At 45.4% G+C, this 243,793-nt stretch overlaps 1 protein-coding gene across 1 annotated transcript; it reads left to right on the top strand.

Annotated features, from left to right (window-relative positions):
• The first annotated feature begins 68,100 nt into the window (after positions 1–68,100).
• Positions 68,101–243,574, top strand: PAPPA (pappalysin 1). Its single transcript, XM_058038277.1, has 22 exons — positions 68,101–68,497; positions 94,642–95,710; positions 119,835–119,980; positions 124,590–124,883; positions 129,186–129,378; positions 135,356–135,477; positions 140,918–141,425; positions 159,532–159,660; positions 161,215–161,306; positions 173,822–174,018; positions 191,419–191,532; positions 191,935–192,070; positions 195,622–195,835; positions 205,194–205,365; positions 211,833–212,016; positions 214,686–214,896; positions 215,495–215,666; positions 219,038–219,185; positions 221,744–221,853; positions 228,338–228,409; positions 232,535–232,633; positions 243,467–243,574. The coding sequence occupies exons 1-22, from the start codon at positions 68,101–68,103 to the stop codon at positions 243,572–243,574; spliced, it is 4,887 nt and encodes a 1,628-aa protein (XP_057894260.1).
• Positions 243,575–243,793: the final 219 nt, after the last annotated feature.

The following is a 243,793-nucleotide window of genomic DNA, read 5'->3' on the forward strand; positions in this document are numbered from 1 at the left end:
AACCACATTTCACTGCTTTGCTGTTCTGGGTCTCTTTCTAGGCCTGACAAGCGTTGTCCAAGGCAGACAGGAAGAACTTTGAGCTAAAAGCAGTAGCAGTAATTTCCTTTCCTTTAGTGGCAGCCTTTGGGGGATCTAACATGGGTTGTTTCATCTGCAGTTAAACTTTGGATCTGATGGCCCTGGATTTAGGAATCTAGACTCAGCTTTGAGCCACCTAAGGCAATAAAAGGCCTGGAAGACTAATTGTTGAGATTAAAAGGAGACAATGTGGCTTGCTGCCTTTTCCAGGGGATGCAAGCCATGCAACCTCAAACCAAAACATGATTTATTGTCAGAGTCTCTCTCTAGTGAATTTGGAAAGCTTGAAGGCAGGACAGAAAGAGAGCAAAGTGCAAGAACAGGGTATCTCTTTTCCTTGCCCCTTGTTTGATACTATAGAAAGAGTTGTTAATTTTTATACTCTGCATTTCCTCACACCTTTGGGCATATTATGCTGCTTTCTGTAGCTCCCCTTGGACCAAATCTGAATTACCTGCCAGACCTCCTCAGTTTAGCTTTAACTCTGTGTTGTGTTTATAGCCTTAAGCTGAACTCTAACTTTTGTTTTGCTTCAGCCCTATTTTTGCCTATTTTTTTCCACTGTTAAGCATTGAGACAGTGTGCCCAGGGAGGTTTGGAGTCCCCATCCCTGGAGGTGTCCCAAGAAGGGCTGGATGTGGCACTCAGTGCTTGGGGATGGGGACAGGGTAGGGATCAGTCACAGGTTGGGTTTGATGCTCTGGGAGGGCTTTTCCAGCCTCAGTGACTCTGGGATTCTGTGAGTCCACCCATGCAACCTTGAGGTGAGCAGTGCTGGCTCCTCCTGGCCCGTGGTGCTGGATGTGCCCTGCAGGTGAGGGGAGGCAGCACAATGGGGAAAAACAAACGGGGAGATGATGCCAACATCTTCTACTCTTTTACTATGAGCAATCCAGCCATTCTCCCACCACCTGGCTGTGGCAGAGACCTGTTGGGCAGAAATGTGGCTCCTCCTTGAGCACCATCAGCCTTGAGCCCCCATCTCCTTTGGCAGGAGAAGAGCAGAGCCCACGGTGCTGCCGGCCCAGCACTGCGGTCACGCTGCTCTCTGTGACAAGAGCATCTCCATTTTCTTGGCCAAATATACATATGGGTAACTCCATACTTCCTTGCTAAATTCCTCTTGGAGTTTTGTTTTGATTTGTGTCTGCTCCTCTGTGATATGAAGTTTTAGTTAGTCTTAAATAGCACCTGCTGAAAATCCATGTTTTTTTCCTCACTGTTGTAAAAGCCTGAGTTTGGAAAGTTGGAGGTTTTGGGGAAAGTGCTGCAGAACATTTCCTTGTTCCCAATGTGTTTAATTTTCATCCACGGTCAGGGAAGGGGTTGGGGAGCAGACTAAAGGGGCCCAGTGGAGTTTAGAAAATGCAAAAGGAGTTAAAAAGCCACTCCTTTTCCAAGTTAAAGGGTGAATTTGGGTAGCCATGTATCTGGCTATGCTGGTGAAATCAAAGAGCTGTAAGTTCAAGTGAGTGTTTACAGCTCCCAAATTCAGTTAATTTATGACATGTTTAATGTGTTTTCACAAATGTTTGTTGTACTCATGTAGTGACGATGCTGTATTTGGTCAGTAAAATTCCATCCTGCCTGCAGTACGCAAAGACCTGAATGTCACAAGGATGTTCTGTGTCTGAGGAAAAATATTCACTTTCATTTTAAACACTCCAAATTCCTCTGCTTTTCTTTTTTTTTTTTTTTTTTTTTTTTTAGTAGAAACCTAAACCTGTCACTGAAACCACCAACAGGGCTTTCCAATTCTCACTAACATTATGGGATATTTCTGGTTTTTCTGGTTTGCATTCTTACTCTTTACCTTTTTTCCTTTTTTTTCCCCCCCTTCACCCTCTTTCTTCAGCATAACAAGATTGGAAATTAGTGCTGGCTTGAGGCCATGGCTGCATCTATGAGGCCATTTAAAGTTATTGCTCTCCAGTCCCCCTGGGGCAGTAGGAAGTTCAGCTGCAATCACAGAGAAAGAAACCACCCCAAAATTCTGCAAATAATAATTTAAAAAGCAAGAAAACACAGAAGAATATGGAATTGCTTTTATGCATTTCAAGTATGGGATGAAAAGACTTGTGAAAACAGGTAGAAATACTGAAAGGCAGCTTTTTGTGCTGAGGTGATGGGGTTGCTCTGGAGAGATTTGTGGTCAGAGCCAGAGGAGAAAGTCTGTTTTAATTTACCTGGGTAGAATCAGGATCTGTCCCCGCTGAAGCTGGTGGGGTTCAGCTGCTGTGCATTGGAGTGAGGGAATGCTCTGAGCATCCCAGCAGGTGGGGAAGGATTTGCAGCTTCATTCCCATTCTAGCTCTGAATTTTGCAAATCATCTTAAGCAGGAATGTGGTCTGAAACAAGATTTTTAATGCAGCAGCATGGCCTGGGCTGGGAGTTGGGAAGGTGGATGAAGGATAGGTTCACATGGATTAGAATTTTATTGAAAGCTCCTGCCTTCTTAGAAAATATTCTCTTGTACATTGAAGGCTTTTTCCCTGCTAACACAGGTTGAAAGTGAAGAAATAACAGCATAAATAACATTTTTCATGCACAAGTATGTGGCTTTTCAAACACTTTGTGCACACCTCTCAAAGCATCTGGCATGATGTAGTTGGTAGAAAAAAGCAGACTCTGACTTATTTGAGTGACAAACTCTCACCCTTTTTCTTGGTTTTTTTCCTGAAGTTGAGGGAGCTGGTCCTGTGAAATCTGTCCACACAAACTTTCTTTGCATTTCTGTACAGCAGAAGCTGCTGAGCAATATTTGGACTAGTTCTTTTTGGGATAAAAAGGAGAATACTTTGTCTTTACAGACATTTTCTAGGTGGGAATGAAAGGAAACCTCAAGCACATTGACTTTCAGTGAAATGGGGAAGATATTTTCAGATACTGTGGGTGAAGAGGGAGAGGTGTTTTTTAATGGATTTAAACCTTCTCCAAGTACCAAATGTACAAATTATGGCCCAGATCCATGAAACAAGTTGTGTGCCATAGAAATGGTGAAAGTTTTAAAGAAATGAGCCACTAGAATACTTTGGGTCCTCTTGATTCTTTCCTTGTAGTAGCTCTGGATTTCTATTCCTTTAAAATTTTCAACTTTCTATTCAATTCTGAAATGATTAAACATTTATGGGACTACTGGAGGATCTATGTGACGTTGCCCATCCCAAAGGCTCCACAGCTGGAAAGCAGATCAGGACAGTATGTGGTGATTTAATATTATTTTGCTGTTTTTTACTTCACAGAACCCCCACAGACTTTACCTTGATGGCAGTCTCATTCTTGATGCTCTGCACATGAAGCTGATGTTCCTCCTTGCTCCACAAACTTACAGTCAATACAGGTAAGGCAAATTTATTACATGTCCTTGGTTAATAGAAAATTCCAGCTGTTCTGCTCTGAGGCGATTTATCCTACAGCTCAAACCATTGCCACATCCTGCAGCTCAGCTTGATGCCATATCCATTTCTCAGAGTATTTTAAATGAATGCAGGTCTTTCCCTTCGCTGAACACAGATATTAACACAGTAATTGTTGCCATTTAGATGGATTCCATGAATTTACACCCTAGGGTTTCCCATTTCTCCTGTGGTCATTCCCTTGGGAGATCCTGCCCAAGAAACTCCCTGCTCCCCTGTTTTTCATGAAGGGTTAAAGCACAAACAGCAGCATTATGTCCTGGGGTGCCAAACTTTTTCTTCTGCTCCGTCTCCTTTTGATTTAAAAGCTTTGTTTATCTCTCTGTAAAGTCACTGGCAGGCCATAAAGAGATATATTGCCTTGGTGCAGACAGCACAGACTCCGCTCCTGGGAAAGCAATGGGCTGTGAAGTTGAGTGTGTGTGTGCGTGTGTGTGGGCCCTCATAATTCAGGAAGGGTTCTCTTTTGGGAAGATCCCAGTGGACACTGCCTGCAGCCTCCCGTGGCTCCTTGTAGGAGAAGGCTGTGTGTATCCAGGAGGCTTGGTCAGGCTCAGTGCTTTTGATGTCCTCATAAAGCCATCACTCCAGAGCTTGGAATCACAGAGCTATTGAACTCGGTCATAATAGAGTGGGTAAAGTGCTCCCTGTGGTTTTGATTTTATTATATTTTTATTTTTTGATAGACAATATAATGTCTTGTCAGATCCCAGCTTGCTCGGGCATTCCCTGTCACTGTACAGTGAGATACAACATCAGAATTATTGCTTGGCTTCTAAGTTGCTGCCAGGGGTTGAACCACCAAGTGAACATTCCTTGATAGAAGCTGTATTTTGTTGAGTGTTTGCAAACTCTCAATCCCCCTGCACACCCCATGGCAGCTCCCAGGAGTGCAGGGAGCAGCACTCCTGGCTGGGATGAAAGGTAGGGTGTTCTAGGGGAGGAGATGGAATAGAGAAATTACTTCTGGCTGGCATTTAGACTGAAGAAACTGCTGATTTAGCTGAGCTGAGGGTGATTGGGTTTAATCTGCAATGGAATTGACTTGTAATGTCCTTTTTACTTATCACCAGAGGAGGAATCTACTAAAAAAGAGGGCAGAGCACCAAACTGAGCTGAGGCACTGCCAGCAGAAAGGTTATTGATTCCCTGCAGGAGCAGAGAGGAAGCTGCTTTCATAGAATCACAGCATGGTTTGGGTTGGAAGGGGGTCTTAAAACTCATCCCATCCCGCCCCTGCCATGGCAAGGACTGCTCCCAGCCCTGCCCAGCCTGGCCTTGGGCACTGCCAGGGATCCAGGGGCAGCCACAGCTGCTCTGGGCACCCCTTTGAACAGCAGGTCATGCTTTATGGGAATCCCTGACTTGGAATCACGGATTTCCAGAGATCTCAGTCCAAACCTTGAGAAATGGAGCTGGGAAGCAGCAGAACCCTCTTTTGGAGAGTTTTCTCATGTGGAGGATTGGCATGAGAACAGCAGATTGTTGCAATCTGCTCCTCTCAATGCATCAAGTGGCACACAGCCTAGAGCAGGCCCCTGGAAATGAATGCTTTGCACAGATTCAGTTTGTTTTGGGAAACTCTAGCAAGATGAGCATGGCCCCTCAGCGTGCCACCCCCTCACCCCTGGCAGGCTGTACCCACCCTGTTTTTCCTCGTGGCTGGCCCAGAGGGGATCCAGAGCCCAGTGTTGTTAACTACAAGGGTTGTCAACCACAGCCTCTGTGGGAGCTCCCTTGCCTGGGGAGAAATCATTGATACCTTTTTACAGCGAGGATAAATCTGAGAATGGCCTGAAAATCTACAGGAAATTGCTTTTCAAGTGACCGATGATATGACCTCTAATTTCCTAATGATCTAGGAAGAGTTCAAGCCCAAGTGCTTGTATATGCAGAATGCCAAATTTATATATACAAAACATCATAATTACTGTCATGGAGATTTACAGTGCTTTACAACTCATTAATAACCATAATAATAATATTTACCATAACTCTTTCTGGCAGATTAATTGTAATTCTCTTTGACCATTCTCAAACTACTCTTCTCACAACATCTTTCCCATCGGCATGAGAATGAAGTACACAAAATGTAATTTATTGACATTAAGGGTGGCTTTATTTCCATGTGTTTATTTGAGACAAAAGGAGATATTTGCTATTGAAGGGAAAGCTTAAGCATTAATGAATCAGAAAATCTTTTAAGACAGTGCTGTGTATTGCTCCACTTCAATCTGGCATTAGCAGGTGATGCGTTGGTGACAGACAGGTGGGATTTTTGCTGCTCAGTCAAGGTACCGTTTTCAAAATTAAGTGTATAAAAGAAAGACTGGGTTAAGTCCCAGTCATTTGCATGAGAATCTTTTAGGTCCTTCACATCTGTTTTAGGAGGGGGAAACATCCACAGATGAAAAATGTCAAGTTTAGGCTACACTGACTGTTGTTTAGCTGATGAGCTGAGGTGATAGAAATTTCTCATTCTTCTAAATACCATCAAAATGATGAGATCTGGAGAAAAGAAAAAAAGTAAGGAGATATTTTTCCATTTTCTCCGCTTTCCTACTCCTCAGTGTACAAAATTTGTGAGCAGTGTCAGATGGGATAGAAAATGCTGGCGTGCAATGGAATTTTTTAGCTTTAACTTTTGTATGCTGTTGTAATTTCTTATATTTCCTTGTATTTTTATAAGATAACAGTCTTTAAAACTGCTGCAATAACATAGCTTGTATGCATTTTCCTGCCCTTTTTCAACAGCCTGTACTATTCCTGCCAATGTCATGGGTTCCTCTTTAATGAATTGTTCTGTCCAGGTCTGATTTTATCCGGTGCTAGAAATTTGGGGTCAATAGACCTTTGTTCCATGGCAGATTCGTAGAAATATAGAATCCTAGAGGGGTTTGGGTTGGAAGGGACATTAAAACTCCCCTTATCCCGCCCCTGCTGTGGCAGGGACACCTTCCACTGTCCCAGGCTGTTCCAAGCACCATCCAACCTGGCCTTGGGCACTGCCAGGGATCCAGGGGCAGCCACAGCTGCTCTGGGCCTGCCCACCCTCGTAGGGAATATTCTTTTCCTATTACCTAATCTAAACCTACTATTTTTTATTGGTTCATTAATTTGAAATGGCAGTTAAACTAGTGTTTATACTTTTTGACATTGTTCTGTTGTCTGTTAAAAAAAAAGTAAAAAAAAAAGTCAGGCAATATTAACATTTTGTATCTTAGTTTCATGCTTGTCTTTGTTTACTCTTCCAAAGCACATTTTGGGTATAAAATGACCGTTCCATTTATTGTGTTGGCATGTCTGGGGGGTAGAAGAAATGATCTGCTGTTGTTCATAAGAATAGCACCCACTGAGTGACGGCTTAAAAAAAGTCTGGCTCCGAGACACACCAACCACTCACATCTCTGGTTGAACTCATCGTGAGCTGGGAGCACCATGTGTGAGTCAAACTCACAAAAAACGCATAACCTCATGTTGAAATCCTGCTTCAAATGTATTATACAATAATTGAATAATTTGTCAGACCAACACAACCTTTAACTGCATCCAGTGTTGCGGAATCAGACTCCCCACTGAGATACAACAACCTGGATATTAAGAAAACTTCCACAGGATGACAGGCAGAAACCTCAAACACCCCCAGCCTCGGCTCTGTCTCATCAGACTTTCATCTCTGGGAGACAATTACGAAAGCTCATGTGTTATAATATAAAACACTGAACTATTAGTGCCTGCTGACATGGAGAAAAATGGTAATAGTATTTCTCTCCCACCTGCCTGTCCTTCAATTTAATTTTATAGCGGTTGTCTCATAATTTTTCGAAGTTTCCAAAAAAAAAGACTTAATGAACCTTTTCTAAAAGAAAGTGCCAAGCAAGCTAAATGGAGAAGTTGCTGCCAATTCTGCCTTTTTAATACTTTTAAAACAAATACAGATTTAGAGGCACACTCATAGCAAAGCTGTGTGCCAAAGGCCATCGGAACTGAAGACATGTTTTAGAATATATACATATAAAGTGGGTCTGATGAGTCACATAATTTGTTGCCTGGAGACAGAATACATTTACACGATGTTCTTTAATCTATTTCTAATTTATATGATGTTCCTTGGTCTAATGGGTTGGTTCCCTGTGCCGAATGTCCAGCAATACACTCCTAACAAGGACCAGTCTATGTTTATTCATATATTCTCCGTTACGTTCTCCGTAATTCCAGAGAGATAATTACCCATGACTGTATTCTCCTTTCCCAAGTAAATTAAAGGGTTTCCCATGCAGGGTGTCCTCCTGGGACCACAAGGAGTTTTCTGAGGGTTCGTGATGGTTCAGGTACAAGGAGACTCCCAGCTTAGCTGTAACGTTTGAGGTCCTTCCTATTTTCAAACCGACACCTATGTCATCACTCCCATTACAGAAAAATTCCTCTAATCTGAAAAACCCCGCTGGTGGAAAACCTGCCCTCATCCCATGAAAAGCAAGAGGTACCATGGGGATGTTTTTGTTGTCAGTGAATCATATCTGGTAGGAGTTGTTTCTTTTCCTTGTGCCACAGCTCCAGCCCCCTCCGAGCCTCCCAGCCAATTGCTTTGGCTGCAGAAGCCCTTGGAAGCCCAGAGTACAGTAATTGCTTCATTGTGTTGCTTTAAGAGGAAAGGAAAATAGTTATTACTGTGAGCAAGTGCTTCTGGTTTTTTTCCCCTATTGCAGTTGTGTGTTTTGGTTACGAAACGTACCCTACCCTGAAACGGGTGTTTTGAGACTTTCTCTTGTTGAGGTGGAAGGTTTTGAGAATGGGCATCTGATTATAATGCAGGCACTGGTTATGACAGAAAGCATTGGCTTGGGGAAATGCTCTCCATTTATAAAATGGGAGAGAAACTATTGCCGATTAATCTTTGTCCTGATTTGTTTATGGAAGGTAACAAAAAGCAGCACAGTTGTGTTCCTGGAAAGTGTGCTGAGACTTGATGCTGATGTACTTCCATCTCATCTTCACTTACAGAAAACTTAATGAAGATTTGACTTTTCAAATGACTGCACTTACTTGTTTACCCATCTGGATATAGTTGTAAATATGGAATTTATGGTTGGTCAGTGACTGAGATAAAGTTCCCCTAAACTCTTGGTCTGCTTGTGAAGAAGTTGTTTTTCCATAACACTGTTCTGAAAAAAACCTAACAGACAAAAGCCCAGCTCCGGTAAACTGAGATATCCCATTATTAGACATATCTAGAAATTTATGACTGGAAAAGGTATTAGGTTGTGACCTGATGGTCTCCTGCTGCTGAGGCTCCAATGGTGATTAGGAAGAAGTGATTTCATCTCCATGGCAAGGCTACTGCCCTCATCCCTGTTTTATTTCTCATTGAGAAGCCGAACATGGCATTAAGGACTAAGAGGAAAAAATGCCTCCCCACACATCCACCCTGAGTGTTATCACTGCCAGCTCTTCTCTTCAAAGACCCCTGACTGAAGCTCTGTGTGACTAAGTCCACTTAATTCCCCCACTAAGAGAAAAAAAAAAAAAAAAAAAAAAAAAAAAAAAGAAAAGAAGTAGAGTTCAGAAGTTCAAGGAGCTCTCCTGAAAACCACACGCTTGTGGTTGTCTGGGCTGCAGGCGGCAGAGCTGGGCTGAATCGCTCGGTGCTGTGCTGGGGACGTGGTCACACTCATGTGATGTCCTCATTCCAGGCAAGCAATGGCCAAAAAGGTGGAAAGTGACACACACACGCTGCTGGTGGGACATGACTACTCTTGGAAACATTGCTTTAGATGTCACCTTGGGAGCTGTTTGAGATGAAGTATCTGGAAGGCTCATCCCAAGTTCTGGGAATGTTTAGCATAAGATTGTACATTCATGGCCTTGACAGGCTCGTATATAACCCTGAATAGCATCTCCCTTTCCTCCCAACTTGTGGAACTGTTAATAGTAGTAGTCTCCTGTAAAGCTTAAAGTACATAGAGCATTTAAAGCTTGTAACATTTATAGATTGCTACAGCAGCAGGAGAATCAAGCTAATGAAAGGATTGGGTGGGTGCCCTGAATTAATATGACCATAATCTAATTCATTTTAACTTCTTTCTGCTGCATATAAAACCTTCCTCTCTCGTCCAGCAGCACAATTAGGACCCAATTCACAGGCTTGTGGCAGATAATGGGAGGGTTCCTGCACAGTGGGGCTGAGAGGGTTTGAACAGCAGGCCCTGGGCGAGGGCAGAGGGGTGTTGGTAGAGGTGGCAAAGGTCCTCTGTGGAAGGTAGCAGGACATCTAGGAAAAAGGGACTCAAAGTTTGAGGAGTCATAGGAGAATCAAGAACCAGGAGGTAAAGATAAAATGCTGGGCTTTCAAAGGGGTGCAGTGCTATAATTTGAAATAGAAATTTTGTTTTCTTTTCCTTTAAATGCCCATACTATAGAGCCTGCCTGCACCCTGATAGAGGCTGCTCCTTTCCATATGGCATTTTACCCTCCTTTCACTGCCCTTTCTATTCCCTGGAGGAATTGTGTTTGGAGAATACTTCTTGTAGTTTTTAAGTGCAGTGAAACACATTTGACTGCGCTATCTCCTTTTGCTCTTTGTTTCATCTCCATCTCCCATCCGTTTTGCTTTGTTTCAGCCCAAAAGGAAGGGCTGTTGCATGCTCTGTAGCTCATCCCTGGGAAGCTCAGAGGGTGGGGAGGACCTGCAAGCAGTCAGGTGGAGATGCTAGAGGGGAAAGCAGGATTTGGAGAGCAAGCAACGCATTGTGGATTGTTCTGACAGAGTTTGTTGAACTGTGTTACTGGATCACTGAGGCCAAGAAAATATTACAACACATGTCAGTGTAACAGCCAGTTCATGCTTCTGACCTTTTCATTTGCTTCTCAGAAGAGGAGTGTGACACTGGTTTCTATGTATGCGCTCTGACAGCCTCCCTTGTCTACTGGAGAGTTATGGAAAATAATACAATAACGTAATAAAGGACTATCAAACCCTTTTCCTTAAACCAAAACCCATGCATTCCATGCTTGGGTTTCAAAGCTTCTGAGGGCTCATAAGTTAAGGGATGGGCCTGTCCTAAGATGTGGAAAATTCAGTGAAAAACAAGGCATTAAAGAAGGTAATAGCTGGACAGGATTGAATGGGGAGCACTGTTCTTCACGGACCTGTCCTGAACCCGTGCACCAGCACAGCTTGAGGGCTGCTGTTGTGCTTGGAGTAAACCTAAAACCAAAGCTGAAGCCACTTGCACTCATTAAAGAGCTCGTGGCTGCTTTCACTGTGCTGGATGAGCAAACCTTGCCCTGGTCAGACACATATTCAAGTGAGTCTCTCCTATGTGTTGATGGCAGCTATTTATAACACCTTATTCAGGAGGCTCTCTCCATCACTTTCTTTCTCCATTGAGTCTATGAAGGCAGAGTACATCTAAATTAAGCTTCTTTTCTCACTTCTCTCCTGGAAGTTGGTTTGTTTCTTTGTTTTTGTTTTCTTTTCTCTGATCACTTAGCGTACAAGAGTCTCACAATGGAGGCTAAGGTAGGTGTCTAAATGTAAGTGGTGTTTACACCCCGGTATCTAATTGTGTCCTGCATCCTCATTCAGATAAGATACATCTTGTCCCTTCCTCCTCAATTGCTGTGCCTTGTTAAAGTGTTTCCAAGGTGGCTGCACATCCATCCTGATTCCGTGTGCTTCTGTGAATACCTGGTTGTGCATGGGGGTGATAAAATCTGTTTTATCTGAAGGAGCAGGAAAATACTGCCTGAAATAGAGAAATGCTTGCAGGGATTTGTGTCTATAAGAGGTGAAGAAATAGCTGCAGTTGAGAAAAATTGTGGATTCCCCCCAGGTAATACAAGGAACAACCAGCACCTGTAGATTTAGGGCTGAATTAAAGTTTAGGTGGATGAATGCTGCCCAGAGCTCCTGCTTCCATCAAGCCAAGATCTGGATGATGGGCTCTGCAGGGACAGAGGTGTTTCCCTGCAAACAAGGGCACTACAGACATACAGCTCACAGAATCACAGAACCATTTAGGCTGAAATAAATGTTCATCATCGAGTCCCATCTCTCTCTGCAGCTTCTCCACTTCCAGGCTCCACCTGCCCCATCCTTGGTCCCACTGTGAGGTGCCCATGTCAGATTATCCATCATCTCCTGGAGGGCTCTGTGTGATGCTGCTGCTGCTGCTCCCAGCCAGCCTGCAGAGCAGAGGGGCTCCCCTGCCTGTCTGCCTGCTCCAGCTGGTTGGAAGGATGAGGTTTAGGATGCCAGCACTGCATCCCACAATTAACATCTGCTTTTTAAGCCCCGGGTGTAATCCTCCAGATAGTGCAGAGACCTTGCTTGGTGCCTGCAGGGGTAAGGAAACCACAGTGCTGAAAAGGGCAGTGTGAGCATTCATGGACGATTCTCCAAGAAAGATCAGTGTGCTGTGCTGAAATACACCCATAGTGGGCTGAAACCTGCTCACATTCCTTGTGGAAGAGCTGTATTTCAGAGCCTTCCGTAGACAAAATATCTGCAGGCAAAGCTGGTGAGATCCCATCCCCGAGGAGAACCTGCAGGGCCAGGCTTGTGCTCTCCAAACCACTTTGGGATGAACGGCAGAGCAAAGCTGGGCAGCCTGTAAATACAATTATTTGTTTATTTACACAGAAACTCCCTCCTGTTCATTGCAGGGCCCTGAAGGCAGAGCTTCACTGGGGTCTGTGTGTGCTGGTTTGGGCACTAAGCATGGCACAGGGGGCACCTGACCTGGTTGAAAGACAGCTCCTCTGACTCATCATGCTGAAAGCAAAATGAGCTGTATATATTTAAAGCAAAGCCCTATTTTAAAAATTAATGATCTGCAAGGGAGAGAGGAGAAACTGCTTCTCTGTAATGCAGAAAAAGGCCCTGATGACCACAGCCTGAGTCCCTTTCCAGATGATGTAATCATCAGTCTAAATAATAAATTTTTAACGATGTGGAAAAAAAAAAAAAGGAGGAAGAAATAAAAGAAAAAAAGAGGGGGACTGTTTCAATGAGGAGTAAAAGTAGCTGGTGGCAACAGGGTCTAAGGAAAATACATGGTTGTGTGAGGTTTCTGCCCTGTGTAATTAGATTATCCCAAGTGTAGGAGTGTGCTGCAAAAGGCACATTGAAATGCCACTAATTGAGTGCTCTGTGTCTTCCCTTGCCACGTGCCCATGGAAAACTGGGGTACTTGGGATATATGAGGCAAAGGGGTATTCTATAAATGGGGCTGCTAATAATAGGCAGTGGAGATTAGAAAGGAAAGCAGAGGCTCTCAGCAGCCCAGAGAATGGGGAAGACTTTCCCTTCATAAATAAAAGGCCACAGGAGCTCCACTCGAATGGGTTTGTGTTGGGTTGACAAAGGTGAGCAGTGTGTGACCAGTGGAGTGCTCACTGGGCTCTTTAATGCAGTTTACATTGCTAGGAACACATTAATCTGAAATGTACTGGGTTTTTTTTCCTTGGACCCCCCTGGAAAGATGCTGCCCATGGCTCTGGGTGTGCTGTGCAGGTGAGAGGGCTCAGGGAGGCACCAGCATGGTGCCTTTGGAGGGGCTGAGGCCCCAGTGTGGGCTCAGGGATGATGTTTTTTCACTTCACACTGACTCCTCATCGTGGGGAGCCCTCAGGCATTTTCCGTGAGGCTCCAGCCAGAATTTTCACCAAAAAAAAAAACCCTGATCCAAACCTTAGCTAACACTGGAATTCTGTGGGATATCAGAATGTGTCTGAGGTCATTTCAAGCTGTATTTTAAGTGACCTGCCTCCCAGATCCTCCCGTTCAGGGCTCGAGCTCCGGTGCCTGTGTATTCCTGTAGGGATGAACCTCTCCATGAAGAACTTAGGAGCTAAGGAGACAAGACAGCAGCTATTCCAGCCTGGCAGGAGAGGGGGCTCACTTGGCCAAAAGCAACACAAGATTCATGCCAAAAACCGTGGACCCAAGCCGCGTTTCTTGAATCTCAGTCTTGTATTTTCCAAATGTATTAACTCAAATTAAGTTTTGTGTGGACCTCAGCGATCTGAAAGTCAGGCCCTGAGAGGAACAGATGGGTTTCATGAGGCTTGGGGGTCTCTAATGGGAGATTTCAATGGTTTTAATACCCAAATGCACACCTTCTCCTCAGACTGTACGGGACAGATTTATGCCATGTTTTGTAGTGGGCTGATCCTAATACCCTTGTCGTGAGACAGATTTACTGGAGTTGTCAGGGCTGATTTGCTGTAGAAGTCAATACCTCAGCACGCCAGTGCCTGAAGGAATAAAGGCCTGGGCGTTTAACACCGTAAATATTTTATTCTTGCTCTGCCATACAAACCTTGCATGGCCTTTCAAAAACAACTCACTTCTATTACGCCCCAGTTTCTCACGAGTTAAGTGGGGATAACAACATTTCTGAGAGTGGAGTGAGTAAGGCCGATGAAATAAGGAGCCTTCTGCCCAGGAAGATGGAAAAAATTGTATTTTCTCTCCTAGGCCCTGTTATTTTGTTTAAATGAATTTGTTCCTTTTTGCTGTTTTCATTGCTCCTGAAATAGTGACTGAATTTCCTTTCAGTTGTGTTCTGGTATGCACACACCTAGTAGACAACCTCCAGCTTTGTGGGTTGTTTAGTGGCTCTCTGTGTTGATGCTACTTTCCCATACTGAGGGAAAATGTCACCTGGGACAGGGTTTGTTGGGGGTTGAGGGTGACACTTCTGGGGCCAAGAGGAGATGCTGAATTTAAGTATGCTGAATTTAAGTATGACGTGAGTCTTTCTGCAGTTACCTGGTGGTGATGCAGAGGAAGACAACAAATATTCAGTCTTTGCTGTCAAGGCTTTTTGTCTGCTCTGGGCCCTGTGAGAGGAGCAGACACTGCTGGGTTTTTGTTTTCTGCTGGCCAGGCAGGACAGGATCAAGCAGAATCTGAATCCTCATGTCACTGATACATCCTGTGTATTCCCACATTCCTTCCACCACTAGGAAACAGGCATTGAGTGTACTATAATCTAAACAAAACTCACGTTTTACTGCTCCAATACAGGTATTTTAGGGTTCTTTTTTGTTTCTAGCTTGCACAGAGTCTGCCATGGATGGACAGCTTGTTAAACTTTGGCTCAGCTCGTGTATGCTGAGCCTTTTGTCTGGTTTTGTCCCCATCACAGTGTACACGTGTCTCCCTCTGTAAGTGAGCTGTTGATAAAGATGAGCAATTTGGATAGAAAAAGGACCCCAAGCTGTCCCTGAAAGCTGGCACTCCAAGCTACGCCTGTTTAGTGGAAACAAATAATGCTGCTGGGAGGACTGGAGTCACCTCACCCTTCCTTGTGTGCATGGCACTGGCTGCAGTGGGGATTTTTTGGCAGCACACTGGATGCAGAGCTGGGAGAAAAAATGGAAAGAGCTTCCAGGGGTTGTGTGGAGGGGTTGAGTCCTCAGAGGAAGTGTGAGCCATCACACTCGTCTGCAGGAACCAGGCCTGCTCCAAAATGTGAGTTGCACCATTTCTCAAATGCTGGATAGAGCTAGAAATGACTGGGAGGCCAGTGATTCATTCTGGGTTAATGTAAAGGTACCAGAGGGGCTAATAGAGGGGAAGAAAATTGATACTGGCTTTGCAGTGTTTGTGGTGCAGAAACGTGTACAAATGCTTCCCAGGGAAAGAGTGAAACAATCAGATGCAATATTAAAGCCAAAAAATACCCACCCAACAACAAACAAACAGCCATGGGGACACAGGGGCTGGTAACAGTTGTTTGCAGGGCTGTAAATCAGAGCAGGCTGCACAGGTATTTGTGCTTAGTGCTACATTTCACTGCAGCTGAGAGAAAGGACCCTTGTGAGATGGCAGGAATTGTATGGGAAAATTTTGGTTGAATTGTAGCAACATGATTATTGTGTCAAATACACTTTGGTGCTCATCCCTTGAGTCACAGGAGGGACAGATTTGACCCTTAGGGATGAATACTCTGGGCAATTAAAACTAGCTATTAAACCTATATATAGTTGAAAAGGCAATCGTAACATTTTATACAATATGAGCATGTTCTGTTTGTTACAGAAACCCATATCTGTAAAAACGCAATTAGAAGTGCTTCCCTTAAAATAAAAGGCAATTGAACACAGTGAATGAACTGCAGGAATTGTACAGTTTCCAGAAAATGGTGGTAGTGAAGCATTTGTGGGATCCATAAAGTCACCATAAATTCCTAACTGAATATGGATTCACTCTCCAACTCTAAAACCACAAGATTTATTTCCTGCTGGCAGGGGAGGTGAAGTTCTCGGAGCTGGATCTGCCTGGAGCATGCCAGCAGGTGGGGGAAGAACCAGTCTGCTCCCAAACCTCCAGTGTTCCCAACATCACCTTGGCTGGCCATGTCCTTTCAAGATGAGAAGACAGGGCTGGGTTTGGTTCTGTTTGAAGATCTGTTCTGTGCTCTCATGGGAATTTGTTAATGCTCAGCATGTGCTGCTGGGAAAGAGGATGAGGTAGTGGGACACCACTGGTTTCACTCAGGAAGATCAAGTTTTGGCAGCAGAGCTGACACTGAAGTGACAAAAGATCTGTCTGGATGTGGGGATGCTCAAAGGTGCTTTCCTTGCTGTGAAGTACAAACCTGAGCAGTGTACAAGGACACAAAAGGACCAGGATGAGGGGGAAGGGCCTCCAGCTGATGGAGGGCAGGGTTAGATGGGATATTAGGAAGAAATAGGAGTGGTGAGGCCCTGGCAGAGGTTGCCCAGAGCAGCCTGATCTGGTGGAAGGTGTCCCTGCCCATGGCAGGCATTGGAACCAGATGATCTTTAAGGTTCCTTCCAACCCAAACCATTCTGTGATTCCAGGAACATGGTAATGCTTTGTTTCCTTTCCATGTAATCCCTTTGTCCCCAAGACTGGAAGTTTCATACTCTCAGGATGGGGATATTGCTGTGGAAGGTGGAGGTTTTCCTTGGGGGTTTTTTCCCCTCTCTGCACATTCCCACTGGACCTTGGTTCTGGTTCATTTCCAGCTCCTCTTCCAACTGTGCTGTGCTTCCACTACAGAAGGTAAGGAGGACACCAGCTGTGACAGACAGAGCTTTGAGTCTCTGATTGCATGCAATGTGATGAAAATATGCATATTCCTGTGGACTGGGGGTGGGGAAACTGGAGAATAAGTCACCACTTCACATTGGATGGAGTAAAACAGGGAGATACGGACTAAGAGTTTCTGGATTGCGGTGGAGAATTCTGGGGCTGTAGAAATGTGTAATTATTTGCTCCCTGTCAGAGATGAATGGCTGTGCCTCTCTCTGAAGTCATTTGCATAGTTGGGTGAATGAGATTGCACTGATTTAATGTGTCTTCATGAGTCTTTTTACAACCACGGGAGCCAGAAATGGCTTTTGTTGTTGTTGCTTTTTTTAATGAAAGCTGACGTTCTGGAGCACAAGTCAGCAGGAAGTGAGGGTAAGTTTATTGGCTGTTTTGGTGGGGCCTGGAGGATAATTTTGCTTTTCTCCTGCCTTTTGTCTATTCAGACTGTAAATTCATTGAAGCAAGGACTGCTTTCTACTGTGTCTTTATAGCACTTGCTGCAATGGATTTGTGCTCTCAGCTAAATCCCCTAAGGCTTAACAAAATATAAATTAGGATAATGGTATAATAAGTTAAATGTTAAATGGTCATGAGGGGTGGTTTATTTACATGAATTATCACATTAAAAAAAAACAAACAAAGTCCTTCTGAAATCCTGGTGGGAGTTGTAGCTTTGTGGCAAAACCTGTTCATTATTCTACAATATTGAGAAGACAGCACAGTCTTACAGAGGTTGTGCCCTGTTTTAAGGAAGAAGTTATGGGCTGGTTTCTTATACCTTGAAGCACTTTTCAGTACTTAAAAGGGCAACAGGAGAGCCTGAAAGAGGTGTTTAACAAGGACATGGAGTGATGGGACAAGGAGGAATGCCTTCAAATTGACAGAGGTCAGGTTTAGATTGGATATCAAGAATAGATCCTTCCCTGTGAGAGTGGGCAGGCCCTGGCACAGGGTGCCCAGAGCAGCTGTGGCTGCCCCTGGATCCCTGGCAGTGCCCAAGGCCAGGCTGGGCAGGGCTGGGAGCACCCTGGGACAGTGGGAGGTGTCCCTGCCATGGCAGGGGTGGGATGGGATGAGTTTTAAGACCCCCTTCCAACCCAAACCATTCTGTGATTCTGTGATGGTTTCAGACTTCCTGTACTCCAAACTTCTCTAAGCTGAGTTTGCTGTTAGCAGTGGGAAATCACTTCTTGCAATTCTTTTTCACAGACTTGAGTCATTGCTTTGTCTTCAGCAGTGCCTTGGGCAGAGCTTTGGCACCCAGGAATATATCCTGGAAACATAAAATAAATTCTCCCTCCTTCAGGCTCCTATGCAGAGTAATCTTCCATCTGTTTTATTAAGAGAGAATGCAATGCTCAGCTGGGCAGAGGTGTGCAAGAGAGCTGCAGCAAGTCCCCAAAGATCTAGAGCAGATTTGCTCATTTATGTTGTGTGAAAAATGATAATCCTAATCCTGTTCCACAGTCTGCCAAATCTGAGCCCCCACCAGCAGTTTGGTGTCCTGCAGGCAAGCCCAGAGTCTGTCAGGTGCTTTGCTTGGGGCAGTGCTGACACCCGTGGGCCCACCCATAGTTCAAGAAAAACTGGTCTCCAGCTCTTGTTTTTAGTGTAGTTAAGGTCCTAAAGGAGGTGATCAAGAAGGGATGACTGAGAGGGGACCTCATCAATGTCTGTCAGTGTCTGCAGGGAGGGCTCAGAGCAGGGACTCAGCTCTGGTCTGTGGAACCCTGCAGGAGGACAAGAGGAATCAGCAGGAAACTATGTTTAGGAAGTTCCACCTGAGCAAGCGGCAGAACCTCCCTCTGCAGAGCCCTGGACAGGCTGCCCAGACAGGGTGTGGATTCTCCCTCACTGGAGATATTCCAGAACCATGTGGACTCAACCCTGTGCCCTGTGCTCTGGGATGACCCTGCCTGCGATGGGTTTTTGGGCCAGATGACCCATTAGGGTCCCTTCCAGCCTGTCCCATCCTGGGATTCTGTGATCAGCAGCAAACCTTTCTCTTATTCCCAGATATTCTAAAACTTCATATGAGTCAGTGGCCTGTCTGTCTGTCAGTGCTGCTGTCCCTGGCAGCACAGGCTGCCTTGAGGTGACCTGCCAGCTGTGTTGTCAGGGCAGCTGGAGGCCAGCTAGAGGCTTTGCAGAGTGAAGCAGCCCAAAACTGGTGAATTTTCCACCACAAACCAGCCCTATTTGCAGGTTTCTCAGTGATGGGGTGCACATCCTGCATCCCTCCCCATTCCTTGATGGTTCCTGGAGGCCAGAATACCCCAGCTGCTTTCCAGCACTCTTTGATTCCAACTTCTGTGTACCTGCCCCTCTGAAGCACCCGTTTCTGTGATGGATCACCCTTGTTTTTCCATTTCCAGAGCAGACGGCACAGTTCAGACATGCCAGAGAGCCTCACTCCAAATATAGACCAGTGTAGGAGAGCCAGACTGAGGCCAGGGGTCTGTCAACAGATAGTCCAGCTTGGGAGGAGGCAGGAACAGGATTTGCTGTCAGCTCCATGCCAGTGACAGCACCACGATGTTACTTGTTGTAGATTAATGTGGGAGAAGGTCTTTGCCGACAACCCCTGCAAAACAGCTCAGCTTCAAGTGGAATTACAGTGGTCCTTTTAGATCAGTGTACTTTTGCCAGCTGATCCCCAACAGCACTCCCAGCGGTGGGGAAAGCTGAGACTATTACTGTAAATACAAAAGGAAGACATACTTGGCATCCCTTTACATTAGAGCTGGCTCAGAAGAACGTCTGCGTAGCTGCTCCACTGCCAAGATGGATTGTAGTCAGATAGTACACATTGCAAAGGAACCAGAGCACACACTGAGATCTGTTGGGGTTTTTTAACAATAGTTTATTTGTGTTTCAAAGGGATAGTTACAGGAATCCAGATCAATATGCTTGTCCAGAACTGTGCCTTCCTATTTTAGGGCCTGGATGAATAGGAGGTTACTTGAGTTCACATGCATATTGAGGGACCCGTGCCTGCGGTAATGCAGCTTCCCAGGCTTGTTACTTTTCCTTTTTGAAAGTGAACGTGAAAGAGCTGCAAGGCTGAAGTTGGCATTGTTCTGGTTCCCGAAGTTTTATTTTTTTCCCCCAGCAAAGTTGGTGTGGCATTGCATGTTTGAGGCTCTTTGTGAACGTGAGGTCGTGTCTCAACAGGAGGTGGTAGGAGCCGAGCCAGCCGATTTGGACCGGATCAAACACTTCTGAAAGGGAAGGAAGATGGGGGGCTTCCGTTTAAATTCTGATTATTTCTTTATTTTTTAAAGGGAAAATTATAAAAGTTCAACTGCTTTGATGAAAATAAGTTTGGCGTTTCCCAACCCTACGTTCTGAAACCATCTGTGTGTTTTCATGGTTTCAGCACTCTACACTGTTTGCTGGGACAAGAAAAATGGTTGACTGATGGAGTTGGTGCATGGGACCAAAAAAAAATTTGTCTGGTTGTTTCCGTTTCTGAGATCTTTTGAAAAAGCAAACAATGAGTTATAACTTCTTGAATTATATCTGGAAGAGTTTTAAAAATCTTGGTTTGTGCCCTGTTTTTTCTCTTCTGATCTTGGTATATTTTTAAGGGACACAGGCGAAACAGGAGTTTTAATAGACAGAGGTTCTTAGATGCTCAGTGCAAGAGTGGGATATTTTCCTATCTAGCACTTCAAGCCCTGATTTATAGCTGGGAGTACATTTCTGACTGTTTTGGGCAAGCGTGTGCCTCTGCTGCACCTGGGTTTGTGGGGGCAAAATCGTCTCCTTTACTCGAGCATATGCTGATGATGGACTATTCTGCTCGTGCTTTGAATGGTGCCACTGCATAGTTTGTGAAGTGCAGACTCAACAAAGGATATCAGCAGACAGAACCAGTTTCTTCTGAATTTCAACCTATGACAACTTTCTCAGCACACGCTGAGCCACGTTGATCCAAGGGACTGTCTTGACGGGTGCCTGCCAGTGCCTCAGAGGTCAGATCCTGGTGTCATCTGGCACGTTTGTGATGTCTCTGGCCTTACTGATGACATCCCGTTACATGAGGAATTTTGGCCGGTGCACGGTGTTCTCCTTTCAGCTGTTTTGCATAGCTGAGGAAGACACCATCCTGACTAAGTGCAGTTGGCAGCAGCGTGTCTGGTCTTTGTGTGAGAAGGGTTTCTTGGCTCCTTGGCTTATTTTTCTGCATTTTTTCCCTCCTTCCCCCGTGTGTTTGTGCATTGCTGATAGATGATGGGGCACTCACTGGTGGGGACGCTCTTGGAGGAGCAAGAGGCACCGTGGCAGTCCCAGGGGAAAGCAAGAGAAAGGAGTTGTGGTTCAACAGCCCTCACTGTTAATAGCATTAAAAGGTGAATGGTTGGGAAAGTTATGAAAAAGGATGTGGGTTACTTTTTTCAGTTTGGCATTGATTTTATTGATCTGTTTTTACCTGAGCTGATGGGATGGGGGGAGTGTGGAAGCCTTCTTAGTCACTCCAGCACTGTGAGGGAAAGCAATGGCATTACAGGCTTTAAAGAAGCAAGGGAAGATTTCCAGATATGCAGGAATTAAGAATCAGGCATAACTGTGGGGGATATTATGAGAGCAGAGCTCTTCCCAGATCCAGGTCGCTTTAAAAAGAAACTTATAGCGTATTTCTGACCCCAGAGAAATAAGGGGCTGGTCCACCAGTGCTGTGATGAGGGGACAAAGTGAGCACGGTCCAGAGGACTCTTGCACAATCCTTCCTGGCCCTGGCTTAGGGCTTGAAGTCCCTTGCTGTCCTGAGCACAGTAGAAAACTTTGTGCACTGACATTGCCTCTCAGATAACTGGCTGGGAAAGGATTTCTTTAGGGCTTATTCTCCACCTCCACCCACACTTGCAGTCCCAGAGACACCAAAGAAAGTTTTAAAATATTCTGCCAAGTGTTTTCTCAGTTAATATCTTTAGGCCTTTTGGTATTTAACCCCTGTTTTGATTATTGATTTGCTTTGTCCCTTAAGAAAATTTCCCTTCTGGGGGGATGATCCTTAGGCATTGGATGTGTGGGAGACTTGTACAGAGACTGCCTTAGCAGTTGTCACCTTGCAAGTACTCACAGGCAGTGCTTTTCTCTGTGCACATTTGTGATCTGGGAGTTCTATTTAGCACTTCTTGATGGGAATCAAATCAGGTTGGATTTCAACACCTCTCAAAGAGAGGGGAGGCACGGCGCTGACTGCATTGCAGGGAAAAATCCCAGCAGGTCATGTGCCTCCTCACTGCTTGCTCCTCACTTTGTTTTTACTGCTTCTTGAGTCAAAGGACTCTGCTCCTTTTCAGGAGTAACATCACTGAACCAGAGCAGTGACTAAAAGTCAGAGTTCTTGCTTTGGTGTAACAAGAAGCCTTTTGCTTCTGTTTTCTTATGCCTTGCACAACTTTTGGAATAAACTGTAGCTCAAGATTTGTGCGTCAAGTCCACCTTTGTGGAGCAAAGTACCTCCTGTGCTTTTGGCTGAAGAATGGAAGAGAGGACATTGTGCCACTTCAGGCTCAGCCCAAGTCACTTCATCAGCCCCTCACCCTCAGAAAAACCTGCTTTGCACTTAGTTCCATCCCCTCCTGGCTTTTGGATGTAGAGGATCATCAGCAGTGGCTCCCCCACCCTGGGGTGATGGAAGTCCAGTAACTTTGATGTATAGGCAGCAGTTCTTGCAGGAAGTTTACAACATGTTCATTTATCGAGATTTCCTATCTGTATGTGGCTGAGAGGGATAAATCCAACACATTGATTCCTTTAGGATGTGGGTTAATGTTGCCTCAGCAGTTCCTGGGCTGGGGGAAAGCAGGAGAGCTGTTCCTGCACACCCAGGGCCGCTCCCTGTGAGGTGCATTCTGATGAGCTTCACCTCAGCACTGCAAAGCCTTGGCTTCCTTAGCAGCTCTGCTCTTCAGCATCCCAGCAGAACCCTCAAATAAATTACCAATTACATTTTGTGCCTTAATTAAGCAGAAAGGTGGGCATATGCTCCAGCTTCACTGGGAACCACAGCATTAACTAATCTGAATGATGTCAGAGTCAGCAAACTGGGCCACTGCTCTCTGCCTCTCCTCACACAGCAGCAATTTGCCTCACAAAGCCCCCTGTGGGTGGGGAGTTCTGAGTCCTCCTAACCTGCCCAGGAGGAGTTTTGAGATTTGGGGATGGTAAGAAGAGCCTTGAGCACCTGGTGAAGTCACAGGGTGCCCCATGCCATTAAGGGCTGGCGGGAAGATGCTCAGAATGCTACGGCATCCGAGCCCTGTGTGTAATTCCTGATATTAAAGCAAGGAGTGTATCCAAAATTTGCGCCACAGAGGGAAGCATTGGCAACATGACAGGAGCCCAAAGGTTGTGTTTCATTTGCATGTGTATTTGCATAATTGCAAATGCATGAGATGCACGTTAATAATCACTCCTGCATCTTTATCATTCTCAATAAGTACAGAGAAAATTTCTTGCTCTTGGAGTGCATCAGCAATAAAAACCTGCAGTGTCCTCATTCTGTAATCGCAGGGAATTAGGGACACCTTGGGAGGGACGTGTGTTATCATTCTGTTGATGTGTTTGCCCTTAAATCTAAGTCCATAAAATTTAACTCTGGACTAATTTTGGATAAGAGAAATTAACAGTGCAGGAAAAAGTAAATTGAATTTTTTATACTTAGAGGGGGCATTTTGAGGAGCTTAAAGAAGTTGGAACTTAGATCCTATTGAATTTTAGAGGAAGTTCCACTGTCTCTGTTCAAAGCCTCAGCAAAACCTCGTGGGGCATTACCAAGGATGTGTGTATATTTTTTGAGCATATAAACACTTCTTGGGACAGACTTGGAGTGCTGAGTTGGATGGAGCTCTTTGCTCCAGATATATGGTCTGATACTGCCCCTGCCACAAAGACTTTATTTCTCAAGAACCCAAAAAAGATTGGAAGAGGGAATGCAAACTCAGTGTGTGTTGCATATTGGAAAAAGCTCTTCTTTACCAGCTTGCCTTTTTTTTTTTTCCTTATCAACTAAATTTCTCTAATTCTTGAGCTTTGCAGTCATTCCTTCTGACACCTCTGCTCTGCATTTCACTGTGATGGCATCACTCGGCTGCTGACAATCACAGTGGCTCTTGTTTGGAGAAGGACAGATTTCTGCAGGTGGATAAATGATGCAGGTGTTTCAGGAGAGACCAGACTCAGATGTCCTAGATTCGATCAGGACCAGTGCTGTGTTCCAGCCTGAAAAGCCTGGGCTTTGCTCATGTTTTTGTTACAATTGGCCCAAAAATGAGAACTCAGTTCAACAAAAAACATTTTTTGACTTTCTAATGTTTGTTTTCATTTTTTCTCAGATTTAAATCTTTCAACATTTTTCAGGTTGGGGGAGATGGAAGGATCCAATTACATCCATCCAAAACCATCACTGTCCAGTGGCTTGGATTGAGATGACTCAAATTCAGAGTCTTCCTTTTCTTTATCTGGGCCTTGAGTCAAATCTAGGTGGGTACCTTAATCCCATTAGAGGGCATTCTGGAATAGATTTATGAATTCCATCTTGATCTTCTTTTAGAACAATAGTGTAGCTGAAACTTATCACTACAGTGTTTGTTTCAAGAAATAAAAAATTCCTCTAAAAAACAAATACATGTCAACAAGAATCATTAATATTCTTCCTTTATCTTCTCTGCTGTAGATGTTGTAATTATGGAATATCAGCTTAATTAGTAGAGACAGGATAGGTTATGAATTCACTGCTGCAGCATCTCAGTCTAATTTCTCTCTTGGGATATTGGCTCCAGAGTTTTCTCAGTGAAAAAGGAAATCTTCATTAATTTGTCCAAGGAAGCAACAGGCTGCACAGAAGGGGACAAGCCACTCTCAAGCCTTGTTGTGCATGAGAGGAGTCCCATGATTTCTCAACAAGCAAAGCCATGTTTCAGGCACCTGCTTTTCCTCAGGAAGATGAATTTGTTGCTGTTGATCGACTGTTCCACTGCACAGTCTCTCAGGGATCTGGGAAATTGCTGAGCTTTGGCAAAATTGTCTTTGCACTTCCATTTCAGATGTCTTCAAATGTTTCTAAACTTAACACATAGGAGACTGAGAAGGCATTGATTGGTTTCTGTGAGGCAGAGATCTCTCATTTTCCTTCAACGGGATTGCGCTTTACCCTTCAAATAATGTTTGTGCCCTCAGAGTCATTGTGGCTTCTGTGCTTACTTTGAAACTCTATTGATCATGTAATTAAAGTGTCTTCTGCCCAACTCAGGAATCCAGCAAGATTGAGACCCAGGCTTCCTTGTCTGGTTTCAGAAACCTCAATCTGTCCTTCATTTTAATCTTAACTCCCAACGTGATTCTTGCAGTTACTTGCAGGTCTTGCACCTCCTCAGAGTCTACAACCACGCAGAATTTAGCCAGATTTAGATGGAGCTCAGTCTGCTCTGTGTTAATTCCAGTCTTGCTTTGCAACTGCCTCATTTTAGTGGTAGTAGACTGCTGTCCAAGGGAGATTTGAAGAATCACTGTGCCAAATGCATGGAGATACATTCCCTTGGCTTTCACTCACTTCCAGCAATGCGATGGGAATGATTCTAGTACTTTTTTATTTAAAATTATTCATCTGATGGAAAGATGAATGCAATAATCATCATTCACTCTTCAAACCAATCATTGGGTCACTTTATATCATCTGTGGATGATGCCAAAGGTGTTTGGACAAAAAGCCCTGTGGAAAGATGTCTGGTTGATTGACTAAATTAAGTACAAAGTGGGCCTATAAAAAAAAAAAAGGCAAGACAGTCAATCATACAATCTCTTTTCATCTCTGCAATATCTTTCACAGCTGCTACTTCAAAGCCCTTCACCGAGTTATCAATATTTCTAAGAGCTGTTAGGGATAGATAGCACAATTCCAGATGCAACTAAATTATTTTGGGAAAGAAAGGGTTTAAAAAAGATGTTTTAAGGAATAAAATACACACTAGTAACTAGAGGAGGCAAGTCCAGAGTGAATGTGAGTACACTCTGGCAGAGAGCTGAGGAATATAATGCAAAAAGCCTATTGGCCAAAAGTTTTTTGTCCAAGACTTCCAAAGTCCAGCATTACCTATAATCATGTCCAATCTCTTGCTGATCCAAAAGTCAATTTTTCAACTCAATTCTGAGTGAAATTAGAAACCCATGTAGAGATTTCAGATTGGTGAAAAAAGCCTGTTACCATGCATGCCAGAGATCATTCCTGCTGCCACATTCTGGACCAAGTGCAATTTCTTCTAATAAAAACATTTCTGGCAAAGCTGTGCATTAAAAGTTAGTGTAATCGAATCTGGATGTGAGGAAAGCATGCAAACTTGCTTCCAAGTCAGCAAGAGTTAGGCAGGATTTAATACTCCATGTATTTTTATTATGATATAAAAAGCTGTTATATTGGTATTTTTAATACATTTATCAAAAGGAAACTGCAAATCCAAAGTCACTTCCAAATTTCCCACTGATACAGGAATGAGTAGCTGAGACAATACTGAAGTGAACTGAGGCAATGGGATTTTGTAATCCGCGTTCAGCTGCCAGGAGAGCAGTACTTGGGTTTGACTTTTAACCAGTTCTCATTAGACCTGTGCAAACATTTTCACTGAGCATTTGCTGTAGCGTGAAGCTGATTTTTTCCCCCTGTCTGCTCCATCCGTGCACATTTTCACATTTTTGTTGTTTTTTTTTTTTTTTTTTCTTTTCATGAACGTTTCAGCAACCCAGGAGAGCTCCTGGGATGACAAAGCCAGTCACCAGTCATGCACCAGCAGCTCCCACCACAGCCAGCACCACTTACTTAGGGGCCTAAGAATAGGAGGCGGCAGACATTTCTATTAAACCCTCTTTTTTAAAAAGAGCTTGGCTCTCATTTACTCGTCTAAATAAGGTCCAGATTTTCAGAAGAGCTCCACAGATTGCGTGCTGAACACTTGTGAAAATAGAGTCTACATTTCATGTCTACTCTGGGGCTCAAGGCTCGCAGAAAACTGGCCTCAAATTTCTTGTTCTTGGACAAACAGGAATGTTTGGGGATACCTCAGGGTTGGTTCTGCCTGTTGGTTGTGGGGTTTCCACCGTTGTGACGCCATCCAGGGCGAGTGGTGGGGCTGGTGTGGCATCCTGTGGGATGCTGTGGGAGGAAGTGGTGAGGGGCCTCCAATATGGGAGATGGGCATTTCCTTCCCTGCTCTGCTTTCAGGGTCTTTGGCTGGGAGTTTCAGGCTGCTCAAGGGATGTTTGAGGGTCAAATGCAGCTTTTGAGTCCTAAAAGTAAGATGCTCTGCAAGGATATGTCTTTGACACCTATTTCTGCTCTTGGATGTATCTCTCAAATGAGGTGGGGGAGTGAAGGCACGCGGGCATTTCTCAGTCACTTCTCCGTTGGTTTGTTCTGATTTCTTGGGGTGTTCATTTGCCTTCTAAAATTCTTGCCTCCGATGGATTTGTGAGGGCAAATGCATGAATGCTATAAATGGTGTTTGGGAACTAAGCTAATAGAGAGTGTAAATCCCATGCATCCACTTTAGAGCAGCCATGGGGCATCTCCAGCTTTTTATTCCTCCTCAGTGCCAACTACTTTTGGGTGCTAAATGACCTATCCAAAAAAGGCTGACTGTACTCCAGTAACTTTCATCCTGAAAACCCTAAAACTACACAGCAAATATATTACATAAACCATAGAGGGATCGTTTTACCCATCTTTAGAAAGCAGCTTTTGTGGGTTTGGAAACTGTGAGCTGAGAACAGCAGTGTTATGCAGGAAGCATCATTTTTAATCAGGATGTTTCATCTACAAAGTGAAAGTCCCTTGCCAAAAGCACTCTCATCTCTGACCCTTATGCAGTGATATAATATAGTTCCTCCAGGGCTATGAGAGATGCTGAGGTCAGTCTTGCCATGTAGTCTGAATTACTGATATTAAAGAGGATTAAATGGTGTTTCTACCACCTGGTACAGTTAATAAGACAGCATCCAGATCAACTGTCTTGAGCCCTGTAAAATAATCATAAGGAGTATACAGTTCTTTAATGGCAATAAAAGTATAATAAGGTCTTCTAAATAGAGCAACAAAAGTTGAACAAACACAGTATTAAAACCCTATATATTATTAGATTTTTTTTAGAAGTCCATAACAAGGAGATCCTTTGGCACACAAGTACAAAATCAAATTTAACAAGCAAGTTAAATAAGCAATTAGGAGTGGGGATTTTAAACTCCTTTCCAGTCTCAGTTGCTCTAATTCAGCACAAGTGGAAATCTGCCTTGTGTTTTGCAAACTTTTACTGGTGATGACTGTACCTGAAGGGTTACCAGAGATTGTATTTTTACAAAAAAAGAGAAGACCTGATTCTCGTGGTGTGTCAGATTCCCCAAAGTGACCCTTCCTTCCATACCACCCTTGTGTCTCAGAGCTTACCCAGGATGTTGGAGACCCCCATTCAGCTTTCTCTTCTGCCTGGGAGAATTCAGACCTAAATCTCCTTTTTTCTAGAAAGATCTTAGACCAGAGAGCTGGTTCCTCTGCACTGGGTGAGTTTTCCAGTATGGCAGTGGGTTTTACTGGTCCCTGAATCAGAATGCAGGGGTCATTGGATAAGGAGGAGGGGAAAAACCCAAAACCTGATGCCTTGTAAAATTGTCTTTGCTAATGACAGGAGACCTGAGTTCCAGCTGTAATTCCAAGGTTGCTAAAGCATTTCCCATGGCACAGCTGAGCAAGTAAAGAAGCAAAACCAAGAGGAACTTGGGGAGTTCAAAAGAAAGTGAGTAAGGTGCCCTTAGGGCTGGCAGAAATGTTTTGCACATAGAGATCCAAATTCAGAATCTAAATCTGAAGATCCAAGTCCTATTTTGGCCTCATCCTGACGCACTCAAAAAAATTGCCATGGTCTTAAAAAATGCATATACAGCAAGACATATTTTCTGTTGGATGAACTCTCCCAGGAAACCATAGTATCTTCCTAGCTCAGCCACTGGGGTTTTACTGGCAAAATGTGACTCAATGTGTGAGGTCCTCAGATGCTGCACGTTGGAGGAGCTCCATGGCTGATACTGCTGCTATTTGTATTTGCACCGCTGCCATCTGAGGAATTTGGTCTCTTATAGCCATAAAGAAAGCGAGCCATCTTCTCAGCTCTTCTAGCTGTTGAATCTGTTGTGGACGTCCTTAAAATAAGGTGGGAATTTTAAACCATTCTATTCAAATGTTGTTACAAGAGGGATTTTAGAGGGATTTTGCAAAGCTGGACTGGTGTGCAGCCATCCCTGGCAATTCTTTGTTGATAATGGACTCCGCCACCTCTAAAGTCTCTGTTTCTGCAATTATTGGAAATGTCATGGATGGCAACTGACAGACAAAGTAAAGACAACCAACTGTTTTGGAGGAGTGTGGTGCTTCAGCCACATTTTTGCTTTGCCATTTTCATACAGAATCTGTCTTGCTCAGGAGCAAGTCCTCATTTAACTCTCTGCTCAACAGCAGCATAGCAGCAGTGCTGGCCCTGCACTCAGCACTAGATGTGTCCCTTTTCATTCTCCTTTCTATGACCGAATACTTGCCTTCAGTTATTTTATTTTTCCTAAAGAAACTTTTATCTGTAGCCACATGTGCAAAACTCTGAAATGGACTGTTTCAAATCTACTCAAGGTCACCGAAAAAAGATATTTTTAAAGTGGCTAGGGCTCTTAAAAGTCCTTTTGGATTCCCCAGAAGCAAAAAAGCAGCATTTACCCTGTAAGCCTTATAGATCAAGGACTTGAGTATCTTTCAACATCCTAAGGCCCGTGCAGACTTTAAACTGGTATTCCCAGCTCATTTGCCAAAAGAAGAAGAGGAAAATGAAATGAACAGAAAGCTTTTGCCTTGAGGTCTGCTGCAATGGGCCTTCTGAAGTCTGGAGTCGGAATTGTTTCAATCTATGTAAATATCGGGAAATTAAATTCCATATGTCCCATGCCAGATGCTCCCAGCTGCTGCTGCTGTGTGGGGAACGGTAAGTAGACAGTTTAGCCTCGTCAAGGAAGGGGGGAATTAAAAATAAAAGGGGGGGAATTGTTATTTTGGGGTCGGGAGGGTAATGTGCACAAGTGGCTATGCCAGTGAGCTGACAAGCCAAATCACTGCACAGTTGTAAGTGCTGTGTGAGCCTCAAAACTGGAAGATCCCAGTGAGAACTCTGCAATTCTTGGCGTGAGAGCTTGGGCCTGATGTACATTGTTTATTTCAAAGTGTACAGAAATCGTGTGCATATGGGAAACAGTCAGGTTTGGACCGTGAGTGGCTTGAGTGGGTAAATCTGACTTTGTTGTGGCCTGGAATAAACAGGCCAGAGCAGGGGAAGGTCCATCACTGAACCAACTGGCCATGGCCAGGGACTGCACATGCCACTCATCATCAGGCACTGCCACCATGTCCCTGTGCCAGGCCATACCCCACTGTTATCCTCATTCTTCACCCTGGTTTTGCCTTTAGGCCGGGCCTTATCCCTGCTCTATGCTGTGCTCACACATTGATTTCATCAGTTTGTTATTTCTATTCCGAGCCTTGCGCTGTGGAAGGGAAAGAAGTAGAACGGTGCAACCACAACTTTAAACGACCTGTTCTTAAAAAAGCCCCACACAGCCTAATGAAACTAGAGATTTAGGAATCCTCGTGGAAACTCCAGCTGCCTAAAAATAGGCAGTGCCCCTCTTGTGTCCACAGGGATCCGCGCTCCTGGCTGGCAGTGCCGCCGTGCCCCATCGCGGCTGGAGGCGTGTGGAAGGGCTGAGCTCTGGCTGGCTGCTCCTGCCTCCCTCCCCCTTTTTGTGTTTTTTCTAAGGTGGTGACAAGGTGGAACGGGCTCCAAGAGAGAGAGGCCTTGTGGCTTTGCCCCGCCATGGCTGCAGACGTTCAGTAAACACAAGGGAAGTCAGAGCCTCACGGCCGGGGCGCGGGAGGGAGCAGGCGAGGAGGGCTGAGCGGTTACTCAGCATTTGCTGTCTGAGGTGAGAGTTACTGTGGAAAAACCCGGCCGTTTTATTGTTCTAACCTTTATTTAAACATAGAATCTCTAACCTGTTTTTCCACAGAATTTAAAATAACGAGTTTTCTCTGCCTTGCGATCTCCCCATCCAAATTCTGGGGTATCGCATAGTCATGTATTACTTCATGGAGGTGACAGAGGGGGAGTCTAGGGGAAAAAAATAGCCAAAATAGCCAATGGCAGCATGTGGAATAAACCCATGTGTGAGTAGGTCTCATGAGGAAGGTCAATTGCTATGAGCCTGCCAAAGCCTGCACTGGCTTTTGACTTCTCCCTCCATCCTCCTCCCAGCATAAGGGGCTCAGACCTCAGGGCTGCCAACAAAAACCACTGTTTGCCCATGCAGTGCCTGTGAGAAGAGTTTGGGGTGGCCACTGTCCCACCTGAAAGAATGATTTGTAACCTTCTGTAGCAGGGGAATATCGTTTGAAGTGATGTTTTGTAATGGTGTGCCTGGAAATGTGTGCATGGCAGGGCAGAGAATGTTGAGTGAGGGGGTTTCCTCAGTGCTGCTGGAGCTGCTGGGCTTGGGGCAGCTGAGCTGCTCTGTGTGGGGCAGTTTGCTGTGTTCAGGATGCAGAACCTCCCCACCACTGCACTACCCGAGACAGAGAGCACAGCTTTGGCTTCTGGCACATCAACAGGGACTCATGTCTTGGTGTAAAATAGCAAGGGAAGGAAAAATCAAGGTAAAATTACCGAACCTTTGGCAGTCGGTTTGATGGATGAAGTTGAGGAAGAGGGTTGTTCGTGTTTGTTTATTATTCACTGACCTCTTATATTGCGTAGTAAGAAAATAAAATTTCTTCGATCCTCCCAGAGCAAACTTTCAAACTGTTTCAAATAGAACCAAGGCAGCAGGTTAATCAATATGTTCTGGTACAGGTTCTTAGATCAATCATGATTTATGATGGGAATATACAGAAGGATTAAGAGAGTATTGTGTGCTTTCTGAGGGACAACAACCAGGCAATGAATCAAAGGAGATTGCTAAGGATCTAAACTGAACAGAAATAGAGAGATGGGAATGATATTTGAAGATCTCTCCCTCTGTGTTTCCTCTGCTGCTGTCCAATATGACATCTAAAGTATTCACAGGAAAAAGTGACTGTTTTTTAGGTGTCCTTGTGTGAACATCAGTTGCTCTAAATGTGAATGTCTTTCTGACCAAGGTCTCTAAACTTGTGGAATGTTAACTGAGCTTTTTTTCAACCTCTGTAATCACATGGTATTTAGGTTTCCTTTGAAGTCCTCAGTGAAAGTTCAGGTTGGTTTTTATTTACCATAATTTATTTACCTACTTTTAACTGTGAAAAAGGGCACTTCTACCATGATGTCAGGGGCCCAGCCTTCCTCTCTGCTCCCCTCCCACAATGTGACCATTATATCAACATATGGCAAACATTTCTCCTATTCTGTGTTTACTCCCAGCAGTAAAAATTCAGTAAAAAGCCAAGGGCCTTCCATAGAGAGAGGAAAACTCAGCTACAACCTTCAGGACAGGAAAGACAAATACACTTTTAACAAGAAAGTTATTGGGACGTTGCTAAATATTTCCAAGAAATAAAATAACAAAGGAGCTTGTATCCAAGAGGAGTCACATATCTTCAGAAAGTATAAGCATCATGGAAAAAAAATCCTGAAGGATTATTATTGAAAGGTTAGCTGAAATTAAAAGCACGTTTATGCAGCCAAAGGAGTTTTTGGGCTTTAATTCATTAGCTCAGGTTTCATCTACCAGGATTCCGCCCCCGGCACGTGTAATAAGATTAGTTCATTAATCGTTGAGTCCTTGGGAATTAACATACTAGAGGTGCTTTTCTCCCCCCTCTGAAAAGTCCCCCTGGATATATAAACACAGCAGAGATTTTGTTGAACGTGGGATCAGAGTTAGTCGTGCCAGGTTTGGCTCGATGAGAATGACTGAAACCTATAAACAAGTGAACAGTGGGAGAAATGTATTAAGAAAAAAACCTCCTTGTTTTGTCTTTAGAGTTGTACTGCAATGTTTGACTGAGGGCAGATGGAAATCCAATGACTTAACTCTTTAAAAAGGGAGGAGGTGGGGAGGAAAGAAGGATAGATGGTTTGTTTTACTGAATAATTACCTTGGGAACTCAGCTCCCTACCTGCCACCCCAGGAGAGAAGTGAGGATGAAAAGTGGGAAGGGACCCAAGCAGCAGTGGGACACAAGTGTGGTGTGGGGTGTGTGGATCCCCGGGTTTGGGATCAGGCAGAGCAATACAGAAGCATTTCTGCCTCCCAGAAGTGTTGCGGACACTGCTGGAAGGGACAGAGTCCTGGGGCAGCACTGGCCTTGCTCCAGGGGCAGGACAGAGCCAGACCCTGCAGCAAATCCCAGGGTAGGTGGAGGCAGCACATGGTCAGCAACGTGAACAAAGGATTTGGGGACTTTGCTTTCCTTCCCTCACTCAGACCCTAAACAAGGCTGAGGCAAGATGTGGCCCAATCCATCTCACTGACCCAGAGGGAAAGAGCCACCTTTGTAATAAGGCCTTTAAAAAACCCCCTGGGCCGGGCGCCCATTCACACTGTGCCATGTTTTCATGCAATTTAAGCAGATTAAAAACACATTTAACAAAGTGCAAGGAAGGAAGTGCCCTGATCTCAAGTGGCAAGGGTCAGAAGTGACATGAATGATTAGGTGCCTTATTGGGTATTTTGAGATGCCGGTGCTTAGTTCTGAGGTTCTTTAAGGATTTTGAAGCAGGGAACATAAGGCATGAAGCTCTGGGCTCCTGGGAATTTTACCTGCCAGAGGATATTCGGCTTTCCTTTTCTTGTAATTTCTGAATTGATTTTTTTTCTTGCTGCAATCAGATATAAGCTGTTTTGTAACAGGGACATATTTCTCTCCTGGAACTGTAGGAAAACATTCCTGACATTGGTAAAGGAGACCAGGGAGAGATGATTTATGAGTAGGAGATTAAAAAGAGTTAAATATTGTTAAATTTGGTTTAAAATGACTAAGTAGGTATATGATAACTATCTTCAAACACATAAATACTAGAGAGAAACAGAAATGTCTCATTTGAGCCAACAGAAGCAAATCTGTAGGCAGCGGAAGGAAAATAAGTGAAACTCAGGCCAAATATCAAGAGAAAATTCCTTGTAGTGAAACCTCTCTAAAAAAATATCTCAAGGTACAACAATGCTCCAGTTGTAATAATGTCGTAAAAGCGTCCCAGTGCTACAAATATTGTAAAGAGAGCTGGGGATTTCCCATTTATTATGCCCAGGTGGGATTAAATAACCCAGGCAAAGGAAGGCTTGATTCAGTCATTAGCCCCCACAAGGATCTGGAAGTGGTGCAGGAGAAAACCGGGCAAAACCTCTCAGTGCCAATAAGTGGAGGGAGACGATGACCAAAGGAAAGGTGAATGTGAAATTATCCTATTTGGACTCCAAGTGCGACGTGAATGGTGAATGCTCTTAATGAAAGCGTGGCTGCTTTAGTAACCCGATCCCTCCATTACTATTTTAGGCTGTAATTGTAGCTAATAGGAGGAAATGGATTTATATTTTGCTGGAATGCATTATTTATCAGTCAGAGTTTGAGGATTCATAGAGCCTTGTGGTGGGAACTGCTTGATAAAGTGCCTGAGGAAGCTGCACTGTGTGCACTGGTCTTTTGGGTGTGAACTCAAAATCCAGAGCAAAATACTACTACTACTACTACTACTACTACTACTACTACTACTACTACTACTAATAATAATAATAATAATAATAATAATAAAAATAAAAATATTAATAATAATAGTTTGGGAATTACATGGCCAAAGGAGGCTTTGTAAAGTAGACAGCAAGAAATCCAAGGTGAGAGAGTAATGTCCCTGAGGGATATGGATATATAGGGAAGAGAGGGGAAAGCTCCCAACCATTCTTAAGATCAAGAGGGCAAGGTGTTGGGTAGACCTGAAAAAAGCAATTGCAGCAACCTTTTCCAGACCCCTGTTCAGCTGATGACCAAGCTCCCCTAAGATCATAAAGGTTCAGGGGATATCTGCTTTTCTGCAGAAAAATCCCGTATTTATTTCCTTAAGAGAAATTTTGTCTTTGGATAGAAGTGGAAATAGGATGGGGGTGGAGAGGGTTACTATGGTTAGAATGTATTTAGGACTAGTGAGAGTTCCATTACTTTCACTTGGACTTGCACCAAGATGAGTGGCTCCTAAGACCATTGGATTACTGTTATCCTTTGAAAGTAAGGAGACGGGATAAAACACTGCTATCCCAACCAGGTGACTCCTGAAGGATTTTCATTCTGTGCCATGCCCTTGCCAGAAAGGGAAATCAAGAAAGGAGCAAAACAGGGGAGAAACCCAATTTTGTTTATTGGGAAATGTTTAGAAGCAAAGGGTGCTGGGCTATGAAGCCATCACTGCAGCGCACTGGCGGAATCCAATTGTTTGGGCCTTTGGAGCAGCTGGACAAAATCCTAGAAAACGTCCTTAAAGACAAACCTGCGCTGGCAGGGAAGCGAGCTGGATTCTTGTCCAGCTCCAGGAGGGGCCGGAGCTGGGGCAGACCCAGAGCTCCCCACGCTCTTGGCGGGGTCCCCAGCCCTGCCGAGGGGACACGGCTGTGCTGGGAATTCTCCCCTGGGTGAGGAATCATTGCAAAACCCAGCCCTCCCCTTCGGAAGTGAGCCACCCTCATGAACAATCAGCCCTGCAAACACACTGGATGTGGTTTCTACACCATCACTGCGGGTTTATCATCCCTACCTACGTGTTTGTGGCTGCCGCTTCTTTCGGAAGGCAAAGGAAACAAAGCGAGCTATTCTATATTTTGTTTTTCTTAGTAATTTATGATTAATGGGGTAAATCTTGGAATCCCTGCTCAGGGGTTTTCACATTGCATTACCCAGCACTTCTGTTTATACATGTTTTGTAACAGAAATAAAAAGTATTTCCTTTTAGCCCAAGGCACCTAATCAGGATTGGGCCTGGAGCAGAATATTTGGCATTCTTGCGTTCCAGAAGTACCTTGATGTGGAGTTATCTTTTGTTAACTGTAGATTGAATATTCAATTACACTACTCCTGTTTTTAAAAGGTATTTTAGGGCCTATCTGATCAACTGGTACTGAATACAGTTATTCTCTGCTATGCATTTTGTGGATTTGGGTCATCCTATGAGTTCTGTAGCTGAAAGTTGATCATTGTTGAATTTGGTTTGTGAAGCTGCCTTGCTAAGGGGCTGAGGGATTTGGTGTGTATACAGTACAAGCTGTGCAGCATTCTGCTCATGTCTGGCACTTAAGTTCTGAGTCTCAGTCCTGCACTGAGCTCAGACTAACAAGTCAAGCTTTTAGTCCCTGGTTTACCCATTATCTGCAGCACAACAGTGTCCTTATCCCCTCCTACCTGTTGGCACTGACTCCCTCTCTGCAGACCAAGGGGCACTATAATATTCACAATGAGGTGTGATTTTTGTCCAAAACCGAAGCTCTTTTGCAACAGCATCTAATTTGCAGTTGCTTGAAATTATCAGTCTTGAAACAAGCAGTCTAGAAACAAGCAGTCTTGTTCTTCTTGTGAAGGGGCGACAAGGAAGCTGGAGAGGGATTCTGCATCAGGAATTGCGTTGACAGGACAAGGAGTAATGAGCTCAAATGGGAAGAGGGGAAATTGATGGTAGATATTAGGAAGGAATTCTCCCCTGGCAGGGTGGGCAGGCCCTGGCACAGGGTGCCCAGAGCAGCTGTGGCTGCCCCTGGATCCCTGGCAGTGCCCAAGGCCAGGCTGGGCAGGGCTGGGAGCACCCTGGGACAGTGGGAGGTGTCCCTGCCATGGCAGGGGTGGCACTGGATAATCTTTAAGGTCTTTTCCAACCCAAACCATTTTATGATTCTGTTCTCCAGTGAGTGAAGATGAGTGACTGGGAGCAAGACAGATGTCAAATCATGGCAGTGCGCCCTGAATGCTTCTCAGGCAGAGCCTCTTCATCAAAGCCAAGCTGCATTGTAGAGCTTTTCTGCAATTACAATAATAAGCAGCTTTATTTAAGTGTAATTGCCTTAACTGAAAATATCTTAATGTGAGGTTCTTTGTTCCATCTGGTGTTTGGAAAATTCTCTATAGCTTTGAGTCACCTATTTTGAATTTTTAAAAGGTTTATGTCTACTTACAGTACAGACATATTATTACACATCAGAGTCTTAGTCATTTTGTTCTGCTCTTGCATCCTGGTGTGCTTATTCACTTTGGTTTATCTGAATAGGGAGGGAGGGAACCTGGAGGGAGTGGGAAGGGTACACAGATTGAAGGGAAAGACCTGCTTATGTTTAGAAACAGTTGGACTTTACCTTTTTAGATTCTTACTTCATGGACTTATTTTAAATAGTGATATTATTGTGAATTGATGAAAAGTCCAGAAAAACCATGGTTGTCCTTAGAAGTTTTGTGAGCTCTGCACTGGGCTGGAGGATCCCACTGAGTTATAACATCAGATCTCACCTCACCAAACAGCTTCTACAGTGCATTATTTGCTGTTATTTTTATATGAAGGGATTCCTTGTTTCTGTTTTATTAATCTTGGTTTCCCTTTTGCGTTACCGTGCCTGCAACATCCTCAGAAAGCAGCGTTGTTACAGCAGTGCTTGGCAGACCTCAGCAGGAGCCGAGCAAAACTTCCAATCCCCTGACCTTTGGGTTTCCAAAATTAAAGTTTGCAGCAGAAGTGTGTACCTTGGGCTTATCGCCTGAAAACCCAGGCTGGTGCTGCTGGGTCTGGGCTGCAGTGAAACTCCTTCTTTTCTGCTCCCCACCCTTCCTGTTTGAGCTGTGGTCTGGTCAGCCACACAAGAGATCTTGAATCAGGGCTTCTGGACCTCCCTTTGACCCTGTGCAGGACTCTCTGTACAACATGAGTCACTTCACCATCAGCAAGGTTTGGCCTCATTTTGTCTGGATTTTGGGCAAATTGCATCAGATGACATCACCAGGCTCTTGATGGGATTGCTGCAGTCTCTGGGTGTTGCTGGCCTGGTGAGAGGACGTGGAGGTGACACTGCTCAGCACAGCAGTGGCCCTGAGGCAGTCTGTGTACTGTGTGCTCCTCGTCGTGTTGTCTGCAGGCAGGGGGAAAATTACAAAGTGCAGAAAAAAGGATTATTAAACAAATCTCGTGTGAGAAAAACAACTTAAGTGCACTGTATGGAGGAAAAGCATTGGCCAGGTACAAGGATAGGGCACAGGAAAATGGGGAGGGACAGGCTGTAAATTAATATGAAGAAAGGAAGCTGGAATTCCTTTCAGCCTGTCCTGAACACAGCTCTGTGTTTACTTGTTGTTGCTTTTACCAACAGAGAAGTCAGCCTTTTAAATCTCTTTGCTGTGCAGGTGGCAGTGTGAGTAGAATAAAACAGAACTTGTCAAATCCAGGAATCTGGCTTGTGGAGAGCAGATCCCAGAAAGAGTGAAAAAAACCCAAACCCCTCAACCCCAAAACAAAACAAAAACACGATACCTAAACCAGACTTCCACTTCTGGGATCAGATCAAAACAACAAAAAGCCCAGAAAGATTACGCTAAGCTCAACTCAAATTAGTTTATTGTGTCGCATGTTTCTCGAGGCAAAAGAGTTTACTTTGGAATTAAAGCACACCCAGAGAACACAGCCCTCGACTGGACATTCAGAGCTAATAGCTTGCAGAGGAGTTCAGGCCAGTTGACTCTAAAAAACAGATGGGTGTCGAGAGGCACCGTCGAGGTCTCCGCATTCCTCCCCGCTCATTGACTTGGGGTTGTTATGCTGAGATGGTCGGAAACTCTGCAGCTGTTTGGTTGCTCTGCCTGAGCTGCTCTGACACCCCAAGGGCCCTACAGACCGTGCAATGCAGCCTCTGCAGGGCCCATCCTGCTGCAAGCAGGGGCACAGGAGAGGGAGGGCACTCCAGAAACTGGGGAACTGCTTTGGAGAGGTGTCCGAGGAGTGGGTGGCTCCTTCAAAGTGTGTCTGTGTGCATTGTTCCTTGTGGCTGTGGGGCTGTTGTGTGAGAATTCCCCCTGAAGATTCCTCTCCTAGCATCGGTTGGTAGCGTTTTGTAAGGTCTTGGCAGGCAGGATCCTGGCCACAAGCAATTAGTGGAGAGGTGGCATGAAATTGAAAAATGAATTCTGAAAATATTTGCTTTTAAACTTTCAGTGGGAGCTTCGGTGTCGTGTTTGGGAATAGTTCCTGGTTTATCCCAGCTGGGCTGAAGTTTTTGTGCTTTTCTGAGTCATTTCTCTTTCCAGGTGAGAGAAGGGCATTCCTTTATGCTCTGGGTGTCCCCAGAAGTCCAGCCCCCTATGTCCTTTGTGAGCAGGGAATGGGATGCCATGATAAGAAAGGATCACTGAACTCACTGTGCACTGGTGCCAGGGGAGGCTGATATGTTCTCAGCAGATCTGGCACAATGGGTGCTCATAAATCTGGGACAAGTTCACATGAAATGATGCTTCCAGGTGGAAGTGAAGCCAATGGCAAAACATCTGGAAATTGCTGCCCCAGGGACCCTCTTCTACAGTGTGGAACCTTCTCTGTTACTCTGAGGGCTGGCCAAGGAATGGAGATATGGCCATTCTCAGGTTTCTATTTTATTTACTGATTTGTCAGGCTGCAGCCCTGGTGATAGGAAAATGCCAGTGGCTGTTTGTGCAGGAGCTGCTGAGCTCCCTTCCAGATGATCTCTAGGCTGTCTGCCCTGGGAAGAGCATTTCGTCCAAGGCCATCTCCTGAGGACCAAGGATTCCTGTGTTCACACAAGGACAATTTCTTCTCTTCCCTCCTCCAAGGCTGCTTGGCTGGAGGCAGAGCACTGAGAGCTTCCCAGTCTGGCTTACTGGTAGAGCTGGGACATGATGGATATGAACTAAAGAACCCTTCGAGGAGCTGGAAGCATGGCTGAGATGGAGAACCAGCTGCTCTTTCCTACTACTTCAACTCCAAGCTCCTCCTCTGCTCCATATCATCACCCAGGACACATCTACAATCCCCTTGGAGAAGGCACAGGAAGGATTGCAGGGCTCTCTGGGAGCAATTAGAGGTCTCTGACACCCTTCCCAATTGCCTGCAGCCGCAAATCTCCTTGCTGCTCCAGCTGCTCCAGGTCTCAGAGTGCCTGGGCAGCTGTCTGTGCTGGCTGGCAGCTGGAAGGAAGGTAAGAACCAGGGGCTGAGCCGAGGGTTGGTGGGAGAAGAGTAGCTGAGAAACAGAGCAGTTTGGAGTCCAAGAAGAAGGTGTCAGAGGACTGGGATGCTTGAGGAAAGGACAGCCTGGTTTTCCTTAGTTTATTTTCACATTTGACCTTTTGGTTAAGGAACCCAGTCAGTCCAATCCGTTCCAGCATAAAGAAAAGACGCTGAATTTAATTGATGACTGGCAGTGGAAAGTCACATTTTTGGGCTGGGGTTGTACACTGAGGGAACCTATTCATCAGCTCCCCTAATATTCTGCCCACTAGCTGCTGCTGCTGCTGCTCTCTGATTCTGGTTTCGTGTGAGCAGTGTTTATGTCAGCTCTCTGCTTTGATGGCACTGGATGTATTCCCCAGGAGCAGCCCCCGAGGTGCAGTGAAACAAGGTGGAACAAGCACATGATAAACACAACACCTGACTCTGCTCTGGCCTCGCATGCCCTCGCCTCTCTGTGCAGTCAGATGAGGTGTGAGGTGGGGTTTCCCTTGCACTAAATCTTTGTGTCCTTATGCAGAGTTTGAGGTAAGAAGGGGGAAACTGCTTGGTTGGGTTTGTTTGTGGTTTTTTGGTTTTTCTTTCTAAAGGTCTCTCTTGAAATAGCACGTAAGAGTCAATAGAGTTGTTAGTGGCTGTAGTGGGGATTATTAATCCCACTTTTGCAAAGTAGTGGCAACTGTTAAGAATGGGTGCGTGGCTGAATCTTCTCTAAACTGCAGCTGAGATAATAAAAAACTTAAATTCTTAATAGTGATTTGCAGTGGTTTTGGTGTTTTCTCCATGGTTTTGTTTCTTGCTAGGACTTGGCCACACAAAGGATGATGCTTACCAACTGTTGTGTCCAGTCCCAATGGAAACAGAAAATATTGAGGAATCACAAGAAATCCATCCAAATCTCCTTTAAATGGGAATCAAGATAGTGAGGAACAAACCTACCTGATTCTTTTAGGTATTCTTCCTAATATCACATGGCTGCCGGAGAGGTGGTCCCTGAAATCAGCCAGAAGTTGATAGAAACTGATGGACTTGAATCTGGACTTTAGTAGGGCTCCAGGGAGTAAGGATGAAATGTTCCTTTCTCCTTTACACATCTCTTTGCTGTATATTCAAAATATCTCCATATGCCATAGCGTGGCATCAGGGTTTCTCTAATTCCTCATTGATTTGAGGGAGGATTTCTGCTTGAAAACCTTTGGTGCAGGGTGGCTTGTGAGTAAGAGAGAAGGAAAACCCATTTTGTGTTTGTGTAACATTTGCTAGAATTGGTTAAACAGACACACATCAAAATAAATGCTGTAACCTTTCAATAATGTTTAGTCTCCCAGAGAATGAACATACTGTAAGTATGTGTGTTAAGTACACACCATTAATAGTCTCACTGACATTTGGGCTGACTCCGCAGGGGAGATGAAGGGCATGCACTGAAAATGGTATCAAAAGGGAAAAATAATCACCTCAAGACACAGAAATAAAATTTACCAGAGGTTGCAGGAATAAAAATAGGAGTTTTTTTTTAGGTTTCCTTAATTGGGTTTGATCTCTGTGATGTCGCCATCAGAGGACACAGCTTTGGTCCTTTCATAGCCTGGGTTTCTTCTCTGAAGTTGTTAGAGGAATGAGTCCAGAAATTCCTGGAGGAGCATCATAGGTGATGGCTAATTTTGGTTTAAGTTACTGCCATTACTTAAAGGCACTTATTTATTTATTATTTGACATTCTGGCTCTCTCTGTTGGTCTTTTCTGTCTCAGTTTGGAATGATATAACTGCAGGCAGAAATACCTAAGGGCAAATTCCCACCCACCTGGTGGTCTTCATCCCCAGGTCATTCCCCATGTCAGAGCAACCCAATGGTCTGCCAGTGGAAAGAATCTTCTACCCTAACATTGAACAACAGCAGGATGGGTGCCACTTAGGTAATTCCACGAAGGAAAAGCAATTTTGAAGGAAAGGATGATAAAGTCAGTGAAGGTTCTGTTAACATCGATGGACTTGAATGCAGTATTTAAGGAGCATAAACAGGAATTTTTTTTGTTTGTTTTTTGTTTGTTTTTGTTTTGGTTGTTTTTTCTTTAAAAATCAGGCTTTACTGTTCTCTGCAAAACATATTCTGCTCCGATGGTTTTGGTTTTTATTAACTCAGTGGCACTCAGGTTTATTTTCTCTTAGACTAAAGCAGAAAAAAACATTACTTAACTGAAACTCTGAGTGGTATCAAGCTTTGCTTAGGCTCCAGAAACCCTGGTTATCCTCTTATTATCTTTTCTTGTCTCCCTTTATCTCTCAGTGATAAGAATGGTTATTATTCCTGGACTGTTGAGCTAAGAATATTTCAATTGTTTATTGGTCTTTGAGGGCTGCTGTGATTTTCGTGGTGGATCACATCATTGTACAATAAACAGATAAAGAGAGATGGGAGCCCCAACGTGGTGGGTTACTGGTGAGTTTTAACAGAACAAGAGATCCACGTGATGTTTTTGGACAGTCTCTAGAGATAAGGCCATGAAGGTTTCTCCTCAGAGTGGATACACATTTAGTTTGGAGAAAAACTGTTCTTCTCATGGTGCACTGCCCAGCCCTGGGGTGTAGTTGGGGTGAATGTCATTGTTCATCACTTTATATAACTCTCTCACATCCACATCTTGCATCAGCCACAAGGTTTGATTTGATATTTTTTTTCTGTGGCTTTTAACATAAACTGAACTGACAGAGAGGTGCTGCGGGTGAAATCTTAGGGCCTTTCTGCAATACCCCTGGTGACAGCAGGACTGGGGAGTCCAATGCAGATCTATTAATTTTGTATCACCTCTGCATCAGCCACAGCCTTGGGGAATGTTCCAGGGTGGACTGGAACAGGCTGAGATGGGAGCAAACCGGGGCATGGCTCAGACAGACCTCATTTGGCTGTGGCTCTGCCACAGACAGACAAAAGTGGTTTTCTAGAAGATTTTATCATTGGTGTGACTCAGCATCATTAAACTTGAAAGCAATGGCCAAACAGGTGATCAGAAAGAACTTGAGGACCATCTCTCAAAGTTTGATGGTCTATAATAAGTCAGAGTGACATCCAGATGACTCATGTTCTTGCAAGTTTTCAAGCCAATGTTTTTCAAACACAGAAGTCGTTTGGATAAGCTTCTGAATTGGGCCCAACCTTCCAATGGTTTGAGGTTCACCTCTTACTATTTTCTGTCTAACTTAGGCAAAAGCCTAAATTTAGAAAAAAAAAGAACTTAGTGTGTAAACATTGAGCACTTTGTTTAAATATTAAGCATTAAATTTACATGTTGGTTTTTTCACTTGAGCATGGAAATACGTAACTTAATTTGCAAAAGTGTGGAGGCCAAATCAATTTTGGGACTGGATTGAGCTCAGCTCTTATGCTGTGTGTGTTCTTTAGAGCGATAACTCCAATGTTTGCGATTTCACTCTGTGGCTTGAAATAGTCAATATTTGGGATGAAAGAGAAATTATTTGCAATTGTAATGCTCCAGTGGTAGGAAATGAAACTGATAATGTCTGATTGCATTTGAATAAGCACAGAAGAACACAAACCCCCAATTCTGGAAAGGCTTTTGTGTGTAAACAAAGCTCTGCACCCTGGGAGTAGCTGCAAGAAGCAGCAATCATAAGATACATATTTAAGAATGTACATACACCTTTGCAAGACTGGGGATGTAGATATTCCCCCTCTGAGAGCCAAAAGAGTATGAAATGAAAGTCCAGACTTTGCCATTGCGATGTTTGTTTGGGGGAATGCTGGAAAACAAGGAACTATTGCATAAACCCTTTCTCCTTGTTGAGGCTTGTGGTTTTTCCTCCTCCCTCCTCCAACAATTACAGTTTCTCAAGAGCAACCTAAGAATTGTTGAGTAAAGGTCATTTATCTAGCATGGCTTTCCCTAGGATTGCTTTTCACCCTGGCTGTCACAAGGGTTTGATGCCAGAAAATGCCCTAATTCATTACAGGAATGACTTGCTAGCACTGAGCTTGGATGTGGATGTTTGGAGGCAGCTGGCTGGAGAGAGAAAAGGCCTTCTCCTCTGTGAAGAAGCCATAGCCTGGTTCAGTTCATCACCTCTTTGCTTGTCATGTCAGTATCCAAAGAGAGAAAACATTTCTCCAAATGAGAACAGAAACGACAGCAAAATGAAAAATCCTCCTCATTTAGGTGGAATATCATCCAGATCTACCCAATTTGCTTAGATGTGCTGCTTTCTTAGCCTGTTTGCTGCATGCTGTGCATGGATTCAACCTAACTGATTGAATTTTGGAGTAGGATTTGCCGAAGCAGACCTTCCAGTGCTGTCAGCAGGAGAGAACGTGTTGGGGCAATTCGTAAAGGGGACTTTTCTGGCTCAATGCATTTTCCAGAAATGCCTTTTCCACCTTTCACCCTTAACCAAGTGCTTTCTCACAAGCTGTCATGTCTCCTGCAAGGTGATATTGTTCTCATGAATGCATCCATCTTTCAGTATGTGGGAATGCCCAGGAATGAGAGCTGAATGGGGAGTGAGGCTGTGAGTCAGGGACTTGGAGAGCTTTAGCAATACATGCCATTAGGTTTCCTGTAACCAGTTTGTCATTCAAAGGCATCTTGGGTTGTTGCTGTCTGGACGTTGCTGCCAGCAGATGATTGTCCAGGCACCCAGGTGGTTTCAGTTCTGGATGTGTCAGAAGCAAACAAACCCCCTGTCATTTGTCTGGCTGCGGTTGTTGCACTTTTAGGCAGCTTTGACCAAAGTCTCTTTCCCAACTTTTAGGCAGTTGTGACCAAAGACTGTTTTCCATGCCTCTGCCCATTCTCAGCTGCAGGTGTTTCTCAAGGCCTGGGCTTCAAGACTGGTTTGAGGCTGTGGCTGTTTGCTTGCCAGTGGTGAAAGGCACAAAAGCTGTCAGTCCCCAGATGGTCAGTGAGCCACAGTGACTCTCTGTAGGTCTGAGTGAGCCACGTAGATGGCTTCAGCTTTGTGAGCTTGAAGCCCCAAGGCTCCCTCAGTGGTCAAAAGGAGATGGATAAGACAAAGGTGGGCTCCTGCTGGCTTTTCTGGAGGGTGAATCATTATATAAATATATACATATATATAAATATACATACATATATAAATAACTGGCTGTAAAGGAAACCCAAGAGGATTAACCTGACAACACCATGGATGCCCTGTGTGAGCTCCCTTCACCATCACCATCCATGTACCTTGAAGCCACTCTCCAGTGCTCAAGATGACTCTGCAAGGTGCAGGAACCAGAGCCTGTGGCTGGGAGGGAGCCATGTGTGCACTGCAGCTGTCTGGACCATACCTATTATGTGGATAAGCAATCAGCTCCTGTCTCCAGGGCTGTCAATCTGGAACCTTTCACCAGCACTAAATTCACTTTAGAAAAATAAAATAGAGAGACAGCGAGATTAGTCAGACTTCTAAAATGCTTCGAGAAACTTTAATGTTATTATCTAAGCAGAAAGTTATCCAGCAATTCCTCAGCTATTTAACATAATAGGCAGTTGCTGACAAACGACGTTATCGAGAATACGCTCCTGAGTGAGGAAGAATGATACGATCTTGCCTAAATTGTATTTTAACAAACATGCCTATCTAACAATTAAGCTGGAGCAATTTTACTCTAATAGATGCTTTTGCTGCTTAATATAGAAATTTACATGTTCATTTGTAGCCCCCAGAGATCACACAGCTGCCAGACTCCCAGCTGCCACCACCCCATTCCTCCCCCTCCGACTTCTCTCGGCTTTGGCTACGAGCACTTGATCTAGTGAAGCACTTTAAAATACAAATCCCACTGTTTTCTTGGCCGTGGAGCTGAGCTCACTGGGCTGTATTTGAAATAGGCTTCCTGCCAGCCAGACACCCTTACTCACCTAAGCTAATTTTATTCCAGCTGATGGCAAAATAGCCATTGCCCCTCCCTCCTTATCAGAATTCTGGTGTGTTACACGTAAAGCTACGAAAGCCCAGAAAGGGCAATCCTCTTCCACAGAGCTGTCCCTTCACCCTAACCTTCCTCCTGTGGGGTTTTGGGGTCAGGACTGTCCTGCTTGGGGTCAGCTCTGATGCCACGGGGGCAGTTTTGGGCAGGATGGGCACGAGAAGGGGCAGTGGCTCGTCAGTTGAAAATCTGCCATGCTGTTCACGAGGCATTTTCCCAGATAAGGAGCTTACAGTGGGAGGTGGCAACAGGCAACTTGGGCGCTGGCAGCATTTTTCCATTCTCCAGTTACTCTGTAGTTCAGCCTGGGACAGGCGCGAGCCTGATGTAATACGCCGTGTGCTATTTCAAGGAGACGGAGCCCGTGTCCTTCAGGCCAGGCCTCGGAATGTTTGGGAGATAAGAAATCCCTCTCTGAGTGTTCCTTGCAGTCTCGGATGAGAGGAGTGGGTAATGCTTTCTTTTAACTCTGCCAGTGAAATACGGTTGCTCCATCTAAGCTCCCAGAAGTGAGGGCCCGTGGCATTCCATGGGTACACACACTGATTTTTTGGGCATGGATCTAGCAGAAAGTGATAGTTAGGAATGGATGTGTAACAGCTGAAGGAAAGTTGGTGGGGAAACATGGAATCCAGTCCCTTGGGGCTGCAACCCCGAAAACCACATTGTGTTGCAGGTCATTTTTGGCTCATTTTTCCTTTGGGATAAAAAGCTTTGTTTTAACTTTGGTCTCACCTGTTGTTCTGTCATGTGGATGAAGATTCTGGTCCTTGTGCTGGGCACAGCTGGATATGGGTGGAGACTGGCTCTGATCATGAGGTTCCTCTTATGCAGGAACCAGCAAAACTATCCCAAAGCAGATTGTCCAACAATGTGGAAAAAAAACCCCAAACTTCTCCATTAACTGATTTGGCATGAATAAATATGTGAGCTACAGACAAAGGGGCATTTTCTCCTGTATAAATCAATTTATGTTTTCTAGAGATTTGGCCTAGAGCTCTTTTTTGACTTGCACACCATTGTGTCACTTTTGTAAAACATTGTCAGAAATAATTCATTGTGGATTACCTTGTAGCATGATCAGCTGTCCATAGCATAAGAAGGGGCATCCAAAAAAGTTATTTCCTCCCCCTCACCCTTGCTGAGTGATTAACTTCCTACCAAAGGTGCCTGTGAGGGTTGGAAGGCCGGGGAATCTATTCCATTTGTTTTTCATTTGAAACAAAAACACTTTTATATCACCATAATCAAGGAGGGAGGCATCACCACTCCACTTGGCAAACAAACTTATAATAAGTGCACTTGCTGGAAAAATTTATAGTTTGTCCTGAAAAAGAGACTGAGTGCATTGATAGTGGAGCACAATCTGGCCAGTGCTTCCTGCATGGCAAAGAGAAGAAGCATCCTCCCTCAGTCTGGAGCTGAGCTCTCTCCTCCAAGGTGACAGATTCCTTTGTTAATAAATAGCTCAAATTAGAATCGGAATGATTCAATGAATTAGGGAAATTTGTCCCCTCCCAGAGACAAAAAAATGAAATAACTTCTGATGTAGCTTTTGGAAGACAAGAGACTACCCCTGAAAGAAGAGACTTCTGGGCTGCTCCAAGGACAGGCCAAACACCACATTGACATGTTTTTAATGAATATCTTTTCCACAGTCTCCTGGAAGCTTCCCAGAGATGAACCAAAATGCCCTTGCAGAGAACAGTCAGTGCTGCAAGTCGTGGAATGGTTTGGGTTGGAAGGGGCCCTAAAGATCATCTCATTCCAGCCCCTGCCATGGGCAGAGACACCTTCCAGTGTGGAAGTCAGGAGTGGAAAACTAACTTCCAGAAAGTACCTTGGGCCAGCAATTCAGCCAAATATGGAGGTGTTAATGCAGACAGCAGTGCCTGCAGGATTGAGGAGGATGCCTCTGGAAAGCATCTCCCAAACCACACCCAAAGAGGGAAAGCAGAGCCTCAGATAACCAGAGTCTTGGAAATATTTCTGTCTCCCTAAGATGTATGCAAAAAGTCCTGGAAAGAGGCTCCTGCAGATCTTGAAAAGATTTCAGCCTGCAGAAGAGTTCTGCTGATATTTGATGCAATGGCCTCTTGTCTTTGCCACCTTGTGAAGTGCCTCTCCCTCAAGACATGGAGGGCATCTGGTTGGGCAACAATTTTTGTGTAGTTCCAAATAAAGCATTGAATGTTCAGTGCTATAAACATAAATGGAGGTAAATTTGGTCTCCAAACTTCATATGGAGTAAAAAACTGATTCCCATCACTGTAAAAAGTTGGAACTGAAATATTTGGACTCTTTCAAAAGCTTTTGTTTTCTCTTAATTTTCATCTCTTTTGGCCAGAACTATTAGTTTAATATTATATAGTTTCAAGAGGAGTTGTGAATGATCCAGAATTCCACTTGCAGCTTAAAACTCCCAACAAAACCAAAGCAAAACCCCAAACCTACATTAAAACAAATGCCTTCAGGTGTAGCTGCTTCTGAGCATGAGCCAGGTGCAGGACAATGGCCAAGGTTATGATTTTCTAGTGCTGTCAATATAAAACTATGATTTTTTTTTTTCAGTTACTCATGCAGACTGAAATTTTTCCTTCTGGTTCATCTCTTAAAACGTTTGAGCCAAAGTCATCTTCTCTTTCCAGGAACAAATTGGGAGGAAATTATTTTGTATTACCCATTAAAAAAAAAAAAAAAAAAAAACCCAAACATGCTCACAGCTGTTTGAATGTGGAACTCTCAAACATCCACACAAAAATACTTGACATTTGTTAATAGCTTGTGGGGGCCTCTCACTCTTGTGACGTGCATTTCTCTCATCCTGTATCTTCAGCTAATCCTCCAACTGTGCATTGCTGCCTGGTTTTGGAGCCCCTGCTCCTGAATTATCAGTGCATGGCAGAGGAAGAGCCTCCTGTCCATGTTCATGTGCCAAAATCAGCTTTATTTGCTGTGCAGTGCTCTCCTGGATGAGGGATCTGTGCAGGGAGAGGGGCAGCCCTGAGGCTGATGTGATATCAGAGCTCGTGGTTGTAGCGTTGGTGATGTTGCTGTAGTGTGGGGATCAATTTCTGCTCGAGCATAATTCAGAGATTTCCCAATCACTGAAATCTTGACTCTGCAGCCTTATGAATTTTCTCCCATCTGTGGTGGTGTAATTCAGTGCTGTAATTGCAACAGATGGCTGGGCTTTTAAAACATGATGAGGCAAAAAAACTGAAAGAGGGAAAAATGGAGAGTCTTGGGGACTGTCACGTTATGCACTGTGGGAAGTGTCAGGCTCTGGTGCAAACAATACATTTGGCATTACCTGGCTGTAAAATGAAATCTTCTTAATCATTATTGTCAAAAACTCTGCTGATATTTGTGGACAGCTTACAGTTCACTTATTTCTCTTAAGTAGTGTTGCTCATTGCTGCATTAACTCTTGCAGCTCTGCCATGGCAGCTTCACGTGGATCATCATCATCCTCAACCTACACTGAGCTGACACAGAGCATAGGAGGAAGGTCTAAACTTGTCTTTCTTGCAGGCTGCCAGCTAAGGATAGCTGGTGCAAGTTTGGAGGAAGGAAATGTGTCTTTTCCCCCTAATCTTTGCTTTAATTTACTTTGTGTTTTAGAAGAGATTCACGTTATCTTTGCAGAAAGCTTCAGCTTCCATAAAAAAGTGCAATTCCTGGATTCTCAGCACCAGGAATGTCAAAACATCAGGGAGTTTTGGATGATGTCAGAATTAACCAGAGGCAATGCATGAATCCTAGGGAAAGTTTCCTGCCCTCCTTTGAATTTTGAAGGAATGTGGAGAGCTTATAGCAGAGGCAGCAAAATATCTGAATTTTGGGGATGGTCCTTCAAACAAAATTCTGAACTTCTGGGGAGTTGTAAATGATCTATGGAAAATGTCCTTATTCTCATATAGAGACAAGCAAACTGGAGAAAACTAGGGAACAAAGGTTGGAAGCAACACCTCACTCCCAAGTGTTGGGAAGAAATGTTCCTACCCCAAATGACATCTCCTTGTCATAATTATCATTAAAATACACTTTGCATTTTAACTTTGTAGAGCAATTGCTGAGCAATGACAAATTAATTAAAGATTACACTTTTTCTTAGCATTAATCAATCTTCTCTCAGGCAACTACTAATAGGACAAGGGTCTCAAGTTGCACCAGGGAGGTTCAGGTTGGATGTTAGGAAAATTTTCTTCATTGAAAGAATGGTGAAACATTGGAAAAGGCTGCCCAGGAAGTGGTGGAGTCTCCATCTTTGGAAGTGTTCAAACTATGAGTGGATGTGGCACTTTGGGATGTGGTTTAGTGGGCAAGGGATTGTTTGGTCAAAGGTTGGACTTGAGATCTTCTCCAACTTTAATGATTCTGTGATTCCAAGAGAAACTTTAGGCTGACGTTACCCATCTTCTGATATGGATCTATCACTCTCCTGCTCTCTGCCACAGCTGCAGAGAATAATGTTATAAAGCCAACATCATTATTTTAAAGAGGTTTTTTTTTTTCAGTTAATACGATCACTTGAATTTATCATCAAAGCTGCCTGTGACATCCTTTTAATCTAGTAATGGTATAACTGTCTAACAGTCTGTTTGGAACGTCAGCATGAGGGAAGGAGAGAAAGCTTGGACAGCCAGAAAATGTGCTCATCCCTAATTCAATTATTAGTACTTCTAAATAACTCATTCAAAAAGAGGGAGAGTCAGTGGCTGACTGCATGTTCAAAGTTTTTTCCCACCTTGGGATCCATTTTCATCCCTGGTGGAGGTGTGGAAGAAAGGAAGTCAAAGCAATGACATAACTTCTGCCTTAGCCCTTTCTGGGAAAACATCCTGTTACACCTAATACCCTTCACAGCAATCCCTTCCTTGGCCACAACCCAGAAAACTCTTGCTGAGGCAGAGCCTGTGCACAGCAGCCGGAGGGGCTGGGGACAGCCCCTGGTGAGGTGTGGCTCTGACTCACCCTTGGTGTTTGTGTCACTTCCTCCTGCTCCCCTATCCCAAAACACGTCCATGGAGTGGTGCCTTTGCCACCTGCTGCTGAAGGCAAGCCTGGGGCCTCTTCCAGAATTGTCCTCTGTGCCTGAAGCTGCTCCTGGGCTTCTTCCCTTCCCTTCCCTTCCCTTCCCTTCCCTTCCCTTCCCTTCCCTTCCCTTCCCTTCCCTTCCCTTCCCTTCCCTTCCCTTCCCTTCCCTTCCCTTCCCTTCCCTTCCCTTCCCTTCCCTTCCCTTCCCTTCCCTTCCCTTCCCTTCCCTTCCCTTCCCTTCCCTTCCCTTCCCTTCCCTTCCCTTCCCTTCCCTTCCCTTCCCTTCCCTTCCCTTCCCTTCCCTTCCCTTCCCTTCCCTTCCCTTCCCTTCCCTTCCCTTCCCTTCCCTTCCCTTCCCTTCCCTTCCCTTCCCTTCCCTTCCCTTCCCTTCCCTTCCCTTCCCTTCCCTTCCCTTCCCTTCCCTTCCCTTCCCTTCCCTTCCCTTCCCTTCCCTTCCCTTCCCTTCCCTTTTTCCCCACTTCATACCTTCCTTTTCTCAGTTTCTTGAGTTCCTTCCCCTCCATGATTTCTGTCCAAAAAACTGAATGACTGCCCCTCCAAGGTGTTCTGGTGGGAGGCAGGGGTTTGACTGGTCACCTCTGTGGTGCAGGACAAGGGGAGAGGTTGGGAGGGTTTTATCTGCTCCCTATGTTGGGCAAGGACTGGTAACCATCAAGATGGATTCAGGAGTTGTCCTGGAAGCTCTTTTCTCCCTTTGGACACTGCTCTGAAATTTGGGGACAGAGTGCTTCTTATATGTTGATTTTTTTATTTTTTTTTAACTGGTTAAGAGGCACAGGAGGAAATCAGTAATGGGAGACAGTTGGGATTATTTTTGAACCATGTTTTATTCCCTCAGTCAACTATAATGGGACTGCAGGAGGCTTTATGAGGAGCCGTAAAAACTCACTGCTGAGTGTGGTGGTTTAATGGTCACAGGGACTTTCAAAAAAGGAGATAGTTTATTTTTATGGAGCATCCTTAAAAAAAAAAAAAAAAAAAAAAAAGAAAAAGAAAAAAAAAAAAAAGGAAGGAAGAAAATAAGAAAAGTTAGGAAAAATTTTACAGGGAGAAGGTAAAATAGGCAAGGAGTGCTTCCAAGGGCTGGATGGTGATTTGGAGCGAGAAAGGGCAAAGTGGTATCTGAAGGACAGATACCATTTACAGGTAGGGAGGACGAGGGGAGTAGAATGGAAAGTGAGAGTAATGGAAGGAGGAAGATGGATGTAGAGGAGCTGGACAATACAAAACTTGAAGGATGCAATTAGAGAACGGGAAACAAGAGGAGAGGTGAATGTTAGATTTGGGGTTAGATGGAAGAACAGTTTTTGGCAGGAGTGGAGAAGGATGGGGTAGTGGGAGGGGAGGGAGAGGGGCAGGGCTGGGAGAGAAGGGAGGGTGGCTGGGAGAGAGATTTTGCTGACAAAACTGGTGGGTTTCTCTTCTTCTTCTGAGGTGATGTCTGGTATGTGATTCATGGGAATTTAAGAATACACAATTCCAATATTAAGTTTATTGGTCATACTACTAGTTCTGTACCAGGAATGCAGTTTCCAAGGATGATCTCAGTATGAGATTTACATGGAAAGAAAGATTGATAAGCAGAAGAACCTTCAGGTAGACCAACTTCTCTTCTCTCAGAGATAATACCAAAAGTTAGCCCTCTCAAAGATAGTCCTTTGTAGGTTTAATCACAAGTGATGAAATGGCTTCTGCAATGTGTCTTGTGATGACAAACCTCAAAGAAAGGCAAGACTGCTTTTGAGCAAACAAATTTTCTTGTATCCAGAATAAATGAGAAAGTGGCTCTTGTAATCCCACTGAGCACTCAAGCCAGGGATATCCAGACACAAAGTCTTGGCATGGAGCAGGACTAGAAGGACACAGAGATGTGCTATCTCCATCTTGGCATCTCCTGCTCTTTTTATTGGATAAGAAATATTTTCTCTCCTGTGAGGGTGGGCAGGCCCTGGCACAGGGTGCCCAGAGCAGCTGTGGCTGCCCCTGGATCCCTGGCAGTGCCCAAGGCCAGGCTGGGCAGGGCTGGGAGCAGCCTGGGACAGTGGGAGGTGTCCCTGCCATGGCAGAGGGGTTGGAATGAGATGGTTTTTAAGATCCCTTCCAACCTAAACCATTTTAGGATTCTGTGAATCTCCCATCATTTTAAAATCAGCAACCAACAGCTAATCTGGAATCCAGCACTGGAATATGTCAGCTGCAACCTGTGTCCATTCCTGTTAGAAGTTGATGTTGATAGTGCTGCTCCTGTCTTGGAGACCCCACAGGCCTTGAGAAAATGCATGGATGGAAAGGTCTGGAGCCATTGGCCAATTGAGACAGGAAATAATTTCCCTTCCCCTGAAGAATGCAAGTGAATTAATTTTATGCAAATTTTATATACTCAGTTTAAAAGAGCAACACAACCCCCTCAACCAACCAGCCCAAATCCCCAAACAAACCCCAGGATGTCTCATGAGTGGGGAAGGAAAGAGCAAGAGAAAACACCAAGGAGACTAAAGGCTGAAGAGCTTTTCTTCCTTGCTCTGAAGAGGAGCAGCGTAGGTTTAATGGTCTCAGGAGGAGGGATAAGGAAGCTCCAGGCAGCAGAAGTAATTATAGTAAACTGTTGTGGTTTAACCCCAGCCAGCAACTCGGCCCCACACAGGCACTCCCTGCCAGCCCCATGTGGGGATGAGGGGGAGAATGGGAAGAGGAAAAGTGAGAGCACTGCCTTTTTCAGGCTACCTAAAAACAGAGGCCAGACAAAATTAGGAGAATAAAAAGCAGGAATATTTATTGAAGGGCCTTCATGAGCATTTCGGCAGATTAGGCCCCCCAGGGGCTACACCCAGAAATAGATCACAGGTTTCACACTTATAAAAGTTTGGTCCATTTGCATATTGGGGGTTAATCTGCCAATTACAGCTTCAGGTAATGACGTCATTCACCCCAAGTTTGCTCCCCCAACCCCAAACTCACTTTTGTTTACATTTCTCAGGGCCTGAGGCAGTGAGGTGTCCTTGATTGCCAGGCCTGGAGAGGAACCCATGGGCTGAGATACAGACAGTTAATGGGTAGAGCAAAAGCCATGCAGACAAGCACAGCAAACTGAGGAATTCATTCCCATCCCAGCAGAGGTTCAGGCATTCCCCAGTGTGTATAAGGTGAAGACAAACTCCATCCTCTGAGTATTCCCCTGTTCCTCTTTCTGCCCAGCTTTGTGTGCTGAGCATGATGCCCTGTGCTGGGGGATGTCCCCCCAATTCCCTGGGCATCCCCAGCCTTTCCGCTGTTAGGGTGAAAGGCAGAAAAGGCTCTGTGGAAAAGAGAGTGTAAAAAGGCCTTGCTGGGTAATTGCTGCTCAGCCATACCAAATAAAAATTTTCTTTAGTTCTTGACACTGTTTTCAGCACAAATCCAAAACACAGCCCCCTACCAGGCACTATGATGAAAATTAACTCCCCCCTTCAGTCCAAACCAGCACAACTGTGCAGAAAATCAGCAGTTCTGAGAGGGGTTTTGTTTTGAGAAATTGTTGGTGAATATTCTTAACTTTTCCTTTGGATCCTCCCAAGCAGAATTATTATTATTGGGTGAAACCTTTGACAGCCCCAAGCTTTCCTTGGGGTGCCACAGGCTCCCTCTAGGTTGGTGCCTGTGGGGAGCCTCAGTAGGGGCCAAATGGACGGGGGGCTGAGCCATGGTACAGCCATGGAAGAGCCTCTCTGGAATTCCATTCAGTGTCATTTTGCCTGAGATGAACCACTGGGAAAGAAAATTAAAGGAAAAAAAACAAACGAAAATAAAAAACAACCAACCAACAACAACACCACCAAAAAACAAAACAACAAAGAAAACCCTGCAAAACCAAACAAAACAACAACACAAAAAAACCCCAAAACAAAATCAAAAAACAACCCCCAAAAAAGCCGCCCAAAATAGAAGCAAAAACAAAAACATAAACAAAAAAATTAAAAAAACCATAAACAACATTAAAAAAAGGGAAGAAACTAAAACTATCCAGGAGGGCAGCACTGTATTCCTCTGCCCTGCTTCCCACCTGGGTATGTGCCTCCTGCTACCATAGGCATTAAGGCTGTAAAAGCTCATTGTCAAATCAATTCTGCTCCTACCGAGCACTGGGAGACCAGGAGTGTGCCTTGAAATGCCTCAAATCTTGCCCCTCCCTGATGATTTGCAAAGTTTAATTTCTGTAATGGGCTCTGGTGACAGAGGCATTCACTGTTTTTCTAACAGGAATTGCTGAATGTATGAATGACTCATTCTGGAGGCGGGAGATATAATGGCAGCCTTCGATATCCTGATCTAAGGGTGGGGAGCTTGTGTGGGAGGGGAGGAATGGGATACTTGAAGTTAAATTATCCACCTTGCTTCCCCTTCATCAGGCAGCCCCTCCTTCTCTCCAAGTCCCTTCCTGGCCCAGGATCAGGATAATGCTGAAAAAGAAGGAAAGGGAAGGCTGAGGGACCTCCTGTGGGAGATGAAGTTTATAATATATGCATTTGCCTGGAAATGCCATAAGAAATTAATATTACAGAAACAGTGGGTCTGCATTAATATTTTAATATTAAATGAATATTTAATTTGAAAGCTTTGATTTGAAAGTGAATGAGACAGCCATGACATGAACAGTCGTGCTGTTCCTGTTAAGAAATGTTAATGATTTATTGACAATGTCGGTAGCAATAACTTTACACTGTTTCAGTTACATAATGCCTTTGAAATATTGGTAAAGTGATTACTGAGAACAAAAAGCAGCCTGGCTTCTGCAGCCCTTTTGGGAAGGGCTCCTGTTGGAGAAAAGTTGTGTTTCCTGTGGAAAGAGGATCCCACCCTGTCCCTCAGGGTGGGGCTTTGCACCTCCCTCTTTCCAGCATCAGCATCCCACACCATTTTGGGGCATCCCTCTTGTTTGGGGTGCCCCAAACCAGCACAGTGCTCTGGCAGTGCTTCCTGAAGGGTAGGGCTGATCGTGGAGGAGCTGAGAGCTTCCCTTTTCTCAGCCAGCTTCCCACAGTCCCTGCTGCCATGGACCTTGGCGCCTCTGAAAGCCAAAAATGCCTTGCTCCAGGGGTTCTTGTGGCTGTTCTGGCTGAAGACAACTCAGGGCTATCTGTTAACTTTCATGTTCTCAGTGATCTTCAACATCAAAAACATCTTAATAGCTCGAGCAGGCTTATTCTGTGCATTTTAAAGGGCTGTTGGGGCTGTACCTGTAGTTTCTGTGAGCTCTCTTATGGTTTTACTCAGGGGACAGGAACACAAACAGGTCTGTTGCCTCATGAGCATCCTGAGTTTAATCTTAAATTGCAGCTGAAATGAAAAGTCCTGGGCTAAATGGGGCTCCAGTGAACCTGAAGTAGGTGCCTACAGCCTGTAGGCAATTGTTCCAAGGAGTCTCTGCCTATATTTTTTAGACTCCTTGAAAACTCCAAGGAAAAGCTCTCCTCTGCTGAACAAATAGGGATGTGGAATATTTTTGTGACATGGTCTGTTACCCATTAGCTCAGAACAAGGAAAATTCATCTAAAAAATAATTAAAGAGACACTTTGGCATGGTGTCTTGAAAGCTGTACCATGCTGTAGGTTCCCAATTCCAGAAATGTGTTTCTTCTTAAGGCCAATCTTTGCAAAAAATTAAGAGAAAAATGAAACCTAAATTCACAATGTGACCCAATCTAAATAGACAGAGTGCTTTTTCTTCCTTTCCCCCCCTTTTTCCCCCCTCTCCCTCTCTTAATTTCATGCTGTTGTTACAGTCAGCCTCAGTAGAAGTGAGCTGGTGGAATGAGGAAACAAAACCCCAATATAGGATGCAGTTTAAAGAAATGGTTCTTGGGCCTGCTAATCTTTCTCAGTTTTCCATGGCGTTTCTCTGATGGCAGCCTTGGTCAATTTTGTGTTGGCAGAAGATGCTACACGTGGGATGGAGGCTTGAAATTGTGTCATAAATGTCAGCACAGGTTTTTGTCTGCTGCATCTCTGCCCTGGTCCCTCTGAACTGCAGAATGGTTTGGGTTGGGAGAGACCTTAGAGACTGTCTACTCCAACTCTTCTGCCATGGGCATGGGCACCTTCCACTGTCCCAGATTTCTCCAAACCCTGTCCAGCCTGGCCTTGGGCACTTCCAGGGATCCAGGGGCAGCCACAGCTGCTCTGGGCACCCTGTGCCAAGGCTTCATTACTCTCTAAATAAATAATTTCTTCCTAATATCTGGTCTAACCCTATTCTCTCTCAGTGTGAAGCCATTCCCCCTTGTTCTGTCACTCCAAGCCCACGTCAAAAGTCTCTCTGTCCCTTTTTGGCTCCTTCAGGCCCTGGAAAGCCACAATTTGGTCATTTGGTCACCTCAAAGCTTCTCCTCTCCAGGTGCACAATCCCAGCTGTCCCAGCCTCTCCTCCCAGCAGAGCTGCTCCATCCCCTGATCCCCCTGGAGCCTCCTCTGGGTCTCTGCAGCAGCTCCAGCTCCTTCCCATGTTCAGGTGGATTCCAGGTGGTGTTTGGAGGAGTGAAGGCTCTTGGTGCTTTCCAACACATGGGGTCACAGGAGGCAATCAAAAAGGATCAGATCAGCTCCATCCCCTTGTCAAGAACAGCCATGGTTAGCAAAGACCAGCTCTCACTGTGACCTACTAGAAAATGATACAGAATATGTAAATATTCACCTCCCATTTAAATTCTTCACTTCCACTGAAATAACTGGAAAAGTAGGCACCAGCATACCTTGATTTTGCTTGATTTGTCCCAACCTGTGCAGCAGGGCTCATCACCCCACTCACCTTGAGTGAGAAAGTTCCCCACATTCCCCATGAAGTCATTGCTGTAAATTCCACAGGCAGCTTTTCCTATTAAAAGCTGGCAATGCACTCCTTGCCACAAAGCTGTGCTGAATTGGAGCACATGACATTTTAAGGGCTGAAATATTGTGAATACTCCTAACAAAATTGATTTCATTTGTCAATAAAAAGCCTCACTGTTTTTCATAGGAGCTGCTCAGTAAACTATTCTGACAACAACTCAAGGCTGATCAAATTAAAATCAGCCCTGGCTTTTTTTAGAGATGAACTGATCTGAAAAGGTTTTGGTATCCTAGAAAGAGTTGCTAACCTTTCTGGGCAGGTCCTATAGCATTTAATAACAAAGGGTACCTTCTTGTATAAATATTATGAACTATGGAATTTAATGAGATTTGGATTGCACTATAGAAATGTACTTTGGAGAATTAATTTTGAAGTCTGTAGGTTTAAATGTTTTCTAAAAATATGACTGAATATATACAGGGCTTTGTGCCTCTATGTCTATTTAGTTGGGGAGAATGTTTTCATGTATTATTTGGTGCACTTTTCATTTTCCTCATCCTTTTTTAAAGAACTGGTGGCAAAAGAATGAAAGGAGGCTATTTTTCGCTCCAGGATAAATTTTGATATTTCAATTCCAGTTTTTGCCTCCTGAGGAATTTTCTATTTTCTTGAGATTCTTAACCAGGTCATTCACTCACTGATGGGTTTAATTACCTGCCTGAGCAGAGGAGCTGAGCTGCCTTTTCAGCAGCTCAGCCCATGCAGCGTGTCCAATTCTGCGCACAGATGTGCTCGAGCCATAACCATCAGCTTTAAAAGAAGGATAGAGGAGATCTCCTCCAACACAAACAAGGTTGTAGCTCTCTCAGATCCCGTTCTCTGCAGCTTTTATAGCTGTCCATATGATGCTTTCTGGTTTTCTATGCTCGTGGGCAAACGGGAGCTGACACCCACTGGTGAGCTGTGCTGCATCAGAGGGATCTGCTGGAGACCCAGGTGTCACCTCTGAGAGCAAAGGGAATTTCTGAAGCTGCTGTTAAATGCATTAACAATGAGCTGGGGACAAAGTCAGAACCCTGCTTAAACATCTCGACTGAGAGCTGCCATACAAGTGCAGCCAGTGGTGGGTCTTGGCTGAAAATGTATTTATGCATTCAGACAGATAGACACGGGCTTCACTTGTTTAAACTCAGCTTTAGTGCAGACGAAAGCAATAGGGGGTGGTGGGGAGAGCACAGGCTGCCACCACCCTCACATATGGCAATTGTTTCCTATAAAGCTTGCTATACCGTATTTATGTCATCCCCTGACATATCACAGGAGGCCACAGATGCCAAACTTTTAGCCAAAAAAAAACCCCAACCTGCAGCTTTTAGTGAGGGCTGTCCTCCAATTTATTTGTGTTTTGTTGTTGGTTTTCTTTTCCCTTCTGCTTTTCATCTGTCTGGTTTCTATTTCCACTCTTTCTGTTCTTCCCTCCTCCGTTTTGTTTTGTCTTGTTTTGTTTTTTTTACCATGTTTGAGGAATCTCAGTTGCACTGGGAAGCCTGGGAGGTATGAGTGGAATGCTCAGATTTAATACATCCTTGCCTGAACTCTCTTTTGACAAATCAATTAATATCTGTGGGCTCTGGGGGCAGAGCATTGGGGGGCACAGGAAGATGAAGCACCTGGGATGCAGGGCTGGAATGAGGCTGGGGAAGCTTGGCTGGGATCAGGAAGGGAGGGCTGGGGAGGGGTTCCTTCAGGTGCAAGGGGATGACACAGAAAATTATGAGATTTTTCAAATTCTGGAGCTGAGCACATGACTGCAGAGACTGGCTATACCTTCCAGGCAGGCAACCTCCTCTCTCTGCAGTGCCAGGTGCTGCCTTGCTCTGCGCTCCAGGCCTCAAGGATGATCCACAGCTGGCAGAGGTCGGTTCTGATGCCAGGAGAGCTGTTTGGTGTCACTTTGGTTTTTTAAGATTTTCTAAGCCTTCTGATGTTGACAATTTTGTAGTGAACTTTCTCGCACACTTTCTGTAAATAACTCTTTGTTTTGCATGCCTTTATGGAAGAGGAGAAAGTTGATAGACTGTTGGTTTGTCCAGTGTCATTGGAGAGGTGGCACTGTCGCCCTCCAATCCACTGCCACTCTTGGAAAACTATAAATGTTGGAGTCAGAAAATAAACTTCCCTTTTTCCTTCACCTTGAGAACAGCGGTGTGAGCTTGTGTTTTCTCGTGTCCTACAGTGACACTTTGGTCTGAGGGAGCCTCCTGTGCCAGCTTGGGGCAGAAGCCCCAAATCAGCCCTTTGCTGATCTATGGGGCCTCTTGGGGTGCCAGGTGTTGGTGGGGATCAGGTGCCTGTGGAGGTCTGGGAAGATTTGAGGGAAAGGCTTCACTCGTGCTCTGGATGCTGTGAATTCAGGACAAACTGCGCTGGGTGCTGTGAATTCAGGACAAAGTGCTCCCTTCAGATCTGCTGCTGAGGACTGGGAGGGTTCCCCTCTTGGCTCCATCCCTGGTGTGCATGGGACTCTGCAGCTGTGTTTTTCAAATGCCATTCAAATGAAAGCAGAGAGGGGAAATCCCGGTTCACTGGGAATAGCTCTCAAATACCGAGCAGCTTTTCCTCTGAATTCTGTCTTTTGGCTTCTTTGCTGCAGACTGACACGTGGTGTCTTTCTCTTGATCAATTTGTTTATCGTTTGCTTGATTTTCATCTCCAATAGCAAGACATGGCAGGTCTCTTGTGTTAATCCTGTTAGTACTGGCTTTGAAGCAGAAATCTGGTTTAGGAAAAACATTTGGGTATGTTAAACTTTCTTGAAGATGTTGCCTGTGAATACCAAATCATGCATGACCTGATATATTTGAATTGTCTAGATTGTTCCTGAGCCTTGCATTTCCATCTGTTTGGGTCCTGCTCCTCATCTCTCCCTGTGTGTACACACATGCCAGCACCAAACTTCCCTTCTGGCTTTCAGAGCAGCTTGTGTGGCTCTGTGACAGTGTTCACAGGGGTTTTCAGGTGAAGGAAGAGACGAGAATGTTGACTCTGTGTTCAGAAGGCTTGGTTTATTATTTTATGACATACATTACATTAAACCTATACTAAAAAGAATAAAAGAAAATGTTTCATCTCAGAAGGCTAGCTAAGCTAAGAATAGAAAGGATGAGAATGATAACAAAGGCAGCTGCCTCAGACTCTGTCCGAGCCAGCTCTGCTCTAATTGGCCATTAATTAAAAACAACCACATGAGACCAATCACAGATGCGCCTGTTGCATTCCACAGCAGCAGATAACCATTGTTTACATTTTGTTCCTGAAGCCTCTCAGCTTCTCAGGAAGAAAAAATCCCAAGAAAAGGATTTTCATAAAAAGATGTCTGCGACATGGCTCTTCCGAGAGAACTGCACAAGCAGAACCTTCTTCTCCATCCCCATCTCCTGGTCCCCACTCTGCCCGAGGGAGCCCACCCTATGTGAGGGCCTGGAGAGCCACCCCCTTGCTTCTCCTGGGCTCCTCCTCCAGGAGAGCTGCTGCTGACCTCGCTCTCATTAATGTTGTTCAAGTGATGTATGGCTCAAGGAAGGTGTGACAGCAGAGCCCTGGAAGAGTGATGACCTCCCATGTGTCTTCTGCACAGGTAGCCAGACAGCAGAGCCCCCCTGTGCCTTCCCAAGGCAGCCCCCTCCTCTCTCTGCACCCCTGCAAGCTGTTTATCTTGTGGGGAAGACATTGGCAGCTCCAGGAGAAGAGTTTAGGCTCCAGAGCCCGGCCAGTCCTTGACCTCTGGGCTGTGGGGAGGTGACTGATGCCCAGTGACTGCAGTGGTGTGGGCTGTGTGTGGATGCAGAGGTGGAACATCTGCTGATGCACTCTGTGCTTACAGAGCCAGGGAAGCCCTGGGTAAAAAGCAAAACCAGTTTTTTCAGTTGCAGGGTTACTTGGCTGTCTGGTGCTGTCAGATACACCTTTGGTTCAGTGAAACGATCTTTTCTCTGGCCAGTCCTCACAATTTGGTCTTGGCTGCTGTGGGAGCCTGGCTACTGCTGTGCATTCCAGAGGTGGATTTGGGGTGGCCCCAGCAGAGTCAGGGTGGGGTTGTGGGTCCTGTCATGGGCACAGCTCTCTCAAGGAAGCCCAAACTCAGTGACAGTGCTCATAAAGAAATGGCTCTGTCCCTTTCCTGCCAGCCTTGAACCAGCTACCAGCAAATCACCAGGAGACAGAGATTACCAGGAGTTGTTTCCTTCCTGGGCAGTTGACTGCTTGTCTTGTTCCCTATTCAATCCCAGCCAGGTCCTGTTCTCTTCCAGCTTTCCAGTACTTTCTCTCCAGAAGTACTGGAGAATGTGTTGCTTTTAAGTGAGATGGTTTGGGAACCACATAGCACATCTTGCATGATGGAAAACCAAGGCATCTCCTCATGCACTCCACAGGGTTTTCCCTGTTTTTTATCATGGCATGTCCAGAATTCCTCATGGGGCAAACAGTGCAGAAGAGATAAACACAACATTCTGCACTTCGGGCTCTCACCATCATGATTTCATCAGGGAAACTTAAATCTCTGGGTGAGCAGACTTTTAAAAGAGGCATCATTTTAGGCTTCTTAACTGAGGAGGGGGAGCAAAAATGTTTTGTGTTCTTGTTGGGATTTTAAACTTTTGTGAGAGGGGCAGGTGGCTCCAGGCAGTGCTTTTGATGGAGGGACAATGCCAGGAAGGCCTGGGGAGGGTGCTGAGAGCTGGTGCCTGCCAAGGGCACACAGGGATGCCCTGGGCTGGGGGCTGTGGGGCTGGCTGGGCTGGGTGCTGTGGGCACTTGCTGAGACCCACGAGGTCCTCCCTCCTCCCAGCACCTTTTGCTTTAGGCTGTGATTTTGCTGCCCCCAACAGTCTGCTGGTTTTGAACCTGCCTGGTGCTCTCCCGCATCCAGATGTGGCCCTGGAGAAGTGGGATGTGAAGGGTCTGGTCCTAAACTCACCCTGTGGGACTCACTGGGGCTGATCCCATAAATCTGGAGCATCCCCATGAGCATGTTTTGGGTCACAGGGACATGTCCTTGGAGTGACACCATGCAGCTGAGGTCACGGTTGTTCTCTCTTCATCCCTGAGCAAGGATTTCAGTCAGGGCAGGATTTCAGTGCTAGGATTTCACCTGGACAGCCCATCCTGAGCACCCAGAATTAGAGTATCAGTCCAACTCAAAATAGGTCCACTAATTTAAACAGCATTTACATGGTTTAATTGAAGATTGTGCCCCTTTGCTTCCATCATCTACCATGGTTTATCACTCTCACCACAATGTAGAACAGAGATTTCTGCCCCACCCCCCAGAATGTATTTCAAGAATGTGGTGAAAAAAATACAAGGAGTATGTAACTTCTTCTGGAAATACAATATTTCATGAGGGAAATTTGAAGGATAAAGTAACTGAATTCCAGGCAAACAGGCATCAGTATTGTTAGGAAATACAGCTCTCTGCAGGGCAAAAAAGAGTGGTATGCTAGGTTTAAATAGGAATTTATAGCCGCTGACTGCAAATTACCTTATAAAATTACTGAAACCTTCATAAAGTCATCAATTATGCCTTTAGTCTTGATTGTCATTTATTGCACTTCTTAATTGTTCAGTAAACTTTTCTGGATTAAAGGGTGTGATTCAAATTGACATGGGGGCTGTTTTATTGATGTAAATTAACAGAGTATTTTACATAAGGGGCAGCTGAGGGACCAGCAGCAGAAGAGTCTCTTATCCACTAATAAAGGCAACCCAGAGCTGGTGTTGTGATTTCAAGTGAGTGGAGTTGTGTGGGATGATGAGTGTGCAGGCAATAGTTATAAATCCTTGGAATCAGGATTGTTATCAGTATGGAGTGCGACAGCGGAGGCAGAACACAGACTTTTAATCACTCTGTTTAAAATAAGAGGAGGAATGACAGATAGAGAAAACAATGAAAAATCTGCTGGATTTACACTGAGTCCACATTATGTCTTCTGTTCAGTCTTTTCCAAGACAGAACATGCTTCACATGTTTTCACTGTTGTTTTTTTTTTTTTAATTATTAGCATTTCATTCATTAATGTTTCCTCAGGCTCACGAGGAGCTGTGGCCTCACTCCACCCAATGCAACCGCATTCCACAACCATGTCACCAACCAAGTCGCTCTGTTTCTCCTAAAAGGTGCTGCACTTCATGGGATTCACAAACCAGGGTGCCCAAATCCCCTTTTCTTTGAAGCTATTCTCAGCTCTTTGGGTTTCATTCCGCGCTGCTCTGTGGAGGCAGCGTGATTCCGATCATACCATTGCTGATTGCATAAAATATGCCCTGAATCCAACACGTTGTGTTAAAATCTGGTGTCTGGGCCCTGTCTGATTCTGAGCAGAGTAGCTGTTGGATTGTGTTCCAGCCATCCTTAACCCAAGCCAAGTTGGGAGAGACTTGATTGGGATATCGGTGAGGGGTAAAGACTGTGAAACCTCTGCTGTGATTGATGGAGTTGTGCATGGAGAGGACAAATATGCACAAATACTTACCCAGAATAGTAGGGCCTCAATTCAGTTGTATCTGGCAGACTTTTCAGCTCAACTTTCAAGAAATATTGTTTTTAATTGACCTTCGTGTGAGTAATTTGAAGAGCCAGCGCCGCTTTTCGCAAGGAGAGTTTCAAGCATGGAAACTCCCATCGTATGTAAAATTAGTAATTTTACTGTATCATGAGTGATTAAACCTGACCCCCCGGGGAGCCAAAAATAATGCTGTGTGACTTCCTTGCCCAATTAACACAGAACAAATGTGAAAATGTGTACATTACAGCAAATTGTGTGCTAATTGGCCTTGGAGAAATACTAACGACAAGGAAGAAATGGCCATGTAATTTCAAACATATTTGAGAGGTTTCGCAGTCTACTTGCAAATAGGAGGGAAAAAAAGTCGAAATTTGACAAAACCATTATTTGTTATGATTTATTCACTCAGCTCCAGTCTTGAACCTGGGAGTTATTGGCAGCTTCAGCTAAGATTCCTGCTGAGTATTTCTCCTTATAATGACTGCATACAGCATTTAGCTCAATGCTATTTTTTGGCATAGTGTCATAAATATCTATTCTAATACTTCTCTCTATGTGTGTAACTAGGGTTAGATGCTTTTTTTTTTTTTTTTGCCTTTTTCTCATGAAAATACCTCTAGATGCAAGACAATCTCCCTCTCCCTTTCCTGAGGAGGATATTGCACTCAAGTGCAGCAGTAAGATTATTCTCCTTGGGCAGGAACCTCTCTGCCAGGTCTGTACATCATTTAAGCTCTGGCTTAAGCAGAGAATAAATGTCCATCTGTGCAGGGGAGAATTTCATCTGGTCAGGGAAGTTAGATCTGACCCACACACTTAAGGAATCCAAGATTTACTCACTATTCCTAAAATCAAATCTCTTCCACTTCATTTTCTATCACATTTAGAGTTTATATATTACATTTTCTCTATGCTTTCACTATGTCTTTGGAATAAAACTGATTGAAGATGTAATCTGTGGGCTAGAGGTAAATCCCATCTTTCCATACTTTTTTTCTCTCTTCCATAAGTACAGGAAGCAGAGCTCTGGGCTTTTCCTCTGCAGCAAGAATATCCCAGAATTTGTCACTGGAGCTGCAGGCTGATGCATTGAAGTGTGATTTGGTCACAGTGAAACCCTTTTGTAAGAGACAGAAGGTCAAGTATGTCCAAAATTAAATGATGCAGTGCTATCAAATTGAAGTGTTTCAGTAAATTTCCTTGATGATTTCAGCCAAATCGTGATGTCCCTAATGAACACCACGATTTCACAGAATTAGCTTTTTCTCCTGGAAAAAGTGGAACCAGCATTATTTTAAGAGCCTGCCCTCCCAGCCTGGACACGTGCAGAGTTCCCAGGGCCCTCAGAGGAGTTGTCATGTGGAGGAAGCAGTGTCCTGGCAGCAGGATTCCTCCTGCTTTAGCTCTTGCTGAAGTTGAACAGGTTCACTTTAAACTTTTTTGGATTTTTTTTGGTTGATTTGCAGTGTCCTCTATGAGCTAAGTTAGAGCAGTGCAGTGCAGCACTTAGCTCAGATCTTAAATTGTTTCTGCCAAACAGGCACAGAGAGAGAAGTGCCTTTTTCATATCCCTGAGAGTTCTTCAGGACATTTATAGGAGTTTGTACCGTTTATTTCCCAGTTAAACATTTCCTCTCAGCTGTTGAGAGGCTTAATGGCTTGGAGGTCTTGTATTATAAACTTTGTAGATGCTCTCAGTATTTTGTCTTTTTTTGTAGGAAGAGCTGTGGTGGAGGGATGGGCAGGAGAATAGAGAGGGGCTCTAAGGTTGTGCTTGTGTTTGACTTCTGGTGGGACTTTGTGGATAAACCCAGCACCACTGAAAATGCCAATTGTGTATCATGGAGTGCTCAAATTAGCAAGAAACTTAAAAAGAACTTTTTTTTGGAAGGCTTGTGATCATGCAACAACCCTTTCCATTGGAAAAATTGATTTTCACTACCGTTATAATGTATATTTTAACTGGAAGTTGTCAGAACTAAGCAATGCTAACAGGGTTGCCTGCAGAAGCAGAGAGATGCCAGTTCCAGGAAAACTGTTTAATGATTCCTGTTGAAAATATATAGGGAAAGTAAGATGTGACAATCATCAATTTAAAGAGGGGAGAAGAGGATGATGTGAGTGGTTTGTGGCCGGGTTTGGTGTGATTTTTTAACTTGGTTTTACTGGATTTCTTCAGAGGAGAGCACTGGCCCCGACGCTCTGTGAGCGCCACTGCCAAGTCATTTCCACTGACTAAGGACTTAGAAAAATCCTTTTTGTTGCCATCAGGGGGAGCTTTTGAGATCTTTCAAGAGTGAAAAAAATTATTAAAAAAAAAAAAAAAAAAGAAAAGAGGAAAAAAAAAAAGAAACGTCCCAGCTCAGAAACAGAGATCTACAAACCAGCAAGCAGCCAGGAGCTTACCTGTGGCTACAACCAAGCCAAGGAAACCAGGGAAGCTGAATTCCTTAGGCTGAAAATTAGCAATATTCAAAGAGGATTTTTTGATTCAATCCACCAATAAAATGAATAATTGATTTTTTTTTAAATTATTATTTCCAAAAAAATAACCCAGGAGTCTTTGGAGCACTCAAAAGCCAAGTCCTGCTCTGTTGCTACAGCTTCTGGAAGGCAAATGCTCTTCAAAAAGCTTCTCTCCTTTTAGCTCCTGATGATTCGATGGGGACCTTTGATGCAACATTTGGATTAGCTGCACACAACTGCACTGAGGGGGACCACAAAAGGGGGAGCCTGGCTGATTGCATAACTTTGAGAAAATAATAAGAGGAAAAGAAGGAATTAGAAAAAAAAAGAGAGAGAGAGAGAGAGAGAGTGGAAAAGAGAGAAAGAAAGAAAGCAATTAAAAAAAAAATATCTGAGACTCAAGTTTCAAGACTCTTTATGTGCTGCAGAGGAGCATAAGGTTTACCAGCAAAGTGCAACGGGGAGTCTGAGAGGAGAAATAGCTTTCTCCTTTGCCAAGAAAAAAAAAATAGGAATGTGTGTTTTGGACTGGACTGAGAAAGAAAGCTGGGGAGATTGCAAAAAGGGGGGTGCAGGATTTTTGTCACATTGATCCATTCATCTTGATTGTCTTCTTTAAAAAATAAATAAGGGGGGGGAAGTGATAGGGGGAAAGAGAGGAAGAGAGGAAAAGAAGGGGGAAAAAGGAAAACAGCAAAAGTGTTTGAACCTCTGGAGCTATCTGCTCCTTCAAGCTGATTGATTAGTCATGATCCCTGCAGTTTTAATGGGAATCATTCAATTGGGAAGGTGGAGCACCCTAGAGTAGATTAGCATATTCTTGTTTACTCATCTTCTGAGGGGCTTTTTCTCTTTTCTTTCATTTTGTGGAGAAGAAGGGAGGGGGGGAGGTTGGGGGAAAGGAGGGGGTTGTGGCTTATGTTATAAAGGAGGCCAAAAAAATAAATAGATTAGAGCATCTTTTGGGGGGAGGGAAATCAGTGGGTCTGAGTCTTGGAGAAAGCTGGGGGGTTGTTTTGGTTTTTTGTTTTGTTTTGAGTGTGTGTGAGTGTGTGTGTATGTGTTTTTTTTTAAGAAGAAAAAAAAATAAAGGGAAGAAAATTCAGCAGAGAAAAGAAGAGAGAGAGGAGTTCCAGCTGTGGAGGAATAGAGGAGAAGAAGACAGATAGAGAAGGAAGAACAGAGAAATACATTTCAACCAAGAAGGAGTTTTGATTTATTTGATTTTTATTTGTTTTAAGGAGAAAAAAAAATCTATAAGCAGGAAAAAGAAAGAAAGAAAAAAAGAAAAAAAGAAAAGAAAAAGCAACTGAGAAGGGTTATAAAAAGAGCAAATACCAAGAAGGGTGAACAAGAGAAGAAAGTCAAGGCAAGGAGGAGCCCAAAGCTGGCAGATCGGGAGGATTTGCAGGGGAGAAGGGGGGGGAAGATTGGAAATGCAGCTCTGGAGTTTGCTGCTGCCTCTTGCGCTTCTCTGTACAGCCCTAGCCAGTGGACCCGAATGTGGGATGGACGAGCGCTCCCGCAGGGCACGAAGGGACACCAGGCACAGCCGCCAGCTCCTCCACACTGCCCCGGGCACCTGTGCCACCAGGTTAGCCCGAGGAAGGCGCTCCACTGCTGGGCTGGAGCCCGGGCATGTCCCCCGCAGGAGGCAACAGCGGGAGGTAAAGGACGACGAGGAGTCCCTTACCCCGAGCAGGGCGCTCTATTTCAGTGGCCAAGGTGATCAGCTGCGGCTCAAGGCAGACGTGGAGCTGCCCCGAGATGCCTTCACTTTGCAAGTGTGGCTGAAAGCCGAGGGCGGACAGAGATCTCCGGCTGTCATTGCAGGTAGGTCTGGCCGTGCCTGTGGCTGCAGCATCCCCGCTCGGTGCCGGGAGCCGGCTGGAGGCGTGCGTGTGTCCGGGAGCGGGCTGTGCACACCCAGCCCCGCGGGAGTGCCCCGCGGCACACGGGGGATGGATGGATGCGTGCATGGATGGATGCATGGATGGATGGATGGATGGATGGATGGCAGCGCCTCTGCCAGCGCGCCGGGCTCGCCTTCGCCCCGCCACATATTCCGGGAGATCCCGGAGCTCTGCGGACCGGCTGGAAGTATAGGCTCGCAGGAAAAGTTATGTAAACTTTTGCATAGGGGAAATGGCAGTGCCCCGGGGTGGTTTCTGTCTCGCTGGGTGCGCGGAGTGAGGTGCAGGTAGAAGAGGCAGCTCTCACGGTGGGGTTTTGTCTGATTTTTCAGGTTGGAAAACTGGAAGTAGAGCGTTTGAAAGTGGCTTGTTTGTAGGTATGGGAAGAAATGTATGTGACTGGTGTGTGGCTGCAAAGAAACGCATATCTAAGGTCCCCCTACGATTTCCTTGGTTTTATTGGCTTTTTAGTGTACTCCGCTGTTCGCTCTTTAGATGCAGTGTTAGCGTGTGGTTTCCAAAAAGCTATAAAGGAACTTTTTGGCTATTGTGAAACCTCAAATGAATCAAATGAGTTTATAAAGTTCCCAACCCCTCGACACTCAGCTACGGCTGGGACTCGCACTGCAGCTAGAGGATGTGTGGAGTATTTTTGTCTCCCCTTAGAAATGGCAAGTGTAACATCAATGATTCTAAGGTCAAACAGCCCTATAAAATCATTTAGTACTCAAAGCAGCTACCAGTCTAAGCCGTCTGAGCTGGACAATAACAAGGAGCATTGCACTTTTCTTATTTAAATTTTATGAGCCCATCCTGAATTTGGGTCCCTCTCCCCGCGTTCGCTCCCTCTCCCCCTCCCTCCCTCTACCTCCCGCCCTTTCCTCGCTTTAGTGATAAAGTGCAGCGAAGTTGTCGTGAAATCGGATACTTTTCGGAGGGTTACAAACCCTTATAAATGTCGCCACATCCATCTTTGCTCTGAAGGAAGTAATAGAAAATGGAAATGCCCTTAAAAAAAAAAAAAAAAAAAAAAAAAGGAAACAAGTCAGAAAGAGAAACGGGTACTGGGGGGGCGGGGGGGGGGGAAGACATGTTTTACAGTTCTTCTGGCAAGGAGATTCCCTGAAAGCACAAGGTTTCCATGTCCTAGGATGCCTTAAAGAGACAGCGAGGATTTCCCCTTTCCCTTTAAGCGGAGCCGGCTGCTCGCAGGAGGCAGCGCTGCCTGTGCCGCTGCCCCGCCAGCCCCGCTCGCTGTCCCCGCTGCTGTCCCCTGCCACCATCCCCGACCGCCGCCGCTGCCGCCTCGCAGGAAAGTTGCTTTGTCCTAAAGAAAACAAAAACAAAACAAAAAACAAACAAAAAAAAAAAAAAAAAAACCAAGATGAAGTCAGCCGTGCTTTTCCTTAACTTTCTCCGCTCGCTCGCGAGGAGGGAGACGCCGCTTGTGCGGGGCTGCCGGGGTGGGCAGGAGGTGCCGGGCATGGGCTGGTCCCGTGTGCCTCCAGAGCAGTGATTTCATAGGTGAACCACGTTATTCCTTGATTTATTCCCCCCTGGCTTTCTCACACTCTGCTCTTCTGGTTCCCAACCCTAACTTAAACCCCAGGGCTCAAAGTGCTTCCCTTTCAAGTTAGGAAAAGCAGAACTGGGGTTTACACAGATCTCAAACAGGGTCAGGGTATTTTTTAACGTGCTTAATCCAACACCTAGGACCCCGTGTCTGTCTTTGGTGCAAGTATCTCTAATTCTCACGACAGGGAACCTAGACAAACACACACAAAGATCGTTTGTAGTAAAATACTTTAATTGGATGGGGGAGGTTAGGTTGTTGCCTGTATAAAACACTTGACCCATTTTATGCATGGAAATAACATTCCACTGTGAAAAATGAAGAGAAATGCCCCAGTTTTGCACCGTGGAGCTTCAGCTCAGCTCGGGAGGACTTTGTGATTTTTTATTTTATTTTTAAGCTCCCCCTGCCCCCCTCGCACGCACTCTTGAAGAGGAGCCAGGTTTGGCTCTGTGTGTAAACACCTGGAAGAGGTCCAAGAGGAACTCACTTGGAGTATCCTCTGCACACCACAGCCTCCCAGACCTGCAGCAAGCTTAGGGAGAGATTACGCTTCCCTCAATGAGGAAATCAAGGGTTCTGGCTGCCAAAACTCTTGGCTTTCACATTCTCACTGTTTTGGGATGTGACAGACTGAGGAGCTCAGTTCTGCTGTTGCATTTGCATCTGTAGGACCCCACTGAAATCAAGAGCCCATCTGGGTGTTTGGAGGGGAAGGGACTGGGGCACATTTGCTGGCAGTGCCAGAAGTGAATTTCTCCCCAACTTTTGTCCCAGTGGCAAAGTGGGGAGCTGTGTGGCTGTACAGATCTGAGGGGAGGGGTGGGATTGACTGGAATACACCTCTTTTTTGGAGTTGCTCTTGTGTTTTCCCCTAGTTTCTGCCCCCTACTTTCTGCTCTGCTCCCCTTGCACCACTCTCTGCTGGCATGTAAGAAATTACTACAAATGGTACAGGAGCCTATAGGGGAAACCTGTGGTGCCTGTTAAAAATCCCATGCAGGACCCGAGTTGTTATCAGCTCCTGTGCCTGAGCCCTGACATAACGGAGTTCTTCTGCTAATCCAGGCTACAGGAGTTTCTGTCTGGAGCCAACTCTCCTTACGTCACCCTCTGCTGCAGCATTCAATTTGTTTTCATAAATGGCTAATTTTACAGCGCTGTTAAGTGGGTTCGTCATTGTGCCGGGCCATGCCCTGTGTCTGATGAGAGGCAGCCCTGGTGCCAGGCTCTGCCAATTTTCACGCTGCTTGGCAGCGATGTTATTGCCGCCCTGCTTGACTCCGCTGCTATCTGCTCTGGCATTTGTCAGAGGCAAAGCTGTTGGGAAACTGCAAGTGTGACCCATTGATCTGCGTTACGCAAAAGCTCAGGAGCCCTGTCGGGGCTGGGCTGTGCTCCTCGAAGCGGCTCCCGGAGCGGCTCCCGGCTCCTGCGTACTCACCCTCCATCCCTCCATCCTTCCTTCCATCCCTCCATCCCTCCCGGGTCACAGAGTTCTCGCACAAACCCCGCCGGGTTGTGCGCACCCAGCGCATCCCTCTGTAAACACTCCCATGTGCGCACGGAGCCACTCCGCGGCTCCCGGCACCTTCCCCCGCTGGGGCACGAAAGGGTTAAGGAGGGGCTGTGCTGGCTTGGGTAATGCACACACACACCATAAGGAATGAGGGGGCTTCAAAGCGCTGCTGACCTTGCTGCTGTTGGAATCAGAGGTGTTTGGGTTGCACTGTGGAAACTCAAGCCCAGCCTAAGGAAGGGGATGCTCCCGAGTCCCTGTCAGGGTGTTTTAGGGTGTTTTCTGGGCTCTGGGGTGGTTCGTGTTTTCACAGGAGAGAGATGTTGACTCTTTCTTTACTGGCTGGGAGCTGAGAGGAGCGGGATGAATGGTCAGAGTAAGAAGGCGTGCCTACTCTGAAGAGTGAAAGTTTTTTTTTTTTTTTTTTTTTTTTTTGTTTGTTTGTTTTTTGTTTTGTTTTGTTGTTTATTTCCCCCACTTCTTGGTTCCATTCCCCTCTGTCTCCCTATTCCTCAGCCTGCCAACAGGGAGCATGATCCCAACTTAATAAGGCTTCATATGTAAGGGAGTGCCTGTGTTTTCCCAACTTCAGTCCTTGACGAACATAAAACTGCAGCAGAATCCAAAGGGAAAGAAGAGCCAAAATCAGCATGGTGGAGCTCACTAAATGCCACAGCTTTTGCATGTAAAGGACTGAGAAACATCCATGTCAGGTCCGATAATTAAGCAATTATAAAGATATGTAATTGATATTGCATAGGTCTAGTCTCTCTACAGAGTTAAAGAATACATGTTTGTTTTGGAGAGTTGTTTCTTTCTGAAGTTTTGGAGTATGATACTGGTTTGATGCACTTCAGGTAGAATTGGTGAGCTGGGTCCTATCTCCAGAGCTGATCCTCGTGCTGGGTGTGCTGGGAACTTGAGGATGTTTTCAAAGAGATTTTATTCAGAGTTTCACAATTAAAACATTAGGCAGGTAGATCATGTGGCATTTTCAACAGCCTGTCTCTCAATTGTAGGAACTTTCTAGTTGTGTTCTGTAATGAAGAACTGCAATGAAGGAGCAGTCAAATATAAAACTTGTTGTTCTGTTGTTTAATGAGTGCTGGCATGTGCAAGGTCCCAGGGTGCTGGCCATGGTGGGGAGAGTGGAGTGACAGGAGCTGGAACACCTGCACAGATGTTCCTGCAAGGTGACAAATCTCTAAAACACCATCCTGAAGGGTGGGGGAAGCTGTGTGGGTCTGGCTTCCCCATGGATGGGTTCAAATGATTATCCACTTCATGACTATGGATCTGGACATGGCTTGACTCATAGGTCGCTGAACAAAATACTCTCACAGCTTGTCATTTGCTAAATATTTGCATTTGAACAGCATATTTCCTTCAGCCTGTGGAAGCTGAGACAAAAATCAGAAACTGGTTTTTCTTTCTATAACATTTCCAATTTAATCTGGTCTCATTCTTTTGACCAGCTACACTCTAGACTCAGAACAGCTCAGTTAGAAGAAAGCTGGGGTTTTTTTTTTCCCTTAAAGCACTTACACATAGGCTGCTCTAATTAATTAAATGGTAATAAAACAGTGAAGACAATTTGACTCTGTGTGTGAAGGGTGGCAAATTTAGATTCCTAAATGACGTATGGCCGTCTCCTGTAGGCGCAGGGTTGTGTCCCGGGCTGAGTTTGCCTCTCCGAGCTTCATTTCAGCCTGATTTATTTCAAGCCAGGCTGTTTCAGTCGGAACAACTCGCGTGAGGCAGCAAGCAAGAGGCGAGGGTGGTGTTTGGAGAGAGAGCAGGAGCAGGGCTGTCCTCAGGGACTGCTGGGGATGTCTGGAGGAGCACAGAGCAGAGCTGTGCAGGGCGGGCTCGCTGCTCAGGGCGAGGGGAAGCCCTTGGAGAGCCTTGGCACGCGAAGCCATGGCCACAGCCAGCCCTGGGCGGGGTTGGGGCAGCCTGGGAATCGGGCTGGAGCTGCTCTGCAGGCCCCACTCCCACCCCACCGTGCCAGGAGGGGTTGGAGGTGGCCAAGGGGTGCTGGGGCTGGGGCTGCTCGGGGCACAGGTGGCCCCTGTCAGCCCCAGGCACTCGTGGCACGGGGAGGGATGAGCTGAAACCCCAAATGCCAGAGGGGTTCACTGATGCTGGCTCTGTGACGGTGCTCACAGGGGTCTGAGGATGAGGGAAGAGATGAGGATCTGACTCCATGTTTCAGAAGGCTGATTTATTATTTTATGATATATATTATATTAAAACTGTACTAAAAGAATAGAAGAAAGGATTTCATCAGAAGGCTGGCTAAGAATAGAAAAAGAAAGAATGATAACAAAGGCTTGTGGCCCAGACAGAGAGTCTGAACTAGCTGACTGTGATTGGCCATTAATTAGAAACAACCAACATGAGACCAATCCCAGATTCACCTGTTGCATTCCACAGCAGCAGATAACCATTGTTTACATTTTGTTCCTGAGGCCTCCCAGCTTCTCAGGAGGAAAAATCCTAAGGAAAGGATTTTTCGTAGAAGATGTCTGTGACACTGGCTCCCCGGGAACGCTAACCCAGACCCTCCACACAGGTAGGAGCCACTTTCCAGGACCGAACAGGACAGGTCTCAGCTTGCACAGCTGACCCAGGTGTTTGCTGAGGCAGCTCCATGGTCTTTGAGTGCACTCACCTTTGCCAAAGGTGGGAGAGGCCCTTGGCTGAGCACATTGCCCAGCACGGGTCCAAGTGCCAGTGGACACCTCACTGGTCACTGGGGCCTGACTCAGCTTGTGGGCAGCCAGCTGAGGGGAGCAGCGAGGTTTGGTGCAGAAATGCCTTCCTTGGAGCCTGGATCTGACTCTGCCAGGACAGGGGTCAGTCATAAAAAAGGTGAAGCCACAATGCATCCAGGAGCACCTTTAGCTCAAAAGGGTCTTGTGTCCTGGCAGCCCAGAAAGCCAATTTTGTCCTGGAGTGTGTCAGGGGGAGTCTGGACAGCAGGGCAGGGGGGATTGTGCCCCTGTGCCTGTGCCCAGGTGAGACCCCACCTGCAGAGCTGCCCCAGCCCTGGCCCAGCACAGGGAGGAGCTGGAGCTGCTGCAGAGACCCAGAGGAGGCTCCAGGGGGATCAGAGGATGGAGCAGCTCTGCTGGGAGGAGAGGCTGGGACAGCTGGGATTGTGCACCTGGAGAGGAGAAGCTTTGGGGGGGCCTCAGGGTGGCCTGGCAGGGCCCGGGGGAGCCAAGAGAGCTGGACAGGGACTTCTGACAAAAAGCTGGAGTGCCAGGACAGGAGGGAATGTCTTCACTCTGAAAGAGAATATGTTTGGATCAGATCTTAGGAAGGAATTCTCCCCTGTGAGGGTGGGCAGGCCCTGGCACAGGGTGCCCAGAGCAGCTGTGGCTGCCCCTGGATCCCTGGCAGTGCCCAAGGCCAGGCTGGACAGGGCTGGGAGCAGCCTGGGACAGTGGGAGGTGTCCCTGCCATGGCTGGGGTGGGATGGGACGACTTTTAAAAGTCCCTTCCAACCCAAAACATTTTATGGAAAAATGTTGCAGAACCAACAGGGTTTAGGTGCTCTCAAGGCAACAGGATTAACCAAATGCTTTCACATTGAGTTTTCATGCTGGCCTGAGCCAGAAGAAAAAAAAAGAGCCAAAGTATAGTGTCTTTTTTCAAAAAGACATATTGAAAAAACAAAAATAAACCCTTCCATGACTGGGGTCAACTGAAATGCTCCCATATAATAGTTTTGCTTCTAATTTTATCTGTTGCTTTTTCAGCTCCTCTTTTCTTTTCCCCAGTAGAAATTACAGGAGCAGAAGCAGAGGAGGGACCACCTGGGTTGCCAAATTCAGTCCCCTGCAGTGTCAGGGATATAACAGCAGATAATTAGTCCAAACATTCACAGAAAATCCACTTTGTAGGTTCTGATATAGCCCAGGCCACAGAAGATTTCCCAGTGCTCTACTATAAACCAAAGCTCTTTAGCTAAGACTGGGAGTCACCATTTTAATGCAAGACAGGAAAAGAGAAGGACAGATCGACAACATCTTAAGTACCTAAAATCCAAAACATTGGTTGAGAAAACTGTTAAGTATGAGAAAGAAAAACATTGGCTGGTAAAAGGTATCAGCTTTGTTATTTTCAGAGAGTTAAAATGAATCAGGTGTTTTGACAGTTACGAAACTTCTATTGAAATTTTAAGTTGGAATATTTGCCAAAACTGATCCTTTCCCACAGATAGTCTGTTTTGATTAATTTCCCCTTTTCCTGAGAAAAATATTTTATCAAACATTTCCCACCCTTCTCTGCTCTTAGCCTGTGTGGCAGTTCCTACATCCCTACAGTTGTAGTAGGAATGAATGCTTGATTGTGTTTTTACTTCTTCACATCTTATATTCCACATGATTGAGAAAATGCATCAGAAAATACTTGTTTGATCAAAATCATCTATGTTTTTTTCTCTCAAGTGCAACAGCAAGTCTAATACAATCTTTTTCTTCATTTACCCTCCTCTCTCGATGCTACCAATTTTTCCATCTAGTACTGTTTACATGGGCAGTATAGATTAATCTTCATATTTCATAAATGCAAAATATACTGGACTCTTCTATTGCCTGGGTTCTGGGTATTTGCTTCATGCATTGTTCTGGGCACAGTTGCTGTGCTGTGCATTTTGGTTCTTTGTTTTCCCAATAAAGAGGTTTCTGAAGATGAAGGTGTACCTTTTCCCTGACCTCACCCTTCAATTGCTCTGTGCCCATTTCCCAACATGGGGGTTGTTGATATCTGTATATGATTCTTGACTTTATTTCACCTTTCTGTGGAGAAGGAATACTTGATTGTTGTGCTGTTTTCTCTGTCTCTCCACATTTCTCTTCATTTTCTCTGCTGTGAGCATGCATGCACACACGCACACCATTTCCAAAGCCCCTTTGATTTTCTTCCCAGATCAATAGAGCATTTAAACTCCAATGATCAAGGAGGAGCAGCTTGTTTATTTCCCCACATATCCTGACACAAGTGGCACATCTTGTAAACTGCTTTGATTTGATGTTAGTGCCTATTATAAAGTTTACTCTCCCCAAAGCCATCCATGAAGTTAAAGTACTCTTACTCTGAGCAGGAGCAGAGCAGAACTCAAAAAGGCAAGGTAAAAAGAGGACAGGAATGAAATCTCTTACAACAGAAATTTGCTTTCTGCTATCCTCATTGACAGTGATCAGAACCATTTGAGGACTGTTGAGCATCCATAAGCTTGGCAGCACCAAGTGAGGGTACATTGTGTATCAGAGTTAAAAGTGTGTATCAGAGTTAAAAGTGAACAAATATGAATAGAGGTCAATTATCCCTTGGCAGAATGGGGCTGGATTACACAGGAAGCATGGACTTGATCCTAAACCTGGTCAAGATCATGATAAATACCACTGAGCTTGTCTGAATCTGGCAAAGACTGTGATTTCAGAGAGTTTTCCACAGCACTTCTCTACAGCCTGGACGTGTCTGTGGTCCTTGCTTCAGTATCCTTTATTTTGCAGACTTTTTTTTGCTTTGGACACGAGAGAAGCAAAACTGTGAAGCCCTAACATCAGAGGAAGGAGACATGTTTATTTTGTTTTGCTATACTCCAAATCTCAAACTGGCCTCTCTTTCAACCTTTCTTCTTTTTCTTCCCCTCTATTTTTTCCCTTTTTTTTTTCTTTTAACATTAAAATCTCCCCTATTCCAAACCCACTCTCCCATCTTCTGATCTGCAGGGTGATGTAATTGTGTGACTTCCCTGTCCAATCCCTCCACCCTCTCTTATCACCATCCAAGCCTCAGTTTTTCCCCTACTATCTGGTGTCCTTGATTCCCCTGTTTTCCTTCCTTCCTTCCCTCTCTGCGCTGTCTCTGCTTTCCTGCTCCTCTCCCATCGCCTGTGCTGCGGCAGGGTGTGGTGTCCCCTCCGAGGTGGCCACAGCTTGGTGGCTTTGTCCAGCTGCTGTTGGAAGCGCTGTGGGAACGCAGGGTAAGCAGGCAGTGTGCTGTGTGCTCAGCCAGGCTCACGGGCTCGCCTCTTTTCTGGGAATTATTGATATTGTTCTGTTTAATATCCATCCTCGCCGTGCGCAAACAAGGAGCGAGCGCTCGCGAGCGCAGAGAGGGAGCGAGGGGGAAGCGAAACTGAGAAGCATCTGGAGTTGGCCTGGTGAAGCAGCAGCTGAGAGATATGATACCAGCTCATGAAAGCAAAAGGATTGCTGTGTTAGAGAAACAAACCACTCTGTTCTGTGCTGGGCACCTCCTGGGGCCTGGTGGGCTCTCGACTCTTCCTTTTGGGTGATATTTAAGGGGTTTTTTTATCTCTTCTCCTTCCTCCTCTCTGTCGTGTTTTTCCTCCTTTTCCTTATCTAATTTATTGTCTCTCTGTTTGCTTTAAATCACTTTCCCATATGGATTTCTCTCTTCTGACCCATCTTCCCCCTCCCTCATCTGATTCCCAGGAGTCTTCTGTCGTCATGGAATTGGGAGAAGAGCAGCCCTGCTCCCGACACTGAGCATCAGCTGCAGGCTCCTTCCCTCCTTCGTTCTCTTCCTTGTCTGTTCTCTGCTGTTAGTGTTGGAAACATATTCACAAAGATCATCCACTGGATTGAGGAAACAGATTTTATCACCATTATTTTGTTTGTTTTATTTAAGGCAGGGAATGAAATAGAGAGGAAAGGCCTTTGCTGTTACCACTGTTACTTAGTTTTGAATGGAGTTTTTTTCTCCTGTACTAATGTATCCTAGTGCTGTTGTTTTGCTTTATCTTTTCAGCAAGGTTATGGTTTTATAGTCTTGAACTTGCCACTAAAAGTTCTGATGCTGATGATGATAAATCTCAGGTGTGGGAGAACATATCCCTTAAAATCAGGGAAACTGAGGAATGGAGAGATGCTCTGATTTGTCCTGGATGTGGCAGTGTGCTGGTGGCAAAGTCAGTGATCAAACGCACCAGCAGCCCTTTTGTTACTTTTTATTATTGCTTTTTAGGGATGATGGTGGTTATTGCTCAGCTGAGATTGTTCTCCATGTGGAGTCACATGCCCTAACTCCTGTAGGATGTTTCCTTGGAGCTGTTGATGGTTCTTCAGTGGATGATGGCAGTACTGAGCCCGTGGTGATGATGGAGTCTGTCACCTGCCAGGTGACATCCTGCTGGTGACAACACAGGGGCTGGGGGAAGAAGGCGCTTGGAATTTGTGACACGAGCTCTTTGGAGATGGCAGAACATCAGATGGTCTGGAGTTCATATCTCTGAGCCAGACACACTGGTGATGGTTGAATCCACACAAATTATTGTATTTCTCAGATGGAACAGTGAGTGCAGCCCCCAATGGGAGAGAAAAACAAATATCAGCAAAGCCCCTTAGTTCAGAGTACTCCAATTTAAATTGGAATACTTTGATATTTTTTATCCGTCTGCACATTGATTATTGTATTGACTTGCTGAAATGGCTTGTAAAACATTGAAGTTGTAACTGCTTATCGTAGGAAATGCTGAAAATCTGCCTCTGTATATTAAATTAGAGACAAAAGCAACTTCATAAATCTTACCCCATAGTTAAATCCAGGCCAGGTGAGAGGCTGCAGAAGGGGCCCCAAAGGATTTTTGGGGAGAGATCCCCACCCAGTGCACACCCTCATGGCTGAACAGCCAGTGTTTCTGTCAGGAGCATCACCAGGGAGGCTGCACATCCAGTCCATGGGAGTTTGTTCTGAATGCAGCAGCATCTGTGCTTGTAAAGTCTGAGGTGCTAAAGTTGAAATCTGGAGCTCGCATTACTACTGTCTTACATGTCATCTGTCTTGTGGATAAACAGAGCAGCCTCTCGGAGGTCAAAACAGCACCTTTCACCAGTGATAATTTAATGAGAATTATTTTCAGCGTAAACTAGACAAGAATTGGAAGCCTCCTGTGCTGTAGCTCGTGAATGGAGATGTTCAGGGAGAAAAGGAGTACTGGGAGAAAAAGCAAATGTTAACTAAATGGATTACACACACAGTTTTGAAACATACTTGGCAGAGGGAAGGCCGAGCAATACAAGCCAGATTCTGCTGTTGAACACACCAATGTAAACCTAGAGTAACTCCTTTGGAAAGGAAACCAGGGAGGGGGGCTGCTCCAGACCTGTGAGTGTGTAGAACTTGGGGCACAGACAGAGGGCATGCAATGGGGAAACTGACCCAGCTGAGAGAAGAATGTTGTGGAGAGCAACCTCCAGCCACCGTCACCACTGTCGGTGGTTTTATTTGGGTGTGTAATGGTTATGGTGATGCAGTGGGAAACATTTGTACAATGTGGCGTTGTTTTTTGCTTTTTGAAGTATTTTCTGCATATACCTATATCGTAATCCCTGCAGGCTGTGGCACTGGGCCATATACCAGTGTTACAGTGAGCCCTTTGTGTTTCCGGCAACAAACACTCCTGAACTCTGCTCTCCAGGCTTGTGGCCTCAGCTCCTTCACCCCCGCCCGTACTGTCCCATCTCCAGCAATAATATTCCCTCCTCTGTTTATAAACAAACACCCTCAGAGGAAGTTCACGGGAAGAAAAGTTAGTTAGTGAAAATCAACCACGCACCCAAGCCCGGCTGTGGGTTGGAGCCAGCAGGGTTGCTGGATGTTTCCTACCCTCCATCTGCTTGTAGGAGTTTCTTTGATGAGATGTTTGCCTGTCTAACTCTGTGTCTTCCTCATCTTTTCCCATCGTTATGGAAAATGTAAAAGAAGTGGGGAAAAACTGTGGTCTAAATTTGCTTTGAAATCAGCACGGACAGCATTTGGGAACCCCAAGCAGGAAGGTTGACTTCAGTAACCCTGTAGATTTTCTTCTTGGTAAATCCACTGATTCTGTCTGTTTTTTTGTTGTTGTTGTTGTTGTTTTAACATCAAAATCTAGATTCTGGCTCCTGGCAAAACTGTTGCTCTTGAGTTGCGCAAAGGCTGTAAAAGGACTAAAATAGCCCAAAGGATAATTGTCCACTATAGTCTGAGCACAGGGCTGATGGTACATCTGGTGTTGCACACCATTCTCACAGAACCACCCCTTCAGGAGGCAGGAGTGAGCAGGACCCAGGGGAGTGGGTAACACGGGACTGGGGTCATCCTGGGCATGAGCAAAGCACGGTAATGGTGCCAGCAGCTGGAAAACACAGGATGTTTTTTGACTTGTTCCAGAGGTCCCACAAATCTCTGAATAAATAGTCAGTTTTCTTGTAGCTGCTCCTGGTTTGTCTTTAGCACTGCACCTTGGTCTCAGGTACCAGGTGAGTGGATTAGATGTTTGTTTCCTTCCAGGAGATAATTGGATGGATCCTCTAATAAATCTTTCTGGCCACTCAAAATGCACAGAAGATCATCAGATATAGAAAGACTGTCAGTAAGGGAAGCAGCCTGGTCAGGGCCATGGTTCTTCACTTGGGCAGAGGTAGGGTGTTAATGCAGGGCTCGTGTCACCATTCCAGGCTCCCTCTCTTCCATAAGGAGTGTGTTTGGAATTTGGGGCTAAGGGAGCTTTTACAGATATAATAGATGTAGAAGCTGTGGTCCCACTTCTATTTCTAAGAGCCTCGAAGTTTTAGAAGTGTACTATAAAAGATGTCCAGTGCTGGCAGAATCTCCAAACCTTAAAATGGGATGGTTTAAAATAGTCTTATCTATTGCCTTTTTTTTGAAAGAGTAGTTTCTCTTTCTGAACAATTTTCTGTCAAGTCTTATCTGTAAGGCTACCCCAGTGTGGCCCCTCCACCTCCCATCTCAATGAGGGGAAGAAAATCAGAAGTGAGCATTTTGCATTGCAGCATGGACAGAGTTTATCCATTGTTGCACAATCCCTTTGCCTGCCAGCAGGTTAAATAAAGGAGCAGGGTGGAGCAGTGGTGGAAATGGACCTGGTTTATACTGGTGAGCTTCCTCCAAGAATTCCAGCATAACTATCAACAGTTTCTCCTCGCAGGAAAGTTGAGCAATTCATTCTTGTCCTTTGAGGAGTTCTGAATTATTGAAGAGCAGAGGATCTTCTGCTGGGAAGGGCTGGAATTCCCCGCAGTCCTCTTGCTGGGGATGGTTTAATCAAACAGACTGTTTACATTCTGTATCTCAGCAGAGGCAATGCTCAAACAGCAGTGGTCTTCAACTGGACACTGTAGCATGGTGGGTTTATTTTATTTTGTTTTAAACATCAGCATACCACCAGTTTTACAGGGAAATGGCCATCTGCAAACACCTGCAGGCTCCATGGAACAGGCCAGAGAGGGAAGCAACAGCAGCTGTGTCTCACAGAGGCAAAATGAGACAGAAAGGGGGCCGTGTTTCTTCTCCAGAGGTTTCTGCAGGGCTGGGATTTGGCAGCAAAGGTGGGCTGGGAGCACTTGCACTCCTGGAGGAAGAGACCTTGCAGCAGGAGGAGGCTGAATGTTGGTCCAAACTCTTCTCTGAGCCTCAAACACTGATGGTAGAGGCAGAGAAGCAAAATTCTTTTTGCCAAAACCTTGTGTTTTGCCTCATGCTGTGAAGGCCAAACTGTTCTGTGAACAGTTTCTGTGCTCTCAGACTTGAGAGTGCTCAGCCTGAATGAAATGGGAGTTATGTATTCCATGGGAGAGGGAAGAAGGAAATGAGATTAGGACAGCTCTTCCTACCACCGCCCAACTCTCCACTCCCTCAGGAGGAACATCTTTTGCACCTACATCAACAAACCAACAACCTATTGCACTTCTGTATGTCCAAAATTGGCCACAAAACTTGAGTAGACATTTTAACTTCTGTTCAGATACTTTCTTTTTTTATTCCTCTTTGGTATAATCTGGGAGTGATGTATTTCCTCTCCCCACACCAGGATTTTCTGTGCCTCACTGAGGAGGACGCACGCAAGTAGGCAATGTGGCCAACATTCTTCCAAACCCCAGCAATCCAACCAGCTGTTCAGCAGGGCTGTTACTTATTGAGAGCTGTCAATGTGTTCAACACATGGTGTCCTTTGCCCTGTTGAGCCAACAGCCTGGCTTTTATGGGTTTCTCTGACACTTGTCACACACTGGTGACAGGACAAGCCGGAACAGGCACAGAGGTTTATGTGAACATTATTCTAGCAGGGCATTACAACAAGATGCTCTATAAGGGAAGGAGGGACAGAGACCAGTTGGCAGAGGAGAAAACAGAGGCTGTTGAAAAGGGTAGAGGTTCCTTCTTGGCTGGTGCTTTCGGAAAGAGAACAGAGATTTCCTTCAGCGATAAATTAGATGCTTGGGGAGAAAGAAAGGGTGTTTGTTTCAGCAGTGATGCAAGTCCTCTGTGAGAGAAGCAGACTCCCTCTCCTGATAATTCCAGCTGCTGGTTCTGTGGCAGAGTGGAAGTGCACAGGAGTTGCTTTGGGGTTTTAGTTGCAGCTCTGCGATTGCTGCAAGGTACCCTAAGCTCTGTCCTTTCCATCTCCAAAGGTGGGATAATGGCTCTCAGCAGCCTGCAGAGAGATGCTGTTGTAAGGGAGAGAAAATGTCATTAATGCTTCATGAATGAAGCAGTGAATGACAAATGCCACTCGTTTGCACCAACAGGTTGGAATGCCCAGCCAAGAAGCCTTGCTGGCCAGGGTCGTGCTGGGCTCCTGTGCTGCTGTAGAGGGAAGACTGAGGTTGTGGAACGCCAAAGAGACAGAAAGACAGAAAGACATCTTGCCAATCTCCTACTTATCTATTTGTCCCATCTTTTTTTCTCTTGACTTGTGTAAGCTCGTATTCCTGAGTATCGCAGGTATTTATTTTCCCCTGCTGAAAAACAGAGCCATTGCCTGAACAGTGTGACTCTGGCCACATTCCCTCCTATTCAGCACAATGCAATCTTGGCTCTTTACTAGTTAATATTTTCTGTCAACAACCTGCAAGGAAACAAAATCAGTGCTGATAAAATTTGCAGATGTTGCAGAGTGCAGGGAGTGGTAAACAATGACCAAAACAGGACTCTCAGTTGGGTGTTTTCAAAAGCTGAGAACATGAAAACTATGCATTAGAGTAAAGCCAAATGTGAAGTCATTCATATAGAGAGAGGGGCAGCAGGTCACACACAAAGGATGGATGGGAGGAAAGGATCTTTCACCTGGAAGCTGAATGTGGAGCAGCAACTGCCTGTTGGAATAGATAAAGCATGCAAATGTGAGCTGCCAATGCGGGGCTGTGGCCAAAGGTTTGGAGTCATTGTTGGCTGGGTAAACAAGGAGATATTGAGCAGGACTGGGGAGGTTGTGTTACCCCTGTAATGACACTGGAGTGGCTGTTGCCAAAGCACTTTGTCCCATTTTGGTGTCTACTGTTTTAGAAGGATGTTGTATGGGAGAGGATTTAGAGAGAAAACAATTAGCAATGACAATAATTATATGATTTCTAACAAGTCTTGAAGTGTTGGACTCAAGAAGATTAGGAGGTGACTTGATCACCATGATCTTTAAATGAGTGTTTTGGGAATATTAAACTCATAATTGTGGGTTGGAAATGAATACTAGAGGACATAAGTAAATCCAGTGGATCCAGTGGAGACTAAGCAACTTCAGAACAGAATATTTTAGCAGTGTTTTAGCCTTGAAAGTAGTCAGTAATTGAAAAACCTTTCTGAGCAGAGTGGTGGAATATCTGTCACCATAGCTTTCAATAGAGAACTAATTGTTTTTCCAAACTGCAAGGTCTTTAAAGAGGAATTAATTCAGTGATCACTTATATTGTGTCTAAGAACTTCTAATGTCAGAGTATTCTGAGGGTTTTTTTGCTGTTACTGGAAAAATGGTTGAAGCCAACAGTAAAGTACAAGCAGCACTAAGATACTAATTTCAAATATTTTACTTTATATCTTTAATTTCTATGGACTCTCCTTGACACTGGTAGAATATTTCTGATCACCACGATAATTCCAGCTGATTGTGGTGTTTCCTCACCATCACTGCAGTTGAATTGTAAGGCTCTGTTTCATATGGTATTTTAAATCCTGTTTAGATATTGTCACCTTTTTCCAGAATGATGTGCTGAGCAATGACTTGACTTCTCCCCTATAAACAGTCCAGTGCACTGTCTGAAAACCACCTGAAAAACAAGACTGAAATCTTCTCATTGAAGGTTGTAAGAGCTTTATTGTTGACCTCAATGATGCCAAGAGTTTACCTCCAGAACAGACTTGGGGGAGCAAAAATTAAAGTTTCCCTCTGGAAGTGGGACCATTGACAATGCCAAGAATGTGAAGCCAACACAGCAAACCCTTAAAAACAAAGTGGATGAGAAAGCAGAGAATAACTTGGGGGTGACTTTAAGTTTTCATCCCCTTGCTGGGTGGTCTGCCTCACTCTCAGGGCAGAACCCCTGTCCAGGGGATGCAGGATACTGGAATGACCTATTCCTGTGGCTTTAGCTGAGTTGCAAACATTAACCAAAACCCTGTTGAAGCTAATTAGTGTTCAGAGACAGGATTTAATTTCATCTGAGCCATCCCCAGCTGGAGACTGTTCCTCAAAACTCAAATTTAAGCCAAGTGCTCCAAATGCCCCAGTCTGCTCCCTCCAAGCCATGTGCACATGTATATATAGGCCCCTGCACAGAGAAAATCGTGCCTGTACATGGTATTTTGTTAGTCTTCATTGCTCTGCTTCCAAATTTAACCAGAAGTAGAAGGGCTGAAATAACATAAGAAAGGTTGGACATATGATATTTCCTGCTGCTCAGCTAAATACAAGAATTGCCAAAAATCTTCCAAGGTAGCTTGTTTCTTTTACATTTTTCTCCCAGTTCTGCAGACTTGAGAAGGTCAATTACTTTCGAGAAGGATTTAGCTTTGGCAACACTTATGGAAAGCGAAGCAGAATTGTGACCTTTTGGAGGTTTGCCCATCGCTGTCCCATCTTGTCCTTTAAGAACTAAAGTTTGAATTTTCACAGCTACAGTCTTCGGTTTAATAGGTGTGAATTTGTTTCCGTGCACTTCTAAGACATCATGAGTATCTGTGTGAGAATTTGCTTTTAGATGTCTATTTATTTGTGCTCACAGATCAAGTGATCACTGGTATTTGTAGAGCAGAAATACAGGCTCAGGTATTTCCAGGAGGAAAATCATACCAAAACAAATGAAATTGGATTCAAACCGAGCAGAATAATAAAGCTCTAAAATTCTATACTTAGGTTAGTATGTGGTGACTCCAGCCTATCTGGAATGCATACTATAATAGTTATATCATGTTAGAGAGGCAGGGTTTTTTTTCAGTAGGACGTTTCCTAGAAAGCAGAAATATCTCTGTGGTTTGTGTATGGGTTTGGAACTTGTGTGCAAGTATGGAGCAGGGAATTTGAGGCATGAAATAGTCAGGATTAGTGAAGGCCCAGATCCCTTTCATGAGCAACAGCAGAGAACAGGCAGGATCAGCTCCCTTCTCCCCACTGCTGTTGCAGCCTCCTCCTCTGTGGATTGTTTTGGAGTCAGTTCTTTGAAGGTTGATAAATGCCTCAGTTGTTTCTATTAGTACAGGAAAGATGCAGTCATATGGGAAAGCCAGATGCAATAAGATATTTGGGTCTGGATAAGATCTGAGATATTTTTTACAATAAGATATTTAATTTTCACAAGGCAAAGTCCTTGCAGGGTATAAATCAGCTCAAATGCACTGGAACTACTCAGTTTTGCACTCACAAAGTGTCTGCCCAAGAATGTTCTCAAAATCCAATTAAATAACTAGAACTGTTTCATGTGGAAATGCCCCTCAATTACAAAGACAAGTCTAAGCTATCATGATGTGATTTTTACAGTCTCCTCGCAGGGTGCCCTAGTTTTGCATTCATGGAATTTTTTGTTTTTGTTTTGTTTCTGTAATAATGTGGATGTTGGCCATCTGTCTGATCCTGGAAAGGTTGTAAGGTTGTCCCTGCTCCCCAGGTTCTCTTCCCACTGCCTCATTGATCATAATGTTTGATTTAGGTGCCACTAGATTTCCTCCTTTGTTCTCCAGCCCTAACCTCCCCCCTGCAAACACACACACACACACACACACACACACACACACAAGCATTGTGCAATGGTGTAAAAGCTCTCCTGGCTGCAGCTGGGAGTAGTAACTGCTCAGCTGGTTCCAGCGCTGCCCTAAAGCTGCCGTAAAGGTCAGAGACAAGGGAATTCTAAAAGGCAAAACAAGCCATGTTGTTGTCCCCCGCTTTAATCCTGGCTGTGTGTTTTGATCAGCGCCACAAGGCACCCGTGTGCAGGGCTCCAGCTCTCCCAGCCCCGTGTTTGTGGCCGTCCAGGGCAGCGTGTCGGGCGCGTTTCCAGCCCCGCTCCGGGCTCGGGCGCTGCCGCAGCTGATTGACTTGCACTGCTTGTCAGACACAAAGCACATTTTGAAAGGAAATGCCATATTGAACTCCCCGTGAGCTGATGGGTATTGTGCACGGTCATCTGATGGCACAGATGTGCCCCTAATAATCCTTCCAGGAGGATATTTCCTCCTGGGATGCTCTGGCCATCTGATCTGCTCTGAGGTATGCTGACCTATCTTGACCCAGTTTATGATCAATTCTCTCTGCTGTTTTCTAAAAGGAGCCCAGGAACATCTCTTTATCATTTAGATTGCCTGGAAGTTATGATATTACGTGTCTGTTCTTTCCACAGAAGATACTCTGTGGTTGCTCTCAAGCATTAACTCTTACAAAGGGGAGGAAAGCCACTCAGTGTGAGCAAGAGTAAATTTCTGTGTAGAGCTTTGATAGCTAATCATTGTTTGGCAAACAGCACAGGGAGGAAGAGGAGATGTGGAAGCAGAGGTGACTTGTGTTCCACCAAACATTCCTGGGTTCCTTAATCTGTGTGAGTCCAGTGACCCTTGTGCTGCTGTGCCTTTATCTTCGTGTCCTTTTTCTCAGGTTTGTGTGTGGTGTGCATGTGTCTGTGAAAGATGAATGGTTTCCATGCATTCCTCCTGATGTGTATCCCTGTGTTTTGCAACACCTGCTTTTCAAGTGGGAATGGTGCTAATGCTGGGTTTCTCTGGAGGTGAATCAGATGCCTGAGTACAATGGGAGGGTTAATTTGTAATCTGGTTCTGCTGAGAAGTGAGCAGAGATAAACTTGGGAGTTCAGAGGTGTGTGATGATCCCTTTCAGCCAAACTAACAAACATACTGAGTGCTTTCCATTCTGATATTTGAAGGTTATCTGGGTTTTCATAAACACTAAACTCAACTTTTTAATAAGGCAACACTAGAGTGTCTAAATTGGCAGCCAAAACCCTGAATTCTTGTCTGAATCAAGCTGGATGCAAAGTCTCCCATATTTGTGACATACACCAGTGATTTCCTGATGGAATATCAGAGTTTGACTTCAAGCAGGATCCAAGGGAAGCCTGTCTCTACCATCTTCGCTGTTCCTATGCCTGTGTGTGTTAAAATCATCTCTAATAACATGGACACATACTGATTTTCCAAGCTTCATCCAAAAATATCCAGTTGTTTCTCAGAACAAGGCAGGGGAAATAAATAGTTTTGCTCATATTACAATATCTTTACCCTTGTCTGGAATGTTCCTGTGATCCCAGACTTTGTAGGGAGGACTGAAGTTTGACCCTTGTGAAGGATGTGCATTTTTCTGTCCATCTAAAAGTCTGCCTAAAGCTGGTTATTAGATCATAAACAGTTTATTCACCAAGCACCAGTCTCCACTGGTCCTGCAGCTTTATTGTGAAATGCTTAAGGAGATCTAGATAAGGAGCAAACCTTCCCACTAACCCTTGTTTACGCTGAGGCTGTAGATGAAGGAGAAAAAGGAAAAGCCATACCCAGCCCTGGACTGGCCCTGTTATAACACTGCAAGAACTCAGCTCCTCCTCTGCCCTGTGCTGTGTGTTTCCTTACACCTCAAAACCCTCACAATCTGTAATTTCTCACTAAGCCCAGCCTACCAGATGTATTTGCAGTAAGCTCTTCTATACTGTTAGCGGGTGTATTCCCACAATAGGCTCACTGGAGTGTCACTAATATGATTGTCCATGCCAGTGGCTGCTCTCTTGCAGCCCACATGATTTCGTTATCAACAGGGAAGGATTTATGTAATGTTCATAACTAACCAGCCACTATAAATTCATGTCTTTCTGCTGTAGTTGCTCTCACCTCCCTGTTTTCAGACTTCAAGGTATCTCATTGAGCAAATGAGTGACTGGGAATTTGAGAAACAGTACACAATGTACGCCTAATTTGATGCTAAATTACACTGATATAAAGATTTTGATTTTAAAGAGCCTGGGGCTAAATTCTCAATGTTAATTAGGCATGGCTGTATTAGACTCTGTGTTTCTACACGATGAAGTTCTTGTCTTTCACAGCAGAACAAAAAGAACTCCGTCCTCTCTCAGGTCTGAATCCTCTGGCGTAGCTTGTAAAGGATAAAGCCTGGTGTGAATTCAGCTAGATTGATAGCAGCAGCAAACATCCCCTTTTTGCTCTTTAAGTAGTACATTGCCACCTGAGCAAGCCTTAGGTGGTTTTCTTGAACCGCTCCTTGTCTCAGGGGGTGACCTCAGGAGGCCTCTTAGCTGTGTTGGAAATGGTATAGACAGAGATGTTGCCTTAAGTACTCTGGACTTTGAATTATTTAACTGTTGTGGAAGGAAGTGGGGCTGGGGGAAGCACAGCAAAGGGAAGGAGTGATTATTTCTCCCCTTTGTAAAACTATATTGGGTTCAACGTCACACCATGAAATATCCAGTGCAGAACTCAAGAACTGCTCCAGTGGATCTTCACTGACTTATCCAATTGCATGGAACATGGGGATACTTAACCCAAATCTGTCGGTTTTAATTATTTTCCTCTGGACAGATAAAAGCTTTCTATAGGTTCCTGTAGAATATTTGCTCTTTCAAGCGTTCTTCTGCGCTTTGATACTGAACGATTAAAGCATGCTAAAGAAAAAAACAGCCCCAACCTTTAGCTCCCTGTTCTTGGGCCCCCTGACTGCAGCTTTGATTGTTGACCTAAATTCCCCTTTCATAACTGAGTCCTGTCACCTCTGGTTGGAGTCTCCCAGCAAAACAGGCACGGCCAACTTTCAGAAGTGCAGGGCACTGTTTTCTGTTCTGCCTTGCGCGGCTCTGACGGCTCCGCAGCACCTGATGTGTTCAAAGTCAAATCTGCTCCCTCTTCTCCTTCCCCCACCTCACCCTCCTGGAAATGAAACCATAACAAGTTTTTTGGTTTTTTTTTTTTTACTTTTACTTTTGCCTTTCCCCCTCTCCCTCTCCCCCCACTTCCCATTGCTCAGCAAAGAGAGGAAACTTTTCCTGCGTGGAGAATGAAATTCTTCGTTCGTTCTATGGCTGGGTTGGTTGCTGCTAAGATTGCTGTTATCCAGACATAAGAAATGGCACTGAAGTGAGAGAAGGAGGCCCTGGAGGATGTTATTTATAGCATGACAGTGGGCTACAGCAGCTTGGATGGGCTACTCCAGCCTCTCTTGTGTCAAACTCTGCCCACAGAGGGCTGCTCTGGCTCCAGCAGCCTCCAGCTGTGAGTTCCTGTTCCTCTGCTCCCATCCCAGTTATAGCAATGCCTCCTGTCCTCACCCAGGGCTGTCTCCCACAAGTTCAGCAGCTGGTGTTCCGTGCTGTGCTCATGCTGCCAAACCCTGCCCAGTGCACAGAGACCACATAAAGATGTGGCTTTATTTAAATCTCCAGAAAAGTCCTGAAAACAAAGTGGGTCATAAATGATGGTGTTGGTTAGGGGGTGCTGGAAGAGGTCAGATGGACAGTGATGGTGGAGCTATTGTGGGTCAGTAGCCAAAGAACTGAGATATTGCTTGTAAAAGAAAAGGAGACTGTCTTTCTCATTTTCCATGTTTGGCTTTTGGCTTTGAGCTGCTGGAGTTGAATTATCCAGCTTTCCCCACTCTTTTGATGCCTAGGAATTTACTTTTCCTATAAGGGACAAACATCATAGGACTGGAAGAAGCCTTGTGGGCCATTGAAGTCTGACTCTGGCCAAGCATAAAGGAATGTGGCATCTTCCTCTGTTTGTGAACTTCTCCAAAGTCCTCCAAGAAGTGACTCACTCCTTTGTGGGGAAGGGAGGCTTCCAGAGCCTCTTGCTGAAAAGCTGAACTACCACCTCTTCTTTGGTTTTTTTTTTTTTTTTTTTTTTTCTTTTTTAATTAAACACAAAATTCCATTTCAATCCCTTGGGCTTCAGGAACAAGAGCTTTAGAAGGAAAAAATCATTCAGACTAAGGAGTAGGAAGGGCTGTCAGTGTTCTCCTCAGCTGGAGCTCCATCCCTTTCTAGCAACTCAGGGCAAGCAGAAGTGAAGAAAACTGTTTGCTGCCGTATGAAACTTGTACATATTTTTTTAATCTAATTTCTGTGGGGAAAACAAACATCAGTTTTATTTCACACCATTTCTTGGCTCAGAAAGTTCAGGCACATTCGCCAAATTGTGGTTTTTCAGTCATTGGCTGTGTCTCATTTACCATGAGGCCTCTTTGGTTGGTAAAGAGATATTAAGTAGCTAAAAATGTCCTTCACTGCATTATTGTAAAGATTTCTCAGTGTAAATGAGAATTTAAACTCTGTACATTTCTATGTAAATGTTGATTGTGGTCACAGCTGACTTAAAATTTGGAGTGTCAACCATTATGTGGGGTGATTTTGCTCAAAACCAGCCTTGTTTGGGGTAAAAGAGGCCTCTTCTTGTTTAAAATGTTCTTAATTATGTCTGAGAAATAACTCACGGCTATGGAACCTTTTACTAAATTGAAATAAATTGTGAAAACATAAAATTATTCAGTTTTCAGAAGTTCTGGCAATTATTTCACATGTCCCTCTTCCAATGGCTTTGCCCTTATTAGTTGTCATAGAAGAAGTAATAAATTCTTTTATTATGACATCCAGTGTCCCAGCTGAAATTAGTTTCATTGTGCTGGGGACAAAACGGAAAAGTGACACTCCCTTAGCCGGAGGATCCTCAGTCCAAAGCCAAAAGTAAAGGGAAGGATTGGGAAAATAGGTGAAGCATTCAAGCAAAAGAGGGTCATGAGGAACTGGTACAACTTGCAAGGGAGTTGGGTTTCTTATCCCAGCACAAGGGGATGTGGGTTTCTCGTCCCTTTTTCTAAATTTTTTTTCATTTCTCTTAAGAATAAAACAAACTCTTGCTGCTGAAAGGCTTGTGCTCAATCCATCTTTTCATCAAGAGTTGGAGTCTGCAATAGTAAAAGTTTGAGAAAATAATACTGTACGTGGCATAAGGATTCAGCAATGACCTTTGCCTTAAAGTAGAAAATGCAAGGAACTGGAATAGTAGAGTGTTTTAGTTCATCAGCTTTCATACTGGTGTGTTCAGTGGTGTCCCTTTTGTCACTGGATTTTTTCTTTTCCTGTCCTTCTTTGGCTCCCTGTAAATCTTGAATTGATGGCAGCTGTTTGAGCCCAACTCAAGACACGTTGCATCACATCAGGGTTTAAAGGCTCAAAGGCAAGGGAGGATTGCTACTATTCTGTAGTATTCCTCCAGCAGCTCCTCATGCTCAGCTGAGGTCAATCACCAGCATCAGGCAGCGCTTCAGAGAGAGGAAGATATTCTTTAAATGCTGCCTGGGAAACTGGATTTCCATTCTGCAATAATTTCAGTTCTTTGGGGGAATATTTCTAGCCCTGGTCAGTGTAAAGAGCAAGAACTCTTGACCCTTAAAAACTGTATGGTGGGCTTTCCTGGAACTGGAGACCTGTTCCAGGACTTCCAGCTGTCCATCCAACCGTGGGGATCTTGGATGCCTGAAGAAACGGGTGGAGCAGCTTACGTGTGTGTGCAGCTGCTTTGTGATCCACACACCTGGAGGATTTGGTCACTGGAGGTGGCAAATGAGGCTGGAGATGGTGGGGATTGAGGCAGGGTTGAGTTGTCCTCCTGTGCCTCAGTCAAAACAGCCCAGGGAGTCCCTGGGGTTCCCCTGGCTGTGCTGAAGACATGCAGATTCTCAGAGGGATTTGTTGGGACAAGCCCATTTCTGCATCACTTTTTCTTCTCTCACCATGCTGGCATTTCCTGGCAGGCAAAAACTCTCTTACAAAATGCCTGATCAGCTCTAATAGTCTTATTACAATAAGCTGAGATTTTTATGACTTATTTGGGAGAGGGACTTGTCTTGCCAGCTGTATTCTTATTCATTGCAGTATTATCTACCCACCATCACTGGACAATACCTTCATTTGAGATGCATAAAAATACAGACTTTTATGGGCTCTCATCCAACTGAAAATGAATGCTATGTAAAAGCATTTATTTCCTAAAGAAAAACTTAAAAATGCTTCAAAAACAGATTCCAGAAGGTTATTGGTAGCTTTGGCTCTCGTATCACAAGTTCCTCGGGTAAATACCCATCCCAGCAAATTTAATTTTTTTTTTAGCACATTTGTTTTTTCCTTGCCTGGTTCTCCTCCTCTCCTTTCTCATGATCAGAAGTAGCAGTATAAACCAGAAGCTGGTCTTGAAAAGGTTTTGAACTGAGTGCACCCTACAGATGAATAAACACATTACCTTCCGAACTCTGGGATCTCTCTTCCAAAGGAAACAGGAAAAGGGGGAGCTCAGAATCCCTAGCAAAATACCAGCGTGCAGAAAAAAGGGCCGTTTAAATGTTTTTAACTTTCCCATCAGAAGAGTTTTTTTACAGGGGGAGGAGGTGGAGAGGGGCAGGGTGTGAGGAGAAGGGGGGAAGGTGGGTGCTGGGAGAGGGGAGGAAAAATACAGTGAATGCTCCTGTAACCTTTGCTCTGTTGATACTAGACAAGACTGCACTGTTAATGAGTGATTGTTAACAGATGGCTCTTGAGCAACTTAGTCAGAAGCAGAAGATGTTATTTGGTTGTAGTGAGGGGAGGGTGAGGGTGCAGGGGTGAGGTAAGGGGATATTTAGTCTTTTCGCGAGGACTGAACTGTCAGAGATTTATGGTTTTCCTTTAGGCTTTTGGAAGTGGAGGCTCTGGGGAAGGATTGTTTTCTATGTGCTGATAGTAGAAAGGCCATTTGGTGCTGAAAGCTCCAATGATTTTGTTTTTGGTGAGGGGTGTCCCTGCAGCCCTTGGCCTTTGAGGACTGAAGGATGGAAATGTCTGTCTTTAACTGGCTGAGCCTTGTGTCCCAAACTGGGGAGGAATGGGCTCTGTCCACTGCTTGGAGCTGTCTGAGGGCTGGGTGAGAGAGCTCCAAATATGGATCTACTCTTTGGGAGAGAAGTCTTTTCACGGTGCATTGAGGTGTTAGGAAGTGTTCCTGTGAGGGGGCAGGAACCTTTCTGAATGTCCATCTTTCTGGGGATGTCCATCTGTGTGGATTTCTTGTCCTTTTCCCAGCGTGGTATATACCAGTGTATGCCATGTGCCCACTGGCTTTTGTTGGGTATGACTTTGAAGGCAGCCTGAACACATCCCATTCACTCTCTGCAGGATTTGCATGGTTGAACTTAACAAGGTGACTGCAGCTGCTCAGTGCTTCTCAAAGTGTACAGAATTTAGATTTTGTATTTATTTTCCTTCTGGACCTTATTAGACACACGGTTCAGGGGTATGAGGGATGAGTGACATCAGCAGGGATTGGTTCTCAAGACTGTTTTTGTTTTCAACCACTGATGAATGGCTTGAGGGAAGGGAAGAACCAAATGCACAGTCCAACATTTTGCTGATAGGTATTTGCAGGAAAGTTTTGGACTTTGGTCAGGAAAAGGGAATCCCATTTGTACACGCCACTGGCAAATCTTTACCTTTAATAGGAATTCTTGACATGACCTCCCACAGTGGTGCACTAGATGATTTAAAGTCTTCCTTGTGCACTAACTATCTAACAGATGTAGGTGAGTGTGTGTATATACATTTAGAGAGATATATTTACACAATTTAAAGACTAACGCCTTCATTCTGTCATCCTTATTTATTCCTATTTCTCTTTTGGGGGCACATAGGACTGTATGACAAATGTTCTTACACCTCCCGTGACCGAGGCTGGGTCCTGGGGATTAACACCGTCAGTGACCAGGGGAACAGAGACCCCCGCTATTTCTTCTCGCTGAAGACGGACCGTGCTCGCAAAGTCACCACCATTGCAGCACACCGCAGCTACCTCCCCAACCAGTGGGTGCACCTGGCTGCCACCTACGACGGGCGCCTGATGAGACTCTACGTCAATGGCGCCCAGGTGGCCACGAGCGGAGAGCAAGTGGGCAGCATCTTCAGCCTGCTGACCTTGAAATGCAAGGTGCTCATGCTGGGAGGAAACGCCCTGAACCAGAACTATCGGGGTTACGTGGAGCACTTCAGCCTCTGGAGGACAGCCCGGTCTCAAAAGGAGATCTTGTTGGACATGGAGCAGGCGGTCCACAGGCAAGACATGCCCCTACCTCAGCTCGTTCTTCAAGACAGTTTACTGAATGTGAAAAGCTCCTGGTCTCCCATGAAGGACGGCAGCAGCCCTCAGACCAAGTTCAGCTACCACCATGGCTATTTGCTGGACACCAGCCTGGAGCCTCCTCTCTGCGGGCAGACGGTGTGCGACAACACGGACGTCATCGCCAGCTACAACAAACTGCCCAGGTTCCGCCGCAACAAAACCGTGCGCTACCGCGTGGTGAACCTGTACGACGACCAACACCAGAACCCCACCGTCAGCCAGCAGCAGATCGAGTTCCAGCACCAGCACCTGAACGAGGCTTTCAGCCGTTACAACATCACCTGGGAGCTGGAGGTGCTGGAGGTGAAGAACTCTTCCCTTCGCCACCGGCTCATCCTGGCCAACTGCGACATCAGCAAGATTGGGGACGAGAACTGTGACCCCGAGTGCAACCACACCCTGACGGGCTACGACGGCGGTGACTGCCGGCACGTGCGCCACGCGCTCTTCAACAAGAAGAAGCAGAACGGGGTGTGTGACATGGATTGTAATTACGAGAGGTACAACTTCGATGGGGGGGAGTGCTGCAACCCAGAGATAACAGAAGTCACCAAGACCTGCTTTGACCCATATTCTCCTTACAGGTAGGCAATTTCTTTTTATGGTCATATTGATGAATATCTGTCTGGGTATTGATCCTCCTGCTGGCTGTTGAAGGCTTTCATCGTTGCTATTATGGGTTTTGGAGTTTAATGAATTTATTTTTTTTTCCTCAGTATTTGGCTCACATTGCAGTTCTCCAAATGCAATCTCAGTAATGGTCTCAGCAGTGTCTTACCCCTGAATTGGTATTCTCCAGCCTGGCTAAGAAAAATCTGTGCTAAAGACTGAAGCAGCCAATTTTGAGAGACCCATTAGTTGTTGGCTATGAGCAGCATATTGTAACAGTGCACAGTTTATTTTAACTCCAGACTCTGAGGAGTGGGGATTAGATGTCACAGAAAGCTCATGTGTATTTGGAGAGGGAAAAGGCCCTCAGGCATCAAACAGAACATGAATACTCTTAGGTAGACTTTAATTCTGTAGCACTTCTGTGAAGGTAGGTAGGCAACTCCATACTCTTAGTGCTGTGTACAGCTCTCTGTGGGCACAGCTGTGGAGGCACAGCTGAGTCTGGGGGCTGTGAGGAGGGAGGTGGGTACCAGGTTCCTGTTGCACACTCTGTGTGGGTAATGAAACTCTTCTCTGCCCCTTTCTAAATATAAATAAGAACAGGGGTAATGCCACTTCATTGCAGAGCAGCTTTCTGTGGGTGGATGTGAGCTCATAAAATCCTCAGCTTCTCAGCTCAGGCTTCCTTGGGCTGCAGTCTGAGGAGTGGCACAGTCAAATAACTTGCATCAGGTGTGTACCACATACCTACAATTACTCCAAATTCAGACAAGTTAGTATGTTTAAGTAATATTGTGTTTCTTCTGAATGAGTTAGAAGTCTAAGCACAGAAAAGATGAAGATTAAAGCTGACATTCTGTTGTCTGCATTCCATGTTACAGCTTTTTTAGGGCAATTCATGGAGCCATAGAGGGTAAACTTCTAAATGGTCAAAATACCCAACACTAAAGTTCAGGTAAAGAAGGAAAGTACAAACTCTTCAGGAGTGTTTTCCATTGCAGCAATTCAGGCTATATTTATAGCTTGCTTAATAGAGAGAAATTTTTAAACAACATTATCAGCTCTACTGGAGCTTTAAATACACATAATTAAGTTGGAAAGAAAAGCCAATTTTTTTTTTTTTACTCCAGCAAGGTTGTTTTTTAAAAACTCCTTCTAGCTCAGTTTGACTTCAGTCACTTACCAGTGAACAAAGCTCAAATGAGGAAATTCTTTAAATATTAATGCTTGAAAACATTGAAAGGAAAAATACCAATTTTTAATACTGTTCAAATGGAGAGGAACTCAACTAAGCAAATATCATCAAAGGCATAATGCAAATTGGATTGCTTTAACACTGTAGTTCTGAGAATTCAAGGTGTTAGCTGTAGCAACTAATACAATTTTTAGGAAAAAAAATACATTATTTTTAATCTGACAGTACCCTTTTATCACTTATTCTGTGACCAGCATATTACAATTTGGAGACAACCACCTGGCTGAGCTTGTCTGGAGGACTTAGATCTCATGGCCTTGATCTCACAGATCGTCTATAAGTTCATTTTGACTTGAGAACAACCTCCTCTTGACCTCAAAGAGTAGGGGAGGCCTGAAGATCCTCTTCCACAGCCTAGAGCCTCAGAAAATCCAGAGATGCTCCAAAGATTTTTTTTTTTTTTTTTTTTTTTTTGTGACAGATTTAATTTGTCTATCTTTGCACAGGCATTGTATTGCAGCATTGATCGTTGGCAATGAAACCACAGAGGGCAGTAGGAGAAATTCCATGTCTCTGGAGCCTTTATTTGGTGGCTGATGTGCTTTGGCAGAGCCCAAATTCACTGCTGTGGCAAGAATTTGTACTCAGTAAGGCAAAATAGAGCAGTTAGGCCTGTGGATTTATCACTGAAGTTTGTAAGCCTGACTCACACTGTTTTGGGAATTTAGGTTAACAAATACAGGTTTAGGGCAGTGATTTTGGCAGCAAAGCCTTTACTGAGTACAAGGGTGAAGATTCAAACCCTGTGTTTGGCTTTGGTATTGCTGTCAGCCTCATCCCCTGAGAGAGAGATTTCCATGTCAATTAGTGACAAAGTAAAAATCTGGTTGGCACCATCTGGGCCCGTTTTGCATCCCCAACCCCTCTTGTCATCGCTTTCATTGGCCAAGAGTCCTCAGTCCCCTCTGGTGCAGACCTTGCACCGCAGCAGTGAAGATGTTGCAGCCATGGAGAGCTCACATCTCAGTTCAGGTATTTCTTCCACCAAAGTTCAGTCCAATAATAGAAGAAGAAAGGACAAAGATCCTTCAATCTGGTGAGGAAACAGAGGGAAGAAAGATGAAATGGTAACAATAAAAGTTTCCTGAACTTTATTTCTAAAGACTTTTCAGAGTCTTCCTTGGTACTGGGCTTTGTTCCTTCATACCCTCAGTGTCAGCAGTTGCAGCCAGCTGTTCGCCAAGCAGAGCTTATTCATGAAATACTTCTGTCCTCTGGAACCAACCAAAAAGTGCTAATGCTTGATTAATGCTGTAATAAACAGGAACCCTCCTCAGTGCCTCTTTATCCCCAATCCCCAAAAGATGATTTATCCGTTCCCAGCCACTTTCCTTCTTCTGATTATGAGTCCCAGTCCATGAAGCTCCATCCTGGGACAGAGTTGCTCTGAGCCTTGATACAAAAACCACTGTGGGTGCTTTGTGACTAAGTGATACCACTGGAACAATTCCAAGACACCTCTGATCTGTGTTACGATTTTCTTGTGATCCTTTTGGGCACCTGGGACAAAGGGCTCAGGTACTTTGATGGTGTCACTCAGTCACTGTGGTGGTGAAACTGTGGTGACTTCAGAGCTGATCCCAGCAGCACAGCTGGTTGGTTTCTTTTCTGCTTCCTGCCTGTCGTTGTGGCACCTCTCCAAAAATATTTAACTCCAAAAAGCTGATGTTCCATGCCACAGTGAGGTGGCAGAGATTTAAGTTTGTCAGTGGGACAGCAGTAAGAATGGGAATTCTGCTCTCAGAGCTGCTCAGCAGAAAAGCTGTAAACATTGTGGTACCAACTAGATCATCTCTCCTCTTTTTTAATAGCCTGCAGGGAAAAAACAAAGGACTGGTTATCATTAGCCACACAGCAGGCTTTATCCAAGAATATCTGCCTCACTTCTTTTCATTAATTTCATGAGAGTGGGACAAAATGTATTTTGTCCCAGCAGAAGGTTTACAAATATTGTTCTGCTTTTCTGCAATTCCGGGAAATTAGAACATGCTAAGATCATACAGTTTGGCCCAATACAAAAGGGAAGGAGCAAGAACAAGCACCCTTGCCAGAAAGACTCATTCTTTGTGTTATTTGGTATATTGCTGGTTACAAAACAGGGAAGACTTTGAGCCTATGACACCTACCATGGCTGCTTTTCAAAGAACTTGAAAGAAGCAGCAAGGGATCATAGGAAACCATGCTCGGTAAATGCCATTTGATGTGGTGAGTTCTTGCACCATCCTATGGTTAACTGAGACGTTCCTTTTATGTAATATTGGACTTGCACATCAGGCTTCACCACAGGATTCCATGGACAGATAAGGAAGCATTCCCCTCGGTGCCTTCTTAGGAAAACGTTGATGAAATTCCTGAAGCAGTAAAAGTACTGGAGTCTCTTCAAGCTCCCTCGATCCATATGGCCTACCAAATACTTGCTGGAAATCACCCCAGAATAAATGTCCTGGGAACAGGCTTTCTCAACATCCACATGTGTGCCCCAAAGGCTCAGAGCCTTTCAATTCTGCCTAAAAGAGGGGCAGGACGAGCTGTACAAGCTCTGGTCCTTTTGCAGCAAACTCAGGTTGGCACCAAACCAAGGAATCACAGAACCACAGAATGATTTGGGTTGGAAGGAACCTTAAAGATCATCCAGTTCCAGCCCTCCCGGAGAGCTGGAGCCTCTGTGTCCTTTTCTAGCACTTGTATTGGACAGTTCAGCTCTGTTCACATCGTGTCACACCACGTCCCAGGCATACATAAATTAGATTTGAAAGACATGCCTGACCCATTTGTAGGAATTTCCAGAGTGGTTTTGAGCAGCAGTGGGTGTGACAGAGCTGTGTGTGGGCACACTGGGCTAGGGCATCAGGAGGAGGAGGTGGTGGCTAATCCATAGCCCAGGGCAGTCTCAGACAGGTGACTGAGCTGCACTTGAGGGCTCTTCCATGGAGTACCAGCTCAACCTCTTTTCCTTCTCTTCTGCTGGAAATCTCTTCATGAGATGTACTTGAAAATTATGGTCAGCTTACTCTGGAGGAGGGAGGCACGCTGAATGCCCTTTTCCAGGAGCTGAAGTTGTAAGAAACACTCCTTGATTCCCAATAAAGCACTAATTTCCACTTAATCCTAAACACTAAAAAGAACAGAAGAAATTCTTCAAAGCTCTTCAGTTCTGGGAGCTTGAGAACTTAATCCCCTGCCTCGAAGAGACCATTGTGCAGCTCTCGACATCAAGGATGCCTGCATTCACATAGGTATCAGACAGACATATAGCAAATACCTGAGTTTTTGTCTAGGGATTCAGTGTTAAATGCTCAGTTCTTTAATTAGCAGCTCCAGGGCTGTTTAGGAGGCGAAGAGTAATTCTGTCAAGGAGAGAACTGCTGCATCTTGGTAGTTGTCACCCAAAAGCCAAGTCCCAACAGGAAATCCTCTGTTCCCTCTGTTTATTCTGTCCTCTGTTCCAGATGTCAGGGATGTTAATCAGCTGGGAGGAGTTGCATCTGTTCCCATGCTAGCAACTGACATTTATAAGTCTAGTATTGAATTCTGATACAGGCAGGACTGCAGTGCTAAAGAAACTATTTCTATACGATTCCACACCCTAGGAACAGTAGGAGTTTGCTCAGTTTAGCTTGACCCACAGTCAACTTTTCCAACAGCTTTTTTTTCAAGAAACATTTTTTCGCCAAGACTCATAGAACTCATGGTTTCTTTCATGGATGTTATCCATTAAGGAAAAAGATCACTGTCTGGTCAAACTGCAGGATGCTTGGGATGAAGGGGGCCTATAAAATCTATGGAGTAAACTACCAGAGATCATTAAGACTCCTTGTGGGAGACAACAGATTAAAGTATTATTATACCCCCAGTGCTGATGCAGACCCGTTTGTCTCTGAACCCTCACGTGGAAGATTTGCAAGTGCAGAGTCTGCAGATTTGACAGGGTTTGAATTTGCCCCTTGCTGCTGGGCGGCACCACATCCTCTAGGATCAGCTGCCCCATGGATGCTTTCCAGCAACACCTTACCAGCCTCTGGTTGAGCAAATGAGGTGGAGCTCATCCACAATGTGCAATGTGGCCATGGGTATGAGCTGGTTTATTCTGTTTGCTGGTCAATTCAAATTGTAGCATCTCACACAAACCCACAGTCTGATCATGTCCAACAGGCCTCTTTCAGTGCTGTGGGGCCTTGTATTCCTCCTCCTGGTTTTCTCCCATAGCCATTGGTGTACAACTTCTATTCAGCTCTGGTTGTGGGGTGACCTTTGGGTTTTTAATTAACATAGCTGAACCTCCTGTGTAAATTCAGGAGGACGCAGCCTTCACACTGAAAAAGATGCACGGTATAGTTCTGTGGCAAGCTTAACCAGGTGCAATGCTTACATTTGCAATTCCTATTCTATCCCTCAGACTTCTTTTCTGATAAGGATTTAAGCACAATTGTTGCAAGCAATAGCTGTCCCTTGGGGAAATGCAGAGCAGCCACCTCCACTGTGCTCCATTTACAGCACCCACAAACTGGGTGCATTTGACTTTGCTTCTCTCATGGATTGCTAGACCTAGGCAAAGAGTATTTCAGTTGGGCTTTTTTTGAACAGGGCTGGGGAAACTGAGTGGATGTTTTGGTTTATCTTCTCTCAATTGAAGTGAATTAATTGTCCCTCAAACACCCCAAGATCAGGACAGTGTGGAGCTGTCCCATCACTTTTGTACCTGCCCACCATGAGGCATGCTTGTGCAGAGTGATGGGGCAAATTTCACACTATATGTGATGCCTTCTCCATTAGATGTAGGTCAAGACACCCACTGGAATCATCTTATACTCCTAAAACTTTGTTTGTGGGTGATTTGAGAAGGATGGAGGGGCTTCAGAGAGATGCTGACCATAATTTCTCTAAGGGCATGCGGTGACACAGAGCCTCAAACAGACCTGTCAGGGCTACAGAGATATACAGGAACCCCTTCAATATTTTCAAGGTGTTCGTGAAACCTGTACTGTAAAAAAATGTGATGCTGATAGCCACTGTCACATTTCCTCCCTTAGAGGCAGATTCATTAAATAGGATGGACACATCCCCACCCCATAGCACAGCAGAGGGTTTAGACCAGGCGTACAAGCCACTGCTGCCAGAAGCAATTTTGAGATTGCTCCATTGTAGTTGGAGCAGAGCTCCAGCACCCACATACTGTGGAGGAAGATTAGGAGCATGTGCTCTGCTGGGGTCAATGAAATCCTGTCCTTCTGTTTGGTTCAGAGTAGATTTGCAATTTTGAAGTTTCTCAGGGTAACTCAAGTGAGACTACCTAGTTTGCATGTAATTTCAGCACTCCAAATTACCATAAATTTGCAAGAAGTTGTTTTTGGGTTCATTAATAATGGATGGGTGGCTACACCATCAGAGTGCTTGCTCTCAGCTTCCAAAAGGATCAGGGTGAGCTGCACTGAGGAAACTTCTTGGAGTACTTAAATGCTTGGGGTATGAAACTCTAATAAACCTCCAAAAAGCCAGGAAATTTGGAGTGAAGGCTGAAACTCCATACCTAGTGCACCCTACTGGGTCTTTGTATTTCAGAACATGTTACGTTTGTTCACTGAAATATCTCCAATATGGAACTCTTTAGGGTGGAGTTTCACCTTTAACTCTAAATTTCCTGGCATGTGTGAGTTTGAAGCACATGCTTAACTTCTCCCCAGTGCTGTTTTTCATTTTTAATTTCCTTTCTCTTTTAAAGGAGGGACCCTGCTAAAAGGACCCCTACTAAAAAGGGACCCCACTGAAACTGAAATTAGAGGGTTTGGCCTAATTTGATCTTTCTGAAATTCTTCAGAAGCACCAGCTTTTTTTTCTACCATTGTTTTAAAGACTCTTGTGGCCAATCAACCCCAGTGAAAAAGATCAATAAAATCCACACCTTGCAGACCAATTATTTTAGAAGGTACCCAGATGTTTGAGTAGTATATAAGAAACTTTGGAAATATAGAACATATCCTGTAAATTGCAGTTAAAGATCTGGCCATGGCCATTGACAGTGGTGAGCTGCTTGCTGTGAAATGCACTATTTCCATTAATTCAGTCATTGCAGAAGCAGCCCATGTTTGCTGTTGACACTTGTTGGTTACATCAGTGATGGTAAAAGAGTGGAAACAGCAGTGGTTTGGAATGAGAGCAGTGGGCAATTACCTGCAATGCTTTTAAAAATAATTTTGGCCCTAGATGTTGAAAAGATGTGTCATCACTGATTTGTGTGAGGGCAGCTTCAGCAGGCTTGAGTTACAAGGCTTTGGAGAGTAAAATTCCTTCTGCTGCCTCAAAATGCATCTTTGGAGCTACATTGCCAGTAGATAATACAGAATAAATTTGCTTCTCATTCTATAACCTTGTTGTGTCAATAAATTGTGGGCTTCACTGAGAAGCTGTGGCAGTCAACTTTCCCAGCTCAAGATTCTCTTGGTTTTTCAAATCACTCCCATCAGTTTTGCAAGGAGAATTTATCTTAGTGAGATGTCTACAGAGAAATTGGCAAAATACTGAATTTATGTGGCATTGGGCTTGTGAGTTCCTTCAGCCTCAGGCCGGGTGTGCTGGGAGTGTGGAGAGCCCCAGCCTGGTTTCCCTTCCCTTCCCTTCCCTTCCCTTCCCTTCCCTTCCCTTCCCTTCCCTTCCCTTCCCTTCCCTTCCCTTCCCTTCCCTTCCCTTCCCTTCCCTTCCCTTCCCTTCCCTTCCCTTCCCTTCCCTTCCCTTCCCTTCCCTTCCCTTCCCTTCCCTTCCCTTCCCTTCCCTTCCCTTCCCTTCCCTTCCCTTCCCTTCCCTTCCCTTCCCTTCCCTTCCCTTCCCTTCCCTTCCCTTCCCTTCCCTTCCCTTCCCTTCCCTTCCCTTCCCTTCCCTTCCCTTCCCTTCCCTTCCCTTCCCTTCCCTTCCCTTCCCTTCCCTTCCCTTCCCTTCCCTTCCCTTCCCTTCCCTTCCCTTCCCTTCCCTTCCCTTCCCTTCCCTTCCCTTCCCTTCCCTTCCCTTCCCTTCCCTTCCCTTCCCTTCCCTTCCCTTCCCTTCCCTTCCCTTCCATCACTGTCATATTGTACATTTTTCATGGATAACCCTGAAATTCAGAACTTATTGAGGATTTTCAACAACTTTAGTTCATGCAAATGAAAATTCAAGTTGAAATCTGGGGACAAGTCCTGCCACAGGCTCCTTTATCACCCACCAGCAGCTCCATGCTGGGACTGGTACCCTGCAGCACCAGCGAGGAGGAGCAATTCCCTGTATCTTTTGCTAAGCTGAGTATTTCTTATTCCAGCACATAAAAGCACTTTGTCACTTCAGCAGGAGACGATATTCCTCTCCTTTCACCCTCTCCAGTATGGCCCCATCAACATCCTTGTGTTGTATTTCCAGCCTCGACTTTGTAATACAGATCACAGCTGGTTGGTTTGAATTTCCCCTGAGTTACCCAGGATGCTGCTGAAAGCACAGGAAGAGCAGAAATGCTTTAATCAGTTAAATCAATCAAAAAAAAAAAAAAAAAAAAAAAAAAAGATAGAGTAGACCTTAAAATTTACCCTGCAACCTTTGCTACTCGCTGCGATGACGTCTTTGTCCTGTTTCTTTAAGTGCAGGATTTTATTGGGACTTGGCAGAAGGGCGAAGTGAGGAAGACACGGGAGGGGGTTTGCTGAGTTAAAAAAGGAAAAAAGAAAATGTCAGTGAGAAAATGGAAATACCCTGATGCTCTCCAGCCTAGTGCTGGAGCCAGTCTCTCTCTCCCTCTTGCAGGGAAGGGGCTCCTTTTCCATTAGCTTTCCATGGCCATATTTAATGGGTTTGCTCTGACACGCAGCCAAGAAAGGGCTTTGCTGTGTGATGCTGGGTCCTGTGTGTGTTCAGGCATCCACAGCTGCTCCCTACCAAGGGCTGCCTTTTGACTACTGAGGTATTTTTTTATAGCCACAGAGGGCAACTATTAATAGATGAGATTTACCAAAACACAGAGCTACGCAGTGTGGTGTGGAGGGGAAGAGGGAAACCTGTGGGATTTATGTCAGGAAAATTCCATGTTGAAATTATGCTGGAAGACACAGTAAAAATGAATATGCCAAGAAGGGGATTTAATCTGTAACTTTGGGCCATGCCAGCATTTCTCCTCCATTAAGGATCTGCCCCATCACATGAAACATGTTGCTGAATTATTTCTTCAGCATTAAACAGCACAAAGTGTACTGAGGATGAAGATAAGACACATAGACATGAAATATCAGCTTTTCTGAGATGTGATTAAATACCAAAAGGAAGCGGAGGCATTCCTGACCCTGGAGACATTTCATTTTGATCAGGCATGGGATTAGGGGTAAAATGTGAAGAATTCCACATGTGTGGATGGAGGGAGCTGATCAGGACTTTGCCTCTCTGTTTATTGATTCATTTCTAATTTCCATGATACAATGTAATGAGACTGGTGGCCCTGTCAGACTCACAAATTATATTTGTGTATCAAAGACGACAGGTTTGGGAGCATGGAGCAGAGAGGAGTGAGACAATTAAAGCTGCTTTTGAAGTCAGAACTCAGACATTGATTTAATATCATAAAATCCAGATGATTTCAATTAATAGACCCATCACTGTAATCATCTGCACATTTTTTGTGCACCTTCCAAAGGCACAATGGGGAGTTACATCCCAAGCCAAGAAAAGATCCACTGAATATTGGGAGAGTCTGGGTATCAAAATCCCCTTTACACTGTGAAAAGCTTTGCTTTAAATTGCTTTGTGTTCCCTAATTACTTAATTTGATTTTTTAAATTGAAAAAGAGACAGGGAGAGATTAACTGGTGACTAATTTCAAGTAAATAAAGAGTGCTACACTCATTTAGGGAATGTGGGTAGACACCAGAAAAGCCAGAGCTTAGTTTGATTCACGTGAGTGTGAGAGAGAATGGAAATATTTCCAAACTATCTGAACTGCTTAGGTTTGCACAACTGGCTGAGAACAATTACAAAACAACATTTTTCTGTGATCTCCTGTTTCCCATGAGCTTGATGATGCTCTATTCCTGTCCTCAATCCCTGAAAATGGATCTGGAGGCAAACACAGGCATGCCTGAGGAATAGTCATAATTGCATAAACTTATATTATTCAAAACACCTGAATAAGTTTGGGCTTGGCATTTCTGGTTAAGGGGTTTTATTTTGCCTTCATGCTGATTCCTCCCAAATTGTGAGGTGTCACTCTTACTGCACTGAGAGCTGAGGATGAGCATTGGCTATTTGTAGTTGTTTCTCAGTTCCTTAGGGAACTGTTCCTGCCATCTGTTCACTGCAGGTATAGACATGATTGAGAGAATTAAATCTTAAAAGTCTTTATAATTGCTGGGAAAAGGTAGATCCTTCCACTAGGATTTAGAGCACCAAGTTTAGAGCCCAAAAACAGGAATCCAAATTCATTCACAGTTCACATCAGGCTCCCCCATCACGCTGTGTTCCTTAACAACCATTCCACATTTCCTATTTTTAAGTACATAATGTTGTTCCAAATGGATGTTGTGCTTTCTGCCTGGACTAAGCTGCATATCCCGAGCTCTTTGAAGTCCACAGAAAGACTGAACTCCCAAAGACCTTGGTCTTTGGCTTGGATCTCCCCATCCAGAGAACATGAGAGGCTGGGAGCCTCCCTGAGACGAAGGGTGATAGCTCAGAGCAAAGCTCCTACAGAACAGAACTGCACTGGAGTGAGCAGGAGAAATGTTCTGGGTAAAGGATTGATGGCAACAGTTCACAGCATTATAAAAATCACTTCCCTTTTGCCTCCAGCATTTTTTACCACGACTGTGTCAGTGCCAAAACCCAGAACACACTCACTAATTCCTCCAGAATTGATCGGTCATGATAAACTTCCAAACACAGAGTAAAATACTTCCTTCAGACACATCAGAGTGTTTCTCCCAGTTTGCCTGGAGAAATCTGTGCCGTTTGATTTCCCTCCCTGCATCCAATTTGATTCAGAAAAGGGCTGCAAGTTCCTGGCTCCCTCTTCATACGCTCAGAATTCGTCTGACAGATTTACTTTTGGGGATAGATTTATTCTCGTCTTTGTGCTATAAAATGTCCTATTTATTAAGGGTGATTAGACACTAGAATGGGCTGCCCAGGGAGGTGGTGGAGTCACTGTGCCTGGTGGTGTTTAAGGAAAGACTGAAGGTGGAATTTAGGGCCATGGTGTTTTTGACAAGGTGGTGTTCGGTCGTAGGTTGGACTTAAAGACGTCAGAGGTCTTTTTCAACTTAATTGACTCTGTGATTATGTCTTAATTCAGGCTCAAACCTTCAACTATTCTCATCTTGATCAGACACAAAGTTCTTTTTATATCCTGCTGGGAACAATAACTGAAGAATTTCTAGTTTTTGATTTATAAAACCATCATGAGGAGATAGTCCAGTAGTGCTTGCAGGATGCCTTCTCTTCCCCCATAACTGAATAAGGCAGGATGTCAGGTTTTGCAAAGTGCTTGGGCTGGCACAGAGTTGTGGAAGTGAGGGAATTCATAACAGTTCCCTCTGACCATCACAGGGAGGTGTAAGACATCTCATGCTAACAAAGGTTTTGTAAGTATGGGTTTGTGTAATTTGGGGTCTGTGTGCAGGGGCAAAAATGACAATCTGCAATTTTTGCTGGTCCCTTTGCAGAGTTGGTTTTGTAGCCATTGAGATCTTAAGTGCTGTAGAAGTGATTAGTGACACATCACCAATAAATTACAGGAGCAAACCAGAGCAAAAGCTGATGTGTGGCTGAATGAGCAAATACAGTGAAAATTTAGGGGAAATTAAACTGCATGGCCTGTCTACAGCAGTCAGGATCAGGACAAAAGTTGCTCAAGAAGTTTGCCATTAAGGAGAATTAGAGTTTTCCCCCTCTTGTGATATCATTTGGCAGTGGAGAACAGATCTTTGCATTCTTACAGCCCTCTGCAAGAGGTCTGGGTTTGATTCACGTGGATCCACAGGCTTGTGGTGCCAAAACAGGCAATTTCTGCACTTGTGTCTGAAGGCCAAATATATGGGTATGATTTCCTATAGTTTACAGTTACATGCTGGATCAGAGCTGTGTGTTTCATAAGCTGCCAGTCCAATTTAGCAGGGTCTGGGGAAATGTGTCCCCCAGGGAACGCTTACAATCAGCCCTGTGTTTTGGGCTGATAGTGCCTGTTTTCTGGTACACACGTTAGCAGATCCATATGTGAGGAAATCCAAACGTCCTTCCATCCAACTCCTGACCTGTGCACTGGCTCAGGCTGCTGCCCACTGCTGATTTTCTGCTGGCTACTTCCTTCAGTTCAGGAACTGTCCACTCTGGGAAGCACAAATGAACACCAGGGATCTGTGCAGGAGCTGTGGGCCCTGCACAGGTTTAAAACCCAGAAATTCTGAAAGTTCTGGAGTGTTTGGAAAATGCTCATTTACATCTTTCCTCCTGCTCAGCAGAGAGAAATGAGGGGCAGGAATTCAATGTCAAGGAGTTCATTATGTTTGTGGTGTCTGTTACAGACGCTGTTGGCATGTTTTGCTTCCCAGCAGTCTCCTTGACAAAGGTATGATCTACTACATCTCTCTCCTGCTCTTTTATTCATTTCTTTCTGTTTTCCTAGAGAGCAAGAGTAGAAATTAAAAAAAAAAAAAAAAAAAAAAAAAAAGTTGGCTTTAGGAAATACACTGTCCGCAATATTTTCTTTTTGCAACTCTGAACTATTTTCACTGCAGGTGTGTTGTTGTTTCTGCCAGATCACCTGGCAATTGACTGTGGATTCTGGGAACTTCAAAGGTAAATGTTCTCATGTAAAATTTCTGTTTCAACGACTGACATTTTCTATTTCCTTGTAATCTCATCATGGCTGGGAAAGAACAAGAGTAACCAGCTTTTGTAAATCTCATAATATTTAGTAGTCCTTTGCATCTCACTATTCAATTTTTTCTTTTCCTTAGAAAGTGTGTTCAAGGCTTCACAGCTGAAGATAAAGATTTATTGTTATGATCCATCAATATCCCCTGAAAAAAACTCCCTAGAAACCAAATAGAGAGAAATATAATTCCTTTGTTGTGACAGAGATAAAAAATCTCCTGAACCTTGAAAATGTGAGGCTTCTCTTGCAGGACACTTGGTTTCCTTGAACTGAAGTTTCCATCAGCAGACCATGTTTTTTGTGATCTCACTTGCGTGTCTCCTACACTTTTCTGCATAAGATGAAATAAGAGGAAATTTCAGCCAGCCTCATTTGAATCAGATTTTCATTTCTTTCTCACGAAAGAGGAAGATTTGGCTTAGACCATTGATGGTCTTCCCACTGCAGCAGGACCCGCTTCATGCACAATCCTGCCAGGAGGTTAAGAAAGGAGGTTTGGAGTTGTAAAAATGAAAACAGAAAAGAAGCGGCATCTCCAAAGCAAAAGGAATGTTTTGCAAGCTGCATATTTGGAGTGGTTATTTTGGCCCATCAACTCCAGAAGGATCTGCAATAAACATGCTAGGTCCTTTGTGATTTTATGTGATTTTATTTTATTTTTTTATGTTGATGTCGGCCTGATTCCAAGTCGCTCTTCATTCCAATCTCAATGTATATCTGCCTTTGTGGCACAGGGTTTATGTGCAGGGAGGATTAGTGTCAAAAACTGGTATGAAGGGAGCGAAGAATTTGGTCTTGTTCTTTTTTCACCCTGCATTTTTTGCTGTGTGGTAATTAGGGAAGATGCTGAAGGAGCAGCCCCTTAAAGTGCCAGCAGCACTGGCAGGGACAGTGCCACTGTCCCCTCCTGCAGGAGCAGTAATTGCACCGTGAGCACCCCATGGCCACAGTGCTCCCAACCCAGACCTTTGTGCTGCTTTCTAAAAATCCCAAATATTCAAATATGTGAAAAAAATCCCAAAAATCCCAAATATTCCCACATATGTCACCCACGGAGCCTACCCAGGATCCTGACCCGTCCCACCCACAAAAGGCTGCTACTGCAAGGGCAGAGGGCACAGCGAGCCCAGGACAGGGCTGTGTCTGTGGGGTAATTCCATTCTTTCCTGCACTCTACAGAGGGGACACAAAGCATTCCCAGTGTTCCAGAAGTGCCAAACCAAAGTCACTCCAGCTGTGGCTCCCACATCAGCAAGGCAGATGTTTGGGCAGGCTGCAAAAGTGATCTCAAGCCTGACCTAGGATGGAGATGAGGAAGACGGGCTGGAGTTGAGTGTTAGCATTATAAATTTTTAGGAAAACATTAATATAGAAGTTGCTCTGAGTTAGTCTCATAGTTAAAGAAAATTCTGTCTTAAATCACAAGTTTCTTCTATATCTCTAATTTACAGAGGCTCTACCTAACTCTTGCCCTGTTCAATGGTGTTATGACAGGCTGCATTCCTGATCTCTGGTGTTTTCATAAAAAAATCAGGTTGACTGAAACCAAAATGTCCCTTACTTGAGCTGTTTTGCAGTGTTGTGCCCATATCTGTTGGTTGTTCTTGAAAGCTTTGGGTTGAGAGGTGGTAGATGCCAAATATTAGAACAGTGGCAGCTCCCTCATTGAAAGCAGAGCCTTCATTCCACAAGAATGAAGTTAATGTGCTGCTTTGTCCTCAGGAATGGTGAAATTGAGGGATTTGGGAAGGACCAGCTCGTTGTAGGGAGCGCTGCTGTTCCATCTGTGGAGCACCAGACCTTCAGAACTTTTTTGGAGATTGTAAAGTACAAGCCAAAGATTGTAAAATATGAGTGAAGGCTCGTAAAGTATGATTAGTGGCCACCAGAAGAAAACTTCAAGTATCTGCAACACAGAACACCACTTATTTAAAAGAAAGATGATCCATATTATCAGAGAACGCAGGCTCAAGGGATAGAGGAGCTAATCCTTGCTGTCAGTTTTCCCATTCAGAAGACAAGGAAAAATATTCTGTTTGCCTATTTCATGACTTCTTCACTCATGGTAAAATGTCCTGAGGGGAGGCCCAGCAGAAGGGGTTTTGTCCTGCTTCAGCATCACTTCAGTGGGTGGATGGGGCTTGGAGCAGCGCAGGGCTGGTGTCAGGGCTTTGACCAGAATGGAATTTCTCTCTTCATGTTTAGGAAGCTTTCTGAGGCCCAGAGGGGAGAAGCAGGGTGCAAGTGCCAAGCAGCACAAGTGAGAGTTAAACTAGCCTGAAATCTATACACCTTCCTCTATGGGTTTAAATTCTCCTGTGTATGTGAATGAGGCTGGCTGCAGCCAAAAGAGGTTTTCATGAAGTGGCAAAGGAAATCTGTTTTAACAGAGCAGGTTCTTGAAAATATCCTTATGCTACTTCCCTCTTTATGGTTTGACTTTTCTCCTTGTTACAATGGTTCAGGCTGGAGAGTCTGGAAAAACATCAGGGTAACCAGGGCAGAGGGAATATCAGATGGAGATGAGGGATAGATAAGAGGCAAATTACAGTACATTTCTCATGGGTCATTTGGCTCTAGTCTTGAAAAGAAGAGAAAAAAATCCCAAAGTTGTAAAAGAAAGAAAAAGAGACAATCAAAACAAATAAACCTGCCAGTTTTGCTGATTTCAAAGGCCTGTGAAATGTGCATATATGCTTCAGAATGCTCTGCTGTTTTAAATGAAATGTTCCATCCTTTAATCCTACTCACTGTCTCAGAAGTTAATTGTACAGTAAGATCACAATTCTCTCTGCCAAGGCTTTCCCTTTGTTTTCTATTTTTTTTTCTCCCTGCAAGTTGGCCAGCCAGAGTATCTTTTCCTAGTTCTGTGCAGTTGGTTATTCTCTGTAGTATATTCTGGAGTTGTGTTTAGCTTGGTAATTTGTTATGGTCATGCAAGGGAACGGGGCTTTTCAATTCTTGCTGCTTGAGGGAACTCAAAAGTTGCTCCACTCTTGGATGTAGACCCTGCAAAATCTGAAGGCTCAGTGATCAGATATTTATGGTCTGTAGCACTGCAACTCTTTCTAAACTTATGTAAAAGTTATCTAAAGGTGGGGTGTAAGAACTGGGCAGTAAAGCCTGGAAGGATGAAGGATAAAGAGAGAGAAGGAGCATATAATGTTATATACATGAAGAGCCATCCCAAGTTTTTGCCCAGAGCTCAGACAGAACATGTTAGACATTTGAAAATTTTTGTATCATCTTTTTCCCTGAGCCTCTGCTCTTTCTTATCCTGGCCAGAACCAGCAGCAGAAGTGCCGGTGGGGGGGGGAAAAAAAGAAAAAAAAAAAATCTGTTTTCACTGTACTTCTGAATCTGAGCCCAGGTTTGTGAAGGAATTGGCAAGGATTTACAAACCTTTGAGAGAATCCGTGTGGAGATCTAAGGAAACCCGCCTCCCTCCTCTGAAAAAGCAAGTTGCCTTGGCCAGAAATTGGGCAAAAATTGGTCGTTTCAACTGATGTTTCCTTTGAGATTTTGGATTTGAACCTGAAGCTGCAGTTTGAGAATCAAATTTTGCTCTAATTCTAGATTTACACTGGACCAAATACATCACAGTCAGTGCTGGTATTTATGTGCAGCCCAGAGGCTGGCTCAGTGCAGGCTCACATGAACAAACCAAGAGAGGACCCAGCACAAAGTCTGGAGTAGTCAAGGCACCAAATTTATTCCAGCCTGTTGCTGTGGTTCAGCCTGTTAAGTATATCCTGCATGAACAACCTCCAGGAGTTAAGTGATTACATGAAATAAAGCTGTACCATTTATTTAAAGTCTTTTCTGAGGTCAGGGAGGGCTGGGCAGGGATGCACCCTTAGTGTTCTAGGATGATAATCCTGATTTTAGATTAGAACTTAACAGCAAATGATTTCCTTTATGTATCAGGTGTTTTCCTTTTCCTCTCAGTCCTATGGATTTGTTGTCAGAGTAGAAATTTGTGTATTTCTAGGACTGTCCTGCTGGAAAGCTTAGGTTTCAAAGCAAATGGAATGAAATTGATAACCTTACAGTTGTAAAAATTCTCTACTTTCAAACAAGGAAGTGGTCTCAGACTCTGTTGCAGGATAAAGAAAAACCAGACCCAAAGGATTCCCATATTTTGTACAGCAAGGTTCCTATTTTCTTTCTATAATTTTTTTTACATATTTGTTTAATTGGGTGAGTAAAGCCTGAGTCATATCCTAGTGGTAGAATTATTTCAGTTTGGGAAAGGGAAACCTGGGATCGATGAACACCCAGAGTTTTATATCCACTTTGGCTTTTATTTTGCATTATTTTTTGCTTAGGGGTCAGTGTTAACTGTAAAACCTACCAGTGATGTAAAAACCCCTGGTCCAGGTTTAGCAGGCTCACCTGAATGCATGAACAGTGTCACAGGGTGACACAGAGCCCAGCAGGGGCTACAAACCTTCCCAAGGAGCTGGATTTACATTTGAACAATTATCCTAAGTGGTTTTTCTTGGATCCTTATCGTTATTATGTTTTTTTGCCAAAACATTTCTCCTCTCTTGTAACGGAAGATCAGATTTGGGTCCTGCAGAGGACATTTTGCTACAGCAGATAAACCAGAATTCTTTCAGAGCTGCCAAGCCTGCATGTGCTGACAGTGCTTTGCAATTTATGCTTGTGGACATGACCTAGCAACTGCCTGGGTTGGATGTGGCTGGAATTACAGTTGCACACTTGGATTTCAGTGTGAACACGGGCAGTGATCTGGATCTAAACCGGCACCTGAAGCCTCTCACTTGGAGGATTCTGGTTCTGCTCTGTTTCAGGCTCTGTCCCAATCACTGAAAGATTTATACCTTTATCAATAAATTATCATGACTTTTACTACACTTACACCAGTGTCTTAAATTAACACTAAACTCAGTGTAGATGAGGCACGCTTCCTGCTGCGCATGATTTATGGAAATCCGTCTGAAATGAGGAGCAAAATTGAATTTGCCAGCAAAGGCGAATCTTTAACAGCAGGTCAGACACAAATTTTATTGCACGTCCACTGCTAAAGAGAGTTTGTAGATTGTCTTTTTTTATACAGGTTTTTATAGACTGTAACACTTCAGGCTTTTTAAAAAAAAATAAAAAAGAAGTTAGAAATATTTGGAGGTCTGAAATCTCTCCTGTGTCTTTGTGTCAGGTTGGAGGTGACAGACAGGACAAACGTAGCAGTTACATGGCACTGATAAACTCTCAGCTTGAGGGCTGTGTTCCCTTTTGATGACCTGCCTTTGGGAAAGATGTGGAGAGTGAAGATAAGAGCATCAGAAACAAGCAGAGGTCTTAAAAGCAGTGAGAAAGGCTGAGGAAATAAGATGGTTTTAGCCTAAAAATGAAATGATGTACAGGAGATATAGGCTTTCAAATAAGTAATAGGTTTGATAAAGCAGAAGGGAATCCAACCTCCCTGTCAGTGGTTGAATGGCACAAATACTCCTCTAATAGAGCAAAAAATATTTAGCCTGACCTTTAGATAAAACACCAACTTTCTGACCATAAAGGAATTGAAACAAGGGCTGCAGGTTACTGGGACAGTGACATAGTCCCTGTCATGTGTGGCTTTAAGTGAGCTAAATAAAAATTTGCTTGGTGACACAGGAAGATGCCTTAGCTTGGGGGTGAAGGGCTGGCAGCCGTGGTCTCTGGACATCCTTTCCAGACTCACTTGTCTGTGACCCTACGACAGAGGGCAAAGGCAGCTCTCACGCTGGCATCAGCACTGCCTCTCCAAAAGGGCAGTCAGCTGTCTAACCACCCAGCACTGAGAAATCACAAGAGGAAAAGATAAATTACAGCTGTGCACATCTGCCAAATGGCCCCATTTCAAGGTCAGCTCTCAGTGCTGCTGCAGTCGTGGCTCTTGCCACTACCTTCAGGAAGAATATCCTTTATCTCAAAATTGTTCTTGCTCTTCATTGCAGATACTGAGAACCTGTAGGTGTGCACTGCACCTTGAAACCTTGGGCACAGCAGTCAGTGTGTGCACGTGCTGGGTGCCTGTGCACACACTGACTGCTGTGGTCACTGCTGCTCCCCTGAACCCTGGGGCCAGGATGGGACCTGGAAGGACACAGGGAACACCACTGGGGCCTGTCAGCCACACCATGCTGGGAATCACACCAGGGTCTGTCACAGGCTGATGGAGAGACTGTTCCAGGGCTGTCCAAAACAAAGCTTTCTCTTTGTCTGAACCATCCACCCTGGTTTGGCCTGGGCTGACAGTTCTTAGGAGTCTTGGGAAGAAGAGTGATTCCCTGGGTCCCTGTGATTCCAGCAGATTTACCCTGTCCTGCCATGTGCTGAACCCAGTAGGTAAAGGATAGGACACTGCGTGTCAATATTGAAAACTGAGATATTTGAGGCTGACTTCCCAATTCCGGAAGTGTTGTTGGTTTTTGACTGTTGTTGGTTGGATTTTTTTAAGGATGAAATGTAGTGCCTTCTGTTCCTAACAAGCTCACCAGGCAGTTGCAAACCATACTCCACAGTGAGCAGATAGCAAAGTTTCTACTCTGTGTTTGGATGGGATCTTACAAATAATCTCCTAAGTACCCTGTTTGTTTTCTTGCTGTAAAGTGACACTTGTCTTTGAAGGAAACAAAACAAAACAAAACAAAGGCAAATAGAGAATAACTGGGAGCAAACAGTAGGAAATTTCCTAACAATAAGGTCTGGAAGACTCTGTGTTCCTTGCAAAAACAACCAGGAGTGCAAGAGACTGCAGCTCAGCTACATCTGGGAAACTTGGGGAAACCACTCTCTGACCTAGAAGAAAAGGAGGAAGAGCTGCCAACCCTCAACAAAACTGAGCTCAATTCTAGTCACCAAAACTAGATTTAATATGATCAAACCTGGTATCAGCTGAGTTTAAGAGCCACTGCCAAATGTGTTTGTGGCTCAGCAGAGGGGTTTGTGGCTGGGTTTGGATGTGGAGCTCGGGTCCAGCAAAGGGAGCTCCTCACAGTGGCTCCCAAGGCAGGTGGGGCTGGTGGCCAAGGGCCTCACCTCATTGCCTGGGGACAGTCACAGCCCAAATGGACAGGAAATGGGTCTGACAGATGAGACAGGCATGGGGATAATGGCTGGGTGACTGATGGGCAGGGCTGGGTGAGCTAAAACCTCCATTAGGCTGAAACTGGAGCACTGCATGGGATCCATATCCCTGACTGAGGGCTGGGGTTCACTGATAACAGTGAGCTGCTGCAAAGAACAGTTTCAGAGGGCTCTTTGCACTGCAGTAGAGGGAAAAGGAAAACAAAAACTGTGCATTGAACAAATAAGTCGATGAAAAGATCTGGGTGGGAATGTGAGCATTGCCTGATATGATTTGGTGTCCCAAATGGCTTTAAACAGCCCATAGAATTTCTATGTCCAAAACAGATTCCAGCAAAGGAGACCTTTTATGATGCACTAATAGGCTCATTAGGCTTTCTCCAGCAAGGCATGCTCACAGCATCGTATGTTTTTTCCATTACAGGAATTACACGTGTTTTGTTGTGCTTTGGGTTTTGTTTTGTTTTCCACATAGACTTGTCCTGACAGTTCCCCCATTCAGGTTTATATTGGAGGTACCATCTCGAGCCAATGAATTTTATTAAATATGTTGCTGGCACTGACAGAGAGATGCATAAAGGAAATATTCTAATGACAGTTGGGAAGGCTTTGATCCCTTTCCAAGACTGCACTCATGTCTTTGAAATGCGAGTTTGGCAGTGCAGGAAAGGCTGGGCTCTTTGGCTCTCTCTGGCACGAGCCCATGTGACAGACATAATGTCCTCTGTCAGGGGACCCACATAACCTTGAGAAGTGTAAGCAGCGCTCACAGATTGCACTGGGTCAGATAGTCTGGGCTGATAAGGGAGCAGGGGGGAGTCAGCCTAGTCCAAAGCAATAACTGAAAGCTGTTTTGACCTGGTAACTGTTGGGTCTGCTGCCTGCGGCTGCGGAGTTGGACATGAACTGCAAAAGTAGTTAATTTATGCCTCCTTGAGTGTAGGAATGTGGCGATGATGGATAGGGATGGGAGGTTATTAGAAACATGGGGAGGAAGGAGAGGAAGGAATTCCAGCTCGTGTTTTTATCTCTTACACACGCACACACTGGTTCCTCACATTCTCCTGTCTGCCTCACGTGTGTGCAGGGTCCAAGCCCTCACTGCCACGCTCACATCTCTGCTCCTGCACACTCACACAGGGACACACACAGTTCCCAGGGCTCGGGCATGTTTACGTGCTGGGGGTTGCTGGCTGCTTCCATGAAGGAGTTTGCATTTATTGCCTTCCAAGCATGATCTACTGACACCTACACCCGGGCAGATCCTTTGCTAAAAATCCTCTTGGCATGCTGACCTTCCACCACTGAATGCATTCTGCTCACTCACAGCCTTCCCCTGGCCAGCAGAGAAAAGTGGTCAGAGAAATATCAGAAACTCCAGTCCAAAGGACTTAGTAGGATGGATTTACATGAGGCATGAGTCCAGTCTCAGTGAAGCATTGCCATCACTGGCCAATTAGTTAAATGCTGTCTGTTCTGGATGTTTTTTGCAGCAATAATCCATGTAGCCCTGGATGCTGGAGCACATGGGCTGTATGGAAGAGAAAGAGCAACTGTGGCCATGCACTGAGGAGATAAATGGGGATTGGATTGTGTAAACGATAAGCAAAGAGACAGCTGAGAATAAAGAAATATTAGTTTAGATTATTTGAAGCCATGGGGAAAGAGGCAGGATAAAAATGGTAATCTCAGGAGGGGAGTTGGATTATGGTTACTCCTACGGGGATTTGCATGTGCATAAAGCATCTGCATCCAGAGCCAACAGCACTGTCAGTCCAGGCAACAGGACCTTCCTTCCCATTGGGATACAAACACATAAACATTGTTCTTATCAGACTAGGGCCTTGTGTTTCTGCCCCTCTCTCTTGAATGAAGCATCACATCACTCCCACATTGTGTCTTACACTTTTGCTCCCTGCCAGTGATGCTGCCATGGATGCAGGCACACACTGTCCCCTCCCTATGGTCACACCCCCTGTCACACATTCCCCCAGTGCTCTCACAATGAGAATATTTGGAAGTGCACATCAGTTCTCACATGTAATTTCAAGCTACTGCTCATGGATGTGTCTGTGTAGGAGCCCATGGCTGGAAAAGATGTCTTCTAGGGCACAAAGAAGATCCTGGGACTAGATTGAGCAGAGCCTCAGAGCACTGTCCAGATCCAGCAGGACAAGCTTGAGGAGCTAAGGGGAAGCTCTGTGTACTTTCCATAGATGTGTCTGTGTAGGAGCCCATGCTTGGAAAAGATGCTTTCTAGGGCACAAAGAAGATCCTGGGAGTAGATTGAGCAGAGCCTCAGAGTTGTGCAGATCCAGGCAGGACAAGCTTGAGGAGCCAAGGAGAAGCTCTGTGTACTTTCCATGGATGTGTTGAGAACTCTGGAGAGATGAGAAACGTGTAAAGGGTCACAGTGCTGACCTGTCCTTCAGGACGTCACCCCCATTTGATTGGAAGATAAACGCCGTATGGAACGGAAACATCCCCTTCCACTGGTGTCCCCAAAGAGCACATCTTCCTCCATGAGTCAGCCAGGGCCTGGGGACACCCAGCCATGATCTATTTTGGAGGCAGTGACTTCAACAAGTGGCAGGGGAAGCTATTGTGGAAATATGAATGTGTTTTCCATTTGGGAGTCCTCCGGGGAAGGACAAAAAGATCTTGGTGCTGAGCCAGCTCCCCCCTTTTTTTTCTTCACCCTTCTGGGAGCAAAAGCCTTGCAAAGTATGCAGGGAACCCTTCTCAGAGCTTGTGGGGGTGTGTGGCCTGGGAGAGCTGTGTGAGCCTTGCACACATCCATGCACACTCACAAAGGGGGACTGTAGGCAGCAGGAATCAGCCTGCTCATGGCCACGGTGGTGTCTGTTCCTTACACCCTTTGAACCATGCTTGGCTCAGTGTGATCCCTCTCTCTTGTCAAGGGAAGACACCACAACATGATCCCCTTCTGGCTTTTCTCTTATCACAACACTTCATATCAAAAGCCAGTGTGAGCTGGAAACAGAGAACCAATGGGTTTAATCTTACATTTTGTTTTCTCCAGCTTTACTGTGAGTTGGAGCAGTGCAAGCAGTGTGGCACCATGGCATGTGCACTGGCAAGTAGCTCCTCTATTCCAGTATTACAAAATCTACTCCTTTAAAGGAGCAAAAAGTACCTCCAACAGCCGTCAAGCTTAAGGGATTGGCTTAGCTTGCCTGCAAACAGATTGCTCTGTGATTTCCAGGCATCCCAAAAGCTGAGGAGAAATGCTGCTCACCCTGGGAGGACCTGAGGAGACTCAGGAATTTATGTCATGTTATGGTACCACTCCTGGGGAGAGCTCATGCAAGGAAACCTCTTGGCACCATTTTTCCTTTTGGGAACAGCAATTCCCAACCAGCTATGGGATGTCAGGGTTAGGCCTCATGGATTTCAGCACCAGTGACTGCCACTGGTGCTAAAGGAGTGGCTCTGTGAGCCGGAGTCAGTTGTGGTGCCAACCTCTTATTGTGAAGGAAAATTAGAGGTAACAACAACAAACAGCTTAGAGGAAATGTGCAAGCTAACTGCTGGTGTAAAAAGATTTACTGACCATAATGCTTGGTTAATTACATTCATAATAAATAGATTCCTATACTTATCTTGAGAATGTGGACAGCTTTATGTATTTACCTTGGATTTTGTGGCCTTAGTTAATCAATGGTCTGAAGTTTTAGATGAGATTCACTACATGAATGCAAAGTAATCAAAGTTTGGGAGTGGGTTATTAAAACATTTCAGGTGATTGATATGCAGGGTATTATAAGACCTTTGCCTGGATTGCAGCACTTCTTCAGTGTTCTGTTGCTTTTGTGTCACCTTTAGGAAAAAAAATGCTTTTCTTTTTCTACAGGGCATACTTGGATGTCAATGAACTTAAGAACATTCTCAAACTGGATGGATCCACACACCTCAACATCTTTTTTGCCAATTCCTCTGAGGAAGAGCTGGCTGGAGTGGCAACTTGGCCCTGGGACAAAGAAGCCTTGATGCATCTAGGTGAGTGATAAAGATGTTTCTCCTTTGCAAAGCATTCTTTTGAGGCACTAAGAAGGAAAGACAAATATGCGTTAAGCTCTGTTCTGATTTCTTATCATTCCTCTAATATATAGTCAGGGGAAAAAAAAGTATTTCACGATTCCCAGATACTGGCTCACAACCAGGAAAATATTAGGTTATAAACCCAAAGCATATTATGGTATTTGTAGATGATGTCAAGCTGAAAGTATTTCACCTTTTCAGTGAAGCTACTTCACAGGGCATTCATTCCATGGGAGCAGTTTGCAGAAGATTGGGGGATAGGTGTGGGGATGAGACAGAGGTGAATCTTTAACCTTAGCCTCTTACATTCTGACCCTTAGTTCATTAGCAAGCATTCAATTAGCTCACAGACTGTAGCTAAAATCTGCTGCTATTTTTCTCTCGCAATGTGCAAAAGAGCAAACAGCTGAGGGATTGTATTTCTAATCTTCACTTGAGTGGAACTGGAAGGAGTTCACTGCCCTGCAGCTTGCCTGGTGTGTTTCATAACCCGGCTGCTGCTGGAACCTGGGGATCCAGACAAAGCTCTGCAGCTCCCAAATGACTCGCTGCCACCTGCAGTGCCACTGGACCTGTGCTCCCTGCAAAACGTCAGAGGAGCCTCAGAAGGTTCAGAAGGCACTGACTGAGCTTCTCCTAACTTCACAAACCTCCCTCGAGCTGCAAACCTGGTCTGGTCATCTCTTCTTGAGCAGGAGGTCACATAGGTTTTCCAGATATTTCACCAGCTAGGCTGGGAGTGAAGTCCAGTTTCAGCCAAGTTAAATCTTTGTGACGGACTGTTTCAGCCAGTTTTTATATTACCCAACTCCATGTTGAGCTAAATAAAAAGATATGGTGACCATAAACCTACATGAGGAGAACAAGCAGAGTTTATTACCCTAAAACAAGCTGAGCTGTATGGAATAGCCATCAGTCAGGGGGGTTTTTCCAAGGTCGAAAATACCGCAAAGAAAAGAAGTTACCATGCCTTTATGGTCACCTGTCTCTGCAGCAGAGAGAGGCTCCGTGGTCAGGCCAAGCAGTTGGCACTGGCTGCCCTCCTTCATTTTATGAGATGTTTTATTATAACATCCAGCTCTGCAGCTGCTCTGGAAGGAGTGTGAGCAAACTTCCCTTCCCGAGGAGCAGCACTTACACACTGACACTCCTGCTGAGCTCAGCTGGAGCTGAAACCACTCTGGTTTGCCTGCAGCCTCATCTCTGCAGGCTCCTGCTGGGAGCACCCAAACCAGGAGGTTCTGTAAATGCCCAGTGGCCATTCCCCAAGACACCATCTGTCAAAAACAAAGATTTTAACCCCAGCACCGACAGTGATGGGATTTCATCACTTTGGGATGACAACCAGCGTGGATTGCTGGTGGTGGGTTTGATCCCTGTGTGAGCCATTTGCTGAAGAGTTGGGCTGGATGATTCCTGTGCGTCCCTTCCCAGCCCAGAAGGTTCAGGGAGTCTGTGAAACATTAGCCCCCGTGTCGCTGTGCAAGTGGGATATGGCTGCAGCAGAGCTGCTCCTTCCCGAAATGAGGATTTTCACAGCTTCCCTTGGCGTTGCCATGGGAGGGAGCAGAGAACAAGGGGAGAGCTCCAGAGTGCCAAGAGGAACCTTCTGCAACAGGGCTGGGGCTCGCCCAAAGCCCTGATGAGTTCTTCTGTCACTTCGTTAAGCTAATTGTCAGCATCATGCCTGAGAAAAACAATTTAAATTCAGCTCCTACAGAGCATTGACAGAGTTCATTGACCAAAAAAAGATCTCGCAAGGAAAAAAAAATAGACATTGGACAGCAGATTAAATTTGACTTGCTAGGGGGAAAAAAAAGTAAAAAATAAATAAATAATGCTCATAATTTCCTGTCAAAATAGCCCTCCCAGACCTGTGCTTGATTTGTAAGAATTCATCTTTAATCTTTTTTACTCTCTTCTATAAATCCAATATGTACTTAATAAAAAATATGAAATATGTCCTGTGGTGCAGATCTAAAGGCTGGGATAGAGATTGTCTGGGTGAGGGAGTTTATCTTTTCTGTAAAACTGCAATTGATTTAGATTCTTGACAGCTATAAAAAATATAAATTTTCAACAAAGGCAAAAATAAAATCTCCCTCTCCAGCTGCCTCAGGGTTTTCCAATGCCAGAACAATTTAACCAGCCTTTACTGGAGGCACATCCTGCTGAGGAATTTCACCAATATCTCTGTCAATGGGAAAAAAAAAATAAATCTGGAATTATTTTTGGGATAGAGAACCCCAAAAAATATGTCAGGGGTACTCTCTGTGTATAAATGGCTCCACCTGGGTAGAAACCAAGCACCAGAGGAATCAGAGCTTGTATTGTATAGAGAGGGAGAGAAAGGAATCATGGGTTTATTGTTGAGCTGCATGCTGGTAGGTCTGTATATAATTAATTGGGAATGTGGAGAACTGGTGTGAGGAACAGTTCAGTGCTGTGAAAAGGAGGTGCAGATGCCATGTGTGGCACAGGAGAGAAGATGCTGCACTGAGGCAGATTTTATTTACTCTTGTAAATACTCATTATTTACTCTTTGTGTACATATTTAATTTTTCTCTTCTATTTTGTAGAATAGTTTTTATGTATTTGTACCTGCCCATGGGACTCCTCTCCACCCTGTGCACATTTTCACATGTGCCCCTGCTCAGAGGGAAGATCTTTTTTCTCCTGATGTTTTGTGCATGTGTCCCTTTGGGACATTCAAAGTGCTCCTTCAGCACTGACACAGCTTCAACTGAAGTGCTGCATGTTGTGTTTTGGACATTGTTCTTAGAGGAAAACCTGAGGTAATGGGGGAAAATCAAAGCAGAACCACAGACAGGGAGGTCTAGGAAAAGGGTTGAGCTCCAAGGAAAGGCTGAAGGAATTACAGTGATTCAGGCTGAAGGAAAAGAGCCTGAAGTGGGGATGATGACAGTCTCATAAAAGCTGATGAAAGGGGAGGAGAATCTTCTGCTCTTCATATCTGTGTGAGGAAGGACTTGAAGTCATGAACTTAAATTGCCAAAAAATCAATTCAGATTAGATGTGAGTTAAATCCTTGCAGCTGTAGGGATGCTGAGTGCTGACATTGATTGCTGGGGCAGTCATGTCATCAGGGGTTGAGAAGAGGCAACAGGCCAGAGCGTGTGAGGGATGGTATAGACATAATTGCTTTGAGAGTGGAATTTAGAGGACTTCTTAAGAACTTCATGGTCTCGTTTTCCTCTAATTTCATGCTTTTTACAACCAAGTCTCCAGGCAGATGAGGATGAAGGGTCTATGGTGCATCAGAACCTGGTGATCTCATCTTCCCTGTGCTACAGGCTCTGATAAAGCTCCTGCTGCCAAAACCTTTTCTCTCCTCATTGTCACTAAATTATTAGAGTACCATGTCCAAGATTTATATTCCCACTATAACTTTTACAAAGCAGTCTCCTCAAATAGGCAGGACACAAAATGGATTTTAAATAAAGGGCTTGGAAAAGTTGATATCAACAAGCTAAATAATGAAAATATCAAGCATATTTTAAATACAAAGGTACATCTAGCTGAGATAAAAATATAGTTCATATGATTATCAATGTACTGTAAATCCTCACTAATTTGCCATTTGCTTCTTTGCACATCCCTTAATTCATGCAACAGAAAACACCATTAGTTTTCTTTGCAAAAACATTTAATAAACACATAGTTCTTTCAGGGTTATCACATTGCAGGATTTCATATTTTTTTGACACTTTAGACTTAATGCATATTCATTAGTGGACTGTGCAGTTCAGATCAAGCCAGGCTTGTCTGAGTACATGAACAGTGTGTTTCTGACAGTTGCTTCAAAGCTGTCTCAGGACACCCTGAAATAACTGCTCCAGCCTTGGGTGTGCACAATTTACTTTGCCCAGCTCTTAATTTGCAAGTATTGGTGGAGTCTTCTGCAATTCTCAGGGTATTTCAGAAGTTAATAGGCTTTTCTCACACCTTTACCCTGGGGAATATTATACACAGAGTGTTCCAGGTGTGTTTTGTTTGACTCTTGGTGTCAAATACGTTGCTTACACCTTTCTGGGCAGAGTCACACTCTTCAAGCACATGAAATTATCTAAAACAGCATGGTAAGAAGTAATTTCATGCAGGATTTTCCTCTAAGCTAAAAAAAACCCTACATTGAGTTTATTCAGTTGAAAGACTGATTGTTGCAGTGTTTTTGGTTTGGGATGTTGAGCTCTGTCGCACAGTTCCTTCTCCTTGGAGCCCCAGATTAAGTGCGAGATGAAACTTTGCTGGGCAGGATTTTCCTTTAAGCTAACAAAAACCTACACTGAGTTTATTCAGTTGAAAGACTGATTGTTGCAGTGTTTTTGGTTTGGGATGTTGAGCTCTGTTGCACAGTTCCTTCTCCTTGGAGCCCCAGATTAAGGGTGAGATGAAACTTCATGGGCAGGAAATGTGTCTGGTTCTGCTACAGATGATCCAACAAAGGGCCAGAGGAGTTCCCCTTAGGAAGGTGTTCTTTCTCCTTTCTCCTGCTGTCCTGAGGAGCACAAGGCCAACCCAGAAGCTGTTCTCTTTGCCCTTGCAGGTGGCATCGTGCTGAATCCCTCCTTCTACGGAATCCCCGGCCACACACACACCATGATCCACGAGATTGGGCATAGCCTGGGGCTCTATCACGTCTTCAGGGGCATCTCTGAGATCCTGTCCTGCAGTGACCCGTGCATGGAGACAGAGCCCTCCTTCGAGACCGGGGACCTGTGCAGTGACACCAACCCTGCTCCCAAGCACAAGCTTTGTGGGGACCCTGGGCCTGGCAATGACACCTGTGGCTTCCACAGTTTCCTGAACACGCCCTTCAGTAACTTCATGAGCTATGCAGGTACTGAGATTTGCTTGGGCTTTTTGGGGACAGGTCTGTGGGTGAGCAGGAACAAAGAATTGTGGTATTACCCCTTATCATAGAGACAGGTGATCCCCCAGCCAGGGAATAATGTGCTCTGACTCCATCATTCAGAAGGCTGAACAATTGCTTTATTAAGCTATACTATATTATACTAATATATATATTAGTATAATATACTAATATAGTATATTATACTAATAAATATATTAGTATACTAATATACTAAAGAGATACTCAAGAAAACCCCGTGACTGTCTCAAGACAGCCATGCACAGCTTTGACCCAATTGGCCAATCAATCCAAACAACCATCACCTTTGGTAAACAATCTCCATAGCACATTTCACGGGCCAAACAGCAGCAGCAGTAAATAGAGGTAAGAATTGTTTTCTCACTGCCTTCCCCAGAAAAAATCCTGGGAGAGAGAATTATGTCTCTCTCTGTTCAGAGGATGTGGATACCACAACCCCTGATTTCTCAGTCCATTTCTTTGTGCTGATAAAGGTCTAGATCCTGGCTTGATGAGGGATCAGACCCAATAGATCAGAAGTCCCTTCTAGTTCTCCTTTTCTTTTATCCCAGTTTTCCCCAAATTCACAGGGCTTCATGTGAAGACCAGGCAGAAGGTTTGGGGGATGGAAGAAATGAGATAAGCATTAAAAAAACAGCTTCTAAAGGCTCTAAGCAAACCTGACACCCTATTTCTCTGAGATCTGGATGCCTGATCTATGAGGTCTTTGAAAAACTCAAATCCAGAGATTGTTTATACTCTCCCAAGGAGATATAGAATGTCATATGAGTATTGATACCATCAAGGCTGTCAGATAACCCTGTGACAAGTGGACAACTAATGAGGCACTGCCCGTGCCTCCAGGTGTCCGTTGAAATGCCACATTTAAGTTTGATTTGGAATCACATCCCAAAATGTGAATAGTGGGATTCTGCCTGGCCAAGGGCTACCAGTGTGCTGTGCTGGTTTGTGCTGGGAGTGCAGCAACAGAGGCTCCATATCAGTGTGGTAAAACCACCCCTCAAAGCAAAAGCTGATGTGTGTCCAGCTCTGCAGGCACAGCTTTGCTGCCCAGATGTGCATTCTCCTAACAGAGCATATCCCAAAGAGGGAAATTGCTCCAGACCCTGCCCATTGGGTGAGGCTGGAGTGGGGTCCTTGGTGCACCTCTGGAAGCTCAAGGGGAGCTGAGAGCTCCTCTGTTATTTCTCAGAAGGAGCAAGGGATACCTTGACTTGTATTTTCCCTTATTTTGAGCCGCAGGGTCTCTCTGTGGTGACAAGCTATGACAGTGAGCTGACAGAATCAACAACATTTTAAAGGCAACCAATATACTAACAGACACTGAAGGGCACCTTTATACTCCAGGCAAAAACACAGATTTCCCACTCAAAAGGTCACAGGAGTGCTTATTCTGTAATAAAACTGTAGAGAAGCAAAGTGTTTAATGTCATCTGGGGCATGGATTGAAATGATTTATAACCAAAATGCTTTTATGCCCTTTGTGGCACTAGCTAAAAGCAATGCTGAGTTTTCTCTCTATTTTTCTATTTGTTTAGAGGGTGCTTTCAGGGACAAACACACCGAGTGAGCTCCTCAGTGCTCAGTGCTGTGGTGCCTGTGGTCGGGCAGGGAGCCTGAGCACCAAGTCCAGCCCCATGGTAACATCCCTCAGATAAGACAGTGCCACTCCAGATGACTAAATCCTCCCACCAAGGCTGCTCGTGTGCATGTGGTGAGGGGTGGAACGTGCCTGTTTCAAAACTCTGAGCTCTTATCTTCCAAAGAGAACTTGCCTTGCCAGCTGACTCGGGAGCTGAGGCAGAGGCAGACCACAGAGATACCCATCTGCTCCTGGGAGCTACATGTGTGCTGGTGTTCTGAGCTGAAACCTCTTCTTTTTCCTTGAAAAATTAAGTGAAGTGACGTGATAGATATCTCTAGAGCTCAAGCATGAATCTGTTTGCTTTTCTGTTGTTGCCAGTGGAGTAAAATATAGCAGGATATCAAATTGCTGTCAAAATACCTTTGAAACATGTAGGTTGAGGTCATGGAGTTCTAGGAATTGCCTTTCTTTCATTTCTGTTTTGCTGCTCGTGTACAGCTTGATCCTATTTTATTTGTCTGTCCGTTCCTGTCCCATCCATCTGTCCAGCTACCCCCAGCCCTGAGCAAAGCACAGAGTTTAAATGATAATTTTTATTTTTCCTGGAATAACAAGTTACAATGGCCAAAAGATTAAGTGGTGTGAGAAATAGGACTTGTAAATTATTTTTACAAGTCCAAATAGCTGTGGTGTTCCCAAATAAAAGATAAGTTAGCCTTTTAGATGACATTTCATGAAATCATTGCAAATTTTTCCTCTGAATTCTGTTGGATCATCCCAGTGAAATATAGAATTTCTCTAATTATTGCTTTATCTGAGGATCTTGAACTTTTCTTGATATTGAGTGAAACACCTTTCTCCCTCACCTCTCCTCCCTTCCCCGCCCCCTGGAGACAGGCGGTGTTGGTGTTTGAGATTGAGAATGCAGGTCGTCTTTCTCCTGTGCCATTGTCCCACTGCTTTGTCCTATATATATTTTATTGTTCTTTTATGATGGCTATTAAGGGCCTTTGTCTCCTTCTGTGCTTCCGTGAAGAATATTTATGGCTTTTACAGCGTGCTCAGGGGTAGACCATCAATAATTATTGAGGAAATCCAGAGATGTCACATTAAAGCAGCTTTTTGCATACCCACAGGGATTTGTAGATATTATCAAGGGGGTGGTGTGTGTATTTCTGCTATGCATGTTTGATCAGAGGAGTGTCACTGCTCAGTGGGATTGGGAGAGACACAGGACAACACGTGAGCTGGCGTGTCCCTACTGTGGGAGGGCTGGAGTCTGAGCAGGATCCTCACCAGAGCCATCTCCTTTTGCCTGCATCTCTGGGAAGATGTGGCCAGGTTTTAAATTAGCCAGCAAATACCCGTTTGTCTTTAGAAGAAATTCATATTTTCTTGTTCCTCTGGAGTACCAGAGGGCACAGACTTGCAAACATCAGAGCACCTCCTAACGCTGTCACACAATATTGAACTTACACGAGCAGCCTGGGGTGACCTGCATCTTCCCAGAGAAGTGCAGCACTTGACCTGTGCAGAACTGTCATTGTTGTTTGGATCCCAGCTGGGACCGAGCTCTGCTGGGCTGGGAACTCTGCAGGCACATGTGAAGAAACACTCTGTGTTTTCAAGAGCTTTTCATCTGATGGGAAGAGCACCAGAAAAAATGGTTGAAGTGCTTAGCGTCGAGTTCCTCAGCATGGCTTTGCTGGGTGACTTTGCACAATATATTTATCCCCTCTGGGATCTGCACAATAGAGAAACAGCAATTTTCTGCTTCTCTGGGGCATTGTAGTTGTAAAGCTGTATGGTGTTCAGAGGGCACTGGATGTGTTCCTGTTGCCAAATCATGTTTGAGGAAAACAAGATGAAATGAGAAATGGGTATTTATGGGAAGTCATCCAGCATATTATTCCTCTATTTTGAATGAAAAAAGAAATAAGAAGTATCAAGAAATGATTGTGAAAAGTTCAGAAAGGGGTTAGAATCATAGTGGTAATGGGGGAGAATTTTATAGAACTAAAGTTATTTTCTGCACGAAAAACGTATGTTTTTGTCAATGTTTGAAATGATATTTTGAATTGATCTTTCAGAACATTTTTATTTCCTCATTAGAAAATTTAAGAACTTTAAAAAGTTATGTATTTTTAAATTCTGTTGTGTTTTAATCTGAGAGATCTGACAGTCTGTTGCCCGTAGTTTGCATGACTCCCAGTCAGTCCTTTTTCCTTACACTACCATCCTTTACCCTTCCAGAGATATTATCTTAAATGTGAAATTCTTTACCCTTCCAGAGACATTATTTTAGATGTGAAATTATTTTAAACCCAGAGCTCCACTGGTGGCCCAGAAGGCGCTGCACTGAAGCTTTCTGTTTCTTCCCCCTCCGTGTCTCTGCCTCATTTAGAGATGATCTCTGGGTGCTTCAGGTGTATCCCAGGTCAGGGGGAGGGAACGTTTATTGATTTATTTCCTTCCTTTTTAACCATTGTTTCCTTTCACCTGCCTCCACAAGTGATGGCTGCGCTAATTCCTTCACAGACCATTAACTCTGGAGTGCTGTGGGATCCCAGCCCGGCCCTTCCAAGGAGCTGCCATTCACCAGGTTGTAATTCTTCCCCTTGCTCCCACGTGGCTGGCTGACGAGGTTTCTGTTTGAATTGCAGACGATGACTGCACCGACTCCTTCACGCCCAACCAGGTGGCCAGGATGCACTGCTACCTGGACCTGGTCTACCAGAGCTGGCAGCCCACCAAGAAACCGGCCCCCGTGGCAATTGCCCCCCAGATTGTGGCTCGGGCCTCCACCTCTGTCACCCTCGAGTGGTTTCCACCCATCGATGGACACTTCTTTGAAAGGTGATCATGCTCTGCTCTGTACTTTGGCGCTGGAAAAATGGGAAGGGGATGAACCAGGAGTGTAGCTTGGTCGTGTGCTGTGCTCAGCCTGGCTTAAGGCTCCTTCCTAAATTGGTTCATACTGAGGAGGTTATTGATCTGTTGTCTGCTCTTCCTTTCTCAGCCTGTAGCACTCAGTTGAAGGCCATTGATTTGCCATGTAAAGGGCAAATCTTTCTCCCTATGTTATGGGAGGAATTTTCAATCAAAGATTCTGGCCCTGTGGTTCCTGCTGTTGTTGCTGCTCACGAATACCTGTGGGCTTCAGCTGTGCCTGCACGTTCCCCCTCCTCCCTTTGCAAGGACAAAGTGGATCTTGCTTTTACAACACAGAGCTCATGGGCAAGGAGGTGGCTGGACTGGGGACAGGGACAAATGCTGCCTCCTCCCCTGAGCTGTAGATGTGAGATGGGAATTGAGCAAGGCAGAGTCAAAGTCCCAGCCCCCTGGATATGATGTGAATATTGTCCTGCAGGTCAGCGTAGGGGTGTGTATTCCTGTCTGGCAGGCATGCAGCTATGTGATATCAATAATGGAAAATGGAGGGCTCTGGGCAGGAGTTGCACCTCACTGCACACCACATTCAGAGCAATTCTGCCCCAGTATGACCTGAGTAAGTGGGTAGTACATCTAAATGCTCTTATGCAGCTCTTGGATGAGCTGCAGGAGCTATGGGAGTCCTGGCAGAGAACTTCCCAAATCAGTGACCTTCTCGCATTACCATTAACTCACATCCCCGTTTGCACTTCTTCTCCACCTCTTGCTTTGTTGTTTTATAGAGAGCAAACTTGGAGTGTCCTTCAGGACCGCAGCAGTTCAGAGCACAGGAGGCCAAATTTACAAGCGTATTAGCACCCAAAAAGCTGCCTCAGCACTGCTGCTTTGTGCTGGGAGAGCACCTTGAAACCACTGCCTCCATCAGGGATGAAACTCCTTCCAGCACTGCTAGGACACCGTGGCCATTTCAGTGGCCAGCCTCTGCTTTATCCCACTAGGCAGAGAGCTGTTATTTTCTGCTCAGATGAGATTTTCCACCCTTATTGTAGATTAATATGGGGAGGGAAATCAAATCCTGTTAGGAATTGATAAAGAGAGGTCTTGTGCTCTGAACAGTGTTTTCTTTAATTATGGTTTTGTAACCAAATCCTTTTATTCCCTACCTGCAAAAAGGTCTCATATAGTTCTGAAAATTAATTCAGAATTTTTCAGCCCATAATCATTTTTAGGTAAATTAAGTTTCTCCAATTTAATTTAGATTTCAGAAGATGCTTATTGTGCGTTAAATAAATGCCATCTGCCTCTAAAAAACACATTGATGCGGAGTTAATTGTTATGTAACCAAATATGACTTTATTACATATTTCTTATAACTCAATCAATATGTTCTTAATAACCTCTAGTTACTTGCTTCTTAAATAACACACAGTGGATAGCCTGTTAAATCTAAAATTTCATAACAGAGTTATCATATGTTAAATAAAGAGTGATTTTCCAGGAAAAAAATACTCCTTTGGGTTTTCAAATCTGTGTGCTCAGTATTACTGAAGAGATTTAAAGAGACAGCCTCAAATACTTTGAGTCCAATTCCTTGTTAAAATGAGATTCCCACTGCTAACAGATACAGCAATGTTGCCGTGACCATTTAAAAATGTCACTGAAACATATAAGTGATCCTGTCTAAAACATGCCCAAATTTTTGATCTGCTAATCAAAACAAGGATGATAGTGTTATTCTAGTGACTAATCCTGGAAAAGCCCACGTGCTGAGCTTCCAGAACCGCCGCGTCCAGCACTGCTCGGTCAGAGACTCATGCCTGTATCAATTTGTGAAATTGGGTCACTGTGCAAGACAAGTAGGAGGTAAAATTGGCCAAGTATAATCTTATCTGTGTGTGGGAATACTGTAAATCTTTGCAGATATTTTTACACAAAGTGCACACCATTGGCCCAAATTTTACTTGCCTCACTTGAATGAATAAACTCATTCACTTCAATGGGACTATTCATGTAAAAAACAGAAGACTGATACTCAGCTGCTGAGTGCCTTGGGCCTGGTTTCTAATGCACAGAGGCCCCTTCCTTGCTGTTTTGACAGTGTAAAAGGGCCTTCAAAGGATGAATGGCTCTGGCTACATTAGCAAGTGTTGTGGCCCAATAGAAGGAGATCTCCAGCGCAAAACAGTTGTTAATGAAGACCTGACGTCAGGGGGCTCCCACAGGAGCACATCAGGTGTGGTCCTGCAGCACACCTCCACTCTGGGTGAGAAAAAACTGGGCCCAGCCTCCCTGCTCCAGGACTGTTTCGAGTGCTGGAAGCAGGGAACAGGAGGAATTCCACTCCCAGAGCTCACTCCTGATCCCAATTACAATGCTGCTGTGGGCGTGCTCGGCGTAACTCAAGTTCCTTTTATGTCTCTTTTATTCTCCAGAGCTGTGCACAGGCAGTGACCTCTGCTTAATGAAAGTCAGGGAGGGAAAATTTAGCCTTCTGTTTAAAACCGTAGCGCTGGGCTGGCTGCATCTGTGGGAGGTCCTGACAGGTTGAAGGGAGATGGGGCATGGAATTAAAGACTGTGTGTCTGTTCCCTGCTTAGATGCAACTCTGTCACAGGTAAATTAGATGATTTCCTCATAAGGTCTTCAAATCACATGATTACTTACATGGATTTAGGGGCAGAGAGCAATATTAACTCCTAGTTCCTGTAAATTTGGGGGTAGCTCTCCTGTGTTCTCACAATTTAACAAAACTAGACACAAGAGTTGTGCACAGAAGTAAAATCTTCTTCCTGAGGGACCCTCTTCAGAGTGTTCCACTGATATTTGCTCTCTCACTCTAGAGAGTCACTTACCTGCATGTAAATTTGTCAAGATGTTTTGACCCTAAGCTCCAGCAGCTGGTTGGGCTCCCAGACATCCCTAATAATCAAATATATCAAGAACCAGCATTTCTTCTTGTAGCTCCTATCCGCAGGATTGGAATCTTTCCTGTTCTCCATCCTCCCTTTCAAAAAAGCATGAAAAAATGCCCACACAATAACATGTAATAATAAAATAACGATAAAGCAAAAGAAACAAGTGAAAACAAGGCAGAAAAAGAGAAGTCTCTTCATTTCCTGACTGCATCCATTGGATGTGTTCATCTGCTGTCTCTGAACATCCATTCATGCACCTCCTGTCTGAGATGCGTGGGCAGATGTGAACAGTTATTGTCATGGGGCTCTGCAGCAAATTTGGGCAGAAATCTTTGAATGCATCTTTCTCCAAGTTTTCATTGAGGTGACAGCATTAATTTCCATGAATCTGATTCTATCTCATTCTTAGCAAGCAAATATTTTGGTCACTGTGGTGTCCCAGAGATGGCTGGGCTTGATAATGACTCTGTTAAACCTTGCTGGAAAGTTTCAGTGCCTCAGAGGGGAGAGGACCAATCCTGAATTTCAAGTACAGCAGCTCCAATTTAGTCTGTAAGCAGGCACACTTTACCCAAAGGAATGACAGATTTTTAGTGGTTTTGAGTTGCCTACTGAACTGGTGCTGGCCCTGAAGGAAATGGTCTGCTTTTCACTAGTAATCTTTAAATTTTGAACCCACTTCACTGAAATATCATGCTGTAGGAATGAATTCCTCCTGTGCTCTGAACTTCACAAGCTGGATTTTCCCCAGTACTTGGCTTATTAGAAAACAGAGAAATCTAGATTTTCCATTAGCCTGCACTTTGGGCAGTCATGTGCCACCATCTATAAGGTGGCAGGTATGGCCATCATTCCTAATAAATAGTGTTTTTTGAACGAATTTATGCTCATTTATTTTCTTGTTGTCTATGGCTTCATAAGGTATAAGGACCTGGCTTAGGTTTTCATAAGCCTGTAAATGCAGTTCCATAATTAAGTTTGACATTCATGGCTCTTTATAGGATTTGTGTGCAAGAGTCTGCAGACCAAAACTTTAACCCAAGAGTCATCCCCTGTGTAAGTCCTTTCAGCCAGTGGAGTTACATCAGGGTTGAGCTTGGCTCCCAAACTGGAAAAGTAAAAAGAGAAAGTTTGCTCATAGCCTTCCCCACATGATGCTCCTTGTGATTTCTCTCTTACCTCCAAGTCCTCACTGGTAAAAGGAAATGTTTGTCCATAAGCCTACAGTTTTTTTCCACCATGGCAGCCTGTGATGAAATAGTATAGCTGCTAATTTGAGTAAAAAGCAGTCCTAATTGTGGAAACTTGGCTTCCAGAGCCCTCTCCTCATCCAGGACCAAGTGCTAATGCAGGAGTCTCTTTGTAGAGAAACTGAAGGATTATTATTGCAGGGACTTCTATCCCGACTGGTCGTGGAAGAACAACTGCACAACAATAATTTTACATTTTGATTTATCAGAACCATTTATTCAGGTTTCTTGATTTTTTAAAAATTTTGGTTTTGCATGTATTATTCAGGCAAGCTGAGTCAGACACCTAAACCTCTGCTAAACAGGCAGCTGAGAAATGAAATAGGGAGGCAGTATCATGCCAGTGGTGCAGGTGGGTGAAGTGAGACACGAAGTGAAGTTACTCACAACTTGCCCACATTTTTTTATTACCAGTGTTACAGACCATGAAAGGAAGAGAGGGCCACCTTTGTCTCCCTCTTCTTTATTTTCCCCATTGCCACGTTGTATTTTTCAGGCGTTTTTAGCAGGTGCATCCTTTCCTGCACTGCACAATTCAGCCAGTGACTGTCTCTCTCAGGGTGGCTCAGCCACTGAGGATCCCAAATAACCTCTCTCTAAGGATCACAGTCCTCTCTTCACATCAGTGCTGAAATAAATCATGCAGTGGTGGTTATGATGGTTAAAATTTGCATAGCTGATTGTAGTAGTTGATATAAATTATTTAATAATTGACTGGAGCCGTTCTTACTAGAGTAGCATAGCGAGTACACTGTGTTACACACAAAGTGTTTGCCTAAAACTTCTGTCCTTTCCGGTGCATTTGATCATTAGGATAATTAATTTTTAACTTTCCATTTCAGCAGAAAGTGTTCCTTAACACAGAACAATTAATTCTGAATAGTAAGCAGCTTACTGGGGTAAATAACCATGTACTTTGGGTCATACAGAGTTCCAGATTTGTGACCTCAAGGAACATAGGGCTGAACTGTGTGAATTGCATCCTCAGCTGATAGAAATCACCTTAACCTTATGGAGGATATTTGGGTTACTCCAGTCTACATCTTAAACACTGATCTCGTGAATGTATTCGAAAAACTATTTAAACTGATGGAGAGTAGTTTTGGATTGGATGTTAGGAAGAAATTACTCCCTGTGGGAGCAGTGAGGCCCTGGCACAGGGTGCCCAGAGCAGCTGTGGCTGCCCCTGGATCCCTGGCAGTGCCCAAGGCCAGGCTGGACAGGGCTGGGAGCAGCCTGGGACAGAGGGAGGTGTCCCTGCCATGGCAGAGGGTGCAATGAGGTGAGCTTTAAGTGCTTTCCAACCCAAACCAGTTTGGGATTTGTGAACTGGTGTTTAACTGGATATCCCTGCTCAGCCAATCTTGCTGGTAGAACAATCCTAAAGATACTGCAAGTTCAAGCAATAAATAAATCCATGGTGAGAGCAGAAATAGATCTGAAAACTCCTGAGGCAATTTTCTCTGCTCTAACCCCTAAGCAACACGTGTTTTCCTTTGTCATGGTTTGGTCCAGGGGAAAAGAATATAGGTGAATGTGATTTCCCAGGTTGCTGTCATTTTGTGTTGGATAGAGGGCTCAAAAATGCTTTTCTACACTGGCTCTTGACTTAAATCTAGAGAAGGTCAGCATCGGAAAACACTTTTGTCAGTGCCTTGAGAAAAGGGGGTTAAGTGGACCTGAATTCTAAGTCTTATTGCTTTTAATATAGTTGAATAAGCAGCTCATTCAGCTGTTACTAAGTTGGTGTGTTTTCCTGTTTTCCTGGCCTCCTAGAGAAGTGGGATCAGCGTGTGATCTGTGCGCAGAGGGAAGAGTCCTGGTGCAGTACGCCTTCAGCGCCTCTTCTCCCATGCCCTGCGATCCCTCGGGGCACTGGAGCCCACGGGAGGCTGAAGGTGAGTCACAGGGGTGGGAGCAGACACAAGGTGGGACAGAGGGTGGGACAGAGCAAAGGGGGAGCCACAAAGAGAGGGGGAAAATCTGGGAGTGATTGGTTACACCTGCATGTAACGTGGACAGAGCTATGAGGCATAGGAACACTGTGCCCTAAAGGAATGCCACTGGCTCCAATACCTGTGTTTTGGCCCCTGAGCCCTGCCCCTGCCCATGAATTAAGTGAATTCCAGCAGCTGAACATGAATTTCACAAAGCAGCAGAGTGCCAAGAAATGCTGACCATTCACATCTGCCAGACGAATTCCTCAGGGGAGCTGTTTTCTCCCTCTACTCCAGCTCCAAAAGTGAGGAGTCATTTTTTATTTGGGCCTGATTTGTGCTGCCTTCACTTGTGGTGAGTAGCAGCGGGCTGGAAGGAGGCTGCCCTTTGGGCCAGTGCCCTGCAGCAGGAATGCAGGTGACCACGTCAAGCCCTCTTGTTCAGGGTGTTTTGCAAGTCATTCTCTTGGAGCCTGTCGGAGGGGCAATGGTCTGCAGGGCTGCTTGAGCACTGCCATTAGATCTCCATCATTAACTCCTCCACACGTCCCTTCCGCTATGTCCCTGGGTGTGTGTGGTGGAGCATATTTAAGATTGTACCAGGCAAAGGTCAGCCATCCCAAATCACAGTTTGGAAAGAGCAGAGCATTATTTCAGCCTGTCCCTCACCAGCTTTTCCTTCCGGAGCAGCCACACTTCACCGTGAGCACACAGGTTAGTCACTGAGCCCCAAGGACAATCCTGGATTTTGCAAACTCATTATACAAATACCTCCTTATGTCAAGGGTTTATTTGTCCTGCAGCTAAAGCACATGGGCGTTATTCTGCAAGGAATATTATTTGGGCTGGTGCACAGGAGCCCTCCCTTGTCCTAAGGTCAGGACACGTGCAACGAGCTGTGCCCCTGCTGCTTGATGGGACAGTGGTCAGTGTCCTCTGCCCCACACACCTGTGTCCCAGGTGTGTTTCACTCCAACTCACCCCCTAAATTTAGAACAGGTTGCCCAGAGCAGCTGTGGCTTCCCCATTCCTGAAAGTGCCCAAGGTCAGGTTGGATGGAGCACCCTGGGATAGTGGAAGGTGTCCCTGCCCATGGCAGGGGTGGAGCTTTAAGGTCCCTTCCAAAGCAAACTATCCCATGATTTTAGGACATGCAAGGCTGCTGGGTACAGCTCAAAGCACACCTGGCCTGTGGGGGGAAGCTCCATCCTGGGAAGCAGCACTCTGAGTATGAGGGTGATTGGATCACCCAATAAACAGCATTAGCAAAGTTTGGATCACTTGCAGTAGTAGCTCAGGGTAGAAGGTGGAATTTCCTCTTAGCCAAGGATTACAAGACTTTGAAACCTGTTTTCATTTGGAACAAAACTTGAAACATTTGAAACTCTACATGAAGGAAAATAATAAAAAAAAAAGTGTTTGAGGCCGGCCAAAATGTTTTGTTTAGCTCGGATGAACTTTGGTTAAATTATCGCATTTGAAAATATACACTTTTAGTATAGAATCTAGGGCAAAAGCAACTTTGAATATCAAAATGGAAAGTGTTTCAAGGTGCAAAAGTGAAAAGGTTTCTCACAAAAATGTCAAAACACAATGTTCCCATAGTGTTAAAAATTTCTTGCCATTTTCTCTTCCAGGATAAAATTTTGGCCAAATAAACCCAATTTTGCAAAGTGTTTTTATTTTGAAAGAACTGTGTATTCCATTGAAATATGCAGTTCCATCAAAATTTCTCCACCAAGCTTTGGCTTTATTCTAGATCTCACACGTCTTGCCAGAGGCATCATTCCTAGAGAAACTAAGCTACTCTAAGATTTATTACTCAGCAGCATTTTGCATTTAATTTCCTCTTCTTGCTGTGTGTGCCTGCATGTTCTTAACTGTGAAGGGTGCAGTCTGATCCTTATCTGTCTCATTTAGTCGCTCCTGTGCTACTTCTATGGAACAGAAGTTTGGTAATCATGTCCTCAGGATTAATGAGTTGTTGCCACTTTAGGATAGAAAATATACCCAGTGTATGGTGTTTGTTGCTCCATGATTTTCTGTCTCCATGATTTTCTGTCTCCACCACCCCACTCCTCTGCCTATTTGTACTTGGTCTGAGTTACAAATAGCAGTTAGATCATTGTTTGGCTTCTTTAATTGTCTATCTGTGAGTACTCAAGCTTTAAATTCACTTTCTGCAGGGGTTCTTGGGTGTAAATCTCCACTGCTTGAATGTCCTTGGAAAACAAAGACAAAGGAGGCAAAAGCACAGCCAAAATGAACTTGTTTTAAAATCTGAGATGACACACATGGAAAATGTTCTGTAGGACTCATCCAGCTTCTGAGCAGAAAACCACACACTCCCCACGTGTCTCTGGAGCAGCTCTGCTTGGGTTTGATCTCATTTTCCTGAGGTCTCCTACCCCAGGCAGCTGCACCAGCAGTGGTCTGGGCTATGTGGGAGCTGTGCCCATTGCAAAACCTTGCTGTGGGCAGTGCCCTTCCTAATTCCCTTCTCATTCCTGAGCATGGTGGGATCCAACACTGAGGGCTGAAGCATCTCATGGTTCTTTCTCATCCCAGTTGTGGCCCCTGCACGGGGGGCTGCTTATTCCTTGGCAGGGGTTGTTGGAAGTCTCATGAGATCAGGCAGCTCTGATTTACTCTTTATCTTCACCGTAGAGCCAGAAGGCTCTAACCTACCTGGATTCTCACCAGCAGCACCAGCTAGGTCAACAAACCTTACAGCACCTCCATAACTCTGTCAAATGGGGGTTTTATGTAAGAAAGGTGATTTTGGCTCAAGCCCAGTGGGTACCTTTGCTTGCTGTGCAATATATGCATATATCAGTCTGTTCCTCCTGCCTGGCTCACTGCTGACTGAGAGAAGTGTGAGATTATTATAAAAATGTTGCTGCCTTGCACTGCTCTAGAGCTCAGCCTTTTCCTGGGTCTAATATTTCCCTCAAGAGCAATTCTTTCTGTATCGTAATTGTCCCAGCTGGACATTGGAGTCCCATTGGGTGGTTCCTCTATCTTGACCACCTAGGAAATTTGGCAGGTGAATTGCACTTGTAGGAGGGGTGGAATTCTGAGAGACTCCTGATGCCAGATGGGCTCTGAGGCTCTGTCCTTGTGCTGGGGAGTTCATCCCAGGGACTGCACCTAACTGTACAATGAGGGATTGACAGACCAGGCTGTAGGACAGAATTTCAGGGAAAGGCACCCTCCAAACCTGCCATCCCTGCTCTCCAACCAGGACATGGGTTTTGGCTCTGCCTCACAAACCTCACATTCCTGTTTTGTGTTAGGCAAGACGTGATGTTGCATGAGATGCTGTTCTGTGTCTGATCTGTCTCATAAGGCAAAGGATTTTCAAAATCCGAGTGCAGAGGGAAGAATAGCTTCTACACCCTTTCTTTCTACATACAAATATTTGTAATTTTCAGAGTATTTACCACTCTCTAGAAATCCAGTTATATGAAATAAGGTTTTTGTCCTCTTCCATAATTAAATCAATCTTTCTTACCCAGGTCTAGGTGTTGGATAATATTTAAAAGAGTCTCTTTATCTCAACTCCATTGAGGTTTTTATGAATGACTACAATCTGCCACCTGTTTTGGGGTAATGTTCTGTGTGCTAAGCTCCCTGGAGGCTGAGTCAAATTCATGCATCTCCAGGGATCACACACTGACCTACCAAAACGTGCAGGTTTGTTTGGAATTTAAGTCTTTCTGAGCCTTGAACTGACAGAGGTGAATTTGCAGGATCCCAGGTGGGGACGCACTGGGCTCTGAGCCATTAGCTCCATTTTCCATTCTGCAAGAGGGCAGTGGTAAAATTCACACATCTTTCCAAAGCCCTCTGAGATGCTGGAGTTAAAAAAGACCTTTGGGCTGCAGTCAGGAGTTTGCTGTGGGTCTGAGAAAGCCGTCAGAGGGCTCAGCCAAGCACACCCAGCTGGCAATGAGGGTGAGATAACGTGAGCTGAATGGGGTATTGCTGCTCACAGTGATTATCCACTCACACACTTGCCAGGGGGGAAACTCGAGCGTGTTAAATGGACCTCTGGCTCTCTTCAAAATGTATCGCTGCTGTGGTCCCTCCAGATGCTGGCCTTGGTGGCATTCCTGCTGCTCTGTGCCATGTGAGGAGGAGAGAGGGGCTCTGGGATATGGGAGGTGAGGGGGAGGCATGAAAAGTTGGGCATCTGCAGGACAATAACATTGAATCGCAGGAAGGTTGCCAGGAAATCTAGTCTGCATCTGGGTTCATTTGGTATGAACAGGAGAATTCCCTGAGCTGTTTATCCTTGACAAAAGAGACACATTTCTAACACTTCATTGAATCACAGACAATCAGAATAACCTTCACACGTTGCCCTTTTCTCTTTAAATTAGTAGTGATGTCCTGTTTGTCCATGTATGCCCAGTAGTTTATCTTGCTTTTTTCCTCAGTTGCAAACAACTGTGCTGTCCTTTTTTTCCCCTCTGCCTTCTGCATTTCTCTCCTCTCATTACCTTTCTTTATCTTCTTTTCTGTACTTTGCCTTCTCCCTGTCATGCTCGCCTCCCTTTTTGTGTGATTATTTGGGAAGGAAAAGGGAATTTATAGCTCTCACTGGATTCTGTTACCAACTGTTCCACCCGTCTGACCCCTCTGGATCTTGCAGTCCATGACTCCACGCCAAGTTGTAATGTTACCATAGTATTTGGGAACCCAGCAAGCATTGTGGCTTTCATTATTTTTTAGTACTACCTCCCATGTAGTTGAACACAGCCAATGGTGAGAAGAGTAAAAGCACAAGTGCCTGTTGTTCCATCACAATGAGAGCAAAGAGACAGCTCAGACCTGTGCTCCATGTGCCTCCAAAAAAGGGGCCTTGCACAACATGCTAGATCAACCTGTAAATGCCACAGGAGTTGCCCCTGAGCAGCACAACTGCTTCTTGGAACAAACAAAGGCTCTTTTCTTGTCTTTGTTAAAGGCAAAAATATTGTATTTTCGAATGAGAGGCAAGGGAATAAGTAGGAGGTGAACTGGAGGCAAAGTGACTCTGTTTATCAGGTAAATTACTGAGTGGAAGAGGTAGAAAATAGCATTGTTTGGCACAGAGTAAAACACTAGAAATAGGAAATGCAGGCCCAGCTGCGCTGGCACAGAGTGTGTTGTGTGGTGTCCAGTCCAGCTGGGCACTTAAACTGGGTTTGTGTCTCCCACCTGGCCAGCAGACACTGGTGTTCTGTTCCTCCTGCCCGTGCTGGCCCTGCCTGTTCTGGTGAAGTAAATAATTGGTTTCCTGGACAGATATGCTCTCCTGCCACCAGCCTGCCTTTAAACTGATGCCAATGAAAACTCATGTTCTCTAACTTCTTCTTCTTCTGTGCCCTCTCTTTGATCCCTTCTTCCCTTCCAGGGCACCCTGACGTTGAGCAGCCCTGTAAATCCAGCGTCAGGACGTGGAGTCCCAATTCTGCCGTCAACCAACACACGGTGCCCCCAGCCTGCCCCGAGCCCCAGGGCTGCTACCTGCAGCTGGAATTCCGCTACCCCCTGACTCCAGAGTCCCTCACCATCTGGGTGACCTTCGTCTCCCCAGACTGGGACTCCAGTGGAGCAGTGAATGACATCAAGCTGCTCACCGTCAGCGGCAAGAACATTTCGCTGGGGCCGCAGAACGTCTTCTGTGACATCCCCCTGACCATAAAGCTGGATGTGGGGCAGGTGGGAGAGGAGGTGTATGGGATCCAGATCTACACCTTGGATGAGCACCTGGAGATCGACGCTGCCATGCTGAGCTCTGTCCCCCACAGCACCCTGTGCTCAGGCTGCAAACCCATCCAGTACAAAGTGGTCCGGGACCCCCCTTTCCAGTCTGGATCTCCAGTGGTCATCTCAAACCTCAGCAGGAGATTTGTTGACACGTAAGTAGCTGCTTTCCAGAGAGCTGGGTAGGTCAAAGCGATGCCCTGTTCTTCTCATCTTTAGGAAGGATGTTGAGATGCTTGAGTGTGTCCAGAGGAGGCAACAAGGCTGGTGAGGGGCTTGGAACACAAACCCTGTGAGGAATGTTTGAGGGAGCTGGGGATGTTTAGCCTGGAGAAGAGGAGGCTTAGAGGTGACCTTATTGCTCTCTACACCTTCCTGAAGGGAGGTTGCAGACAGGTGGGGTTGGGCTCTCCCACCAGGCAGCGCTGGCAGAACGAGAGCACACAGTCTCCAGCTATGTCAGGGAAGGGATAGGTTGGACATTAGGAAAAAGTTTTTCACCAAAAGAATAATAAAGTACTGGAATGCTCTTCCCAGGGAGGTAGAATCATCATCACTGGATGTATTTAATAAAAGACTGTACATGGCACTTGGTGCTATAGTCTGGCTGAGGTGTTAGGGCATAGGTTGGACTTGATGGTCTTAGAGTTCTCTTCCAACATCATGATTCTGTGTGATTCTGTGATCCTTCTAATGTCCAGCACTACAAGTGATGGTTAAGGTGTTGAACTAGACAGATGTGCCAAGAATTACCAAGATAGGATGTCCTCATAGTTTGTATCTGAAACCAGGATCATTAAACCCAAATGAGATAGCCTGAGATTTCATGGGTGGTCTTTGAGAAATTTCTGAGCTGGCTGTACAGAGATGTGTCATTCAGGTTTTCTTTAACTAGGTATCACTAATTAAATGTTTAAGCTAACCTAGAGGAGGACCTCTGGAATAACATGGTCATAATTTCCTTGGCAATCTTTTGAAAGTAATATTTTGGTGGAGAAGGAGAGAGCAAGGCTTTCAGTGCAGGAGCATCAATTAACTGCTCAAGAAAGTGTGCAAAGAAATACATGCGCATGTTCATGTGTATAAACGTGTTTCACCCACTCCATTTTCTGCTTTCATGGGTCACTAAACATAGTTGTGTTGGTGTGAGATTGTTCTGAAATGGGAAACATGGCAAATGCACCAGTTTGTTGTAGAAGCTGTGTGTCATCCCAGATACAGTTACAGTCATCTAGTAAAAGGATGCATTACTGTTAAGGAAAGTTCAAAATATTTACTAATTTCAAGGAGATCCATGATCTACCCATAAGCATTTGCCAGAAAGAAAAACATCTTTTGCATAACATGATTCCCTGGAAATGATTCACTCATCTGTGGGAGCAACATGAAGCTCTTTTGAAAAATGAACACCAGATAAAAGGAAACCTGCTAAGAAAACTGCACTCTAATTTAGAAAAGATGATCTAATTAGTACAGCTAATATCAAGGAAGCATACATCATTATGGTCTTCTAAAGCATATTTAAATAGAATAAAAATGATTAATTAACAATTCAGTAATCACAAGCTACCATCCCTTTTCATAGCCCAATTATGCATCTCAGAAGACGCAAATTGTCCCTACAGGTTTAAAAATTTAAGGTAACTAACAATAGCGACTCTAAAAACAAAACCCAGGACATCACTAAGATTACTCATGTGCTGAAAGTTAAGCATGTGCTTAAGTGCTTTCTTGGGTTGTAGCCTTGTTAAAACAATTGCTGGCACTTAGCATGAGATGGATATTGGCATATTGGAAATGTGGAAAGTGGTGAATTTTCCCAAGATTTTGCTGTGAAAGCATCTTTGCCTGAAACCTAGCCCACTCTCATTGGAAAATGGGACTGGTTTGGTTTGAAATATTTGCATACCTTAGCACAAGTTCCCACAGAAACAGGTCCAGTTTTGACTTCTTAACACAATGTGAAAGAAAAAAGAGAAACCCAAAACATAACTTGCATTCTGAATTCTGTTTCTTTGTCTTTTATTATGATTTTGTGGGTAGCTTACAGCTAGCTCAAGTGGAGGAATGCTCTAAGAATTAAATCAGTAGCCAGGAATTAATGACAGTTTTCCTGAGAGTCATTGATTAAATCACATTGGCTAACAGCACTGTCCCTGTCTGTATGTCTCAGGTAGTGACACAGCCGGCTAAAAATCAGACAGAACATTTAATTTAGTCTTTCTGGGCTCCACCTGTGATCAGTGGACAGAAATGGGTGCCCCTGGAAGCTGGCACAGCCAACCTGAGAACCAAATCCCCTCCAAACCCTCCAGGCTGTCTGGGCTCACTTCCTCTGTGTCTTACTGGGACTAGAGGGAAAATCCCACCAGTGAGCTCTGGGAAGTGAAGTTTCAGTCACTGGGTGAGGAGATATGCAGATTCTTAAGCACTCATAGATGGCTTTGAGACTGTTTTGGCTGAATGAGGGTGCCCAGAGCAGCTGTGGCTGCCCCTGGATCCCTGGCAGTGCCCAAGGCCAGGCTGGGCAGGGCTGGGAGCAGCCTGGGACAGTGGGAGGTGTCCCTGCCCATGGCAGAGGGTTTGCAGCAAGATGATCTTTAAACCATTCTGTGATTCATGACTTATGCATGTGTTTGAACTTTTGAGAAGTGAGATGAAATTTTTATCATATCATCCGGGCACAGCACTGACCTGTATCCCCTGGTGATGGGGAGATCGAGGGGCTGCTGCTGGACCATACCTTGGGACACGACAAACTCCCTGAAACTCTGCATGGGGTTGTGGTTTTCTGGTAGAGGCAAAAGCAATGTGAATTTCCCATTGGAACCCTGTGCAAAGACTAGCCAGAGTCTCTGCATTCCCTTAGCAGGAAGACAAGGACAAGGGAATTCAGGGACAGTGGCACTGGGCCATGCTCCTGCTTATGAATATATGTAGAGGTAAATGCTGTCTCCCTCCCCTGCTACATCTGCCTGTTTACCTCATTCTGCACCACTGGAATTCAGCATATTTGTGCAGCCAGCCTTTGCAGCCCCTTTATCTCCCTGTGAGCCCCAGGCCAGTTGCCCCTCCTTGGTGCCCTTGCATGTTTTCCATATTAAATAAAACAACACCCCCACATGTTCTGTGGAAGGCTATTTTGAAGGCAGTCACATATCTTTACACTTGCCTCCTCTGACCTTGATCTTTACTTTCTCTTTTTCTCCCAAGGAAAATATTTCCTTGCACTGTTATCTGTAAGCAAGATCCTTTCCCCAGGTGTGGCGATGCTGAAAGAAAAATTAATTTCTTTTACCTTCTTCCTGTCAAAGAGAGGAAACTTCCTTTAAAGCTGAGAGGAGAGACAGCCTTTAATGGATAGCCCTTGCCTAGTCAGCAGTGGGTGCTCCAGAGAGGAGAGTAAATAACTACAACAGTGGAAACATTTTATTAAGAAATGCAAAATAATGCCAGACCTTCTGTTCTCAAGCGGAATTTTAATCTCAATTCTTGGCTCAAATTGAGGCTTAAACATTAATTTCTGAGGGACAGGGCCTTATCCAGGACCTTATCCTTGGACCTTACAGAAACCAGGCAAGACACGCTCAATTCCACAGCGTGTGATCAGCCAGGATTGCTGGTATCTGGGATAAAAAATGAGACTCAGAGCCTAGGAGAAGAGAAGAAACCTAAATAAATCAGTGGGGGGAAAAAAAGAGGTCAGGCCAGGTGCAGCAGAGAAGTGCTGAGTCTTCACACCACAGCAACTGATAAGGAAGGAGCCTCATCTGCAAGTCTCAAAGTCTCAGCTCACAATTTAATGCAATGTGTGGGTTGTGCACATGCTCAGAGGCTGTTCTCTGGAAATACTGAGTGACATGGTCACAATGGCAATTGAGGTAGTGGCTTTTCACCATTACACTCACATTGTTGTGTTGGAGAGTTTTTGAAGAGCTCAGTGATTTATTTTTTTTTACCTTTTTTTGATTTTTAATTTTTTTAAGAGCTCAGTGAGCAGGCAGTGCCCAGAGCTCTCTGGATGGTGTCATTCCCATCCCGTGTTCCCCATGGCACTCCCAGTATCCCAGTTTGTGAGCAGTGAGGAGCAGGGTGCTCTTACCAGACCTACGTGCTCTCCTCTGGCAGACCAAGCCAAGACACACTGAGGTTGGTTTTGGAAAGTTGTCAGATTAACTGAAAAACTTTCAAAGAGTTGGAAATTTTCCCAAGTTTTCTTCCAAAAACTTTGTAAGAAGCCTCAAAGTGTGGTGGACAGCACTGGATCAGGTTGTCTTTGTGGTGTTAACCAGTAGGGTTTTTTCAAGACAAAGGCATTGACTGAAATAACCTGAGAAAGGATCTCAGCACGAAGCCCTGGTACAAGGTTTGGGTTTGCAGAATTGAGTTTCTCTGAGAGGCAAGTTTGCAGTCCTGTGATATGTTATTCTGAGCCATTCCTTCCAGAGCTTTGGTACTGAGCTGACACATTGAGATCCTGCATTCAGACTTCAAAAAAGAAACACTGAGAAAGAAGCTTGCATTTTCTTGTACAGGGAATAGGTTTTTCTTCTCCACTTTCTTCTCAATTTTGGCTATTTTGCACTGACATTCTATGGCTAAACCTTTTCTGTTGCTTGATAATAGTTGGAGGGGACTGATCATCATCTGTGTAAACAGCAGCTCTTGTTCATGTAAGTACAATATTTTAAAATATGCTGTTAGAATCAGGGCTTCCATTCAGTGCTGAACTTGTAAAATCCATGTCATTTCTTGGGTTTCAACTCTGTTTTAACACCTCAAGGTGGTGGACTAAGATCTCACTCTGGCTTCCTGGAGTGTTTGCAGAATGACAGAGAAATTGCCACCCTCAGGATGGCAGGGGGCTGGAGGGCTCCTGTGGCTCTTTGTGGGTCCTTAGTGTTCCATTGCTCATGAGTCCTCAGCAGTTCATGTGCTTTAGCCCTCTACTTCATCCAACACAATAAATTGTTTCCAAATTTGCCTTATTGATGCATATACCATTTGTTACTGGTCCCCAGTTGGAAGGGGAATATAGTCAGTGAAATGGGAAAATTGAGACAAATGGAAAGTGACTTTTTAGTCTGAAGGCTCCTGCAAATATGAACAAGCAGAGAGGCTGAAGAATCATAATGAGCAAGACAAAGGATTTTCTTTTTCCATGGACAAAGCTATTTTGAGCTTTCCTAAGAAGCAAACACCTTTCTGTCCCAGGTTTCTCTTACCCCTGTAATTTCCTTACAGACACTTACTGGCTGTGCCTTTTATCCCCTGAACTCAAGAAGAAGAGTGCATTTACCTGACCCTGGCCCTGCTGAATGGACTGGGAAATCATGAATATCACACTGATGATATCTAAACCCAAGTCCCTGCAGAATGCAACACTAAAACGTCACAGCGACATCTGTCCTTATTATGGCATTCCTTCCTTCACCTCAAAGATCTATTTCTCTTTTTTTTTCTGAAGGTCTACCAGCCAGAGGAATGCATGATCTAAAGCAGCTAAAATGAATTGCCAAATCTGTCTGTCATGAAGATAATTAACACCATATTTCCACCCAAACAAGATACAGATCAATGGGTGCTTTTTCTCCCAACACCAAAAGCTGAAGCCCATATTATCACCCATCTTCTGCTCATCCTTCCTCCACAGTTACTCTGCCAAACCTCTCTCAATATGCCAGGAAATACTGGGGAGTATCTAAGATGGGACTGAAATATTAAGAAAGTAGAAACTTTGAATGCCTAGATTTATCTGCAAGGTTGTCCATGTGATGCTGGTGTGCCACACATCTGGATTCTCAGCTGGCTTTAGAATTGTAGATGGCATTCCAGCTGACCTTGTGCAGGAACACTTACCCAGCTACCCTGGAAAAACCTTGCCTTGATGTGTGCAAGGACCTCCCATGCTTCTTCACCCCCCTGATGGTTCATAGTTGCCTTGCAATTGAATAAATCATAGAATGATAGAAACATGGAATGGTTTGTATTGAAAGGGACCTCGAAGATCATCTCATTCCAACCCCTGCCATGGGCAGGGACACCTTTCACTAGACCAGGTTGCTCAGAGCTCCATCCAGCCTGGATTTCCAATTAACTGCTCTCTTCACCTCTCACTTGCAATAAAGAGTTTCCAGTTTATTCTGACTTTCCTGGTCCTAACAAGTGTAATATTGTCTTATACCAACATATGGACCATTTCAAGACATCCAAACCTGTAAATTATTCATTTCTGCATTATAACTCCATCTTTCTCTGCATTGACTGAGCCTATTTACCAATTCTGTATGTCTCTAGATATTTGAACTTTTGGGTTTCTGATTTTTTTTTTCTTCAGGAAATGTTTGTTAGTCAGCCTCAAAGTGATAAACTGAATGTAAAATTTCCATTTTCATTCAAATTAATTTTTCTATCCAACCTATTGCTGCTACTAGATGCAAATGCAAAACACTGTGTCTGTTGTTGAGTCACCGACTATTTAATGCCCACTCTCACATTGCACACTACCAGGGAAATGCTGTTACTGAAAGCATTTTTCACTAGTCTCCAACTAGGAGGTTTCTTTGCCATAATTGCACACTTCTCCATATCTCCATATTATTTTTTCTTTAGTAATAGGTTAGAGGTCCCTGGCTATATCCATATGACATTTTACAGCTCCTCTCCAGTAGAAACACTTTTACCAAGCTTCAGCAGGAACAGATTTACTCTTATTCACACTTTCTTGCTCATTTCTAAAAGCTTCCCTATCATTAGATTTCCACACTAGCTTTCCATGGAAAAAGGTATTTTGAGCTTTCCCAAGAAGCAAACACCTTTCTGTCCCACCAGGTTTCTCTTATCCCTGCAATTTCCAGTTTCAGGTTCAAGAACTTGCCTAGTTTTTCATGCAGAGACCTTTTGTTAAGGAGTAAATATTTCATTTTCCCCTTGCAGATCCTACTTTCCTAGCAGGAATAGTCACCATGCTGTAACTGCACAAAAGCCTTGTCAGTGAAGAGTTTTGAGTGTGTTGGATCTGACATTGGTCGGTTTTGGCCAAGTTGTGATGTTTGATATGCAGCTGGTGTAGGACAGTGTAGCATTTTTTCTGATGACCAAGGGGCTGGCATTGTCCCTGTCCTGCTCTGAGGCCATTCCTGGCCCTGGCTGTGTCATCAGCAGCCAGTACAGATTGCTGTTCTTGCTTAATGAACCTGGAAATCCCCCATGATGCAAGAACAGAACAATACGGGACAATTGCCTGTCCCACACCCTTCCCTCCCAGCACCAGGAAACTGCTCATGGGTTCACCTGCCCCTAACAGAGGTGATGTGCTGTGGGAAGGAGACTCCTCCACGCACTGCCAACACCCCCTGGGGAAATTCTTTCTTTTCCCAGCAGTTTCCTCACCTGTGGCTTGCACGGGTCTGGACAGGGAGGCACAGGGGTGAGTGATGCTGCTCTCTGTGCCAGGCAGGAGCACACAGCCCTGCTCTGCACTGAGCCAGGAAGAGGAAAAAGATGAAAACTGCCTCTATTCCCTCTCCCGTTCCTGCTTCTCTCCTTCGGGTGTCGTGCTGTTAAATCCTGAGGTGGTGGTTGTTATTATTTATAGCTGGGTGTTTCGCAGAGGAAATTCACAGAGTGTCTCCATCCAAAGAGCTCCCAATGAAGTGTTGGGGGCCAGTGGTGCTGCTGCTCTCAGGGGTGATGCGTCTCCACTTGGCTGATGTGATTTGACAGCTGGAAGCCACATTCTGATGGCTTTCCTTCTTCCCTTTCTTTCTTCATTAAAGGTGCCAGGTTATCTTTGCAACAGAAGCAAACCTACTTCCTGACCTCACACACAGAGCAGATAGAGCAATTTTTTCCCTTACCACCCTCTGCCAAATTGCCTTAACCATGCCCTGGAGAGGAGAAAGAACAATTTGACACTCTTTGCCCATTCAGGAGGCAGCTTTTCCGCTGAGCCTGTGCAGGGAGGCTGTTTGGTGCCAGCTGTAGTGATAGATTTGTGGTTCCTCGCTGTTGCGGTTTCTTATGTAACGCTGGAACTGAAGCTGGCACTTGACAGAACCCGGAGCTCCTGTTCTGGCTCGGCTGCACATGATGCAAGAATAAAGGTAGTAAGGGTGGGTTGATATCTTTATGGGTTTGTGATCCCAAGACAGGGCACCCCAGAGGAATTTTTCAGGCTGGGTCTATTTTTGAAGGACGGGATTGCCCTAAATGCCCCACAGCCGCCACTCCTAAATAAATTACTTCAGGAAAGAGGGACTGCCCCATGTGGGGAGTGACACTTGGCTTTGGCACCAGCTCTGCTCCAGCCAGGGACTCCCCAAGGACCGCTGCTACACTGAATTCCAAAGTACCAAAGATTCAAGTACCATTGCATTCCAAATCTCCAAAGTACCTCTTGGGCAATACACAGAGGCTGTAGAGAGATCAACCTGTAGACTACAACTTAGCCATGTGCAAGTGTCCCTAAAAAAATGAACATTAACAGCTGTCCTATTATTATCCAAATAGATACTATTAGAAATTGATATATTTAATCACTCCCAGCCAGGGTGGAATTTGAACTCATGACCTAGAAGTAGTAGCAGAGTTTTCAGCTGCAGGAGAAAAAAAAAATAAAAATAGAAGGTCAAACAGGACTTTTCCTGCTGGGTAAAATAATTTATTGCAGGTGCAACAGTCTCAGATATGTGGTAAATTAGGCTGTGCATTATCTCATGGATAATAACTTCTCTCTGATGTTTGGCTTCTTGTGTGCATCTTTATTTTGGGCTCTAAATAAGATAAGAAGCACTAGAAATCTCCCAGGAATAACAAATGCATTTTCTTTGCTTGATTGAGGAAATAAATATTGGACAGACATGTGTTATGCAACAATTTAAAAATAACTCTCTTGTAAAACTTGGAGTGAGCCTCGAATACCGCAGAAGTAGCAGAAATGTGTTACCTACCTTTTTATCAGCCAGCCAATATAGCTTTTCTCAGCTACTTTTGTTGAACTATTGGCCTGATCATTTCCTGGGCATTTTATTTTAATATATTTTCGTAGGAAAGGCATTCCAAGTCTCGGTTAAATTTGAATCTACATTCAAGCAGGCAAGGGTTTGGAAAGAAAGCTTCAGTGAGATTGAAATACCTCTGCTGTCCTTTATATCTTGTGGAACCTGGTGACACACAAGACAAAAGTGTGTCCAGGCTATGTTGGACAGGACCCTGGGTAACCTGGTCTAGTGGAAGGGTTGAAATAAGATGAGTTTTAAGGTCCCTTCCAACCCAAATTCTGGAATTCCATGACTTTAGATCTATCTCTGCATGGTGGGCACCCATCTTGTGATTGTTTCACCCAAACTTCTCTCAGTCTTTCTGGTCAGGATCTCCTTAAATGAATGGTGACATTGGCCATATCTGTGCTGATATCCCAATTCCAGCAATTTCCTGGTGCTTTTGTGATAGGAAGAGCAAGAGAAGAAATCTCCTTCTTCTTTTCAAATTGTCCTTCAGAGACGATGCCTGGAATTTGATACCCCAAATTATCAGTCCCTGAAAGCCCAGTGCAGTAAACCAGATCATTTATTCACAGTGGTACAGCATTTTTTTAAACTGTAAGACCAGTTGCAGATGTAATGACAGTAGAGGAAATTAGCTCATGATGGGATTTTAGGAAGAGGCTAGTGGAAGTATGTTCAGTAATGTTCAGTTATTAAACCATTAGAGATCCCACTGGAGACCAGCCAGTAGGATTTCTCATAATCTGCAGTGGTTTACAGCAAAACACAGAACCCCTGAGGAGGGAAATGACAAAATGTTCCTCTGGAAGAGTTGCCTCATCTCCTCACCCATTTCTGTGCTCTGCTCTGCTCTTGGTGTGAAAGCACATCCCTGTCTGTAATCCCTCCCTCCTCCACAGCCCTCCTGCCTGGAACCCCCAAAATAGGTCCTGGTGAGGTGGGATGGTGGATGTGAAACCAGAGAACACTGCAAACATCTGTGTTCACTTGGGGCCCAATCTCAGCTCCACTGAAAATGCACAAAATAACCTCCACTGGCTCCAGGAGCCTTCGGATCAGACACTGTGAGTGTTTGCTCCCATGGCTCTGTTCACCATTTTGGTGGGATTACAGGGAAACAGGAGGGTATTGAGTACTGAAAATCAGCTCTTGGCTCAGGCCTGTTGCAAATAAATCCAAGAACTCAGGTCTGGATTCAGAGAAGGTGAAGAAGATTATTCCGCCAAGCTGACCACCCTAAACTTTGGAAGAGATTTCTGCCCAAACTCAATGGAATGGCAGAGGGATGAGGGCAGCAGCAGAAGTTCTCCCAGTCCAGGTGGTTATCCAAAACTTGAGGGGTCATCCAAAATTTGGCTTCTTTTTGGCGATCTAAAGGTTGGCTCCCAGGGTGTGGTGGGCAGGGCAGGGTGTGCATCAGGCATTCTCCTGCAGTGTGTGCAACCAGGCTGGTGCTGTTACAGACACCACGTCACAACTGAGATATGGGTAAGGGTGTCAGGAGCCAGGCAGTGCTCAGAGAGGCATGATGCAACAGGCAGAGCTTCATCAGTGACAGTGATGGCCTTGACAGCAGTTATCCTGTCCCAGCCTGCTTGCTGGCTGCGTTTCTGTTTTCTCTCTGCTGCACTGGGACACCAAACAGTGTCCTCAGGTGGAGGATACTGGCACCATTCCCTCAAAATCAATGGAGAGCTGCTGGCTTCTGCCTGGAAATAGGGTTTTCTGCATTTCATGTCCAGCCTTCTGCCTGGAAATAGGGTTTTCTGCAAGGTGGTGATGGACTGAGAGTTGGTGATCTGAAAGACGGCAACTGAATTGAGAGTCCAAGGTTTTGTCTTACTGTAATGTATTGGGAACTTGGTTGGGGGGAGCAGGAATGTTTGGAAGGTTTTCATCCTGAGTTCTGTGTGTTTCTTTTATATTTTGTAGGTTAATAAAGTTTTTTTTTTTTTTTTTTTTTTCCTTCTATTCCTAAGCTGGAGCCTGCTTTGCTCTATTCCTGGTCACATCTCACAGTAGAGAGCTTCTGCCTGGAAATAGAGCTTTCTGCATTTCATGTCCAGGTTTCTGCTTGGAAATAGATTTTTCTGCATTTCATGTCCAGGTTTCTGCTTGGAAATAGGTTTTTCTGCATTTAATGTCCTCAGTCTTTCCTTCCTCAGCTAAACCACCCCAGCTTCCCCTCCTGTGGCAGCCACATCTGAGCCTCATGCTGAGAAGTGGTTCCATCTTGTTCAGCAGTGAAGAAGAAAACACAACAGATTTTTTTTCCCCCTCCCTTCATTCCCTGCTTCTAATAGCAACCAGGTGCTCTGACACTTAACCTGTGTGCTGCCGTGAAATTGCCTGTCTGGTGCAAACACGCATGTGAGGCCCAGGGCCTTGAGGATTTACTTTATCCCAGGATTTGTAACCTAATCTCAGTGAGATTGTCCATTTATATCAGCCATCTTAAAAATTCATATTTTTGTTGTTGTTAAACATGAGAGGAGAAAACCATCTCTTGACATTGTTTCTTTTGGTTTTTGGTTTTTTTTCAAGAACTATCTTTAAGGCCTTGGCTGCAAACTTTGTTTTTTTACTAAATATGCTACTGTGTTTTCAACTGATAGCAGGGCAAATGCTTGGAGGATTATATCAAAGTCTGCAGGAGTTAATCAGTTGCATTCATATCTATAGGTTTGCTACTTACAAAACTTAACAGTCCTTGCATGAAAGACAGAGCAGAGCAGTATGTGTAAAAAAAAATGTTCAAAATGAAGTGTGTTTAAGGTCCTAAACAGGACCTGGGTTTCAGAGCAGAGGTGCTACAGGCAGACATGTAATCCTGCCCCAGGGCATCTTGTGCAGGCATGGAGCTGCTCCGAGCAGCAAATGCACCTCAGAGGGACAGATGAGCAGCCGAATCACAGTGGTTTGAACCTGCAGTGTTTTGCTGAGTTACTTGAGTTTTACACCAATGGAAACGAGAGCAAAGCTGCAGACTAGTTGCCTGATCTGGATTTGTGGTGATTATGAGAGTTGGTGATGGCTTTGGTTCCTAGAAATATTCTAAGGATCAAAGGATATTTTCCTTTTCTAATACATTGGATCCTTTAACCTCTGACTTCAGTGCCAAGCCCATGGGTTATAACATAAGTGGCTAAGGTGGCTGGTTTAGGTGTTTGTTAAACTTTCTGACGCAGCCAGAAGCAAAAGTTGAAAGCAGAAAGCAGAAAGCAGAAAGTCCTGCTGGTACAGAATGTACCCACCCAGTGTCCAGCTCAGATTATCTGTTCAGGCTGTTTGCTGCTCCATGGTCCTTCATTGGAAACACCCAGTTCAGGTTTGAGTTTGGGAGCAGAAATTCACCATACAATCCCCAGTCTCCCATCCAGCCCCTGAGTGTTCCTTTAGTACTCCAACTACCTTGTTTTGTAAACAAATCCTGTTCTTGTAAACAAATCATAAAAGAGCTGGAGGGCACAGAGCACACCCGTGGCCCCTGTTGGCACTTCTCTCCTCATAGAGACAGAGAGAAAAGCCTCTACAAGGCTGTTTCCTTGGCATTTGTGTCTTCTGAGTCAGCTCAGTATCTGAGAGAGAGGCAAGAGAGTTGTTTTGAGGCCTTTGCACCTGCCATGTTGCTGTGCTTATCCAAACAGGGAGAGCTTGGGCCACAGCTGAAATAACAGCCCGGCGCAATTTGGGATTTTTGACGTCCTTCTTGTGTTTACAGCATCCCACCCCTCCTCTCTCCAACTGCAGAGCCAGGCAGGAATTCTCTTCATTATCTTCTGCCGTGCTTCTCATGCCATTTTTATTAAAAAAAGGCAGAGCAAGGGGGAGCATATGTGTGAGAGGAGAGAAGAAGAGGAAAACAGTTGTATTTGTGCAGTCAATGGCAATGAGGGGGAAAGAATGGAAGTTGGGGACCTGATTTGTTTGGGTTGTCCTAAAGTGACCTCACCCCTTGGCTTACTCTATCAGCTGCTTTTGGAGCACCTGAGGATAGTGAAACTTGTGAACACCATGGTGTTTGTGGATATTTGGGGTAATTCATGACCTCTGGAACTGGCACTTCTGGAGGCTGTGAGCAGCATGTGGGGACAGACTGGACAGCTCCAGGGCAAGGGATGGTGTAGACCTTCAGCTCTTCTGTTTGTGGTTGTAACCCAGTCCACCCTGGCAGCTGATCTAAAGCATTATAAGGAGGGAAGATGTGGGGTTGATGCTGTTTGCTGCCAGCAGATTTCCTGTTTTGCTCGGCAAGGCTTCCTTGCTAGAGGAGAAGAGCAAAGGTGACAGTGTTAGAGGGAAACAGGGCTGTCACCAGCAGGTCAGGGCTCTTTCTGGGCTGCAGAGAGTGGCAAGGAAGTGTCATCTTTTGTCTCAAGTGTTTGGTGGCTGTTTAAGGTCAAAGACAGACGGGTCCTCCATGAGGACACCTCAGGTGTAGAATTTGCCTGTTTCACACAACACTGGCTGGGACAGCTGTAATTTAATTGGGGATGCTTAAGTCTGTGTCATCTTGTCTTTAAATAAGAGGAACACTGTCTGCTTTCATTGCTGTCTGACCATTTGTCTTTTCATAGGGCAGAAGCTGGGCTCAGACTTAAGGATATTTTCAATTCTGTTGGAAACAAGTCTTTGCTGTATAAGAAACCCTCCTGGTGTTATTTGTAGTAGGAAAAACATATGCCATGGTAGTAGGAAAAGAGGCATAGGATGTTTGCTTTCCCTCAATGCTCTAACTGCATCTCAGGTGTGTTCTCAGATGCTGAAACCCTACAGCATGCATGGGGCAGATGTGGCTGGGGCAGGAACCCAAGAGCATGATTGTTTCTTCTGTAAATTCAATAATCCTTTAAACCCACCTTGGTCTGAGTAAAAAACAACTTCCCACAGGTATAACTTTTCCCATTAAGTTTTCCAGGAACACCCAAACTGAGAGCAGAGGTCCCTCGCCTGGGGGAGAGAAAGAGAGCAAGATTAACTCCACTGCCCAGCCTCCCCAGTAAAAACAGGAAAAGAATTAGAGGGTTCTATATTCCTGACCCTGGATCACTTGCCACAACAGACAGGAAAGTTGCCCTGGTGGTATTTCACACGGCACATCTTAATTCCCCCTCTAAGCAGAGGGCTTGAGTCATTGCTTTTTAATAAGGCTGCCTCCCCACAGGCGGAAGCTGCAGCGATCAATGAGGCTTACTCAGTTCTGGAGGAGGTCATAAAAAGACCATGGATATACATTTAAAGAGTGTTTGTTCACATCCTTGATGTTAAAGATGTTTTTCTTCTCTCTCACTTCCTTAAGTTGCATCTCACAGAGCCACTGTGCACCAAGTCCTGCCCGGCAGCAAAGTGGAAAGGGCCCCTTGTTGCTGTCACTGTGCCACCAGCTCCCAGGGCACGTGGGAGAAGAAATAAATGGTCAAATAGCACACTTTTATCACCACTTGGAGCACAGCTTGTCTTGCTGACATCTCCAGATACAGTCTGTGTAGGGGGACACAGTATGGGTAAATGAAGATAATGTGGAATGTAATCTTATCCCCCAACGAGTTGCAGCTGGACCCTATTACTAAAGGTTAGGAGCAGGCTGGATGATAACAGGCAACACCTGGAGCCAATAAGAACTAGTGGCATAAAAGGGTGGATTGGAGAAGTTGGAGGAGTCAGATACCTGCTGTAAGGACCAGGAGCAGTCAGTGCTCAGAGGAGATGCCTGCGAGAAACAATGAGAAGGTATGAAACTCTGAGGACATGGAACCCTTGCACCATAATGATAAAAGAACTCTTGATATATAAGACAACATATAATGATAATAGAGCTCTTGTAATGTATAAGACAACAAGTCTAAACTATCAGCCTTGCTGTCCTATAGCTATAGAGAGGGAATAAACCCCTGGTTCTTGCATTACTCCCTTCCTCACTATGGGACTGGATTACTGCCTGGGGTATTGCACATATAATCTCTTAGCAGCTCTATTTCTCGAAAACGTGGGCACTGTGAAGGAATGCTGAAACTCCCAGTTGCTGCCAATATGACACATTTAGCAGTTCAGGAGGATATAAGTACCTCACGTTCCAGTTGTTGAATCGTGAAATGCCACGCGCATCTCAGTCAGCTTTTTGTCACACCTTGTGTCGGGCCAGGGTTAGCTGAAAGCATGATGGCTTCATTTTTGAGTTTCTGAGGTGTTTTTTTGATGTTCTAGTCCAGTCACATCTCCAGCTCTGCCTGTGTGGTGCTGAAGAGCCCCTCTGGAGCAGACATCCCATTTGTGAGCTCCTCTGGGCACAGCTGGTTTGTTGATGCTGCCCTGGATGTCACACCCTGCTGTTCCCCAGGGTAGGGAAGACTGTGAAACTTCAGGGTGCTCAGAAGGGGATTTGGGATGTGGAGGACTGAGCCCTCTGGAGACCTGCCATTGCTCTATAGGCACCACATGTCTTCAGGCATTTGTCTTCCCTTTCTTTGAATTTAACCTAAGACAACAATATTGAGGTATCATGAGCATAAATAACTTAACAGCGCTTATTTTCTATCCAAATTTCAGAGGAATAAGGGGAGCCAGACAGTGCAAATAATGTGTAAGAAATTTTGTTCACCTTCTTTTTGGAGAATAAATGGATTTGGTTAGACATATTTTGTGTCACTAAATTTGAAGGGTCGTTTGCCTGTCCCAACACAAAGTTCCAAGAGCATTCCATCTTTGAGCAGGTTGCAGTTGGATATCTCCCGTCCCTGATGTGCAGCAGGTGACAAGGTTAGAGCACAGCCCAGTGCCACAAAGCCAGCAGCCAATGTACTCCATACAAAGTTTTCCGTGCTTAATCCATACAATTAAATAGGTCAGAGTTCTCCCCACCTAATAACTTTCATTTCCAATTTTCTGTCTTATTCACCCATGTACACATTCATCTCCAGCCACCTCATAATTCATAAACACCACGTTCTCTTTTGTGCTTGATTTGATTCTAGGTTTTCCTCTGCTGTATTCTGCAAACTTGCACACAAATGTGAGCTTCTCCTGTTGTTCCTTTGCTTACATGTGCACACCAATACTTCCCTCCAGTAAAACCCATGTGCAAGGCACACTCCCTGCTCTTAGCCTGCCTCATCACCTGGAGGTATTGGTGGAAATCACACCAAAAATCAGAATCTGCAAACTCCTATTTTGCACTCAGGACCACAATTTCAGTGCATCAGAAAGCAGTGCGGCCTTATTTTGCAGCTGCCCTAACTGTTCATTTGTTACCATTTTCAAAAATTGAATTTCTTTTTTTTGTGGTTAGCAGATCCCCAGTGACAAAATCCACATTTCTGCAAGTGTACTTGTTAATCTTAAATATTTTACAAATGGTTTTGAGACAGAATTTGAGAAACAACTGCTCTTTAATAATCAAAGATTGGCTCTGCTTTGATTTTGTCAGTATATATGAAAACCTCCCATCTTGGTAAGTGGATTTATCTGGGAGTGAAATCTAGAGGAAAACCCTCATTATTTTACTACAGTGTGTGTTTGGCCACTTTATTCACTTCCTATAATTTTTTTTCCCCGCAGAAAAACAGTTGCTTTAAACAAGCCCCAAGGGGCAGAAGTATGAAACTTTTCACTTTGATTGAATAAACAGTCTTACCAATATCTGGGTAGGCATCTCCCCAGCCTGTAGGTGAATTAAGATACTGTTTGTGCTACACGAACTCTCAAATTTAGCTAATAGGAGCCACGGACTGCCGCTGACAGGAATCAGGTGCAGAAGGAATGAGAAAGCCAGTTCTGTTTTCCTTCCAGTGAGTTGCAATCCCATTCCATTGCCATGTGCAGTAACAAAGAGTCAGATCCCAGTGCTCTTGGCGTGCAATTCATTCAATGCCAGTTCCTTTTGGAGGCACAGTACCCATGAGAAACAGCTTTGTTGTAAAATATAATGTGCGATATTGGAGTTTAAGTCATGCTTGTTAATTTAATGAATGTTGTAAGGAGATGCTTATTTCATGAACCTGAAGATTTCAGTAACTCATTGATATCCACTTCAATGGCTTTGCTGCTCTGCGTAGTAGATTTATCTTCTCGTAGTACACACTTCATTAGTAGATGCTTTTTGACCAAGTTCCTGTGACAAAATGCCATGTATATTGCTGTCAGTAATTGGGGCAATGTGAGCTCAGTGAGCAGAGGACTGGCAGGCCTGGGGAAGAGCTGGGTTGCCTTTCCTGCTTTGCAATTAACCTGATTGATGACTTTGAGCAAATCATTTTGCCTTGGCCACTCCATGGCTTTACAAATCTGCACAATGAGGACAACAAATGAGTTTCTTTGGGGAAGGTTTTGAGTTTTGGTAGTGTAAAATACATTGTGAAAGAGCTAAACATTTTTATTAGGATTATATTATTCCCATATTACATATGAAAAATATTATTCCTCATTTACAAATGCACAGGTTTTAGGTAATTATGGCTTTGCATAAATATGTAACAATTTGCTAATTCTTTCTGTGAATATTTCAGTGCTAATACCCTGATCCTGTGCTGTGGTGTGGATCCTATTTTTTGCTCTGGAAGAAACCAAGTATTTAACTCTTCTGTTTTAATGCTCATATGTGATGTGGATAACTTTTTTGTCCATCACTGAAACATCCTCAGCTTACACTAATCCAGGCTCCAGGTGCCATTAGATTGAGCTCAAGGCTGCTCAGGAAATAATGAGTATTTATAATAATAATGAAGAACAGGGTATTTTAAAATCTTTAAATGAACAGACTTGCTGGTAGTGCTGTCCTTGATGTGGAACAGAAGTGCCCAAGGCTGAACACAGTGAGGCATAGGGCTGGTTCCTCAGGTGTTGAAGTAGTGCTGGGGATGTCCTCAGTGTTTCACACTGTTCATGGTGATGGTTGGCACTGCCACGGTGTCACTGCAATGCCATCTCTCCAGCAGGGGCAGATGTAAGCAGCACCTCACCAAAATAGTGGTTTACATCAGGAAATGGTTTAGCTGTCAGGTGGTCAAGAACTGCACCTATTTCAGAATCGTGCGTAAATCAAGCAACCAACAATAGACAAAGGTAGTGCTGATCGTGCTCACAAAAAAAGACACCCAACCAAAAATTAATCCCATCAAACCAAGGTAGGACGTCTGGGAGGAGCTGATTGTACTACACCTTGCTTTTTTGGCAGCCAAACCCCTCTCCAGTCCCTCTTTCTCTGCCCTTTGCTGCTGCCTTTGTTGTGTGAGTGACTGCCTCTCCTTTTGTCTGGCAGGGAGCTGAGCGACGGGAGCACGTACAGATACCAGGTGGTCGTGGTGTCCGGGATGGAGGAGAGCGAGCCGTCCCCTGCCCTCGTGTACATCTCTGGGAGTGGATACTGTGGAGATGGGATTATCCAAATGTAAGTCTGGAGAGAGCAAACACATAAATCTGGGCACATCTCCTCAGCCAGAGTCTGAGGCTAGGAAGGAATTGATGACCCCTGGTGTCTCCTTAGGTTAGGCTGGCTCTCATCTGTAGATAATGACTCACGTGCTTGATGATTACGGGGATGATGACATTTAATTGTACCGTGGGCCCTTCTCTCCTGGCACCAGGAGATACAGACAGAGATACAGATAATGGAGTCCAGACAGCAGGATCGATAGGCAAGGACGCTCTGTGCTGTTTATGCTGTTTGCTTGTGTATCTGTATCTTTATACATGGATGTGACATTTCCTGGAGCTGGCAAAACTCACACAGCCTTCGGTGCTGTCCCATGTTTGTGGCAGCTGGGTAAAACCCTGCCACGTGTTGGGGCCAAGGTCCTGGTGCTACCCCTTGTTTGACTGACCACCAGAGCTGGGATGCATTTGGAAGTGATAGATTTGGCTTGGGAGGGAGAGTGCTGGGAATTGAATGTTCTCAATCAGCTCCCCTCTCTCACCAGTCCCCAGGCCACTGAAAATGTAAAACAATCCTTCTCGACTATGTTAGAGTTTATTCCTTTACTATGTTGGCCCTTAAGGCTGATGCTTCAAAGCTTCCTGGCATTAGGTAATTTAATTATTTAAACTATGGAAGTAACAACAAGCAAGTGCTTAATCCAGCCAGTATTATTTGCTTGAAATAATGCTGATCAGCAATCACACAGCACAGCTCTGTCAGATGATATACCTGGCAGCAAATATTTGCAGGAAGAGGCCCAACAGGCAAGGAAAGCAAAGAAAGCAATCAAACAACAAATGAATCCAGGGCAATCCTGGAAAGAGAGGTGGAGAAAGACAGATTAATTTTGCTTTACATAACTTTTCTGCTACTGTTATGTTTGCACATTCCTCAAACATCACTTGTGGCTTTGCAGCAAGCGTCAAACAATAGCTGAGCTGCCTCAGGAGCGAGCAGGAACCAGACTGTGTCACAGCTTGGTTGGTTGTGGCCCCACTTGCAGCTGTGGCAGCCCCTTTCTCATCTGGTTCCCACTCTTCTCCCCAGCCATGTGGGATGGCACGAGGCAGGGCCCCATCCCCAACACCCCTTGCTCCCTGTTGACTGCTGGGGAGTGCTCAGACTCCTCTGAGTGCTGCCACCTGGAATAGCCACACTCCAGGCTTTATGCCTTGTCATTCCCATGATGGGGTCACAGTTCTGGCCCTTCCAGATTTAATACAAAGAGTTTAAGAGATTCCTGTTCTGATTTTCCCCACCTGCTGAGCTACAGCCGCACCAGCCATGAAGGAAGTTGCTCATATCCTCATCAGAGGACAGCAAGTGGTATCCACATGTGCAGGGCGAGCCTGTGAACCAGGAATGATGAAAAGGAGGAAGCCAGGAGGCTCCCTTAAGGGAGAGGTATTTTAAGGGTGGGCACACAAAGCTGCTGTAACAGATATTGGGGTTTTGGAGTTCTTTCCAGGGGTTGCACAGACTCTTGGGTTGATGCTACTTTGCCAGCTGACTGCTTTTTGCCTGCAGAGAGCTCGGGGAAGAATGTGATGACATGAACAAGATAAACGGCGATGGCTGTTCCCTGTTCTGCCTGCAGGAGCTGTCCTTTAATTGCATCGGTAAGTCTGGCCCAGAGCCCTCAGACCCACGGTGGGCAGCAACCCAGTGCAGAGTGCAAGGGAAAAACCAGCAGTGCTCTCAGCATTTCCAGCTGAAGAGTTGTCATGGGAGAGAGAAAAAAGGTGGAATTTGTAGGTTTGAAAGGTGAACATATCTTCCCAGCTTCTGGTCATTTTGATGGGAAATTGGTTCTGCTGGCTTTGAAACAGCCCAGGACTTAGCCCTAAGTCAGCCATTGTGGGACTGATCCAAAGCCCATTGAAGTCAGTGGGTGGTTTTCCACTGGCTTCAATAGGCTTTAGATCTGACTACGTGAGAAGACATGAACTGATTTTTTTCTGGTAAACAGGAGGAGGAGTGAAAGGGGAAGGGACTGAGACCAGAAGCAAGTCCAGCTGAGGTCACACCTCCTTTGAGTTGCAAATCAGTATCTGAGGATCAAAGGTCTGGCTAATCCCCTTTTTCAGAGGTGAAAACTACTTAATCAGATTTCATTTGCAAGCCTGGTTTGCTCTGATTAGGAAAACCTGTAAGCACAATGGCCGGAAGATGCTCGAGCTATCGGGGCTGCAGTTTCGAGCTTTACATATTTATTAAACTCTCTAGGAATGCTGGGGACGGAGAAGGGAAATGGAGACCAATTTACACTGCACCTTCTGTGGAGTAGCCCCACGTTGTGGGGTTGCTTTTTCCACCCAGGGGTCTGTGAGGTCTGGGAAAGAACAAAACACACAGAGCTTCAGGAACCAAAGTTAATGTTTATAATGGGTCGGCTTTTTCTCGAGGCATTTTATGAGATTCCTTATCTGGGCTGCCCAGGCAAACACCCTGGCCCATGTAGTGATCCCATGCCTTCAGCTCAGGGCATCAGTCTTCAGCAGATACTGTAACGTTTGCAAGTCTGAAATTTGCTCTTTTTGGCAATTTGACCATCTCTTGTGCCTGTAGAACGGACCTCACAGGTGCCATGTTTCCCTTGAGTGGTAAACTGGGACTGCTTGGCTCATCACAACAACTACATTTTTACTTCAGCTTCCCACACTGTGAGTGAGACTTGAGGCCTGATTTGGTGATGTACTTATTTACATATGTAAATAGTTGTATTGAAATCAGGGATATTTATGGTCGAGACTAATTGCGACAACTGGTGGTCTTGAAGTTACATTTGTGTTTCAAGTAACTTGCTGCCTTAGAGCCCCAAGCACTGCAAGATTTTAGTCATAATATTTTGAAAGTGGGATAAACACTTACGCAAATGTTTTGGGTTCCCCAGACATCAGGCGTGGTGTGAGGCTGGTTCCAGCAAGGCTTTGGGCTGGTGCTGGGTGGTTGTGTCTGTATCACCCTGCTCCACAGCAGGGCTCAATTCCTTGGTCCAAGTCTGTACTTTGACCACATCCCAGTGTTTCATTAGGACATGAGGCAGGTTATCCCCTGTGCCCATCAGTTTTCCAGGAAACCAGGTGATGTGGGCTGGATGGGAGCTGCAAATGCTCCAAATTAGTCCATGGACAGCAGTAAGAATGGGGTGTCCCAAGCCTTGGACCACACAGTGGTGTCCTAGGGGTATGCAACACTCTGATTTATGCCTTTTTATATAAAATCATGGAATTGGTTATGTTGGGAAAACCTTTAATGGAGTCCAGTTGTGTCATCCACCCACCATCATCCAACCATTCATTCCCCATCCAACTCCGGGAGCAGCAACAGAGCTTCCTGAGAGTGTGGGACAGAGCTGTCTGACTAGAAAATGAAGCAACTAAAACATACAGATTTTTCTACTCCATGACAGAGGAAGTGGGTTTTCAGATTTGCTTGTGTTGGAAAGGAGAGGGGAATTCCAGGGGCAAAAAAAAAGTTGTTTGTTTGTCACGGGCTTTGGAAGGTTGTGGTTTGCACAGATCCTGGATTACAAAACAAATGATATCAAATTCCTTGTGAAATATTGAATATAGGGACTCAGATGAATCAAATTAGCTGAATCAAAGGGAAGGTGCAGGAACAGAGACCTTAAAAATGTTTGGTTGTGTGACTTCATGGTTGTGCTGTGGTGGTGATGGGCTCAGTGTTTCTGCAGGGTCTCTGAGGGCAGCCCCACTGCTATTTTCAGGCAAATACTGCCTTCAGGTCTATAGGACAGGTTCAGAGGAGGTAATACCTGTGAAAGTCATCCTGTTGGCTCTTGTGGTAGCTGGACCACCATGAATTATGACCCCAAGAGCTAAGGAGACACTACCAGTTTGTCTTTCAGACAAATGAACACTGCTGATTTATATTCTGCTTGGTGTATCAAGCATTAAAATCTCACCAGAAAATATAAAGATGTTGGGGAAGTGACTGGCTGTGCATATTACATAATAAATAATAGTAAAAAAGAGCAGAAATTCAGCATTCTCCACAATCTAACAATATCACACCTAATCCTCTGCCTTAAGCTGAAAAAAAGTCTTCTTTGATATTGGTGGGGTGTTTTCCTGGGAAATACAGAATTCTTGGGTGCCCAAGAATTCTCCTGTGTTTCAGGAGCACAGAAAAATAAGTGTAATTTATTTCCATGTTTACAAGGCTAACACATGTTATAATCCTGTAGAACAACAAGCAGTTATTTCAGAGAGTGTTATTTTTTCAGTGATGCTCTTGTTGTATTATGTAGCTCTTCAGAGCCCCGGGAATCACTCCCCTTCACCAAAGAATTCAGTGAGCCTCAAACACATGTTCAGAGGCTTTGTTGAATCGGGGGCCTCAGGGTTTGATCTTGCAAATGCTTTCTTCCAGGCATGTTTCTGAACTACCACAAGGCATTCTTTAGACTTCAGCAAATCTAACCACAACAGTGAATGCAATGCTTGTCACAAATTGTCTGCAGGATTGGGTCCCACGTGGCTGGAAAGAACTGCTAAACATTTTGTTTGCCAAAGACGGGGCTGAAGGGGCGTCGTGGGCGGGTTCCAGAGGAGGAGGTTTGATAGCAAAGCCCAAGTGGGCTCCTGCCTCCTAAAGCAGAGACCACGCAAGGCACCTCGCTTGGTAGGGGAAAAATACAACAGAGCCCGCAAGCACCACCAGGCTTTAGATTCAGAGCCATGAATCACAGAATAATTTAGGTTCAGAGGAGTCTCTGGAGGTCTCTGGTCCAAGGAGGGCCAACTTCAAAGTTAGAGCCAGCTTCAAAGTTGGAGCATGTTGCTCAGGGTCATGTTCAGCTGCGTTCTGGATATTTCCAGGGATGGAGGCAGCCTGTTTGCAGGTGTCCCTTTGCCTCTCTCACTCCCTTTGCCTTTTAGGATTGTGGGGTTTATGGGCTTTTTTAATTGGCCCAACTTTCCTTTGACTAAATGGCACAAGGCTCTCAAGACACTTTGCACCAGTGCCTGTAATAAAATTACACTTCTTTTTATTTTTTTTTTTTGTCTTGCTTTTGTTTTTCCTCCTTCTTTCCTCTCTAATCAGATAACAGTGAATCAATCTGCTCTGCCAGGGAGGAGGGGCGCGGGGGAAGGAAGGAGGGAGGCAGGGAAGAAAACTGTGTGGTCTCACTGTCAGGCTGTCCTGGCCTTCTCCAAGCACAAAGCCAAGCAACAGAAAACAGAAAAGATTAATAGCATTTTCTTCCTGCAACATGCTGAAGAGCGACAGTGAGATTAATTAATTAATTAATGGAAGCATCTGGCAGTGCTCCTTTTTCTAAGTTCTGCAGCACTCTTGCCCTTCCCCATCGTCAAATTTATCATCTCTACCTTTTCTCCCCCCTCCCACAGCCGCTTCCTGTAGCGGATTTTGCCTATTTTTTATCTTTTCCACACAGAAATTTGGTCCCGCGGGGAAAGTTTCACTTTGCCTTTTGATGGGTAGGAGACAGGTGATTCCAAGCCGTGTCGGTGTGACTGATGCACCCCTCTCCCACCCCTGGGCTGCTTTCCTTTCACCTTGCCCTGATCACTCGGGGGATAACAGATTTTTGCGGTTACCGCGGATCTCGGCCAAGTTCAACCCCACGTGTCCTGTGTGAAACAGACCCCATTTGTGAGAGTTATGATTCACAGTGGTGGGAACCCAGGGCTCAGCACTTGATCCATTCCCAGGGGAGTGCTGAGAAATGGGTGTCTGAGGCGCAGCTGAGCACCTTGTCCTTGGCGTGCACTCTCCCACACGCCAGCGCTGCACACCCAGATAGATGTGGGACATTGAAAAAGAGCCCGGCTTTCATTTGCATTCCTTTTGTGGAGTGGGATGTGCATTATGCATTGATTTAGCTCACCAGTGCTGAAGAAAGAGAAGGATATAATAAAAAAGATGCAGAGATCAATAAAAAAGGGAGGGAGGGGGAGAGAAAGTAATATGAAAAGAGATGAGTAAAGACTGATAGACACATTGAAACACAGCTGGGAAGTAGCTCCAGAACTTCTATCTCCCCTTAAGTTTGCCAGGTAATTTATAGGGGTTTCAGCCACATCTTATTGGTGCTATTATTGCTATACTTTATCTCCTTTGCTTATAAGGGACTCTTGGCTAAAGCCTTTTTACAGCAAAACAGGGCAGAGCTTCCACTGAATTCCAGATGGGAGTGGTCACCCTGAAGAATGGGAATGTTTCAGGTTAGACACACATCTCAGTGGTGTGTGGGATCAGGGCCTCAGGGATATAAAATACAAAGAAAAGACACAGAGCAGAGGCAAAGAGAAAATAAATATATCTAGCTCTTGAATTTACCACCAATTTCTGGCATGCTTGAAACATTAGTCACCAGTGGTTGTTCTGGGAGAAGTATGATTTTAATTTGACAATGATCCTTAAACACCTTTTCTTTTGCTCCTGCTTGGTCCCAAATGTTTTTCTGCTACCTTACAAATCTGGATCTGTCTTCCTCCTCCTCAGAGGCCTCTCCCTCCAGCTGTGAGCCTTACCTTTGTGGGAGCTCTATCCTTTACCTCTCCCATTATCCATAAATTAAGCATAGCACTTTCCCCTAATCTTATTGTTTGGCGGGCTGCATTGCATTCAGGGAAATGATTAATATTCATGAGCTTGCTATCTCTGTTTGGTGCATAATCCTCTGGGGAAATTGCAGTGTTAAATGAGTGACACAAACCTAATTTTATATGTCTTTTCTTTCCTTTCTTTCTTTTTCCTTTTTTCCCTTTCTGACAGAGAAGTAATGTGCTTAAAATAAATTGATGGATGACCATCCATATTCATTGTGGGCATGCTTTGAGAGCTCTCCCATCCTCTCCCCCTCCCTTCCTCATACTACTGCACAGGAACACAGCTTTGGCTGCCCAAACCGTGGCCCCATGCAGCAGCTAATGGTGATTTTGCCTTCTTTCACCAGCATTAAATAGGCCTTGGCTGACCCTGCCGAGGGCTTTCAGTAGAACAACAGCATGGGAGAAACAGAGCCACCTTGCAAGAGAAACTCAGCATCTCCCAGGGCATCAATAAGGTGAAAGCATTGACCAAGGAGCTTGGGAAAAAGTGTTGCTGTTGTTAAAGCAGCTGAGGTTCTATAACAGAATTTCATGGCAAATAGTCATGAATTTACTGGCCGGGGTTATTCAGATGATATTTGTGTGACTCCTTCAGCTTAAGGCAAATACTTTGAAGCTGACTGTTTCCTGCAGCTTGCAGAAGTGTGGCTGCGTGTTCTGAAATGTCTAAGCACTCATTTGGCAAGTTAGTAATCACAGCATCCTTGTAAAGTCTCTTAAAGTGATTTTCAGACTGTCATCATTAATAGTGCAATCCTAGGAAGGCCAGCTGAACCACAGAGCAGAGAGAGCAGACATCTCAGGCAGCAAAATACAAAGGACAGATGCTTTTTTGTGGGGGAGAATGTGGGCTGGAGTGGTATTTGCCTGCATTTTTCCCTAGGCCAGTGACTCCAACCCAGCTCAATCCAGCTTTAGTTTTTAGGACACAGCTACAATGAGAGTCCAGCAGGAGAACTACTCCTCTGCTTGTTGCATCCCTCACATTACTCTCTGTGCATCTGAGAGGCTTCCACAGCTGGTCGTGCTCCCATCCTGAGAGCATCTTTTGTGACTCAACAACAACTGTGCTCAGAGCACAGTTGTTGTATCTGTCTGAGCACAAGACCTTTCTTTGCAGGAACATCAAACTACATGTACAAACAAGCAGGTTTTTTTTCCCTGGGGAATGGCACCTCTGGGTTTTTACTCTTGTGTTCCTCCTCTGAAACAAGTGTGCCAAGTGTCTCAAAGGGCCATGCTGGCCACCTTTCTCCTGGTCATAAGGGTTACTCCTTTGTGTGACAGAAACCTCAAGACTTTTAGTTGAACAGGTTCCAAGTTAAGCTGATAAATCTGTGTAATATCAAAATCTTCTTGGCACCATCTTATCCAACCATCCAGGGAGGGAAACAAGGTGAGGTCAGACAAGAACATATGTGTTTGTTCTCTTACAACAATACCTGGTTGCCAGGGGTTGGAGATGGCTGTGCTGGGTCTTGTTGACTATTCCTGGTTGCCAGGTAGAGATGGCTGTGTTGGGTCCTGTTGGCCATTCCTGGTTGCCAGGGTTGGGGAGAGTTGTATTGCATCCATTTGGCCATTGCTGGTTGGCAGGTAGAGATGTCTGTGTTGGTCCTGTTGGCCATGCCTGGTTGCCAGGGTTGGGGATGGCTGTGTTGGCTCCTGTTGGCCATTCCTGGTTACCAGGGGTTGGAGAGGGCTGTGTTGGTCCTGTTGGCCATGCCTGGTTGCCAGGGTTGGAGAGGGCTGTGTTGGCTCCTGTAGGCCATTCCTAGTTGCCAGGTAGAGATGTCTGTGTTGGTCCTGTTGGCCATGCCTGGTTGCCAGGGTTGGGGATGGCCACTTTGGCAGTGGTAGCTCAGACAAGGTCTTGCTACCACTGCCAGCCATGGGAAATATCCTTTCTCTTAAGTGACAAAGACTCATGTTCTTGGAGGTGAAATATCAAATTTCAGTGCTGGGCTCTGCGAGGGAATTGTAATTGTATCTGTCTGCAGCAGGCAGATCAATTGCATAATTCTGGTGCTCCGACTGCTATATCATAGCGAGGAGCCGAGTCCCACCACACAAAGAAAGCCAGTCACGCCCAGGAATGCATTTCCACAAGCAGCTGAATTGCCAGGGAGCCTCACTCTGCAAAGGCACTATCCCTGCCTGCTCTGCTCAGGAGATGCTCAGACATGATTGTCATATTCCACGGAAAGAAAGCCTCCTGCGAGGCCCCTGGATGTTCCGCAGTAGATTGCGACACCCACGCTGCCTTCATTTCCAAGGTGTCTGTTTTATTTCATTGGAGGAACACGTCACCGTTTATTGATATGTGACTTTATTCTGAAAGGTCTGCCCAAGCCCCATGTAATGGTTTTCCTCCTTTCAATCAGAACATCCAGGAAGGAAAGTAACTCCTGAATATTTTACTGTAGCAGGAAATGTCTCTGTCTCTGCCTTCTTCAATATTAAAGAAGAGATTAGCAGATATCCTGGAAGCAGGCCATATTATTCACTCTCTTCCCACTGAAGCCAAAGGTGAAACTCCCATAGAAATAAATGGAGCAGGTTCTGCGGTCACTCAGCTGCCGAGTTCATGTGATCTGCAGTGGAATTATTTCCCTTTTTGTGATAGAAACCTCTGGATACATTTCTCCTCCTCTGTGTGAACATAAACACCAGTGCTGGAGATGCCAATATAGTGACGTGGTGGTAAAACCCTGCTTCTGCAGAAGCTGCTGACTTTGGTGAGCCTGGGGTTTGGCCTTTGCTTTGTCTGAAAGCTTGCACACCTCAGGACAGACCTTTCAGGGGTTAAAACGCAAATCTTGTTCTGTTCCAAAAATTTCTTACTCTGAGACAATGCTTCTGCATTTTTGTCCCCCCCCCTTTTTTTCCCTTTTTTTTTTTTCTGGACAAATAGTTATGTGGCATGAGACTTGTTATAGTTGGAAACATCCCTAAGTAAACAGCTGAGCTTAAAAATACTCCTTTTTTTTGTCTGGCCTTTTAAAAAAATGGTAGTTACTGCACAAAAAGAAGACTATGCCGATGCCAATCACTGAGTCCTGGCTGAAAACAGGAAAGTGCCCCCAGTGTCTGTCCCCAGCACTTTGAGGACCCTGCTTGGACATTCAAAGCCTCATTTGAGGATGTGCCCTGTGCTATGAACTGGATCTCTTTATCTCTCTTTTTTCTTTATTTCATGAAGTGGAAGGCTGCCTCTCACAGATAAATGTATATCCTGCCTGTTCTGCTTGCTGGTCTCTATAAGGCTTCACTCGTTTTGCTGATGATTTTCCAGCTTCTCCTCAAACTGGTAAAGAAGATGGGGAGCTACCTGCTTATCCAGGCCCTCTCTTGTAGGTTCTTCCCAGTGCTCACTAAACCACCTGTGTTATCTCAGGCATTATTTCAATTCTGAATCCCAGAGGAGGGATCTGTACTTCAGTACAAAAAGCTGCCTCTTGCACTGTGCTCAGACAGTTTAGGAAGCAAGGAGAGATGGAGTTTGCATAATTTTCTGGTGCAGCACACAAGAGCCCCAAGACTATTTTGGATCTTAAAGCCTGACTTCAGGAGTTAGCAAAACAGGTCTTGCCAATTTGTTTCCTCAAGTCACACTTCTCCAGGTTGATGCTGCCACAGAGCCTCCCTCAAGGTTTCCCAGATGTCACAGAAATCTTTGCTGAACTGGAGAATGCCTTTTCCCAAAACAAGGGCAAGTCAGGAGCTTCGGTTTGGCCCTAATATTTTTCTGCCTTCAGTAAGAACTTTCTAAGGGAAAAGGAGCTTGGGCTGCCTGAATGAAAACGTGTTCCCTGAGTTCAGCTCAGCATCCTCCAGCATCTGTTGTTAATTCCCCAGAGATGCTCTCTCCTGCTGCCAGGTGCTATGCCTGCAGACATTTTACTGTTCTAGATTTCAGTTGGATTTCCAGGCAACTGCTTTTTAATTTTTTGAAGTCATTTCTTCCTTGAGGACAAATCAGATATCCTGTATGTTCCTTTCTTCCATATCTTCTGCAAATCAGATTCATCTTTGGAGAGCAAAGTCCATGGTGTTGATGAGCACAGCCCATGGTGCAGGTCGTGGTGCAATCCCTGACCATCCCCAGGTCTTGGGAGCCTCTGGACCTCTGTGGAGACAAAAATCAGCTCATGTTGCCAAGGCCACAAATGCATTTAGTACCACAGTAGTTACAAAGAGAACAGAAAAAGCATTTTGCATCATTATAGGAATAAAGCCATTAGCTACTCATTCCTAGAAATACACCACTCCTGACACTGTCTTCTCTGACTCTGAGCCTGTAGGACTCTATGAATGTAACTGAGCTCTGTTCCCACCATTGTAAAAAGGGGAAAAGCCTGTTAGTTTTATTTGGTGAGGGCAGTTGTAGGAAGAAACAATCTGATTGTTCTTTGCTTTTCTCATGAAAATGTAAAGCTCAACCTGTAACCTGCCAGTCATCCAAGATCACCAGCAGAATCCAGAGTCAGAACTGAAGGAAGAACCTCTGCTAGATTTTGGCAGCCCACACAGTGATGCACCACATTTGGCTCTTGAAGGTTGGTGCCTTCGTGTCTTGGAAGGATTTAATGACAATCCCCTGTTTGCCATCAGTCAGAATTGGGAAGCCCACTGGCAGGAAAGGCCTTCCCCTCTTCTCACCAGCACTCCCCTCAATGCAGAGCACTGCACACCGAGTCAGTAGTGAGACCAACAGATCTTCCTTAAAAGTAACCAGGGTTGCAAAGCCAGTTTCCCTCATCATTTTTCAGAGCACACCAAGGCGAGTGGGTGCCTCATCTCTCAGCTTCTGTGCATGACATCTATGCTGTCCCATGGATGTGGTGGCTCTCCAGAGCCAGCACAGCTCCAGAGCTCATGACAGCGCAGCTCAGCAGGACTTGGTTAATCATTTAGGCAGCCCCCATTAATTCAGACATCTCAGGCTCTCTGTTCAGTTCCTCCCTCGGGTTTTGCAGACTCTGAGCAGACAGATTTATTGGGGTCTTAGGCATAATCAGGAACAAATTAGCCTCTGTTAGGATCACACACTGTCCTGGATCACAGCTATTCAAAGGCTGCTTTCCCCTCCATGTGAGTATGAATTAAGTCATCGGGCTGAAGCAGGCCTTGAGTATTCTTTTATCCCAAACACATGATCTTATCAGGAGCCCATTACGTTTATCACCGCATTAGGAGGGAGCGTTTGGAGCCAGAGCAGGAGTTTGTTGCTCTATAAATGCTGTGCTTACTTCAGCGCCTGTCATGGAAAGAAGTCAGTGCTTTGGGAAGGCCGGGGAACACTGTCTGAAGGCATGTGCCTAAAATTAGGCTGTGAGTTAGTGGGTGTTTGCATGGGGGGTGGCTGAGTCGGGGATGTGCAAAGGGAGCGCCCGTGCGTTTGTGTGTCAGTGTTTCTGTCAGCGTGGGTGTGCAGCAGCCTGGTGATGTTTCACTGTACGTGTGCGTATCTGACTCTGCATATGTTTATAGGCTGAAGGTCAGGTCTTTTTAACAGGGTAGGTATTTTCCTTTCATTCCCCCCACCGCTTTTTTCAGAAATAAGCCTCTTTTCATAAAATGACAAAGAAATGCGCTTTTTTCCCAAAAATACATATTTGCATCTGTTTGGCGTTTGGTTTTGAGGATTTTTGATTGCTGATCTCAGTCTTTTTGGGGCTGAATATTTCTCAGAGATTTCTGTTGGGCCTCTCACTCTAACTGGGACATAGTGGGTAAGCCAATTAATTGTATCCTACTGTCCTGACACCTGACTTATGCCTTGATATGGGAGAGGAGCAGAACAGGAGATGCAGAAGGATAAGGTGAAGGAACCAAGAGTTTTTTTCTCCATGGCCATGACAGTGACATTCTCATTCCACCCATCCCTTGAGCTGCCCAGACACAGGGCATGGCTCTCCCAGGGATGAATGAGCCCCATGGGGGTGGCACTGCTGGGTTGCCTTAGGGCCCATCAGCACATCCACCCAGACACCCCAGGAGTCATTGTCATCTCTTGTCTGGGAAAACTCCCCCAGGCCCTCCTCTGAGCTCTTTGAGGGGTGGGATGTATGTTTGGTGGCTCCCAGACAAATGATGGTGTTAAGATGTGACGTGTAAGGGCAAGAAGTTTGGCCACCCTGGGAAAATTCATTCAGGACTGCACTCATACAGCTGAAACACTTCCAGGCTTGTGCTCCTTTTCACCAGCTCGGAGCTCTGGCCTGTCAAATATGCAGTTTGCCTACATTTATACATGTACACAAGTTGTCCACAGAGGCTGTTATGAAATCAAACCATAATGACATTTTTCCCTGATAGACTTCTCTATTCTTTCAAAGCCACCCTCTCTTAAAGACCTGGAATCTTGCACAGGAGGAAAAGGAGTGAAAGTCATTAAATAATTGACTAGCAATAAACTGGTGTTTTCTGTCTCATGATGGTATTTCACTGTGTAAACCAGGAGAAAAAAATAAACAGGGGATTTAGTAGATTTGAAGTAGCTCAAAATTGAGCAGCCCTTGGATTTTCTGACACCTAGCTCATGATAGTCCAGTGCTACCGACAGGATTCTCCTTAGGGATCCTTTCCATCAGTCCAGCTAGCAGCTCTGGCTAATTTCCTACCGGTTTTTTTTCAACAGGCTTATTTGCCAGACAAAAATACAACAGGCTGTCAGAACTGGATACCTCTGGGGACTGGCAATGATAATACAATACAAAATAGGATACCAACAGGTCAAAGGTTTCCATTTCACAGAGTACTCTAATGACTGAAAGTCATTATTGCTATGCAGTCTGTTTGAAAAGAGTAGATGGATCTCAGTTCAGTTTTTAATGGGCCAGTGTTACAGAAACAACCTCAAAAATTTGGCATCTTTGTTGGCAGTCTCATTAGAGAAGCCACAGAATAAATGGGCAAGGATAATAAAGTCTCCTGCTGCTTTTGATCCTTTCAGGTCAAATCTGAGTCATGTTGGTTGAAGCCGTGTGTTTATGTGGCAAACTCACCCTCACACTGTGTGTACTGTATCTGCCTTGGATAAACAGATCTGTTTGGCCCTTTGGTCACTACAACTGTGAACTTGGCAGTTTTCACCATCTCTACAGCCACAGTTGCTGTTGTTGTTGTTGATTTGCAGATATCTTTTAAAAACAAAAAAAGGGAAACATTTTAGACCAAACCCTCCACTGGCATTTTTCCACCCCAGCTGGTGGAATTATGCCAACACCCACATTTGCCTCTCTATGTATTTTCTGTCTCTGCTTTCTTCTATCTCTTTTAAAAGGAGATAGATGAAAATAAGCAGAACCCCCCTAACATTAGGAAATATCTTCACGGAATTGCCCAATACAAAAGTTGGCTATTGTTGCTTGGCTTTATTTAAATCACCTTGGTATGACCCAGAAGTGACCAATGCTTCCACTCAAGGCGACCTGACCCAGCAGATACACAACCACTGATGGTATCAGGACCTAGGAGCTACCCTGCAGCCACATGTGGTTTGTTTTCTCTGTTTCCTCATGCAGATGAGCCCAGCAGGTGCTATTTCCACGACGGCGATGGAGTCTGCGAGGAGTTTGAGCAAATGACCAGCATCAAGGACTGCGGCGTGTACACTCCCAAAGGCTTCCTGGACCAGTGGGCTTCCAACGTCTCTGTCTCACACCACAGTGACCAGCAGTGCCCAGGCTGGGTGGTCATTGGCCAGCCAGCAGCGACCCAGGTAAGGACAGCATCTTCCTCCTCCTCTCCTGAAAGTCCAGGGAGGAGCAATGCTCTCAGGTGGAGCTTGCTGGTCAGCGTTCAGGGGTGCCGTCACCCCTGCCTGCTCACTTGTTGCTTCACCAAGGATGGAACCCTGGCAGCAGCTTCTCTCTTTCTGAGCCTGATTGGTAGTGATGAGTTGAAATTCAGTGCCAGTCACCCAGCTGGAGCTGGCTGAAGTTGTGGCTGGGTTGATTCAATGAGCTGTGCAGGAGTCACCTCTCCCAACCATCATCACCTCAGAGATAGACGGGCTCCTCACAGCAAGCACAGGGAACGAGCTTGTGGCAATGAATTCTGAAGGCTAATGCCGAATAATACAAAAGAGTGTTCTTTCTTTTTTTAATAGTTTTGTGTTTTCTGCCTCCCAGTTCCATAAAAGCACCCTATTGTTCTATTCTGAGAAAGGTCCTGTCCATTCCCAAAGCCATTCATTAGCTTTAACCCCCTTCTCCTATGTCTCCTTTGTAACATAAATAGCTCCAGTTACCATAACTTTACCTTTTGTCTCTTTGAGAGAATTAGATCCAAATGAGTTAAAAAAAAAAAAAAAAAAAAACAAACCAAAAAAAAAACATTAGATAGATGTCTGGAAAACAGAGCTGTACATGATGCAGATGCAGCAGTTCAGATGCAACCTGATTTGGGAAAGCCCACTTTGTTTGTTGATGATTTTTAGAGGGAAAGGCTCTTCATATATAAGAGCTGCTTTGTTTATTCCTCCTTCAGCCCTCACTGTTATCCCTAACTAGAGAAAGAGAACTTATCACACTAATCAACTTTGGCTGACTTTTGGTTGGATGCAGAAAAGTTTTTCTAAGAATCTAATTATCCAATAGGTGTCTTGAGTGGGCAGTGCAGAGAGGAGTGCCGTGTCACAGATATGACAAACAGATCTCTCTGTGAATAGTAAATGTTAAGCATTTCCAGTTGGCTTGCAAGAGAAAACATCTTTATGCAAGAGACTTGGCCTTGCTCACATTGCACAAGTCTGTAACAAATTAATGACCAGGTCAGTTCTAAATGCACAAAGCGTGGTTAGCTGGCAGAGAATCAAGACAGAATCCCAAGCCCAGTATTGACTTTTTGTCATTGTCTCGTTTATTATTTCACACTGTAAAAGGAACTTTTCTCTGGACCCTTGCTTGTGCCTTCACAACTTCTTTCTCATTCAAGCTCCCTGTGCAGAACAAAGGCCAGTGGCTCCAGCTCAGGTGCTGCTTTTTGGCCATGTCCCCAGGCATTCTGTCCCCCTGCAGCTGCTCCAGAACTGCCCTGGTTTTCTCTGAAGCACTGGTAGGAGCTCAGCCACACCACACAGTAGGTAACATATGGTCCTGTGGTGGAAAAACCACCACCACGCACTCACACAACACAAAGCCCTGCTGTGTAGCCACAACTCAGGCGTGTTTGTTGTACCCAGATGAGATGAAGTTGTCACAGCCTTGTTTAAAAAAAAAAAAGGCAAAAAAAGCTGCTGTATTTATAGGCAGAGCAGTGGCATATCACACACTGGCAGAGTGAATGGGAACATGCCTCCTGTTATTGCCTGGCCCCTGGGGAGATAACAGTGTGCTATTTACTTCCAGCAAAAAGAATTTTTGCTTTAGCTCAGCTGGTCCTATTACACCGGTTTGAGTGCATGGGGTTCATTGACCTTTTAAATCATATAGATGATGGGAAAGTTTTTGTTTCCCCCAGGAACAAGACAGTTGTCTTGGGAAAGCACCTGACTTGTCGCTCTGGAGAGGTGAGGTGGGGCAGCAGGTCATCAGTCTGTTAGCTTGTGGAGATGAAAATTAACCTAAGATCTCCTCTAATCGCTGCATGTAATGATCACTGGTGTGTAAACATGTTTGGCTTCATTATCTGCACAAGCACTGAGCCTTAGGGGTTTTCTGTATTGATGAAAAGAGCACCTTTCCTCACCCAGATACCTTTCAGAGTAGGTTGTGTGCTCGCTGGTCTTGTGCAAACTTTTCGTGTTGTTGCTGGGTAGCTTCCTGATTAATCAGAGTGGTATTTCTGTTGGCTTCCCATCAGGAATGCCATGAAAGATATGTTTGAGTGCAGTGCCCAGCAATATACAGAATACATAAGCTGCCTGTTTGTCAGCCATCCCCGCCTCTCATCCCTGCCCCGGCGTTCTCAAGGCGCTTTAAAACATTTTAAGCACGTCCTGACTTAAAATGTTTCTCATCCTTAGATATCTCAACGCCAGGTTCTCTGCATGACTGTCATAGTTCTGTCAAGGCTTTTTCTGAGGAGTTTGCATCCCAAGTTGGTTGGTTGTCGTGGTATCTCTCAGCAATATCTGCCCATGTGCCTTGTTTACCTGCTGGGGGATTGCTGATAAGCACAAGCTGGAGAGCACTTTGTTGTTATTGCAGGGCTGTTTCTGTGACCCCTTTGCTCAGTTCACTGCAGACATTGCCCATGTCTGCAGCTGGCTTTGCCTTAGATACTCAGTTATTAGTTTGAGATGGCTCTTACATCACTTGTTAGTGTGAGGCTGCCGACTGGCAACATAGTAAGGGAGATAAAAAGGAAAGTTCTCAGTATAAGATTTGTTTTGAACAATAAAACGCTTACAAAGAATGACACAGTCTTGGCGAAGAGATACAGATTTGAGAAATGGAAAGGTCAAACAGCCCCCCCCTTTAAACAATCACCCTTTCAGCAGAAGCAAGACTGAGAGACAGCCACTTCTACTTTCCTGGCAGCCACCCTTCAGTGCTGATTAAGAAATATTCTCAGTACTGACAGCATCATATTCAGAGCCAAAGAGGGCCAGTCAGCAACATTGCACCAGCACAGAAATGTAAGCACCAGTGCAGGGTAGTTTTGCAGTTTGATTTCAATCTCATGTCTTGCACAGACCTGGAAGCAGATGCTGCTCAGTACCTGTTGTTAGCTGCAGAAGGAATTCAGTAATAAGGATTTTGCTCACTCTTGAGCTGGCATTTTTCCCCCTCTTTCTTCTGCTGTGAGTTTGCAAACAGCCTCTCCATGCACATCAGTTTTCTTTTGCCAGGTTTGTGCACAGGGCGAGTGCATTAGCTGCTGTTAGTCTCTCTTGCTGGACTCAGAGCAGGGAGGATATTTGGATATTTTGCTAAGGCCTCTGGGGGAAGCCTCTGACAGGCCTGTTCCAGGAGGGATGCTGCAGCTGGGGTGAGCAGAGCACAGGCAGATGAGTGCAGGCTGATCACAGGACACTGGAGATGACATTTCTCCTTTCCTCTTGCTGGTGGCACTCCTGCTTTTGGAGAACTGATTCATCTGCAGCTTTCCTTTGGGCCTTTACAAAAGAGAATTATAGGAAAGGACTAAAGTGTCTTTAGGTGGCTGATTCCTGACCCTGCTACTCCTGTCACAGCCATGTGTGCTCAAGACTTGGCTGTTGGTGTGGTTGGTGATTTAGAGGGACAATCCCCCAGGAACTGCCTTTTGTTGCATTTCCTCCCAGCTGTGCAGAAATTGTTTAGACCAAGCATCCATACGTGTATACTATATATATAAAACTTTTTTTTGCCCTATGCCATTGTTTGAGCTTGGGTTTCCAGTGTATGGAAAAAGCCACCCAGCTCAGGCACAGTTAACAGAGCGGGGACTCTTTCCCAAGGCTGCTGGGCACAGACAGATCCTGGGATTCGTTTTCATTCCCGGACTAAAGAACACACCCTGTTCTCCTCTGGGTACCCCACAGGGGCTTCTATGGAGTAAGAAGTTGTGGAAGAGGATTCTTATTACATCTTTCCCACAAACAGAGGCCCCCTCCTGCCCCATTACCATTCCCACAATTGCTCTCCTCCAGACTTGCTGCAGCAAACCTTCCACCAGCAGCAAAGATGTCTAGAATTGCACTGTGTCTGGAATAGCCCACAAAAGGAGAAGACAGGAGCACAAAAATATCCTGACTACTAAAAGAAATAACGTGGTAGAGCGAGGGCTCCAAGAGTGGTAAGAAAATACCATAAGAAAATTAAAGAGAAATATGATGAAGTTCTCTGCCATGCAGTTTTATTCTGTCTAATAAATATAATGCTGAAGATAATTCCCCAAAGATCCAGCAGAGCCAGCAAATAGAGTAATCTTGAACAGGAGTGGAAAGAGAGGAAACCTGCAACTTTTAATGGAGAAGCCATTCCTTTCCTTTGGGGAGATCTTGCTGAGAAGAGGGAGGGTGTCTGTCTGTCGGCTCTGCAAGTGGCCCTTTTTGAACTTCCCAATTCACAGCCAAATCCTGTTGCTCTTCAACGGTAAGAGTTTTGTTGTGGTTGGAGGGATAAAAAAATCCCCATTTTTAATAAGATGATTTGCTTTGCAAATGTCTTTGTTATTTATAGCCGAGCCAGACTTTGAACCACTAAGCTCTGGAGGATGAGGGCAGAATCCCACTAAGCAAAACCATTAATGGAGGAACCATGAGTGATCAGAGACCAGTTCTGGAAAAAGCTGAACTGGACACTGTGCACAGGCTGTCACAGGAGGAATGTAGGTTTGCTGTGCGTGGCTGAGCTCATTTCCAGTACTGGCTGATCCACTAAAGGGCCTCAGCTTAGGTTACACAGTCTCCCAGTCTAAAGTTAGTTCCAGGGGTCCAAAATTTTGTCTTCATTTCCCCTGGAAACTACAGACCAGCCAATTTGGTCTTTTGCCTGAGGCTGGAGAGCTGCGTCATGAGCCTGGCCCTGACTGTCAAGCAAAATCAGGCTGGAATGCTCCTTCCTTGGATGAAGTAATGATACTTTTCATATTTTTCTTTTTTTTTTCCATGTGCAGTGATTAATTAAGCCTTATCACAGCCACATTGCTTGGTTTCTGTTCTGTTTAATAGAGGTGGAAATGGGAGCACGGAAAGGTAAAGCTACTGTTTGAGGATTAGACCTCAAAATCCTTCAGAGACGTTGCAGGCACTGGGCATTACTGAGCCTAAACCTCCCAAGGACTAGGAAGTTCAGGATGTCTTGAAAGGGAAGTGTTCCTATCTTGGATAAAAAGAAAACTCTCAGGGCTTGCTGAGAGTTTCTGCCTGGGAGCAGAGCCCTGGAGGGGTTTGAGGTCATTAAATCTGCATTTTAGCTCTGTCAGCCCCCTCACATCATCCTGTTTGGGAATTAATCAGTCTTGATCCTAGCACAGTTTGGCTGTTCAAAAGGACTGGAAAACTGTCTCACCATCTCCTCGCTTTTAATGGCTGGAATCATTGCTTCCCACCTGACTTGCTGGGAAAGCTGGATTCTGCAACTTTTCTGCCAAGGAACTCCACTGCTCCTTATTTGCACGTTTGCTTTGCTGCTCTGCCTCACTGGAGGAGGTGGTCCATGCCGGAGGTGAGGGATGCTACAAGGATGTGTCATATGCCACCAGTGCCATGACTCAGGAATGATCTCAGCATTCTGGGGAGCTAAATGAAAATGAGAAATGGGATTTCTAGGTAGGCTGGCTTGGGAAAGGCTCGTTTGCAGAGAGTTGGCTGAGGAAGAGCGTTACCCTGAAAGTGAGCGCAGAGCTGGCTGCAGGATGCTGCCCCTCACCTGGCTGCCTGCTCCCAGCCAGGACAGACAGGGATCCCCTCCACCCCCGTGGCTTCCAGGGCTCCTCTGCTCCTGGCTGGAGTGAAGCTCAGACCCCATGGCTGATGTTGTAGCCTCTGGCTGATTTGTGTAAGGGGAGGATGGAGAGAACACAATGAGATGTCAGAGGAGATTCCAAGCAATTTTGACAAACACTCAAGGGATATATTTTTTTTTTTTCTTTCCACTCCCTTCCCCCCCCTTGGTTTTTAGAATAATTTTTCAAGAGCACATATGCAAGTCATCTAAGGGAAACAGAACAGTGAGTACCAGGGGCTGGTACACTGTGTTCCCTTTGTGTACTGTAGAGAAAATAGATAAAAGAAACAAAGAATGATGCAGAGAGCAAAGCAGCCAACCGTACTCTAAGAGAGGTTCAATCTGACTTTTTCAGAGATGAAGGTCAAACCAAAAATCCTCAGGTGCCGGAAATTGGTCCCATCTTCCTAGAACCAAGAGAGATTTACCACTAATGAAACGAGAGCAGAATTCCATGCCATTTGTTGTTTCTAGAAGCAAGAAGAAAGGCAAGAAAGGAATATTGTCCTGGGCAGCAATGGGGATTATGTGCTCCTTTAGGAAGTAAATTACCATTTTATGATCATATCTGCTGTACACCCAGCCACCCACCCAGATTAGAGGCATCAATAGAGAACAGCTTGGACCCCCCTGGCATTGGCGAGCTGGGCAGCCGGACCCCCCGACAGAGGCTCTGCTCATTAACATGCACTGCTCTGAAAGGAGACCCCCCCTCCTCGGCCCTTGCCCCTCAACCTGCCACTCTCCCCGCCTGCTGCTGCTGCTCACAAGCCTTGGGATGCAGAACATGTCCAGCCGTGAGCGTGGGATAGCTCCCCTGCATCCCATCCGGGTTGTTTGTCTTGGGTCCCTCTCCATTCAGAGCAGAATGATTTTTGCATAAATGCACCAACACGTCTGCTTTGTTCATGCATGAAGGGTTTTCGGCATTTCTCATCCCGCCCCCCCATCTTCTCCCTGCTCCCTGGCATGTGGCTTCACCAGCTTTTCCTTGATTTCCCTGTGCAGCAGCAAATAAACCTGCCTGAAGCAGTGCCAGGAGACGCGGCTCAGTTAAAAACACCCAGATAGATCTAAACCCAGCAATGGGATGGAAAAGGGTGCAAGAGCAAAGCCATAATGGCTTTTACACTGTAATTTGGTTTCATGTTCTGCACAAGGAAACATGTCAAATATGTAAACAGAGCTCTCCAGGGTTGTAATGTAGCTACAAAACCACGGATGTACAGGCAGGCAGGGTGCTGCTCTCCAGCAGAACGGAATGCCATCCCCAAAACCACACGGTCATTTCTTTAAGCTGAAAGTAAACTTTCTCATGCCAGGAGCAAAGAATTTCTTTTTTTTCTTGTAAATGAAGGATTGTCTGCACCACTTGTTTGGAGTACCGTGGGCATTTTAGCCCACATTGTCATAAGACACCTCGTATTTTGAATGCCAATGAATTTCAGGGTGTTCGTCTTAAGATGTCTCTAAAAGGCATGGTTTTGGAGGATGGTGTTTGTCCTGAAAGTGTCTTGAGTCAATCCCTCTGTCCCCACCTGAAAATAAGAATCAGCAATAATAACAATAACAATACTATTCATAAAACATATGAGAAAAAAAAAAATAAACCAGCAAACAAGAAAGTGGGGACCATTTGGATGCCCTGTTGAGCTGCTCCAAGCCTCTCCTGAGCTGTGCTGCCTTAGTTGCAGCTGTAACTCTGGAGGAACCCTACATCTGTGCTCACTTTTGGAAGTGCTGCCTGCAAAGCTGGAGGACTACTCTTTCCTCTGAGGTCATTTCAGTGGGGAATCTGATAAGAAGACATGATTCACCCTGGTAATTCAAATTCACATCTGGTAAGTAAGTGGCCCAGCTCCCCCTGTGCTATCAGCAGGAGTCTCCTGGGGACTGGGTTTCCACTGTCGTCTCAGGGTCTGGCTCCAAGCTCTCACATGTGCCAGGAAATGGTTATTTGCAGGATCAGTGCTATTATCTGTCCCCACATGGACCTCCTCTCTGTGAAAGCCCTCAGCTCAGGAGAACATCAAGTTCTGCTCAGCCATTTTGGTAACTGGGCCAAAATCCCTACACTTAGCACTGCTGGCAGTGAATGTCATTTTTCCATTTTTTTGGTAATTAACCCTTGTATCGTCACACTCAGAGGACACAAGTCACTCTTCAGAGAAGGGAAGGTGAAGCACAGGGTAGAGATGACCTTCCTCACACCTTTCTCCATCCAAATCCCTTTGAATCATTTGGCCTTCCAGCAGAGCTGCTGCCACTGTGTGTGCATACACAGTGAGCTGGAGCAGCTGGAGAGGGAAAGCCTCATTCTGTGGAAATTTACCTGTTTCCCAGAGGTTGCTCCTGGTGAGAAAGGCTGAGCCTTGGCAGCTCCATCCCCTCTGCTAACAGTCCATCTTCTCAGAGCCTGCTCCTGGAAGGCACTGAGGTGGAAAATTCTGAGTTCCTCTTTCACACAACATTTTAATTTCTCCAGAAACTTCTACTGGGAGTTCCTCTGAACTCCCCTACAAACCTGGGACATCAAGGACTAAATGCTCCAAGTATTTTGGCTTAATTTGTTGGAGTTTGGGGTTTATCAGAGCAACCAGCGTTGCTCCAAGGTGAGAGGGAAGTGACAGGCTATCCCAGAGAAGCTTTTTTTTGGGTGGAGATGTGCATGGATTGGAGGCAGCAGCTGCTCTGTGGATCTGCCTGGATGGTCCAGCTCACTCAGAGGAGTTTGTTTGCAGCATGGTGGTTTCATTACTCTGCAGTTTCAGTGGGAAAAGCCCAGTGAAGCAAGGGGGAGCATTGTGATTTGCATACTGCAAGCCATGTCCTCAGGTACTGAAAAACAAGCCAGAGGGTTTAAATCTCGATTCATACCCACTGATGTAGGGCTGATAGCTGGGTGGGAACTGAAAGGTTTTGCCAGCTGAGATGTGACTGCTCCCTGGAGCACAGGGCAGCTCCTCTGAGCTCCCCTCCACATTCCCCTGGTGCCTCTCTGCAGCCTCCCTTTTCCTATTAAATCCAGGGCCTCTTCCCAATGCATCATCTCCCTGGATGTATCCAATTAAGGCCTGTTGACAGCCCAGAGCAGGCTTACACCCTCAGGATTAGAGGCATGTGTATGTCTTCATATAGGGAAGGACAACAACAGGGTGTCTGGCTGGCTCCCTGGGAGCACAGTGGGGAAAGCTGAGCGGCCTGGAGAGGGAAAAGGAGCCAGGGAGGGGGAGATTTGCCAGATTTGCACCCCCAATTATCCCTGCCTGTGGAAACGCTGTGTGCTGAGTGCAGTGTGTGGTTTGCACAGCCTGTTTACACGGGCCATAACCCTAAACAAAGCTGAAAAGCACGGCTTTAACTCTGGAAATAAAAGCACTGGAAACCCCTGGTTTTCTGCACATGAGAAAGTTTTGTTCTTTAAACACACAGATGTTTTTAAATGAAAAATCACTCTTTTGACCTTTTCTGAGTGTGATCATGTGGTCGGGGCTGACATTAACCACTGCAGGGCTGTTTGCCTCAGGCACAGGCGAGGCTCAGGGAGGGCTCTGCAGGGCTCAGGGTGGCACCTGCCTTGGCTCACATCTCTGGGAAGTGGCTCCTGTGCCCCCTGAGCACTCAGGCTGGTGCAGGGAGTTGAGGTGAGGCATGGTATTATTTAGGGCTTGCTCCTACTATACTGGAAACTAAGGCAGTGTTTTTTTTTTTTTTTTTCCTGCTTGAGAGCTGAAAAATTTGTGGCTTAATTTCTTTCTCATGTATCTCTCTTTTTATTACTGTCATTGTCCATGTGCTTCTGAGCATCTCTGTCCACCTCAGCCAGTGTGTTATCTGATGGAGAACTCAAGCTCTTAAGGGATTTGTTGTTGTTGCTTTTGTTTTACCTAGAGAAAACTTTCTCTAGGTAGAGAATTCTTTCTCTGCTTTTGTGTTTTCTTCATCCAAACAAATGTATGGCACCAGCTCTGGGAAAGAAAGAGGGGATGTTACCAAGTGGATTGTACCACTACTTTGCCTTACAGGAACTGCAAAAGTACAATGAATCCAGTGAGCCAGAACTATGAATATAATAACAAAAACATATGTAAGATCCTCCTAAAGTGTGGAACATTCTGCCTTTGACAGTTTGATTTTCTGGTGCCAGCTGCTTCATCCAAACAAATGTATGGCACCAACTCTGGGAAAGAAGGAGGGGATGTTACCAATGGATTATACCAACCCCTCTTTGCCTTACAGGAGCTGCAAAAGTACAATGAATCCAGTGAGCCAGAGCTATGAATATAATAACAAAAATATATTTAAGATCCTCCTAAAGTGTGGCACACATCCTGCCCTTGGCAGTTTGATTTTCTGGTGCCAGCTGCTCCCGAGTGAAATGCTCCAGCCGAAGGAAAAACAAATCCAAAAAAAATTCACTTTTTCTCCGCTCCTCGGTGATGAAAGCTGATGGGATGGGATTGTTTTGCTTTGCTGCAGCACCCCACGGCCAGCCTTGGCCTGCAGCTCCTCGAAGCTGTGCTGCAGTGGACCTGGCCCGCCGGAGGCAGAGACGGGCAGCTCGGGAACCCGAGCGCTCAGCCAACAATAATGTTCTGGCTCCTGTATTTGTTTAACCTTGCTCTCCAGTGGATGGATATACAGTCTGCTAAAGCACTTATCAGTCTATAATGCCTTCACACTTCTGTGAGCAGTAATGTGGAAGTTGTAGACAGGAGCTCGTGCTGCAGCTTGAAAATGTCTTTTAGTTTTAATGAGGCTGATACTTGCAGAACTGAAGGCACAAGTTCTTGTTTGGGTGATGCTGCTTGATCCTGAGGTGGGATCCCGGCAGTGCTGGCGTGGAAGATGCTGTTTTTTGAGAGCAGCATCTTTACGTCCTACTGCCAAGCTGAAGAAACAGCAGAGGACTGACAGGAATAAACAGGAGCACATGTCAGATTGCTGGATTGCACTTTCATGTGCTGCACAGGAGGCTGTGTTGTGCACTCAGAACTACCTCTTGATTCTGCATCCCCTCAGTTTGCATCTCTGAATGGCAAGAGAAGCAAGGGCATGTGCAAATTGTACCCAGGAACTCCAGATGATGGGGTTTGCTTGTGAGCTGCCATGAAAGATGAGTTGATTTTTAAATCCCATTAGTGCAATTATTTCTTCTTTTTCTTGATCTATTTTTCTGTAGTTTCTGGCCTTGGCTTAACCAATGTCCTCCTGATGATCCTTTGAACCGTGCAAAAATCATCTGGTTAGGATTTTGTTGGAAAATCAAAACTCCATATTATTTTTTTTTTCCTTGAGTCCAGCAAGCATCCTAGATATTTGATTACACCTGGCTGGCTGTCAAAGCCCATGTGAGTTTGGGATAGGGCCAGTCAGAACTGATTTACAGTTTTTTCAGGTATGCCATGTGAAGTTTACGGTTTGATGTGATTTTGATTTGAACTCACTGGTTTTAAATGAAGTTTGCTTTGAATCTTGAGATAACTGAAATTCAAAGGGAAGCTCAAAGAATGCAGGTCTGCACGATTTAAAAATGGAAATATATTGTTCATACGAGCTCTTTGGAAGTGAAATAACTGCATTTTTGAGAAAGCTAAAGTTAATAACACACCTTGAATACACATGCAATCTGGGCCATCATCTAATGGAAATCCCTGTAGCTCCTTTTCGCTTGCCTCAAACTAAACCAACTTATATGACAAAATGAAATAGCCCTTGCATCTCCCACTCATTTCTGAATCACAGCCCTGTGTTACATCCAAAACTCTGAGGAAATTTCCCTTTGGAGATGAACACTATTGTTGTAAAGTAGAGGAATTTATCATCTTGTCACATTGCAGGCAAACTATTGGTGCCCTGTCCGTGGTGTTTTCAGAGAAAGGTCACTTTCCAATTACTGAAAAATCCAGCCAAATCTTCAGCTGAAAATCGTGGCTCTGTGCTGAGGAAGCTGTAATATCATGCTAATGGGATACTGAGTCTGTGAGGTCCAGACACATCAGCTGCTCTGGGTTCAAAGTGGACGTGGCTGTGCTGAGACTGGACACAGGGACGGTCAGCAGGGCTTTATTTCATCCTGCAGGAGATGTAAGCTGCTTCCCAATCCCACAGCCAAATCCTGTTCTTCATTACACAGGGAAAATTGACAGATGAGGTTTCCTCTGGCTTCTGAGCCAACTGAATCTGGGAGTAATATAGCATCAGTGTGTTGCCCCAGCAGTTTCATCAGCTTCCAGTTGATAAAGCTTTTCTGTGGATCACCTGCCCACAGGCCTTTGTCCTGGAGCAGGACACGCTGCAGTTTTTCATCTTTTGCCATCAGACCTTTAGGGACCCCAATGAAAACTAGTAAAAGTCGGCAAAGAACATGAAACAGGAAAACTGTGTTATCTGACACAGATGACAAGGAGAATTTTGGGGAAGAAGATGCAGTTGATGAGCATCAAACATGAGGGGAAATTGATGCTGTGGAAGTAGCACTAGACTGTAAGGTAAGGTGGTTGTTGAAAGAGGGAAACTCAGGGTTCTTCCCTCATTTTCTGCTTAGACTCTCTGCTGCTGAATCTCAGATTTGGTTTTAGCTTTTTATTTTATTTTCTGCAACAGAAACCCATTGGTAGTGCACATAAAGTTAAATATGTGTACCAATTTGGGAAAAGTAACCTTGAATGTTTTCCTTAAGTTTTAAAGGCCAACCTCTAAAATGACCCAAGGCTGACATTCATAGTTGAGCAGGCAACTTTGGACTCATATTTCTGATGAAATAAATCCACTGACAAAGACATCTGATAATGACACTTGTCTGAAAGCACTTCTGACCAGAATCTAGGAGAAAACCCAGAGAAAAATTCTGTGCTGCTGTGTGTACAATTTCCATATGAGCTCCTGAGGTTTGGAATGGTCAGAGAAGTTGGCTATGGTTTGAGGTGTTTGTTGGAGGCCTTTTAATGGTTCGGTGCTCACTTGTGGGCAACTTCATTTTTCCCTAATTCCAACCCAATTCCCAGCCTAATTGAGAAAAGCAGTGCAACAGCTTTGAGAACAGATTGGAGGTCTGTGCTGCAGTCGGCAAACTGGGTGGTGTCCATGTGGCAGTCAAGCTGCCTTACAATATTGGGCAATAAACAAGCAGGAACCTTTCTGATATTTAGCAACTGCACCATAGCTTCTCATCCTTGGGTGAGATTAACCTTAGCTCAGCAAGAACAATAACATATTTAAGAATAAAAGGGCTGGGTGACTGCCAGCACCCCGGTCTGGCAAGGGAGAGAGAAAGTTTTCAACTGTAAGGGATGTGTTAAAATGCTGCTTATGTCATGGTTGGGATCCTCTGGTGTGTGTTGAGTTAAATACAAGTAACATTCTGCGGAGCAAACAGATAAATATTGTAGATTACTGTAGAATACTGTAGATCTCAGTATTACAGCTGAAATCTGTTCTTCAGCTGGACCTTCAAACAAGAGAATATGTTCTGTTTGTGCCTCCATGGGTTTTGTATCAGTCTGTGAGTTTTTCTGTGCATTTCTGCAGCCTCACTGAGGATCTTTTGTGCTCAATAAATAGCTGGTACTGTGGGTTTTACCAAGAGATCTTGTTCCTGCCTGCTCCATGGTTGCAGTACAGGGTATAGCCCATTTCATCCCAGAAACACTCTGAGTTGTGTGTCTGGGTGCAGAAGCATCAGTCCCTGGTATAAAGGAGTGGGGACAGGAAGCTTTTGGAGCCCAATCTCCCCTTCCACCCTCCTCTCCAGAAGGAGGATGCTTTCCACTGCCTGACCAAGTGCCCACGATGCCCCTCGCAGCCAGACAGAGCTCGAGGACACGGTCTGGAGGAGGCCCTGCCATGGTTCAGCAGATGGGATTTTGGGAGCAGACAGATCTGTGCTCTGGAGGTTTGCTCTGCTTCCAGCCGCCCCTGGGCATGCAGACAGGCACGTCCGCTCCAGCCACGGTGCCAGGGCTGAGCAGGGCAGCATCTGAGCTTAAATAGCAGCTTTTCTGTCTGCAATTAGAATTATTTTGATGTTACAGTGCTGGGAACCAGCAGTGTGTGCAAAGCCTGTGGTGTCTGACTGTGCTTGTTCGGTGGGAAGGTCAGAGTGGGATTGGATCTGTGTTTAGCCCGCTCCCGTGGGGAGCTGTATCCTCACACCTGTGTGTGTGCTCTCAGTGACATCTGAGCATCTTTGTGTGGCTCATAGCTCAGAGCTTTCATCCTCAGCACACCTGTGTGGTGTGGGAGAACATCATCCTCATCTTCAGGGAGCTCAGGTCTGGAAAAGGCAAATGCTGCCCAGAAGGTTGTACTGGGGCCATGCACTGCCACAGTTGGGCTGGGATTTAGTCCAGTGCCCAGTCCAGGGGATTTGTGATCCTTAACATGTAGCTCAGCTGCAACAGGAACCCATCAACGCAAATTCACATTGCCTGCAGACACGGGATGGCTGGGAATCATTCACGAGGGCGCCTTCCAAAATTTGCTCTTCAGCAAATTTTCCCATATTACTTTGAAGGAAATGGAGTTGATTGCAATAGTAAATGTGTTTTTGATGTGGCAAAAAGCTAAGTGCTCCCAATATATCACTTTTCCCTTTCTGCTGACACATTCCTCGGTCCCCCTGAGTAAGGGAAGGAAAACAGGAGAGGCGGTTTGAAGAACATGTTGTGCCTTTGATTGACAAGAGGTTGTATAAATCAGTCAAAGGGAATCCTCCAGGCATTCCCTCTTGTGGGAAGATCCCACAGTGCTCCCTGGCCTTGATCGTTCTGTCTGCCGATGTTTGTGTACAGAATGTGTGGGTGGGAGACGAGCTGGATCTGAACCTCTGAGAGGAACAGACATCAGCTCTTCTAATTGAAAGCAGCTTCCTCGGGAGGGGGACGACACGAGCTTCCAGTAACTAGACACAAATAGTGGCCACATACTTTGGAGCACACACTAATCTCCTGTGGATATCCCACTTGCTGTGTGGGGCTGAGGATCTGGATAAGCCCCAGTGAGTGGAGTTTGGAACGCTGCGCGATGCTGTCACTCTTCAAAGCAAATACTTCAGTGTTTGGTAACACCCTGAAATGAGAAGGCTACCGATGTGTTCTTCCCTCTGCAGCTGTCAGGTGTTTTAGCTGCTGCTTTGCACCACTGGAGCAAACTGGAGGATGTTAGGGTATAGTCTGTTCTTCATAAGTGTGAATTCCTAGGAATAGCAATGATGAGAGATGATATTCTGTCTTCCTGGCCATTGGAACTTGTAGTTCTAGAAGTGTTGGTACTGAAGTAATCACATTTAGAAAAGATCTCTAAGGTCATTTAGTCCAACTATTAACCTAATTAATTAATAAGGACCTTCTGGCTGCTGCCACAGTCTAGGGATGCCTTAAAAGCAGAGGTGTGAATGACTCTTCCAGCAGATGATTCTCAGGCTTGGCAGGTGTGATGTGACATTCATTGGCTGGGCAGAATTGAAATTGGGATGGATTTACCATGTGTGTTGGAGCCTGGTGAGATGGTGGAGTCTGTAGGTGACAGGAGCTGTTTATCCAGCCCAATTGTTTCCAGAGAAATCTAAAGAACATTTTTTTTGCCATTAGCTAAGTGTACTGGACAGAGTGGAGAAGAGGCTCCTGTAGCCATTCATCTCTCTCAGACTTTTCCCACATTCTCAATTAGACTGTTCCAAAGGAGCCTTTTACCCCAGGACCACTTTGAAGCACTTGTCTGGGTAGCAATGGATCAGCCTCAGCAGGGGGAAGCTTATCTAACCTGCTCAAACCAGGCCAGCCTGACAGCCCACGTGGCCTGAACACAGGCTCTTTATGCAATGCTCAGATTTTTGCTAATATTCTCCAGCAGAAGCAGAAAGTGCTAGGGTTCACACACACACACAAATCAAACAAGGCATTTAAAAGTTATCAGAGATTTCCAGCCCACCTCAGCAGGGGTTTATTTTGGGTTAGAATCAAACTTTTGGTGCAGGTCTGGGTGATTTCTTAATGCAAGTTTTCACTCATCCATTAAGTGGCACTTTAAAAGCACCACCAAAAGTCAGTGCTTGTGTTTCTTTCAGCCACTTTTTTGGGCCAACAGAGCAGGAGGAGAAGTAAGAATAAGAACAAAATCATTTAAAAGTAATGAGACCTTTGTTCATGTCAAAGAGCCCTCTGACCATATATACTGCAGATGTGGGTAAGATAAATTCCTTGGCTGGAGAGGTATTAAAATAAAAACCATGCTCCCAACACGAGACAGGCTGCTGAAAACGCAAGGAGGGAGAGTTGCGAAACGGTACATGTCGAATTGCTGGCCTGGATTTCAAATGCCAAAGATAGTTTATGTAAAGCCTTGCTCTGCTGTAAAATGTAACACTATCCACTGGCTAGCCTCAATGAAGCTTGGTCCCAGTTGTTTCAAAAAATAAATAAACTAAAAATCTTCTTCCAGCCCATTAAAGCTGATTTATGTTTTGCCTGTAAGATTCCTCTGTGCTGGATCTTGAAGGACTCAGATTTTAAAGGGGATTACCTCACTTTTAGCCAATCTGGTTTCTCATTCCCAGGCATCCCAGGCTGTCTTTGCAGTGACCAGACTTTGCCTGCTGGGACCAAGAGGGCATTTCTATGCAGAATGATCGACTGGGCATAGGATTTTGGTTGGCTGCTGACTTTCTATTTTCACTTCAGGGTTCACTTTTTGGTTTAATAATTAAATTGCTGATCCAAACAGCTTTACTGACAGCACACCAGCACAAGGAATTCCATCTATTCCTATGGTAATGACAGTCAGTGAGTTCACCAAAGGGCTGTGAATCCAACAGGTACCTTTCAGATGCTCCAGGAGACTCAGCTATTAGTATCCTTCTAATGCAGTAGTAACCTTTTCCATGGTGAACATTCTCTTTTTTTCTGCTTGCTGTGGAGGTGAAGACTATGGTCATTCATGCTTCATTTTTGAAGCAGCTTCACTGAGTATTTTCAGGGTAATTCTGATCATTTCTTGCAGTTTCATTTTCACATCTGACATACTAGTGGCACTGCAAGGCTCTCTGGTGTTTAGATCCTGGCATTTTTTTAGCTTTTCATCCATGATAGGTCTTGGGAATCATGTACTTCATTGAAAAGAGCAGTTTGCCTCCAATCTCACTGCTGCCTGCCATGGAAAGGCTGCAGGTGCAGGAAGAAGGTGATTCCACTTGCAGAACTGATTGGGGAAAGAGGAAATAAATTTGCTTAAATTGGGTTCTAGAGACAGGGCTTTCCTGGCTACAGCTGGTTCCAAGTTTACAGGGCCATGTGTGGCTCCTCTGGGGTTACAGTAATATCAGATTTAAATAGAGCAGTGCTGAGCCATAGTGGAAGCACCTCCATGGTGTCTGTGCTTGGAGCTGGGGTGTTCAGAAGTGATCCTCACCTGGACTCCAGTGGGAAGAGTCCTGGTCCATTTGGGTGGGAGCAGAGTTGTTCTAAATGCTGTCAAAGACCTGGTACCAAATTCAGAGGAGATTGTTGGCTGCCACCCTGCTGATGTGAGTCTTTAGCTCCTGTTCACGTTTCAGTTTTTCTTACAGGGGGTGGAAGACCTGTAAACTTAATTTTGAATGATCTCATGGCATTTAGAATCACAGTTATTGTGCATTGCTTTATCCTAGGAGTGCACCTGGGCTTTGTTTCCCCACTCCAAGCAGTGAGAGCCCTTCCTTGCTGTCCTCTAGGTCAGTTTTGGTGTTTCTCTTTTTCCTGCTGCAGATGTGCCGTACCAAGGTGATCGACTTGAACGATGGTGTGTCCCAGTATGCCTGGTATCCCTGCACAGCCAACTTCCAGTACTCCCACATGACACAGACCATTTTCTGGCTCAAGGTAGGCAGTGCATACACCACTCAGAAGTTTCCTCTTTGCCTGCCTCTGCAAAGATTCTCCAGCAGGCAAAATATCATGGGCCAGCTTTCCCAGGGCCAAGCTGCTCCTTTCTGAAGTGTGTTTAGAGCAAAAGAGCAAAACAATGTTTTTGAGCACTCCCTAGACAGTCAGTAGTGAAGTCCCCTCGTGTGTGACAAGGCTATTGAATTTCTGAGAGGGGTCAGCTTCAGGGCTGTTTGACTTGAGTTTATCTAGCTTGTGTAGGAGAGATTGGAAGAGAAGACTTCTGTGTGACCTGGGATGGGAATTCTTCTTTTAAAAGTCCTGGACGGGCTCCTGGGGATTTTTAAAAGCCCACCACAGTTCTCCACCTCAGGCTTTGTGGGGTTTGTGTTTTCCCAGGCTTATTTTTCCCAGCCTATGGTGGCTGCAGCAGTCCTTGTTCACTTGGTCACAGATGGCACCTACTACCTGGACCAGAAGCAGGAGACCATTGGTGTGCAGCTGTTTGACACCAAGGAGCAAAGCCACGACCTTGGTAAGACTGTTGTATTAAACTCCCTCTTTACTGCTTGCTTCATCTGGTGATGCTCCCATTCAGCAGTACTCCTGCTCAATTTTTTTTTCAGAATTAGACAAAAAAGGTTCTTGCTCAATGTTCCAAGCACTGAGTCTCACTAGAGTTTGTTGAAAATGATGTGTTATTTTATACAGACATTGCTCCATAGCTGTTCACTATCTGTGCAGAGGTGATTAGCTCCTCTTCAGTCACTAAAACCAGCACTATCTCAATGCTTCACACCAGCACTGCCCTGGAGAGACACTGATGGTGCTACAGGGAGTGAGGGCCCTGCACCAAAGGCTTCTGTTTCACAGGGAGTGCTGGGTGATTCCAGTCCTGCCTGCAGGGAGGTCTCCAGAGCCATTGAATGGCCAACATTCCCCAGGTGAAGTATTTCAGGTAGTGAAGGTGCAGCCCTGCCAGGCTCCTGGCATGGCCTCCAGCAGATGTGCCCGACAGAGGCAGGACCTGTCAGCTCTGAGGTGCTGGCACAGACAGGTTTTGTCTCTGTCCTTGGCACAGGGCCCTAAACTGGGGACATTGTGCCTGGTGAATTGATGCAGGCTGCATTTAAGCTCCAGAACCCAGGAGCTCTCCCTAGCTCCCAACTCTGTGTCAGGGTAGGACTTGCATAATCCCTTTCCAGATGTTCTTTGCCTTTTTTTTTTTTTTTTTTTTTTTTTTTTTTTTTTTTTTTTTTTTTTTAATGAGGAGAAAGCTGGCCAGGTCACCTTGAGAGCAGTTTTTAAGGAACCAAAGCTCCCATCCCTCAGCTTTCTGTTTTACCATAGCATTTCATTTTAACAAGCTGAAACTCAAATGAACTTCTCACCAGTGATGAGAAGAAGGGGCACAGAGTGGCAGGTGTTGGATGAGCATCCAGGATAATACAGAATTTGGTGGGCTGTGGAGGAGAACAAAGGAAATATGTGTGGTGTCTGTTGTCCAAGAACAAACTGAAATTTGCAGCAAGTTGTGGAGGTTGAGTCAGGATGGCTCCCAGTTTGCCAGAGCCCTTGGAAAAGGAGGATCTCACCCTCCTTTTGCAAAACAGTGGCACATAGCTCTATCCCTCTGAGAAATAAATGATGGAGACACGAGCATGCCAGCAGCACTTAATGTGACATTTTATAGGGACAGATAGGCAGGCTGGAAGAGAAAGAGAACAAGAAAGAGGAGCAAAGAGGAAACTGAGGGTTAGGTTTTGAAATCTTCAATGAAGTTGCAACATGAGTTTGGCATGGCTCAGCCTGATGTCTGGATGTCCTCCCAGCTGAAATGCTGCTTTCATCATGGAAAAGCCCCTTTGACCTTTCAGAAGAGGCTGCCTGGAGCAGAGCAGAGGTGTAGGTGGGCTACCCAGCAGCTCTCCCTCAGGCAGAGCTCCCCATTGCTGCTCTGTCTGACTTCTGACAAGGACATGAGGTCCTTTTCCTGGATATTGTGTTTCATGTGTTTGAATTATCACCATGGCAAGCTGGAAGCTGCGGCTGAGATGCAAATGTTGGCATGCACTGGGGGCAGGACTGACTGAGACACTCAATGAGCCTTAAGCAGAAGCTCATGGCAAGCTGAAAGTACATCCAAAAGGAAGCAGCAATAATTTAAATCTCAATCAGTCCCCAGTGTGCTGAAGACACTGCCACGAGCAAGGAATAGCCTATCCAGACATGCAGTTTCCTGCCTTGATCAGAGCAAGCGGATTCACAGAAAATAATGTGATGCTTCTTCTAAGTGCTGGTAGGAGATGGAGAGGTTGGGATGCCAAACAGCTCAGTGCTGTTGGTTCAGAGCCATCAGAGACACCAGGGTTCAGAATAGATGGGTGCAGAGCCACAGAAACAGAGGGGGGAACCTGAGACAGCTCTGACTGCCCCCGTGGGCACCTGCACCATCTTCATGGGTGTTTCAGGGGAATTAAGAAACCTTCAATTGTCCAGCCACTGTTTTCCTGGTAAGAAATAACCATCAGTGCAGCACAGCTCTGAGGGTCTGCTCTGTTGTGGACACCACCTGAGTGCAAGGAATGGAATAGAAGTGAATAAACAGCCTCATACCATAAGGTCTTGGCTTTCCATCAGAGAAGGCAGAAACTTCCAAGGAATTTGGGAACCCGGGATTTTGAGTATTAACTGCACCTGTTTGTAAGTGAGAAACGTGCACCATTCCACAAGGAGCTGATATCAAAAGACTTCTGGGAGGCAAGTAGACAGGGAGGTTATTTCAGGGTCAGGTGAAGACCAAAACAAAAAGAGGTTTGCTTTTTTATATTATTTTTTTTTATTATTACAGGAAGATTTTTATTATTTTTTTAAGTAGAGGGTGGGAGATAGATGTTTAAAAAGCATGTCTTAATTCACAGGAAATCACTTTCTAAGGAGAAAAATGAAAGCCTTTTTATTCCTTCCCTTTTCAGTCAAGAAATCCGAACTGGGGGGGAAAAAATAATAACAGAAATCCCTGAGCCAGTTAAACATGCAAATAGAATTTATTTTATTTTCAAATTTGTAAGTGTATCAGGGTAGCCAAGGGGCCTGGGCCAAAGCCATTGCTGGGGGAGCTCCAGTGAAGCAAATGGATCTGGAGCCAAGCTGATCCTCGGAGTGATGCCATGGAGCTGTGGAGGCAGAGCCTTGCAGGCAGCCAGCAGGCCATGAATCTCAATTAATGAATTTTGAGGGCAGCAGACAGCTGTCTGTCCTCTGCCCTCCCCCTGAGGTGGGTTTGGCCCATTTGAATTCAGGTTGCTTCTACCTGAAGGTGGGGATTTCTTCCCAGCTGTCACTGAGTGCCTTATCCACTGGACAAAAGGGACTCGGGAGTCTCCTTGCCACTTCTCTGGTGTCTCTGTACACCACAACCTTGAGATGCTTTTTTTTCCCCAAAACACGATTCTTTTCTCCTGGAGTGACATCACCTGTAAAATCCTCAGTGGCTCCATCCCCCTCACTTCTATCTCCATGACCAAATCTGCCTTTTCTTGCAAAGAGCAAGACACCCTAAGTCTCCAAACTATTGAAGAAAAAAAGTCAAATCTGGGCAAATTTAGAGGAAAACTCATGCAAAAAAAAAAAAAATAAAAGTTTTATTACCCTGAGTGCTAATGACATGCACAGCTCCAAACAAGCTGCTGGTGCACAAAGCCCCCCAGCCTGCCGGCACCGTTTGATCCTGCACATAAAGGCTCCAAAGTGTCCTCCAGGACCCGTTTTACAATGGTGTGACTCTGCTTCCCCCGTGCTGGTTGCTCCTGATTTACCAGAGCACAATGGGAACGTAGCTGTGGTCTAAAGGAGCGGCTCCGCGCTCGCTCAGAGAATGGCAGCCTTTCTTCAGCTGTCTGGAGGGATCTGCTTCTCTGCTAAGCTCTCTGCAGCCATTTGGGAAGCCCCTCCAGGCAGCTTACCATAACTTTTCAGCTCTATGGGGCCATTCCTCTGGGTGAAATGCCTCTGAAGTGCCCACGGCTTGGGGAAGCAATTGTGTTAAGCCTGACCCTTCCTCTGATCTTGTCTCTCCTCTGGCAGGTGTCCACGTCCTGAGCTGCAGGAACAATCCCCTGATTATCCCCGTCATCCATGACCTCAGTCACCCTTTTTATCACACCCAGGCTGTCCTCATTAGCTTCAGCTCCCAGTTTGTGGCCATCTCCGGGGTGGCCCTGCGTTCCTTCCACAACTTCGACCCCATCACCATCAGCAGCTGCCAGCAAGGACAGACCTACAGCCCCGCGGAGCAGAGGTGAGCGTGTCAGCCCTGCTTCCCCCTGCCTCACACCCACCACCCCCAGCGTGGGCCAGGGCTGGGGAGGAGGCAGGAGGGGCACAGCAGCTGAACCCTGCTGACCCCTTTGTGTCACGGGTAAAAAACCGGCAGTGTTCTCATTGATCAGGATGGATGGGACATTTAACCCGCACGGGATGCTGTTAGTGAATTATTTCCTCTTCCTTTCTCCTCCCTCCTTTATGCCAAGCCTGGAATTGGGGCCGGTTCGCTGTGCACACATTCCCCAGCCTGGTGCTGTGTTGGCCACTCACACAGCAGCTCAATCTGACCCCCTTGTGCTGCCCCAGTGCCAGGGACCTCCCAGGGAAGGGACGCAGAGTGGTGCCTGTGCCCTGGAGGGGCCGGGTCCTGCCAGGTGCTCAGCCCTGGCCATCAGCATCTGCTGTGCTTTCATGGCTGGGTGAGGCCCTCAGCACCTCTCTGGATCCGGCCCCCATTCTGAAAAGCTCTGTGGGACCCCCCAGGATGAAAGGTTTATGGCTACCGTTTTATTCTTGTTGTTATTACAGACACATCAATAGATCACCACCAACCCCTCTCAGTCTCTGCTTTACAGCATCCCACAGAGATTGTGACCTTTCATGGCCTCTGGTGCAGCAGCTTCATGGATCCTTTCAGCGAGGCACTGAAAAGGAGAGAATTTAGCAAAACCCCTGAAAGAATATTTTTTTTCTCTTCCTTTGTGAATTCAAAGTTGTGAGCAGTTGTCATACCATAGAGGCAGCAATAGTAAAACAAGTTGCATATCCCAGCAAACCTCTGCTCAGCCTCCTAAGCAAGCTGTCAGGTTTTTTGATAATGCTCTGGCTTGTTTTTAGGACCTGCTTTTATTCCAGGAAAGGCGGGAGAGTAAGAAGGGGGAGAGGGAAGGGAAAATAAAATTAAAAAAAAAAAGGAGTATATCTATAGCTAAATCAATCCAGTCAGTGTGTTCTGACCTAGATTCAAAGCGTCTGATCGTTGTGTGCAATAGGTTGTATAAATTCAGAGGCCCAAAGACAGCAGGATCAAGTTTCAGATGAGGAGTCTGGTGGTGGAAATGTGGCCAAATCCCAGCACTGAAGCAGGACAGAAAAAGGGCAAGAAAGCCCCACTGGAAGGAGATGGTGAGAAGCAACAGGGAGCTCAGGGGGAATGAGACACGGGGCCACATTCCACTGCCCTCTCAAGTTTTCAGTAGGAATTGAACCATTTGTTCACTTATTGAACTAGAAGTGGTCTGTGTTTAGAAAGTTATTTCCTTAATAAAAAATGCATCCCCCTTAGGCAAAGCTTCAGTGAGCCTCTGCAGCCCAGCAGCCCAACCTTCAGAAATCCCTTGAGGAAGAATCACCTGCTTTTGCCTTTTATGTTTCTTCTTGATTTTTTGGCGTTATTTTGTTTTGGGGATGCACTGAACCCTCTCAGCCCCCTGCTGTCCCAAACCCCCATCTGAGCCTCACTCCTTCACAGTAATGTTTTAGGTCTTGCAGCTTCCAGCCCTGGATTGATCATAAAATTTCTCATGTCTGACAAGAAACTAGAAACTCTCCGTAGCAAAGCCCTGGTCCAAAGGCAATTGAAATCAGTGGGATTATTTCCACTGATGACAGTGTTCCAGTGGAGAGTCAGTCCCCAGTTTGCCTTGTGCTGGCACCATTTGGGGTGGCCAGATCTGTTTCCTTCTGGGCAAAAAGCTCCAAGCAGGTCAGGTACCCAAGGTGTAGAAAAAGTTGTGCATTAAGCTGTGCAGCCAGGCAATAAGTGGCACCTTAACTGTCATTGCTGTCTTTTTATTTGGTTATTTTACCTAATCCAGGAAGAACAGAGAAATTTAGATTTTAAAAATGATTTCTTAACCAGCTCAGAGGCTGGACATGGGTTTTCTGCCTCCCTTTCTCACAGTCTGCCCATCAGATTCCCTTGAGGTGCCAGTTCCACACTGCCCATCTTTCCCTTCTCCCTTTCCCCACTGGTTGTATTTGCCTGACATGATTTTTAAGGTATTTATTGATTTTTTCAAAGGAACTTGCCTTTCTATGAGTGATCATCAATTTTAGCCCTTTCATTTTCCTTTGGTCAACATGGATATTTTTGCCTGCTTTTTGACTTTTCTCCATAAGAGGTATTATTTCTCTCTTTCAAGGAGAATTATTTTGCTTGGAGAGGATTTATAGCCAGATACAGATATTTCTAGGCAAAGGTGCAGATTTTAAAATTATGAGGGAAAAGAAATATATTGTCCCTTAAAAGTTAACACGGTTTTTATTTTGAGGGTGAATGGATCCTTCCCATGGGTTAGCAACAACTTAATGACTGAAAGTAAAATATTCACTTAGTCTTCTTTCTTAAAATATGTATTATAGTTAATATTTTAGAGAAAAATGGGCTTAAATCTAAAGTCCAATTGAACTTTATAGGTACTTGTCCTCAGTCATCATTAGTTGTTTTGAAAATCCATTCCATACTCCTGAAGACATTTATAGTTTGAAAATTCCTGCTCTGTCCTTTCTGGTTTTATTCATCCAGTTGTTTTTTTTCCTGCTGTCAGTGACTGCAGTCTCTTTTTTTGTTTTCAGCAGAAGTTTACCTCACTGCTGGAGACGTGCTGTAAAAATGACACTCTTTATTTCCACATTACATCCTTAGAGCAGATATAATGGCCTGGTTAGTTCTTCTCTTGTGCTTTATAGCTGGAATTATTATACTTTTACTATTTCCTATGTAGCCTCGTGCAGTGGACGGTGAAATTGGGTGTGCAGAAGCAGAGGTGTAATTTCCCACCCTGCAGTCTCTCTAGCAGAAGGCCTGACGTGCTGTGGCTGCCTTTGGCAGTGGTTCCTCAAAAATCAGATTTTTGTCTTTGTCACTGGGTAGGAAACATCAGCTGTGGGTCACCCATCCCTGGCAAAGCAGTTTGTGGGAAGTGCTGTTTTTCTTTGGTGGCACTTCCCTGCCATGGTCACCAGACCTGTCCCTTCCACCACCCCTTCTGCAAACTGCAGGCAGGAAAGCCCAATTTACCCAATCCAGAATTGGGGGAACTCTGTCAGAACTGTGCCTTTCAGGAGTTTCCATCTTTCTAATCCACCATCACCTCTGTGTTCTTTCTTCAGACAGGTCCCCCCTGACTGCCCACAGCTCTCCAGTCCTCTTGCCTCACATTGCCACCACCCCATGCTTTCTAATGAGTGTAGCAAAAACATTTTCCTTTGCTTTCTCTGGTTAAACCTTGGCACAGCCTCGCTGCTATGGCTTCAAAATTGCTTCTGCAGGGGAGATTTTGGGTTTTCCTTCCTCTGTAAGTGTGCATATCTGGGTTTTTGATGCTGTAGACCAAGACCCACCCCTGGCCACCACACCATCACCTGCTCTGGCCTCTGTGGAGAGGTTCCCTTGGAGCTGCACCCTTTGCTGCCCCAAACAAGCCCCAGGAATTCATAGCCCACGCCAGCTCTTCTCTTTGTCTTGTTCTCGCCTGCTGTCAGCTTCCCCAACAAGAAATGATGAAGATAAATCTTCAGCAGCAGAACAAATGCAACCGCTCTTTACAACTCTGGTTATTTTTATTTTCTTTTTTCCCCCTTTTCATAAGGAGGAAAAAAGGGTTTCCTCGTCTCTTTTTGTTGTGAATTAATGCAGCTTTCTCTTTCCCGGTTCGGCCACCTTTCCCCTGCCCTGCATTCTGTCATTAAGCACAATCTCTGTCAGCTTGCTTCGGGTGAAATTAATGAATTTCTCACAGAACTGTTAATCATAGAAGCTTTGGTCCGTGACATGTGTTATAATTCAATGGGTTTTTAACCTTCGCCCCGTTTTGGTAATTGGCAAGCGGCATCATTTGGCTTTTATTAAAGTGGAAGGCAATGCGTTTTCTTTGTTTGCCTGGACAGACTCTGGCAGGGAGACCTGTGGGGCTGCTGACGCCCAGGGACACGGTCCCACTTCCAAGCTGGCAGGGCGATGGGGCTTTGAGAGCTTTATCAGTTCAATATGGACCCCCCTGGCAGGGGCAGCTCACACCACGGGGTGCAGCCAGGCTGGAGGCAGAGCCCAGACCAAGGAGAATTTGCCCTGCCAGTGATGGGGACAGTGAGGGGGACGTGCTGGCTCGTGCCTCTCCTTTCTCTTGGGCTTACCTTGGATTGGAACAAGGGTTTTCTGTAAACCTCTGGGTTTAGCTTCATTTCGAACCTTTCAGCAAGGATTTTCTGTAAACTTCTGGGTTTAGTTTCATTTTGACCCTTTCAGTTTGAAACAGGGGTTTGCTGGGATTGCTGTCAGAGTCAAACCCAGCAGTACTGGGGAGACATCACTGAAGGGACCATGGGTGACACCATTCGTGTTGTCACTCTCATGGATCGGGTTTAAAGGCACCTTTTTAAGAAAGGGCTTGATCCTTTTTCTAGTCAGCACAGGTTCACCAGTCCCCATCCAGCCCCATGGATTTGGGCAGATATTCAAGATTTTGTGTTCATACAAGGAGACAATGTGCTTTAACTGAAGACTGAAGAAGACAAAGTCATTGCCACCTTTTCAATTTTGTTGGTTTGAGGTTTTTTTGGTTTTTTGGGGGTTTTTTGGGTTTTTGGTTTTGGTTTTTTTTTTTTTTTTTTTTTTTGTTTTGTTTTGTTTTGTTTTGTTTTTTAATTTCTGCAGCAAGAAATATGGCCAGCAGCTTCTTCATATATGTAGAGAGAAAGAACCTGGTCTTGCCTTTAGAGTAACCTCTAGAGTGGAGAACACAAACCCACTTTAAGGATATATATGTTAGAAAAACCCTCAGAAGACTACATGTGTGTGAGTTGTGTGGATGGTGGCATAGGACAAATCCAAATTGCACTTCAGATCTGCAGCCCAGGCTGGTCCAGAATGTGGAAAGGGGAGTTATTTGCTCTGTCCAAGAGATAATCTTGTAGCCCTTCTCCTAAAATGTGCCCACCATGAGCTTTTAGGCTCACCTGAGCTTAGATACGTGTCAGAACCATCACGAAGGAAATAAATAATTAAGACACCATGTTAAGATGAGTTCTTGGAGAAGTGCTTGACCTCGGGGTTAGGAAAAGAAAGTTTGGCTGCTGCAAGCTTTACAAAAGAGGAAGTCCTGGATTGTTTTTATGTGAGGAAGGAAGCTCCACTTAATTGTTATAATTTTCTATAAACATGTTAAAATACAAATGTTTCGAGGATTGTGTCACTAAAGCTCCAATTTAGCAAAGCCCTGAGCTATTTGCTTACATCCCCCTGTAGTCAAATCTATCAGTGGGACTTAACTGTGCTTTTGAAGTTAAGCACATATTTAAGTGCCTTGCTGAACTGGGGCCAATATTGGCACAGAGAAACACAGATTTAGAGCCTAATGACTGAGCTCATTTAGATTTGGGATGGGCAGAATGGATTTGAATCAAGTAAGAACTGGCTCAGAACTTCAGCCTTCATGTGGAAGCTAACTCAGTCCAGGGCTTTTTGCATCATTGAAACAGCCTTCCTTGATCTGTTTTGAACACGCAATGGAATGTGTGCAAGAAATCCTCTGCTCCTTGCGCTCACCTCAGTGTGAAGATGTTGTTTCAGAAAATCGAGCACTGCCAGGGCAAAAAGAGGAGCAAGTGAATCCTGAAGGGGACTTAGTAAAATAAACACGTGTCAGGGAATGTCCGAGGCACCAACACTTGTTCGAGTAAACCCTCAGCATGGTCCTTGGGTCCTTTGTGCGGCTTTGCTCCAGACTGCTCTGTACTTTGGTCAGGATTTTTGGGAATTAGAATAGACCAGAGATGATTTGAAATTGGCAGTTTTGATGAAGTCACATGATTTTGACTGGAAGAAAATGGGATAAACTGTCCTATACCAGGAGTCAACCTGAGTTAAAGCTGAAGCAATTTCATTCTCAGATGCCATTATATTGTTTCTTTCCTGAGGAATGCACATTTTCTGGAACATGTGATGATTGACCACTGCTAAATGGCAGTGCCCATGCAAGAGCTTCTGTAATCCACAAATGTATGTGATGGGTTCTTTGTCTCAACTTCCTACTTGGAGATATTAATTTCTCCTTCCTAATTCTGCATTTGCAGAGCTCAATTCAGGATCATGACTTCAAAATTCATTGGGATTTACGGCTGACAGTAGCTGATACCAAATTGGAACCAGTAGCTAGAGAACCAGAAATATTTAAATTAGAAACATTTGGTGGCAGTGGTTGTTTTTTTACAAAAAGTGAATGGTTGTATTGTTTGTCACTGAAGTCATTCATATAGAGTTACAGACAGAGAGAGCTGCCCAGATGATCTGCTAACCAAGGCATAATCTGGAGCCTGGAGGGGGTGGCTAAAAATGTTCCCTGGCCATTTCAGAAGACCACAAGGGGACTTGTAAACAGAAAGAAGAACATCACAATAAGTGTTTCTTAATGCCTTTGTCTGTGGCGTTTCAGTTCTGTAGGACTTCTAAGCCCAGGCTTGCTCATCTGGTGTCCTGATCTGAACTCCAGAAACCAGATTATTTTTCTCCTTTACATTGATGGAAATGAAAAGCAATGCCACTGGCTGCGGTGACGTTGCTTCAGAATTCCCTCTGTGCAAATTACAAGGGTTTTCTTGGGCCCATCCTTCCCTCTGAAGCCATTCAAGTCTGAATTCAGTGCTCCACTAATTCACATAAGTATTAGATTAAATGTCTGCTTTTTTTTTTGTTGTTGTTTATTTTTTCAACTTTGAAGAAGGCTTTCAGATTCTGGGGCAGTTTTGCAACGGGCAGTCGAGGTTTGCAGTATGTGCTTCTGAGAGTGGCTTGGCATTAGTGCTCTTCTTTTTTTCCCCCCAGTGAGTCAGCTTCCTCAGCACTGCAGCCCTGGCACAGGACACACTCGTGCCGCTGCCTCGCCATCTGAGAAATGGAGGGGAGCAAAGTGAGAGTTGGCTCTCGTGGGCCAGACTAACTGGGATGTGTAGCAGGGAGGGTTCCACAAAGCATCATTTACACTCTCGCCCAACATCCAGTATCAGATGTTATCACTGATGTCAGCTGAGGATTTACTCAAACAGCAGGACCCTGAGGTTGGTAGGGTTAGGGAGAGGTTGGTAGGGTCCTGCTCTGCTTGGGGACCTGCAGGGTGTGAGGCTCACGGTGTGTAAGGAGTGTGTAAAGCCTGTGGTTCACACCTCTGGATGATCTGTGTTGGGCATTTGCCAGGCAATAGCACCTGTTCTCCTCACCTTGTTTCTCAGGTGATGGCCACCTGGGCACAGGGACGGGCTGCTCACTTGTCCTGCTGCCGCTCCATCCACAGCCATGTCAATCCTTTCAGAGTGAAATCCACAGTAGTTTAAATCTGTACCTCAGGCTGTGAGATGCAGTGACTGGAAACCGTGTGAAGTCCTTGGTTAGTGGGTGGGGATCCTCCTGAAAGCAGAATCACCCTGGACAGGCCAGCTCTGGCACAGGATCATTCATCCTGCAGAGGTGATGAACATCATAGCTGTGCTGATAGCCAGGGGTTTGTTGCATGCAAGGGTATGGAATTGGCCAACACAGGGGTGGAATTCTCCTTCCTCAGCTCTGTCAGCAGCAATGCTTTGTGCACCATGAGGAAATAAAATATTTCTGAATGTGGAAATTGCTTATAGCTCATCACACTCCAGGGAAGGACCAACACTGAACAAGCAACCTTAAATTACAAGCAGTGGGCACTTCCCATATAGCACTAGTCAGGGACAGAGCAATGAGTTGTGCAGGTACATAAATACTGTCATTTAATCTGATCTAGAGCTCAGTAGAGACATGTGCAGATGTGCTTCTCTATCAGTAACATGGGGATAACAATACCAGCCCAGGTGTCTCGCAGGGGTGTCACAAAAATTAATTAGATAATGTCTGCACAGTGCTTTGAACACAGCAAAACACCATGTACATGTTAAGTCAGGGCTTACTAAGCTGAACAGGGCTTTAGTGGCTGTTAACCCTTTTTTTCTAGTGGACAGAAATAACTGCTTGTCATCTATTTCAAAATATGTATATTGATACATTGCTTTCCCTTCTTTCTATAATTTTCTCTTTTAGTTTCTTCCCTAAACAATCAGATGGTGAAATAAGTTAATGTTTTCCCTCCCCAGAACTAATTTAACTGTGTTAAACTTAAATTAATTATTAATTTTATCAGCGAAATACCACCTTGTAGGGGTCCTTATCCCAGAAATTTCATCTCTATTCCAGAAGCACTTTGCACATAGAATCATGGAATGGTTTGTGTTGAAGGGAACTTTAAAGGTCATCTGCAGTAAACAGAGACATCTTTAGATCTGATTGCTCAGAGTCCTGTCCAACCTGGCCATGAATTTTTCCAGGGATGGAGCATCTCTGGGCAACCTGTGTCAGTGTTTTACCAGCCTCATTGTAAAAATATTTCTTCCCTCTCTCTAGGCTAATCTCTCCTCATGCTTTATGATCTTCAACATTTTCATTGCTGTTTTGTTGAGGGGCTACCCGATACTCATATTTTAAGATGTGCTATAATGTTTGAGTCAGGTCACCAGAGATGGGGAAAGATTTTGTGTCAATCAGACATCTCTGTGTGTATAAAAATTAAACAAAAATCTCTTTTTGCAAGTTGTGCTAAATGTTACAATAATTTTCCAGAGGGAGAACAAGCAGTTTTCATGGGGGAAAGATTTTATGGATGGCAGGAGAGCAACTGGAGAGATCTGAAATGACAGCATGCTGCTGAGCTTGATAAGAGCTTATCAACACAGCTACACAGTTGATGTTTGGTGTTCCTCGTGAAGTGGAATAAAATGAATGTGATGATTTCAATCAAGCTTCTCCAAGATAAGAGTGTCTATCACAGAAACCCCCCCTCACATGTGGCCACTTATCACTGCCAATATCAACACTCATGGATTGAGCAGCTTTAAAATTGGATGGGGAATGAGGACTGCTCTTGGAGGGAGTGTTTTCACAGGAGAGATGGATGGATGGATGGATGGATGGATGGATGGATGGATGGATGGATGGATGGATGGATGGATGGATGGATGGATGGAGAAATGGGCATTAATACAAGAATAGGGAGGTCATAGTGCAGTGGAATATTGCAGAACAGAAGATGCTTCTACAGAATTGGTAGGCTCTTCCCTTTTGCTACAAACCCTTTAATTTGCTGTCTTTGTTACCACTGTGCCCACTGTCCTTCAGGACATGCACCAAGAGGCTGTGGAGCCCTTTCCTGAGCTGGGCTCAGGACTCTCTGACCAAAGTCTGCCAATCAGCCACTGCTCTTGTGAAATGGATTGAAATTATCGAATAACACCACCACCACTCCTTGTCTCCCTCCCAGCTGTGTCCACTACTCCTGCGAAGCCACCGACTGCCAGCGGCTGGAGATCGAGAACGCGCTGCTCAACTGCACCGGCGGCAGCGGCTGGGACAGCGGCGCCCAGTGCAACGTCAGCTGCAGGGCTGGCTACATCCTGCACATCCACAGGGACGATGATCTCGTCAAGAGCCAGGTTTGTCCTGCCACGGCGGTTTTTTTGTGATGCACAAGACCAGGGTGAGCAAACAGCTGTGGAGAAATTGAGGGATAACTCAGGGTAGACGCTAAAATCTCAGCCCAGCCCTGGGATAAGGTCTTGTCCAAATTCTTGTCGTCAGAACAGGAGCTCTTTGACTCTGTAGGAAGAGTTTCTGGCAATAAGCAAAGCTCAGACATTCCCTGAATTTAGAAATTTTCAAACCAAAATGTTTGAGTTCAGTCCTTGTTTGATCTCACTGGCGCTACTCAGCCAAACCATTTGGTTTCATTGAGTAGAGAGCGTAGAGGGGTTGGTGTTTTGGGAGTAGGATGCTCGTGTTTTTGCACAACGAATTTCTGGGTAAAATTCCTAATATTGAGTCCTCAGATTGAGGCTAACAACATATTAACTCCTTTGCAGTGTTTCAGTCCATCTGTTCCCAGCCCTGACATGTGCAGCATGGAGGGCACAGAAAAGCCCAAACCTTTTTGCTTCCAGACAAATCACCAAAAACCTCTCCCAGCAGGGCAGGCAATGCTCCCCATCCTCTCTAATCCATGCATTAATAATCCAGTCCTACAAAAGCAGCACATTTTCATGCGGTCAGGACGGTATTGAGGAAAGCTAGCAATTTGTTTAAACATCAAAAAAAAAATCCAATGCCTTGTGCTGGGGCAGGTGGATTAGGTGCACGTGCAGCATGGCCCTGGGAGCAGGATGCTGGGGACAGGGGGATGCAGGCTGACACCCCACGTTGTGCCCTCATCTCTACCACTGCCACATCCTCTGAGTGAGACATGGGGGTGGTTTCCCCCATCAGCACCTTCTCTCCCTGGCTGTGGGGGCAGCACTCACATCTGGGGCAGCCTCACATCTGGGCCAGGGGCTGGGGCAGCCACACTCAGCAGCCTGTCTGTGCTTGTGAAATACTGTGTTCTTCATAAGCTCACAGAGGGGGGAGACAGAGTGGAGGGGAATGAGTCAACCCTTTCAACTCAATTACAAAACAAATACAGGACCCCGCGAGCTGGGGCCTCTTCCATCCTAATTGGCATCAGCACCAGAACCCCAGCTCCAGCTGAGCATTTTTACAGAACAGAAAACCAGTTCTCAAAACAAGCTTGAGTGGCTGAACCAGGAAATTGTTGGAAGGGATCTGTACATGGGGCACATGAAGCACACAGGGATCACAAACCAAATAAAACAGCCTGAGTGTGCTTCACCAGCCCTGTGTTATTTAAATGCAGGCATTACCTTTTGGGTAGGCTCAGCCAGCTGGGCATGGTTTTGCTGGGAGAAGTTTGGTTTCAGAGCCTCGATCAGACTCATATGACAGGAGCAGAGGATTTTAGCACCCCTCACTAATGTGATTCACTGCCTATTACAACACGCTTCCTCTCACCCTGCTCTGCTCTTGCACTTCGTTGTCTTTTCCACCAATAAAACCCCCTGAGGCCAGTGGCTTTGTTTTGCTCAGTGCTGTGCATTCACTGTTCAAATCAGGGAAGGAGTGGAGCATCTTAAAAATACCCATGACCAGCTAAGCACATTAAACACGTGCTTTTAAAGTTTTGTTAGTGTGCTTCAGAGATCCTCTGGAAAGGAACAGACAGTTTCTTTCACTATCATCTTGTTTTATTTCTTGGCGTCAGGTGCTTCAAAACAGAACTTGTGGAACGTGTAGGCAAGAAATGAATTATCTGAGAAAGTCCAGAATCCATGGTCTGGATTTCTCACATCAAAAGGCATTGTGCTTCTTCCTTACTTGCTTTCCAGCTTCAGTTCCTCTTCCAGTCACAAGCATTTGGGGGTGACAAAAGGCACATGGGTGGTTGTCCATGGCCAGAGGGACCTTCTGCCATGACTTGCACGAAGCTGTTCCTTGTTTCATTTTTGTCATTTAATTGGTTATTTCACTTATTTGACTAATTGGAGGGTATAGAGATACCTTTTTTCTCATTTGACTGTCAGTGTGTGGAGCTGCCTGAGGAAGAGGAAGAAGGAAGCAGCTTTGCACATGTTGATGTTTCACACTCATGGGTAGGAAGGAGGGTGAGGTGCAATGTCTCAAAGAGCAAACTGACCATCAGTGGCTCATGACCACTACATGCTGGTGAAGGTGATCCACAGACCAGTGGAAACACCTTTGTTTGGCATCTGAACCATATTTGTCTTCCTTTTTCATTGAAAGACAGAAAAAAAAAATGGCAAAGAGAGCAACAAAAAGTGGCATTTTCAAAAGCACCTTGGTGATGTAGGGGCACAAGTCATATTTCAAATCAATCTTTTACATCTAAAGGGTCTTTGAAAAATCTTCTTAACAGTTTCTGCACTTTCTAGACTCTGTGTCTTCTGAAGCAACCATTTTAATCAGTTTTAGGGCAAAACATTCATTCATTCCCTCTCTGAGAAACTCCCATTCCCAAATTCTGTTAAAACCCTGTAAAATCACCAAACCCTAAAACTTGTCAGCACTCTGTGCAGCAGAAACTCTTTGCTGCTTGAAAAGAAAAAGAAAGCTGAGCTGTTTACAGACTCTTGGGCTCTCTCTCATCCTCATTTAGGGACTTCAACAACAACAACAAAGGGCTTTGCATAGTGATGGAGCAAAATCCTTCATGTATCTTTCTCACAAAGAAGATCTTGGGGATGTTTTCATTCTCCCTCCCTGATTTCTTCCCACCCCCCTTTGACAACTCCATCGCTCTTTCTTGTCTTCTTCCTCTTTCCCCCCTTTGTCTTTCAGTGCTTCCCTCCCCCTTGTCCTTCACTGAAAGCCCTGCTCATTCAGTGACTTGTTGTCATCTCTCCTTGAAGCTACCACCACTGCTGCTCTGGTCAAGAGGTGTTATTTAAAACCCAGCAGCTCCCTAATGTTGTGCAAAGGCATCATCAATCATGCCAGGAAAAGAAAGCACGGCTCATGTGGGTTCAATTAGAGGCACAGTAGTGGGCAGAAGTGGAAGAATACTTAGAGGGGAGGGCACAGCTGTTCATTTTTAAGGAGAGGAAACTTCACACGTGAAGCATCACTTGAAGAAGGGGCTGGCTGGGATCTTGGGCAGCAGGAAGGAGACATGAATTCTCCCAGGCTGTTAAAAGTCCCGAAAAAGAAATCTTTCTGGCACCAGATTTGTTTAAGTTTGCATCCTCTTCACTGTATCTTTGGAGGCCCCTTTTCTCTCCCCCCTCTTTCCTCCTTGCCCACCCTCCCTCCTTGCTCAAGCCTCTTTTGGAAGGCAGGACATGAAGGGAAGCAGTTGCTGTGATGCCAGTCAAAGCAGCGCAAAGTGCCCAAAGTGACAGCTAATAAACCAGACGAGAAAGCCAAGTGCTTCGTGTGGGCTGCTGTGAGCTGGGTGACCTTGTCAGATCAGACAGGCGAAACAGGCACGTGCCTGCTCAGCTCCGGCTGGGAGAGCTGCACAGGCACCGGCAGATGCTGCCATAAGACCCAGCACCAGATCCAAGGGCTGAGTCGTTCATGAATGCCTCCAGGGTGAGGCATGGAGCTGGGGAGGGACAGGATCCTGCTCAGCAGCCAGGGGTGCTGTCCCTGGGCGCTGCAGTGATCCCACCCTCAGGTGTGACGCTGAAAATCAAAAGCTGGTGGGTGCCATCAGCAATAATTTCTGGGGGAGGTTTGTCCTCTTTGCTTCCAATCAGAGCCACTGGTCTTTGTGTCCATTGCAGGGAGTGCTCTCTGCTGTGTCCTGCAGCAGAATTGCGTGTGCTTCGAGTGATGACATGATAGACATGCTCTAAAATGTGCCATTATTATGTCTGACCTTGAAAACCTCAGCTTCTATCGTACCAAACATGGAACAAATTACTGGGAAAAGCTGAGTGGCCAGGGTCTTACCTCCAAGTGCACAGCTTCTCTGCTGGGGAATGGCCTTCCCAGTGTGCCAGGAAGAGGAAAATCCATAGGGGTCTGAGAGCCCTTACAGATTAGGTTAGGGGCTTTGTGGGGAAAATATCACAGGGAAAAACCCAGAGATGAAAACATGGAGACACTAATTATTAACATTTTGATATCAAGGTCCAGAACAAGGGCACAAAGGTCAGTGAGAATGTGGCTGTGGAGAGGAATCTCTCCCAAAGAGAGATCCCAACCTGTGGCACTTCCAGCATGCTCTGGTGTCCTGCTGCTCTCTGCTAACAAAGGCCACAGGCTGCAGCTGAAATACTCTCACAAGTGGTAGCCTGGGCAAAACAATCCTTGTAAGGTGTGAGTGACGTGCACAGATATTGCTTCTGTTTGAATTGTTGTGTTATTTTCTGGTTTCTGTTTCTTTGGTGCTCTGCAGAGGTACATCTGATGTGCGACGCTGTCGTTAGAGAAACTTCCTCATGCACCACACTGTGTTTCACCAGCCAGTAACAACTAGTAGAAACATTAATTTATTCCTAAACTAGATCACAGCAACACCAATAACTTTATTCCTGGAGCTGAATCGCTTATCATTGATACAGCTTCTCTCTGCTCATCATGGATCCAGTATCCAACATGAAGCTATGCAAGGCCCATGTCTTTTCCATAATATTTGGATAGCCCCTGACATCATTAGCTTGAGTTTATTGACATCAATAGCTTGGGTTTATGTTTTAAGTTCCAACAGCCACATTGCTGCTGTGTTATTTGATAATAGCATCTGTTAAAGGGCAATGGATGGATGGCTTTGTTGGGTGCTGGAGCAGCTCATCCTGGAGTGCTGATGGTTTGCAAGACATGGGAATATTCTGTATGATCCCTTCTCCTGTGGCCATCACACTGCAACACCCTGGAATCTTCAGGACATCAACTGCCTACAGTTTATATACACTTTTTAATGGTACAGATATTCTGATAAACAACAAAGGCAGAATTAACAGCCATTGGGGAGAGAGATTATTGGGAATGTGAACACACAGTATCACTTCACCTGATGGCTCTGAGTATCCCAGAATGTGCTACTCTGAGTTTGTAGAAAAGACATTTTTTTCCATCAGCAGTGCTCCCTGTTTAAATAAACTCCACGGTCTAGAAAAGGGGTTTTGTGCCCACTTGGGAAGTGTCCAGTTTCCCAGCTCAGGGACTGCTTTTTCCATTCTGAATGCAACCATATATCAAAGGGAGACAGGTCTGAACTTCTGTTGAAACCATTAGGGTGTTTTTGCAAAAAGGGAATCCAGGTCCCTTTGATGTGTGCTAGAAAAATTCCCTTTCCTTTTATAAACCCAGATCAATGGCCGGCGGTGCAAATCTCCTGTGAGCATACCAGCCCTGAATAAAATATTCCCTGGAGGCAGAGGAGTGCTGCTGTATGGCTTGGTCAGATTCCTTGCCAGCATCTTCCCCTTCTCATGTTTGGGTTTCTCACATTTCTTAACCTCTGTCCCTCTCTTTATTCTGGTGTGAAGGGAAGAGTTAGATTCTTCTAGCTTTTAATAATTTTCCATTTTTAATTAGAAAGTGGATATGTTGTTTACTCAGTTCTCTCTGCCAACATCTGTTTGTCCTTCAGTCACTCAGTAAATTCATCTTAGCTTTAGATGGGTGGCTTCTTTACTTCCCCCCCCCTATTTTTCTTCTTTGCCCCTAGCACTCCAGGATTCCAGTGTGCTGTGCAGTTTGGATTATTCCCCAGATCCACAGAAGTTTAGTTTCTGTGTAGCTGTGATGGTAGAGTGACTTTGGGGAAGTCAGAGCACAGGCACTGACACTGTGTACATCCTCTCAAGTTCCAGGTGCCAGTTATGGGCAGGACACTCTGGACACTCATGGTAAATTTCTCCTAGAAGAGTTCTGTCCCTCAGGCATTCGTGTCCATGGTGTCAGGACAGCAGGGCCCTGGTTCTGTGCGGAGCCTTGGGGCACTCTGCCAGGGAAGCCACAGCAGCAGCTGTCAGTGTCTGCACACAATGCTGATGTGGCCCCAGGCACTTCCCCTGAGATCCCTGTCCAAGGGTGACTGACACCTCTCGGGAGAGCCTGGGTGAGAGTCCCAAATGGCTTCATGTCAGTTTGGCTTTTATTTCAAACCTAAAAACAAGTTTGACTACTTGGAAGCACAGGGGGATCCCTTTGGAGTGGCTTTGTCACTGCAGAGGTGACAGGGATGGGGGACAGCTGTCAGCTCCAAACAGCTCAGGCTTGTGCTGCTTTCTGATGGCAGGGGAGAGCAGCAGGTTCTCTCCTTGTCTCAGGAGGCCAGACAGGAGTTTGGATTATTTGTAGAGCTGCACTCTTTCTATGGAAGTGCTTTGGTGTCTCACCCCAGACGTGACAGAAAATCCTTTTTCTGACACTGTTCCTTATGAACCTTGGTGGGTTTGGTAGCTGCTGTCCAAATGATGATGGTAGGGGCCCGACATGGCTGTGCTTAACTTGTGAGCCAAAATTACGGCTATTAGGATTGAAATTGTTTTGAGCTCTCCCTTGCTGGCTGTGGTGGCTGTAGCCATGTGTCTTTTTCCAGACGGAGTCCAGCGTCACCATGACATGCATGGATGGGAAGTGGAACAAGCAGGTGACGTGTGAGCCCGTGGACTGTGGTGTCCCAGACCAGTACCATGTCTACCCTGCCACCTTCAACTGCAGCGAGGGGACCACCTTTGGCAAGAAATGCTCCTTCACTTGCCGGCCTCCTGCTCTTCTGAAAGGTATTGGGGGGTGTCTGTGCAGTGACCTGAGAGACACAGCTAACACAGACTGCTCTCAGGAATACATGTTGCTCTTGCTGTTGGTTTAGAGTTATTCATGATATTTTAAGTAGGAAGAATTATGGGACTCTATGGAAGGTTTATTTATATTAGAAGTTAAGTTCTTATGCATCTCTCTATTACCTTGCTTTGACCTTTCCTTGATCGTGGCTGGCCAGGCAGTAATGACAGGGAATATTGCTTCCATACAACCAAAACATGGAAAAGTCATGGGGATAAATCAGATTGAACTCTCTCATCTTCTTTCCCATGCTTTGTCTATTTCCACTGTCTGTTTCCCTTCTATGCCTCCTCTATGTATTTGGAAAGACAAGAGAAGACTGAAAAGCCCCATGTCCCAATGACACAGACCCCCATCACTGTTTTTTTCTAATTCAACATCACCCTTCTCCTTTTCCACACTCATTTTGTTCTACTCTGACCTTCTTGTCCTCTTCTTGTTTGGCACTCATTACACTTTCCTTTTTTCTTTTATTTTTTCCCCTAGAAATTACACAGCTTGCCACCCTCTGTCCTCTCCTCCTTGATCTTCTTCCCTGCTACTTTTCTGCTAACATCCCCATCCTCTTCTCATCACCATCAACTCTTCTGCTCACTGGCACATTTCCCTTTTTGATCTGGTCCTCAGGAAACAAGAAAAATGTTAGTTTGAAGGAACTTGTCCATCTTGTAAATAAACTTATCTGCTGTTGTCAACTCAGGTACAAACACTGTATAATTTTTTTTTTTTTTTGTACCCATGGTATCTCCTTCTCTGCTGGGATTCATTGCAAACCCCAAGAAGGAAGGCATGGGAAGTATTCTTCATTTCAGGGAAAGGCTATGTTGATTTCTTCATATATAAGCAAATTGCTTAATTATTTTTAATTCTGATGGGAGATAACCAAAACCAGCCAACAAAAAGTCAAAGTTATGACTACTCAAAAGGTTAAGAGAAACTTCACAACGTTATGACTACTCAAAGGATAGTTAAGAGAAAATAAGACTACTTTTTAGCAAAAACCTCCCTTTTTCTGTTTAGACACTCACAGGGCTATCTTCAACAAAAGGTGTTATTTCATTTTAAGTGCTTTAAATATTTTTGAGCGGGCGGTGAAAATAATTATAGTCATCATGACCAACAAGAGCCGATGACTCAGGCAGGGGTTAGCTGGAGGGATGACAACCAACCCCAGATCAGGGGCTGCAGCTCTGGTGTGTAGCATCACTTCACTTCTGTCCAGAAACACTGAGCTGTGAGGTAAAGGCTCCGTTTGGTGTAGAGCCATCACTGATGACTAATAAATGTTGCCACAAAGCTTCTGGAGAACAGCGTTGGAATGAGTCATGCCTAATTCAATCACTGACGTCATGACAGCCACTGTTGGTAATGTCACAGCTTATCGCTTTGCAGTGGCAAGTATGATATCACCACGGCTGGGCTGGGAGCTGCTGCATGAGTCAGAGCAGAGGAACATGCTGGTGCTCCAGAAAAGAGCTCCCTCCTGCACAAAATGCCTCTGCAATCATCTGCAGTTGGGGAGGGGAGAGAGAAATCCGGGGCTGATTTAATGTGGCTTCTCTTATCTTTGAGGCCAGGGCAGGAGGGCTCCTCCACATACCTTCCTGAGCCCTCCAGAGCCTTTTGTTTTCTTCTTCTTTGAATTCCAGCCTCATGCCCCGGCTCTCTTCCTCCCCTCGCAGAGAGATGGCATTGCTCCGGGGTTAGCAGTTTGTCAGTATTATTTCGGATAACTCCGAAGTTGGCTCACTGTTGAAAATATGCCTTGTGGGTTGAGAAGAGTTCCTGCAGCAATGCTCAGGGATTTCAATGGAATATTAGGGATTTTTGAAGGGTTAGTGGCTCATAGCTGTGCTTTGTTTCTTAGGAAAAGCTTATTCCTTTTCAACATATGGTATAGAATAACAAAGAATGTAAAATACACTGAGACTGGGCTACTTTTAGCTTAACCTTCTGAAGTCAAGTAGGTCATAGCAGAGGCAAATAGATCTATTGTACCTTTTACCTTTGAGGTGTTGGCCAAGAAAGCTTCCTGAGGAAAATGAGTCTCTAATGAGTATTATGAATCATATTTATCACAGTAGTCCCCAAGGACTGAGAGTCCCCAGCTGAGAATGGCTCCTCATTGTGTTGGAGTAGTGACTCTAATACTAACAGATGCTGCTCCAAAAGGTTCCAAATTGAAATAAAAGGGACAGATTCAGGGAAAAGATATAACACAGAAGCAGAATGAAGAATGTGATGGCACCAAACCCTCTGTTAAAGCCATGGCTTTGGAGAGGAGGGGGTTGATGTATGAAACAAGCTTCCTTTCAGAGAGGAACAAAATAAGGAAGAGAAATACAAAAGATGACAAAGCCCGTGTGGCTTCCCCTATGCTATAGCATTTCCTGAAATAAGCACTGCCTGCCTGTCACCTGAAAGCAGAGTCCTAAATGATTTAATGACATCATCTAGAGCGAGAGAACGCACAGGACATATGAATGTTCAATGCAGCTGAATTTGTCAAATCGACTGAGGGGGCTTTTGATATCTTATGGGTGTAACAACATTTCGAAAGAAAATAGTCCTGCTGAACGTCGTTAACTTTGCTCACTGTTCTTCTCAGGAAACAACAGCAACTTGACCTGCATGGAGGATGGGCTGTGGTCCTTTCCTGAGGCCCTGTGTGAGCTGATGTGTCGAGCACCCTCCATCGTCCCCAATGCGGATCTCCAGACCTCGCGCTGCCGAGAGGACAAGCACAAAGTGGGCTCCTTCTGCAAGTACAAATGCAAACCAGGCTACCACGTCCCTGGATCCTCCAGAAAATCAAGGAAGTACGTGAAAGACTAAAGCTATGCCATCAGCCTGGTTCAGAAAGCCATGAGTTACAATGATTTTGGGAAGGGGTTGTTTGTCGCAGACTCTGTGTGCCATAGGGAATAGCATGGAACAATTCCTTCATGCAGATAGCTGTGCAGGGTCAGTTTAGGCACCCAGCTCACTTAGGCTTCTTTAAAAATCCTGACCAGTGGTCAAAAAAACAGACTTTACCTTAGAAATACCCCTTTGATATGCAGCCTGGGGAGTCCCCTTTGAAACCCTGAAGAAAAGGGTTAGTGCTGTCGTATACTTCTGACTCTGCACAAACCCACTTCAAACCAACCACAGCCCACAAGCCTGGGAAGCTGAGTTCTTGGGAGATGTGTCCAAGGCCAAAAGAGGAGTTTAGGCTGGGCAGCTCAATGTTGGTTTTTCAAATAATTGTTATTTTTGCTCAGAGACCTCATGACGCAGATTCACAACTTGTTCCCCGAGTGTTAGAAGCTCGAGCACACCCATCTCCTGCAACCTGCTAGCAGAGCTCGGAGCCTTTAGAGGCTCCCTGCTGACTCAGCCACTCACTAAATGTTGCTTTTTTTCTGCACAAAAAAGGCGAGCCTTTAAGATCCAGTGCACGCAAGACGGCACGTGGCTGCCAGGCGCCTGCGTGCCCGTCACCTGTGACCCTCCACCTTCCAAGTTCCACGGGCTCTACCAGTGCTCCAACGGCTTCCAGTTCAACAGCGAGTGCCGCATCAAGTGCGAGGACGATGACAGCCAGTCGGTGAGTCTGCCTCACCCAAACCACCTCAGCCCACACAAGTCTGGTTTTTCATACCTTCCCTCTCTTGGAGAGGCCAAGGGATATTGAGCTCTTCCAAAACCAGGGAAATGCAAAAGGAAAAATCGTGTTTAAAGTTGAGGGAGAGCGTGGAAATATTATTTTTTTATGATAGTAGTGATTATTTTCTATGATAGTAGTAACAGTATTAACTATTACTTGTAGAGGATTAGAAGTGGCTGACTTACCATTTCTAGACAGTAAATGGCAGAAAAATCTGCCACAGTGGCTTTATCTGGCTAGAAAATCAGCAGCAACAAATCAAAGTAAGTAGAATATGAGTTATCTACACTTATCCCATATATTCATTCTGTTTTACCTCACTTTTCTCTCCAGTTCTTACCATTTTATCTCTGTGTGTTGTGTGATAATTTAGCACCATAGGGATTACAGCTATTCAGGTGAATTCTCTCTAAACTTCCATGTTTTTCTGGCTGTGAAGGTGTCATTTGGCATCAGAGGTCAGATCCCCATCTGGCACAAATCAGCATGTTGCCTTTGGCTTCCTGGGAGCTGTGTTCACTGATATGAGAAGGTCTGGCCTCTACTATCTTATTTAAAATGCCTAGTTTTCCTCACCAGAGGTAATTATAGTTTGTGAGATAAGTAACTTCTCCCAGAAGTGCTGCTGCTGCTCCCTCTGCTTGGGAAGAGAAAGTGGGGATGTGGAAGCTGCAGCAACTGCAGGCACTGCTTGTAGCAGGGTGTGCTCTGACAAGGACTGTTTCATATCATCAGAATTCAGATCATCAGATCAGAGCCTGAGAACCTTTAAAAAGGTACCAACCCTGCTCTAGGGGCAGTCACGTGAAAGACACCTCTGGTACCTGCTCCACATGTTAAAAGCTCCTGTTCCCTGTCCTCTGGCCTGCCTTCTGCATGGTGGCAACAGACAGAGCCCCAGCGTTTCACATCAGGGCACCTGGGAAAGTTTTCCTCGTTTAAGACTTGGAGTGAGGTTTTGAGCAGCGTGAAATGAGAAGTTGCAGGCAGAGGGGGTGGGAGCTCTGGGACACAGCAGCTGTGGCTTTGTGCATCCACCACTTGCTCAGAGGGGCAGCATGGCCCGTGCTGTGTTCCAGCACTGCCAGTGTGGGGAAATTGGGACATCCAGGGCAATGACAGCTGGTGGAATGGGCTTGTGTTTGCTTTTAAATGAGGTGAACACAGAAAGGAGCAAGCAGTGGAGTCAGGGTTACAGCAGTAATGAAGTAAGCTCTGGGAAGGAAGAGATACAACTCTGTCTATTCACTGGGAGGGAGAGGAGTGACTGCTCAGCTGCGAAAGCACCTTGGGCAAAGGAGCAGATAAAATCTTGAGAAAGGTATTTACAGTGAAAAGTATTTTCAGATATCTCAGAAAATAGGCTACAGAAGAAGAGCAAGAGCTCCTGGCACAAGCCAGAACCACTTGAGAGGTGTTAATTATTTAAGGATTAAACCCCACTAAGTCTCTCTCAGCTATATAAGGTGATAATACACGTTGCATCCAAGCAAGAAACCCAGCAGGGGTTTTCACAAGAGATTTTGCAGGTCAAGGGATGATGGACAGGATGTTACTATAGCAATGGATATCCTGGGATCTCTGAGTATGTTGCTGAAACTATACAGGAGTACCCTCAAGCACAGCCAGCTCCAGGAACATAAATCAGGTTTCATGGCTCATCTTTGAGAATCACATTTGAACCCTGACATGGAAATTGCAAGGGAAGTGCACCAACTTGCTAAAACAGCAAATTGTGCTCAATTATAATTTAGCAATTTATTCCTGACTCTGTCACCATGCTGGAAGACCATTACTTGGCTGCACATACAGCATCTCTTAATCACCAGGAATGTAATGGTCATTTAAGCAGGTACCTCCCCTGGCACCAGAGCAAGGGTCTTCCATTTCTGCATATTGTACACAAATCATATAAACAGTCAGATCTAAATTAATCAATCTCTGCCAAACTGGCCCTTAGGTGAGAATCACCAAGCAGGATCTCACCCTGAGTCCATCTGCTCCATTATTCCTTTCATACGATTTCCTTATTACTTCTGGCAATGGCCAGATGTCTAGAGAAGGGGAAGCAGGTCCCACACCATAGTCTGCTGCTAATACCACTTTACATCTCACTAAACACTGTGTTCATTAACAAAGATGAGCAAAAAAAGGGAAGCATTAGGATATTAAGGACAAGAGTACCACTGAAAGCTGAACCCTCTTCCATGCTGGTACCAGGGGCTTTTGCAGGTCCCTGTGCAACAATGGGTGTGAGTTGTGGGGCAGAGCTCCTCCAAAACGCTCAGCAGTCCTGCAGGGATCCCAGCATGGACAGCACATTAAAGAATCCCCAAAGATATCCTGCACAGTGTCCAAGAGCAGGGCGAGTAGACAGCAGACAACGTGTCTGGCGTGAAAACCGGGTGAGGAGAAGCAGAGATCCTGCATGATTCTCCCACCCAGTAAGGCCCCCACAGGAGTTTTGGAGCCCACCCACACCAGACATCCTCCTGTTGAATGTCCCACATTGCCCCATGGCAGCTGGGCCCGCAGATCCCACAGAACAGCTTGTTTGCACAGAAATCCCCAACGCCGCATGGATAGATCTGACAAAAGATTGCCTGCGCACTCCTTTGTTGTCTTTAAAGGGCATGATATTTCCCCTCGGACTTTGGTATTCATTCTTCAGTATCATACCAAGAATCTCTTCTATAAGAGAAATGTCATATTCTGTTCCTTGCCCATTCCCACACCAGAGGATCTTTTCGTCCTTCCCACCTGCCTCTGTGCGTGTCCATCTCAGCCCCTTCGCCTGCTGTCACTCAAGGCAGCCAAGCTCTGAAGAGCACGTTCTGCCCTGCTAAGCTCGTGTCCCACTCTCCCTTCCTCCTTCAGACGGCCAGTGGGGATTCTTTCTTTTTCAACAGAGATGATGTAACTGGTTTGAAAATGCAAAGAGGAAAAAGGCTGTCTGCATTCGACACCAACCTCTCTGTAACAAGGAGGAAGGCAAACAGGGTGAAGGCACCTCTATTGCAACAGGAGTGGGGCTGTTCTAAGGTGTAGACCTTGCAAGGGGCTTGTAAAGACCTTGAATTGCACAGAAGAGAAGAGATGTGTGTGTGTGTATCAACACTGTAGGTTTCCTTTTCTTTATTCTTTGGAAGAAAACTCCTTCTTGCCGCTCCTAGGACTGGCAATCCCAACCAGAGGCTTTTCCAGCTCCAACAGAACTTTGTCCAACACCACATCAGTGCTCACTCCTCATCTCTCAGCCTCTCCTTGCTATTTTTTTGTTAATTCTCACTATCGCCTTCCCTCATTCCCAGGGCCGTGGCAGCAACGTGATCCACTGCCGGAAGGATGGCACCTGGAGTGGCTCCTTCCACCTGTGCAGGGAGATGCAGGGGCAGTGTGCTCTGCCCACCCAGCTCAACAGCCATCTGAAGCTGCAGTGCGCCGGCGGCTACGGCATAGGTGGGTGACACCCACACCTGCCCCCAGGTGGGAGCAGGAGACCAGGGAGAGGATGGGGATGGAAGGGAGGGAGGGAGGGAGGAAGGAGTCCTTCAAGTAACCTGTTTGCCCAAGAGCCTGCTATGGGAGGCTTTTCAGGGAAATGCGTTTAAGAAAAGTGGAGCTCTGAGAGGCCAGGCGTCATGTAACATGCTCTGATTGCAGGCTCCTTGCAGGGCTTCCAGTTTCATGGTGTGCCTTCTTGGCCAGCTGGTTTTCAGGGGCAGCAACATGCCAGGCTGTGCCAGGGAGGGATTGTACCCTCTTTTGTTCTTACGCTTTTGTAATGCCCCACTCCTTCAGCCACATGCACAAACCTGTGCTCTAGAAGTTGAAAGGCAGGGAGCTGACAGGAGAATGCAGCACTAGGATAATTCAGGTCTCCCCAGAAACGGTATGAGACCAGCTGAGCATTCCCTTTGGTATGGCAGTTGTTTAGGAGCTGTTTTCAAGGGTCTGTTTTCCTTCTTCTTTCTGGGATACCTGTTCCCTGTGCAAGGGGTGATGACTGCTGTGCTCACGTTGGCTTTGTGTCACCCAGGCGCAGGGAGGGACAGACACTCTGACCTGTACACACCATATTGTACTTCCAGCCCCCATTTTGGGGGTCTCCCTGCTGTAAGGGCTGCAACAGGAGCTGCACTGCCTGCAGCCCACACAGGTTTGCGAGGCCCCTTCCTGCAGCCCCCCTCCCAGCCCCTGCCATCCCCCTCCTGCCTCCGCCTGTCCCTTTGAACTTGGAGAAATTTCCTCCTTGCGCGGCTCCCTCATTATATCGCAGCCATGCGCAGGACTGCGAGCCTCCTTGTGTTCCCTCCCCGGGGAGGAGAACACGACCTGGATGAGATCACCGCTCTGTAATGATGCCAATTACAGATCATATATCAAAACAATCCCGACCCGCTCCTCTCCACCAGCGTGGTGGAGCCCGGGAGAGCGAGCGGCTGCGGCGACTCTTAATGTGGAGAGGCGTTTTACCCTTGAGACGAGGTTACCTCCAGGGCCAGATAGGTTTTTGCAAGGAGAGAAACCCCAGTTCCTGGTTTGGAGGGCAGCGTCTCAGTGCTGGGTGCCTGCCAGCTCTGGCTCCTGTCACAGTGACTGTCAGCAGGTGCCAATCCCAGGGACTGGTGGGTCTGACCCTAGGATGGGACCACACAGCATCATGGAGGTGAGGGATGCATGGGGCAAACCCCGCACAGGAGTGGGGTTCTCTCTGGAGAGGGATTTGGAGCTCAGAGAGGGCACAGTGGCCCCGCTGGCTCTCGTTCTCAGCAGATGGAGACATACCACACACTTTGTAGGCTCACCCAGCACCAACTTTTGGGATGAGATGTTGGGGTTTTCCTCTCTTCTTTGCATTTTTTAAAGCCTGACCAAAGTCCTTTTGAAAAAGTGTCCACCACGCTCATGGAGAGGAGCCAGTCATTCACTCTGGGGGTGGTGTCAATAGGCCTCATCCAGTAGGTCCTTGGAGCCACTTCCAGGTGTCCTGGGAAAGCAAAACAAACCTCAAGCACTCCCCATCTTTCCAGCCTAGATCTGGCTGGTCCCACTGACTCCTCCAAGTGGAGAATGTGAGAAGGCAGAAGCAGGTGGGAAAAATAATAGCAACCAGTCGTGGTCACTATGAATCCCACACACCTTCAGTAATTCCTCAGACACCTAATCTGCCCTTCCAGGCTGAGGCGTGTGTTGAGCCAAAGGTTCAGCTCTCCAAACCAGTGCAGAGATTAATTCCTCCCTCAGCGCTGATTGGAGTGCAGAAATCCTAATGACATGTTTGCAGCAGCTGTGCCATTCAAGAGTGATTTTCCAGGGGGGAAATGGTAATGGTCCAACACACAAGGGCTTATGGTTGTGTCACCACAGGGCTCTGGGATATTGCTGCAGAGTATCACAGCATGTTTTAATAAAGAAAGGACAGGATTCCCACTGGGCATGACAGTTAATCAGAGAAAAAGCAGGTTTATGTGTGAACAAAGCCATCATTACCTTTCTGCGTACTTCTCATTGACTGTGGGACTTGGGTGATAGCAGGTCTCCAATATCATTAGGTTTGGTCACCCTTTGGATGATTATTATTGGATGTTTGTAAATCTGACCCACCAAACAATAGGTTTCTGCCATGTCACAGGTGAGATGAGTTCGACAGCCTCTCCCTAATCAGCCCCACTGCTTGAAAGAATAGTTGAAATGGAAAAAACCTTCACATTGTCTTGATCTGAAAGCGCAAAACCTGACCCCCTTCTTGGAGTTAATAGCCAGAGAAACACTTAGATTTGCAGCTTGTTCAAAAAGGCCTTGGAAAACCTGCCACCCCCACGCTCCCCTGCTCAGTACAGGGTTGTACTCAGCACTTCACGTGTGGCTAGGAGATATGTGATAGTTATGGTTGACTGCTAATTGCAATTTAGGAAAAATGAGCCGTAATCCTGTCCTTCAGCTGGAAGGATGCTGGAAGGGTCAGAAGCTGCCTGCTTTATCCTTTAGCTTTATCCCCTTTGTGTTTTGAGCAGGCACGGAGTGTACCACCTCCTGTCTGGATCACAGTCACGAGCCCATCCTCCTGCGCGTGAACGAGACCGTGCAAGACATCCAGCACTGGATGAACCCTCAGAGAGTGAAGGTCAGTGCCTGGCGACTGTCTGAACCACATCCTTTATTGCATGTTTGTGAGCAGTGAGTGATCAGTGTTACCTGTGGAAAATGGGGAATTTGGACCTTTAGGAAAGAATTCCAGATTTTTCTTGTGTTTGTGTCCAGTAACATAGTGGCTTTCTTTGCAAGTGGCTTTCTCTCCAAGTTGCTTTCTGTGTGTGTTTACCAAGTGAAAGTCAGTTCAAGGTAGAGGCCTCACATCAGTGGGGTTGGATCTGGAAATCCAGCAGGAAGACGTGATGGACAGCCAGAGAAAGGGCACTGGCCAGGCTTTATTTTCTTCCTCCTGTTCCGTATTTTTGCATTCTTTGGGTGGCAGGGCTGGATTTTTCTGCGCCGCTCCTGGATGACAAAAGCAGCTGATACAGAGGGTTTTTCATTTCCCGACCCCGCGGAGCTTGCTGAGCTCTCCCCCCGCCCCTCCGCCCGCATGCGAGAGCTGCCTGCTCAGCACAGCCCCTTCCAGAGGTCACCACTTCTCCCTCCTGCCTGCTGCAAACGCAGAGCCAGCACTAGCTGCTCACAGTCCTGAGCGTCCTCCAGCACACAGCAGTGCCAGCGTGCCCTGATGGGGACGTGCACACCACATGCACACACACACACACACACTCAGCCCCGCTGGCAGCAAACAGCTGCTGGGTGTCATGCCCACGCTCGGGTGTCAGGGGGAGGCACGCTCACCTAGCTCTTCCTGGAAACCCTCATGTTCCTACAAACAAACCAGGTGTTTGTGGCTTTATGGCATTTCTGCAGGTGTGGAAGTCTAACTGGACACACGCTCGAGCGTGTGGTGGAAGACGGTGGCACATCAGGTGTCACCAGGGTGCAAGTTACTGATGGTGCTTGAGCAAACACCTCTGGCTTTTACGTACTTGGGCCTGGCTTTGCGGGAGTCTGTTTTACACACCTGAACTCCATTAAGAAGGAGAACGAGCAGCCAACACAGCCCCAGCATGTCTTGAGCAGCTTTGACAGTCTATTTGCTTCTCTACATGCCTAAATGTACGCCTAGGGTTTGGGATTTTTGAAATCTGGCCTTGGCTGTGGGTAGCAAGTTGCTCCAGAACTCTCCACCACTTTGAACTTCACTGTTTCATGCAGAGTAAGAGAATAAATCTGGGAAAGGAGTGGGAAACTTAAGTCCAGATAATATGACAAGCTCATAATGTCCTTCCCAGCTTCCCATTCGCTCCAGACGCTGATGTTCTGTGACCGCCTTATAAGCCAAGGCTTTGCCAAGTTTCTGGCATGAAACATAAAGAAAACCCCTATCTCTGTATGAGGGGCAATTTCTCACTGGCCCTTTCCTGAGTGCCAGACTTTAAAGTGGTTTGTAATTCATGGGGAAATAAAGTGACAGCTTCCCTCCTGTTCTCTCTGCACTCCTTCACTTATTGATGCGGGTACGTGGAGGGAGCTGTAACGAGTTTTATACCTGCAGGTCTCTGGAGGGCTCATTAGGCAGCAGGGAAAACATAGAGTAGTAAAGGGGGAGACAAGGGGAGTGAGGGATAGAGGAGAAATCATGGTTTCCAAGAGCACAGCAGTAAATAAGCCCCTTTTTTCACCCCTGATGGTGAAGATCTTGCAAGAGCTTTAGGTCCTGAGCAGATACAAGTTCCACAAACGCTTTGTGACTAGAGAGTGAGGTTTGGGCTGGAGAACTCGTGTTGGAAGGGATTAAAAAATCCTTAATTAAAAAATTGGTAGCTGTAAAACATCCATCTTATCCAACTCTGCAGATAATGCGATGCCACCCATGGGGAGCAGAGCCTCTTGGGGCACCTCCAGGAGAAACGCTGCCTCTGGTGGGAGTGGGGACATCCTGGAGAGATGGGGCTGGGATGCCTTGGGGGAAGGTCCCCATGGCAATGTGTTATATATCATTAATAAGCCGTGTCTCTGTTTATGGCCAGTGACAGCTCTGCTGTTGTGCCATATGAGCACAGGGAGCAGCTGGTTGCATTTACACGGTGAGTCTTTGTGCACCTCGGAGCGCTTGAATGACGCAAAGGAAACACTTTTTTGTTGCTTTAATTTCAGGCACAAGTAAAGTACAAATGAGGGCAGGATGGGAAGAAGATAAAGGCAGGACTGATCTGTGGTGCTTACCTTTGAGGAGATGGGGACGGAGAAAACACAGGGAGAGCTGACAAGGAAAAATAAATAATTTGTCTGTAGCAGCTCAAGCAACATCTGTTATGGAAGCAAAGTGGAAAGAAGGAACTATCCCTTCTCTGAGGGTTGTTTAGAGCAGAGCTGTGGAAATCACTTGATTTTTCAGTTCACTCAAAGTTCTCCTGAATTGAAAAAAAAATCCTTAATCAAAGAGACCCTTTTGTTATTGTGATTTTTGGTGAACCAAAAAATTGGAAGAAAAAACATGTTGGTTTGAACATAACGTAGCATTTCATTTCCAAGAAGATTTTGTAAACTTTTTGTTTAGTGAAAATGAAGGAAACAAACAAAAACACAAATTAAATGTCCTCTCAAACAATAAACAACAACAGATATTTCATTTCACAAAATGTGTAAATATTTTTGTATTTTTCAGAATTAATTTAGGTTGAGTTGCTTTATTGGGTCTGAAACAGTTTGCTGAAATCAGTATAAGCTGGCAGTGTCTTCCAAATCAGAATTTTCAGCAAGAAAAAAAAAACAAAAAAATCACCTGAAATGTTCTGTACCTCTATTCTGCTGTGGGGTGTGCTCAGAGCAGCATTGCTGTCCCCACAATTTTCCCTTCATTGTGTGTGGCACAAGGAGCTGCTGAAGACACCGATGGATAGAGCTGCCAAGACTGACTGTGCAGGCAGTGGGGAGAAAAAAAAGGGAAATATCTCCAAGAGACAGCTTGACAGCTCTTTCCCATTGACTGCAGAGAAACAGAGCAGACACCTCATTTCTTAGGTTGTCTGAACTTGGGTTCTTGCCTTAGTGCTGAGTAGGGACAGGCTAAATAGTGTGCAGGCATGTGCATGCCTGGGAGAGTCTTCAAAGGGTCTGCACGTCCCAGCTCTGCTGGGCTGAGCGTGACCATGGCCCCTCTTCCCATGCAGGCTGCAAGCCTGGGATTAAAAATGTCCAGAACTTGTTAGTGGGAATGCTCCTTAAATACTCCCATAATCACTAAAGCTTTGTGCTTTTCCTCCTTCCTTCCCCTCCCAGTATTTTTTGTTCTGTTTTGTTTGTTTGTTTGTTTGTGGGGGCTTTTTAGGTTTGGGTTTTTTGGGGGTTTTTGTTTGGTTGGTTGGTTGGTTGGTAGGTTTTTGTTTGTTTGTTTGTTGAATTGTTTTTGGTTTTGGAGAGTTTCAGGCTCATTTTGTGGCAGGGAAACTGAGTCACGGAACAGTGATGTGACCCACTGTGGTGCAGCAGCTCCACTCCTGGGAAGGCAGGAGATCCCATTCCATCTGCAGCTATAGGAGGAGTCCCCTTTCCTGGCTGATCCTCTCACTCATAAAGCCCACGGTTAATTGTCCTGCTCCTTTAGTGCCTGAGGAGTGAGTTACTGAAAGCAGGAGATGTCAGTCCCTGGGCTCCAGCCTGGGGGGACACTTGACCCATCTGAGGTGGAGGAAAGCTCTCCACCAGCCTCTCTGGGGGAAACCTGATGCCCTTGCAGCCCACAAAGGGTTGACATCATTGTGTTAGTGCCACCACGGGAGGGAAGCCGGCACCGGAGGCACTGGGTCTTCCTTCACAAGGAGAAAATGACAGCTTGATTTGCTTCCTTGGCTCTTTGTCACCTACTGTGGGAGCACAGCCCGGCTCCCTCTCCCTCCACAGCAGATGGAGTCCCAGGCCCCCACACAGATGTGGCAGGGTGGTGTTCCTGGGCTGGGGACAGGACCCCAGTCACCCCACCTGGCTGCACAGCTGTGCTGCACGAGGGGAGCCCATGTCACCATGGGGGCAGCAGATGTCACCATGGGGGCCTGGGGCACAGGGGAGCACAGGGGAGGGACAGAGCTCTCAGGAGACAGTGCCAGATGGGTTTTATTCCCCAGGCACCATGTGGTGGATGTGGTGCTTCCATGCACCATGCCATCCTTTGTTGGCATTCTGAGTCTACCTGTCTGTGCACACCAACTCCATCAGGTCATCCTCATGTACCCACCTTCACCCATCCTTGCTTGCTTTCTATACATTTGTTCATTTCAGGTGCCCCATGCAGCACCCTGTGGTGCCTGTATGCCTGTTTGAATTGCAATAGGCAGAAACAATGCCCAGCAATCCAAATCATTCCCAATTTCTCGGTTTTACAGCCCAGTCTCTCTCTCTCTACTCACATTCTCTCTCCCAGTGCACTGCACACAGCACAGCAGCAAGCTGAGGGTACAAACAGGCTGGGTGGTAGGAACTGAGGGCTTGGAAAACCAGAAAAAGGGGTCAGGACTATGGCCTAGGGTCCTTCCTCTGCTTCCAGCTCCAGGAATGTTAGCAGGATTGAATTCAGCTCTAGTCGTCTCTGCGAGCAAAGGATGATCCAAGGAGAGGACAAAGTAACTGGTATGGAACTATGAAGCTTTTGGCATTTCCTCTCCAGAGGAATGGGAATGTCCAAAGGACTCAGTGATTCACCTGGCTCCAGGCTTTCCTGTGCTGTGGAGAGCATTGGCTCATTCCCATTCCCTGAGGATGCCCAGCCCAAGGCTGTGTTTGGGGTTGAAGATGACCTTGAGTGAGCACTCAGAGAGAACTGTCTGAGAAACTTCACCTCCCATCCATTCCTTTAAGGGATGTGCTGGTGTTTTAATACTTGAAGGGTCAGGAAAACAGTCAGTGCGTCCTCTGTGAGGGATTGCTCTCGTGTGGAAAGCTCCTCTCTGAAGAGCCTGGTTCAGGGCTATTTGGTTTCTTTTGTTCCCTCTGCATGCTCACACACTCACAGAGTGTGAGGTTTTGTAAATATTGATGCTTCTTACCAGGGCAATGTGAGGTGCTCTTTGGAAGTACACTTCTTCCACTTATTGTCTGCTGGCCTTGGATACAGGAGACAGACCCCTGAATTTTTTCCACTTTGTTCTAATTCTTGGGTTCAAATGCTCTTGAACCGCTTCCCTTGCTCTCCCCGCTCCCTCTCTGTCAATTGGCCTTGTTTATTTTCAAACCTAGGAAAGTTTCCTTTCTCTTCCCTCTGAAATGCAACAAACAGAAGGGGGTGGGGGCAGAGAAAAGCCCTCACCGTTTGTGGCAGGCAGCAGCCTGGAAATCTCCAGCTGTCTGTCAAGGGGGAACGTGTGACACCGCGGGGCCCCCGCACCTTGCAGCCTCCCTCCCTCCTTCCCTGGGGATAAACAACATCCTCCCCTCCCCTGCCACTTCTCTGCTCACACAGACAGGCCCTGTTGAGAGGCAGGTGGGGCAAGCTGGGCTTGACTAATAGTGGAAAATCCAAGAGCATCGGAAAGATAAACAGCCCGAGTCAGATAGTATAAAAGTCCTTTTTCCTAGCACACGCCAGGTAAGCCTCCAATGACAGGAACTGTAAAAACAAGCTGAGGTTCCCCCTGCAGATGGAATAAATTAGCCCTCGGATGAACAGGGGAAGGGATGGGTTGTGCGTTGGGTCTTCCCAAATGTTAATCCCTTCCTTCCCCAGGCCTCCATCCAACCCCAACCCCACGCTTTAGGTGAGTCCCTGTGTGTTCATCTTCCTCAACTGGACACTGTAGGGCTTCATCCATGGGCAACAACCCCAAAGGAACATTGGAGAGCCCTATCTCCAGGATCCCCATGGTGTGGGACCACCATCTCCACTGACCAGCCAAAGTTTTCATCCACTCTTTAGGTGTCTCTCTCTGTGTCATTATCTAGGAGAATGGTCATCATTTTTGCCCAAAACTGAGTGTGCAACTTATTTTCTATAGGCAAAGTTGGAAGAGAAATTATTATACAGCTCATAAAAAGTAGCCAAGGATGCTGTCCTGTCTGGGGGTTATTCTGAAGGTGTGTGGTGGGAGGTGCTTTTATTTAAGATGGTGCTAAAATGTGTCTGAAAATCCACCTTCAGCTGCTTCCATCTTCAATAATCAAAGGTAAGGTATGATGGGCAGTGAAAGAAAGCAATTCTTGGCAGCACCAAAGAAATCCCTAAATTAATTCCTAGAATGCCTCCCCCCTACCCAAGAGCAAAAGTGGACCTGTGCCTCTGCCTTTCCCAGCCACGTTCCCCCACCATGAGTGAAATATTGGGCATGACATTTTAGGAGAACCTCAAATATTATTTTAATCTCAAATGCTCTGTTATTGCAAGTGTCAAGTCCAACACTTCTTGTAAATACCTGGAGGACAGCCAGGTCCTGAGAACACAAGAGGTGTTAGGAACTGAACTTCATTGGTTAAGTACTGGAGAGCCATAGGAGCCAGCACACTGACTTTCTGTACACTGATTTCTTTGTCTTAACCTGTTGCTTTTTTTTTTATTTTATTTTATTTCTTCCCTCCAGAGTGTTGTCTGCACGGCAGGACTCAAGTGGTACCCTCACCCTTCCCTGATTCATTGTGTTAAAGGCTGTGAGGTGAGTTTGGCTTTAGCTCAGGTGGTCCATGGTGACTCTCCTAAATCTTACAGAAACAATCACTGCAGGCACGTGGGCTGTAAATTCTGGTTTTCAATGACCACCCTATCACACAGACAGATTGCCTGCATTGGTTCTGACACTCAGTGGGGAAATTGGTGGTTTTCCCAGAGATGATGGTTGGTGACTCTCACAGGAGTTAAATGATCAAACGGCTCAAAAACATTGGTTGACCAAAAGAATTTCCCAGAATCTGGGAGTTTCTGGGAAGTTGCAAAAGCCTTGTCTTGTTTTTCCTTGATCTTGACTTATTTGAGGGACAATTCTTTCCAAGGCCAGCTAAGCTTTGGGCATTGGTGTGGGTAGAGAAAGTTTAGGACAGCCAGAGATGATACCACTGGGTGGACAGCACAGCTGGACATGGAGCAAATCACGCCTCCCTCCACTGGCCACCTCTGTCTAAACCAGAAAAGAAACAATCAGAAACACACAGTTACATTTCAGCTGTGATAGACTTTTGGAGTCTTTCAAGTTACTTGAGGAAAAAAGTAATTATTTTGAAGGACGTTGCTTCTGCCAGCAGCAATTTTTGAAATGTCTGAGAAGACTGAAGATGCTTCTGGTGGTTAAACAGGGCTGGAGCACCTCAGCCTGTGACATGGCACTCGTGTGGTTTCCATCATGAGTATCTCACCCGCAGCAAGAAGCGAGTCCTTGCGGCACCTCTGTAAGGCTGGGAAGCTCCATGTGCACTTTGGAAATGAGCTGGCTCAGGGCAGAGGCAGAGCTGTGTCTTCCCTCCACGTCCTGACTTTCTGCCCCGCTGACCAGGCTCTCAGCACCCAAGCACTCTGAAGTTATTTGCCCAAAGTGTCAGAACATGGGACTGAATTCCTGAATATGACACAAAGCTCCAGACCACACTGCTGCGGGATGTGATTTGTCTTGAAGTGAAAGACAGGTTTCCTTCGCATACAAATGTTGGGCCCAGGAGGGTAATAACTCTCCAACAATGTAATAGTTTCTGTCTAGCTGTTCCCTAAATGAAACGCATTCTGCTGTCAGGGCTCTGAATGTCATAAGCTGTCTCACGCATCGCATTCATGCAGGCTGGCTGGGTGCCCCCATTCTCCAAAGAGAGCTGAAATAAGATCCAGCCACCATTAAAAAATCAGCCATTCAGGTGCTGATGCACCACTGGGTGTCCATCCTCCTGCTGTTTAAGGATAGCTGTTACAGAGACAAACTTTGCAATGATGTAATAATTTACCAGAAGCCATTATTACTGACATGCTTCTTCTCAGCATTTTCTTCCTTTCCATCACTGCTAATTGCCAGAGCCCTCTGCATCAACAGGAACTTTCTTCTTTTCAACATTCATTCAGCAGTGTCACTGCATCCTAATCCATCATCTGGGAAGGCTTTGCCCAGAAAATTGATAATGGCCTCTAGCATCATTTTCAGAGCAGGATTCATGGATGGGCCAGAGCTTGGCATTAAGATTTCAGAAGAAATGCCATCTTCACCAAGCTTTTTTTTATTTTCCCCATGACTATGGAAACAGAGACTAATAAGCCAATAATGGTGGGCCATTAAGCTGATAAAACCCCTAATGTATGAGCATCCTTAGCATTAGGGAGGCTTCCCTGAACAGGAGGCTGTAAGTGGGACATTATTTGGCTCTTGGTGATCGCAGGGGGAACCCCTGCAGCTGCTGCAATGTGATTTTTTGTCGCTCCCTAGTGGCAGGAACCGAGGCTTATGAGTCAGCCTCGTACTTGCCTGCACCTAACTTGGATGTTTCAGTAGCGAACGAGTCCCTCTGGGCTTCCTGTATCATCCTCCAAAAATATCAGAGCACCGAGATGTTCATGAAGAGCAACAGAGACCTCACCCTCCAGGGTCTCCCAAACAAGGATTTTGGTCCCAAATCAGAATAGATGCTTTTTGTCCCATTCTTCTCCCCCTCCAAAGGATTGGCTTGTCTACTCTGTGCCAGAGCAAATTCTTCCACGAGTCTCTTTATGGATTTTCCAGCATTCATAGGTGTAGGGTAGAGGCATAGGGATGGAAATTTAAAGTCAAGATTTCCCATCAAGCAGGCAGAGCCAGGCAACACAAGAGAAACATGGAGAAGCCTGCAGAATTTCCTGTGAGGTTGAGCAAAGTTCACAGTTTTAAATATGACCAGCTTGGCCTCAAAATATCTCTTCATGTATTTATAAATCATTCCCTTTTAACTCTTGGAATATTAATTAAATTGGAAGGGGGCTTTCAAGTCAAAGCCTTTGCCTGTATAAATAAATCAATATCTGTGGAAATCAGTGGAGTTAATACAGTTTAGAGGGGCAGGAGCCTCACACTGTAACTCTGATTTCCTTGCCAACATTTGCAGTATCTGCACGTAATTAAACAAGTGACACTGAGGGAGTCTGTCACCTCCTGGTAGTCCTGCTGTGGTCTGATATTGCCATCATTGCCTGGGTTTCCTCTACCTGATAGAAATATTTAAATTTGCAGCACATCAGCAGTAAAAGTGTGCATTTGCCCCGCTCCATTGAGTCCATTTCAATTCTGATGAGTGTGGCCATGGTGAGCTCTGGGGAGAGCACGGTGATCTCTCATGGCTGCTTCGTCAGGTATCCATCATCTGGGACACTCTGGGTCTGCAACTGATGCAAAATCCTCCCAGGAAACCTCCCCAAGACATCCTGCCTGCTCTGCAGTGATGTCTTCTTGCAGGAGAGTCCCTGGTGTGTTTTTCTCAGTGCAAAATAAGTGAATTTTTCAATGAGCAGATAAAATGGGAATGGCCTCATGAGCCTGTGCATGGAGAGTTACAGAGATACGACTGTGCTCTCTGCTGATCATCCATTTTTCTGAGCTTTCATTGCTGCCTGGGATTCTCACATGTGGTATGGACCTTTTTAACTGTTAGGCATATCTTAGACTTCCAAGGAAGTCTAGGGGCTCCAATGTTCAATGAAAGAATTCAGGCCTTTCCTTCAGAATGGTGGTTATTATTCAGGCCCTGTGCAGCACATGGACTGGTGATCACATTGCCCAGCCTAATGAGCACATTTTCTTTTTCAAGGTGATTTATGAATTTCCCTTAACAGCTCCCCACAATGTCCCTCTGAATAATTGCCATTATCCCAGCTCTGAGCTGTGGAGTGGAGGAAGATCACGTGCCATGGCCAAGGTCCCACACAGTCACTGCTGTTCAGAGAACAGAACAGGGTCCCTGTGCTGAGCTCAGACCCTTCCATTCCTCCTGGTGATTTGTTTTGTGCCCTCGTTGCTGACACGTGTTGCGGAGTCAGGAGAACTCTGGTGAAAAGCTCAGCTATTAAAAGCAAGCCCATTTTGCTGCAATACATAACCTTCTTCTTATCCCACACAGTTTAGGAAGGTTAGCTTAAAATTATCAAAGGTGCCACAATTTTAGAGGCCTGGATGCTGTCTGTGGGCCTAGTCAAATTAATATTCCTGAAGCATCCTCTTATGTGGGATGTGAAGAGGCAACAAGGGCTCATTTCCCTTCCATCTACTGTCCTTTTTTTTGCTGTCTGTTTAGAAGGGAAAGGGGAATAATTATCTCTTGCTTTTCAGGGCAGCTGGTATGTTACAAACTATATGGCTCCTTCAAATATTTGTGGTTTTCTTCTGAAATATTGTTAAAGGTTTCGGGACTATAGAATCATAGAATGGTTTGGGTTGGAAAGGGCTTTAAGGTCATCCACTTCCACCACTTCCAATCCACCTCCCACTGTCCCAGGCTGCTCCAAGCCCTGTCCAGCCTGGCCTTGGACACTTCCAGGGATCCAGGGGCAGCTACAGCTGCTCTGTGCCAGGGTCTCACTGCCCTCACAGGGAAGGATTTCTTCTGGGCATCTAACCTAAATTTCCATTCTTCAAATGTGAAGCCTTTCCCCTTGTCCTGTCCCCACAGTTCCTGATGAACTGTCCCCCCGTAGCCCCTGCAGGCACTGGAAGGTGCTGTGAGGTCTTCACACAACCTTCTCTTCTCCAGCCACGACTTTCTCACTCTGTCTCCATAAGGAACGAGCTAATTTTATCCATGTTCACACTCTCAGCCTTTTCCTGCTTTTTTTCTTTTTTCAGCCTTTCATGGGGGACAACTACTGTGATTCCATCAACAACAGAGCCTTCTGCAACTATGATGGTGGGGACTGCTGCGCCTCAACAGTCAAGACCAAAAAGGTAGGGATGCCCCTTCCTCTTCCCATGGGAATTCCTTGCTGAGTGCTGCTTTGTGCCTGGAAAAATTATTTTTGCTCAAAAAAGAAAGATCCAAGGTCTCAGAAGGACCTTCAGCCCAGGCATCAGCTCACCATAGGCACTGAGTTCTTGCTGGTTCATTTATCATCCATCCTCAAGGCTCCAAAGGGAAACTAAAGGTTAGAAAATAGTTTTCATTAGGAAAATAGGAGAGAGCAAAAGGAAAGCTTCATTGTGGATCTGTTCTTTGATCCATGTGTACCCACGTGTGCCTGGCTTGCTGCTGACTGTCCCATCCAAGAGTGGGACAGAGAAGGATGTGGAGCAGGGCAGCAGGGCTGGGTGGAGATGTCAAATATTTTTTGCACAGAGACCACATAAACCTGCAAAAAGAGAAAGGCTAGTGACATAGATCTATAAAATCATTACTTAAGGTAGGCATGATGCTTAGGAAAGTAAAATCCACTGGTTTTTATCACTCAGCAGTGAGGGGGTGCAGTGGTAATTTCCTTGAAGCAGGATCCAAACAGACGAAAGAACATCCTTGTTGGCACAGTGTGTGTTTGAGTAATAGGATGAGTTGCCACAGAGCATTATTAAAACAAAAATATATTTGAAGTCAAAAAAGGAACAGGCTTATTTGTGTAGCTTTGCTCCTTCAGTGGCTGTTAGACACTGTGATCTGGATGCAGCTTCTGGCTGAGAAATATTTGAACCCTTGGCTGTTTGAGCCTGGGGAAGAGTCCCTCCACACACATTCCCCCTTTTTCTGCTTCTTTAACACAAATTTCTGTGCACTCTTAGAGACAGTGACTGGGGTGATAGAGCTTGTGGCTTGGAGCAGTACAACATTTTATATGTTTCTAACCAGCAGGGATTTGGAACTAGGTTCCTCCCAAAAAAATAAAGCAAATTTTATCATCTGCCAGGTGAATATTTTACCTTATGTTCCAGATTTGTGTATAGAACAGAATGAAAAATCCAGCTGCATTCAGTATCTGATAATTAATAAATAACAAAACCTGAGGGAGCTTGGGCTCAGCATATGACACCATCCATGTTACCAGCTGAGGAATGAGGTCCTCTCTCCAGCTTTGTCTGGAGACTTCTTTTCCTTGGTTCAGCATTGTGGGCTGTCTCTGGTCCATCTGGGACCAGAGAGGAAGGGGAAAGGAGATGGGCATGCTCCGGCAAGTGGAAGGAGTTAATTTCTCCTTTGGGGAAAATGCAGGGGAAGAGGTCGTTTCCCTAGCTGTGCTCTTTTTGGACAAACATTCCCCTTTATTGTTCCTTTTGAAAAAATCCCTGGGAGCTACATGCAGGGAAGCCCAGGCAGGGCAGCTCCTCATTTCCCCACGGGTGGAGTAGGGCATGGAGACCCCAAAAGGGGCTCCCTGGTGAAACAGCCACTGAGGAGATGAGCAGGATGACAGACAGACATCAGCTGTCTGCAAGAAGAGATTCCTATCTCTGGATGCCTTTCCACCTCCTTGGGAGGAGCAGCCCCAGAGCAGCACAGCTTGCTCGCTGACCTCCCACCAGCCAGGAGGGCAGAGCTGGAAGTGCCCGGTAGCTCAGCATGGTGTAGGTCTTCTCCTCCCAAAACAGCCTGCCTGGGAAACTTTATCTCACTGCCTGCAGGCTGGAGAGCAGGCGATGAAAAACCCCAAACAGTGTCAGAGGAACGAGAGCGAGGTGCCTGGGAGGGGACCGACCCAAACCAGCCCCATCAAGACAGGAGCTGAGGGCACAGCTGGAACAAGGGGGGTGTGAGAGCTGAGATGAGGGGGGGTGAGAAGGGACAGGATTAAGGTTTGGGAGCAGAATTTATTGCTGGGCAGGGAGTTGAGACCAAGTGGGATCTGCACAGAGTTGTGAACACTTACCAGCCAGGCGACTCACGCTCAAAATATCTGCTGCTTCCCTGCCACCCAGAAACCAAGTGACCTCCCAAGGAGGGGAAGCACTTTGTAGCCCAGTGGGTTGCTGTGCTCTGTGCTAAAACTGCCTGATGCAAAGGGCAAATGGTCAGAGACGGGCAGCTGGTCACACGTCTGATGGATTTTCTCCATGGAGGGGGAGGTTTTGTAGCTTTTTGGAGATAAGTCTGCTTTCACAGACTCCCCTAGGAGCTGGATCGTTGTGACTGGGGAATTAGACTTGTCCTAGCTGGCAGTTTAGAATGCCCCATCCTCGAGATCACACAGGTGGAGGGCTGAGCCATGCAGCCCATCACAAGCCTGGCATGCATTCAGCATCCAAAGTCTCCCAGAACTCCAACAACATCCCGGGAGCCGAATGAGGCGCCCAGGAGAAGTGAGGAAAACCACCTTCTGCTTGGATCTTCCACACTAAAAGCGAGATGCTAAGTCCCAGTTTATTACATTTATAGGGTAAAAGGGGGAATAATAACCCAGCCAGGGGGGCTGTGGGGTCAGAGTCAAGGAGGCAGCAGGAGAACCTGGCTCCTGCAAAGCGGCTGCCGACACCTGCGGCAGCAGCCGTGGGGCCGTGGGGCTTGGCTCTCCTAGTTATTTTCCCATCTGAGGCCTTTGACTGAGACCAGATTTCAGGCCAGGCTGTTCAAATACAGCCCTCCCTTTGAAGAGGTTTATGAGTGGAGCATTACAGGAGATATTCCAAAGGGAAAAACAATGAAAGGTGAGAGAAAAAGGAGCTGAATAAAAATACTCCGCATACCAAATCCTTCCAGCACAGTTTGCCACCTACTTAAAAAGGCACAGTTTTAAAATACACATTGGGTGTAAAAGCCAAAAACCTGGAGGAGACATAGGGAGGGGCGAGTCCAGCTCTGTTAATTCCAATACCAGATGAGGATGTATTTTCATTCGGTTGTAGAGAGAGTGAGACACATGAAAGAGACTGCTTTGCTCCTTTTCTTTCAGGGTTACATACTATGTGGCAGATGTGTCAGTCTTTTAAAGCCCCTGCAAGTTTGCCCATAAATGTCCAACATTTATGCAACACCTGTTTTTCTCCCAAAATGTCACAGGACATTTTAAAAGCTTTAGATTTATCATCTTTTCCCCGCAGCAGCCATTGCTGAGGTGACACATGGTTCACATTTAAGAGAACATAGCAACTCCACACATTATTTTGGGAAAGGGCTGAAGATTAACATTGTACCATGCGAAGATTCAGGAGTTAACAGTCGAGTAAGAGCTGGCCTCAGATCTTTAGTGTCCGCAAACTGTCAAGACTTAAGTTTCACTGCAGTCCCACTACCCTCCCAAACACACTTTGGGCTGCACACAGTGCTGCCTGAAAGCAAAACACTTCAAGCCAAGTTCACTTTAAAACCAAGCCCTCTTACTTAATGTGAGACTTTGCACGCTCCTGTTTTGTTGCCCTGAAAATGCTCAAGGGACTTCCATGCTTATCCCATGTTTTCCCTTTGCATTTGAGCATTAGCAGGGAATGACCTTGTGGATTCCGTCAGCGAGTGGGGAATGGAGCAGTGTGACTTATCTGACCGAGCACCAACTAATCAGCACTGCTGCTTAGATAGGAAATAATGAGTATTTGCCCTGCACTGCTCACAATCAGGCTGGAGAGCTTAAAAGAAATCATTAACGGCCTCTTTTGAATGCTGCAAGTGGCAACGAATAAATTCAGTCATAATCTGGGCATAAATTCGAGGCAAGTGCAGTCAGAAAGCAGGAAGAAAAAAAGAGACATTCATCAGCTTAATTATTTGTTGTGCGCTAATTGATGAGCGTCGCCCTGCAGCGGGCGAGCAGCCAGGGCTGGCACAGAGTGCCACCCAAGGAAGCAGGGACACGGGCAGGCAGCGTGGGGAGCAGGGGGCTGATGGCAGATCTGTGGCTGGGGCAGGGGACAGGGCCCTGCTGCTCACAGCTTGCCCTGTTTGTGACCCAGGAGCAGCTTTGAGAGACAGGAAGGCCATTGCGGGCCAACCTCCAAGGGAGAGAAAGCTTCTGTTGTGTATCTGGAGGGGATAAAGTCTTCCGTGAAGGACAAAGCAAAATCCCATCTCCTTTTAATCTTCCTCCCCTCCTGACCCAGCACAGGTTGCCAGCTCCCTTCTGCCTGGCTGCTCTAGGAAGCTGCTTCTTGCTTTGTATCCTGCTGCAGATAAAAGAAGACGCTATTTTCTAAAACATTACCTACGTGACACTGCCAGCGTGAGGGAAATAAATAACCTGGGCATAACTGGCTGTCTCTGGGCTCTTGGCCACCGGTGAGGATCTTGTGGGGTGTGCAGCATTGCTAGGAGAGGCTCTGGTTGCTTCCTCTGATTCATTTCAGGAAATCTTCTCTCCAGTAACTTCTTTTCTTCCCTTTCCCTTTTATAAGTTTTCCCTAGACAGGACTGTCTAGAAACGCCTTACAGAAATCAGAATTTCTTTCTTTAGGCTCTGCTTATGTACTTTGTTCCAGACTGGGATGGCAGATTTGCCTGGTTGAAGGTCCTGCAGTCTGATCTCTGTAGATTTAAACACACTAAATTTACTTTTTTAAAATTCCCTCAACTTCAACCATTTGTAAGGTTGAACTTTCATCTGTCTTTCCTCTCTGCCTTTCCTTTTTGTTGCATGAGGGATAAACCTACAGCTCCCATGAGAAAAACCTGCCTCACTCAATTATCACTCAGGTTTTCCTTCAACTGCTTTGCCCCATAGCACTTGGTAAAAAAAGAGAAAAAATTGTCCTGTCCCTTCAGCCTCTTGACATTTCTGTCCAACACCTTAGAGAGGAAAACCAGCAAGTGCCTTGGCGGAAAACAAATGAGGACTTGTGGTAGATAGAGGGCTGTGTGGGATTCATCCAAAGCTTTGCTTATCTAAAAGATAGGCCAGTTATCAAAACCTCTTCAGAGACTTTATGGCCGAGAATTCGAGGCCTAAAGAAAGGAGCTTTGAACTGAGGGGCTGCTGCTGGCTCCAGCAGGGATTTCCAAAGCCTGGCCCTGTCTCCCTGGGAAGGGAGGGGAATGAGTCTGCACTCCTACCCCTAAGCCAACAGAAATAGCCACTTCTTGGTGTTTTGGAGAAATAAGCACCTTCTCCCAGCTCTCTGAGTGCAACACAGACCTGTCTTTCCATTGCCACAACATGTTTTTGAGGCAGTTTGGTGCCATTAGAAGCTTAAGTGACCACCCCAGCTGAGGAAATCCTGTTTATCCAGAAGAACTGATGCTCCTGCCACGATGCTGCTCCTAACTACTGGCCTGTCCCCAGCTGGGTGTGTTTGTCAGCTCTATAATTAGCCAGATAGAATGAATGGTGGGTGAGTAGGGAAGAAGGCAGGATACAATGCTGAGTGTTGCTTCATGCCTCTGGAAGCGGCTGAGCGCTCCAAGCACGCGGGTTCTCCCCAAAGTGTGGGTGAACTCACTTCCCCACCAGCCCTCAGTCACGGGCTCAGTGGCTGTAGCTGTTTGCCATGTGAGAGGAGCATTTCCAGTCAGGGTTGGTTGGGATGGGAACCTTATTTTTGGGGCTCAGAGCTTGGTTTCATAATCCTTCAGGGAGGCTTTCCAGGCGTCAATAAATTAAAAGCAGTGATGGTAGCAGCACATGTTGCCTATCCTGAGAGAACTGTTCTTGGCTTCAAGGGACGTGGGGCTTCCCACAACATACGGCGTTCCCAGGGGATGTGCTGGTGGAGGGTGTTTGCTTTGCTATCCGACCTCACTTCATTAGCAAGTGTTACAAAAAACAGCGAACAAACCTTCCCTGCTCCACCGCCAGCTATTTGGCCTCTGGGTGGTCTGGCTCCTATTAAATCTTTGGTGATTATTTAGACTAATTACATTCATGTTTGCACAATCAGTAGCACGAGAGTAGGAAGCGCAGCTGATTGCTGAGCAACTGAGCTCCGTGCGGTTTGGCAAGCGGGGCTCCCTCGCTCTGCTCTGCTCCGCTCCGCGGGCAGGCGGGGATGGATGCGGGATCCATGCGGGCTGGGCTTCCCCGGGAATCCCTGCTGGCTCTGGGCCATCCTGCTCCCACTGCTTCTGCTGAGGCAGCTCCCAGTTTGCACACGATGGAGAGAGCAGAGCATCTGTTGGGTGCGGCTGAGCTACGGCTCGCGGTTGCTCGATGAGTTGAGCAAGATGCGCTGCGGTTGCTGGTTTCACCGGGGGAAAGCTCAGTTTATGGTGGGGTACTTAATGAAAATTCAGGCTTTTAGAAGTGCATGCGCTGCATGGAGAGGAGGTTTCCTGCCAGCTTTGTCTTCCCAGGCCCTCTGGAGCAGTGCCCTAGGTGTGAACCCACATACCAGCGCTCAGAGCTAAAAGGGGGCTCGCTCTTGCTCTGTTATCTCAAGCTGGTGACCTCTATGCTGAAAAACACTGGGAAGACCCTTCCAAGATGCTTTTTTATCCCTCAAGGGCCTTGTCAGGGAACAGAATAGTCGCTGGTGTTTGAGCTGGGAGGCTCTGGGGAGGCGCAGGGCTGTGACACTCAGCACAGGCTGCCACACTTATCTCCCAGGCCACACTGCCCGCCGAGGCTCTGCCTGCAGTGAGCCTGTCTGGGAGATTTCGCAAACACTTCAGGGCTGAAATCTAACAACAGCCTGTTTCCCAACACTCTGCAGCCCTCCTCCCCTGCTTCCCCCTCCCTGGGCCCAATCCTGCCTGTCCTGGTGCTGCTCTGAGCCAGCCCCAGGCTTGGGCAGAAGGCACAGCCAGGTCAGCCTGATACCAGACTCTGTGAGGACCAAACTTGCAGCCTTCACAGAGCTGTTTTCCATCCCTCCCTCCCTCTACCTATCTGCGATTTCTGCTGTCAACATTCCCACCAGTTCCCTACAGACTGGCCTTTCTCAGCAGGGATCAGCCTTGGGATGTCACCAGCCTCTTCAGATAGGTGCATGTGGTGAGGAGTTATGACCTCTCACTCATTCCATGACCTGCATCCCAGTTCTGCATTGTTGCCCTTGTTCCCACAGTTGGGAGCGCAGCATCCAGCACAAATCTAGCCCTGTTTCTAAGAGGCAGCTTGAGTTTATCCAAAGTCTCTTCACTCCGTGTGGGAGAGGATGCTCAGGGCTCCCATGCCTTGCAGTCTGAGGTCATGCACTGTGCAGCAATGGTGGTGAGTTGGTCGAGGTGTTTTGGATGCCCCACGAGTTACACCTGGGTGTCTGTGCCAGCCTCCTGCCCAACCTGTGAGCCCACACGTGGTGCCCTTGCTCCCCCAGGTTCAGAGCAGGATGTGTCATGTCCTGCACACTCCAGGTGGCAGGAGTGATGGATTGTGTCTCTTTTCTCTCGATGATGAATAGTCTGTGGTCCAGTGTGGTTGTGGTGTGACTCACATTCCCTGGAGCATTGTTGATCCAGTGCCATGACTGCTCTGGACCATCTCCAAGAGCTGTGTGTGTAGGTGTGTGGAGCTGTGTTCTTCACTTATGTCTTTTTCAATCTACTTTAGCTGGTCTGAGGATACAGTATCTTGCATTACCTTATCAAATGTCCAAGACAAGCCCTAATTTTAATTTTAACTTTTTCTTCTCACCCTCCTAGACATTTTCTGGGTTTTCTACATGGGGAGATGGACATAGGTGAAATGCAGGGTTTGTTTTGAAGGAAGAGGAGCCGACTCCTTACTCCTGGCTCTACAATGGGTACAATGAAATCTGGAAATTTCAATGCAGGTCGTGTATCCTGGTAATGAGTTGGGCTTTCACAGACCTATTTAAAAAGAAAAGAGGTAGTTAATCTTGGAGTATGTATATCTGGGCTCCACACCTAAATGGGCTATCATTCAGTGAAAGGATCAGCATTTATTATTTCTAGCACATCCAGCAGCTCTATTTCATGGCTGTGCACTCCAGAGGCTGTCACTGTGTGAGCCCAAGGCAACAGACAGTTCTTCTTCTAAGGGCTTTCACAGTTTCCCTGAGCTGGGTACTTCACACAGTCCCAGCAGATTCTGTGTGTGGGTTAAATTCCCTAAATACCTATGGAAATCAGGTCCTTGGGGAACTCAAATGTGTATTTGTTGTAAATGTTGTTTAAACTGGAAAACCCTATATTACTGTTAAGTTTTTTGGAGAATTTTGTCCTGTCTAATGTGACTGTGACTGTGCTTATTACCCATAGAAATCTCTGCCTTTTCACATAATAGAAAGCTGATCTCTGGAGCTCACTGCCATAAGACAAAACAATTCATCTATCTGGACAATAGCACTGTAAAAATCAAATTGCATAAAAAGCCTCCATAAGGGACATAAAGTGAATAAGACGGATCTGAGCAGGAAGAAACCCTTCTCCATCAGGCTACCCACTGCTGGGAACTGCTGCTGAGCCACAAAGCTGTCTGCTCTGGGGGCCACAGCTCTGCCTCAGAGAAAGCTTCTGCTCTTCTAGCCATGACCACCATTGGGAGACAATAAACAGCCAGACATTTCTTCTCTGGTTGCTCCATCTCCCCAGGAATTGGCTGTAATGCAGCAGCAATCCAGTTTTGTACGTGCACCTTTTCAGGTCGCCGCAGGGCTGAGCACATCCTGTGAGAAAGCAAAGAGGAAAACAAGGGATTCACGAGGAGAAATGGGAGGAGAGAATGAAGGAGGTAGAGCACTTCAGGCAATATCAAACTCATGCCAGTTTGGGTGTCTTAGGCTGCTGCTTCAGCAGAAAGTAGGTGAGGGGAATGTGAGCTGGTGGTTTGGAGACAGAGCCATGCATGGCTTTCTCTCCTGGCTCCGATGTCCCTGCAGGTGAAATGGGAGCATGTTTGGGATCTCCGTGCCTGCAGCACATCCTGCTTAAGCCGGGACAGCAGCAGAGACAAAGTGCAGTAGGCTGTCACCGCTAATTTCAGCCGCTTTACTGGAATGCCTGAATTGGGTGTGTGGCTGACCTGTGTTCAGTGCAGAGTGTGGATCCATCTTCCCTGTCTCTCCTCTGAATGAAGGGGCTACTTAATCTCCTTTGTCAGGTTGTTACAGGCAAACACAGGGAATCCAGGCCAGGCAGAGGAAAAAGCTTGATCAAGACAAATGAAAGAATCAGGTTCCCAGGTCTTGCCTCCAACCAGTAGCTTCATTGTACATCAGGGAGGATTTTTAAGTCAAAATCATTGCCAAATCCAGATTGAACTGAATGATTCAGGATAAAAAAAATGAAAATAGTGGAAAACTCCAGGCGTACTTAAATGTTTTGTTTGAGCATTTTCTAAGTGAAACAAGTTTTTGTTTCAAGACATAACTTTTGCTGTGAAATAGTCTTTTTATTTGTTTGTCTTGAAGGGAAAGGTCAAACCTGAAATGTAGCAGATAATCTAAACCAAAATGTTTCCTTCTACACTGAAAAGAAAAAAACCCTTAATTTTTTTTTTTGCATGTATCTTTTCTTTTTCCTTTCCAGTATTTTAACTCAGTCATAAAACAACCCCTCCTCAGCCTCCTCCCCAAACCCCATTGTTTACAGATTTCTCTGTTTTCCTATCTAAGAATATTCATAACACTGTGATATGAGACAGTCCTGCTTGGGCTGGCTTCTGTTGGATCAAGTGACCCTTAAGCTCCTATTGTTTTCTGCAGTTTATAAAGTTATTCAGTTGCCAGTTATTTGGATTCATTAGCTTCTAACTTTTTGGACTCTTTCTTCTCTTTGCAATCTCCACATTTGTGCAATTGTAGATTCAGATTATTCACTGGTTATTTAGTTCCTAAGTCACCGAGGCCATGGCTTGAGGGAGAGTCATCCCCCTATTCCACCTGGAGGGTCAGGTCTTCTGTGAATGGAATCAAAAGCAAGGGGAGGAGGCTCTCTAAGCCCTGATTTGGTGATGAACGTTGGCTATTTAGTGTCTCTGTCAGCATGTCCCTGCCTTAGGCTACCCAGTTGTGAAATGAAGCTCCACACCCCTCCTTCCCAAATGGTGTGCGTCAGGAGAAAGGCATCCCGGAGAGGGACAGGCAGGGACTCGTGTGGAAGGTCTAGCTGGAGATGACAGCACAATGCTGGGTCCACATTCCTAGATGGGCTGTGGGTGATGCATGGGGAACAGGCAGACTCAGGCATTGTAGCCTGGAGAAAAGTGTTTGTGAGAGGGAGAGTGAACGTGTGGCAGCAGAGCCACGGGGAGCAGACAGAGCCTGTGCAGCCCTCACTGGGAACATTGGAACAGGTTGTGGCACTGCCTTGGAAGGAGTGTAAAGGAGGGGAATGAGGTCATTTGTTCAGTCTGTGCAGATGGGAGAAATTCTTGGGAATTCACTTCAGGGCAAGTGAGACACTTGTCCCACTGCCTTTTCTGCAGGTAAATACGGTGATGCAAGAGGCCCAAATCAGCTTCCAGTGGGCAAACATCACAGGCTGTTGTTTCAGCTCCTTCCCACGCTTCTCCAGAGGGGTCACAGAGAGATGACAGATGGCGAATGCAGCAGTCTCCCACTGCATTCCTGTGCTGTGCCTCAGTGCCTGTTAGCTGCATCTCCTGTCCTCAAGCACGAGAGGTGTTCCGAGAAGTCTCTGCTGGACTCCAGCTGCGCTGGTTTGTGTGACAGTGATTGGTTCTGCTCCTGAGGAGCTCAACCCAAGAACATTCTTGAAAACATTCTTAACTGAACCCAAGAACATAGTTAAGCGCTCAAATGGACTTAAATAAAGCAGCAGCACCCAAACCAGAGGCCCTTAGGAACCTCCATGCAGCACCCACTCAGCACTAACACAAATCACTGTAAAAAATAAAATAGTGAAGATTGCAGCTGATCTCTGAAGATTTCACCCCAGAGATCTTTCTTTGTTGTCCAGGCTGCTATAGGTGTGTTCCTTCCTTCATGCTTTTGTGTTTTTGGCTTGTTCCCCAGGTGACACCATTTCCTATGTCCTGTGACCTACAAGGAGAGTGTGCTTGCCGGGACCCCAACGCCCAAGAGCACAACCAGAAAGACCTCCGTGGCTTCAGTCTTGGGTAAAGCCAAGTGACGTGGAAAGGAGGACCACACTGCTCAAGGCAGGCTAGGAGAGACACCACATCCCTTTTGGTATCGTTTTTAACATTTAGCTGCTCAACTGGATGGCATTTCTGCACCAGGGACCCTTAGAATTCAACCAGTCTGCCTTTAATTTTTGTCCAAGGAGAACTAAAAGTAGGGGTTTATGTATTAATTATATCTTAAATAGTGATCATGAGA

The sequence above is a fragment of the Melospiza georgiana genome, chromosome 20 (genome assembly GCF_028018845.1).
Source record: "Melospiza georgiana isolate bMelGeo1 chromosome 20, bMelGeo1.pri, whole genome shotgun sequence".
NCBI lineage: Eukaryota > Metazoa > Chordata > Aves > Passeriformes > Passerellidae > Melospiza > Melospiza georgiana.

Excerpts from the sequence above, each read along its gene's own strand:
- PAPPA (XM_058038277.1), top strand. The coding sequence starts at position 68,101 with ATGCAGCTCTGGAGTTTGCTGCTGCCTCTTGCGCTTCTCTGTACAGCC. Across the intron at positions 174,019-191,418 it reads GCCAGCCAGCAGCGACCCAG|ATGTGCCGTACCAAGGTGAT; the intron begins GTAAGGACAGCA and ends TTCCTGCTGCAG. Across the intron at positions 192,071-195,621 it reads GGAGCAAAGCCACGACCTTG|GTGTCCACGTCCTGAGCTGC; the intron begins GTAAGACTGTTG and ends CTCCTCTGGCAG.